Below are 288,358 nucleotides of genomic sequence, written 5' to 3'. Positions count from 1 at the left end.
ATATTATTTCTGAAATATGTCATTTTACGATACATTTTTTAAGATACATCGAATTTCGTTCTAATTTTATGTCATAAAGTTAACAAGAGTAAATATTGAATATAAAATTTACGTGCAATAATTTTATTATTCGAGTCAACGGCTAGTAATGCATCGAAATAAAATGGCAAAGGTGTTAGATATAATCTTTTGGAACGACTGCGATGCAAATGGTTCAACACCTTAAGAAACTTTCGCCAACTTGGAAGATTATTGCCAAGGAAAAACATCTTCGTGGAATATACTAATCCTTGATGACGCTTTAAGGTCGACAGGGTAATTTCATGCGATCAACGTAATTTATACGTCCGATTTTGTCCGGCTATCCAACGACGACGAGATTTGCGATCCGGTAGTGCCACCAGGTTTCACGTAGGAGCACGGACTCGTGTCTAATGCCACCGTACCCCGTTTCCGTATGCTCGTTCAAATCTCCTGTGTTTACTTCTTGCATCTATACGGGACAGATTTTCTTTTTTTTCTTCTTATTTTTCCCCCCCATAAGATCCTGTACAACGCGCTCGTGCGGAACGACTGCTGAAACACCAAAGGAGAACGCAGAATTACGATCGTTTGCTTTTACAAACTACATTTAATACTTTGTCACCATTGAATCTCCTCTTTGGGATAGAAAATATTTCCAACGGGGGAAAATTATATTTCAAATAACGCGAGAAGTAAGAACGAAAGAATGAAATATTTATCGGATTATCTGTCTTAATTTTAAAACATTTTTATATTTCATTATTTTACCAAGTAATACACACTTTTCCTAGTTAAAGCAATTTGAAATCATCGAAACAAATTTGAATATTGAAAGATCACGTTCCCATGTTGAAAGTGATTCAATGGTTATCCCTTTTACCTTCGCGACAAAACTATTTGACGATACTTTTTTTTACTTTCAGACAGGACCCATATCCCTGGGCACGAAGGAGGAACGAAACTACGAGAAAATCGGGTTAAACAAACGTTGTGGAGGACATAATGGCGCCCTAATGACTTGATAAGCACTCTCCGGTACAACGTTGCAATAATCCTGTTACGGTGAGGCCTGATCCGTGCCTGGCAATCCTCCAGGAATGAAGGGGCAAAGTATTTCGAGTAAGCACTGCAGCCCGAGCAAGCTTAAGTGGTAAGTTCAACGGTAACCGAGCTGCCGGAGAGTCTCTACCACGCCTCCTACTGAAAATTAGATTGCTCGCTATACCAATTACCAGCAATGGTAATTAGTTTCTAGTGGTGCCGATTGCGAAAGTAACAGGTCAACCAAACTACGATTCTTTCGATATTTCCTTCATTAATTTCCAAAAATAAAAACTTAACTGATCAATTATTTCTAATTTTTGTTAGAAGAGGATTCTAAAAAACAATACAGTAAGTGGTGTTTTAAATCGTACAACGTTTTGAACATTATTAGTATATTGTATTTAGAATAAAACAATCTAAAAATAATACATTAATATATCTCTATTATATATTTAATGAGTTTAACACGGAAGCTTTTATATCTATTGATATAGTCAATTAAAACCATCAAATAAAAATATTTTGAAATTATTTTCTATTAAAAGTATGTTAATTAGTGTGTAATGAAATCTAAAATATAAATAGAGTACATTAGAATATTAAAATAATTGTTAAATAATCCATGCAAGTGTCTATTATTTAAAAGCTCGGATAATATGATCTATGAACCGTCTCCTTCGAAATTCACCGTTAGACTAGTTCATTATCCTCTATGAAAATCAGTTGAAATGTTTTTGTTGATTGTTTTGCGACAAAGTTTTTATTATGAAACATAAAACATTTGTGTGTGACATACATTATAACAGACCGAGAATTTGTATACAATTATCAGCAATGGTAATTAGTTTCTAGTGGTGCCGATTGCGAAAGTAACAGGTCAACCAAACTACGATTCTTTCGATATTTCTTTCATTAATTTCCTAAAATAAAAAACTTAACTGATCGATTATTTTTAATTTTTGTTAGAAGAGGATTCTAAAAAACATAACATACAGTAAGTGGTGTTTTAAATCGTACAACGTTTTGAACATTATTGGTATATTGTATTTAGAATAAAAACAATCTAAAAATAAATGCATTAATATATCTCTATTATAAATTTAATGAGTTTAACACGAAAGCTTTCGTATCTATTGATATAGTAAATTAAAAACATCAAATAAAAATATATTGAAATTATTTTCTATTAAAAGTATATTAATTAATGTGTAATGAAATCTAAAATATAAATAGAGTACATTAAAATATTAAAATAATTGTTAAATAATCGATGCAAGTGTCTATTATTATTTAAAAGCTCGGATAATACGATCTATGAACCGTTTCCTTCGAAATTCACCGTTAGACTATTTCATTATCTTCTATGAAAATCAGTTGAAATGTTTTTGTTGATTGTTTTGCGACAAAATTTTTATTGTGAAACATAAAACATTTGTGTGTGACATACATTATAACAGACCGACAATTTGTATACAATTACCAGCAATGGTAATTAGTTTCTAGTGGTGCCGATTGCGAAAGTAACAGGTCAACCAAACTACGATTCTTTCGATATTTCTTTCATTAATTTCCTAAAATAAAAACTTAACTGATCGATTATTTCTAATTTTTGTGAGAAGAGGATTCTAAAAAACATAACATACAGAAACTGGTGTTTTAAATCGTACAACGTTTTGAACATTATTGGTATATTGTATTTAGAATAAAAACAATCTAAATATAAATACATTAATATATTTCTATTTAATATTTAATGAGTTTAACACGAAAGCTTTCACATCTATGATAGTAAATTAAAAACATCAAATAAAAATATATTGAAATTATTTTCTATTAAAAGTATGTTAATTAATGTGTAATGAAATCTAAAATATAAATAGAGTACATTAGAATATTAAAATAATTGTTAAATAATCAATGTGCAAGTGTCTATTATTATTTAAAAGCTCGGATAATATGATCTATGAACCGTCTCCTTCGAAATTCACCGTTAGACTAGTTCATTATCCTCTATGAAAATCAGTTGAAATGTTTTTGTTGATTGTTTTGCGACAAAGTTTTTATTATGAAACATAAAACATTGTGTGTGACATACATTATAACAGACCGAGAATTTGTATACAATTATCAGCAATGGTAATTAGTTTCTAGTGGTGCCGATTGCGAAAGTAACAGGTCAACCAAACTACGATTCTTTCGATATTTCTTTCATTAATTTCCTAAAATAAAAACTTAACTGATCGATTATTTTTAATTTTTGTTAGAAGAGGATTCTAAAAAACATAACATACAGTAAGTGGTGTTTTAAATCGTACAACGTTTTGAACATTATTGGTATATTGTATTTAGAATAAAAACAATCTAAAAATAAATACATTAATATATATCTATTTAATATTAATGAGTTTAACATGAAAGCTTTCATATCTATTGATATAGTCAATTAAAAACATCAAATAAAAATATATTGAAATTATTTTCTATTAAAAGTATGTTAATTAATTTTCAATGAAATCTAAAATATAAATAGAGTACGTTAGAATATTAAAATAATTGTTAAATAATCGATGCAAGTGTCTATTATTATTTAAAAGCTCGGATAATATGATCTATGAACCGTTTCCTTCGAAATTCACCGTTAGACTATTTCATTATCCTCTATGAAAATCAGTTGGAATGTTTTTGTTGATTGTTTTGCGACAAAGTTTTTATTGTGAAACATAAAACATTTGTGTGTGACATACATTATAACAGACCGAGAATTTGTATACAATTACCAGCAATGGTAATTAGTTTCTAGTGGTGCCGATTGCGAAAGTAACAGGTCAACCAAACTACGATTCTTTCGATATTTCTTTCATTAATTTCCTAAAATAAAAACTTAACTGATCGATTATTTCTAATTTTTGTGAGAAGAGGATTCTAAAAAACATAACATACAGAAACTGGTGTTTTAAATCGTACAACGTTTTGAACATTATTGGTATATTGTATTTAGAATAAAAACAATCTAAATATAAATACATTAATATATTTCTATTTAATATTTAATGAGTTTAACACGAAAGCTTTCACATCTATTGATATAGTAAATTAAAAACATCAAATAAAAATATATTGAAATTATTTTCTATTAAAAGTATGTTAATTAATGTGTAATGAAATCTAAAATATAAATAGAGTACATTAGAATATTAAAATAATTGTTAAATAATCAATGCAAGTGTCTATTATTATTTAAAAGCTCGGATAATATGATCTATGAACCGTCTCCTTCGAAATTCACCGTTAGACTAGTTCATTATCCTCTATGAAAATCAGTTGAAATGTTTTTGTTGATTGTTTTGCGACAAAGTTTTTATTATGAAACATAAAACATTTGTGTGTGACATACATTATAACAGACCGAGAATTTGTATACAATTATCAGCAATGGTAATTAGTTTCTAGTGGTGCCGATTGCGAAAGTAACAGGTCAACCAAACTACGATTCTTTCGATATTTCTTTCATTAATTTCCTAAAATAAAAACTTAACTGATCGATTATTTTTAATTTTTGTTAGAAGAGGATTCTAAAAAACAATACAGTAAGTGGTGTTTTAAATCGTACAACGTTTTGAACATTATTGGTATATTGTATTTAGAATAAAAACAATCTAAAAATAAATACATTAATATATATCTATTTAATATTTAATGAGTTTAACATGAAAGCTTTCATATCTATTGATATAGTCAATTAAAAACATCAAATAAAAATATATTGAAATTATTTTCTATTAAAAGTATGTTAATTAATTTTCAATGAAATCTAAAATATAAATAGAGTACGTTAGAATATTAAATAATTGTTAAATAATCGATGCAAGTGTCTATTATTATTTAAAAGCTCGGATAATATGATCTATGAACCGTTTCCTTCGAAATTCACCGTTAGACTATTTCATTATCCTCTATGAAAATCAGTTGGAATGTTTTTGTTGATTGTTTTGCGACAAAGTTTTTATTGTGAAACATAAAACATTTGTGTGTGACATACATTATAACAGACCGAGAATTTGTATACAATTACCAGCAATGGTAATTAGTTTCTAGTGGTGCCGATTGCGAAAGTAACAGGTCAACCAAACTACGATTCTTTCGATATTTCTTTCATTAATTTCCTAAAATAAAAACTTAACTGATCGATTATTTCTAATTTTTGTGAGAAGAGGATTCTAAAAAACATAACATACAGAAACTGGTGTTTTAAATCGTACAACGTTTTGAACATTATTGGTATATTGTATTTAGAATAAAAACAATCTAAATATAAATACATTAATATATTTCTATTTAATATTTAATGAGTTTAACACGAAAGCTTTCACATCTATTGATATAGTAAATTAAAAACATCAAATAAAAATATATTGAAATTATTTTCTATTAAAAGTATGTTAATTAATGTGTAATGAAATCTAAAATATAAATAGAGTACATTAGAATATTAAAATAATTGTTAAATAATCAATGCAAGTGTCTATTATTATTTAAAAGCTCGGATAATATGATCTATGAACCGTCTCCTTCGAAATTCACCGTTAGACTAGTTCATTATCCTCTATGAAAATCAGTTGAAATGTTTTTGTTGATTGTTTTGCGACAAAGTTTTTATTATGAAACATAAAACATTTGTTTGTGACATACATTATAACAGACCGATTATTTTTATACAATTGCATATCTTACGTGTCGCATATATTTTGCATATTCCGATATATTTCTTATACACGGTGTGCATATTTTCATGCATGTTCACTTGTAAAACAATCAACAAAAGAATTTTAACTGACTTTCATTCTATCTATCTATCTCTTTCTTTTTCATTGTGGTAGCCGTGTACTCGCACACACATATAATTAACTAATTCAATAAACACCGGAGCAGTGACAGCGTTACCTACCCTCTTATACGAGTATATTCCAACCTGTCATTACACGGACGATTATATCGTTACAGCTTGCTGGATTTTAACGTGCAATTAGAAGAGACCCCCTACAACAACAACAACAACAACTACGACAACTACGAGAATGACGACGATGACTACGACGATGTTGCACGAACGGCAAAATAAATCTAAATGAATTCTAAGTGAATTCTACGTGAATTCTCCAAGCTAACGGTATTTCATCGAATGCCAAACGAACTTATGGAAATCATCGAAGGTTAAAGAAATTACACTTTAAGAACTATCATTATCTGTGATAAAACTTCGAATAGCACGAATAATTATTACGAATATGATGTAAATGCTGTTACATGTTAAAGTAAAAATCAATCTTTTTAACTTGTCAATGAAATCTGATTATTATTTGTTTTTACAAAGCCGAAAGAACCAAGCAAACTTTGAATATTATTCCAAGGTAAAAAAAAAGATAAAAAATATGTTTAGCTGGTGATCGTAAAGCGATCAGTTTTTTTAAAACTTTTCGAACACACCAAAGCCACGCGTAAACGATTGAGTCGTAAAAATCAAAACGAAATCATCAGGTTCGTGTAAAAAAAAAAAAAAAGAACTACTCAGGGGGGGAAAACGATGCCAGGTGTCGACGAGATGTTGCTGTCTTTTCGGTATCCTTGCAATTTCGAAGAAAACGCGAAGACGTCGTTCACCTTGCCGCAAGGTACGAAGTCTTTAAATCCTTGTATTTCCAGTCTGCGCGTCTTATATATATATATGTATATGTATGCGAGGTTTCTTTCAAGGCTAACCAATGTAACATGACCGTCTAATAACGAACGAGAAAAATAAAGAGAGAGAGAGATGAAAAACTCACGAGCCAGACGAATAAAATATCACATTCCGTGATGATAGTGAATGCTAAGATATTTCACTTTATGTTAATAACGATGATGGATTTTCTTATTCGTAAAATAAAATATTACAAAATTTTCCCAATGGTGAGAGTTGAAGAGACGGATTAGTTATCTTTCACGGATATCGATGAGATGAAAATAATAAGTAACGGACGAAACGGTTCTCTTTGAGTATCCGCCTTCTCGTATCCTTGACTCGTATAGTTTCCTATGAGCATGGTTGCCGAAGTTGGCACCTGCAAAGCAATGTTAATCGTTTCGTAGCTCGTAAAGGAATCGATCCGATAGATAAGAGAACCAAGATCGAGCTTCTCGTGGCTCACTCCTTGCCTGTACAAACATACACACAAACAAACAAACATAAACGGAATCGTCCGGTGATTTATCTCAGCGTGCAAGTGAAATCGTTCCGGCATGAGTTTCGTCACTTTCGCGGTGTAAAATGAAACGAGGAGGTGTGGGTTCGTTCCGTTCTGAACGATGAAAAAAATGTTAAGCATTAACTCTTTCTACATTTTTGTTGTTGTTGTTGTTGTTGTAAGAAGCAAAAGATAGAAGAAGAAGAAACAAGACGGCAAATAATAATTAATACTTTCGTCGTCGATCGTTATCGCGTTGTACACGTAGCTATAGGATTCTTTCTCCGGTCAGGAGTTGATCGACAGCCGAAGAACTTCAAATCAGGATGATCGTTGGTAGATCCTCGGTCACTCGGTGTGATCCGGTGATTTATCGTGCCACCGCCCGCCATCTATCATGCCTGATAGTGCCGATAGTCGAGAACTCTAGCCGAGACTCTAGTCAACTCGTGCACAGTTGGCTTCTCTTGTCCATTGGCGTCGAGAATACTTTCGGGGATCTTTTCTATTATTTATTTTTCTCGTAAAACTGCAAAATAAAAAAAAGAGAGAGGATAATGAAGGTTAGGTTAGGATAATGAAACGTTTAGGTACGATGATTGGAAGATGATTGACTGAAATGTTTCATCCTATCGTTTGATTTTGACAATTGTATTTTTAATTATAAAAAATAAGATATGTTATATATATATAATAATATATAAAAATGATTTCACATATGTGTTAAATATATTTATTAAAAATTCGTTTGTGAATCCTAAATCGAGAATCATTCGAACGTAGAAAATATTCAATCGCCGCCAATGAATTCGTCTAGCACCGTGTTACAACGGCTAGCAGCACTGGTATGCTCTCATTACCACTCACGCTGGTAATCGCGAGTCCATAACGCGCCAAGGTTAAGGACTCTAGGGCATTGCGGGACTGAACGAAAGATACACGTTTGCGATACGCGACTTATTACTTCCTATATGATAATATAATGTGTGTCCCGTCGTCTAGTTGAGTCCTGTCTTGCTCCCAAAGTGCTATGGCATTTACCATTCAACTAACATTCTCCTCCTCCCCCTCCTCCTCCTCCTGTCTCAAATATTCTCTGATTCAAATCATATTCGATTGATCTTAACATATACATATCACAACGTATTATAAATTCCATATAAGAAACATCAAATATTATTCTACACTATAAAGATAAATAATATCCTACGATTTTTGAATAATTTACAAACCTTTCACCAATTCATAATCATCCCCCGATCAATCGTCGAGGTCCGAATCAAACTACTGCAGAGAATATTCAGCTCGAATTTATTCTCAACGTTGGCTCGAGTAACTCTTACCAAATAAATATCTTATAATATCGATAGATAATACTCTCGATTTACAACATATCGAACTAATGATAACTTCTGTTCGTGCTCGCTCGCGCGAGCATCTGCACACGAAGGAGACAAAGTCGAACCGATGTTATCTTACATAGAACGACGACGACTAGGTAGATCCCGAGGTACGACCTACGCTTTCTCTCGGCGCAGAGAGCCGCCGGCTTTGCTCATTCAACGAATCGAGGAGAGAGAGAGAGAGAGAGAAATAGAAATAATAGAGAAGGATTGCCTTAGAGCATCACGGCGGGCACGAGAGTGCACCGCCGGAGGTTTTATTGTCTTAAAGGCGTTTCTCGCCGTCTGGGCGGCCAACTTTTGTCCTGGTATATATCATCGTTCGCGAGTTACCTTTGCAAAACGCCGGTGACCCCCTCGAGTTCTCTCTCTCATTCATTCTCTCTCACTCTTTCTATTTAATTCTGATTATACGTATATACGTCTGTTTCATTCGACGCAGGAAGAAACGCGTGCGACACGAGGGGGTTGGTGAGGGGGTTGGTTGGTTGGTTGGTTGGTTGGTTGGTTGCCAGGCGCCACACATCGAGGATCGAACTTTTCTCACGAGATGCGGGTCGATACGATCGATGACTTTCTCGATCACACCTGCGACCCGGCGAGTTATGCAAAACGCATAGTGCGACCACGACCACGACCACGACCACGACCACGACTACGACTACGACTACGACGAGGGCCCTGCGAACGTTAAAGAACGACCTACGAGTTATGTTACGTTTGTTGCTCTTTCAAGAATTTCCTTGTAACTTTAGTCGGTTGACTCGAGATATTCGCATAAATTATTAGGTCATACGAAGTCTAAGATACATCTATATCAATTTTTAAAAGAGTTTCATTTGAAATAGAATTGAAAGTAGAGACATTGATTGAAAAAGATCTGAAAATTTATTCTTCAATTATTAATACTGAATTTTTATCATCAAATTATACGTTTTGTTTATCAGAAAATCATTAAAGCGACACGCGCGTTTGGGAAAATGTAATGGGAGTGGTTTTTTTCCGAGCGTCTGTAAAAACGACTTCTTCTTCCCATTTTTTCTCAAGCGGGTCACCCATCCAAGTACTAATTGTGCTCAGCGCTGCTTGACTTAAATGATCGAGCGGGAACCAATGCTACCGCAGCGCCATGGCCGTTGACGCATAAAATTATTCGATATATCTCTCTTATATTTAGTATGGACTGATATCTGTATTTTGATATTTTTGTTTTTCTTTTGTTTTGTATTCTTTCTTATATATGTAATATATCGATCGATTGAAAATATGTTTCCTTTGTTTTTTTTTAAAGTTATTTTTGAGATTATTGAGGTTATGTTTGTTTTGGTACGCAAAAGAAGTATAAGTTCTTACGTGCGTACACCAGTTTTTTATTTATAGAAATATTTTTGATTATTTTATCATTTAAAGATGAAGAAATTCGCGCTAAGGAAAGAATAATTCTCGTCTCGAGAGAAATCTTGGAAGATGCTTGGTCGAATCGAGCCAAGACGAGATAGATCGAGGGTAAATCGCGATGGTGAGAGCTCCAACCATAACTTAATCGCCGCGAGTCGCCTACACGTGGTTGCTTATACGACAGACTACGCTTCGGATCGTTTATTTCGCGTTATATTCACGAGAACGCAACTCGCCGCCGATGTAGCGTGTATTACGAGAGTGGCTCGTTTATTCAAAGACTCGGGTCCTTTCCTTCACTCAATTTATTGGCTAGCGCCAGATAAGATGAGTCTGGGAACGTTACCAGTACGATACTTCAATTTGACTTCTCGTCCTATCCAGAAAAACATAAATGATTTTCCAAATCGAAATAAAACACCAATCGTAAGATTTGGAAACAAAAAGTTGGATCGTTGGGTACATAGATTGGACTGAGGACTCGATTTTTAATCATTATCACGTTCGTGATAATAACAAAAGTTATTTAATATATTAATTAATATTTGTGACATATTTTAATCATGAACTGTGTGCAGTATTCGAAACTAAACCTTTTTGATCGATGGATCCACTTGTTAAGATTGAAGATTGAATACATACCTATAACTTATCAAATGATAACAATTCTCGTATCGTTTATTACTTGGATAAAATGTCAGAGTTGCGTCAGGATATCTTTGGCATGACGACGAACCGGAAGGAAAGCAAGCAAAGCTCTTTCGAAAGGAGGATCGCGTGCGATGCTGCAAGTACTGTCGCGTATTATGCGACATCGCATACAGATAGTATTGAACCCACGCGAAAACCGAGCATAATAACGCGACGACGTATACGCGTTTCATGCTTCTTTTCTTCCACGTTGGATGTTATGACATTTTATTCGTTTAATATACCGGCCAAGGCCTACTTATCGCGCAAAAGATCGAACGATTCACGACTAGAGCTCGATATATCGATCTTACTAACCTTATATTTTCCTATATACCTTTTACTCCTTCTTTACATACTCGATATTTATTCATATAGCTACTAAATATTAAAATAATGGTGTTGGATGTTCACGTAATATTGGGTTGGCAAATAAGTGCGGATTTTTTCATTGGCAACTAAGTTAGTATGGTTACTTTAATAAAAACCTACAGGTCTACAGAAATGATTAAAATAAATTGAATAATTAATTGAATCATTTCTACAGAAATGATGAAAATAAATTGAAAATGTGCCAATTTTTCAATGTGCCGATTATTCGAGTTTTCAACTGAGCGAGGGTGTTTCCCTTCCTCCTCGTTGGCACAATTAAAGCTTAAAGGAACACACAACGTGCCGCGATTCCTGATCAAAGATAAAATGATTTTGACTGTAAAAGCTTACGGGTCCGCCAATTAAAGTCAACGAAAGCGTGAAAGCGTAAGTTACCAAACGTCGAATCGCGAAACCGATGTAAATCACGTGACGAGGAGCAAAATTAAGCTACTCGATAAAAGATAATCATCGGAGTTTTGAGGAAACGAATGTAGGTAACAAAAAAAAAAAAAAGGAAGAAAAAATATATTATAACGATCTGTAAGAAATCTTGACGCGAATAAAGAAATAAGATAAATTTCAAAAAGTGTTTATCTTCCCTTTCATTCCTTCCTTATTTCTTTCTTTCATTCTTTCATTCTTTCTCTTGGTGATTCTTTTCTGAAAGCAAGCGATATCGCTTTTTCGTGCGGTGCGATGCGAAGAGGAGATTTCGTCCGTGGGCCCCGTAATGCGGTAGCTCGGTTCATGCCACACCGTCGAGACGTAATTGCGTGTTTGCCGAGAGCCGAGCGAAGGTAAGGCGAACCCAAGCCGGTGTTATTAGTTTCGCCTTTGCCGCGCACGCAATCCTCCTCTCCGGGCACTCCGGGCACTCCGGGCTCCGAGGAAGAGAGACGGTGAGAGATAGCTCGATCGACTCGCGGACAATAAGAAACCGTGAGAGGGTGGAGCTGACAAGGAGTGAGCTACCAGCCGGTTAACCGCTTGTATAAAGCGCCTTTCGACCTTTTTTTACTTTTATTTTTTATTTCTTTTTATTTTTTACTTTAGCCTTCTCTTCGCTAACTCGTCTATACATCACACACTCCTCCTCCTCTTCCTCCTCCTTGTCGGTCCTTTTTTTTACTCCTCTCCCTATACGAGATTTAAGATTATTTTCTATAGAGTTAAGTTTTTCGCGATTAACAAGACTATTTTCACTATTTATTTTATTACATTTTATTTGTTAATTTACATTTAAGCACCCTTTGACTGCTACGGACGCATATATGCGTTTGTCGATATGAATGTATGACAAATAATGCAATGTTCGTTTGCGTATTGATTATTTTTTCGTATCTTGTCACACGAAAATTTGATTTTATTTATATATTTATATATTTTATTCTATATCAAAAATATATTTATATTATATATTATATTATATATATTTTAAAATATATAATATAAAAATATGATATAAAATATATAATATAAAAATATGACTGCTACAGACGCATATATGCGTTTGTCGGTATGAATGTATGACAAATAATGCAATGTTCGTTTGCGTATTGATTATTTTTTCGTATCTTGTCACACGAAAATTTGATTTTATTTATATATTTATATATTTTATTCTATATCAAAAATATATTTATATTATTTATATATTTTAGAAAGTAACAAACTATTCCATCCCAACAAAACACTTCGACTAAAATAATTCCATACTGAAAGAATGAATACCGACTCGATTATTTTCGAACGAATAAATCGTACATTTTCGGATCGAAGCTCGTAAGAAAAATAAATCATGATCATTAATAAGAGTAACACCTTTCGCGTATCGATTTACGTCTTCATTAAGAGACCGTGCCCGCGTTCCATTAGTTTTACTTGCGCGAACCGTTGCTCGTCGTTAGGGATGTGATATTTAATTAACAGTCGAATAATTCGAAATATTTTCAATCGGCAAAGATGACTCTGCGGGTGTACGTCCGGTCCACGTTGGCGTAATTAAAACTCTAGGAGGATTGTTACGCCTGCGTTTTCTCTTTCACGCACGTGCACTTTCGAATATACCAATCGGTTCCTTTTTCGTAGATACTCGGTAGAAATCAATGACTCTTCTCAGTCAGACTATCTCTCTTTCTTCATCTTCTTCTTCTTCTTTTATTTGATTTTCTATCATTCTTTGCGTGGGATCAACGCAGGTGCATCCTCTTTTATTTTCATCGTCATAGAACTCTCTTTCGTATTAGCTTCCTTCCACGACGTCAAGGATATCTCATATGAAATACAATCGATGCAGGATAGTAGGCAGATATAAACTCGACGGTACGTCGAACATTTCTGTGCTTTGATGCTTGAATTTTATTATCTACGGTATACAGTAATCCTAAAATGTTATCGCGATCGCCGATACGTTAGCCATTTCATGAGCTTAGATTTGTCGAACGATATGCCGCCGCCACTGGTAAGTAGGATAGATTCTGATTGTTGGTAATTGAAGTTAAATATTCAAACGTTGACTTGATTAGTAAATTGAAAATATTCCGAGAGGGGGCTGACTAGGTTGGTGGGGTAGGGAATTTTTAATCGAATTTATGAAGTAATGTTGCAACCATTGTACGATACATTCGAGAAGAATTCAGCCACGATCAAGGAACGTACATGAACACCAGCCTCGAGAAACTTTCTCTCGTTGAAGGCTCGTTAAGGAACACGATAGGAGCTCGAAAAAGTAGGCTTGCGGCGTTTTTCGGGAAGGAAGCAATGGAAGAGCCTTACCTGTAGTCGTCGGCCCCTTCGCCAAAAGAAGAAAACGAGAAAAAAGAAGAAGAAGAATACGAAGAAGAAGAAGAAGCGGTAAAAATCCTGGACGATTCGGGCACTTCCTCCGGCAGACGCCTTTTAACCACCAGCCGAGTTAATAATTATCGCTCTTGGGTACACCGTAGCTGGGATTCTCTCTGTAAGGGGTTGCCAACGCGAGTGGTCAACGCGAGAGACCGCGTTTCGAGCTATCTGTGCATCTGTCTCGTAAATGGGCTCAGGATTTATGGTCGGTCCAACACGCGCCGAAAATCGTTGTTCCTTTGCCTCTACTACAACAACCACCGAGGATATTTATAAGCGCGACCTTGGCAGTCTCTCCACACCCTGTCATTACCCACGCATATGCTGGCTGAGGCTTCTGAATGAGAAAAAAATCAGAGAAAGAAAGTCATTTTTTTTGGGGGGGGGGGTTTTTTCGTCTCCTCTTTTAACTCAGACGTGCATCGCGTGGCATTCATCTCGATGATCTACTTTCTTTTCTTAACGTCTTATCTCGATACCATGAGAGATCCTTCTTCTCGATGATCCGTCGAACGATTTTCGTTCATTTGAACAACTAACTTCTTTCTCTCTTCGTTCAAATCTTCGCGAAAAACAATTGTCACATGCAACTAGGTTAGATTGCAAATTTTGTCATTTCCTTCTAATTTAAATTCACGATACGATATGATTATTCTAACATATTCGTAGTAGAAAGTAGAGAATGATCGATGCGTCGTTGTTTAACAACAAAAAAATAAAAAAAAAAAAGAAGTAACCCACGAAGGATACGAAACTTTCGCTCGACCAAAATCACCAAAGAAACACCCAGAAGCGAGTAGGACTGACTCGTAACGTTTGAATCTTCCAGCTGCACACTTTCAACGGTAATTCGAATTACGTAATCTAAAATATAAAAAAAAAAGAAAGAAAGAAAGAAGGAGAGAGAAAGAAAGAAAGAGAGACACGATATCCGGATAGACAACCCCTTAGGATGAATAATGACTCGCTTTAACGCGCCGTACGATCATCGACAAAAGCGAAGCCAACAAGTGTAACGCGTGGTCTGAATACCCTGAAAGATGTTCTTCCACCATCGTCAGTATCTACGGGGACTACGGACAGAGATCGGAGAAAGAGGCGAAGTCACTCTTGGAAGAAGATAGACGTCGAACCAAGCCGGAGCCCGCACCGAGCGGTCAGTCCCCACTCGGCTGGGCCTACGGTCCCCGCGATCGCGAGAAGAGGAGGCTGCATATAATAGTCGGTTAATGATCACCGCTGAATACACACGCCGTGAATCGCCGTATGATCACCTCGCCGTGCAAAAGAGTTTCCGACGGAGCAATGAAGACAAAAAAAAGAGAGAGAGAGAAAAAAGAAATGAAATAAACGTATATAGACGGTGATAGAACGGCCGAGAGAACTAAAAAGAAAGAAAGAGAGAGAGAGAGAGAGATCACGAAAAAGACAGTGGATTCTTCTTCTTCTTCTTTTCTTCTTATTTTTTCTTTTTTTATTTCGTATCTTACATGCGAGTCCCGTCGTCCTCTTTCTTCCTACGACCGAGCCCTGTCTCTTAAAAACCGCGTGATTTATCGTCCATTCCCAGGCGCCGGACAGGTGGACCGTTTCTACGTAGAGAAGAAACGTGTATATACGTAACCCATACGAATAGAGTAACAGGATAAGAGACGAAGCTCATAATGGATACTCGAACGAGAATCAAACGTGAGATTCTTCTCGGATTAGCGTCGTTTACCACGCTGCTAATCGGCCGACAATAAGAGATCCCCGACGGAAGTTCTCTCGAGCGTGCGAATTGACAGTAATCGGGCTATCTCTTTTGCCCAATGACCGTGCCACGTACCTACTACTACCGTACAATGATCCTGACATAGCAAGAATCGCTTAAAGAGAAAGAACAGACGAGTGTTGGTTGCTTCGTTCAACCGCGTAACAAGCCCAACTCCTTCACGCGACCGACATTTACAAACTACCGTAATGATTCTTTCTTTCTTTATTTATTTCTCTTTTATTCTCTTTCATTATTTCTTTTAAACTAAAAACTTTTTAAATAGAAATATAATAGAAAATTATACTCATCGAGATCTTTATTATTATTATATATTTATATTAATATTATTATTGAAGTTATACTTCTTTTGGCGCGTTTGAGAAAATGATTTTTTTCCGAGCGTCTGTAAAAACGACACCATGAAGTTTGTCGGCAAAACGATTTCAAGTTTACGGCTTGAAGTTGTCTTCTCTGCTTCTTCTGCCATTTTTTCTCAAGCGGGTCACCCATCCAAGTACTAATTGTACTCAGCGCTGCTTGACTTAAATGATCGAGCGGGAACCAATGCTATCGCAGCGCCATGGCCGTTGACGCATAAAGTAATTCAATATTATATATTTAGTATGGACTGATATCTATATTTTGATATTTTTGTTTTTTTTTTGTTTTGTATTCTTTCTTATATATGTAATATATCGATCGATTGAAAATATGTTTCCTTTGTTTTTTTTTTAAAGTTATTTTTGATGTTATTGAGGTTATGTTCGTTTTGATACGGCAAAGAAGTATAACTTCTTACGTGCGTACATAAGTACACACACCAGTTTTTTTTAAGTTATTTTTTTTCTTTGAAGTTCTTTTTTGAAGTTATTTTTGAGGTTATTGAGGTTATGTTTGTTTTGGTACACAAAAGAAGTATAACTTCTTACGTGCGTACATAAGTACACACACCAGTTTTTTGTTTTGTATTCTTTCTTATATATGTAATATATCGATCGATTGAAAATATGTTTCCTTTGTGTTTTTTTTTAAAGTTATTTTTGAGGTTATTGAGGTTATGTTTGTTTTGGTACTGCAAAGAAGTATAACTTCTTACGTGCGTACATAAGTACACACACCAGTTTTTTATTTAATTCAATTCTATTTTGTGAAAATTTTCAACAAAATTTCTTTTTCTTTAATAGAATAATAACTACATATAATATACATTTTAATCGGCGTTGAAACTAAGCGAGTTTAGCGACTCGTTACTTTAAGTAATGAGTTAATTACGAGAGCACGTGCACGCGTTCTATTTAATGCAGACACGAGGTAATAGTAGTGGTTGTTCGCTATAATGAAAGGTATTTCTTATGCGCCATTCAGATCTTTGTTCGAGCCGCTCGCGACACACGGATCTAATACGGGTCGAGGTATAATTATGTATAACAAACTCGGAGAAAATGAAAGATTTAGGAAAGGTGGATGCTTACACTGATTGAGACATTCATTTTCTCGTCGTGTCAATTCCAAATATCGATGAAGATCTTCGATATATTTTCGCTAAATAATTCTTGTTTTTTTTTTCCTATTTGTTTCTACAAAAAACCAGGAAGAATGATCACGAGCCGGAACTTAACTAAACAACTATTACCACGAACATCTTATTTGTCCCTATTATAGCAAAATATAGATAGTACAAAGTTGCTATTACGCGTTTAACAGTAATATCATTCTCGGTAAAGAAAATTACGGCTCCTAAGAAAAGGGATAAGATAAATCTATTACACGCACTTATCGAGATTACAAGTTTTACAGTAATCTTTACCTTACCGTTTCCTGTTTTATCCATACTAACTCATATTCGAATGCTCGAGGACGCACGAAAATCAATGCAAAAGATCAGGTAGCGTTGGCTACTCAAATTGCCGTCAATTTTCACAGTGTAAACGTTCTCACAACTTCAATTCTGTTTTCCAAGGAAAGATAAGGAAAAAGAGATAGAGAAAGGGAGAGAGAGAGAGAGAGATAAGGATTCCATCATTGATTTTTCACTCTTCCAATAAGTAATCGAATGTTCGTGGAAAGTTCTTCGATAATCGACAGTTCGTCGAAGTTTATGCGGCCTGAAACTACAAGGCGGGGGAATCAATTTAAAGCGTTATAAACAGACCTCAACCGTCATTAGGATAATTCCTGTCCCAAGGCGTGTGGGTGGCAGATGTACGAGGCATCCTTGCGAAAGTGGATTGCGTAAATCGTGAATTAACGTCCGGCTAAGGGACTCTCGGTCGATCTCTCGAATTTGCCCGCGAGTCAAATCGATGGCCAAAATTCTCTGACCGTGAATGAGCAACCAGCATATTGATTTTTATTAACAAGTAACGATAATGAAAATGACCAATCGATAGATGAGGAAATGAATTTTTCGAATTTACTAATCATTACTCTAGAAAAAAAAAATATGTGAAAGCACTCTCTTGATTTTTTGACAAATAATAACTCAAATTAACATAAATATTGATTAATAATTTTTAACTGAACGTAGACAATGTATACACGTTACTTAAAATTAATAACAATTAAAAAATATAATATAAAACGTGGAAATATGAAAACATGTTGTAACAACGATTCCGATTCTCGTAGACTCGAAGATCATTTGCAGATCGCAAGCAGATTTGCGTTCCGTGAGATAGGAGGGCAGAAAAGAAATAAAGGTAAGAACGGTGGTGACCTTTTGAAAATACAACGTAGACAAGCGTGCAGAATAATTAAATCGCGTAGAGACCTATGTGAGAGACGGTATCGTAGCACCGTATCTCGCGATGTCGATATAACCGGATTAAGTGAACCGTTGAGTGCGATTAACAATTGCTGCGGTGCTGCCAGTGGTCCAGGACACGCGTATCCCTCTCCTAAGTTTCTTTTCGAAGTATAGTAGGCCTCTTACGTAGGTACATACGCGTATTCCGAGCACTTGCATATCGTTGAACGTACTTGTATGGCTGATATGGGGAATGATCGATCAATTCTCTGGCGCCGTCCTACTGTACCTGCTTCCTCTCTTTGTGCACTTACGTGTACGTCGCGCTAAACTAAACTAAACTACACTAAACTAAGTGCGAGAGGTACGAAGGAACGCAGTTTATCGTTCACCGTGCTCAACACACAATACAATGACCGACCCGATGTGACAGTGCTTGATTTTAGAGAAATGTTCCGTACGAGTCGTTACTGAATCTGATATTACTTACGGGCCGCAGTGTGTCTCCATTAAAACCTATTCAAACGAAACTACCGAACAAACGTTTCTCGACATCAACGAGGTTTCTTTTTTTCTTTCCAAAGAATTCATTCCTAGTATCTTTCCTAGCGAAGATCCCGCACGACCTATTTTTTGCATCCGAACGGAAATTCGTCCTCACCGTAAGCGGTCCCGCTAGACAGCCCGGATGCTGCAAAAAGATCCTAACATCAAAGTTCGTTCCAATTTTTCAAGCGGAATCATAAGCGAGTAGGAGGAAGGGAAAAATATTAATAAACCGAACGGTTGAGAGGAACTTCCTGGGTCCTCGACGGTTATGGGTGCAGATGTACCGTTCAATGTCGCATCCGTCGATAATCGATCGATCGTTCTTTGTACGCAACAAAGAACACCCTCGTTTTTAACGAATGAATATTTTCTTTCACGAGAACCATCAAATTCGAACAGGCATCGTTGTAACTGGATATATAATACATAGAAAGACACGCGAGAATTTTTCGTCTAATCCTTTACCGGAAGGAACGCCTACGGTCGCTCATATTCTACGTATATACACGCATATATAAGAATAATTTATTCTTAATATCTTCTATATAATAAAAAAAAAAAAATAATACACACCGGACTCTATACTTCTTATCTAACTTTGAGATTATTTTATAAAACGTATCGTATTACCATCTATTAATGATACTAATTAATCATTAAAATATCACGAATGGAATGAAAACGTATAAATGTAAAGTAGAAGTGAAATATTTTACGACGGATATATTTAATTAACGTTAGGATGACGTTCGTAATGGTAGAAGGATTAAATGTAATCGATAAACGCGCGTCTATCATAGATAGCCGATCCTTGTCCGAAGCGAGCAAGCAGTGGCAGCAAGACAGTAACGACGTAATAAATCGATAACACGATCCAGAGACGTATCTGTCTTGCAATGAAAAGGATTGGGCCTGGTCGCGATTGGTTGGCGCGAAATCCCGGGGACCGGACGCACTCGGATCCGGACAAGTTTCACGCGGCGAGTGACACGTCCGGCTAATTTATCGTACAGGTATAATTATCTCGGCGGTCTAGTGAGGTCTGGTAAAGGGTGTCCAGCCAATCGGCGAACGCGACCGCCTCTCTCGAACGCTCCTCCCCCACGTTCAACAACAACTCCGAGAGTCACACGGATTCTTCCCCTCTTTTCCCTCAGCTCCGGTCTCCCTCGGACTTTGACTTTCCGATCTCGGTGTTCTCTCGTCGATCATCTCGGCGCATCGTCGATCTCCTTCCGCTTCGCTCGGTTAAACTTTCCGAGCTCACGTGTCCGTGAACAAGCAGCACTCCCAACCAACCAACCAACCGATCGAACGGACGCAGTGCACCGCAACGAGTCACGATAAAGGATCTATCGATGTACGACGATGGAGACACCATACTCGTGCTCCAATTTCTATCTGATTTATTCGACTTGTCGAGATAATGTGACCATGCTCTCCCTCTCCCTCCCTCCCTCTCTCTATCTATCTCACTTTTCCTACTCTCTCGTTCATTCGTAAATGGCGCTTTCGCGATTCTAATATTCCGCGTACACACGCGGCCCCGAATAATAAACGACGAAGAAATCTTATGGGAGTCGCGCAACATTAGTATGTAACGATTAGTAACAATGTAAAAAAAAAAAAAGAAAATAATTTTGCGACGATTCTCATTCGCAAAGTTAAAGAATAAGAAAAAGATAAAAATAAAGGTTGGACTGTGGTGGTCAACGTGACTCTCGATCTCGACGATTTCCAATATCCACGAAGTAATCCCCATTTTATTATACAAGCTGAGAGAACGGAACGGTCGAATAAGGAAAGTTTGCTTTACGACTGGGTTATTTCGAGGAAGAATATCAGCGATCTCGAATCTCCTCTCTCTCTCTCTCATGGTTTAAACCAACAACGATCGAGAATCGAGTATGTAAATATCCGCGAGGAGGTTTCGTTACCCCCGTGTGTGTCCTCCGATCGAACGACGAGAGCAAAGGTAAAAGTTGGGTTTGTTTCGCGTATACGCCCGCGTGTCTCTCTAGGTACCTTCGTGTATCGTTCCGTCTCTGTTTTTCGCATACAAACGCGAATCTATGCAAATAAAGTCTCGTGGGCGGCCGTTCTACGACTGCCCGGAGACTGAATGAACCCTTGCGCCACGCGGAGTGAATGGATTTACCTAACGTTTAACGTTTAACGTCCACCGACGTACTTTTGCCTACGTTTGGGATCCGTCTCTCCTGGCGTATTACTCGGTTGGAAGTCTTCCGATTTGTTCTTTTTCGAATCGATCTCGCAGGTGTGCCCAAGATCGATCCATCGATGTTATATCGAATAGAAGATAGACACTGAGATATACATTGAAATAAAAAGGAACGTTTATTCGCGCGTATAAATCCCAATGGAATCTGAAAGGTTCTTCTTTTAAGCGTGAAGATTGTAAATCCATCGTGGGTAGTGAACGTAAAAACCAAAAAAAAACTATCACATTTGCATAACGATCTTTCTATCTGTCTCTTTCTATCTTTTTACAATACCTAAATCTAATACAGCTATATAATACTGTATAGATCTTTACTGTTATACATCCTATTTATCTGCCATTATTGTAAACTTGATCATAAATCTAATCGAATAATCTACCTATCTTTCTCTCTCTCTGTCTCTTTCTTAGAAAAGGGACGCGTCGTGAATCGGAAATTGATTTTACACGTTGGGATCGCGAACGCGTCGAGATTATCTCGCTAAATTAGCGGTATAAATGAATCTTTTACAGGTGCATCTGTGCATCCGCGGCCCGTCATACTAACGACGTAAATATCGATCGATCGAATGAAATTCTCCCTAGTCGATTTAATCGCGCAAATCTTTTCAAAAACTTTAGATCGAAGTAGAAGTAGAAGTAGAAGTAGAAGAAGTAGAAGTAGAAGTAGAAGAAGAAGAAGTGACCATCGTACATGCGAGATCGCTCGCCGTGATTTCTATCATCTCGTAAATTGGAAATAATCTTACAGGAAGATATAAATCCCTCGTTCAACGTTAAACCGATCTTCTTGTTTTACGCTTTGCTCGGCACTATCATCTATCGATCGTATTAGTCATCATCATCTTGCCCGTCTGTGCGTGAATCAGAATACTCAAGCTTAGATTATATTTTACAAACGTGAAGAGCTTTGAAAACGTAAAGAGAAAAAAAAAAAAAAAAAAAAAAAATACAGAAAAATCTGCCGTTTTTCTTCATCTCTCTCTCTCTCTCTCTCTCTCTCTCTTGCAAAACGTTGTCTCCGCAACGTCTGCGTTCTTCTCGTATCGCTTTCCAATGGCTGCGATGTACCGTTACGAAAGCACGTGTAGCTGCATTAAATCTTTAAGAGGGGACAAAAGAAAGAAGCGGAAAGAGTGCGAGCCAAAGAGAGACAGAGAGAGAGAGAGAGAGAAGAATCGTAAGGTGCAGTCTCTATAGCAAAAGACCCGTATAGCCCACGCCTCGTGATCCTTCACCGTTCTTCAACGTCGATATTCAAATCAGCGTCTCCTCTACCCCGTTCTTCTTTCTGTTCTGCCACGACATCGGCACGACGTAGCGCGTCCTCTTTTTACCACCTTTTCGTGCCGTAATTTACCGTTACAAAAGGCTTCGCCCACGCGTCTCCGTGGTTCTCTCCCCCCCACCCACCCCACCCCACCTATCTCCTCACCTCCTCCTCCTCCTCCTCTTCTTCTTCTTCTTCTTCTCATCATCGGCTCTTACAATCGGCCATCGATCCGTCGATTCACGCTGCCATTGTAATTCTTATTCTCTCTCTCTCTCTCTCTCTCTCTCTCACTTGCTTACTTTCTCCAAGATGTACAAGGAAGACCTTCTTCTTCTTCTTCTTCCTTCGAGTTTTTCCTTACTCATGAATCGTTTAGTCGAAGGACGACGTGGCAGGTGCCTCGGTCAAACGAGAAAATATCGTCGACGGTGACGCTGACGAAAAACCGAGAAGATCGATGCCACTCTCGTTCTATCCACTTCTATCTCTTTATTCGAAATGAGAAAAAAGGAGACGCACGGGCCTTTTTTTTTGGTTTTTGAAGAGCCACTGATTAGCTGGAATTTCAATGGAAATTTATTTCGAACGAACCGAGGCTCATTCACGATTATAAAGTTAATTCTGACAAGCCCGTTCGTTATTGGCGCCGAGAATAGAGGAAAAGAAACGATGCACGAAATTAGAAAGCAACCTGTTCTTCAATGATCCTTGCCTTTTTATATATGTTTCGAATTATCCTTTTTTTTTTTAGATATTCTTTAACAGATCATCGTTAACTATTTTGTAAAGGATTCGTTCGTTAAATCAAACTTTATGAGAGAGAAAAGAAATTGCGAACAATCGAAGAATCGATCGAGATCGAATCCCATAAATTTTTCGTGTAACGTGAATTTCCTATCATTGCACGATAAATATTTATTCCCGAAGCTAGGTTAATCAAAGAAAAGAAACGTCGTTCCTTTCAAACTCGTCTGACAGTAACATCGAAATACCACACCCAAGAGGAATTTAATCTTTTTGATATAAGTGTGTGTGCTCGGACGACACCTTCTCGATTTCACACTGTTATCAGAGTCATCGTTGTTATTCCGACGACAAGGCAGAATGCTATTGTCAGCATTCAAATCTTTTTCTTTTATCTTTTCATTTATAAAACATTTATAATTGCAACTTTTTAACTATACAAAATTCTTATTAAAATTATATACAATTATCTAAAAATAAACGAATCAAAATTCGATATAAATTAAATTTCAATCAAATTATCGAACACGAAAAACAAAAGCTAAATAAAAAATAAATAATAACGAGAGTAAGTACGTATTTCGAATATCCTTCTAAAATTTCATCGATGTGCTTTAAGATAATTATGATTTAAAAACTTTGACTTATTAATCCATAACACAGGTAGTCTGTTCTTCGGATAAAAATTGCGATGAACTGTTGATCCATACCAAGAATGCAAAGTCGTTAACATTCGATCCAATCTCTAGCGTTTCGAATTGTCAGAGGGAGGAGTGGGTGGTAAGTAGTTAAGTATGGGACAACGCGAGCGATGCCAGAAGGTGGCCATAATATGCACGTGTCGCGAATATTTTGCGGATGGGAGCACGCGCGGTTGAAATCTGAGATGTCTCGCCAAGGCGCGGAAGATGGTGTCGTCGACGTTGTAAACACAACCCGTAGCTGTTGCACGGAACTTCATCCTCTTTTGCCTTTGTCGTTCGCCGTTTAATACCCTGCTACCCATGTAATATATTAGGTTGTCCCATAAGTACTTTCCGCGCAACACTATGCACGACTTCGAGCCGACTATGTTTGTAGACATGCAGGCTTATCTATTTTCTATTTATAACATCGATTTCAATCGTCTCACAGATATTTCAAAGTACATTTCGTTAATGACAAAGTTTCAAAAAAGTTCAAAGTTTCAAAAAAGTTCAAAGTTCAAAAAAGAAGCATTTGCAAGTAAGTCTCAAGAATTTTGGAAAGAGAGCATTATTAGGCTTGCTGAGAGATGAAAATTTATGGGACAAGCTAATATTTGTAAAAACATGATCTATAACACGGTAGTATATATCTATAAGAGTCTTATTCAAATGAAAACTTCGATATCTATTCCTGGATAAAGAAATTGATGACAAGGGAGAAATAGTAATTAATAAACTATTCGGATTTGTTACGTAATCGCGTTAGAAGGGGTCGAATCTAGTTAAAAGAAAATGAGAATATATATCGAATGGATATCCTATAAGTTAGAAGCGTAAAACGCGCTTGAAAACGCATTAAAACCACCAAAATCTGAGATGTCTCGCCAAGGCGCGGAAGATGTTGTCGTCGACGTTGTAAACACAACCCGTAGCTGTTGCACGGAACTTCATCCTCTTTTGCCTTTGTCGTTCGCCGTTTAATACCCTGCTACCCATGTAATATATTAGGTTGTCCCATAAGTACTTTCCGCGCAACACTATGCCTGACTTCGAGCCGACAATGTTTGTAGACATGCAGTCTTATCTATTTTATATTTATGACATCGATTTCAATCGTCTCACAGTTTTTTCAAAGTACATTTCGTTAATGACAAAATTTCAAAAAAGTTCAAAGTTCAAAAAAGAAGCATTTGCAAGTAAGTCTCAAGAATTTTGGAAAGAGAGCATAATTAGGCTTGCTGAGAGATGAGAATTTATGGGACAACCTAATATTTGTAAGAACATGATCTATAACGCGGTAGTATATATCTATAAGAGTCTTATTCAAATGAAAACTTCGATATCTATTCTTGGATAAAGAAATTGATGACAAGGAAAAAATAGTAATTAATAAAGTATTCGGATTTGTTACGTAATCGCGTTAGAAAGGGTCGAATCTAGTTAAAAGAAAATGAGAATATATATCGAATGGATATCCTATAAGTTAGAAGCGTAAAACGCGCTTGAAAACGCATTAAAACCACCAACGCGAGACTCCATTTTTCCTGGTCGATATTACGAAACGTCGTAGTCGTTGTCGTTGTCGTTTTCCAATAACTCCAGACAAACGTTTTGAAACATGGATCTCGAAGAGTATTCATAAACGTCTAACTGTATCATAAGCTCTAACAAATAATTCTGACTGAGAGCGTTCAAATTCAATATTTAAGCGCCTCTAGGTTGTAGACGTAGTAAATCGTAGTCTTCATGGCATGCCGATTAGGAATTCAAGCGACGTCATAACGAATTGCAACGATAGTGCACTAAGCTTAAGAACATTCGCGCATATTCGAAAGATATTATTGTCGCTTCTGTGAGATTGCTGCATACAAAGACCCAATTACTAACGAAAGTGTTACCTATTTTCCAAATAAAACAATAACTGCGTCCAATAAACTCCCCGGTGAATAATAGAAAAATTATATACATTTCTATACTACTTTACGTAATAATAAATTTATCGTAATATTACATTTTGATTGCGTTTAAACCGTAAAACGAATTTCGTTTAATTTTCCTCATTTCTTAATCAACATCCACGTCGGACATACTAGTTCTATTAAAAATAATTGAAAAAATAATTAACCTCTCGTGACTATCGACAGCGTAAGCAACCGGTTGTAACGTTTCTAATTGAACCCTTTCAGACTCGACATTAGAATTTTCGTGTTAAGATTTGAACAGGGCGTGGGGGGGGGGGGGGGGGGGGGGGGGGGTGTGGTGCGGTCGGGGGGGGGTCGGTGGGGGGGGTGGGGCTGGGGTGTGGGGTGGTGGTGGTGGGGGGTTTGGGGTGGTGGTGGGTGTGGGTGGGGGGTGTGGGTGGTTTTGTATAAAACGATTTCACAGTTGTCTTTAGAACCTGACGAGGATCATGATTCTTCGTTATCTTTAGATCCTTAAAGCCGCGAGAAAATAAATCTAAACACTCACGCGTCTGTCTCGTTTAACAAAAAAAAATTCTTGACTCATCGAGAAATTAGATTTTTCCGACCGTAAATTTAATTATTGATTTTTACCCTCCTGTTTTTTATCTAGTGTTTTTTTATTCTTTTTTTTTAAGAAGAAGCTAAGCAAAAAAAGAAAATTCGAAAAGTAAAACGCGTAGGTAAAGATCCTTGTTCTTCGTGCTCGGTCCGGAAAATATATGAATTCGTGTCTCTTGTTCTCGATGTATACGCTCAACGCGACACTCTAAATAATACTCCCTATCCAGAAAGATTTATTTCCATCTAAACGATGCTCGGCACGCTGGGGTTTCGTTGACTCGGAAAACTTATGCTTCTCCCGTGTTGGAATAGTCGCGAGAAACGAACGAGCAGATGAACGGAGTAAGGAGACTCCTTGTATGCAAAATCGGCGACTCTACTCTGCGAATAAATGCATCATGGAGCGTAATGGGCGAGGCTCGTATGCTATTGCCGTAAAACACGATCGTCCTACACGTCCTCACCTGTCGAGCGAAATATCGCCAAGAAGAAAAGAACTACTCGCAACGTTTACGAAATATTCGGTCCTGTACTTCGTCAAAAAAAAAACTATCCTACGTTTTCCACCGTAGATCATTACTTTTGCTCGCGTTGCAATTTCGAAGAAAAAAGAAAAAACTGGTGTGTGTACTTATGTACGCACGTAAGAAGTTATACTTCTTTGCCGTACCAAAACGAACATAACCTCAATAACCTCAAAAATAACTTCAAAAATAAACTTCAAAGAAAAGAAATAACTTAAAAAAGAAATAATTATTATTATATATATATATATATATAAGAAAGAATACAAAACAAAAAAAAACAAAAATATCAAAATATAGATATCAGTCCACACTAAATATAAAAGAGATATATCGAATAACTTCACGCGTCAACAGCCATGGCGCGGTTACAGCATTAGTTCTCGCTTCGATCATTTAAGTACAGCGGCGCTGAGTACAATTAGTACTCGGATGGGTGACCCTCTTGAGAAAAAAGGCGGGAAGAAGAAAAGAAGACAACTTCATGCCGTATACTTGAAATCGCTTTGCCGCGCGTCGTAAATACTGACAAACTTCATGGTGTCGTTTTTCCAGACGTTCGGAACAAAATCACTTCCCATTACATTTTCCCCAACGCGCCAAAAGAAGTATAACTTCAAAAAAGAAAAAAAATAAATGTAAATCTTACAAATTTATAATATGACACCACATTACATTGGATAGAAATCTTTTTCTTCGGTCACGCCTTGACCTTCGACGGATTTTTCAGTCTCGAGAATTCGCATTAGAGTTACCTGAGTATATTCACTACCTACTGCTGCTTCGTCGAAGAGACGAAGCTTTGCAATTTAATTTAAAGCGCTCGTCAAGTCGAGTCACACATAGACGGACCGCGCGTACGTGTGCATTCATGCATTCGCGTACATCGGATCGGCGAGTACACGTTCCATCAACATATTCAATGGTCTATTAGCGTCGAACGAAAGAAAAACGACAGGAAGTTGCGAAGAAGCACGAAGGTCAAGAAGGCGGAGCACCCACACTCGGTGTAACATATATAGGTAGGTATACAACGATAAATAATTTTATATAAGCGAACCAAAAGAGAGAGAGAGAGAGAGTAAATAAATCGATCGATAATAGAAGGCTCGTAAAGAACGACGGGGAGTCGTCGGTGGAAGCTCTTCGATCACAAACACATTAAAACAATGAACACTCGCTAAGTCATCTTTGAAAATTGGCAGGTGGCTACATTTCTTCGGCATCCTTTTATTCTTTTCTTTTGGGCCTTCTCTACTACTTCAGCAGGTAAATCAATATTTAATTTCGTTCGTTCGCGTAGACACAGAGAGCAGGTGCTCTTAAAACAGGCTACATATATTGTCTTAAACGGTCAGATAAACGCTGATTTTTCCTCGCTACGGGGATCCCTATATACTTTTTCTCCTTTTCACGCTAACAAACGTGATTACAATCTTGAAGAGATACAACGAAGATATAATTAAACGTATCTATCCAATTTAGATCTCCGATTTGATGCTATTATTTAATATAATAGATGTAATTTCGTTCTACATAAACATATAAAATAGGTAAATTAATCGATTCTCGAAAAGATGTAAAAGAATTCGATGATGTTTGAGAAAAAAAAATGTGAAGATCCAGTACGAGTAATGAATCATCCGACGAGGAACAACGAGAGAATCCATAAGCAAGAAGAAGGTAAATCCTTGAACCGGACCTTGGCGGTATACGCGCCTAGCTGCACATTAGTCAAACAATTAAGAGTTTGTAATGGAACGTCACATAAATAACGTCAGTGCATGAGACGTTTCGCGATGCGTATGCCCTCCTTCCCTCCCGAGCTTTCCTCCTCGGCATCGGACCCGGTGAATCGCGTTAATGGAATACATACGTGCATTCGCTGCGTGTGCATGCACACGCACGTGTGGCAAGGGGGCGTTTAGGTTCGATGTGCGGTCGCACTAATATCGCGTGGGCGGTTCAATTTCCAACGACCTAACTTTCTCGAATTGCATCGGCGACATTAACCTGTCATAATTACAAAGATCCCGAACCTCCCACTTTTCCTTCGGCTCGCATTCTTACTGCAATCTATTACATAGTCACTCGAATTGATCATCGGAACGTTTCTTTTACATCATCGATGTTGTAAGTTCGTTAACCTTTTCGGTCTGTTAAAACGGTGAGAAACCAGTAATCAAACAGATTACGGACTCCTATTCCATGATTTCGATCGATAAATAAACCTTCTCAAAGATCTCGATAATTTTAGGCTCTGGTTAAAGAGATTCCACCGTAATCTTAAAAAGATTGGAATGCTTGAAAACTGTGTCGCGTGAAACTTTAATTACTAGAGAAGAATGAACGATATAAATTGTCAGTAGGAGTAATTAGTGTCGGTCGGCTGCCCTCTTGAGTAATTAGCAATTAAGCGGCACGTAATTGCCTAATTCCTGCCCGTCATTCGAGCACGGTCCTTAGTACCGATAAGATCGCCGACGAACCTCCAGGCGATTGTTAAATGTGTGTGCGTGCATTCGAGAGTTCGTGTATCGAACGCATCGATTCCTCTAGAGGAAGCACCTTTTCGTTGGTTCTTTATCTTTACGGCAGGTAGCACGGGAGCCTTGTTTCCTCGAACGAAGCATTTTTACGATCTACCCCACGAGTATGCAACTCCACCGAATCATGCATCGAGGCACGAATCGATTCATAACAGTTATAAATTGCAACTGATTTATTAGATTAATTAAAGAAACAGAGATTAAACCGCATATCGTCCCCCTTTTTCTTTCTAGTTATTTCTTGACATTTCTACGAGAAAAGTTTGCGCGCTTACTAAAAAGAAAAAAAAAAAAGAACAACAACCTTACGTTACCCCATTCTAGTTCAATTCGTGAAAATGAAAATCGGCGCCCGAACGGCGTCTAAATGCCGCAAGCGGTGACCAATCGGGAAAGGTTTTGAGAGCGTGCGTGACAATGAGCCATGAATCAATTTGGTCACGTCACATCAAAGTTGCTCGACCGCTTAAGGTCTAGATACCGACCGGTTGGCATTTCGCAGAAACGATACCGCCGTCCGTTGTTGTCGCACACGGGCACACAAGAGTGCTCGATTCTGTCAGCGTGATTAAGGTGCACTACAAAGTGTCCGTGTCCGCCTCTTTGCCTGCTTGGTTTACTCTTTCTCATTCTCATTCTATCTTTCTCTTTCTACCTTTTCTTCTATGTATCTATAAAACTTGACCGAAGAACGAAGATAAGGCGATTAGGCAGGAAATTATGAAAGATACTCGCGATACGAATCGTCGCGATTTCGTCACACGAACGTACCTTTTGCGATCACCGCATTATTTTTTCTTCCCGAATAAATTATTAATAACACGTATAACTACTATTAGATGAAAAACGATAGGACAAAGGAAAGATAAAAATCATTTAACATAGGCTACCGACAACGAAAACGGTGGTGGTCTAACTCGTCCGACAAATGGGGAACAAGATTCCTATAAAAGGGTAAAGAGTGCGTGCAAATTAATCACCGATCCTAGGGCAGGCACTCGCGATTCTCAGCACATGTCGCTTGGACGTAGAAGAATCAAAAGAAGATAGAGAAAGATAGGAAGGGAACAAATTCGAAACTAAGACGAAGACGACGACGGGTGACTCGTGTCGTAAATGCGTAGGCAAGGGTGAACAGACGTACTCCATTCACTTGGCGCCACATTCATTCATAGCTAAAGCGAACTATGTGCTAGAGCGCCACGACACTCACGACTCTCCTGATTTCTCTCTCCCTCTCTCTCTTTTCTCTTTCATATCGGCTAAAGCATGGTCGACGATGTTCGCAGTATTTCCTTCCTTCTTCCTCTTCTCTCTCTCTCTTACTCAGTCAAGCTTCACGACAAACGTCTGATCCAGTTGCGTTATTATCGCGCGTGTGCGTTATTACACGCGTTTACCATGGCCACGCTCCCCGTTTTCTCTGTATACCGGACTCCGGTTAAACGCAAAACTCGAGTGGGTGTCGGGATATTTTCTCCGTTCGTCATTTTTACTCTCACTTAGTTTAGCATGAACAAAGTATCGCGGACAACAACAAAACAAGAAATAATCAATATTTGTATCGTTTTCTTAACTACGTTTGCTTGCTTGTCTCTGATTACCGAAAATTGTCAAGCAACACGAAAAGTGAAAGGTTTGGAAAAAAGAGTGTTATTTGTGATGGGGGGGGGGGAAAGGTAGAAATATCGATCGAGTAATAATTACGAGTACAGCAGAGGAAACTTAAGAAGTTTTTCTTCGAGATTTGTTGAATATTAGCGTAATTCGTTTGACGAACAATCGAGCAACATTCGAGCGAATTAAATCCACCTCAGACACGCGTTTCAAGGTAATTCAATTTATCGAGTCGTGGTCGCGTCCGTTTAACAAGATTTTTACAATTTTATCCGATGAATCGTAAGAACGTGTTTGTATATTTCATTAATTGTTCCACTCTCCGAGTTCTCGCGTGATCGTTCGTTCGTTCTATCAGGGGCCGCGGGGTGGCGTAAAACACGAATGCGCACCGTCGAATAAATCCTTAACACACGCACTTACGTTTCCTATATGTACGTACTGTATCACCTACGCGTTATCTATGCGATGTTGTGTATAACGTTGTAATAACTAATCGCAATTAGCATTTGTTTAATTCTTATCTTGGAAAAGCTGTTTTACCTATCGAATTAATCGCCACGATCATTTTTACACCTTACCGAACTACAATAAATGTATATTAACATAGAATAAACGTTCAACAATAAACTATTCTTACCGCCGTTTACGGATTTCGCGTGGTCGTAACGACTTTCCCGTTACGTAAATTCCCATTTAATGCTGTACTATCTCGGAAGACGCGAAAACAAATTAATTTATGTAAGGCCCCATTATCACGCGCGTTAATTTCAACTACGTTCTATGTATTTACTTATGGTATGTATAATAATATACGTATTTATAAAACATACGTAGACGTTTCTCTCGTTTTGAGAAGTTTGCTCTGTATTTCTTTACGAACCGAACCAATATCTAATCACATTAACTAACGAGACGATTCAAAGATCTGTCCTATCGATGATCGACGCGTGTCGTGCATCATACGAATTTTAATATTTCAGGTATGTACACATGTATATGTGTGATATATATCAAAGTTAATCAATAATAACACATACACACGTATATATATATGTAGTATCTACTAACATGTCTCTAGCCTAGAGGGTAAGAGGTTCCGAACCGTGCATAGCATTCGTATAAATCGTCGGCGCACGCACTTACGACCGTTGTATGTCACCTACGCGAATACCTATAATTTAAAGTTATAATAACTAGTTTCTGGTCGGATCGCTTGCCGGGGCGCCGGTCTCTCTGGATACACGTGCAGCATTGTGCGGCTTGAAAGACAGAGAAGAGGAAACGAGTTGAAGTATAACAGGTAGAGAGAGAGAAAGGAAAAGAAGGAGGGGAGGAGGGAGGGAGAGAAAAAATAAGAAAGAAAAAAAAGAAAAGAACGTTGCAGGGCGGAAGAACGATAGGAAGGTTCTTATCTCCACCAGGCGATGATTCACACTCTCCAATGAAGAAGAAGGTGTCACTGGTTGTATGCATAAGCGCGACTCATTACGCGACCATCTCACCTCCATCCTGAGAGCCCACGTGCCTTCTGCATCACTGTATATATGCAAATCGAGAGATTGGATAGCCAGCCCGTAACACATCCTCAAGCTTTTCACCCTCCCATTCTCCTCATTTCCCTATAAACTCATTTTGAAATCAACACTGATATCGTGTAATCGATCCAAAGGATAATTATATATTTTTTCTATTTTTCATCAATTATTTTTTCTATTGAACGTATTAACTAGACAAAAATATCTATCTTTTCTTAAAGAAACAAACGTATATTTTCATTTGTATCCACAAAGATGCTACTCCGTCAAATGAAGAAACCAACTGTCAACTGTCTAACACAATCGGTAATAAAGTATGTCGATTTATTACGTTAGCTTTTATCTCTCGCTAATTTGATCAACCTGTACCTTTCTATGGATTGCGAGAAATACTCGCAGACTCCTCGTGCAAGTCTGATTCATTTCGTTTCCGATCCTAGCTCGTGCAAATGACGACGTTGCATAGCGTACGGAATTATATATATATACTCGTGCCATAAGCGTAATCAACGTTTAAGTCTATAGCTGAGATATAAACGAGTGAACAATTTGAAATAAGGTTTATGGTTAAGAGTTTACTTATCGAACGATTGACATTTTTTACCAAAGTTCTATAATCTAAATACTCTAATTTATGAACGTAAAGGTTAAACGTTAAAAGAATAAGTAAAATTCGTTAAAGCGAATGACTCGACGCCTATGAACACGTACGCGTGAGCGCTCGACTACCACTCTTCGTCTACGGACCACGCCGTCATTTTCATAATGACAATAGCCCGACAGCCCACACGGGGTGCCCATGATGAGTAGTTTACGGTGCGACTCCCGCCACCTTCGCAAATCCCAAGCCGGTCGAGTCACTGGTCCCTGTCGGTCTACATCTAGCAACGTGTCTCGTTAACTATTCTTCGGTTTAACGATTTCATTAGGTTTTCTCAGCTCCCTTGACCGATCAACGATTGATTTAGAGAAAACAATTTGATTTGCGTGAAAATTATAAATACACTTTCTTCTACTAGGTATCGCATATTTTCTTATTGTTAACTGTACTTACTCGCAGGCTTTTGGAAAGATCGTACCGTTACGATAAAGCATAACCCGGAGGGCGTACTAATTGTAAGTAGACGCTTTTTAACGAGCGCAATTAAAGGAGTACAATCGAATCGTGATTCCGCGAGAAGAGATACACAGACACATAGATATTGGTAATCGTTATCTGAGGAGTGTCATCGAGGTCTCCGTAGAAGAATCTGGATCGGTAGCTATACCTGTTTCACGAAGAGACGATTACGATAAACTCGAAATCGATAAAGATCTCGTTTATGAGGGGAACCTCCTTGCTCGAGGGAGGAGTGGACGGAGGATGATCGGCCAAGTTTCTCGAGATTCTTAATCTAATCTCTAACGGAGCAATTATCGTTCCTTTGGAAGGGTCAAAGCCTCTCTCTCTCTCTCTTTTTCTCTCCGGTGAAGGCAGGAAATGCGAAGCACGTTGTTAGATAGCTTAGGTAGAAAGGTAAGAACGCGAAGGAGATATGCGAAGAAAACGGCGCTCGACACTTGCCGCGATGAATGCTCGTGCAGATCGGTAATCTTAATGGGACACCCACGTGCACCGCGTATCCCGGAGGATAGGAAGCATCCTCGTGACATTAGAAATCGTGCCTAGTAGAACGCGCATCGTATCGATTCGACACGATTCGCACCGGCATGCACCACTCGTATTCCGTTAATTGCAAATTTATCTATAACGTCGCGTACCTATCTCGAAGCAGGACATCCAATGAAAAGTCGTCGTCTTCTCGTTCTCGAGATTAAGTCGAGCGAAATCCTCGAGCGATTCGAATAATCCCCCTCCCACTCGATTTTCTTCTTTTTGCAACGTTACGAATCAAATCGATTGATTTCCTAACAGGTAAAGCAACTTAATAAATCAATCGTGTGTAGGAATTTTCAAATACCTAAGATGTTTGTTCGCTTCTTCCGGTAATTTTTTGTTGTTTCCTCGATGCTTCGAACGAAGCTCGTCTCTTCTTCGTTATCTTGCATCAAGAGATGGCAAGTAGCTTGGGTTTAGCACGAGCCCGAGCGCGAGTTGCTTACATTATTGCCGAGCGTGACTCATTCGATGTCTGTCGCTCGACCACGCGTGATTATTTCACGTTTGAAACCACCTCCGCGGTGGTGGTAGGTATTAGCTACACCGTCGTCAACATTGCCACCTCCCGTTTGTGCACTGGCAATGCAACCAAACGTTCTCCCATTGATCGCGTTGGCAGTCTAACGCGTTAAAACTTTATTCCTTTCTACTTCCCGCAACTAAGATTTCCCCCTTTAACGTCCTTTCCCCGTCTCATCTAATAACCATTTCAAGATAATCGCTTTCTCATTTACGAAAGACATTGCGATCTCGAGATTATAGAGTGTAAATCAGGTAAATTCGAAGCGCCTTTGAAGGTACGATACTAAAATCGATTTATTTTCTATTAGAAAGTCCATTAAGTGTTAGACAATAACAACGTCGCCGGTAATTTACAAAGTATTCAAATAGTTGCCTGAACTATTGATCTTAATCCATTACAAAAATGATTACTATAGATCGAGGAATGTGATAAAATACTTTTTAGATTTAATATTATTTATCCCGCGATCGAGAATCGTAATAATTTGATCGGAAAGATTTTGTCTTTTTTTTTCGATCGAATGGAATGTGAAAAATATATCGAAGAAAAATTCTACGTTAACGCCTCTTCTAATGCCAACAACGTGTCGCGTCGCGTCGCGTCGTCGCGTTTCACTTATCCAGAAGACATTTAACAATGGTACAAGAGCTAAAGACAATGCATCGTTAACGTCTATCCGTTCTTCCGTCACGATTTTTCATCTGCCCGCTCCCGCTCCTGTTGAAAATAAAAATCCGAAAACCCGGCCACACAACGTTCATCTATCGATCCTCTCTAAACATCGAACAATTTTCAATTCCGCGATCTAAACTCTGACGAATCTTCGAAAGTTTTACGACTGCGATTAGCACCGTTAACGAGACAGACGAATAATTATGAACTTTTCTTCGAAGGTTAATGGACATTTGCAAACAATGAAATGACGTGGAAGATAGTTGCGGTTATTGCTACTTGGAGATAGCAGCGTAGGTATCGTTAATAGGCGTCTTTAAGAATCTTCCTAAAATTCTTTGATACTTAAAATACACGTATTTCCGGTTGTATATCGATACAACATCGATTCGATTTCATTCGAGCATTCCATTTGAGAGTAGATGTTTCATTCTATTCGAATTTATTCTCTTCAACGTATAACATCTTACTTGGAAGATACCAATACTTCGTTTTATTTCTGTTTAACGAAGTCAATAAGAAATACAAGGAAAATGTAATGCAGAGTAGAATATCTGAACAGGATTTCTCGATAGGACCAACGATCGAACGAACGTCTTCGTTTACCTTTCTCTTGCTTTTCCGTCTCTTTCCTCTTCTCTTCTTCTTCTTGCGACAATGCGGACTAACCGGGAATGCAGTCATAAAGCAAACGATAGAGAGATAATATTTTCTACCGAGCAAACAATGGCTAACTTACGGCGATCGTAAACAATCCCCTTATCCGCAGGTCGTTAACGCTGCATAATAACTTTCATCAACCCCCGTCGAGCACGTTGTACATGTTGTCTATCGACATAGTTACATAGTTTTCTTAGGAAACTACTACTACCTCTTCCAATTTCGCATCAAGCTAAAGCAACTCGACTGACTTTAACTAAAAACGTTTATGTTCGTGCAAAACCCGCGCTCGCTTGTGATCCATTAACGTGAACAAAGTGAGTAGTTACTCAAGAATAGTCGAGAAAAAAATCACAATTTCGAATTCCGAATAGGTTTTGCTCTGGTACTTAAATAAAATCGATTGCATAATTCTCGCTAAAACTCTGACAAACTGTGAAGAAAAAATAAAACAACATCGAGCGCATGTTGCTTCAGAAGATGTGGTTGATGAAATTCTAGGACATGATTTGTCCTAATCATTGGAAGTAGGAATGCCCATGGCTTGCATTGGCAGGGTGGTCGCATCCCTGAAGTAAAATACGAAAAAAGAATCAACCTGCTACCAATTATAACGCTAATTAAAAGAAAGAATTATTCTAGAACTGCAAAGATGCAATGAGTGCATCGACTATAAACTCTTTTACACATATGTATATTAATGAAACTGAAATTATGTATTTAATTTGACGCGAGGAAAGCAACAAACTGTAAGCTGTTTTTCAGGTGCTGTTGCGTTGTCAGGAACCCGTGTTGTCCCAAACAATACGTTGTAGTCAAGTGATTATATTAGAGTTTGAGAAATAAAATGAAATAAAAAAAAAAAAAGTTGCTCTTGATAACGTTTTGATTTCGGGCGTCGCCGCGCCCACGTGTATCAACGAATGATCTATTTACGATCGAGCGTGATCTATCGGCTATCGTCGAACCGTGGGTGTCGGACATTCGATCCACGGTACTGGATATCTCGCTTCGGTGAGAGGTCATTCTGACTCATTTAAGCCTCCGGTGCGATGTGTTAACGACGTCGGCGCACTGTGCTAGTATAACTGCAATCATAATGCGCGATTATATAAGCATAAACTAAGAGAGATACGATACCAAAGCGAATTACATCGTTCAGATCGTAACTCGTACTGCGCGAGCGCGTAAACGTACGTTGAGATATACTTTACGAGCTACGAAAGTAAAAGAAAAAGAACAAAAAAAAGAAAGGAAAAAGATTGAAGAAGAGATTTCGAGTTTGGCCCACTGGCGTGACCACCAATTTTTATGTCCGACTACTGTGCTCTTCGCATTTATCTTTTTTTTTATGATAAACACAGTTTATCCTCTCTCTCTCTCTACGAAAGTAATTTATACGAATATATTATGATATGTATCTTATCTCCGAGCACATCTTGTTTTCTCCTTTCACAATACTACGATTTAATGAAATAAAATTGTCTAGCATATAATCAAACCAAAACGATGTTGTTGAGAACGTCGAAGAACGCGAATATATAAATGGCACTTGGTTAATTTGAAAGAAAAGTTATTAATCGTTGAAAGATCAAAGAACGTATTCTATATAAGAGTAGGGAATCAAACCGGCTTCTTAATCGCGTTAATTTGTAAATCATTTGGGGCGTTCTCGAAGTTGTTAAAAAAAAAATGGGAAGGGACTAGAGGCACACCGGGACGGGTCTATACGTCGTCGCAAAACACCCCCTGGGGTGGTACCGACTTGGTACGGCGGCGTGATATATCGATCGAAGCTCCGATTGCGTAAGTGCAATTAAAGCGATCTTGTAATAGTCGAGTCGCGTATAATTAATGAACGAAATCTCCCTGACGCTCCGAGCGCGTTGTTGTCTATCTTAGCGCACGATCTTGCCACGGGCATAGCACTGAGTAAGCGTAATTTGCCATATTGTCTCTAATAATTCCAACTAATTAGTTAGCTCTCTTATTTATATGGATCGTTAGGATAGAAAAGGTGAAATCAAGACATACGTACGAGTAGAGAATTTCGAAATGAGAATAAGAGAAGAAAACTTTCGACTTCCGATTGTCTGCCATCGCGTTCGTACAAACGACTATTGCGAGCGAGCGAGCGAGTAGTCAAAGAAACTAAATTGAAATGTAAAAGCGGACTAGGAAATAATCAAGGTCTCTCTTCTCTTCTCTGCTCCTTCTTCCTTGGCAAACAGCACATAAAACCCGGTCGGTCATAAATCCGCGACCTCCGGGCAGCGTGATAGCCGGACTCCATTTTCCTTTCTTTCCCTTCCCTTCCCTACCCTTCCCCCTTGCCCTTTTTTCTCTTTCTCTTTTTCTCCCTTGCGAAGTGCCGCCTTCACCAACGTCCTCCGCATCGTCTCCGCATCGTTGCTTGCATTACCCTTGCTTGGCTCATGCGCAAAACTAATTCCATCCTCTAATGGATCCACGGACTCTCTTTGCTACCGTATTTGCCATGCCTACACGTTATACAGATTTAAAGTGGCTCTTCTACGGTTGGACTGACCTTTAGCTTGACTCTCTTCAAGCAAAACGCGAGCTCATGATTGATCTTTCAACGGTATAAAACGAATGCTGTGTTATTGTTTTAAAGGAACGGGAAAGAAAGGAAGAGAAAGACGGAGAATACTGCGAACATTTCTAACGCTTCGTACCTGGAATTTGTAAATCAAAGTACGCGCGAGGGCACGTTGACACGTGGTGCGTGCGATGCAAATGCTTCCTCTACTCTCTTTCCCGAGCCATTTACGCCCACCGACACGATCATAGAACCACACGAGCATAACAGACTCACTATTAAGATTTACCCGGTCCACCGTGATCTTTTAACGTTGATTTCCTTTGTGTTTATTGGCTTTACTTATGGACAAACGTTTACGATGACCGTGATGTGTAATTAAAGTAACACGACACCTCGCTCTCGCTCTGTAATGAAGACGCTTTATAGAGCTTTGAAATGAGATAGAACATTGGAGATACAAAGAGAAAGAAAGAAAGAGAACGAATGGTTCAGAGAGATTGTCTATCCAACCAGCGACATTTTATACCTTTGTTACCGTCTTAGAGTGATATAAAAACCGCACGCTCTGCATATTTGCAGAAAATTCAAGACCCGGCGTTAAACCGTCACGAATAAATAATAATCTCGGACTGATTCGTAATTAATCTCTCCTTTCGAATTATTTTATTAGAAATTTGACACGTTTATCTTTTCATTAATATACAATTGTATATATTATTTTTGTCTATTCAATGATAATTATATTAGGATAAACCAAAAGTTGCATTATTTATTATATTTATATTATATTTATTTATTATTATATTTATATTATTATTTATATTATATTTATTGTGTTGAAACTTTACTTTGAAACTGCACAATGGATCATATTTAGTAAAATTGGGCTTTGGAAATATTAATAAAAAGGAACCTTACGAACTTTTGGTTCACCCTAATAGTATTCTCTACGGAAAGATTCTAAATTCGTTTGAACGCGTGGTAATGATAATAGATCGATCGGATTTTTTCGAAGGATTCGAAAGGTTGCGGATAAAATATAACGAGGATCGAAAAAGAAGGAACGAAAAGAAAAAAAAAAAAAGAAAAACAGGCATTCGGAGGAGACACTCTTGTGCAATTTCAACGAGTCGTTTTCTTCTTCTTCTTCTTCTTCTTCTTCTTTTTTTTCTTTCCTCCCCCTCTACTTGCATGCGACATAACTTTCGAGAAACGACTTCTGCGCTGGCCAGGTCTCTAAGGTGGACAATCAGATAAGCTCGAACGCCCGCACGATCTTACGTAACTGCACGCGCGTTACGTCGCACAAACGAAACTCGCGCGACAAACCGGGGGAAGTTTTAAACGCGAGAGCACAAAGCGAGAAGAGAGCTTCGCTTCGTTTACTCGATGAGAGAACAAAAAATCAAGAAAAAGAAAATAAGAAAGAGAGAAATAAGAAAAAGAGATCGTTTTTCGATGCCATTAGTAGAGATACCACTACTCTTCGAAAGATCGTTTCGAGAGATCGTACAGAAGAGGAGAAGTGTCTCTCTCTCACTCTCTATTTTTTTATTTTTACCACCTTAATATTTATTCTTTATTTTTTATTTTCTTTTTTACTCTCTTTTCTTTTATTTCCCCTATCTTCTTTTTATTTTGCTGCTAACTTTAATTCTTTTCACGAGAAACCGAGTGTCCCCCACCTCAATCGTAGATAAAATTTCCAAAGAATTTATTTTTCTTTCATATTTAATATTTAAATGTCACTGTTAATGTTAGTTATTATAGTTAATATTAATGTAATGGTTTTGCCCTATTCTGTTCATGTTTTCAACTTTCACAATAATTGGTCGAAAATACTACTGCTAATTATTCCATAATGCATATATTCAATTATTCGAATTAATTTTGAATGCAGAAAAATTAAAAGATTATAAAAAAAAAAGACTAAATATTGCGATTTCGTGCAACAATTCAAGACGACGATATCATGAAATCTTGAAAGCTTCGGAATTTGGGTAAACCCGCATCGTTTCTTCTCGAAACCGTGCATATATTTTACAAGTTCTTTTAATCCCTATTTTTTATCATCCTCGGTAATGTTCTAAACTTACGGAGAATTTGCGAATAGAAAAAGAAAATATTTAAAGTGTTCTTATAAAACAATTATGTGTATAAATATCGTAAACATTAAACACCTTAATGCTATTGTTATAGAAGTGCCATCATGAAATAATTAATAAAAATAACTTATAAAACTGGTAATAAAATAGTGAACAGTCGATATAATACCAACAGACAGTATAGTAGGTAAGAGAAATAACATCAGTCGACATAACAGTGATTGTCCTAAACGCACAAGAACATTTGAAATCATCTGCAACAATAAATTACTGCAGTACGAGAAATTAAAAAATTTTAAAAATTTATTTAAAAATTATTTTCTAATATACAAATAATTGTAACAGTTTATTTTATATTAAAATTATTAAAGATATAAAAAGAATCACAAGATATATTTTTTAAATTTTTATATTATTTTTATATAAATTTTATAGAAAATATAATTTAAAAAAGGTACATTTTAGCAAATATTTAAAACTATATCTGTTATAGAATTCCAAATAAAAATGTATATGTTATATTTAGTTTTTGTGTGTGCCTTCAGAAATGCGTATTAATATAACGTACAAAATACATATATTTTAAAAAATAGTCATGGCGTTCAAAAAGAAAAATATCTCCAAGATTTGTTGTTAAATCCAACGATGATCACCTGCAACAAGAAGAAAACTATATTAATCATAGAATCAAGTCATGAAATAGCCTAACATATAAGTGGTCCAATTCACAGATGCACCTTTCATTTGAATTCCTTATTTATTTTTATCCAATCTCTATTTACCGTTTTGTAAAAAAAAATTAAATTTAAACGCGTGATTTTACATTAAAAAATAGAATTAATTAAGAAACAGGAAAAGTACAAATATTATAATAAGCTACTAATAAAAATAATATTCTAATAATTATTATAAAATGCTTTTAAACTACGTTATATAGAAAAAAAATATTGCAAATTAAATAAAATACGATCAATGTGAAAAATTTTAAAGATGAAATAAGAAAAGGGAAATAACTGTAATATTTATTAAACGTTATTGAAACTTCAAAATTTAATAATACGAGAATTGTAATATTTTTGACTCTAACTAACTAAAAACTTGTGCACCTTTTGGACGATTTAGACACAGATTTGGTGTGCCAAGGAGATGGAATGGTCCATCATCTCCAATTACAACTACAAATTAATGACGAGCAAGCAATAATATAATAAAATATAAAATATGACTAGAGAACTATTCTCGATAGGTTCGAACTTGATGTTAAACCTATGAAAATAGCTCAATAGTTTATGTAGTTGCCCTCTTCAGCCACAATTAAGTGGGGGCCTCTTCGGCATTAGCCTCTTCGGCATTTAGCCTCTTCTTTCTTCATCCCTGAAAACTGCATTGGACATATTTTCTACATGCGAGCAAGAAAAGATTTCACATACTTTTATTGCAAGCTAACTCGTATTTTGTTTGATAATTTTAATTCTTGATTATTAAAAAATTAATATACATTCTCTGTTCATTATAGTAAAGCTCGTGAACTATGAATGAAGTTAGAGTTCATTGATATATACACGAGCACAATTAAACGAATGTCCAAGCAGACAATTATCGATGACCTAATAACACGTCGCACTTTTAATGTCAAAAAATAAAATAGAATTGAAATAAATAATGCAACAAATGTTATGCATTTTCTTGCAATATATTCATTTCATTCATACGTTATATTGAATTATATCAAATATTTATAATTGAGAAAATCGCGATTGTGCGAAGTGCTAATAATATAATACTTAACACTAAGTATCAAATGGATCAAAGTATTTGCTTGTTTGTTCGACTCTATCTCCTTCGAGATAGAATCGAAATAGAACTAAATCTTTCAAATCGTTGCAAATTCCTTTGAATCTCATGATACATAATAAAGATACAGAAGAGTTACAAAATAAATTCACAAAAATGATGAATAAAAAATGAATGAATAAAAAAAAAATTTTTGTAACAATTCTGTATAAGCCAGGAGGAGAAATTTCCACTCCGGAGTGGAAGCAAACCTCGTGCCTTTCCTGGATCCTACCTACTTAAAATTAAAGTTTTCACATTCGCTCAAAGAAGTATGCTACCTGCCTGCCAATTAACCATATTTAAAAAGAGCAAATACACATGCGTACCCACCCACCCACTCCACGATTCTCTCACATACCACCAGGGTGCAAAAGCCTAAACTAGAGAGCATGCCCCGGGGCACCTCCGACACCCTAGTTCAAACGCGTGATTTCTAAACTCATGGGGGTACGTACCAATTGCTGTAATCGTCTGCCAAGGCTAGTGATTATTGCATAAATGACTAATGCAAAAATACAAGTATAAACTAGTATATATGCATACTAGTTATATACGAGTATATCAAAGTTTCCACAAATAAATGCGGTAACTCTACTATGCAAAACGATTGTTAAAAAAAAAAATTTCGTATCGTACACGTGACTCTACAAGTTATTTTTATTCAATAACTTTAAAAAATAATAAGCGCGGTATTACGTGTCGCGAAACGATGTACAATGCACACACCTAAACGCACACACAGGTGCAATGTACACCGTGCAATCACTAGCACAATGACAGCCGCCAGTAGGGGGAATATCTTAAAACTAAACCTATACTAACCGTTTCTCATCCATACGAGTAGCACCTGGGCACACATATAGATGAGAACGCAGAAAGTATAGGGGGGAGAAACGGGAGATTAGTATATTAGAAGCTGAAAATCCTGATCTAAAAAATATGATTAAAAACACATATATACATAAGACATAAATACATTTTTATAGAAATTTATCTAAGCGGCTAAGGACTCTACAATTTATTTGATAAATATTTATTTTTAATATCTTTTAATATCTTTTAATATATTTTAATATATTTAAAAACCTCGGACGACTCCTTTCATTAAGTTGGCTGTTCTAATAAAAGAACTGGGCTTTGAGCCACCACTTAATTGCCAGAATCTATCCGTCGCGAATGAGTTTGTCTTCTTGCTCATTTATTTATAATATCGAAGTATCGATATATCAAAATTAATCGCGATTAGATAAACTAAGTACGGAGCAATGCATGTAAGACATTTATTACATGCTTTTATGGACGAAAACGAGTAAATTAATGCTCGATTTCACCACTACTAATCACGGACAAAAGACGTATTAAAAAAGAAAGTGCATTAATTAATTGCAGTATTAATTAAGTGAATTTAACTGTTGAGACAAGAAAACCTATCCTGAACTAATATAAAATATACAATACAATATACAATACAATATACAATTTTCATGAGTAATTCCTAAAGAAGAATTACTCATGTGCTCGTCAATAATTTCTTTAAATAATTACAACCAGTAACTCGTGCCGATTAGGACCTTTCATCCTCGGCATGATTGAGCACTGGAGGGACTTTAAATTTTTTGACTCACTGCGTAAGAAGTTCTACGATGGCTCCAAAACACTCCTACTTCGCAGCAAGTATTATAGTCTGACGATCGAAGAGTTCCTCCATTTGGTATTGAAGAAGATCCACCAAAAGTCCATCGATGATCCATCGAAGATCCATCCAAGATCCATCGAAGAATCCATTCCACATCATTGAAAGGGAAGAAAATCCATCGTTTTATCTGTAACATAAAATAGAACATAACGTTAAATTATCTCCAATATAATCCAAAATCATATAAAATAAAATCGAGTAAAATATAAATAAAAATAGATACTTACAATGCATTCCAATGGGATGAAATTCAATTGCACCATGGTGATGCACATCGCGTGAATCTAATAACGCGTTGTTAACGAAAATAAGAAACTATAGATGAGTTTCTTATCGCGAAACCGAAATTTTATTATACGGCGAACAACACTGGCTCTAATTCGCGTATGATTTTAATTTATAATGCGCCCGATCACTGATTCTACAACTGCTTCCAAAGACTGCTTTGCACACAGTCAATGCAAGTAAAAAAATCTTCATTGATGCACTGACTCTAATACGCGAACAGTCTGTGCGACTGTTTTAAAATAAAAAAACAACTTTTGTCGAACAAAATCTAATGCAATTACTGCTTTGGTCGCAGTCAATTTAATATGAAAAATTTCTAATACAATCGCGTAACACGAGCGAATTGAAATGAGCGAACGAACGTGCTTCTAATCCGTGATTTTAATTATATTTAATCGATTGCAACACTCCCGTATATTGCTTCGCGCACGATTGCAATCTGAAACAGAAATAAAAAACAATTCTATTAATATCATTACTATTATTGAAAACAATTAAAATGTTTGTTGAATTATTAAATACAAAAATATACTCACTTTGTATCTCCATCGATGAATGCACGATGGGTCTCCTACCCTTAGGATGACGATGACGATGCACTAACACTGATTCTACAACTGCATTGCATGCAGTTAATTCAATTAACACTAGATTAATGGACTAACAATAAACCAATTTGACTCATATTAAATTTCTTTGATACATATGCTACATATATATAAAATTTTAATATTATTTTTTTAAAATATACGTTGATTTTTAATACCATAATGAAATATATGTAAATATTAATTCCTCCCCTCTACCCATTTCTATATGCAAACAATTTTTGTAAGTTTTTAAAAAATAGTAAATGAAACAATAATGAAAAAATCTAGTGTTAAACGAATTTCCAAATGAATTTAATTAATAAATTGTAACACTATTCCAACGATGATCTGAAACAAAAATAAAAACAATATTATATAGATCATTGATATAAAAACATTATTATAATTATTGATAAAATGTTTTATATAAAAATTGACTTACATTTATTCTTCAGTGATGAATGCACGATGGGTATCCTACCCTTAGGATGACGATGAGCACACGTTTAAACCGAATAGAAGAAACTTACGGAGTTTCTTAACCGAAAAAACGAAACTTTTACATACGGCGTACAACACTGACTTTACTTTCCGATTCTTTTATATTTTATTTTATCGATGCAACACACGAGTACTTCATTGCCTACGCGCTCGATTGCAATGATGTTCTGAAACAGAACAAGAAAAAGAACAATTAATATCATCGTTATAATAAAAATCCATTAAAGTTATCATAGAAGTGTTTGATAGAAAAATATACTTACTTTTAGTCTTCATTGATGACTGCAGGATGGGTATCCTACCCTTAGGATGACGATGAATAAAATAAAATTAAAGAAAAACTCTGAAAAGCTGAAACATACTAAAGATTATATTATAATACAATATTCCCTGTGAATCATTTCTGAAGGTATGGCACACTTTAAAAAATATTCTATCATAAAGAATTTAAATTAATAAAAGTAAAAGTTAAACAATATTTGTGGAATTTATCAAAGTATGCAACTATTTGTTTGATAGTGCTTGCTTTGTATTTCAATATACAAACCAAAGCAATATCAGTTGCCTAAATCTCATTACTTGCATAAAATTGCATATAAACTATAAAGTATTATTTATAATTATTAATAAAAATCTTTAAAGAAGTCTAAAAAAGATTTTAACTGTAGTAGTAAACTCAATAAAGAATAACCTAACAAGTGTATCAATTGTTATACTGTCCAATGCTATAATAAACTTTTTAAACGATTAATTCAATAATGATGAGATTAGAAATAAAATCAATAAATAGTTTAATACGTCACGTTCGTTAGATCTTTACTCGTTGAAGGAAGGGAGAGGAATGATGATCTCATACTGTTTATCCTTGAGAGTGTCTAACGTTCCGTGCTCAGCTGTTTACGTTTTGTTTTTGGCTGTCTTTCTTCTCTTGTCACCTCGAGAAATTCCTACAAATATACATACACATTCGTTATTGCCTGTGATCGAATGTTTTGTTTTCTTATTCTCTCTCCCTCTCTTACTCTCTTTCTCACTCTTTCTATACATTTCCTATGTCACATAACTTAAAAAAAGAAGAACGCTTACCTCGATGAATATGAAGATAAAAAAGAGTAAACACAATTGTTTGAATGAGTATATGTATTTCTGCTGGACTCTCCTAATGCTCCGAAATCTAAAAAAGTATATAAAAGAAAAGAAAATTACATTAGTACAATATAAAGAAAATCAAATATATGTGTGTATGTGTACGAGCGGTTAACCTACTTATGCATATATGCCTGTATGTGTGTGTATGTGATAAAAATCAAATTTAACACGAAATACGATCTTTGAATGCATAATTATGAAAAATAATTAATTAGAACATCATTAGAGATGGTAGTAATTATCGATACCATGAAAAAAGCTGGAAATTAGAAGAAATATTGTTAAGTAACATTAGTAAAAAACTGGCGCGAAACCGACATGCACCAATGATTATATTTTCACAGATATCATTCGAACTTTTTAATATTTCGTTTTGAAAACACTCACGTATGAAAATCTTGTGTGTAGCTATCGTTTGGTATATAATAGAAAGGTGTAAAATACTTTTTAATTACCTGAATTAAACGAGATAACGCAGTACGCTGGAACATATACACTTGACAGATTTTAAATATGGCGTCATTTTTTATGCGGAGTAATACATTAGCGTAGCTCTGATGACATCATGGCTGCTTGATAGCTTTACATTTTTTCCATCTATTATAGAAAAATATCGAATAGTTAAAAATAGGATATAGAAACATAACAATTATCGAAATATATACTTTATTAAGCCAAACAATCGAAATTGATCAGTATGAGTCGATATCTATAGAAATGATTCCGTAAAACGAGATATATATAATTGCGTAGAAAAATGCATACCAATGTACATGGAATTTTTTTTTACGCAAATATTCTTTATCCTCGACATTATCGTAATCTTTCGATTATATCATTTGGAAGTCATTTGCTAGAAGAATCTATTAGTATATAGGAAGATTATTTACGTTAGAAAATATTTTTTAATTACCTGAGATTAACGGGACGACGTAGCATCCGTCCGATCTCCAGCACCGACGCCGCGAAAAGAAAGAAGAATGATCAGCAAAGAGCCCTGATTGGCTGATAATTATTGCAGAGATAAATGACCAATCAAAAATTCCCAATTACCATATAGAAATTTCACGCACACAAGCTTGCCCCGTCACGTACGTAACTCGGCTTTCTTCATGACCACGCTAGTCAAGCTAGATATGATAATTTATTTATTAAATAAATAAAAAATTTATTCTATTTTTCTATTTAAGGTACAAGTATCTTGTTAATATTTAAAAAATAACGAAAAGAATAAAGACAATATGCACTATAAACCTTATCACACCGCACAGAAGAACATACATAATTTATTTATTACATAAATTAAATATCAATTTTATTAATTATTATAATTATCTAATTATTAATCCAATTAATAATTATTATTATCCAATTTATTTTTCTATTAGGTTTACACGTTCCTTGTTAACATTTAAAAAACAACGTGTAGAATCAAGATAATAAAGACTAAAAACTTAATCACATTGCAACGTTCTGATTTAAACATTCCTTCAATTTTTATGTAATTGTTTAAACTAATATACATTTGTTTTAACATCCCTGTGCAATGATGACTTTGGATATAATAAAATTTTCATCTAGAAGAATATTACATTAAAATTATTTTATATTCAAAGTATATTAATAAGTATGTAATGTTTAAACCAGTACATATGTGTTTAAACAATATGAAATATAAAGAGATTGCATTAGAATATTAAAATAATTGTTAAATAATCGATAGGAATGTCTATTGTTGTCTAAAAGCTAGGAATATATGACGTATGTACCGTCCCCTTCGAAATCTACCGTTGAAATGAGACGTTGTCCTCTATGAAAGTACTTTTATTAAATGTTGTTTATTTGATTTTCTCCGAACGTTACGCATGTGTATAAAAGGAATAATCCATCTAATCAATAAAATTTAAGATTAAAACGTTATGATTTTCGTATTTTATCTATTTCGTGTAATTATTTTAATGCTCCTGCGCACTGAGGACTTCGAGGGTAAAATTTAGCTGCAGTATAAGAAAAGTGCATTAGTACATTAAAATAATTGTTAATAAATACGTAATGTACACGTATATGTAAATGAAAAAAGAAAGTACATTTCTCTAAACAATTATACAACCAATATATTAAAAACAATGAATAAACAATATACTAAGGGAAAATGTGAATTATTAAAGTTTACCATTATGATGGAAGAAAGCTGACGTGTTTGTTCGTTTGAATACCATAAAAAAATTGGCTGGATTCATTTTACAATCTTGTAGGTTCTTCTTTTATGTATGTACTTGATACACAAAACAATAAGAAAGCCTAATAGATGCTGTGTAATTCCAAATCTTCAAATATTTGCAAATCTGAAAATCATAAGATTGTATTAGTATAATATCAAGCTATCCTTGTTAATATTTAAAAACAAATGTGTATAATAAAGACAATATGCACGAAAACTGTATCACACTGCACAGAAAAACACAAAAAATTTATTTATTTAATAAATCAAAAATAATTTAATTTTCCTATTAGGTGTACACGTTCTTTTATAATATTTAAGAAATAAGGAATAAAATAAAGAGGTTATACACTAAAAACTGCTCAGAAAAACACAATCATATAGAAAAGAAACAACGTTGCAGATATTTTAAAAACAATTGACATACAGCATTGTAGCCATCCTTCAAGAATTAAAATAACAAGAGTATTTCCATATCAAAACAGAGTATGGGAATTTATACTTTCATCGTTGGTATGAGAGATGTCAATTGTTTTGTTTCAATTTATTTTAATTCTTTAAGGATGGCTATATTGCTTTATGTCATTTGTTTTAAAGATTTCTATAACGTGGTTTCTTATCTATACGATTATTTTTCTCTGTGCAATGTGATGTCAATTGTCTTATAAATATCAACAACGTGGTTTCTTTTCTATATAATTGTGTTTTTCTGTGCAATGTGACAAAGTTTTTAGTGTATATTATCTTTATTCTATGCATTATTTTTTAAATATTAACAAGGAAAGTGTTACACGTATAATAAACACTTATATATTTAATTTTCTTTATATTATACCAATGCTAAGTTATTTTATACTTTTTTTTAGGTTTCCAAACATTGGTAGAATACAGCATGAATACACATACTCATTGTCAGTCTAATTGTGTTTACTTTTTATATTGATGTCAGTTGTGATAAGTTTATGTCTTTTCTTTTATAACATAAAGAAGATTGTTATAAAAAGTATAAGAAGGAGAAAAAGAGAGTGAGTGACATCTTATACAAATATCATACAAATACATATAGAGACTCTTTCAGTTTGCTTGATACTTTACTAATACAATCTTATGATTTTCAGATTTGCAAGAATTTTAGGATTTGGAAAAGCACAGCATCTATTAGGCTTTCTTATTGTTTTGTGTATCAAGTACATACATAAAAGAAGAGTTTACAAGATTTTAAAATGAATACTGGCAATCATTTTATGGTTTTTAAATGAACAAACACCTCAGCTTTCTTCTATCATAATGGTAAACTTAAATAATTCACATTTTTATTAGTATATTGTTTATTAATTTTTAAAATATATTTGTTGTATAATTGTTTAGAGAAATGTACTTTCTTTTTTCATTTACATATACGTTAATAAAAGTGAGAAAAAGAAATTTAGTTCTTACATGTTACTCTATTAGTTAGTATTCATTCAATATTTGTAATTGTATAACTATAATTTATATATAATAATAATATCTTTATGGTATAGTTTTATTTAAGCAATTGCATAAAAATTGCATAAACACTAGCATAGATTAATTAACAATTACTATAATGCACTAATGCACTTTTCTTATATTGCAGCCAAATTTTACCCTCGAAGCAATTACTGCGCTGCAGCACTAAAATAATTACACAAAAATTAAAAGAATACTAAAATAAGAACGTTACAATCTTAAATATTATGTATTAGATGTATGACACCCTTTATACACATGCGCAACGTTAGGAAAGTCAGATAAACAACGTTTAATAAAAGTACTTTCATAGAGGACAAGAGCTCATTTCAACGGTGGATTTCGAAGGGGACGGTACATAGATCGTATATTCCTAGCTTTTAGACAACAATAGACATTCCTATCGATTATTTAACAATTTTTTAAATATTCTGATACACTCTACTTATATTTCAGATTGTTTAAACATATGTACTGGTTTAAACATTACATACTTATTAATACTTTGAACATAAAATAATTTTAATGTGATATTTTTCTGGACAAAAATTTTATTATCCAAAGTAATCATTGCACAGTAATGTTAAAACAAATGTATATTAGTTTAAACAATTACATAAAAATTGAAGGAATGTTTAAATCTGATAGTTGCCATGTGATAAAGTTTTTAGTGTATATTGTCTTTATTTTACTCGTTATTTTTTTAATATTACCAAGGAACGTATACACCTAATAGAAAAATAAATAGATAACAATAATTATTAATTGGATTAGTAATTAGATAATTATAATAATTCATAAAATTGATATTTAATTATTGTAATAAATAAACTATGTATGTTTTTCTGTTCTGTGTTATAAGGATCATAGTGCATATTGTCTTTATTCTTTTCGTTATTTTTTAAATATTAACGAGATACGTGTACATTAAATAGAATAATAGCATAAATTTTTATTTATTTAATAAATAAATTATCATATCAAGCTTGACTAGAGTGGTCATGAAGAAAGGCGAGTTATGTATGTGTGCGTGAAATACATTTCTATATGGTAATTGGGAATTTCTGATTGGTCACTTTACGTCCAAATGGAAGACCAAAGATAATTAGCGAATCAGCGCTCTTTTCGTTTTGGGCCGTCGTGGAGATCGCACGGATACTTCGTCGTCCCGTTAATCTCAGGTAATTAAAAAATATTTTCTAACGTAAATAATTTGCCTATATACTAATAGATTCTTCTAGCAAATGACTTCCAAATGATATAATCGAAAAATTACGATAATGTCGAGGATAAAGAATATTTGCGTAGAAAAAAATTCCATGTACATTGGTATGCATTTTTCTACGCAATTATATATAGATCTTGTTTTACGATATCATTTCTATCGACTCGAACACTATCGATATCGACTTATAATGATTAATTTTGATTGTTTGGATTAATAAAGTATATATTTCGACAATTGTTATGTTCCTACATCCTATTTTTAAATATTCGATATTTTTCTATAATAGATTGAAAAAATGCAAAATCTCAAGTAGCCATTGGTCAACGGATTTCGCTACTTTTTTTGAAAGTGGACTACCGCGCATACTACCGCGCGCAGCAGATGCGCAGCAGAGGCAACGCAGTGGCAACGGCAGGGGGCGCAGGGGAAAGGTAGAGGAAACGCCATTTTCTGTCAGCTGTATATGTTCCAACGTACTGCGTCATTCCGTTTAATCCAGGTAATTAAAAAATAGTTCACACCTTCCTGTTATATCAAACGATAGCTAAATACAAGATTTTCATACATGAGTGTTTTCAAAACGAAATATTGAAAAGTTCGATAGATATATGTGAAAATATAACATCGATATATCTCGGCGTCCCGCCAATTTCACCAATGTTACTTAACGATATTTCTTGTAATTTACAGCTTTTTTCATGGTATCGATAATTACTACCTTCTCTAATGATGCTCTAATTAATTATTTTCATAATTATGTATTCAAAGATCGCGTATTTCGTGTTAAATTTGACTTTTATCACATACACACATACAGGCATATATACATAAGTGTAGGCTGCTCGTACACATACACTCATATATTTGATTTTCTTTATATTATACTAATGTGTAATCTTTTTTTTTCCTTTTTTAGGTACCGAGCATTAGGAGGGTCCAGCAGGAATACATATACTCATCTAACAATTGTGTTTACACTTTTTTATCTTCATATTCATCGAGGTAAGCGTTATTTTTTTTTAAACCATACAGAAATGTATACAAAGAGTGAGAACGAAAGTAAGAGACAGAGAGAGAGAGAGAGAGAGAGAGAGAGAGAGAATAAGAAAACAAAAGATTCGATCTACAGGCAATAACGAATGTGTACGTATATTCCAGGAATTTCTCGAAGTGAGAACAGAAGAAACGAAGACAGCCGAAAACAAAACGAAGACAGCCGAACGTTCGACATGAAGGACGCGGTTACGCGTTCATTCCAGATCGTTCCTTCAACGAGCTAACAATAAGATCTAACGACGTGACGTATTAAACTATTATATATATATAACGTTATCGATTTTTATTAACAATTTTTACTGATATTAAATACTTTATATGTAATTTTATACAAGTAGTGAGATAAAGGCAATTAATATTGCTTGAATTTATATTGATTCTTTATGATAAAATATCTTTAAAAGTGTGCAATGCCTTCAGGAATGATTCACAGGATATATTGTTCTATAATCTTTTTAGTATGTTTCAGCTTTTCAGAGTTTTATTTATTTTATTTTATTCATCGTCATCCTAAGGGTAGGATACCCATCCTGCAGTCATCAATGAAGACTAAAAGTAAGTATATTTTCCTGTTAAACGTTTCTATATTAACTTTAATGGTTTTTTATTATAACGATGATATTAATTGTTCTTTTTCTTTTTCTGTTTCAGAACATCATTGCAATCGAGCGCGTAGGCAATGAGGTACTCGTGTGTTGCATCGTAAAAATAAAATACAAAAGAATCGGAAAATAAAGTCAGTGTTGATCGTCGCATGTTAAAGTTTCGTTTGCTCGGTTAAGAAACTCCGTAAGTTTCTTTTATTCGGTTTAAACGTGTGCTCATCGTCATCCTAAGGGTAGGATACCCATCGTGCATTCATCAATGAAGAATAAACGTAAGTCAATTTTTATTTAAACACTTTCTCAATAATTATAATAATTTTTTCTTACAACAATGATATTCATAATTTTGTTTTTATTTCTGTTTCAGATCGTCATGGGAATATTGCAGTGTTGGAAGTGTTTGTGAATTGTGTTTGTAAGTGTTGCAAGTGTTCGTTCATTGCATCGTGCGCGAAGCAATATACGGGAGTGTTGTATCGTTAAATAAATTAAAATCACGGATTAGAAGCACGTTCGTTCGTTAATTTCAATTCCGTCGCGTTCGCGAACTATTTTGAAATTATATATTAAATTAACTGCGACCAAGGCAGTAATTGCATTAGAGTTTGTTCGAGTAAAGTTGTATTTTTATCTTTAAACAGTCGCACAGACTGTTCGCGTATTAGAATCAGTGCATCAATGAAGATTTTTCTATTGATTGACTGTGTGCAAAGCAGTCTTTGAATTAGTTTTAGAATCAGTGATCGGGCGTAAAACAAATTAAAATCAAACGCGAATTAGAATCAGTGTTGTTCGCCGTATAATAAAATTTCGGTTTCGCGATAAGAAACTCATCTATAGTTTCTTATTTTCGTTTATACCGCGTTTTTAGATTCACGCGAGGTGCATCGCCATGGTGCAATGGAATTTCATCCCATTGGAATGCATTGTAAGTATCTATTTTTATTTACATTTTATTCGATTTTATTTTATATGATTTTGGATTATATTGCAAATAACTTATCATTTTGTTCTATTTTATTTTACAGATATGACGACTGACTTTCTACCTTATCAAAGATGTGGGATGGATTCTTCGATGGATCTTTGATGGATCTTCGATGGATCTTCGATGGATCTTCGATGGATCTTCGATGGATCTTCGATGGATCTTCGATGGATCTTCGATGGATCTTCGATACTCGCATTTTACAATACTTGCTGCGAAGTAGGAGTGTTTTGGAGCCATCGTAGAACTTCTTATGCCGTGAGTTAAAATTTAAAGTCCCTCCGGTGCTCAATCATGTCGAGGATGAAAGGTCCTAATCGGCACGAGTTACTGGTTGTAATTATTCCAATAAATTAGTGACGAGCACATGAGTAATTTCTTTCTAGGAGTTACTCATGAAAATTGTATATTGTATTGTATATTGTATTGTATATTTTATATTAGTTCAGGATAGGTTTTCTTGTCTCACCGGTTAAATTCATTTAATTAATAATGCAATTGATTAATGCACTTTCTTTTTAATTACGTGTTTTGTTCGTGGTTAGTAGTGGTGAAATCGATCATTAATTAACTCGGTTTCGTCCAGAAAAGCATGTAATAAATGTCTTACATGCATTGCTCCGTACTTAGTTTATCTAATCGCGATTAATTTTGATATATCGATACTTCGATATTATAAATAAATGAGCAAGAAGACAAACTCATTCGCGACGGATAGATTCTAGCAGTTAAGTGGTGGCTCGAAGCCCAGTTCTTTTATTAGAACAGCCAACTTAATGAAAGGAGTCGTCCGAGGTTTCTTTTTTATATATTAATTAAAAGATATTAAAAGTTATATTAAAATTTAATAAAAGTTTTTATTTATCAAATAAATTGTAGAGTCCTTAGCCGCTTAGATGAATTTTTATAAAAATGTATTTATGTCTTATGTATATGTATATGTGTTTTTAATCATATTTTTTAGATCAGGATTTTCAGCTTCTAATATACTAATCTCCCGTTTCTCCCCCCCATACTTTCTGCGTTCTCATCTATGCGTGTGCCCAGGTGTTACACGTATGGGTGAGAAACAGTTAGTGTGGGTTTAGTTTTAAGTTGTTTCCCCTATTGGCGGCTGTCATTGTGTTAGTGATTGCACGGTGTACGTTGCACCTGTGTGTGCGTTTAGGTGTGTGCATTGTACATCGTTTCGCGACACGTAATACCGCGCTTATTATTTTTTAAAGTTATTGAATAAAAATAACTTGTAGAGTCACGCGTACGATACGAAATTTTTTTTGTTAACAATCGTTTTGCATAGTAGAGTTACCGCATTTATTTGTGGAAACTTTGATATACTCGTATATTACTAGTATGTATATATACTAGTGTATACTTGTATTTTTGCATTAGTCATTTATGCAATAATCACTAGCCTTGGCAGACGATTACAGCAATTGGTACGTACCCCCATAAGTTTAGAAAACACGCGTTTGAACTAGGGTGTCGGAGGTGCCCCGGGGCATGCTCTCTAGTTTAGGCTTTTGCACCCTGGTGGTATGTGAGAGAATCGTGGAGTGGGTGGGTGGGTACGTATGTGTATTTGGTCTTTTTAAATATGAGTAATTGGCAGGCAGGTAGCATACTTCTTTGAGCGAATGTGAAAACTTTAATTTTAAGTAGGTAGGATCCAGGAAAGGCACGAGGTTTGCTTCCACTCCGGAGTGGAAATTTCGCCTCCTGGCTTATACAGAATTGTTACAAAAATTTTTTTTTTATTCATTCATTTTTTATTCATCATTTTTGTGAATTTATTTTGTAACTCTTCTGTATCTTTATTATGTATCATGAGATTCAAAGGAATTTGCAACGATTTGAAAGATTTAGTTCTATTTCGATTCTATCTCGAAGGAGATAGAGTCGAACAAACAAGCAAATACTTTGATCCATTTGATACTTAGTGTTAAGTATTATATTATTAGCACTTCGCACAATCGCGATTTTCTCAATTATAAATATTTGATATAATTCAATATAACGTATGAATGAAATGAATATATTGCAAGAAAATGCATAACATTTGTTGCATTATTTATTTCAATTCTATTTTATTTTTTGACATTAAAAGTGCGACGTGTTATTAGGTCATCGATAATTGTCTGCTTGGACATTCGTTTAATTGTGCTAGTGTATATGTCAATGAACTCTAAGTTCATTCATAGTTCACGAGCTTTACTATAATGAACAGAGAATGTATATTAATTTTGTAATAATTGAGAATTAGAATTGTAACATAATACGAGTTAATTTGCAAAAGTAGTATGAAAGATCTTATCTCTCTCGCACGTAGAAAATGTCCAATGCAGTTTTCAGGGATGAAGAAAGAAGAGGCTAAATGCCGAAGAGGCTAATTGCCGAAGAGGCCCCCACTTAATTGTGGCTGAAGAGGGCAACTACATAGACTATTGAGCTATTTTCATAGGTTCAACATCAAGTTCGAACCTATCGAGAATAGTTCTCTAGTCATATTTTATATTTTATTATATTACTTGCTTGCTCGTCATTAATTTGTAGTTGTAATTGGAGATGATGGACCATTCCATCTCCTTGACACACCAAATCTGTGTCTAAATCGTCCAAAAGGTGCACAAGTTTTTAGTTAGTTAGAGTCAAAAATATTACAATTCTCGTATTATTAAATTTTAAAGTTTGAATAACGTTCAATAAACATTACAGTCATTTTTTTTTCTTGTTTCGTCTTTAAAATTTTTTACTCTGATTGTATTATATTAAATTTGCAATTTTTCTTTTGTATATAACGTTGTTTAAAAGCATTTTATAATAATTATTAGAATATTATTTTTATTAGTAGCTTATTATAATATTTGTACTTTTCCTGTTTCTTAATTAATTCTATTTTTTAATGTAAAATCACGCGTTTAAATTTAATTTTTTTGTACAAAACGGTAAATAGAGATTAGTTAAAAATAAATTAGGAATTCAAATGAAAGGTGCATCTGTGAATTGGACCACTTATATGTCAGGCTATTTCATGACTTGATTCTATGATTAATATAGTTTTCTTCTTGTTGCAGGTGATCATCGTTGGATTTAACAACAAATCTTGGAGATATTTTTCTTTTTGAACGCCATGACTATTTTTTAAAATATATGCATTTTGTACGTTATATTAATACGCATTTCTGAAGGCACACACAAAAACTAAATATAACATATACATTTTTATTTGGAATTCTATAACAGATATAGTTCTAAATATTTGCTAAAATGTACCTTTTTTAAATTATATTTTCTATAGAATTAATATAAAATACTCTGCAGAAAAAAAAGTAAAAAAAAAAAAAAAAAATTTATTAAATTTACCTGACAATAACGAAAAAATAAATTAGAAGAAAAAGTGAAAACATACTTTTCACTATATAGATAAGATATAGGTATAGGCGACATCAGGGACGCATACAACGCCGCTGACCATAGGAATAATACTCTGCTGTAGCTATAGGAATATGGTAAGAATCTATGTGATATTTCTATTCGCGTTCTTTAGCAAACGGCTGTATATCTAAGCCATATTTAAAGGCACAATGAATATTTTCGTGTAATATTACAAGTATGCAAAATTTGAAAGAAATTGCATGGGGGTATACCTGACCATCCCTTGGTTAGAAGAGAACATATTTTTTAACGTAGAATTCAAGAACGAATAATAGACACAATAGGTGTGATTTATATGTACAAAATAATAATATACTTTGTATATATATATATAAACACTGTTATTAATCATACACATATTAAAAATTAATAATAATTTATTGTAGGATGAGTAAAATAATAAATCTCGGAAAATAGATGTCTTAAAACGGCAATAGTTTTCTTTTTTTTCTTTTTTTTTCTTTTCGTAAAACTAGAAATTAGGAAGAAAATGTTGGTCGATACGACATCAGCACACATTAACGTCATTTATTATAAAGTAAATAAATATTTGTAGTCTATGCGATAAACAATGATCACACAATAGATCAAGAGTATCACTGGTGACAGGTGCAATATCACTTACGGTGTTGGAATTCTTTTGTTATTTATTTTTACATACTATCCCCCCCGGTTCCGGATAAAAAGACTAGGAATGCTCTGCAGTAAACAAATGAATCTTACGCGTTTAAATATCTATAAATTTAAAACTATTATTAAAATAGAAGTAACGTCTTTAATAAAATTCATTTTTCATTAATTATAACTTTGCTTGATATTTAAAAGTAATAATCCATTTTATTAATATTATTTAGTAAAAGATACAAAAATTAGAATGCTAAAAAATTTGTTAAATTCCATTTGCACGGATTCTGCCCAAAAAAAAATCATTTAACTGCATATCCGTATAATGATCGTCTAATTAATAATTTCTCAAACTTTCCGCTCTTTTTCTCTTAATGTTATCCTAAATTGACATAACAGATCGAATTCTCGTACATAACAACTTTCTTTGTCCATTAAAACAAACGAATAAAATAATTTTAATATTCTTTTTTCTTTTTGTTTTTTTTTTTCTTTTTCTTTTTTTTTTCAGAAAGCTTCTCTTTGTAAATTAATAAATATTTAAAGAATATTTTGTACAAACTTAACGATTAAGCAAATATTAAATAAATGATATTTAGCGAGGATAAAATGGCAACCGCTAAGTCGCATTGCACAGTCGGCTTGATAAAATGATTGACCGTAATGAAAGAGATGATATGTATTATATTTTAGATAAAGAAAATTTGCAGTAATTGCTAAGAAAAATATTCTTACGAGCTTAGATAAAACATGGTTTTAAGAAATGTCATGGCTCTTGCCATTTGCTCTTTCGATATATAAGATTTTATCAAATGCTATAGTTAACGTACCATAATAGTACAAAGTTTCTTTTTTTTATTAGTTTTTAATATCTTTAATTATTATGCTGTTTAGTGCTTCACAGTGACAAAAATGTTCTAAACTCTCAGTTGAAAGTGTAATACCATTTCTGATATTTAAAATACTTTTTTTTTTATAGATAAGAATATATAAAAACAAATAAAGTGGGAACAATTTACTATTTTACATATATATATATATACGTAAAATAGTAGTAGCGTATTTTTTTTTCAATCCCGAAGTCTTATTAATTATTATTATTATTATTCTATTTATCGAACTATCTCTTTTTTTATTTGTGTTATTATAAAAATGAATAAATATAGAAATTTATAATAAATTGAAAAAAGTAAGGAAACAACACGATGATTGAGTAAGATTAATCTCTTTATGATAAAACATGTATGTTTATGATTTGAAAATAAAAGAAAATGCAAATTTGTTTCTTTTTTTCGTCTTACGGTAAATTACTATAAAACTATCTACGTTCGTATGAATAATGTCGTTGATGTGAAATAGTATCTCTCTTTAAATCAATAACATCAGATCATAATAAACATGGCTTAATTTAACTATTTATGTATCAGTCTCAAAAGTAGATCGAGTGGAAGTCAATCAATGTACAATTTAGGATCAGATTGGCCAGTACTTTCTTTCCAAAATATTTTTCAACTGTCGATGTTTTTAACGCATACATCTTATTGTTCTTACAATAAAAGTTACGCAGTCAATTAACTGTCTTATTATATTTTTCAACCGATTAATGCAACGGAATATTCCTCGTATTTATTTTGTTTTATTTTAGATCTCTTTATCTTATTTATACTCCGAGAGACCTTCAACAACAAGCTTAAAGTTTCGTCGAACGTTTAACTTGTTCGTCATATCTTCACATTTTTAAAAAAGTAACATAAATACGGATCGTATATCTAAGTATACGATCAAGAAAGAATATTAAAAAGGAAGAATATTTTGATATTCATTGTTTTGAAATAGTCGTAGCTTGTAAAACTGGTAGTATGGAATTCTGGCAGCAATCCAAAGCTTGATCATCAATTTGGCTCTACCATAAGTTATCACGATAGAACAAGTATAACGAGAACTGTTATTCTTTGGCTCTTAAAATTTCTAACAAAAGATATATATATATATATAGTATGTACTAGCAATCGTCGATTTAAATTCGAACATCCCCATTTTGCTTGGAGTTGTAACTCATTTCTTACATACGTTATATACTTGTTATTTTCTTGTACAATATTATGCCAGCCACTGATCAATTAAGCTCTACAGATTTTTTCTAAAAAAACTTTTGACTAGAGGCTACATCATAGAATGGAAATTTCCTCGGAGTCTTTAGTTTTAGTTGGCATCATAGATACCATTTCTTCCGTTTGAACGTTTCCCGCATTACCATTCTTACTGAGTTGCCTCGTCGAGGTCACCATTCCTGGCAGAAGGTTGACGTATTTGTGCATAGTGTCTTTTTGTTGCTTGTTGGAATTCTGACGAGAAACTACGAGCCCTCTTACACTTCGTTCAAAACTTAATAACGGACTTGTACTGTCTTGGCCAGAAACACCTCGATTCGTACAGAAACCTACATTTTGATTGTCATCGTGAGAATCTATTTCGAATAAAGATGAATTCGTCCTATTCGGTGACGATATTGTATCCGAGAGTTGTGTAGGCGATTGTTGGTTCTGTGACCATGGCAAGGAACATTTTCTCACGCTATCCGTTATATGCATCTCCATTTGTCCGGTATGTTCCAATTGAACACTAGCGAGAGGTACATCCAAGCAAGGAGATAAAATTCGTGGATTCGTTGCTAAGAACTCTACTATTTCCGGTGCTGATGGTCTATCGTTCTGATTTACGGACCAGCAAGAATACATTAAATTTTCTCTGTCGATAAAAAAAGAAAAAACAACGTTGACGAATATGTTATTATTTTTCTTTTTCAATTTGTAATAAATAATACTTACAGTGGTGCTTTAACACCTTTAGGAACAATAAGACAATTGCCAACTTTTACGTGAGCTAGTACCTCATTATTGCTCATCCCTTGGAAAGGAAAGCTGCCAAAAGTAATAATTTCGTACAGCAAAACACCATACGACCATACATCGGAAGCAGCACTAAATAAACCTAGACCTAAAGACTCCGGTGCCATCCATCGAACTGGTAGCATACCTGCTTGGCATTAGAAACGATTTATGATTAAATCATTCAAAAATAGATTGCAGATCTAGAGTGTTCCAAGATTCTTTTAATGACAAATACCTTTTCTATTAAATCTATAATAATCGTTCTCGTACATCGGCCTGGTCATACCAAAATCACCGAGTTTAACAACTCGTTGAGCATTTATCAGGCAATTACGAGAAGCAACATCTCTGAAAAAAAAAAGAAACAAATTTCGATTAATCACGATAAATATAATTTTACAAATTATTCTATAGCATGTAATCGATAAATTAAATTTACCTATGGACATATTTTAATTGTGCTAAATAACTCAAAGCTCTGGCAACATCCAAGGCCATAGCTGTTAATTTTTTATTAGAGATCTCATCGGAATCTTCGTAACTTTGATCATTTACCAAATGTCTTCTTGCGAGTAGATAAGTTTTCAAATCACCATAGAGCATAAATTCCATAACCGTAAGAACCGGTTCGCATTTTAAACAAACGCCGAGTAGCTTGATAATATTTGTATGCTCGAACCTTTTCATTACTTCAAATTCACTCAAAAAGTCGGATTTTTCGTCGATCGTACTTCCAACTTTTAAGGTCTTCACCGCAACAGCTAACCAACCTTTTTCAGGGAAAAATGCTTCACCACCGTATACTGTGCCAAAAGCACCTTCTCCGATTTTTCTGTTGATTACTACTCTATCACGCGGTATTTCCCATTTATCTAGGCTCGATGTGTCCAATTTAGAAAAGTCAATACCCAAAGATTTCATATATTTTTCATGAATGCGAACTTTCTCGTCGTACCTGGAACGAAGAACGAAAATAATATATTAATTTAACTATAAAAAAAGATCAAAGACAATAATAATGTAGTTAGAAATTTGACGTACTTTCTCTTGACAATAAAAAAGCCAGTGATTAGGACTATTCCAAGAAGACCAAAACCAATAATATTGACGATCACGATAGCCACTTCACAAGAAACGTCTAAAAGTTCAGCAAGTCCACTGAAAACGCATTTAGGTGGGGGCTCCGAGCCATCGTCGGGCATAGTTTTGGATAGCCATACGAATGCAGAAATATTTAAATCCAATCTTCCACCTATCACTTCGTTTACCGTTTCCGATATGTTAGGATAAAATTTTCCAGTAACGTGTGTTTCATTATTAACATTTTGCACGACGTTAATGACGGAGAATCTCGATGGTCCGCCAACGAATTTGATTCGACCAGAAACCTATAAAACTATGCGATAGAAATAATCCTCATCCGCGTTGTAATATTACGATATACTACGAACCCCATAAAAATCGGTAGCACCGATAATGGTAGTCAAGCGATTGACGGTCTGCTCGCTGTGTAGGTCGAATACGTAGCTTTGATTTTCTTTGAGTAGACGATCTATGGCGTAGGCATAAGTCCACATGGCATCATAGGTATATCCAGCATAATTGGACGGTATTAGATTTCGCGATTTGCACATACGTTCATAACGATCGCGCCATTCCCGTACCGTTATACCTTCCTGCATGATTTCATCATCCGGTGCAAAGTACGCATGCGACAAACTAAGATGACCATTTATTGCTTTTGTCATCTCAATCGTAGTACATGGAACCTGCTCGCCTTGTTCATTATATTGATCCGTATCATACCATCGCGATCGAAGCCATAAAGGCAAGAACCAAACGTATCCCTAAAACGAACAAAATGAATCCGATAAAAAGATCAGTTCTTTATATACGAAGGATATAATTTTAGATTTGAAGCAATAGAAGCCTTACTTGGACAGCCGTCATTTCCAATTTGTATGCTTCACACATGACTTGTCGTGCAACTTTATCGTACACGTCGGCAATAATTATCTTTGCTCGTTTCTGCTTTAAATCTTGAAGACTCTGAAAGAGAACGTATAAGAAAAATATAACAAACTTGCATACGCGAGTGGTAATTAATTTTTTAAAAAAAACCTTAAGTAATTACAACACGCGCACATACCTTTGTTATTATGTCGGGATCCCATTCTCGTGGAAACTTTGCATTTGCTACAAACGTAATACCATTATCGCGTAGCATGTCCTGCATATAGGATATGTATTCCGTATACTTTTGTCCATCTTCGGTCAAAGACGCGACTCGATGCCAACCTAACTGTTGAAGTAGATACAGATACACGTATTTGTACTGTCTATTTTCACCAATCGTTCTAAAGAAGTAAGGATATCTAGTTCGATCGTTGAAACTGGATCCCTCGGCACTGTAACTGATGATCACGGATTTATAATGTCTTGCCACGCCGACAAGTGGTTCGACAGTTTCGGAACAAGCTGGTCCAAGAACACCGACGAGCTTTTCATAAAAATTGTGAACGATGTAATCGATGAAAGATTTCATTACCACGTCGGTCTTACATTGGCCATCGCTCGCCAATAGTGTCAGGTTGTAGTCCCTCAAAATACTATTGTTCACGTTTATTGCATCTTTCGCCATTTTTCCAGCAATTACAATAGATTTAGCAGTGTAGGATGTACCGCTCATCGGGAATATTCCACCGATATAAAGAATGTTCTTATCGGCATTTTTCGGCATCCAATGGGTCATCGCATGATTTAAATTGTCCACAAGCCAACTACAGGCAATTTTAGCTTCGTCCACGTTTTCCGAATATTTGTTGTACCGATCTATCAGATTTTCGTACATCTCCGAAGTGAATTGAACGCGATTGATGCTCTCGAAAGCAAACTTAGCCGCAAATTCCAATCCTTTCCAGACAACTTTGACCAGTCTTTTCGATTCGTATTCGCAACCAACCTGAGAACTATTCGTACCGCAACGTGGAAAATTGATGCTCACGAAATCCTTCGCGTTGGGTATTACGGTACTCGGTGTCCAGTGTACGATGACCAGTGATTTTTGTCTAATTGGGAGAGAAAATAAATATTACACGCGTTAAGTGAGATCAAAATCGTGATATTAAAATAATCAAATATAAGATATGATACCTGTTATCCATCCAAGTGTATTCCTCGATTAAATTTTCCGTCAGTTCTTTCAGGTGGGATCCAACCCAAGCTACTTTGACGTAAAGATTTAAACTATCGATATCCTCTTTAACGAAAGACGTTATGTCGAGATGACCAGCCAATAGTAGAGCACAAGGTTGAGCCTGTTTGCCGATTGCTTGACATTGCCGAGGAATGTACATACCGTTCTGACAAAATGACGTCTCGCAGTAATACCTTTTCGTACTCGGATTCATCGTAAAGTTTTTAATTCGAAGTAGAGTCGATTCGGAAACATCAAAACGTGCTGCACTTTCTCGATTGGTAAATGAGACCCAACTATCATCCATTCTGTATAATTTCTCAGGTATGAACCAACTAAAATGTCCCGGTGGTGCAATCGCTCCGCATTCTTTCACCTCGTATTTGTTCAGCAACGGCATCGTATCTTCCTGCGGTAATATCCATACCTCCATATTTACCATTGTGTCGGGAGGCCTTTCGTAATTAAAATAAAACAAATCAATTTCGTCTCCTTTTTTTATTTTTTCTTTTTTTCTAGAATCGATAAAATACAGTAGACTCCCTTATAACGTGGTTTTTATTCATTTGTATTAGAAAAAAATCGCATTCTATGACAATGTTCATCTTGAAACACGCGAATTTTGTAGTTTGTATTCTTTTATTTTCCTCGTAATAATTAACATTTTTTTGTCATGAAAAAGCATATGTATCAGATATAAATGTTAAGAAAATTCTGTTATCCTTGACAACATAATGATAGAAAAAAACAATTATGACCAAAAGAAATCGATAGCGATGAAGAACACTGTAATGATCAATTAAAGCAAATTTAATTTTCAAACGCGGGGAATTCCTGTAATTTACTATGTAGCGCGCTGTAAGGATTCACATTATACGGGAATCTACTGTATACGAATCTGTAATCATTTGTATGCATTTGTATGCACTTACACTCTTCTATGCTCGAAAGTCAAAGTATCGGACAATCGTTCGTAAACGTGATGGATATTAAAATCATCGTCCTTCTCCACGATCATAACATTTTTATAACCCAGAACCTCCTCCAAAAAGATCTTCGTAACGTGAGTGACCAATCTCTGAGTGATCCTCCGGGAAACTTCAAATCGCAAGTTAATGGTGTCACCTTCGAAGACGACCAATCGTTTCGGATTAACTTCTGTGAACAAAAAATATATCGAAATAAACGATTAAAATTGTTTCCATCGTAAAAAGTATGCTTTCGTAGAACGATATACGTACCTTCTAACTTCGTAAGACAACGATTAGATTCGATGATTTCGATAAAGACCACTACCAACAGAAAGATCAAAATTCTCCACAATCCCATCTTGACTCACGTTTCCTATAACAAGTGATTTTTGTTGTTTTGTTATCAAACATAATTACATACACCGTTTAAATACTTAGTAATATGTAATCTCGTTTTCAATTAAACTATCGGGATATCGATAAAATTCTATATTTACACTTAGTTGGAACGCGTGCTTTTGCGTTTTTTTTTTTTTTTTTTTTTTACGGGACGATAAACGATAAATTTAAATAGTTCGCAAAAAGGAACCTTAAGATTATTTATAATTGCAGAGAGATAACTCCGCTAATTATTTTAATGATATGACGAAAACGAGTCATACGTACGATTGCGCGATACATGTATATACACGTGCACGTTCATCGATACCGTTACCCTTCTGGTGCATACGTACGTGAGTACGTGCATGATTGCGTACGTGTGTGAACGCTTATATGCGCCTTCAGTATAATACTACAAAATAGACTCGAGCTCTGGGAACAAGCTTAATTGACCGAACGACTGGAGTAACTATATGTTCGTAGATAGTTGAGTTATTAGACCGTTTAAAGATGCAATAACAAATTAGAATGAATATCGACAACGTTAGAATAGTTGTGTTTTTTTTTTTTTATACATCGAGTTTTTATACATTCGGTGACATTTCTAGCCATAGGATACTTCCAACAAAAATATAAATCGAGTTTGATTTAAATAATATGCGTAAATTACGATGTAAATCAATTTGAAATCATAGACTGTATTCTACAATTGTAGAAGAATTGATTTTCTTGTTAAAACAGATCTATCGTATCATAGTCTTTAACCAAAGCTGCAAACTATTAACACAATGCTACAAACATGCCATGAAATTTACGATTCCGTAGCAATGAATTTCAATATAACGAACATTATATACTCGATATATAACTCGAGGTCAAAAGGCTAGGGCTGAACATCGAGGCAGACACCGAGACTTCCTGGCGCCAGCCCGACCATCGTCGTAGTCGTCGTCTCGCCGAATCGAATTCGATCGAAACTTTTTTCTCCTAATATACATAAAGAATATATATATATATTCTTTTTTTACAACAAAATATCATTTGGAAATATGAATTTGCAATTATGTAAAAGAGAGAGAGAGAAAAAAAAAAGTGAAAGAACGTCTGTGATTTCAAATACTTATGATGAGTTCTTATTTCGAATCTTGACATTTGATTATTTTTTTGTCTTCTCCCGTTAAAGATAATTCACCGAACGAAAATATATTTGTTGTAAAATTAAATAATATCAATGACGTGGGTCGATATATCTTGGAAAATAACGATTATACAGGATTATCGTGTTTATTTGGATAGAAGATTAAATTGAATGAAACGTGTAGACAGCACTTATAGTAATAAAGTAAAAAGCTTAGACGAGATACTTTCTCGTTCGTACGTATGACGAACCACGATGACGCATGATGTAATAATGTCTCTCTCCTTTTAATAAATAGTCAAGAGTTTTCTTTACCAACAGGACCTCTATATTGTTTATACAGGTGTGACACATTAATGTGTTATAGGATTGGGGAACTTTACATATTCAAAACGGTTCATAGTAATATTGTTGCTTAGAGAAGATGATGATAAAAGAGTGACATGACTAGAAACAACATGAGAAACACCGATGAACGGCCGCGTGCTGCTATTCTGGGACGGTCGACGGCATTGCGACGATGCCTTGACTTTTCACCGTTCCCTTATAATAGTCGTCGTTGTCGCTTCACATAGAAACGATTTTGCTTTCACCGGCTTCTTCTTTTTCTTCTTCATCTTAAATCACCTTCTTTTTTTTTTTGTTCCTTTAATAACGGATTAGTTTGGAATAAAAAAAGTATTGACGCGTGCATACACGTGTCGATAATTACGACGATAAATTTTATATCGAAAGGTTGAAGAACATTCATTTCGTCGTTTATTTTTTATTGCAATTATTTATGTCACAAGATAAGTCATCATTTTAATTGAGATATTTCATTTTATCGTTTATTTTATATTTACAATTATTAATATTATCGAATGATAGAATAAATTTCTTCAATTTTTCGAATTAATACCGACATAATTAACCAACACAATATAGATAAGTATCACAGTAGTCAAGGTCTGCGTTATATACTAGAATTTAGATGGACGTAGATAAAAAGTTTCTTTTATCTTTCGTATTATCTTTCCTAGACGAGAATAATATTATCAACGAGCCTATTTTTCATGATAATTGAACAATTCATACTGGACGATTACTAACATCGATGTCAGAAATCCGAAAAAAACAGTCTTATTTTAAGCAAAGAATATATGCAAAACAACATTGATTCTAACACACGGTTGAAAATTATGTGTTGAAAAGCATACGTTCTACTTGTGCGTCAGTGTGAACGTACAAGGTTACGGCTACGAGAAAACATAGTTTGTTTAGTTTTCGTCTTACTGAATATCGTGATAAGCTTTCTCCCTTATTCATTAAATCACTAGACATTTTGATTTCCATGTATTCTTTCAATCTATTCACAGCTAGTAATAGTGATGTGTTCTCGAAACGAATACATATACACGTGTCATTTGTGTGTGACGCGTATATGAGTTCATCGGCCAGATTGATGTTTTACGAAAAACACATATGCGCCAAGGATTAATATTTTCTATTTTATTTTATTTTATTTCATTTTATTCTACGGAATAAATTCCCTATTAATAGAGAATTTGTAAAAGAGGTCAGATAAAAATAGAGATAGTTACGGATAATTTAGACAACGTTTGATGATATAAACTGATTAAACAAATCTACACGCTAATGAAAATAATGAACATTTAGAGATATTCTATTAATACAGTTTTAAAGTAGTCATAGAAAGTGTGATAGGTTTCGATCAGAATTAAGTGATCTATCCGGTAATTACGAAGAAATTTTTTCCCCGACCCAGTATACTGCCAATAAGAAATGTCTCATAACTAGCAAGTGTGGGTATGGGTGTTAGAATTTTCATTCTTGTTGCATCATATGAAGACTATTACGAAGTAAATAAATGCGAATAGCAGGCTATCGTCCGAGGGTCTCTTCTATTCGACACACTTCTCTAAAGTGGGCGACACGAATGACGTTGGTAAGAAAATAAAGATAAAGAGAAACTTTATCAAGCATGATCGCAAATGTAAAACGATTGCAATTTAGTCATTTTGTCGAGGCGATTAAGTGCCCCAACCTATGACCCCTCTTATCACGAATGAATAAAACATTATAAAGCACGAAGAATGTCCTTTGTAAATAAATAAATTGAACTCTTACCGATGTGATTCGAACTCTCGTCCATTATCCACATTGCAAATACGTAAATATGAAACAACACACGTTATATGTATGAATAAGACTTAATAAGTACATTCTTTCGCACACTTTTAAAACAACACCAAGTACCATATTAAATATAATCAACTTATTTTTCACATGATTTTGAAATAAACAAATTTATTAGGAAATAAAATAAATTACAAAAAATGAAACACTTTTCGGAACAACTTAATAGATCGTATTATAAAACAAACTCGAAATAAAAAGAAAGTAGATATTTTTTTTTTATTATTAACATTGCACAATCACACCTATGTAATAATAAATAATTAAATAATTAATCGTCATCGTTAATAGCGTCGAATTTTCATAAATAATTTAACTGTAGCGTCGTTGGATCGTAAAATAAAAATACATGTAACTATAATTTTGATTTTATGATTATACGAATGAGATTAATGGTAAGAGGTCGTCGTAAAAATAAAATATGCAAGGCAATACATATATATGTATGCTTGTATGCAGTATATATACATATATACATACATTATAATAGCATCACGATTCGCAGAAATGATGCAGTTTTGCACGAACCACCAGTAGGCGCGTATCATTTGATTACTTTCCATTAAAAACAACAAGATGAGAGAGAAAAAAATAATAAAAATAGACGTCGTCTATTTTTTTAATTTTTTTTTTTTTTTTAAAAAGAACAGTTATTATAAAAATTTGTCTCGTCGCTGATAACAAACAATATGCTTCAAGGTACAATGACGCCCAGTAGTATCGAGAATAGCTATCTCATATATTATATATATAAGCTTTCCGATCGTCGTATTTTCGAACACGTATCGAGCTATCATCATCAAGGACGATTTGAAAATGTTTGTTCTCTACATAAGCGAATATACCTATTTTCGAATAGGCTCTCTCTCTTTCGAAAAAAAAATGTATATTAATAACCGCGAACTTTATGACATATGAAATTTTATAACATATGAAAATATCTTGTATCTCTTAATTTACATGAATTTTTATCATTGCGTAAATGCAAAAAAGATTTATGTCTACACAAAAATATCGACTGCTCGTTCAACTTTGATATTGATTGACGTCACAATGACACTACCAGTTTACCACATCGAAATCGTCGTCGTCTACTCCGATCAAATGTGATAAACAACAATTATCGTCGTATACGAGCAGTAAAGCGCAGACTAGGACCATCGTCGTTTCATATTAACGTTTATAATTTGAATTCTTTTCGTATTCCGATTTTTTCTTTATTTTTTCTTTTTTTTTCTACAACGAGAAAACTATCGCAATATCAGTAAATTTCGCTACTGCGTGCAGTAACGATGCATTCGTTTTACGGGAACTCTTAATTATTGTTCGCATCGATTATTTAACGTCGTCTTTTATATTACGTAATCAATGAAGATCCAAGAATTTTATTGTAAAAAGGAAAAAAAAAAATAACGAATAAACGAGAAGAATTGCTTCTTCTTTCCCCTAGATAAGAGCCCATAATCGAATCTAAAGATTTATGAACGTATTCAAGCCAAGCTAGTTTTACGGTCATTGTAATCCTATACTCTTTCATCCTTCCTTGTTATGTAAAAAAAAAAAAATTTATAATTTATAACGTACACTGACGTAAATAACGTAACGTTATTTGCGTATGTTACGAGAAACGCGATACTTATTAAAAAAGGGGGGGGGGGAAATTCAAAGAAAAACACATAATACATTGTATCGATTATGACGATAATCGAGTCTTTTTCTCGTCGTCATCGATGTAAAATTATGATTACTGTACAAACTTGCCATTTTCTAGATGTCGCAAAAAAGTGTTTGTTTTTGTCGACTAGTTAGAAACATATTAACCACATGCAACTTTCCGAGTCGTTAAGAAGGTGGCAACATAACGCGTATACGCACACACACACACACACACATACATACATTATCGATAACACGAGATTCACAGCGCGCTGTTTAAACACGTCGAAGACTATAGAAGAGATAAAACCTCTCACTCAAGGCCAAGGTGTATCGATTCAATACGAGTCTCTCTTAATCGCGGAAAACAACACACACATCGGCACGAACTATAAGCGAACTATAAGCCAAGAGAATCTCGTCTTGGGTAGGTCATGGGTTACGACGATGAACCACCATATCCTCTACAAGCTTGCATGCAAACGTGTTTACGCGGATTTATAAACATATTCCACCGCTTAACTCGTAGTCCGCGAAAGAAAATCTTACTAATTTCATTCGTAACGTGTTTAGAGGAAATATTTAGAGACCATGACTAAACAATATCGCAAATATTGTTCACGTTCAATAGCCTAACTTGTTTAGCACTTAACTGCCACGCGAAAAAAATGAGTAAACAACTTATGGTGGTACCACGCCTTTGATCATTTAAATTATATACATATGGGGTTCATATAAATTTAACCCTTAACGGTCCAATAAGCGGCATGGTATACTTTAACTTATTTAGTAGAATCTACAGTATCAAGCAGTGTCAAGGACAAGCTCGGTCAATCGACAAGGAAGGAAGGAAGGAAGGAAGGATAGAAGTACCGGCAATAGTAGCGTTGGTGGTGGGTGGAAAAGGCATCGACCTCTTACAATTCATCTCGCTTGCTCGAATAATCCCACTCATCGCCGTGGAATGCATCGCACATTGCATTGAAAACGTAAGATGGAAAAAGATCACCCTCGAAACATAAACTGCAAATATATTATGCATATACAGTAAGACCTCTTTTTGTGCGGTCCTTTTTTATACGATTTTATTTTTGTGCGATTTTATTTTTGTGCGATTTGTTTTGTGCGATTTATTTTTATGCGGTATCTAAATCTCAGCAGCGTTGCTACCAGTTTTATGTTTTCTTTCAATGTACATATACATGTGTGGACGAACTGATTACATGGTCTCCTTGACGACGATGTATCCGGACTTCGCAACGCTGTTCATCTGATTTAAACAATCTCCTAACAATTATTTAATTTGATTGAAAGCATTTTCACATCTATATTTCGCAAATAATTGATGTATTTTCTAAGTGCGACTTTTTTTTATGCGGTCCCTATCCACCGCACAAAAAGAGGTTTTACTGTATATCGTACAAAGTTGTTTATAATATGTAAGTATTTATAAAATTACCGAATATTTTTTTGTACGATTTCTTTTATGCGGTCCCTATCCACCGCACAAAAAGAGCTTTTACTGTATATATTGTTTTTTACTGTATATATTGTTTTGGCTTATCGTCTCATTTCTCGCGTGCATTCGTTTAAAAAAAGTAACATATCTATATTAAATAAATTACACGTATTAACAATTTGCAACAATGTTTTAAACCAGAAAGTATTCACACGTAACGTACAGGTAGAAGATATCGATTTATTTTTTACAAAATACACAACACAATCTCGCTCAGGAAATATATATGCATAATATACGGTAATATGGTAGTACACACACACATACACACATACAATAAAGAAACAAAATATCGTGCTTCGAAACCTGTTTCTTTGTCTTTATCGATTCTTCTTTATATTTCGATATTATCACTAAAAGTACTGTATCAGCAAGCTCAAAGCTAAAGAAACACATCAAATCTACATCATCGATCTTCTTTGGTAGGGTCAAACGCCTACTTCCACCTTCTCGAGGCAAGTAACTTTACTTTGTCGTTTGAACATGAACGAGCAAATCGGATACACCGACGTGTAGAATACAGACTCGAACTCTTTATCTTTTTCAGCGTCATCCTCCGGCTATGATCCGCCTTCTTCATTATAGTGATTCATCGTAAAGCAGTGCCCCGTTGTTTTTCTCTCACTTCTGGTCGTAGTTACAGGTGTGGTAGTAAACAATAAAACACCAATGTGGTAATAAAAAGAAAGCGATCGAAAAATAACACGCACATAAGGTTACTAAGTGTGTGTGTGTGTGTGTGTGTGTATAAAAATATATGTAGGTACGTTGGCTCGACTTTGAACAAAGAAATAAAAAAAAAGATAGATGTGTATTCCCCGTTATCGTCGTTCTTTTTCCATTTCTCTTTCTCTCTCTCTCCCCCCCCTCCACTTCTGCTCGACATCTCACATTTTTTATTGCGAACGGAAGGAAAGAGAAGATATATATATATATATGCGCGATAAAAACTATAATATTGTTGATCGATCGTCGAAGAACGACGAACTGGATAAATCAATGACGTAACACGCGTGTTTTCTAACCGATCTATCGTATCTAATATCATATTTTATTAACTATTTTAACTCTAAACCTACCACGAACGATCAAATTGACGGTAATTCGTATAAAAATGTGATCTCATTTGTAAGAATTGTATAAATTGTAAAAAAAAATACCCGTGAAAACGTGTCGTAAAATATAGAATATTATTATTCGTTTGTAAATAAAAGTAAAATATATATTGTTCCCTATCCAATTGGCTATAATCTCATTCTATATTAAGACCAATGTTGTTTTTTAAAGGCGTTCATTTGAATCCCGCTCACGGTAGGAGTACACAGGTATACGCAAAGTGTCCGGTAAGGTTTAGTATCAAAATACGATTTCAATTCGAACGTCGAATCTTGCATCACGCAGTTTCCACATGAAACTCTTCAAAATTCTTAGGGATTAATTCGAGTAAACGAGCTACGCAATATCATTTCTAAATTACAACGAAGACACGCAATAAAATGAAATTACGTTAGATATTGATATACTATACATTCAGGTGTTTATACCTTACATTTAATATATCTATTCATACGTATAAATGCATAGTACCGTTGACGGCCAACGTGCTATTTATTTGTGATACAAAAATAAAGATTAAAGAGAGAGAGAGAGAGAGAGAAAAAAAAAGTAAAAAAGGAAGATAGTTTACTATTACTTTCAATAGTATCGCTAGTATAAACAGCTGATTGCCACGGTCAGCCTTGTTTTTTATTACTCTTTTATTTTCTTTTATTTTCCTACGTCAGAACGGTTGTGTCGTTTGCGATCTTAACTTGATGCCATTGATGGAACGAACATCGTCATCGTCGGGTCCTCCTCCTCCTCTAGCTAGCAACGTGACGATGAGAAGACAAACTCTGTTGAGAAGACGCAATAAGGTATATCACCTCCCACGAGAGAGGATTTTCACGTCACGAGTATCTCTATACGATCTAGGTAGATATTTTCGTCATCTTCACGCGTACGGTAATATACTTCTGTATATACGCATACGACATATATACGTAAACAAATGCAACATATTACATATGTCTCTCTGTATAGGATATGTTTCTTTTACGTTAGTCCGTTATGTTAATATAGGGTAACTGAATTGTAACTAATGTAATGACGTATATGTGAATTTACGTCAAAATAACGCCCATCAATCGTCGTTAGCAAACGTCCATTACGCTCATTTCAATTTCTAATTTATAACCATTCGACGGGATAAAAATCGATTCGTTGAAAAAAGAAAAAAAAGTATATAGTTTATTTTAGAAATATATTATCGAATTTCTTTTTCTTTTTTTTTACTTTTTTTCGCAAAATAACAAAAAAATATGTCATTTATTATCGCGAATTCATGAATGATTAAAAAACGAAGGACGACGTAGAAGAGAAGCGCACGCGCGTCTTATTTACTATGCGTCGATAAATATAGAATATACCGTGAGATAATGCATATCAATTTTATTCACCTTCGATCGTGTGATTTTGCGCAGGTAAACGCGTCTAAAGTTACTAAATAATATTATAAAATGCAAACGTTTCGAGAATCATTCCTAATTTTTTTTTTCCCCGTTTGAACGAGTGATAAATGATTGAGAGTGATGGTACTAATTTAAAAGTTCGAAGAAAAAACAGAAGCATGGATAGTATATACTTCTATATATATGTATACATATGTATGAAGTTATACAAGAGAAAAAGAGAGGGAAAGAGAAATGACGAAGCGACATGTTTGAAAAAAAGAAAATAGAAAAATTCGCGTTCCTACCCACCCACGTCAATTATTAACAGCAAGTTTATACGCCGCCATTCCAAAGATCCGTTACTCGCGCGTGCCATGGTCACTTGGCTTCCATCTCAACTTCCTCTTCCCTTTCTTCTCAGCTTAAAAGCAAAGCTTGAAGAGTGTGCTCTCTCTCTCTCTTTCTATTATACGATGATTAGGAAGAGTAATACAAAAAAGTTTTAAATTTACGTATATTAGAATAATGCATTCGAATCAACTAATTTGTTCAATTATCAAACATCTTATGTTAGAAGAAAAATCTTTGTCTTCTTTTACTTCTCTCTCTCTCTCTATTTTCTTGTCTGTATAAAATCTAGATCATCGAACGAGTTTACTCGCAATACGATATATATATACATGTAGATATTATACTTAAGATAAAGCCAAACTAACGGACGTAGTTTACCTTTAGAAGATGAATAATAATCCGTTCGAACGAAATTACATATATTTTCATTTTCAATTTGTGATTTTGCGCTTTTAACGCACGGACACCTACGGTAATCGCGATAATCTTATCTAGAGGTCGTTAAATATATCACGCATAGCGAATAAAAAACAAATAATATATTGATAGTGAGAGTGGGAAAGAGAAAAGTATATATCTGCATATGAATATACATATATAATAGGAAAGAAATTTCATCGAAACAATTTTGTTTGTAGCTTCGAAACAAGCTCTCGACGACGAAGCTACAAAACAATATTGTTTAATATACATATATAATAGGAAAGAAATTTCATCGGTACGCAGAGAGATGACTATGACTATAACTATGACTATGACTATGACGACGAAGCTACAAAACAATTTTGTTTGTAGCTTCGAAACAAGCTTTCGACGACGAAGCTACAAAACAATTTTGTTTAATATACATATATAATAGGAAAGAAATTTCATTGGTACGCAGAGAAATGACCATGACTATGACTATGACTATGACTATGACTATGACGATGACAACAACGAAGCTAGAAAACAATTTTGTTTGTAGCTTCGAAACAAGCTTTCGACGATGAAGCTACAAAACAATTTTGTTTAATATACATATATAATAGGAAAGAAATTTCATCGGTACGCAGAGAGATGACTATGACTATAACTATGACTATGACTATGACGACGAAGCTACAAAACAATTTTGTTTGTAGCTTCGAAACAAGCTCTCGACGACGAAGCTACAAAACAATTTTGTTTAATATACATATATAATAGGAAAGAAATTTCATTGGTACACACAGAGATGACTACGACTATGACTATGACTATGACAACGACGACGAAGCTACAAAACAATTTTGTTTGTAGTTTCGAAACAAGCTTTCGACGACGAAGCTACAAAACAATTTTGTTTAATATATATATATAATAGGAAAGAAATTTCATCGGTACGCAGAGAGATGACTATGACTATAACTATGACTATGACGATGACAAAGACAACGACGAAGAAGCTACAAAACAATTTTGTTTGTAGTTTCGAAACAAGCTTTCGACGGCGAAGCTACAAAACAATTTTGTTTAATATACATATATAATAGGAAAGAAATTTCATCGGTACGCAGAGAGATGACTATGACTATGACGACGAAGCTACAAAACAATTTTGTTTGTAGCTTCGAAACAAGCTCTCGACGACGAAGCTACAAAACAATTTTGTTTAATATACATAATAGGAAAGAAATTTCATCGGTACGCAGAGAGATGACTATGACTATAACTATGACTATGACTATGACGACGAAGCTACAAAACAATTTTGTTTAATATACATATATAATAGGAAAGAAATTTCATCGGTACGCAGAGAGATGACTATGACTATGACTATAACTATGACTATGACTATGACGACGAAGCTACAAAACAATTTTGTTTGTAGCTTCGAAACAAGCTCTCGACGACGAAGCTACAAAACAATTTTGTTTAATATACATATATAATAGGAAAGAAATTTCATCGGTACGCAGAGAGATGACTATGACTATAACTATGACTATGACTATGAAGACGAAGCTACAAAACAATTTTGTTTGTAGCTTCGAAACAAGCTTTCGACAACGAAGCTACAAAACAATTTTGTTTAATATATATATAATAGGAAAGAAATTTCATCAGTACGCAGAGAGATGACTATGACTATAACTATGACTATGACTATGACGACGAAGCTAGAAAACAATTTTGTTTGTAGCTTCGAAACAAGCTTTCGACGACGAAGCTACAAAACAATTTTGTTTAATATACATATATAATAGGAAAGAAATTTCATCGGTACGCAGAGAGATGACTATGACTATAACTATGACTATGACAACGACGACGAAGCTACAAAACAATTTTGTTTGTCCCAATGAATGCAGCGATACGCGTTCGAAAAAAATACGTGTATATACGTTATAAGTACCCTCCTCCTACATTCGAGAGCAATGTGAGTCACTCGATAGCGTTTTACAGCCATTCCAGATCCGATTTTATCTTCTCGTACGATGTGTCGTCGAGAACGTTGGTGTTGTCGACGACAAAGACGACGACAACCAACATCATCGACGACGACCAACATCGACGACAAATCGACCTAATGCATCTATGTATTTGTTTCTTTACGCGACGCGACGTGGCATCATACGATGGAAGACCTCGAGAAAAACAAGTGGTATTTCTCTCTCTCTTTCTCTCGTTCTTTCTCCTAACACTTGTGAATGGACCGTTGGCCTTTCGAGGTCAAACTAGTCTACGAAAGCCTCCCGATGCTATCTCTCCGTCGGTATTAAAAAATACGTTTCGTTAGAAAATTTAGTCGGTCGATCTATCGATGAAATACTATTTTCCCTAACGTAAACGCGCGCACGTACGAAAATAATACCTACGAACCAGATAGATTTGCGTAGAAATGACACGCACGCAAAACTAATGCCAAGTCGAGACACCGATTTACGAGCGAACGACCCTTCTTCTTCCTTCTTCTTCTTCTATTACTATTATCTACCTACTTTCTAACGATCGTTTCGTTATATTCTACGCAACATCTTTTTCATCGAACCGCGCAATCAAATTTGTTTTTTTTTTTAAATGTAATCGCGTACGTTGCCCATATATTTTTATCAAGCTGGATAAATTGTTCGAACGTATCGAATTAACGTTTAAATAAGTCATTGAATATTTGACTGTTCTATTGTATAATATATAATATTATAATTAAAAATATATTAATTAAAATATATTATATAAAATATAATATATATTATATATATAAAATTAAAATATATTATAATAAAAAATATATTATTAATATATAATATTATACAATAGAATTATTATTATATTATATTATTATATTATATTTAATTTAAAAAAAATTTTTTTTTTTTAATTATTATTATATTATTATTACATTATATTATTATAATATTTGTAATTGATTATCGTTATTCTCCCTTTTTTCTTTCTTTAATGTAAATACAGAAGAGAAGAAAGTAACTTCGTCTCTCCGTAGAGAAATACAAGCGTGTGACGTTTAAAAAGGTAATACAAGAATAATTAATTTTGTTGATTAATTTCATTCATTTAACGAAACGGAACCATCGAATGGATAACAATATAACGCGTAAATAACAACGTACGTCACTCTCGAGAGAAATACCAAGTATCGAAATTCTATTTTCGAAGTAAGCCCGTGATTTTGCACGCGAGTCCTACCACAGAAGACGCCTTTTATCGAGAATCTATCTATGTATGCGTGTATTTGCGCACGCCCGTAATTATCTACGCACGTATGTAAAGTATAATGTATGTATATACCTATCGTTTTATCTAGAAACGTAAGTTCACGCTCGACTTAATCTTGTTTCTCTCTTCATCGTGCATCAAAATCATTCCTCTTACGATGACGATCGCAGAGTTGCTAATTTCTTATTTTTTTTTTTTTTTGTAAAAACACGATCGATGCCACGCTGATCAAATTTGTTTCGAGCGCCGAAAACAAACGTACGACGATTAATCGATATCTTTTACGATTAAAATGTACTATTATTATTATTATTGATTGATTGCTTGCTTGCTTGCTTGCTTGCTTGCTTGCTGTTGTTTTTCTCTTCGTATTAAAACATAAGATTTGTTTACTGGAATGAAACGAATGGAAGAAAAATATGTAGACGATAAACTCGAACTTGAGAGGGAAGAAACGACAAATGTGGCAGAATGCAGTTTTAATTAAATTTTTCAAGTTTCATATAATTCTTTGTAAAGATAATCGATAATTTTCTTCGAGACGATCAAGTGAAAAAGAACAAAAAAAAAATTCATAAATTATAAAAGCCAAGAAGAGAGCTTTCTTTACGTTTCTTTGTCACGAAATTGTGTGTCAACATTTTTATCAAAACCATAGGAATAATACGACTCGATAAGATCGATGTATTTCTACAAACTCGATTATACAATGTACAGAAAAAAAAATCTTCCTTTCGATTAATCGAATTAACGAATACATTTTTGAACATGGTAAACATTGATTAGCATAATACATACTCGATACTATTCCCAGTAGTTGTTTATGGCAATTCATCCAGCGAATCGCGAACTCGGTGTTCGCTCGATGTCACCAAAAATCCGAGAAAATCTTTTGGCATTGCGTCACCGCGTTATAAGTCAACGCAAATGTGTATATTTAGTTCAATGAGAAAAGTTTATTTGTCGCGATAACGATATATTCTTTCTCACTTTACGCACTTCGCACACGATTAAAGTAACTGGCATCTCACAGCCGTCGTTGTCCTCGTTTGAAAAACACTATTATAATTTTTTCTTCAAATATATATATATAATTACATTAATCAACAACTATCGTTAATTCTACGCGTTATCGTAAATGGCAAATTTCATTCTTTCGCAAATTTCTCTCATAATTTTTTCGGAGGAAAAATAACGCACTCGAGGAAAAGAAAAAAGAAATATCGTGAAAGAACGTTGGGGTTGAGGGGGGGTGGGTGGGTGTTGGGATAAAGAAAAATTTTCCTACGAGAACGAGCTGAATCGCGCAACTGTCTGCGCTATACTGACAACTGGGTGCGCTTCATAATAAAAGCTGGCGCCTCCTCGATCTCTTCGTAACATTCGTGCGCAGTCGCATGATCGTGTCTATATGTTACGCCGGATTTCACGGACTCCTTCTTATCGCCTAAATTAGAAAGAACTTCATGATTTTTCCACTAACATTAACGATACCCATATACACAAACATACACACGATGATCTTTCGTAAAAAGATTCGTAAATGAAATTAATTGTATTATTTTCCTATATATTTATATATTAAATAAAAATTATTAAATATATAAATATATATTATTATTATTATTTTATTATTTTATTATTTTTTTTATTTTTATTTTTTATTTTTTATTAATTTTATATATACAAATACGTATACGTAAATCTGTCGTCTGTTACAACATTACGAATAAAATAAATGGAAATATCGAATTCTCACGCGATTGATCATTGCCCTTTGCATTTATCAATTCTCGTTCGAAATATAATACAAAACAAGGAAGTCGTTATATTTAATTCTATTAAGAAATATTCATTATAGAGATAAGAAAAAATAGAAATGGTTAGTCGTGTGATTCTTTATAGTAGTAATAAACGAATGATAACTACTCTTCATGGTGATTATAATGAGAAGGACTGATTGAAGAATTGCGTCGTTAATTATGAATGAACAAAACGCGTTTTTCTACTTCTTTATCTCTTTCCCCATTCTTCCTACTACTTATGGTATCTACAATTACTTTATTTTATTTTATTAACGACGCATATATATACACTTTACTATTATTAAACGTTATTTTCATTCTAACTTTTAATTCTCTATAATTCGAATTTTTTTTTGTTTTTTTATTCGTGATATATTATAAAAATATAATATATTATAATTATTATTATAATTATATTATATTATATTATATTATAATTATAATTATAAAATATAATATAAAATTAAGAAATTTTTCGTTTTGAATATAAAAATTTAAATATAGTTGGGAACGTTATTGCAATATATTATTGATGGATCGATGAATAAAAATATATTCGTTATCGATTTGGCTGTTTAATAGAAAGTGGATAGGAGATGTGAATCTTTTTTAGATTTCGCAACTGACGGAAAGACGCGCTAAAAAAGTGGAACGACGAGCTTTGACCATTGACAGACCTGAATCGTTCATTCGGATGAAAAAAAAAACTCGTAGATCATCAAAAACACGTTTACCTTGTGGAAGATCTTTGTGTATCTATCGTTTGACAAGAATATCGTCTTCACTGCGAAAAGAACTTCGTCATTTCGTTGACTTTGTCGGTTGTAATCTATTCTAGTCGTTAGAACGTATAAATATTAGACTTTTCGTTTCTTTTTTTTTCTTATTTTGTTTATTTAAGATATACACATGTGTGTATGCGTATATATATATATACAAATGAGAATATATTTTCGATACTGTTATAAAATACTTGAAAGCAGGGACGAAGTTCGGACTGCTTTTATTTACGTCATATATTTCTTAATCTGACGCAATTAACAGCATTAATCATATTGCATATTTGTCTAACATCGAAATGAACATTTCTATGTTAGACAAAAACATATTCTAAGACTTTTTCCATTGCTAGTAAAAGAAATCAATAAGATCACACATGCGTGAGAAGAGAACAAAATCATATTATTAAATATTTTCTCGTTATCATTTGTCCTCGTTAAAACGCTTTATTGGTATTATTGTGCGATTTGCATGGGTTTAAGGAAACCAAGAATTGTATTAGTATCAATAAATACGTTGTAATGCTTCCCACGATCTACGAAGAACAAAAAAAACAAATAAGAAGAATTCATATCATGCAAGTATCAAAACTAATGAATATAATAATTCAAACCGTTGTTAAAAGGGTTGCATCCATAGTGAGTCCTTTCGAGGTAAACGTATTATCCCGATGCAATACTTGCAAGGAAAATAATTGCAGCTGCAATATTACAAAATGCGGGTACATTGTAAAAGGTAAAGCTTTTTCGTGGGCAACTTGAAAAAAGATATTTTACCTCGTTTTTAATATCCTTGTCCGTGGTATTGATAACTACCTCGTGTATTCTAGATCCAACCTCGGCAGCTTGATTTTTAGCGGTCTCGCATGCCCACGCTATCAAACTTAACTTGATGGAATAATACGCTACCGACGTTATGAAGTACGCATACCAAATTTGCTTCTCCAAGTTTATTTCTTTCTTATCGACCGTTCGTAAAATGTAAAAATATAAACTAAAAGTTACCTCTGCAAAAGTCATTAAAGACGTTATAATAATTTGGGAACCAAAGATCGTGTTCATTTGTTGAAGAATATCGCTGACTTGTTGGTGTCTCTTTTTAATAGCCTTCAATTCCATTAAAAGTAAAGGATTATTTTTTTCGTGATAGACCCTTCTCAAGAGATGAGGCTCACCGGTTACCAGAATAAATTGAAGATTTTTCAAATTTTCGTTAATCCTTATAAAACAATCCTTGATTACGCAGGTACAATTCATATAAAGCATATCCATTGTAAAAACTATTAATGTTGCATACATGCCGGACAATTTACCGAATGTTTGATTCATCGAGTTACTCTTAACGTTCGGCATTTGTCCAATCAAAAAGAGAAAACCGAAGATGTCTTTCGCGTGAATAAATTTGGAGAGTTCGTTAAAAGTTTTGGAAGGTAACTTCGAAGCAACTATGTATAATTTTTGAAGGAATAACAGTCTACTATGCGTATTATAGTATGCAATTATGGCTACCGCGGTACCAAGGATGTAATAAAAATTTGCCTGTAACGTTCCTGGTACGCTGTCGTATTGTAATGACCCGGATACATCGGTTTGATATAAAAAAATAAAAACCTGAATAACGTAGATGCTTGTTACAAACGTAGAATATACGTAGCCAAATTTAGAAAACTTCAAAGTTGATGAAGTGACCTTATACGGAAAAACACCGAGTATGCAACAAATGAAGAAGCATGGCTTCATCAAAGAACAATAATCTTTAGCGCGGAAAAGGAAACATTTTTTACGATTAACGGGTACTTCCAATTTCATGTTTCACGATTGAAGATTTTCTTGTTTTAATGACTCTGACACAATGACAACGATTCGACGACTAATCTCCTTTTAAACTGCATGGAATTTCTTTATTTCGGACCTTTATGGATAGGTAGATCATTTGTTAGCAATGAAGTAACCATAGCGATGGCGTTTTTAAATCGATCGCTATCACCCTTGGGATAAAATACATTAACTAATGATGTTTCATCGCAGTGATGATGGATAAACAAATAATTTTACCTGCTAATAGGTAACATACTCTACTACAGTATAACTATACGTTCGTAATGTAGAACTTAGGGCGATGTTAGGATCCTTTGTTGGATTTCGATACGTCCGGAAACGATAAGAAGCACATAAATGGGCATTCTTTAACCATTATCGGCGTGAACAGTTGTTCATTTATTTAGAAAAAGACTACATAACAAAAGACTAACGAGAGATATACTATCTGGCTAGAAGCACACTAAAGATATTTGTCACTCGGGTGCAACATTTATCAACTGCATTTTAAAAATATAACTAAAAGAATTATCAATATGAAAATCTTTCAGTTAATAGATTTATTGGATTATTTATGCTACTTTAATAATAATAGAACACAAAAATCATACAATATGTACGGAATTGCATAGATATTTATTTATATATACATTTGTCACGAATTTTTCACATTTCAAATAAGGCGCGCTGGATTTTATCCCTAGCTTAAAGTTACTATACTAACCTAACTTTAACATAACTATATACTAACCTAACTCTTAAACATGTGGTAATGAAGTTCAAAGTAGATGAATGTTGTTGGTAGTTTGAAAAATTTGTGTTTAATATTTTTAAAAAATATTATACTAAGAACTGATTATTAAATGTCATTTTATATATTAATTATTTATTAATTATTTAATTTATTTAATTGAATGGAAACCTCTATTGTAAAAGTTATTTGATGAAAATTTTACTTCATGGTTATGTTTGTTTGTTACATTCTATTCCGGTGAACTATTATTTGATAAATATGCAATAATGTGCATAATGTATGATTTAAGTATAATTTTTAATTGAAACATAAGCAAGGTAAAAGATGTGAATACTGGAAACATTTTATAGATCAATTTTAATAGTCTATTATAGTATAAGTAAATAATTTCCTCCAAATTTATAAACGTACGAGATTTGAAAAAATGCAATGGAAGGTAACATTGAAAAGGGTATAATAAAACAAATTTATCTTGAAAATTTTGTGTAAGTATTTACAATTAAATATGGAAACATTAATCTCCATAATCTATCAAATATAAAAGTATAAATACTTATTATTAATATTTTGATTCTTATTTGCGTAGAACTTATAGTCAGGTTGTTATCAAACCTGGAAGAAATTTGAATTTAATCATCGGTCCTAATGGCACTGGAAAATCAACAATTGTATGTGCAATTGTACTTGGCTTAGGAGGTAAACCTAGCATTATTGGTAGAGCAGTATATATTAAGGATTATGTCAAGAATGGTTGCGATGAAGCAAAAATAGAAATTCAATTGAAGGAGAGTTGTACAAAATTTGTGACCATTACAAGAATATTTAATACGTCTGGGAAAACATCTTGGTTGTTAGATGGACAATCCACCAACTATACAGCTGTACAAGAATTAATACGTAATTTTAATATTCAGGTATTTATTTGATTCGATATTACAAATTATTTATATATGGAAATAGCAGTCAACAGCATGGGCACGGTTAGTACTCGGATGGATGACTTCTTTAGAACGCAGTGTGCTGTTGACTCTAGAGAAACGATAAGATGGTTTTTATGGAAAGATGGTAGGCTACGTTGAAAAACTATAGAAAAATTCCTCAAACTCATAAATAGGAGATTAATAATGATAATATATAGAAATAGCATGACATAGTTAAAGTTTGTTATTTATCTTTACAGATAGATAATCTATGTCAATTTCTTCCACAAGATAAAGTTCATGATTTTTCAAAAATGAATGCCCAAGAATTATTAGAAAACACAGAAAGATCAGTTGGAGATCCGATATTATTAGAATACCATATGAAGTTGAAAGATTATCGTAGTCAACTTAAAAGCTTTGAATCAAAAATAGAAATTAAACAACGCTTATTAGAAACTAAAACACAAAAATATGAACATTTAAAGGGAATTGTAAGTACTATCAAAGAAAAAAAAGCAATAAAGAACAAAATTATAACTTTAAAACAAAAGAAAACTTGGATGTTGTATGATCAAAAAAGAAAGAATTTGGTTGAAGTGAGTAATTCTTCTAAATTCAATATTGAATTCAATTATTGTATTTATGGGTTTCCTAAAACATTTTTATTTTACATATACAAAAGGCAAAAAATAAAAGAGATGTAGCCGAGAATAAAGTAAAATCCTTAGAAGCCAAACTTATGCCCCTAAATATTAAGATACAGAAAATACAATCGGACATTAACATGCAGCAAAGTATAATAAAGGACTATGTATGTTTATTATTACGAATTGTATACGATTATTATTAATTTATACGATTAATACTTTAGATCAAAAAGGAAATTCGGAAGCAATAATATCCGATAATAAAAAATTAATATTTTATATTTTTAGAATAAGAATAAAATAATTGAAAAATCATCTAAAGCTAATGAAGTAATGACTAACATTCTTCAAGTTGAAAACGAAATTAAAGAAGCTGAAAATGAATGCTCACGTAGGATACAAGCAGAACAAAATCGCAATCAGGATATAAATCTTGCTCAGCAGCAAAAAAGCAAATTAGATAACGATTTAAGTCTAATGATTAAAGATATTGGTTCAGGTTTGTACTTAATATTACCTTTTTCATATACTTCATTCCTATATAATTAATCATATAATATACCTTTCAATTTATAGAAGAATCATTAGAAATAAAACAAAGAGAAATTTTAGCATGTTTGGAAAAACAAAAACAAATTAATACCAAAGTGGCAAATCAGATAACCGCTTGTAAACATGAATATGAACGAATTGAACGTGAAATCAGAGGTATTAATCATTAATACTTTAAAGTATAAAATGGAATATATTTGAATAATATACCACTATGTTAAAAATAAATCAAATATTTCTTTGATACTGTATTAATAGTATATTTGTACTTTAGCTTTAACAGAAGAACAGAAATCCATTAACATTGAGGCAAAGCGACTAGAACTTTTAAGGCAGAGAAGTCCTGATTCGTATAAAGGTGTACTTTGGTTGCGTGAAAATCAAGATAAATTTCGGGGAAAAATATATGAACCCATGCTAACATTGATTAATGTAAAAGATATTGCATATTCCAAATATTTAGAAAGGATTATTTCTCTTAGAGATTTACTGGCCTTTGCTTGTGAAAATAAGGAGGATATGAACTTATTAACCAAATTTTTGAGGGATCAACAAAAATTACAAGTTAACATAGTACACGCCGATCCTGAGAAAAAAATTTACTTCAACCCGAATATACCATTAAAAAATATAAGAAGATTTGGTTTCGAACATTATCTAGCTTCGCTCTTCGATGCACCGCCTGCTATAATGAAATATCTAATACCAACATATAATTTGAACAATATACCAATTGGATCACGTGCTGTAGAAGATAATGTAGAACATATACCGCATAGTTTAACTTGTTATTTTAGCCGTGAGTAATATATACATGTTAACATTTAAATTTAATTCTATAATCTTTCTTGCGTTTCTAATATTAATCCTATATATATATATATAGGATTATTAGAATTACACTTCATTTGTTATCATTATGGTTTTATATATATCATTTACATTTTTAGAGAATAATATATATTCTGTGAATATGTCTAAATATACTGGCCAAAAATCGATTAAAAAGATACAAATATCTGGAAATGGAATGTTATCGATAGTATTAGATACAAATAAATTACAACAAATGGAAAACAGGTATACTTATAATACTTTATATGTATGAGTTTATAATTTCAATTTTAGTTATATTAATCATGGAATAATATACCTCTTTAGATTGAAAGTTCTTATGGAGAAAAGAGAAGAAATTTTAAATAAGATAAAGGAAATGGATGGAGTTCTAACTGCAGAGAATAAAAAATTAGATAAATATCGTGAGGATAGAACAAAATATCAACAAAACATACAACAAATCCAAGCTCTTAAAAATAGAATATCTATAGTTAGTACAAAAATCGAAAATTTAGAAAATGAACGAACGAGTAAAGAAGACATTATAGCGACTTATAATAAGCATATTCAGGTTTATATATACATATATGTATATAATACGTGTGTATAATACTGTATATAACTTATTAGTTTTACTTTATTTTTTTTTGCAGGAAATTGTAAATAAGCAGTTCGATAAATACAAAGAATATAATTTATTATTAGAAGATTCTTTGAAACACTCAACAATAATTGAACAAGCCAAGTTAACATTACATTTGTATAAACAGATTTTATTACATACAGAAAATGATAGTCAAGATTTGAAACAAGAATTATCAGAAGCGGATAAAATATTCAAAGAATTAGAATTAGAATACAAACCTTTAAAACAAGAAGCCATTAAAGCATTTAATGAAGCAAAAGAACTTACTAATGGTCTTAGTCCGCAAGATGAGAAATTCAAACCTATAAACCAAGCATTTAGTAAATTACCACTTACAATTGAAGAAATAGATAAAGAAATAGCTGTAGCGCAAACCAAAGTATTTTGTATGAAACAAAGTGTTGATGCTGAAAATGTTAGTAAAAAAACAAAGTTGTTTGGATTATTATTATTGCTCTTTTGTAATACTTTTTACTATACTTCATATTTATAGATATTTCGGGAATTTGAAGAATTAGAAGCGGACATAAATGATTTACAAGAATCCACAGAAAGGGAAAAATTACAATTAGAAACTATTACGAAAGACGTTATTAAATTGCAAGAAAAATGGTTACCACCTTTGGAAAAATTAGTTGAACATATAAATACGAATTTTAGTTCATATTTTTCAGAAATGAAATGCGCTGGAGAAGTTACTTTATCTCATGGAGATAATATGGTTAGTTTTATTAAATTCCTATGAATATAAGTATAACTTTGGATTTGTTAAGATTAATATTCGATAAATTAAACGTCAATTTGAATATGCACGTGCTTCCAGATGGACTTTGATCAGTATGGTTTGAAAATTCGAGTAAAATTCCGAGATACAGATGAACTGCAGGAATTGACTAGACATCATCAAAGTGGTGGAGAAAGATCATTAACTACTGCTATTTATATGATTTCTTTGCAAGAATTATCTAAAGTACCTTTTCGTTGTGTCGACGAAATCAATCAGGTATTTAAAATCAAATTTTTTAATTCATTCTCTACGTGATATTAAAACGATAGCATTTTTAGAGAATATTAATTATATTTTAAGGGAATGGATGCAATTAACGAAAGAAGAGTTTTTGAACTATTGGTTAAAATAACAGGAAAGCCAGGTAGTTCTCAATATTTTTTGTTGACACCGAAAGTAAGTATCCAATAATTCACAACATTATAGATTGAAAATAATATATACTTTAATATTTTATATTATTATTCTTTTTTTTATAGTTATTACCGGATCTCTCATATTTTCAAACTGTAACCGTACATTGCGTTTTTAATGGTCCATTGATGATATCAAATTCAGAATTTGACGTAGAAAAGTATTGCAGAGATATAGCACAACATAGGTTAAACTAAAATTAATTTTTATAAACTTGTGCGTGTTTATTACAAATAAATATTTAGTTAATTCTGACTATATAGTAATACGACGTACAAATATAGGTAAAATAATATATATATATATATATATAAGTTTATTTTTACATTTCTAGTTTTTAAAAAATGTATGAAAGAAACTGATAAACAAATATAGATTTACTACAAAGTTATAGTCATGAACACACATATATATATATATATAATGTAATATAGAAATTTATATAAAATAATTTATTTTTTGCCCTTTTTCTTTTTTTTCTTTTGTGCTTCTGGCCAGGGGAATCCTCGACATTTTAAAACATCCATAATATTGTGACACGTATAATAAGCGTTCTCCATAGCTTCTTCATTAAATATATCCATAGTAAATTTTATTCTTCCTCCACTTTTTTTCGTTCTTCTTGCACCTTTACTTTTCTTTCCATTGTTTCCTTTGGTAGATTTCTCATTATTCTTATTATTGTTGGTAGATCCTTTTCTCTTGCCTTTACCTTTCGTTGCCATACTAATTGTAACAAATAAAACAAATTATATAATATAATCGTATAATATTAATTATACAATAATCATCACATGTATAATAATTTATTTATTCACATTAATTATATATATTTCCAAATTTTTAATACTTTAAGATATTAAAAAATTCGCATATTACGTGTACTACGAAACACTTCCATACACGAAACACTCGTTGCTATGTTGTCAGTTGTATCAATAAAAGTAATTCCTATTCATTACTTCTTAAATATAATCACGCGTGAAAAAGATCCTACTTTATTATATATATATTTAATAAATGAATAAATAAATATAATCCCCCTTAAAACAATAAGTTTAATTTGTTTTATTATAGATTACAAATCGCAATATTGATACTTATCCATAGGAATGCAATTAATTACAAATTAAACGAAATTGGAAAGAAGGAAAATGAAACTTCAGCTAATTGGACCTTTGAGAAGAATTCATTCAGGAGCGCAGACGCAATTTATAAAGAGCTTGGACTTGAACAGAAGCGCGTTGACTATTCGACGGAAACTACCGTAAATTTCTAAGCTCAATGTAACGCGACAGCATTTTTATACGCGTCAAAAATCGTTCGCGAAAAACTGTGGTTTCTTTTTCTTCTTATTCTTCTTATTCTTGTTCTTCTTTCTTTTCGATCAATAAAATTAAACAGGATTGTTAAATTCCATTTATTTGAACGCAACTCGTAAAATCATGAAGTGTTTTTTAAAGATTGTTTTTCTTGTTAGTCTTATCCCAAACAACAAGGTATTATTCCGTAAGATAATTAGAAATTTTTTGTAATAAATTTTTCCGATGGTTCGTTACTGATCTCAATAATCGTTAAATACATTTTAATTTTGCATTAACTGATATTCATTGAATGTTCACGTTTTGTCCGAATTATCTTGACATACATCTCACTTGGAGGTTTCCAGATAGGTTGCTGTAATCATATGGTTTCCCAATACAATCGTGTGATATATTCTATCGTTGATACTTGCAATATTTCGTCATGTACGAATAGAAAGATTTTTTTTTCAAATAAAGTCTAAATAAAATTGCAATATATATTTAAAAATAAAAAATAGATAAACTTTAATTACTCAAAGTATCTAAATCTCATAAATTACAATAAAATTCTTAATAAAAATCATTACTGTTGACTTTCTTTGCAATCACGAGAATCAAATATTCTTAAATTATAATGCAATAAATAAAACGGTTGAAAAATAAGATTAGAAAAATATTAAATGAAAAACAAATAGTGTCCCGCGTTCGTACATATCAAATACATATAAGGTTTCCCTCGCTCATTTTTACGAATGCATGCGCATGCGTTCGTATGTAAGGGTAGCACGTTTCTAACATACATTTCAAATTGAAATATAATATCACCTGTGGCATTGGAGAATTTCTAATGAAAGGTATTAAGTTGCACACAAATCATGAATTCAATTTCTATAAGAAACAAGGGAACCATATGTTATGTAAATTCGCTTTTATCATTCACATTGCATATCTGAATCTTTTGTAAATTTCAACATGAGGGGTTGCATATCAAACCAACCCTTTAATCAACATTCTTTATTATATGCATGTATAAGTAAACTTTATAAACGTATAATGAGTGTTTAAATATAATAATGACAATTATTTGTCTTACAGGCTACTACTTTTACGGTCACCGATAAAGTATATTTCGATGTGATGATCGATGATCATCCTGCCGGAAGAATCGTTATAGGTTTATTCGGGGATGTTGCTCCAAAAACAGTGAAGAATTTTCTTACGATAGCTACGACTGGTATTAATGGAAAAACTTACACGGGTACAACCTTTCATCGTATTATTAAGAAATTTATGATTCAAGGTATTCCTCATTTATTTCTACGCTGCAAATGAAATCTTTTTGTTATGGCAAACTTGTTCGCAAATGCGTTAAACGCGATACAGGAAAATCCTTACTTGGGTGTATTTAATAGTAATTTAATAATAATTTAATAAGATACACATATTTCATAAACGAATGAAATCTCAGGCGGTGACATCGAAAACGGTGATGGTACGGGATCGATCAGTATTTATGGACAATATTTCGAAGATGAGAATTTTGATTTACCACATGCCGGACCATTTTTCGTTAGCATGGCAAACGCTGGTGAAAATACTAATGGTTGTCAATTTTTTATTACAACCGTAGCTACCCCTTGGTTGGACGGAAAGCATACTGTTTTTGGGAAGGTAAAATATTCAAATAAAAGCTATTTATTTATTGTTAGTAATTATTTGAATTTGACAGGTAATCGAAGGGCAGAGTGTAGTTTTTAAAATCGAACAAACGAAGACAGATGTTAATGATAGACCGATCAAACCAGTAGTTATATCTGAAAGTGGAGTAATTCCGGTGACGTCGCCATTCACCGTATCGGATGATCCCTACAAGTAAATTTATTTTCTTTTTCTAGACAAAGGATATTTACAATTAGGTAGTATAATTATTAGATATCGCGTGTTTTCCATTTAATTTTAATCTTAGATAAAATGATTTTTCCCATGCTATCTTTCACCATTAATTTGCAGTATCTGGGAATGGATCAAAGCGACCTGCATACCATTGAGTTTCAGTTTCACGGTTCTTGGCTTTTTTCACTGGATGATGAAACAATTAGACATTTAAAGATAATCTAGAAAGTGACTTTATAAAAATTGAACTATATAGAAAAAGAAAAAAAAGAATATAACAATATGAAAGATGTTTAAATCGGAAAGAATATAAGTCGCGTGTGAGTATAATATATATTTCGAATGAAATAATTGTGGTAATAATAAAATCGATTACCAACAAAAATTATACATTCCCATCTTTTTTCCAATATGTTTAAGGATAATTTCGAAAAAATGACTTTTAAATAAACATAAACAAAAAATATATCGAACGAGAACGATATTATTGCGATATATGTACGGCCCTGGCAGTGAGGTAGAATCGAACGCTAGTGCGCATGCTCAGAACGTTTTATAGCTATCGAGATATACGACGAGTGGTAGTAGTAGGGGTTGAAATGTTGCACTGGAAGGAGGTTATTCAAAGCCAGTCGTGTTTATCGGTCCGGTAGTGACATACCGGCAAGTGCAATGGAATTAATAGTTTTCATATCTCGTAATAAGAACAATATTATTTTTCAAGTGTCTCGAGTAACAATTAATGTTTCACGATCGTAGTAGTATCTCATATAATTATTCGTGTGCAATTAGAAGGGAAACCTGATGATTGGGTTGTCCCTTCGATCCTAACCAAAGTGATCATCGGGATCGTATTCGAAGACAAATAAAGATAGAAAAATAAAGATAGATAAAATAATAGAACAGGTGCAATATAGTGATAAGAAACACACTGCTGACTATTGTATTTGTACTATTTGACTGTGACTCTAGTTGACTAAAAGAGCGCATGTTGTTTTCTTCGAGATTCTATCGGCCAAAGAAGAACAGCTGGGAGAGAGATCTTAAAAGGAAATGCTTTAAAACGCAATCTCCTCAATTAAAGCGTTCAAGGTATACACACACATTTAATAAGATTTATTTTATAGTGGTTTAATATTTTTTTGAGGTTAAATATAGTTTTTCTATTCTTTTTTTTTAATTCTGCTCGATCCTAGAAATCTTCTTCAATCAATAAAAAGATCACTAAGCGAGTATATGTACAAATTTTAAACTTTTTATTTGATAATTTAGTTGTTTTGATAATGTGTATGATAAAGGAACAAAAATCGAGACGATTTCTTAATAAATTTCTTTGAATATTGTTTATACATTTAACGAAAATTAGGATTAAAAAAGTATCAACAACTTTGTCCATTTTATTTGAATTATTTTTTGAAATTTGGTTTTATAATATCACTTTTATACGTATATACCATTAAACAAAATTCAAACGTTATTTACTTTAAACAACAACAAATATAATTTGCCATATGTTTCAGTAGAATACAATGAATTAATTCAATGATACTTCTTACAATTAATTTCATTGATTTTCTCAATTATTTTTATTAATTATAATAATTAATTATTATTTCATTGATTTATCAATTATTATCAGTAATATTATTGCAATGATTATTTCTTACGAGCTCTACCCCCTTCGTAAAGAAAATTCGAGGGATATAAATTCTACCCCCTTTTTCTTTCTTATTGAAATGCGGATAGTCGTAAATGAGTTGACATTTACTGTGAGTTTTACGATTTTAACAGAAGACGAGGAGGAGGTCGCCGAGATTAAACCGTTGGCACAGTTTCTGAAAGCCGTTCATCGATTTGTTTATAAAGACAGCATCTTTGTTCGTAATACGTACATACATTGATATAAGTATAAAAGCATGGTGCATATAAATTTCGCATAACATTTCTTTGAATCTTCCCGCGATAAAATGATGTATTTGTCTGCTGTCGATACGTCTTGTTTATTTCTTTAGTTAATACTTTTTTTTTTTCTTTTCTTTTCTTTTTCTTTTTCGTTCGAGCATGATGTCATAGTTTTACACACGTTTCACGATAATACGGATCATAGAGTTACATATTTTTGTATATTTTTTAATTGCATAACATAAATTGTGACGTTTCATGACAAGCTGTAGAAAAATTATTTATCACACACACACGTGTATTTATATAATTTATTATATCTATATATTTTTATGTTTATATATAAATATATACAGTGTGAGTCATGAGATATTTACTCCTCCACTGTCAATTTAAGCAGTTAATTGTGGGTGACGAATATGTGGACTCGTCGAGACAACATTTTACTTTACAATTTAAATATACATTTTTTAAAAATATCATGAAACCTAACTGATTATATTTCAAATGCACTTTGCTATTGCAAATGACAATTATTGTTTTTCTATGACCATTATACTTTTCTATTACAGTTAACTGGTAAGATTCAAATAAATATATATTTTTGATGTATTATTATTATTCCATTATTATAGATAGAAGAGTAGAATTTGAAAATTTTCATAATTTATTTAACTTACAATAGATTCAGACTCGTCATGACAACATTTTACTTTACAATTTAAATATACATTTTTGAAAAATATCATGAAACCTAACTGATTAGATTTCAAATGCAGTTTGCTATTGCAAATGATAATTATTGTTTTTCTATAACGATTATACTTTTTTATTACAGTTAACTGGTAAGATTCAAATAAATATATATTTTTGATGTATTATTATTATTCTATTATTATAGATAGAGGGGTAGAATTTGAAAATTTTCATAATTTATTTAACTTACAATAGATTCAGACTCGTCATGACAACATTTTACTTTACAATTTAAATATACATTTTTGAAAAATATCATGAAACCTAACTGATTAGATTTCAAATGCAGTTTGCTATTGCAAATGATAATTATTGTTTTTCTATAACGATTATACTTTTTTATTACAGTTAACTGGTTAAGATTCAAATAAATATATATTTTTGATGTATTATTATTATTCTATTATTATAGATAGAGGGGTAGAATTTGAAAATTTTCATAATTTATTTAACTTACAATAGATTCAGACTCGTCATGACAACATTTTACTTTACAATTTAAATATACATTTTTGAAAAATATCATGAAACCTAACTGATTAGATTTCAAATGCAGTTTGCTATTGCAAATGATAATTATTGTTATTCTATGACCATTATACTTTTCTATTACAGTTAACTGGTAAGAATTAAATAAATATATATTTTTGATGTATTATTATTATTCTATTATTATAGATAGAAGAGTAGAATTTGAAAATTTTCATAATTTATTTAACTTACAATAGATTCAGACTCGTCATGACAACATTTTACTTTACAATTTAAATATACATTTTTGAAAAATATCATGAACCTAACTGATTATATTTCAAATGCAGTTTGCTATTGCAAATGACAATTATTGTTTTTCTATGACGATTATACTTTTCTATTACAGTTAACTGGTTAAGATTCAAATAAATATATATTTTTGATGTATTATTATTATTCTATTATTATAGATAGAGGGGTAGAATTTGAAAATTTTCATAATTTATTTAACTTACAATAGATTCAGACTCGTCATGACAACATTTTACTTTACAATTTAAATATACGTTTTTGAAAAATATCATGAAACCTAACTGATTATATTTCAAATGCAGTTTGCTATTGCAAATGATAATTATTGTTTTTCTATGACCATTATACTTTTTTATTACAGTTAACTGGTTAAGATTCAAATAAATATATATTTTTGATGTAATATTATTATTCTTATTATAGATAGAGGGGTAGAATTTGAAAATTTTCATAATTTATTTAACTTACAATAGATTCAGACTCGTCATGACAACATTTTACTTTACAATTTAAATATACGTTTTTGAAAAATATCATGAAACCTAACTGATTATATTTCAAATGCAGTTTGCTATTGCAAATGATAATTATTGTTTTTCTATGACCATTATACTTTTCTATTACAGTTAACTGGTTAAGATTCAAATAAATATATATTTTTGATGTATTATTATTATTCCATTATTATAGATAGAGGAGTAGAATTTGAAAATTTTCATAATTTATTTAACTTACAATAGATTCAGATTTCCCTCCCCCTTCCCATGCTGTAAACACACCCACCGAAATACACTGTATAAATTGACCGAAAATTATTCAGGAATATTTTATACATACTCTTAAATGTCCACGGTTTGTTTCACTGAAAATAATTTAAAATCACTTCCCCATACCCCAGTCTCTAAAAATAACCAAATGAACCACATTTTGTAGATTAAAATCTTCTGGGTATTTTATACATACATTATATATTCTCATTCTTTTATTTATTCACATATATATTATGTGTTATTCAAAACATAAAAGGGAGAGAAAGAAAAAAGAAAATAATTCATTATATTCCCCCCAGTAAAATGAAATGCTACGATTACTTGTTCACTTTGAAGTCGTTTCAAATTTGACACACTCCCTTGATTAACCGTGTCGCATGTCACGAGTATTAACACGCAAAACATAAAATATATCATCACGTCATCCTTGTATGCACACCCTTCCGTAAATGGCTATTCAAGGATTTTAATATGTTTCACAGGATCGTAAAACATTCGTATATCATCGATATTGGTATCACTTTACCAGCAATCATAATCGTTGTATTTATTTATTTATTTATTTAATAATATTTTATTGACCCTAGAGCCTAGGCTCCTCCCTAAAGGCCATTAATTACAGTGTAGTACAATGTAATGTATAGATAAAACAAAATTTTATTCAATTTTTCAGAAATTATTCAGTTTCTTTAATACAAGGATTCTTTTCTATTTTCTTTCTACGTATATAAAATAAAAGATAAAATATAATAGAAAACACAAGTTGCAAAGAGAAATAGGAACAAAACTTTCTGATAGAACATAATAATTCAACTTCTAACATTTTCAACTTATAGAAAGAAAGATAACAGATGTTCATTCTATTTTTCTATTATTCTTTCTTTTTCATTTAATTTTTAATACAATTTTCATTGATATAATTGGAAAAAAATATAATAGATTAAATAAGATGTGATTGTCTATAGAAAATTGATTATTAAAGGTTAAATATTGGTCAATTATTAGCTGTTACATCGAATCAAAAAAGAATACATATTTAACGAAGGAAGAGTTCACGAACGGTCATAGGAAAGCGATAGTACTGGCCACACACACAACACACACACACATATACACACATACACTGTTATTCTAGAAATGATCGATCGTATCATAGATAAATAGATACGGGTATATTATCCATTGAGCAACGCACCACAATATATGTATTTACATATATGTTATCTACTTGTAACTACAAACACCTTTGTTATGCTAGGTATACAGGTATTACGTTGGTAAGCCAGGTATTAACACAAATTTTGATAAAGTTATCGCACAAAAAAAATGACACAGCAATGAAAGAATTTGTAGGAAAGACACACCCACGAGTGCCCAAAAATATTTGAGGCCAATGCCACGATCAAAATGATATTTTTAATCTTGTTTTTCGAAAAGAATTCTACGATCAAACACAAACGCGAGATAGAATTCATATTATTTAAACTTGTTTACGGTTAACTCGTTGTAATCAAGTTTGGCTTATTAGATTATCTTCAGATTCAATAAGAATAGAAAGTAACGAGTATTTAATACGTTGATGGATGTATAATAAAAGTTGGATTATGTACAGGGTGGTCTGAAAAATTACTTCATCGAGAAAAGAAAAATAATAAAATAATTTAAAAAATATAATAAATAAATAAGTAATAAAAAAATCCAATATCAAATGAATTTTGTCGATTAGTGTTGTTACAAAAAAAAATATGAACCCACGACACTGCTATTACAAAATTGATTTATATTTTTCAATTCGATAAAACTCCTTTTGAAATACCCTGTACGTGCACGTATTTAATCTTTTCACTTTTGTCGATATATTAATCAATAATTATTATCACAACTCGAGTACTTCTTACCGCGTGATTTCTCTCTCACTTGAATAACTTTGAAACGCGTATAGTTTTTCTCTTTGAAGTATTTTTTACTCGATCACAAGTCGTCTCTAAAAATGATGATGATACTTTTCGTCGTTATTTTTAAATAGTTTCTACGAGAAAAATTATCGAGTTTATAATCGATATCATTAAACTTGTTCTAGATTAATTAATAAGACGTAATTATAAAGTTTTATCTTATCGAATCATTCTCCTCGATTATGAACAAAATCAGGGTAAGCAAGCATGATTGGTTAAAAAGTATTTCATTTGTTCATTGATGAAATTTGGATATCGTATTGCACAAATAAATGCACAAATAAATGCACAAATAAATGCATAAATAAATGTACAAATAAATGCACAAATAAATGCACAAATAAATGCACAAATAAATACACAAATAAATGCACAAATAAATGCATAAATAAATGCACAAATAAATGCATAAATAAATGCACAAATAAATGCACAAATAAATGTACAAATAAATGTACAAATAAATACACAAATAAATGCACAAATAAATGCACAAATAAATGTACATAATCTCTTAACTTTTATCGAATATTATTAATCATTACGAAGAAGTTAGTTTGTCTCTCGGTGCGTGCTTTTTCATCTTCATGGTATTTTTAAATCCCGTAGGTAATCCTCGAATCAATTATTTCGTGTTCGTAGGGTAAAAGAAAAGTCGTCGGCACACCTCCCGATGGGACGACGAACCCCCTAGTTTTCTTTCTCTGTAATTGCTTCGTAATTAAATTGGGTGTGCCACTTTTTTTCGTCCTTTTTCGTAGAAGGAGACCTTTACGAAAAGCGTAGTATAGAATACGGACGAATGATTTTTATCATTACTGAACGTCTACAGAAAACAAAAAGAAAAAGAAAAAAGAAAAAGAAAATGAAAGAGAAAGAAGAACAAACAAAAAGAAGAGAAAAAAAAATCATTACTAGGAAGGAAACGTCGTCTATTACGATTCGCCTACGCAAATAGAAAGTATCCACCTATCTGCAAATGAAGATTCGAAATCTAAATAAAACCGTGAGCGAGAACGAGTGAATGAGTGAGTTTGTGCTGATTTTTTATCCGTGGGAGTAGGAGGAGGGGGAGGAATATCTATGACGAAGTCAGGAAACGGCTTCTTTTTCCCGTCACGTGTATTCACCATGCATTAATGTTACACCGAGTATTATCATTGAACGCAAACATTGTACAAAATAAAAATAATATCTAACCAATCATTTCCTAGGCTTTTAAGATAATTTGTGTTTAAAACCATGTGCCATGTGGTTTGAAACAAATCGATTACTCGAAACGAAACTCTTATCTCATTGGCAGTGAAACTAACAAATATATGAGTAACTTATATGTATATTAGAGTACACATATAAGTTGGTTTTAAAAAGCTTCGCAACTTTTACGTCTGGCCTTTCGAATGCTAATTTAGGTTTATTCCCTTATCATACAAAATTATGACCACCTTTTCGTTAAGGGCAATCTTTTAAAGCGTCAGCACTGCGTCTCTTGGTAAAACAAGGTTAAAGGCATTCGACTGCAGCAGTGTCGTATCGATTGTAGTAAGAGAGAAATAAAATGAAAGAGAGAGAGTGAGAGAGAGAATGAGGGGGAGGGAAGAAAGCTGACGAGCTCACATCTCAATGACTACTTGAATCATTTTGCCAAAGGTTGAATTTTCCCTGACCGATTTCTCTGTGCATTTTATGTTTCAGGGTGAAGGACCAAACGTGTGGATCGAGTCATGACGAATTATTGGTTCAATGTCATCCTTTTCAGGGTTTTCCTTCCGGCCATATTAGCAGGATGTAAGTTGAATTATTTAATTAATTAATTAATTAATTAATTGTGATTAGAACATTTCAATGAAATAAATAAATGAAAGGAATTTTGTTTGACTTCTGCACGTTCGATTTCATTTCCTATCGAACAGTGGGGAAAAATAGTGCAATGATTTTTATTATTCGAACAATGATAGATAGGAGAGGCACATGTTTTCGATGACATCATGCTATAGGAATAGATTTGATGGTAGACTAATGACCTTAGATCGTGCGAACTTTGTTAAAGGTGTCTCTTTCTATATATTACGAGTAAAACACATTCTATTCTTTTTATTTTTTTTTTTTGCTAACGTCATAATCGGAAATAGAAACTAGAAGTCAATTTAGTAATATCTGAAACGTATTTTCTTTTGTTTCTGTAATTTACAATATTGAATTTCCTATTACGATTAGAAATAAAGGTTTTGACTAGTGCGCTTTTAAGTGGTTTACCTAAAATTAGACGACCCAAGTTTTCGTTTCCGTATTTCGTTCGTAGACGTTGTCACGAATTGTGAATTGTTCAATTTCTTCTTTAGTTTGATATAATAATCGAGATAATTTCGTATAATTTATAAAAAATATATATAGATATAATTAAAAAAATCAAATAAGTTTAGGTGTAAGCTTTGAATCAACGAATAATCGAGCTTCGAATGATGTCTATAGAAATTATGGTTTTATCCGAGTTAAAAGAAATGAAATGATAAAACGTAGAATGACGAAAAAAAATCTGTCGAATAAACGCGTGACCTCATTACGCACGAGTTTCGTGATCCTCCATTCATCGAGGTCTGCTTTGACCTTTAACTTTGTCGGCAAGATAAATTATTATACCAATCGAGAAATAAAACTTGTTAATAATTTCTTTTACATTTTTTTTGTTTTCCTTATACTTATAATATCTATTTATATATTTTCTTTTTTCCTAGTAGAATTTTTTTGACAAAATAATAAAAATTAATTAAAATCATTATTTTTAATGAATAAAATATAATATTACGTATTATAACACGGTATAAGGTATCGAATATCGAAATCTAACGAAACGTATAATTCGATATAACAGTGCAGTGTCCGAATTATTCCTAGTCACACATAGTTGGCACATTTACAAAATCCATTATCACCAAACACGTGTGTCTGTCTATTTCACGTTTTATAATAAACCACAATTCTAAACAATCTATCTATAATAATATTTTAAGATTAATATATAGATTTTTCGAACACATTTTAAATGTATTCTATCATAGTTATTAGTACGAGAAGTTATCTTTCGCGATTCGTCATACTAATTAGTATTCTATATCTAAACTCAACTCACAAGGCTTATGTTAGTCATATGCATACATTGCTATAATCTTTTCAATGTACCGAACAAAGTACTCGTTTAACTAAGCCACTTTTTAATTAGATAAAAATAACACGTTCCTAATTTTGAAATCAAATTGTTTAATTACTGAGATAACTTCGTCATATCTTTTAAATATTTTATACAAAAAAATACGATTTGTTTAGATTTGTGACATCATCATCATCATCATCATAATCATCTCATACCATTTGAAAGCTAATATAATTTGAAATGATTATATTTAAGGTACAATATGGCGGCCGGTAGGATTGTCCCTGGTATATTTGGGACTGGCATTATATTCGCCGGTAGTCCCAACACCCACAAACAAAACGATGTCCGGTCATACCGGGCTTTACTTAAAGGCAACCATCTGTTTGTGCTTCCTAGTTGCCATAACTCAGCTTACGTTTCACATAGTTTTATTAGCAATGCCACCGTACGGCTATTTTCTTCAAGACTGTACGTATAACACGTAAAACAATTGTATACTTTAAATGAATTAAATTTAAAAAAAAAGGATAATGACATTGTGACAGGTCAATTCATGGAAGAACTGTTCAGACACATAGGTTTAGTAAAACTAGATAACGCATCGGTATGGGAAGTGTTTTATTGGCTTACACCTGAATTAATACTGTTACCCATAACCATAGTTATATACGTAATATGTCGTTTCTTAACGCAAAATAAACGAAACGAAGAAGAGGAGGATGTATCCATTCAAAGAACTAATGATTCTGCCAAAAAACCCGAAGACAGGACTACGAAGGTAAATGTCAAATTGGCTTGTAACGTTCGCTACCACGTGTCACATGTGTGATACACCAAGTTTGTTTCGAGAATCCAGTTTCACGTGTTTGTTACTTTGCTGTCTGGTTATTTTTATTTCATGTATCCATATATATAATATTAATATAATATATTAATAATATATATGATATTTAGGGGTAGAATACTTTGTTATATTAATATAATATTTACTTGACACATCGCATCAAATAATTCTAAATATATTATATATATATATAGTTCAATATTATATATTTTAATTAATTAATATTATATATATGATATTTAGGGGTAGAATACATTGTTATATTAATATAATATTTACTTGACGCATTGCATCAAATAATTCTAAATATATTATATATATCTATATAGTTCACACACAATATTATATATTTTAATTAATTAAAATATTATATATGATATTTAGGGGTAGAATACTTATATTAATATAATATTTACTTGACACATTGCATCAAATAATTCTAAATATATTATATATCTATAGTCTAATATTATATATTCAATTAATTAATATTATATATATAATATTTAGGAGTAGAAAACTTTGTTATATTAATATAATATTTACTTGACGCATTGCATCAAATAATTCTAAATATATTATATATCTATATAGTTCACACACAATATTATATATTTAATTAATTAAAATATTATATATATGATATTTAGGTGTAGAATACTTTGTTATATTAATATAATATTTACTTGACACATTGCATCAAATAATTCTAAATATATTATATATATCTATATAGTTCACACACAATATTATATATTTTAATTAATTAATATTATATATATGATATTTAGGGGTAGAATACTTTGTTATATTAATATAATATTTACTTGACACATTGCATCAAATAATTTCAAATATATTATATATATCTATAGTCTAATATTATATATTTTAATTAATATTATATATATGATATATTTAGGAGTAGAATACTTATATTAATATAATATTTACTTGACACACTGCATCAAATAATTTCAAATATATTATATATATCTATAGTCTAATATTATATATTTTAATTAATTAATATTATATATATGATATTTAGGAGTAGAAAACTTTGTTATATTAATATAATATTTACTTGACACACTGCATCAAATAATTTCAAATATATTATATATATCTATAGTCTAATATTATATATTTTAATAATTTAATATTATATATATGATATTTAGGGGTATAATACTTTGTTATATTAATATAATATTTACTTGACGCATTGCATCAAATAATTATAAATATTATATATATCTATATAGTTCACACACAATATTATATATTTTAATTAATTAATATTATATATATGATATTTAGGGTAGAATAGTTATATTAATATAATATTTACATGACACATTGCATCAAATAATTGCAAGAAAACTAATATCTATCTAAAGATGATTTTATTAGTCAATGTTAAAACCGTGGTAGCGAACGCGTTAATAAAACTCATAATAAAATGTTAATCGATTGAAAAATTCATCATACAGATAATCAACTTTCTTGGTCGTATCGGCACGTACGTAGTTCTTGCTTCTTTGTGCTGTACCGCATCCTTAAAACCATCGGTCGAAGGTGCATTCTACTTTCTGGTATTTCTTGGTGCTGCCACGTGGTGGGCTTGCAATAAGGAATTAAGAAAAGGTTTTGCAATTCTATGCAAAATCGTTATGGTCGTGGTGATCGTTCATATTGTAGCCCTGCTCAGTTATCAGAATCAATGGCCTCAAGAATTCATACCTGTCAATAGCACGTGGTCTCGTTATTTTGCATTGACTGCTATTTATCGTACTAATTGTACCCGACCAAATTACGTGGAGTATGCAGACGATACCGATTGGCTACCTTACGGATACGCATTGAGATTATTCTGGCTCTACTACGTTTTGGCTCTGCAATCACAATTTCTCAGTAAAAAACCAGTAAGTCATTATAATAATTAACACAACGTTCTCAATAATTGCCAACAGGTTTTGTTCCACAATTAAGATTTCATTAATCAAGAGTGTGATTATGATAATTTTTTACTTTATCAGTTTGGATTCTATTTTAATGGGGGTGTGTGGGGGTTGGAGGGGACATTTGTGTAGTTTCGATGTTATACTTAATTTTGAAGCGAAACCTAAAGGCTTCGATTTCAAATATTATTATCGAAGGCTATATATTATATATTTATTTATAACGATCAACTTAATGATAAAACGATAGTGTACAATATTGTCAAATAACATTACATATGCTTGAGCAATTTCGACTAACAAAATAACAAATCTATCGGAGACGCATTAACGAATTCGGTTTAACATCGATGTCTGGTATTCTTAATTAGCTTTTTCATGGACAGTGAATATGATTGTTTAAATAATACATTAGATGTCTGTTGCATCAGACATATTTAATCTATTACGAATACAAAAAAAAAAGTAATTAATAACTTTGTTATACGACACACTTATACAAATTTTTTGTAAGCAAAAAAAAAAGTATTATCGTTATGTTAAAGTAAAAGAAAAAAATATTGCGATAAGTTTATTAATAAAGTAAGTCAGTTCGTTTGAAAAAAAAAGAAATCAGAATGTGCAGTCAATAACAGATAATGACACGAGACGAGTGTTCGTAGCAATTTTTTTTTTAAATCGTTTGTTTGTTTCCTACTTTTAAAACCGATAAGTAGCTTTTACTAACGAAGCTTTGCAGGCAAAGAAAGTGGCACGATTAAGCGGTAAGCTCGAGAACTTGGACACGCCATTGTCCAGGCATGTTTCGATTCGACGAAGAACACCGTCCCAAAGATGGCAATCCGCACGACGGAAGGCTCGCGTAAGGAATTTTCCTGCATGAGCCAAAGCTATTTAACTTCCGTACCCTAAATAAGCCTAAATATCTACGTGTTCAATATACGAATGTGTAGCATGATTGTGACATTGATTTTATTATTTTTAATCGTGGAAAAATCATTTTTTCACGATTTGAGATATCATTATGCTTCGCGATAAAAAAATACTTTATTTATTTATTTATTTATATTATTTATTATTTTACTGCTTGTAACGAAAATGCAACAATTATTTTATTTTTATTCAGTTAATGAGAGACCGTCGCATTTTGCGGAAAAAAAATTGGACTCTGTGTGTATATTTTGATTCAAACGATCATCGTCATGGTTGTTGTTCGCTAAATGGTTCGGTCTCTTTTGAAAACATTTCGAATTTTGATTTGCTGTGGCCTTACAGATTTATGGTTGTTCCTTAACGCTGAGCAAAATACACTTTTCCGTTTGGATGCTGCTATGTTTAGTTTGCCATTGTTTTAGAGGCCGATCGTTGATGATACATCGATGATACTTCCCAACGAGAGGACACCCGTACGTATATCGTTCAAATATGCACGAGTATTTTTAAATAATTATTTATTTTTTAATCTTCCAATTTTCCCCTATATTATCGTTTACATAATGTACGTATATATATAAATGTTACGAAAAAAAATTCTTCTTGCCCGATATTTTCTCTACGTAATCGTTTTTATTCTTCTTATTAACACATTGGTGTAAACACTTCACTTCACTTATTTCATGTGATGATTCTCTGCACGCAGATATTTAACCCAATAATAATTTTGCTTTATATATCGACATTCATTCAAACACAATTACAAATATATATAAACAATATTTTATATATTAGCACATTGATAAATTGATTTAATTTAATATATTGTATATTTATCGAGTATAAATAATTAATGAATGCTCATTACATATAATAGAACATAGAATTATACGTTTGTTAGTTGATGCGTTTTGGATCTGGAAGAACAGGACTTCTGCAAGATTCCACCGGCAGCGTTATCATACAAGATGGTCATCAAGATGACAATATTCAATTACAAAATCTTGACGATGGTTCGTTACTTTTCATTTCAATATTTTACGCAATCTATCATCGTTATTTATAATAATAATAATAATAATAATTAATTATACAGGTGTACCTGGAGATAGTCCTGGAATTTTGGAACATATCATTATGGCTGTCTACTCGATATTTCAATTGATAATTAATTCTTCTTATCTCGCTACGAATATTATAATGATGGTAAATTAATAGATCAAATATTTATTAATACTATTGTATAATATATTTATTTAAAAAATATAATATATTTTTTTTTATTATTGTATAATACTATTGTATAATAATTGTATATTTAATTATACTATTGTATAATTTCATTATAATTCTTTATAATTTGATATCTCTTATTTTTTCTTATTCAGACCTGGAGTATAATGTATCACAGTTGGACAACCTTCGCACTTTTACTTTGGGCTTTGATTCTATGGATGGTATCTAATAAGCGTGCTTCGATGATGAAATGTTCACCCTTCATCGTCTTTTATTCGACCCTTTTGTTACTTGGGCAATACGTTTACAGTATGGATTTGACTGAAGAAGAATTGCCGACTGTGGTTAATGGTATTAAAATATCTGAAATAGGATTCAGTAAAGCACAAGAACTCAGCCGTTGGCATTTGATTGTTAAGGTATATTCAAAAGAAAATAAATGAAGAAAAATTTGTAATTTTCTAATAGGTAATATAATAGTAACAGATTCATTTAAACTTTAGTGTTCGTTCATGTTGATATTTTGGATTACTATGAGACAATATACAGCAGAATGGAAACAACAGAGACAGTTGTCAACTTTGAGAGACATTGTCGCGCCTTTACACGTCTCAGTTTCTACAGCCACAACAGCGATGAATCACGAAGTACCAGAAGTTAAAAGCAAATTTATGAAAGACGTTGGTATCATATTAAAACAACTCTTGACGAAATTCTGGATCGCCGTTGTAGCTATTACACTCTTCATTTGTGGTATTACCGGTGAACGAATGACAGTTTTCAGGATCATTTACATGTCCTTATTCCTTTTCTTCGTAATTACATTCCAGGTGATTCAAATATTTTATATATCCTATATCACACATTTATATATCTATATACATGAACATATACACATATGGGGTATCTCAAAACTTGTTTTTTATCTTCAAAAGTTGTTTTTTTTTATCGTGAATAATCAATTTGTTAATTTATCAGATGTCCTGGTCAATATGGAGAAAAATAATGTATACTTTTTGGATAACTGTAATTGGTTATTCCATAATCATGTTAATCCTTGTATATACCTATCAATTTCAAAATTTCCCGACATATTGGAATTATTTGGGTATAAACGAACAATTGTAAGTATTCGTATTTATTTTTCGCAAGCCATTACCATATAATTTTTATTGTTATTTATTATAATTATTATTTTTGTTTATAGACAAATGGACATTGGTTTGGAAATATATGAAACCAAGGATCTGTTTGTAAGACTACTGACACCAACATTTTTCGTTATCATCACGGTACTTCAGATGCACTATTTTCATAATGACTTCTTACAAGCAACGACTATCGATAAACTCGGGTTTGTAATAAAACCTATGTTAATTTATTCCAAATCTTTTCAGTATTCAAAAATAATAATACAATTGATTACTTTTTTAGACCAGAAAGTGCTTTTAGGCGAACGAGTCTCGGACATAGCCCTAGTTTGAACATTTCTATGACTTCACCTACAGATATTATTCTTGGAGAAGAGGAAACATCAAATATGTATACTTTAAAACAACTCAAACGTAAGTTAATGTATATTCATTGATAAATGATTACGCAAAAGAAAAGATACAACACATTAAAACGTTACCATGTATTTTTTACAGGAATGTCAAGACTGGAAAGAATTGAACTTATACGAAATTTAATGAATCATTTAGTTCATATCTACAATTATAGTTGGTTATTCCTTGAGATTCACATGCAAAAAATCATTTTTATTTCTCTAATTCTTTTATGTGTCAATGATGTAAGTTAAACGCATGCTATATATGCTTATTATTTTATCGCGTATAAAATAATTCATTATTTTTATTTTCAGGTGTGTGCAATAAATTTCCTGTTTGTCCTTGCTGTAGTGATAGTAATTAATTTCAATAGAAACATACAAATTATGTCGATCAACGTTATAGCTGCCGTCATTGCACTTTTAATGGTAACGAAAATGTTGTATCAAATAAAATATATTAATCACAATAATTGGAACGTAAATTGCACAGTAAGTAAATTATAATCAATATAGTATCAAATGATTATTTATTATAATTCATTTTGGTAGCATTATTGCTAAATAGATTGAATTATTCGCTTACAGAGAGGATTTAACGAAAGTTCAGAAAAATATGTTGGCAATGAAACCGTATATAACATCGCAGAATGGTTTGGTATTAAAAAAGGTGAACCAGGACATCTTGCAGAATTGTTGAAGGGATACATTGGTATTGTTACAGTAACGACTTTAAGAAAAATAATTCGAATTCGACAGTGGTTTCATCGAAGTGCTAAAGGGGAATCTTTGGAAACTCCTCAAGTCATGTTTCCAAATATTGGCAGAGTTGACGCGGACAGGGGTATACCAGAATGTTTAAAGTTCCTCTTTAATTATGGATTTTATAAATTCGGCCTTGAGATGTGCCTTATCGGAATTGTTACTCTTATTGGCATGAGACTCGACTTTTACTCCGTTCTTTATGGTTGTTGGCTTCTATTGTTCTTCCCATTGAAGAGGAAAACCGTTTCTAGGATATGGCCGTTCTTTAAAACGTTTGCTATAGTATTATTGCCTATACAATATGCTTTGGTAGTAGCACCGCCTACGTGGCTTTGCATAGGTAATATACTTTGAAGAACAATTGTTTTATGATTGAATTCTACACACTTATCGATTTAACATAATATATTATTTTTATTTACCTGTTTTATGTAGAATATCCTTGGAATCGTTCGGAAATGTTACAAAGATTGCAAGAATGGATGTATTTTCCAGATCCGGATTATCCGCCAAATCCGAAAAAATTAATCTGTAGGTATAGATTCGTATTGTTATAATAAAATCGTAATATTTGAATATAACGTTATATTCGTGATTATCCGTAACTTTTTTTTTATTGTTTAGGTGACTTTTTATTACTAATGATGATCGTTCGACAGAGCCTTGTCTTCAGTATTGAACAAAGAAGCATAATATCCGGTCGAGAGTTCATAGCGGGTCATAACTTTTCTGTTTTCCAGAACATGGATAATCCGAATTTTATGAATCCTGTTAAAGACTACGTCTCTCATATACACTCTTGGTTAGATGTATTTAAACGGGGCGTTATGATGAGTCTCATGTGGATCACTCTTTCTATTATGTTCTTAGCTGGAACCAAAAGAACTAATTTATTTTCTCTCGGTTATCTTATCGGTGCCTTTGTATTCCTATGGCAGGGTAGCGATTTCTATTTGAGACCAGTTAAAACAATACTCAAATGGTGGAATATGTTACTCGGTTATAACATCATTGTCATCTTTTCTAAATCTTTACTTCAAGGTGTTGGCTGTGTCTTGATACACGAGGTAACATTCTTTATTATATCGTTTATTTGTTACTTTTCAAAAATGATTTTCAAGAATCGAGTAATAATGGCGAAGAATTTTTTAGCTGCAAAATTCTGCCTGCTGGCTAGTCCAATTACTGGGTATTGCCTGTCTTAAAAAATTCCACAGCTCAACGAGCGATATAGGAAACGTCGGTGAGATTTGTCAAGTACCCAGAGAGGATATCGGCATGGTTTGGGATGGATTATGTTTCGGCTTTCTTTTGATGCAAAAACGTCTCTTCAAAAGTTATTATTTCTTCCACATCGTGGATGAAACAAAGGCAATGAGTATATTAGCGTCGCGAGGAGCTGAACTTCTTGAAGAGTTGCATCAGAAACGCATAAGGATCCAAGATAACGTGGAAAAGACTGTTCTACAGAAACTCAAACACAAGATGGACAAGATCAAAGCTAATCAGAGAAAAATTCAAGGACCGTCATATAGAGAACCTCAAACCCATAAAATAGGTAAGAAAATGTTTCTTTATTATAGGCAATGATTATTAACATTTAAATACGTTCTAATAATAGGATGATGAATAATAGGATTAATTAGATTAATTAATTCGTTTGAATATATCGAAAGAGAACGGTACGACGTTAAAATTATATTATACAATATTATTATAAATTCGTTGTAAGGAAATGACACATTTCAGAAGAGGCAAGAGTCAAAATCAACTATAATTCAGCTATAATTCAGCTTGACAAGAATAATAATATTAATTAGAAATCCCTTTTGTCGACCTTACCGAAAGCATTTCCGTGTAATAGTTTCGAAGAATTCAATTTCATTCCCTCGAAAAACCAATGTTGTCCTTTCATTTCCATTCGAAGCCAATGCAGATTTATATTCTAGTGAGCCGAGCACGTGAAACGCACATTAAATTCGCACCTTAATCCGAAGTATCTTTATTTAATGCAAACAAAAAGGGGAAGCACCTTTGGCGAGGTCTTCCAGCGTGAGTTCGTGCGTTTCATCGGGTCATACTCCACCTCAAGGTTATCAGACGCCAATTGACGAGGACAATGATGAACCACCTCCGTTGACGCCAAGAGCTGCGTCGCTTTTGCAAGCTCCAACACCGAATTCGGCGATCATGACAGTGAGCCTCGAGGCTTACCTCGAGCCCACTCGTATATCGTTTGGTTCTCCGCCGAGTAGCGAGCTGAATCCACGTGGGCCTTCACCTGACGAAACTTTCCCAGTGTTCTCTCCTCCGCCCTACGATCAACCTCTTCAAGATCGCTCGTTGACTTCCTCGACGAGACATCATCGACGTCAATCCAGTTTCATCGGCCCACCCTGGATGAACGGATTGCAGACACCGAGGCAGTCCATTGTCTCAACAGCCTCTCGTTCCCCGCACTCTCATCACACATGTAACGACACTCCAGGAAACAACGTCCTCGTCGTCGTCAGTCTGCTACGATGTGTCCTGTACATAAGCTTCCACGCTCTAGCACTTCTTAGTTCTTCTTATCCATCACCACTTCTAATACCTCAGACCATTTCTTCTTCTCTACATTATTTTCTACTTTCGTTGCATCCTGTAAAATAATGTGACTGTTAGGACAATGCGATCGGTAAACAGTTATCCGATTAAAAACAAAACTCTACCTTTAGGAAAGAAAATTGCATTCAGCCAATGGATGATATATATTCGATTTACATAGAATTTCATTGGGTGTTACTTGTACAATAATTGCTGCATGAATTGCGATTCCAAAACCGATTCATAGTGTGACAACTCTGTGTGTCATTTTCGTAGGATGCATTTTTAGTAGTAGTATCATTTAGAGATCACCGATCGACGAGTAGATTTATTTATTTGTTCATTTATTTATTTATTTATTTATTTATCTCTTCATCGTTATAATATTAAATATTTATTTTGTTCATCTTTTCTTTTGTTTTTTTTTTTCTTTTTTCTTAACGAACGAGATTTAAAATTGTCACAAGGGTAGAAAAGACCCTATGTCAAGAATTTTTACATCACTTTTTTCATCAATTTTATTTATCTGTGTTTTGTTAGATACTCTTTATCCAGGGACTCGGCCGTTGTACAGAGTTCGCGCTCCAAAGACCAACAGAGAGGGTAAATTAATAATTTTTACAGCTTAACTCTGGGCTTTATTTCCGGCTTAACCGATGTCCTTCTCTGATTTAACCACATTAAATTATTACAGGCAGTACTTGTATAACTTGTACATATAACAGCTTTATCTAACTGATGTCGCTAATTATTGTGATTACATTAATAATTAATTGTACGATTAATTCTGTACATTATATATGTTACTGTCTATGTAAGAATATTAACGAACAAAATATGAATAATTCAAATTAATTGTATCGTAAAATATTATATTTGTATCAAAGCAAATCAGATACAATTTGAAAATATTATATCAATGTAAATATATATATTATGTAAATGTGATATTTCTTAAATAATTATTACTACAGAAAAAAAAAAGAGAAAAACATTGAACAACTAATTTCGACAAAAATTGATGATCTGATTTGTTTTAAACTATAAGTAGCTTCCGTTATTATTTGCTTAATCTAGAAATTTAAGAAATATTCGTACCGAATGCATGGCTTTAATTTCTTTTAAGCTAGTATCAAGGTAGTAGTATAACAGTAATAATTGTTATATTTTTGTAATCAGCCATCAGGTCAGGTGACTATTACATGTTCGACGACTTGGACGACGACGATGTAACCGATATTGTAGCCGATGCCGAGGCAGAACGAAAGGAAGATGAAAATCGTCGTGAACAAGAAATAACTGGTAGAAGAATGACAGTAGCTGAGGTACATTATTTCAAATTCAAGTTTAAATGATAATTTGGATTGAGGAAAGATTTTACTAACTTTTTTTTTTCTTTTTCCCATTTTGTTTATACGTCCAAAGGCTACGATTTGCTGAAAAAAATAATGAAATATAATAATCATCGTTGAGCTTGACACCATATAAGAAAAAGAAAAAAGGATCAAATCTTTATCAAATATAAAAATTTTCTAACGACATTAAAAAAAAAGAAACGTCATCAGCAAACTCGTAGCTTGACTATTTGCGTTTTTACCTGCCCAATTGCGTAACTACATACATACATTTTATTATTACATGTACGCATACGTTTTCATGTTTTCCCCTATTTGATTATCCCCCTGCCCCCCATACATACACACATGCGTACGCCTGATACATCTAAAAAAAGAAAAAAGAACAATACGACCCCCGACACACACGATAATTAAAAAGTGTATTTATGCTCTCCTTCTTCTTCTTCTTCTTCTTCTTCTTTTTTTCACTTTGAGCTTATTCTTGGGGAAAGAAAGAGAGAAAGGAAATAGAAAAACAAAAACAAACCAAAAAATATATATAAAAAAAAATAAAGAAAAGAAAAAGGGAAAGAAAATGACGCGTAAGTGTGGTGTCCTTGCAGCTGATGGATACGCTGATTAAGACAGACATTGAGATAGCGACCCACGTTGCCATGTATGGAGGAACGAAAAAGGATGCGTTGAGACTTCGCCGTAGGAGCGTACCGTTGACGCGGAAGAAATCGTCCATGTCCTATCTGAGTGCGCGATCCGAGACCGAGACTGCCGTGGCAACCGACGTGAGATCCCCTTTACAAAAAAAAAAAAAAAAAGAAAAAAAAAAAAAACAACAATTACGTATAATTAAAAAAAAATTAAAAAAAAAACAGAAAAAAAATTCTATGAAAAAAAGAAAGACTGCATGACTACTTCTCTGCTCTAACTCTTCTCTTCCTTTTCGTTGTACATATATAATATATATATATATATATTTTCTTTTGTTTTTGTTTTTTTTTTTTTAATAATCCTAATTGTGAGCCACAATTCTTGCCTTCATCGCCGCAGCCGCTGCAGCCGCAAATTCCTCCTGTTTTTCGCCATTACTGTATCGCCACTGACCGCTGACTATATATATATCTTATTTTGTTTTTATAATTATTTCCAATAATATGTGGAATTAATAAAAACTCTCTGTCGCTTTTCTTTTTTTTTGTTTTCATGGCAAATTTCTTTATCTCTTTAATTATACGCGATTCACTTCGTAAAGATTTGAACGTACGCCCCAGGCAGTCTTTTTAAAGCTCGCGACAGCACGAAATACAAATTAGCTTATAATCTATTATACGCTTCAGTCTGCAATGCTCTATTTATCCTGTTATACACATACTTACACACCTATGTCTTCTTTCAGTATAATAATCTGTGTACTACTTCATTTTCTCTTATTTATAGCCAAATGTTGGATCGTAATTTGAAAAGCTAGCTTAATATATATATATATATGTTAGATTATATTATAATTGCAATATAGGATTGTTTGACTAAAACTAAATACAGTTTTAACACCAACATTTTAACAGTAGATATATATATATATAAAATATAATTCTTTGTAAAATCCGACGATCGCTTTCTTTCCACCAGGTATATTTTTTTCTCATGCGCTTTAATCAGCTTAATCAAAATGATGGGATTAATTAAGGTGTATATCCTACCTACGTGTGCTCTTATTTGTATTACATCGATTACTATATCGTCTTCCGTAATTATTTTCTCAATGTTCGTAGATATAATTTATAGCGAGGCTCTTCTCATCGCTGATATATATATATTTTATATCATATGTAAAAAAAAAAAAAAGAAAACGCTCGATATTATATTGCGCTTACTATCTTTATTTATTGTTTTTTACAGTCTAGGGCCTGCAATCACAAAGCTTTTTGTTATTTAACAATAATCGTTAATAACGAATATTCAACGTCTATATTTTTGCTGGATTTTGTAAACGATCAATTCCATCAATTTGGACAAATTTGATACAATAGACTATTAAGTATTTATGCCCATTAGTATGAAAGTAATCTGAGTCATATATCTCTTGTGTTTCAAGATATTCAAAGGATTACATTTGAACATTAAATGAATTCTATATAATATTGTAATAACGAACACTATCATTCATTGGTTCATTTTTGAAAATGAATTTATATTTAATTTAAAATAATGTGATGTGAAATAATAAATTCATTAGTTTTTAAATTTGGATTTAGATCACTTTCATAATTATAGGCACATTTATCTTTAAATATTTATCCTTAATAATAAAATATTAATTTAATCCTAAAAATTGATCGTATGATCGTTTTCAATATCACTATACATATCTATATATAAACTATACATTTACATAGGAGATTAATTTTTGATATTTATTTTGAAAATATCAGGGTGCCGATCGTGCGAGTCTTACATCGGCCGAAATTGAGTCGGAAGAAAAAGAATTAGCAGCTGTGGATTTAGCAAAAACACCACCACTTTCCGACGATGAACGTGCTGAAGAAAAGACGGAGGAAAAGAGTACCGAAGATGAGGAAGAAAAAAAAGTTTCCATTTCTACATATTTCCAATTCTTATGGGTAATGGTGAATAGTACTCTGATCTCAATGACCAAGTATCTCAATCGATTTTCTCGAGATTATAGATACATCCGTAAGGTTTTAGCAAAAGAAAAGAAAATATTAAAGGTATGTTGTATTGCATTAATATTCAGTGGTGGTTCGTAGCTTTGAAATAAATCATTAGAGTATTTCAACTTTTCAAATATATTGAGACAATACAAATACAGTGTATACGAGCCGCCTCTGTTAATATTTTATAATAATATATACATTACTTACTTTTTTATTCTAAATAAAATAACGTTTGTTTTTAACATTAACAGGGGAAACCAGATTTCAAAATGGGTTTCAGATTAGGAATTAATCAAATGTGGCAACCGATACCATTGGTACAGGAAAAGTAAGAATACATTTCTATTGTTAAATTTTGCTATTTACCGTATTCGTGTAGGTATAGAAATATTTTAGATATGTATACGTACAGAAATATTACGCTATTTCACGCTACTGTATGTATTTCAAATTCGATTTGATTTAAATGTCCTCGGAAAGTACCCCTTCTTCTTGTTCTTCTTGTTCTTCTTCTAGTTCTTGGCTTCTTAAAGAGTATGTTTGTAGATTAGTGACATAGTTCGACGGTAAATAAAAGGATGATTATTCAAATTTAGTAGTTTAGAAAATCGTTAAAAATATAGTAGTATTAAAGATTAGTAATATACAGTATTGGTATTTGTATGAACTAAGTTGTAGCTCTTTTTTTGTTATTTTCTTCTTTGCTCTTGAATATATTGTATATGAATGTAAAATGTAGAAGCTAGTAGTAAATGTGCTCGCTCTGACAGATCATCAACTAATGAAGATACAGAAGGAACTTCTGATCCTGGTGAGGGTCCTAGTCAGCAACGTTCTCAAGTCGAAAGGTAAGTGCTTTGATATTCAATCAAGATTTTGTAGAGTAGTATAGAAATGTAATTAATAGAATCCCTTAATCCTATATACCACCACAGGAGATGTTCCTTTTCAAAAATATATTATGTTAATTTATTTACAATATATTGTCTTTTGACTAATAGGGAATCATTGACCCGGTTTCAACAACACAATAACCAAAATGCTATATCCAAATTGACCCTCCCAACGTAAGTTTAATCCTTACATTCTATCCTATCCTTAACACTCCTAATATTGTCCTAAAAAATATGTGTTATTAGATCTATTAGATAATCTAATCTAAAATAAACGTAGAAAGAGTGGTGTTATTTCTGCTAGGAAGGAAAGCACGCTGACAGTACCTCATATTCGAATCCTGGCCCCAAGTTTGGAGCGAGGATTGGACAAGTCCTCCTCCAGGTATCGAGATTGTGTTGTATATTTTCATTGAATGCATTACTTGCATAGTAGTGATAAATTTTTATACACTATTGCACGCATTTATCAGCACAATATTCACATTCAGCATTTAATCACAACTATTTGTCTACGTTTTATATGCCAATATTTCATATACAATTTTATGGTTTTCGTTGATGTATCCTGTTGGAACAACGAACAAATTGTATTTTAAAAGCAGATTTATTATATACATTTATTATTGTTTGGTACATATATATATATATTTTCTACGAATCATATCAATTTATTAGTTAGCCCAATTTTACAGCTTTCGTCTTTAACGTTCTCGAGCTAAGCTTTAAATCTGCTTTTAATATATTGATGATTTGCAGAAAATAACAAAAGGCCCATATATTTACTTTCTGCAAATTTCTATTAAAATATAATGTCTAATTTGAAGTCAAATCTAATTCGAATATTTTCTCTACGCAGCACGATTTTCTCGCAAATGTCACAAATCCAAGTCGAAGAAGAGGTTGCAGAATTATCCGAATTTGATCAACCACCGATAATTCAATTGGCAGCGTCAATATGGTTTGGAATTTTGGCACATTCAAGCTTGTTGTGTTATTTTATGGTATTTCTTCATCAAATTAAAAATGCCTCTGTTATCTCTACACCATTACCTCTGATGGTGTTTTGTTGGGGTTCTCTAACGATCCCCCGACCTTCGAAAACATTTTGGGTGACTTTAATCGCTTATACTGAGGTAAGAATTTCTACAAAGTATCAAATTTGCATATTAATCATTTATTCAATAAATTTCACGCTTATTATAGGCAATCGTCATTATGAAATGCATTTTCCAATTGGATTTCATTCCTTGGAATCAAATAGCAACGTCTAATCATCCACTTTTCGGACCAAGAATCATTGGCGTTGAAAGACAACCAAATTACGCCCTATGGGATTTGTTGTTATTGCTTATGGTTTTCTTCCATAGGTACTCTTACTTTCTTTTCTATAAAATATATATAATACATAAGGAATACTCATAATTTCATGAAGAACATTGAAATTAATGTTTAAATTATAAATATTCGAATGTAGATTAATGCTCAAATCATTGGGCCAGTGGACTACACCATCGATAAAACCAAGAAAGATCATTCCTTCTCAAATGACAGTGGTTACGTCTAGAATTGCTGATCCTTCTTCTGGAGACGGCCAAACAGAAGAAACAATAACGCATCCTTGGCAGCAAGGAACTACAGAGTATGTCGATTTTAATAATTAAATCGATAAATCAAATTTTCTCTATTTCTTTCCTGTTGTTTATTCGAATTGGTAATGTTTGTTCATATAGATCACATATTGATATTAAAACACCAAAAGGTAGAAACTTAAGTATTAAGGTAGCAACTGATTCGCAAAATAGCGCACCAACGTTAGATGAAAATGAGAAGCTAGTAATTGTTCAAAGTGAAGAAGTGCATCCTCACAGTGAAAACATTTCAACTGCCATGAATATGACGTGAGTTAGCTTTGTAAAAGGATCAGAGATACAACAAATAATTCGATCGATTTAAGCTAGATTCATGAAAATAATTTCAGGGTTAATAAATATCTTGAACCTACAAAGGAATTCTTTACTAGAATTCTTAGTCCTGTTGGCAAAGAGAAGACAAATGTCTATGCATACATGTTCCTTTGTGATTTCTTTAATTTCATTCTATTAATTTTTGGATTTTCTGCATTTGGTGTAAGTGATATAATTCTTTTTTTAATAACGTTTCCTAATTTCGTCAGTCATATCAATTTGTTTTCTACAGACACAACAAGGCGATGGAGGAGTGACAGCTTATTTGCAAGAAAACCGAGTGCCAATGCCTTTCCTATTGATGTTATTACTTCAATTCGCGTTGATAGTTATCGATAGAGCTTTATTTTTGAGAAAATCCATTGTCGGAAAATTAATCTTTCAATATTTTCTGATATTTGGAGTTCACATGTGGATGTTCTTCATATTACCGAGTGTTACAGAAAGGTAATATATATATATATATATCTAGTAATCAAGATGTTATTCCATATAATCTGTTGGAAATGTTTTTAATACTATTGTATCATCTTTTTAATATTGCAGACAATTTAATGACCGACTACCGCCACAGATCTGGTACATGATGAAGTGCTTTTATCTGTTACTTGCAGCATATCAATTGCGCCAAGGATATCCAACCCGCATACTTGGAAATTTCTTATGCAAAAAATACAGTATTGTAAATTACGTCTTATTCAAAGGGTGAATATATATTTTTTTTTAATTCCATTTTCTTTTTCATACAATGATCTAATGAAATCTTATTATTTCCATACAGATTCATGTTAGTTCCATTCTTATTTGAATTACGAGCTGTCATGGATTGGATTTGGACTGATACTTCAATGACAATAATGGACTGGTTCAAAATGGAAGATATTTTTGCCAGTATTTATCAAATCAAGGTATTTCCTAAATGCATCATAAATCAAAGATGATAAAACTTGTTTAGACAATTTAACACTAACACTTTATTGAATTGTAGTGCATGCGTGGAGTGGAAACAGATTTTCCACAACCACGAGGAGAAAAAAAGAAACAAATGAGCAAATATCTCGTTGGTGGAGGTGCACTTTGTGTTATAATAGGTCTTATATGGTTCCCATTACTATTGTTCGCTCTTGGCGGAACAGTTGGAGTATCGAATTTACCTTATGAAGTATCAATGAAGATTGGTATAGGACCATACGAACCAATTTATTCTATGACTGCTCAGACCAGTTCAATCACTGAATACAGTGAAGAAGAATTTAAAAATCTTACTGATTTGTATACACGAGATAAAGAAGCTGTTACCTTCCTAGAAAATTATTTTAATACAGATGTAGCAGTTATTAAACTTTGGGGTTTCTCCAGAAAATTATGGGACATTTCACCTCCCGACAAAGAAAAGTTCGTTCTCGATTAAATTTATTCCATTTCTCATTTTATCTTTTATTTATTTAAGTTTAAAATCACAATCAATAAGGATTTTTCAAAGGTTTATTATATTAAGGCTTTTTTTTTCATAGATTAATGATGGAACTAAAATCTGACGCAGACGTTTTTGTTCATATTGAGTGGACAGTTTGTAGAAAAACGAATGTGAAAGATTCGACTGGTATATCAACTAGTCATCGTGATGTACCATTACCAGCATTTATAAATGGAGAATTTAATCCAACGAGAAAGACATTAGCAGACATGTTGTCTGTAGACAGTGTAAATTCGTCTAACGCTACAATAATCATACCATTTTCATTTCCAAAATTCCTCAAAGTTACTAGTAGAGCTACCGATTACGTACCACAATTGATGAAATTACCAAGCTCACAATGTAAGATTTATTATAAATAGATGTCATATCAATTCAAAGTATTTCCAAGTATAATACAAATGATTAATTAAATAAATCAATTTCAGCATTTACTTATAAAGAAGAAGATAGTACGCCTACCGATGATTATCTATTTAGAAATATTAGTCTTCAATTATCTACTGACCGACAATGTTGTGCACATCAGCAATGGTGGATCGTACAAGAAGTTTGCGACGATCGTTTTTATTTGGACTTGTTACAAAATATACCATTGAATAATTGCAAATATATCATGATGTTTCTGTTCAATGATAAAGCATTCCCAGAAGGATTGAGCTTCATCAGTGGGTTTGGGTAAGGCAAAATGATAAGACAAAAAATATAATTGTAAATATATTAAATGATCATGGTATGTTCTCATAATCTTTTAATAATTTTTATTTCGTTTCCATCAGAATATTAGGCTTGTATACTACTGCTGTAATTGTGATAAGTCAAATGATGCGCAAAATAGTAAGCGACATGGCACCAAAGATAATGTTTGATGATCTGCCATATGTCGACAGAATTCTTCGATTATGTTTAGATATATATTTGGTACGCGAAAGTGGTGACTTATGTTTGGAGGAAGATTTGTTTGCAAAACTTATATTCTTGTATAGATCTCCAGAAACGCTTATCAGGTTAAAATCTATTATAAGATTGAATTTAATTAAAATACATGTCCAATGTATAGTCTTTTGTACTTGTAATCTTATATAATTAATTACTTTATAGGTGGACGAGACCACCAGAAGAAGGAGAGCGTACTGACAATGAAGATCAAGATGAAGAAGACGGTAACGAAGAAGTAGAAGGAAGAGAATTACGTGAAAGACCTCATCGCGATTGAATTATTCAAAGTAATGTTGATTATCTGATGACATAAGAATGAAGGAACATGATGGTATATATAGTGTGTTCATTTTATAAAACAAAAATCAATGCTGTCGATCAAATGGGAAAGCCAGCTTCGAGTATATATTTCACGATATATATTTCTCAAGAATCATTATTTACACATATATAGCTAAAGAAAAAAAAAGTTCTATATGAAGAGAAACTTTTTTCTTATCAGCAAGAAATGGTGAAGACAAAAATACTCTTCTTCACTTATCTAAAACTGCAGAAACATGCTTCTAATAATGATGCAATTTATAAGTGGCTTATAAATAAAGAATGTGATGCCTTCGGTATGCAAATTTTTACTAAAAATGACGATTGCTTTTAGATTTAAATTATAAAGAAAATGTGGTATATGCATATGTGTTTTATTTATGGAATCGTGCAAAAAATGGAAGAAACAATACATATAAATGTTTACAAATGGAAAAAGGAACTGACACACGAATCTAATATGGAAAATGTTTGATGATTATTTCAGAAATGGCCTATACAAATTCACTAGGAATTTCTCTTCGTAATTGTACAAATAGAGATCTACAGATTCTATTATTTATTAATGAATATATCATTCATTAAGGAAACATGTTGAATTGTTAATATGAATTCTATCATGAGTTATGCATTTAAAAATACTTTTTCATAAATAATTTTATAATTTTCATTATGCTTAATATTACTAGATAATAATATAATACTATGTATATAAAATAATATATATGCTTGATAGCATTTTATAAGTATTAATATAACAGTCCAGCAAGGAATAAAAGTCTTTATTAAATGATTGCATACACATTGTAATTAATAAATATTTATGCAGAATTTATTCAACATATTTTGAATGCATTATTATTGGTCTTGTGCGCAAAGCAACACACCATTATACATAGTATATTGATTTAAAAATATAATGCTTGTATATTTATTTAGTAAGATAATAATGCATAAATGTGACTGCTAACAATGGATTACATTATAAGTAAGTAATGGAATGATATAAAAATAAATTATTTTTGTGATAATACACTTAATTCTACGATTAACAATTGAGTTAATATCCTATGAATAGGCACAGTTTATTCTATTTGTTATAGATAACTTCAAATATATACTCCTACTTACAAATTAACAATTAAAAGTTTAAAATATCACCATTTGGCAGAGATTTGTTAACAATTCATTGGCAAAGCATAGATTAGTTGTAAAGTTATATAATTGTTAAAAATGACATTTCTTTTGTGAAGCTTGAAAGTCTGTTTCAATATTCATTGTTGCTGCATAGATAATTCTTTACATTTCAATTTCAAAGCCGTGTTTTCCTCTTTGAGAAGTTCTAGATCACTTAATTTCTTAAGTAAATCATTATAACGTTTTTGTAAAATAATTAAATCCTCTTGCAACTGTTCATTTTCTTCTATCAGAGCTTTCATACGAGATGAATCTCTAGTAGGATGTATTTCTTTAATTATCTCATCGGTTTGCAACAACATATTTCTGATAAAAGTTTTTTGTGAATTTATATGAAACTCTTGCATCGCTCTTAATAACTTTGTGCTTTCTTGTTTGGTATAAGTGCTTATAAGATCTTTAATTGCATTAAGTAATATAACTGGATCATATTCCTTTGTCTCTAATTTTTTTGCAGAACCTTCACTCGCACGTCCTCCTCTTTCCTTCGTTATGTCAACATGAGGAGTGATTCCTTTCGAAGAATCTGATGGACGGCTGTTTTCTTTACTGGAACTATCCAAGGAACGGGTATTATCTTTATAACTACCAGACCGACGATTATAATCTTTATTAATAATTTTATTATCTGATATTTTAACTTTTGCTTCTTGCTTATTATCTTTTTCCTTACAGTCGGATTTAACTTTATTTTCCATTGACTTTAATTTATTTTCAGCAACTTTTTCTTTTCTCTCTGAGGATTTAACTTTCACCGTTTGTTTTCGTGTGTCATGTTCGGTTACATTTTTGACATCTCTGTTAGGTAACTCTTTTTTATTAGATTCCCGAATCTGTGGCAATTTTGATACCTTAGTCGAGACGCTTTCAGTTTTTTGTTGTTGTAATATAAGTTTTTCAAAATCATCTTGTTCCGATGAACGTTGTAAAGGGGAAGAGGTTGTGTGTCTAACAGTTACATGTCGATCTATTGAACTTTCTACAGAACTTCTTTTCTCGCTTGGCAATAAATCTAAATCTTCTAAAAATGAATCATTCATCGTGTATATCACTCTTACTATTACTTTCTTTTCTTTGAAACTGCTAAAAACTGCAAATAAAAATAAAATGTTTTCTTGTTAATTAATAAAAATATTTGTAGAAATATGAAACTAAAAAATACTATATGATCGATAATATAAAATTACATAGCATTCGTAAAAATAAATGAACGATATCACTAAATTTTGTATTGCTTAAAAATACATACGGTATAAAATACAAATTTAACATTTACAACGACGAAGCGGTAACCCCCCACTATTTAACTGTAAATAGAAGCCGCCATTGGGGAACAGCTGATTTTGTTATTTGAACTTGCGCGCCATCTGTCACGTGCGGACAAAATTAAAATAAAATAATACATAATAAATATTATATATATATTTATTATTTATTATTATTCCGTTCAAATAAAGACTTTTATAATTAATTTCAAGATTTTTTCATATGTATATATATCACTTCTTTTACAATTTAATTTATATATATATTATAATATAATGTTAGTATATACAAAAGACAAGAAATAAAGAACAAATATTTTCTGTATCATTAAACTATATTTCGTTTACTACCACATAGCTCGTTGTACACCAGCTAACTTATTATAATCTGCTAAATCACGAAATACTATTCTTGACAATCTCCATCTGTATACAACTCCTCGAGGTCGTGAAGTTACTACACAACGAAAAGTCAATTGTCTTAAAGAAGATTGTCTAGGAATCGTTTCTTGTATTTGTCGCTCAGCAAGATCCTTAAATAAATAAAATATACATTATTACACTCTATATAAATTAAAGAGGATATATAAATGAATTTAGAAAAATCAATTTGATTACTCTAATTTCAACGGGTAAAATATTATTTCTCTTAATTGCAACCAATCTTAATCTTTCAGGTGCATATTGTCCTGCTAATTCTCTACGCTTAGCATCGCGTTTCATTCTACAGCCAATATAGTTGCGTATTTGCTGAAACTAAAATATAAATCTTATAATATTATAATATATACACAAGGAAATATATATATATATATATAATTAGTTATGCAATATATTAATTAAATATAAATGTGTAAGAGGTTAAAATACTTCATTGATAAAAATCATTCAATATTAAATGTCGTCAAGACTTATTATTTATATATATAGATGTGTTAAAAAATTCTTAAGTTTTTTAATGGTACTCACATCATGTCCTAAAAATTTAGTGTTTTGTGGAATTATATTTAAAAACTTTGAAACACCAGACATAAACGAAGCCATATTTCTAAAAGTGCTGCCCCCTATTCTCTATGAACTGCATAGGTCATAGTTCATCTTGCATCAAAAGTATTGGTTTTCCTATCTTAATTTCTTATTCATAGAAATATTGAATTAATTTAATTAAAAGAATACTTTTGTCTATTATAATGTTGTAATAAAATGAAGGTAAAAAAGATTTGTAAAAGAATGATATATGTATATATATATGTCGCAGATGGAGAATTTATTATTTCCGTATAATAATTAAAAAAATATAATTAAGCCGAGCTAAATTATTATTTCATTCGTGTTGAGAGTCATGAAATAATAGGTGTTATACTCAGTAGTTTATTTTTGCTTCATATATTTCATATAAGAGTGTTGTTCTAGTCATCGTTGACGACAAATTATCGATTTGTTGTCTGCCCTGCGAAATTCTTTTCGATGAAACAAGTTACGAAATAATAGTCTTAATAAGATCGACGTACGTTGAAAAACTTGGATAAATAGGCAATTATCATGTCTAAAATAATAAAAATTGATCTTGTTATTTTTCGTAGAATACAAATTTGTAAACAAGATTTTTATAACGAAAAGTGATAATGATAAAAACAACAATTCAAAAGATTTTAGCTTATATGAAAGACATGAAGAAATAATGCAAATTGTTTCAGTTGTTATAGCCAGATAAATTCGGCAATGAACATATACGGAAAATAGTTATTTCTTCTTCTGAGCTTTTTCGGCAGACTTGGTGACTTTTCCACCACTAGCATCCTTGAAATTAACAGCCTTGATTACACCGACTGCTACCGTTTGACGCATATCACGAACAGCAAAACGTCCCAATGGTGGGAATTCTTGGAAAGATTCGACACACATTGGCTTGCTTGGGACGAGAGTAACGATAGCAGCATCTCCAGATTTAATTGATTTTGGATTTTCTTCAGTAGTCTTGCCAGTACGACGGTCGCATTTCTCCTTTATTTCAGCAAATTTGCAAGCAATATGAGCAGTGTGACAATCTAATACTGGTGTATAACCATTACTAATTTGTCCTGGATGATTTAGTACAATAACCTATGGAGAAGATATTAAATATTTATTATTAATATTTATTGCTAAAATATATATAAATTTTATTTTAATCTTAATTTCAAAGCTAAACACAAAAGTAATTGTACCTGAGCAGTAAAATCAGCAGCTCCCTTAGGTGGATTACTCTTAGAGTCGCCAGCAACGAAACCACGACGCAAATCTTTGACAGATACGTTTTTCACATTGAAGCCTACGTTGTCACCAGGAACAGCTTCTGGTAAAGCTTCGTGATGCATCTCCACTGACTTTACTTCAGTAGTCAAACCTGCGGGGGCAAACGTAACAACCATACCTGGTTTTAGTACACCCGTTTCAACACGACCAACAGGTACCGTTCCAATACCACCAATCTTATACACATCCTATAAAAATAACATTATATAAATCATTAAGAGAGAAATTTTATATTTTTTATCAGATAGGTTTATTAAGTAAATAATTACTTGAAGTGGAAGACGAAGTGGCTTGTCAGTTGGTCTGGATGGTGGGAGAATAGCATCAAGAGCTTCAATAAGACATTTTCCTTCTGCTTTACCTTCCTTGCGATCGATTTGCCATCCCTTAAACCAAGGCATCTTACTCGATGCCTCTAACATGTTATCTCCATGCCAACCAGAAATTGGTACAAATGCAACAGCAGCTGGATTGTAACCAATTTTCTTGATATAAGATGATACTTCTTTCTTAATTTCTTCGAAACGGGTTTCAGAATATGGGGGTTCAGTAGAGTCCATTTTGTTGACACCAACAATGAGTTGTTTTACTCCAAGAGTAAAAGCAAGCAAAGCGTGCTCGCGAGTTTGTCCATTCTTGGAAATACCAGCTTCAAACTCTCCAGTACCAGCAGCAACAATCAATACAGCACAATCGGCTTGAGAAGTACCAGTGATCATGTTTTTAATGAAATCTCTGTGTCCAGGTGCATCAATAATTGTGACATAATATTTGGCTGTTTCAAATTTCCAAAGAGCAATATCAATAGTAATACCGCGTTCACGTTCTGCTTTCAACTTATCCAAAACCCAGGCATACTTGAAGGATCCTTTACCCATCTAAAATTTTAAAAAATAAAAAATAAATATATAAAATATATTAGATGTAAAAATAACAAGAATTGATATAATTCTATATACAATGCTAAAATATTATACAAAAATAAGTGAACTTTAATGCTTGAACATAAAACTATTATTAATAATAGTTTCAATTTAAAGTCCTGTGGAAATTAATAGAAGATTTTATCATTATATTTTATCATAATAATTAATAACAGAATAATGAGAACTTACTTCTTGGGCCTCCTTCTCAAATTTCTCAATGGTACGTTTATCGATACCACCGCATTTGTAAATCAAATGTCCAGTGGTAGTTGATTTCCCAGAATCTACGTGCCCGATGACGACGATATTAATATGAACCTTTTCTTTACCCATTTTTTAGTTTTTTAAGTAACTTAAAGTACCTACATTGAGAAACAAGAACACAATTCATATAAAATCAATATTTCATCATTAATAGAAATTCTTTTTTTTTTTGTTTCAATATGATATAAAAATATATTTAAAAGAAAAATAATTGATTTACAAATATTTATAACAATTTTTATTATGAATATTGTTGTATTAATAGAGAAATGAAACTTTTATTTAAATGGCTCGGAAGTGGTGACTAAGTATTCAATGGTCATGATGGTTTAAGGTTAACCGAATATTAAAATAGATTTTTCTGATATTATTAATTATTCTTAACTATTTATTCAATATTATCGATTAATAGATTAAAAAGAGCTTTCGTTTTTACCAATATTGTAACTTAATCGACAATTTCTCCTGAAATTCTCAAAGTAGTAAGACCTCCTTTGTTCTTTGTCCACGTGGCGAATCAGAGCATTCGGGAAGAGAACCGGCGACCATTTTGTACGAAGGGAGTCAAATTGCAACGTTGTCACGATTGCGAATCTATGCAACATCCTGGACTCATAATTATATAATCATAAATATAATATATAATTATTTTATTTATAAAAAAAACTCTTATATATATTAAAATAATGTTTTATAAAGCTTCTTCATATTTTTAAACGGATTCAATTCATAAAGACAAAAAAAGATGATATCTTCTTATTAACTAGTTTTTAATCTAAACCAATCAGATTGCGTATCACATATAGGGAAATTTAAGAAAGTTCTTTGAAAACAGCGCTTGTTTTATAGTTATTATTTTATTATAGTAATAAGAACAGGTTCGTGTCAGTTTATCCCGATTAATTATTAATATCTTTAATATCTGCATGATCTTATGTGTGGTGTATGCAAAATTAGTAAGCATAATAATTGCGCGTAAGCATTAAATAATATTAGTTATGTAAATCGGGCTTGAGTGAACTAAATGTTAGGCTTGGCAAACCTGACTAGTATTTAACAATTATATTATAATCTCCCTGCATTGTTAAGTATGCTAGACATAGACAAATTTTTATAAACCAAAAATTCTAGACATACAATGAAATTCATTCATATTTGATTCTCCGATTGTTTTATTATTTTTCATGATTCTTTCTCATTATTTAATTTAAAAACTCTATTAAGTCAATAAACAAGTATACATCATGCATCTGTCATATGCTATCTTTAGTCTACTTCTAGGAATATCATCATTTACGTATGGGGTCAGTATAGTCTATTATTTTTCATCAAATTCACAGAAACATTAAGATATAAAATAACGAAATAATAATCATTTTAATTGTAGATCGAACTTGATGTTGATGGTCGAATTCAGTTGAGATTATGGCATGCGTTCAATGATGAACCAGTACCAAATTTTGTGGAAAGAGGAAATGTAACAATTACAAGTGTACGTAGTGGAGATTCAATTGTTGGACAAAATGGACTTTTACAAGCACAAATTAATCAATTAAAAGATCTAGCTAAAAACGATGGAAAGTATAGATTGAAAGCAGTAGCCCGTACTTCTTCTGGAAGTGAAACAACTTTTTTAACTTCCATACCAGCGGTATAATTATAATAGTATTTTATATCATCCGCATTGACATATTTCTTTGATATCTGAGATTTAGTTCAAATGTTTTAATATAACTTTTAAATTTTATTTATAAATTGCAGTGTAATTTACTCGGGTCTGATCTTGAAGATTTTTTAATGGTATGGCTAGATAGTGCAGCAGAGCCAATATCAGTAAGTTTATCATCTTCTGGTCCATGTGTTCAAAACAGCCCTTCTACAAATATGTGGACTACAAATATATTAGTCAGGTATCCTGATAGTGGGCCTGTACCAGATACAGCAATTTATATTCAAAAACTTGAACGAGAACGTGAAGCTCGAGAAAGAGGAGAGACGAAAGATAATAGATCATTCCTTGCAAAATATGTAAGATTTGTATATTTTAATTTAGATATATTATGGCATTGGAATTCTCATTTATTTTGTTTTTTAAAATTTCAGTGGATGTATTTCGTTCCTGCATTGATCTTTGTTTTATTAACATCAGCTACTAATCCCGAAGTAGCTGCAGGTGGTAGTGGTGGTGGTCAAAGACAGTGATTCCTTTTTTAAGACTACTTAATTGTACCTGCGAATGTATTGTGACCTAAATTGTGGTCTTACTGATGCGTGAGAGTTTTCTGTATGTTTTCTTGTAATTATTATTGTATTATATTCCTGCTCTAATAAATGTGTACAGTTTAAATATATTATACATTATGATGGACTATACATCATACATAAATTTATGTAAAATTATATTTAAGCATAACAAATCGTATGCTTTATTATTATATTTTAATTGTACTATATATACTCGTTTTTTTATTTATTTAATATGAGTATATTATTAAAAAATATATTTAAAACTGTTATATACTATAAAAAATTTGCATAAATTACATAATGCAAAATATCATGAAAACATAATATAAGAAAGTAAAGATTACTTGTGGTACGAATCATTTACAAACTAAACTTGTTCATAGAAGGTGAATCATATAATATGGCAGAAGAAATCAATACACTGTTAGTCTATGTCTAGCAGCAGCAGCAGTAATAAGGAGTTATTTATTTAAATCTTTATATATCCGATTTATAATATTTTTAAATGGCTGCATTTTCATTAAATATCCAAAAACATATTGAATCAAGTCTTGTAGCTAGTGGAAAATTTGATGGTTCTCATGCTTGCTTAGTAGCTGTAACCTCTGGAGGAAATGTTTTAGTGCACAGTCCTCATAAACAACCTCAAATTAAGAACAATGATTCTGAACAACCAGATGGAAGATTATCTTGGAGTGGAGAACTCGCTGAATTGCAAATTGGTAGTCAGGTTGTGCGATATTAAAAAAACAGACATAATTTATAATATTTAATAAAAAAATATATATGATTGAGATTACTACTTCTTTAGGTAACAGCAATATGCACTGGGCATCTTGGAGAAGATGAAAGAGATATTCTTTTAATAGGAACTGGTACACATATTCTTGCTTATAATGTAGAAGATAATGCTGATATTTTTTATAAAGAGGTATTTTTATCAAACAGTTACAATATTTAATTAGATTGATTGGATAAATTAATAAACAATGTTTTACTAACTGTTATCTAATAGATGTCAGACGGTGCACTGTGTATAACGATAGGAAAACTTGGGTGGCTATCTGATCAAGTAGCAGTAGTTGGTGGAAATAGTTCAATAACTGTTTTAGATTCTAAGGGAAAAGAAATTTTTTGGACAGTGATGGGGGATATAGTTACTTCCATTGCAATATTTGATTTTGAAGGCGATCATGAGAACGAAGTATATAATATACTAATATTATATATACTTCTGATAAAATATAACTATTTAATATTTGTAACACTTGTAGTTGCTTATTGGGACTAAAGATTTCGAAATAAAATTAATGAAAGAAGATGCAATAGTGTGGGATACGAAAGAAACAGCATCGATAACTGCATTGGCAGGACTTTCAAACAAACAATTTGCATATGCAGTTGGAAATGGAACAATAGGTGTTTATGAAGTTGGTCAAAGACTTTGGCGAGTTAAAGTGAGAATTGTATAGATCAATAGATATCTACAATGGATTTATTAATTCATTTTATCTATTTTATTTTCAGTCTAAACACAGAGCAGTGTCTATACGAAGTTTTGATATAAACGGAGATGGTGTATTAGAGCTCATTACTGGATGGAGTAGTGGAAAAGTTGATGCAAGATCATGTAATACTGGAGATGTAATATTTAAAATACAATTATCTACTAGTGTAGCTGGTATTGTAGAAGCTGATTATAGAAGACAAGGTAGACCAGATTTAGTTGCTGTATCTATTTCAGGAGAAGGTAATCAAATTTTATTTAATTCCATTCACTTTTGAATCTTTATTATAATAGATAATAATATTAACAGTGCGCGGATATGCTTCTGGAACTTCGATGGATGCTCCAGAACCTGGTGAAAGAATGCGCGAATTATTGTCTAAGAAACAAGCATTGCAAATGGAACTCCGACAAAGAGCTGCATCAGTACCAAATATGTATCATCATACAAAATTGGCAGTTAGTTTAATATCAGCTAGAGGTGCAGCTCGTCTCGGTGTTGCAGCTGGACCAGGTCTTTTGGTAATATATATTAATTTTTTAAATCATAAAATTATTCTTTCAATTACCCCATCATTTTTTACGCAGGTTCATTGTGCCATAGTATTTGCAGAAGGTATATTTGAGGGTGAAACACTTGTAGCTCATCCAAGCAGGCCGCAAGGTGAATTAGAAATTGAATTACGTCCTCCAAAAAATGGACCTATTGATATTCATGTAAAAATTAGTGTTGGTCCACCTGGTGCAGATTTATTACAAGTATTTGACGCGTTTACAATATATTTATATATATATATATATATTTTTTTGTATTTTATACTATTATACTATTCTATTTTATAGGTTTTTGAAATGACAAGACAATTACCCAGATTTTGTATGTACGAAATTATTACAAATCCAAAAGAAATTTCTCAAATGGAAATAGAGAGTGGTATTACTATAGAGGTAAATTGTTAAAGATTATTATATAATATGATTCGTATCTTAAGATTAATTAATAAGAACGATATTTATGTAGGTTGCTGAGAGAGCACAGCGTATTGCACTATGGTTGAATCAAAGTCTTCTACTTGCAGAGGAATTAGAAGTCGCGGAAGAAGGACCAAATGCAGCATCGATTGAACTTTGGCTTCGTGGATTAAGAGATGACAAAGTTCATTGCATAACAGCAAATCCTTTTGGAAAAATAACAGTACTTACAGAAGACTCGACGTTTGCCGGTGATATAGTTCAATCTTTAGCAATGTATTTGGGCCTTAGAGAGCTTACTTCAGAAGCCAAATTTCCAAACGACGAAAGTAAGATGCTGGAAGCTTTAGAAAGTGTCAAAGGTTATATCTTATTATTTTAAGGCTTTTTTTTAATAATTCGTGTATTACCAATCGAGGTCATCAGAAGCTAATCAAAGGTGACGAGAGAAATAAACACAATTTAAGATTTATTTTTATCCATTACAGGTTTAAAAGATGTCGATGCGAAACTTCAAGCGGAAGCTGCTAGTAATGCTGTTCTTCTTAAAAGTGTTGTCATTCGTTTAGAAGATGCACGAATATTGCAAAATGTAGAAGAAATGAGAAAGAGATTATTACAATTGAAAGCTATTAACAGTGACCTAATTAGAAATCACGAAATAAGAATGAACAGTAATCGAGATCTTTCAACACATTTGAAGGAATTGAATATCGGCGTTCAGCGAGTTGCAAAATTAAGGGGTACAAATTATCTTTCTAGCGTTTCATTACGTTTAGTTAAATTATATATATATATAATTCAGGTAGACATTTGTTTTACTTGTAGTCGGTAAAGCTGCTACAAATGCAGTTTCACGATGTAGGACTGCAATACAGGATGAAAATCCAAGGGCCCTTGTTGCAGCAATGCGAAATGGTTAATCCTGATACTTGATTTGTGCCTTATTATTGCAATAATAAAATACAGTCCTCTACGTATATCGTAAATTAATAAGTAAGGTATATCCTCACGTAGTTCGACTATTCGTAAGTATTCGAAATATTTAACTTGAAAGTTTGAAAGAAAAAAATTGAAATATAATACACAACGTTTAAACATTAGACTCGTTTATTCGATTGTCTATGGATAGGAGAATAAAAACGGCCATGATTTGTCCAAATAAAAGTGCTGGGAGTACATAACTATCGTTACGCAACGTGGGAGATATCTATTTTATTCTAAAAGAAAGAAATGATATTTATTTAGTTTAAATTGTAAAAATATCATTGCGCGTGGCACATTTTTCGAGTCATGCTTAAACTATTGTACGGGAAGATATAATTTTATTATACTACTCGTAGTACGTTATCGCATCAAATTTTTCCAAGTTTCGTAACATAATAATGTCTTGCTAATATTATATAATTATTCCTAAGAAAATCCTTGAGGCTTAATTAATAATACAAAATATTAATGATTTTAATAGGATGCTTGCAAGCAAGATAATGTTATATTACGAATAATATAACAATAGATAAAAATAAAAAGAAAAATCTGACACGCGTTTATAACTGTTTAATAATGAGTCGTTTGTTTCAATACGCTTAGATAATCGTACGAAAATGTACGTACCGCGGTATCGCGCCTTGAGAATGATAGATACAGATTTTGTTTACGGCCCGCGATCACGCATAAACGACATGATCAATTTCTAAATAGTAAACAATCGTTTACAAAAATAAAAAGCTCATTGCGATTAGACCAAGACCATTTGACTAGAAAATTAACTATATATTTTCGAATATTTTCTATACTTCCGTAATATTGCATCGTTTTATGTCTTTCCATTTCGTTTTAAGAGAATATTAATAAGTAAAAAGAGATAAAAATGAACGATAAAATTTGTATTTATGTACGATTGCATTTTGTTTTTTTATTTTTTTATTTTTGTTGAATTTAAATTTTAACAAATATTTCTTCGATATTTTATCAATTTTCTTATCTTCGTTTTTAAATTTATAACATTGCCAATATATATTTAACACGCAAAAAAATCATTATCCAATAATGACAAGCTTTTACTCGAGCCACATTTGGACATTTTTAATTTTTGTTTATTATTCGTTTACTTACAATTAGATTAAAAAAGAAAGAAAAGAAAAAAAAAGAGAAGTGTTTTTACGATTATGCACTTTCGTTAATGATTCAACATATTCATTAATGTCGTTTAAATTTGATAAAGGCGGAATTTTAGTTTATTATCGTTCATTTGTCTTTTATCAGTGAGAAAAATGTTATTGAAATCGTATTTTTAACCCATTATAATAACCCTGGGTGACTTTCGAGTAACACACCGATATTTTGTTCTCTATCTAATTTAATTTCTCTATTTTCCCCCCGATATGTGATTTCTCATTTAAGTAATCTTCATTTTAGTAACCGATAAGATTCTTTTTAACGATTATCAATTATATACTTTAGATATATCTATAGTAAATCTATTATCTTCCAAAATGTTCTTAATTTATCATTAATTCGTTAATTAAACGTTGACAATTGTTAGTTTTACGTTACGTAAATAATATTTCATAATGGGAAGACAAAAATTAAGGCCACATAAAATGAATAATTTCATATATTTATTCGCGATTAAATGGTGTCTTATCTTCTTCTTCGACTAATTAATACTTGACAGAATCGTAAAAAAATATTAGGTAGGTCGGTCGGTCGGTTGGTTGTTTTTTATAAACTACAACGATAAGATGTTTTCAAAGTGGAAGAAAAAGAAATAAATGAATTCTTTGACAAATTCTTCCTATTTTGGCGCCATTACATGGAATCTAATTCCCATTGATAGTTTAAATATAGAAGCTTGGTTCTAACATAAGAACACAACGAATACAGAGAGAGAAAGAGTGTGTGAGAGAGAGAGAGAGAGAGAGGATGTGAGAAAAGCGTGCCGCTGCTATTCGTGATTCCTCGTATATTTTCTTCGGGTTATCGTTGCTCAACCGCAGCAGCCACTCTTTTAATTCTTATCACTTGTCATAACGGCACCGAGGGAATTATTACTTCAAATTCTTTGCGCCTTCGACGCGACCCGGCGGGTGTAAGCAAAAAAAAAAGAAAAAGTAACCAAAAAAAAAGAAAAGGAAAGAAAAGAAGAAAAAAATCATGAATCTACCAGATAGATGATCTTAACGCCTACCCCGTGGATAAGATAATGTCTTGTATTCTGGTCTATCAATTTTTCAAGGCAGAAGGAATGAGAGAGAGAGAGAGAGAGACAGCATGAGGAGCCATGAGAGGAAAGACCGTTAATTTTGTTTTCGTAATGAGTCCCCCGACACATTGTTTGTTCACCAACTGATATCTCGATGAGGAGTCCCCTAAGATATTCGAGAAGATAAATTATTTGAATTAGACCAAAATGATATGCGTACTACGTAAAAATCTATTCCTGCAAAATATTCCCAAGGAGATTTATAATAAGGGAGGGTTCCGTGATTATTTGTTCCCCCATCTAAAACCGTTCCTATTTTTATTCGTATGTGTTCGTTTGACGCAGTTCTAAAATCGACGAAGGATCATATTATTATCATCATTGGTCTGGATGAATCAGAAGGATAGAATTATTTTTTGTGAGGAAAATATGTTTGTTAGACTAAAATTAAAAAGATACGTAATCGAGTGTTTGAATTCTATTACGGTTATGGTGTGCGCGTTTTTTGTGTATAAGTCGCGTCGTGGGCGTATTTTTTCTTTTTTTTTTGCCGAGACCCACAAAACGATTATTTTCTTGTGTTTCCTTTTAGGTCGTGTGTGTGTCTTCTTCATCTTCTTCTTCTTCTTCTTCTTCTTCTTCGAAGACGTCGTTGCGTAACTTCAAACAGCGGGGGAGGGCTACACGCAGAAACGTTAAGAACGTTTTGTTATAGGTGGATTGATAATGAAAAAGAAGGTCAATGGCTAGAATATTGTGGTTCATAAACATGGCAGGAAATATTATCATCATCGGCGTCGAGTAATTGCAATTCTTAATCGAATAAGTATTCGTTTAATTTTATCGCATATGTGTGATGATAAAAAAAAAACGTGAACAGACCAAAACAAAAAATATTCATCAAATTTTCTCTTTTCAATTTATTTACGAAAAGGAAAAACAATATGAAAAAGATAATTATTCGAACTGTTGTTCTCTCGTAAAAACCTGAGAACGCGTTTTCTAAAAGATTAATTCCGTAATTAGCTTTGAGAATCGTTAAAAATATCATCAAATAATAATCGTCTGGTAGAAAGAAATGTATATTACTACACTAATAGAATGCAATTTTTTTTTTTTTGTTTTTTTTCTTATCAATACGATAGGACAGTGGCGGGGTGGGGGGGGGGTACGATTTGACAGTAGTACGATACCACAGTGCGATACGAAAATAAATGATATCAAAGTATGAGACAAGAATGACGAGGATGTTTTCCAAAACGATATTATTGATAAGAGAATTATCCATTTGTACGTTTTCTCAATTATGTCGACGCCAGGTCGATGAAGGTTTGAACTTAGACCTCGTCACGAGAAAAAAGGAAGAAATCCATTATATTTCTCTTTCTCTCTCTCTCTTTTGCTGATTGTCTTATATGTTTTTTTATTCGTTTATCTATGTATTCTAAATTTAACTGGTGCCTTTTTTATTTTTTTTTTTTATTTTTTTTAAGCGAAATTTCACATCGGTCAATTTTTATATTTTTTTTTTCTTTTTTTTTAAATATTATTCAATTTAATTAGGCATTAAGTTTCTTCGTGATCGAAGTACGATATATGTAATTGCGTATGAGTTACAACGAATTATTATAGTACCATTAGAAAGGACTTTGCAAGAGATCTGTGGGATTAGATCGACCTATTTCTGCCAGTACGTCTGCACTCCATTATTCAATATCATAGGTAAGCCACCTTATAAACGGAAGGACTGCTTAACTTGCTACTTGTTCTTATATAATTTACGATGCTAAAAATAAAATAATTGTCTATTTACTAGTGGACAATCATTTAACGATCACATTTATTTTGAAAGAACTCGCGTTAAATGGAAACACATTTCATTTTATTCGCATAGATTATTTCGATTTGAATATTTCTTCTTCTACATGTGCAATCATTTCTATCTGACAATGAGATAACGATGAAGCATCGATATTATTTCGATGGGAAAGTTATCTTTCTCCAATAAGTAAAATATAGGAGCTTTAGTTTTCTAAGCACTTCACTCCGCAATTTGCATGCATTAGATAAATGCTCAGATAGTGAAATGAATTATCTTGTTAATATATCAATAGTAACTGCAGTAACAATTGGCGCAATTGCAAAGACAAAATTATCTTGTTACTATCGGTAGGACCTAAACTATGATAAAAGTCATTGCACGTGTAGTCAACTGTTGCCGGTTAACAACTGCTTAGTCCAATTTGTATATTCTATGCGACTTAGAAATCAACTATCAAGAATTCGTTTAATTTTTCTTGCCAATCAAAATCAAATATACATACACACATACATACATGCATACATATGATACCTGTGTAATTCAAAAAATAAAACTGTATGAATTATTTTTCTATCCTATTTAGATATAACAATCGAATGTATTTGAAAATGAAATAAAAAAAAAGAAGAAGAAGAAGAAAAAGAAACAATCAAGAGAAACATGTACGGATAAGAAAATCTGACGATGTCGGGAGGCCAATGATACGTTTGAATTCGTCCTCGTTCGTAAGATTAAAATTTTGCGAGCGTAGACGGTAACTAATAGTCGGCGACGGATCACGAGGACAAATTGTGACTGGTGCAATGATAAAAGAGACTGGGAGCTTACTCGATTACACCGACGTCAGGTCGGTTGCGAGTTGAACTTGGACCTCCCGTAGCAACAGGAACGAGAACGCTCGACGAAAGAATTGTTAGACGACGAAAGAAGTCCCTTCGAAATAGCTGCCAACGATTTGAAACATCGAGATATAGAAAATATCATGAGTGTGGAATGAAATGATCCACGAAACAATTCATGAAAGAGGAAAGTAAATGATAATCGTCAACAGTGAGTAATAATAATAATAATAATAACGTAATCGTAATTAATTTAATCATCCTAACTATTATATAATATAAGTTTAATGAACTTACACAACTTTCTTAATATTAAACCATTCAATTTAAGGAATAATATTAGATTCTACAATTAAAACTGGATATTTAACAACAGCAACAACAACAACGGAAGATTATCTTAAAAACAGGAATAATATTTGATAAGTTTAAAACTGGATATTTAACAACAACAACAACAATAACAAAAATAAAGGATAAATAAGGGAACGTAGCAAGAAGAAGATGATCGGGGGCCCATTTTTCGATTGGTCCCTCTCGATTAGCCCTCACGATTGGCCCATCGACATTCGACCGACGACGACGACGACGAAATTTCGACGTCGAGCTTTAATAGAAAGACAACGACTCGTCGGGGAATTATGCGGCGTTGGGCGCATAATCATGAGCGTAGTCTGATCGAGACAGTTGCTCTGATATGACCCCCTGCGAGAGTGGTCTCAATTTTAAAGTGCGACCGATAGACGACAGAGAACGATGAGAAAGAGAAAGAGAAAGAAAAAGAGAGAAAGAGAGAGAGAGAGAGAGAGAGAGAGAGAGCTTGTAATGGAGCCGTCGCACGCGTGATTGGCGTAACAAGTCGGGCCTAGAATCGAATCCGACTTGTATACATATTACGCCTACATTCACATATATATCGTAGCCTGGATCTCGAGATGTGCACTCAAGAAAGAAGAATAAGAATAAGAAGAAGAAACTAAAGATAATATATTAAAAGAAGAAAATAATATTTATTGTATCGTTAGTAAATATGTGATAAGTATGCCGCGAGCTTATGCCCCCTGCGAGAGTGTAGTGTCGATTTCAAAGTACAACCGACAATCATTCACGTGATATATGCACAAATCTGTTTCACACGCATAAGTATCTTCTAATATATGTATATATATATATATATATGTTAACTCGTTAATGATATTTTTCTCTATCGGTTTCTATAACCAGCTGCACGACCGAGTTTCTCTCGTAATATAGTCATTCTTTTGATTGCTCATTAGTCTTCTCTTCTCCAAAAAATCTCGACAAGCTGATAGGGAGAATGATTGACGGTTGCAAAATGAAAATACAAACAATTACCTACTTATTTGACTGGAGTCTCACGAAAATGCGAAAATGAGATTGTTTTCAATTGTATGGGAATATTTAATTTTTGGATTATTATTTGCGTATACTTATATATCCTATATGTAAGATTGTTCTCTTTAAACTTCAATGAATGATAAGTCCTAGGAAAAAAAAAAGAAATTAAAATAAAATGAAGTAACGTTCTTCACTCTTCTCGGGTGCGAAGTACGTCGATTCGTGTTTGTTGACCTGGCAATTACGCGGTCACTGCCACGGGATCATTTAAAAGGAATAGAAAATATCTTATGTATCAGCGAATCGCGGTGGCAGAGGTCCTTTTAAAACATTACATTGATAAAAATGAAAAATACTTTTTCTCTAGCGTGCTAACTAATCTATTGACCTTAAGATTTTTGGCGTATCGGTGATAGTGCTTTGCTTTTATTGCGTTGACTCAATATTACCATCGTTGGCGTTTACTATACATAGATAAAAGAGAAAGAAAGAAAGAAAGAAAAAAAAACGTGAAGTAAAGGACCCTCTCCACCCACATACCAGTGCAATCTAATTTCTTTCCTCTTAAAAGAGAAAAAGAAGAATGTCTTCCCTGTTAATAGAAGAAGTCAAGTACGGTGGGGTCAAAGAGAAGTAGAAGAAGAAGAAGAAGAAGAAGAAGAAGATGTATATTCGACAATCATGAACGATTAGTCAGACACGAGAGTGCATCGCGTGAAACACGTGGGACATTATACGTCCTTGGTGTCGTTCCCCTTTCTTCAACTTCTACTTCTACTTCTTCTTCTTCTTATTCATTTTTATTTTCATCCTTCGATCTCTCTCTCTCTCTCTCTCTCTTTCATACAACTGAACAGAGAGACAAACGAAAGAAGGAACAAATACAGTGGCGTTAAGACAACATTTTGCAAGTGCGATATCATTCTCTCTCTTACACATGACATAATAAAAGTAAACCTAACCGAGGTACAATTTCACTGCACTGGTAGTCGCAATTACATCTATTAATAGATAACCAAGAAGACGCAGACGCATACACTAAGGTTTAATCTCGATTGCACGTTACTTTACCATGAGAACAATAAAACTTCTTCTTCTTCTTGGTGTGTTCGACGAGTTGGCCTTCTCTACGGCAACCAACTCGCACACACCGATCAGTCGTCAAGAATTTCACGATAGGAGGAGGGATGAGATATCGTGACTTTCTCGTCACGAATTACTCGCAAAGTAAAAAAAGAAAAAAAAAAAAGAAAAATTGTTCTCTCTTCTAAGTTGTCGTCGTCCCGTTAGATCATCGCCCATTGAATTTCACAACGATCGAAGGATGTGTGTTCCTATTGTTCCGAGGATTCTTAAGAGATAAGTTGAATTTTTCATTCGTATCTAACAGTTAATAATAATAATAATAATTCTTCTTCTTCCATTCCCGCGTGATTTAATAATTATCTTTCTTACTTAACTAGATCGAATCTTTCAAACGCATAATCCTCGTGCACTCTCAATCGTTTCTTTTATTTAACAGGTATGCTTCGCGGAAATCGTTAAAACGGCCGGACCAGATACGAAACGCACAAGGCTTCATTTGAATTGTAAATTTATTCATAAACTAGATAATTGGTGCGATCGTTAGATCTCGTACAAAATCCTACGGATTTATTATTATTCACATTATAGTGTTCCTCTTCATTGGATCATCTGAAAATGTTCATATTTATGGAGTAGGGTAAGCGTGTTTCATGATTTTCAATGATAAATTCTCTTTTTCGTATTTGAAAGAAGAAGGATCGAGTGAATTGTTTTAGAAACAATTCATTCGTTAAATAAAACTTTGACTCGATGATAGTGAAACAAAAATATACGTAATCAAGCTTGTTTACAGTTTTCATCCGTCTATGGTTTCTATGAATAGACGAGGGAGTCTAATGGACTTCATTTTTCATTCAAGATATCAGAATTGGTACAATCGTTGGAAAGAAACGAGGGTAGGAGGTCGAACGAGCCGTTTCTATTTTTTTCTCTCTCTCTTTCTCTCTCTCTCTCTCTCTCTCTCTATTATCTCGTGAAAAGTACGGAAAAATTTATCGCATTAACAATAAGACAAAATAAGTCATATTACGATTAATTCATGATTACGATAACACAAGGCATCCTTTGTTTCCGGTGGTCAATAGAAATCAAAGATTACGCGGGATGATCCTTTTAAACGTATTTATTTAAAAAATAACTCATGCGATTTACGCTTCTCACTTTTTCTTTCATCGAATTGTAAAAATTATATTCCAACGAAAATGATCTTCGTTAATTATAATTTATTAAACGAGTTAATATAAAATATCGATTATTATTTTATACATTCTTACGAACAATTATTACGATATTTACAAACGTTTTGAAAATGAAAACGATCGGTCAACGACTACGAATTATCTCTCGATTTACAATATTTTTCCTTAAATTATTATTCCTTGCACGCGATAACAAAAATGATTTAATCTCGAAAGGAAAATATGAAAACAGATGATCGAACGGACAATCATTAAAAAAAAAAAAAACAAAAGTATCAATGATAAAATAATACTAAATATAAATTGCAATTGAAAAACAAGATCGGGAAGATGCGAAAGCATTGAGCCCCCCCTCGGGCTCCCCGTCCCCGTCAGCACCCATTGCAATTTCTTTCCGAGACAGGCGGTCGAAGCAAAGAAACGAAAGGAAAAGAAGAAAAAATAGAATAAAAATACTGAGAATAGTAGTAGTCCTCTGTGTAAACGTCAACCCCTTCCATTCATTTCTGCAATCTGTGTGCACGCGTTTGTCCACCAACAGGCATGCTCTCCTTGTTTATCCCCTCTCTCATGGCACTCTCGGGAGTCTGTAAAATCTGGAACAAGAACCGCGTGGCGAGACGAACCGGTACCAGTGCCACCGAGAGAGTCGGTAGCAACGGAACTCTTCTGAAGACACGATCTGGTCTATCTCACGTCGGTCCCACGTCTTTCATCTTCTTTCAAAATATATATAAAGAAGAATACACTAAGAGAGGAAGAACCAAGAACACCACCAAGTGGACCGAAGAAATTTCATTCATCCTTCCCCGTTTTTATTCTTAACGAATACGGGAAGAGAATATTATTTACGTCAAGATAACAAATATTCTGAAGTACCAGTGATATCTTGATCTATAAGAAAAATATACATATATATATATATATATATATATATATATACATATATATATATATTATTTATTTCTTGTTAAATATTTAGAAGAAAAAATAGAAAATTGAATAAAAAGAAGCAAAGAAATGACGTCGAGAAAATATTGGTCGACAACGAGAATTCATGGATTCGGATTCGGTATCGGAACGATAGCATTAACGATCTTTCTCATTATAAATCTATTTGGGACGATAAACAGCGCACCTTTCGAAAGATCTAATATGAGAACACTGAGGTTGTGCTCGAGAAGGCTTAGCGACGCATTGTACTTGGTGTGCAGCGATCGAGGATACAACGAGCCCTTTTCGTACAGCAGCGAGGACGAACAACGCGGCCCTACCGGTCCAGGACTCGTCGAAGAATGTTGTTATCATTCCTGCAGCTATGTACAACTCGAGCAGTACTGCAAACAAAAGTCCGAGAAGAAACGGGGAGGTTCCCGCGACAACATGTGAGTGAATGTTAGTTTCTCTTCTGGTTTTTATTTCATCTCTTTCTTCTTTTATTTCTCTTTCTCTGTCTCTCTCTCTCTCTTCGCAATCCGCCATTTTCATTCCTCGTTACCACGAAAGAGATTTCTTTTTATTTCAAAAAAGTTGTTGTATTCGTTGTTGCTGCTTACGAATAATGCTCATTGTACGAAAAAATATCAATTATTTTCTTCGATAAAATGTTGTACCAACATTATTTTTAACGAGAGAAAGATATCTAATTCCACGCGTATATTTTCAGCCGTTTCGAGTTCTTTGACATCGTTTACTACTCGGGATTCCACAGAGTTACCATAATCGTTATGCTTATCCTCTTATTATATGACTTATTTTCCAGTATATTAACTACAACGATATCTTACTACGATAATAGGTGCTTCACACTTCACCCACAGCGCGAAGACTTAACATTTCTATTGATAACGATTGACTAAAAGAAAAAAGAATTAAAAGGTCAACGTAGTAATTGCAATAACCTTTGACTCTCTCGATTAGCCTTCACACGCGAACGTCGTGATCGTTCACCTAAGTTTCTCTCTCTCTCTCTCTCTCTTTTTTTCTTTCAATGATTAATCACATAATCCCGAACCTTTCCAGTACGATCGATCCTATATAAAATATCTTCATATTTATTAACACATTATATTCGTATATGTACACTTCAATAACAAAACATTTCGATAAACATTGTTGTTTATGTCAAACTAAAGAAGTTCGTTTAACTCTTTCATTTTCTTACTTCTTTTAAACTCTTCAACATCTTACCGAGATAATAAAATACAGTTTTATACATCTAACATCTTTTTAAGTTGTACACAAATCTTTCTTCACGAGTGAGAAAGAAAACCAGGAACAGAAGAAAACGCGCGAAGGAAAAAGGGAGACACGAACGAGAGAAACATAGTTACCAACCTCCTTATCACTCTCTGCTTCGTAGATAATCCATGTTACTTTTATTAAAGTTCATGGTTATATGATCTGGCCTTTAGTAGCGAGATTAGTTCAAAGTGCTAGGACAATTCGCTATCTTTCGCTTACTTCTCCGTTTTCATCTTCGTTGTTTTCTCTTATTCCTCCCCCCCCGGTCATCCCTCCCCCTCATATCTTTCTCCATCTCTCTCTCTCTCTCTCTTTCTTCTTCTTTATTTAATATACAAATATTTATTATTCAGACTTATTTTGATGAAAATCTTGATAGATCTTACAATCTTACATAATAATTATTTACAACGATGAATTCAAAGATTTCTCGGAAATGAAAACGACTCGTTTGTAATTATTTGATTTATCCTCGTTGTTTTATTTTATTGTTTTCTTTTCATTTTTGAATTTTTTCTCGTTACAGAAAATCCATTAGAATAGTGAACTTACCCGACTCTTTTCTGGAAATACATACTTTGTCGAAGGAAGAGAAACCTTATCATCATAAAAAAAAGGGCAAGGATTGTCGGACGAAGACGGGCCGAAAACAAGGACACGGTGATTGCTATTAAAGGAGGAGAAGGAAGAAGAGGAGGAGAAGAACAGGAAAAAAGTTTTTTCCCTTTAGAATGCATTCGCAAAATAATAAACGAGCAAATTGCGAATCGTACGTAATTCGAGTGAAAGCAACGTCGAAAGCGTTGCTTCTCAACCTCGGCTGCCTTTATTAAACTAAAGTTCGCAGTAATTCATCTTCTACGTCTTCCTCAAGGCTCGTTAATCTTTCTCAAGATAGAAATTGGAGATGTAATGGACTTATATCTCTTATGTCTTCTTCTAATAGACGAAATAAATAAAGAAAGAAAGAAAGAAAGGAAGAACCTTAGACGGGAAGAAGAAGAAGAACCACCGAAAGGGTCAACGACGATCGTATTAGATGATCCGAACTTTTATTTCTTCTTTAGTTTTTAAGTAGATATATTTTTCAATAACCGAAGGACGATGATCGCTCTAATTGCATTCAGAATGTGCTTTTGTACGTGTGTGTGTGTGTCTATGTATTTGTATGTATATGAGAGAGAGAGAGAGAGAACGAATGAATGGATGAGAAATTGAACAAAGAGAGAAAAATGGGAAAACAGAGCCACGTGTGTTGTTTTTTTTTTTTTTTGATATATTAAGAAATCTAGTCTCACAGAAGAGCTTTGGTTGGAGTTGGTCATTTTATAATTGACGTTAACAACTCTCTTCGTCGTCCGTTTGTGATTTTCTTTGTAATTTACGGAAAGAAGATATATATATTTGACGAAAACATTGTTTTTCTTTAGTGTTGAGACTTACCAAGTCGAAAGAAAATAAAAATGGCTATAGTTAGGGAATGAATGAATGAGTTTGAAAATGAACAAAAGAAAAATTAATATTGGAAGACTTGATTATTCGTCATGGATCGCACAATCATTGATAAAATAAGAATCAAGAGTTGAGATTTTCTTGAGGACAAGTTTCTTGATTAAAAAATGATGATGATGATGATGATAATAATTGAACGTAACGTGAGAAAATTTGTGATTCATTCGATTCATTAATGTAATGTTCTTTTTCTTTTTTTTTGTTGTTGTTCTTTTTTCATTCGTTTTTAAAGATTGAATTTGAGATTAGTCACGTGATCTCACAGAGGAAGACTTAATAAAGATTTTATTAATGTAAAATATTTGTATGGACGTGTCAAGTGCAACAATGGACGATTTAGCTTTCAAGTTGCAAATGACATTAGTTCCCTTAACGACTGATGATCTCATTAGTATTAAATATCAATTATTTTTTAGCGAATAAATAAATAAATGAATAAATAAATAAATGAATAAATGAATAAATAAATAAATAAATAATGTTATTTACTTTAAGGATTAAGTAAAATTACGCGCCTCGGATTTATCAAACGTGGTTAGAATTAAATCGTTCATACGATTCTGCGGGCGAGAAATATCTAATCGAAAAATAATTGTCTAGATCGAGATTGATCAATTGAAAACAAATTGCATTACAAATTTTATCGGACTATCTAATATCTAATATAAGAATCGATATTGTAATAATATTTCATTGACTTAGTCCTTTATAATTTATTGCTTGAAATATCGCTGGCAAATTGGGTCGTATGATGATTATAATAAATATTTATAAATATAAATGCGTTCAAACGTATTCTATTCAACGTGTTACCCCTGTCTCTCACACCTTTCCATTATTATTTCATAGAAAAAGTATTCTAAATCGTCACCGGATGAGACAAGAAAATCGATCATCCTTTTTTGCTTTATGAGATGCATTATTTTGTTTTGTTTTTGTAATACTTATCATTATTAAAGAAACACGAAACCGAAGATAACTTCGTTGTATATCTATGATCAGCTTTTTTACTGTATAACCGATATCAGATTATTTTTTGATGCATTATTATATTTCTATTATAATGATTAATCAATGGGTAGATAATCTTAAGCTATATTTAAATCATTCTTATCCTTGATACTTGCGATAATACGTTCAGAAATACAAACGTCTTGCATATGTATTATTAGAAAATATGATATATGGTATATGGTATATATATATAAGATTGCATTTCAAAGATCCTCTTGAAAATTGAAATGACATTTTAAAGCTTCGTAGAATCCAAATATATAACTTCAAGAGCCAAGTTACTCTCAATAAAATGTTTCTTGGAAACTATTTTAACAAGGTATATGATCGCTTTTACGCACTTGCCACTTGTACTTTTATTGGAGGGTACCCGTTTTATAGACCTGCAAGACGATGCACGGTTTAACGATCGGCATCCGTTCTTATACTGCAGAACATTTATTTGTAATAGTCTATTTCGAAAATATTCGCAAAACAAAATTATTAATACGACTGAGAATGGTCGGATTGTGTTAAAGGTATCGATTATTTTCTAAATTATAAATAACATTATTGTTTATTTTTCTCTTTGAGAATAATAATAATAATAATAATAATAATAATAATCATCTTTTAACGTAAATTTTCTAATTTTCATTTTCAAAAACACAAAGCGTCGATATTCTCGCTATCGCAAATATTATCCTCGTAACAACAAGTCTTAATAAAATCTCGTAATATTTTTTTCCATTCGGATTGTGTAAATGATCTTGTTGGTCGATAATTAAAATTATTATAAAACTCGTATAATTCTTCTACGGTTATTTTCAATTTCGAATCATTGTTTTCCATCTACAAAATAGAGAACGTTGTTTTAACACGTTGGTATTTCTTATCTCGTTAGCTTTTTCTTTTTTTTTTTTTGTAGACGGAAGCGAAAAAGGAGGAGTTAGGCGAGAAATGATTGGATGCCAGAGAATAAGCTTACAATTTAATATATATATATATATATATATATATGTGTATGTATGTACAAATAAACGCATTATAAATGAAATTCATGCCGATGCAAAATTTATTTATTTGCGTCATTTGGATTATTTTCAGATATTTTTAGATATTTTCAGGACATACGAGCATCATGCGTAATCAAATTTTATTTTCGATATATTATATGCTTAATCTTTTATATTTCAAAAATAAATTCCTTTATAATTATGCTTTTATAAAAAATTATTAAATTGAACAAAATTAATAAGCCAGGTTAATGATATAAATGATAAGAAAAAGTGTATGTTATATTATTAATTTTTTCTCCTTGCGATTTATTAGAGTTAATTTATTTTACAAATAAGTATTTTACAAATATTTGAGAAGCCTTAGATCATAAATTCCCACAAAAGCTGATTACAAGGATGGATAATGAGATGTCAAATTATTATTTCGAAAAATTGCATAGGATTCTTTGACATAGGATTGTCCATATTTTATTTGAAGGACAACCTCATTCTTGGAATGGATAGATGCGAGCAAATGATTACGCGAAAAGCAATAGAAAAATTTAATCATCGTATTCATTCGTCCTTGTCATTTTTACTATTATTAAATGCAATAAAATTAGGAATGATTCTTTATGAATTTAATGTTAAATTCGAAAGTTTTGAATTATTTGTTATAAATTTTGTAATATCTTATCGTAATTTGTGTCCTATTCGAAAATGAATGTTCATCTTATAATTACCGCATCGTAAGGTTGTATAAGAACAGACGATAAAGAATTTTGTTTAAAATGCCGCCATTCTTTTTGAATATTTTCTTGACTAGAATCAGATAGATCCTTTGAATTAGCTAATTTTGCTAAAATATCTTTTTTCTCGTGCCTAATAAAGGATATAGGTTGTTTCTGTTCTTCTATAGAATGATCTGAAAAAGAATCCTTTCTGTTTTTATTGTTATTTAAATTATTCTTTAGTATCAGAATCAATATATCCATTATAATGAGAATAATACAACAGTACATTTATTTCAAAATGAAATATCTATTAATATATTTCGAATATTAAACAAAATCTGACATTTTATTAGATGAAAATTTTCAAAACACTGAATGGGTGTATTATATTATCTAGTACATTAATAAGTATATTAATAATTTAATCTAATAATATATAATTAATTTGTTTTACTATACAACTTGAACACAGTATACAAAATAATTATATTATATAAAATATAATAAATAATAAAAGCGATATAACAAACAAATGATTAAGAAATATATCGTAAAAAATCGAATGACAAAGAGATGATTTTATTTTATGTAATAAAATTATAATATAATATGTAATAAAATTTAATATTTAATATAAATTATAATATGTAATAAAATTTAATATTAATATAAATTATAATATGTAATAAAATTTAATATTTAATATAAATTATAATATGTAATAAAATTTAATATTTATTTATTTATTCTTACTCCGCCCCTTTCGGGTTTGGAGGACCAATAAAATTTAATATTTAATATAAATTATAATATTATAATTTAAATTTAATATATAAATTTTAATATTTTATATAAATTATAAATTAAAAATCGATCGATATTGTTCACAAATATTTTACTTACCGATAAATTCAGTCAGCTCGAATTTCTTATAATCCCTTTTTTTAGGATCAAATTTCTCGATGGTTCTTTTGAGACGATCATTGCCACAACTTTTCGTAAATACGTCCATCAAACGATCCTTGCAATCTTCTATAATAACTGCATTTAACGTTATTGGTAGCATTATCGTAATTGACATTATTATTAACAGTTTATTCCGTTTTCCACTAATTTTCTTTCTCATCTTTTTCGATGTTTTCGGAACGATATTACTCGTAAGACTTAACGATTTCTCCAAACGTTTGTTTCATTTTAAATCCAACCCTTATCCGCGCGTACGTGTTGAAAATTTATTTGCACAATCTTCCCCGATGAAAGTTTATTTACCTGTCTCACGTTTCTGCGCGTATGCTGATTAATTATTATCGTCATTAAATAAGAATGCAACGGAAGACCTCGATTACAACACGACAACGTTTCGCTAATGCCAGCAAGAGAAAGTATCAAATGTATTTTTACAATCTTTTCTTCGTTGTTTACTGTCTCATCCTTTCTTTTGTCGATTTATTTTCGAATGTTATTATGCGTTTTCATTTCGTTATAATTATTTAATTATATTGTGCTTGTTATTGGGAAAACGAGGAAAAAAATTTAATTATGAAGACATTTATTTTATGATTTATATTAAATGAATTAATATAATCAATTAATATTTTTTAATTTAATATTAATTATTATTAATATTAAAAATTAATTTTACTTAAATAAATTACAGCAACAATCCTATAGTTTTATAATTTATTATACTGAGGTCAAATTCATTAAAAAAATTATGCAGAAGACATTTGAGAAGAGGAGTCTGATAAAATGCAAATGAATTAATCGCATACTTTAATGAATTATCTCATTCTCGTCATTGGATTCGTATCTATTCTGTCACTGAAACTTAAATGACGTCAAATTAATCAAGGTAATAAAATACATAATATAACGAGGGAACGCAATAAACGATGAAAAAATAAAATTACATCTCCGAAGGTATAGAAACTGGAGCAGAAATTTGTTACCTAATCGATAAGGCAGATCGATAAAACGAAATTTTATTTTTATTCTATTCGTTATTTTTTAAATATTACCAAGATACGTGTACATTAAATAAAAAAATTGAAAAAATTATTTATTTGTTTAATAAATAAATTATCATAACTAAAATACTAATTAATTACATAAAAATAAAAAAAATACTAAAATATAAGCGTTGTAATCTTAAATTTTATTAATTAGGTGGATTATTCCATTTACACGCATGCGCAACGTTCGGAAATTCTTATAAACAACTTTTAATAAAAGAACTGTCACAGAGGTTATTGACTCAGATCAACGGTGAATTTCGAGGAAGACGGTTGACAGAACGCATACTCCGAGTTTTTAAGCAACAATAGACACTTGCATCGATTAATTAATAATTATTTTAATACACTAACACACTCTACTTGTATTTAAGATTTTTTAAACACATATGCATTGGTTTAAACATTACATATCTATTAACGTACTTTGAATATTAAATAACTTCGATCTGATGTTTTATTAGATGAAAATTTTACCTCACCACCTCAAAGTCATCACTGCGCAAGAACATTAAAACAAATATATATTTATTGAAAGAATTACATAAAATTAATAAAAATATTAAAATCAGATCGTTTTAATCTAAAATTCTATTGATTAGGTGGATTATTCCCTTTATACACATGCGCAACGTTCGGAAGGGCAGATAAACAACTTTTAATAAAAGAATTTTCATAAAAGAGAAAGTGCCAGTTTCAAGGTGAATTTCGAGGAAGACGGTTGACAGAACATATACTCCGAGTTTTTAAGCAACAATAGACACTTGCATCGATTAATTAACAATTATTTTAATGCACTAATGCACTCTCTTTATGTTACAGCCGAATTTTATCCTCGAAGTCATCACTGCGCAGGTGCATTAAAATAATTACATAAAATAGATAAAAATACGAAAATCATAACGTTTTAATCTTTAATTTTATTAAATAGGCTTATTATTCTTTTTATACACGTGCTCATTGTTCGGAAGGTCCTGTAAACAACTTTCACCAAAAGAACTTTTACAAAGAACAATGAATCAGATCAACGGTGAATTTCGAGGAGGAGGAGTCACAGAACACATACTCCGAGTTTTTAAGCAACGATAGACACTTGCATCGATTAATTAACAATTATTTTAATGCACTAATGCACTCTCTTTATGTTACAGCAGAATTTTATCCTCGAAGTCATCACTGCGCAGGTGCATTAAAATAATTACTTAAAATAGATAAAAATACGAAAATCATAACGTTTTAATCTTTAATTTTATTAAATAGGCTTATTATTCTTTTTATACACGTGCTCATTGTTCGGAAGGTCCTGTAAACAACTTTCACCAAAAGAACTTTTACAAAGAACAATGACTCAGATCAACGGTGGATTTCGAGGAGGAGGGATAACAGAACATGTACTCCGAGTTTTTAAGCAACAATAGACACTTGCATCGATTAATTAACAATTATTTTAATGCACTAATGCACTCTCTTTATGTTACAGCAGAATTTTATCCTCGAAGTCATCACTGCGCAGGAGCAATAAAATAATTACTTAAAATAGATAAAAATACGAAAATCATAACGTTTTAATTTTTAATTTTATTAAATAGGCTTATTATTCTTTTTATACACGTGCTCATTGTTCGGAAGGTCCTGTAAACAACTTTCACCAAAAGAACTTGTACAAAGAACAATGACTCAGATCAACGGTGGATTTCGAGGAGGAGGGATCACAGAACATATACTCCGATCTTTTTAACAACGATAGACATTTTTATTGATTATTTAACAATTATTTTAATATTCTAATACACTCTACTTATATTTAAGATTAGTTTAAACGCATATACATTGTTTTTAACATTACATACCTATTAAAGTATTTCGAATAGAAAACAATTTTGTTACGTTATTAATTTATGATTTTTCTATATGACAGTTTTTACTTTCTGCGTGTTAAAATCGATTTGTATTACTGGCTAGTCAAATTTAATGAATATTTATTGAAATTTGGGTCTTCGGAAGCGGTTACCTCCTCGTGGTTAGACCCGGGCAATGGTATTTTACTTTCAGTATAATGTTTAACATATTTTATATGTTATACATTCCATTGCAAGTAAAATCCAGCTAAAGACCGCTTACCATTAACATTATAATGATAATTAGTTTCTTTCATTTTCCTAATTAATATCATATTACAATTCATTACATTGTTTTCCCTTTAATACTACCTTCATATTATATCCCACATTAAAATACTCGATTTATTTTCTAGGAACACTAATCTTGTGCATTCTTTCAGACGTTTTTGACGTGCAGTGCGGTCGGTAAAGCACGTCTCGGTCGCGTTCGCGTTCGCGTTCGCGATAAAAAACTTCTTTATAGTTTTTTATTTTCGTTACCATCCACCCACCGTCATCCTAAGGGTAGGAGACCCATCGGGCATTCATCACTGAAGATTAAAAGTAAGTATAATTTTTCTATGAAACATTTTCTATGATAAATTTTCAATAGTTTTCGATTACGACGAAGATATTAATCGTTCTTTTTCATTTTCTGTTTCAGAACATCATTGCAATCGAGCGCGTAGGCAATGAGGTACTCGAGTGTTTGCATCGTTAAACAAAAATCGGAAATTTTTCGGGTAAAGAAACTCCGAAAGTTTCTTTTGTTCGGTTTATACGTGTGCCATCGTCATCCTAAGGGTAGGAGACCCATCGGGCATTCATCACTGAAGATAAAAGGTAAATTAATTTTTATATTAAATATTTCTTTATAATTACTTATAATTTTTAAACTATAACAATGATTCTAATCGTCTTTTTCTTTTTCTTTTTACAGAAGGCTAAGTGTTCGTGTTAGTGTTTGATATTTGAACTGCGTGCAATGCAGTTGTGAAAATTAGAATCAGTGTCGTGGTCGCATAAGAAACACGTAAGTTTCTGATTTTCGTTGGAACCGTCTACGGCATCGTCATCTTAATCGTCATCGTCATCAATCAAGATAGAAGGTAAATTCATTTTTCTATTAAACATTTCTTTAATAATTACTAGCAATTTTTAAATGGTAACAATGATACTAATAGTTTTCTTATTTTCTTTCTTTTCAGAAAGGTAAGCAAGTGTTGGTGTTTGATTTTTGAACTGCGCGCAATGCAGTTGCAAAAAATTAGAGTCAGTGTTTGTTCGAATAATTAAAGTACAATTTTTATCGCGAAGTAGAGTCAGTGTTTGTACGAATAATAAAATATAATTTTTATCGCGAAGTAGAGTCAGTGTTTGTACGAATAATTAAAATAAAATTTTGATCGCGAAGTAGAGTCAGTGTTTGTTCGAATAATTAAAATAAAATTTTGATCGCGAATTAGAGTCAGTGCATTCGGTCATCGTCACCCTAAGGGTAGGAGACCCATCGTGCATTCATCAATGAAGATTAGAAGTAAGTATATTTTTCTATGAAACATTTTCTATGATAAATTTTCAATAGTTTTTGATTACGACAACGGTATTAATCGTTCTTTTTCTTTTTCTGTTTCAGATCATTGCAATCGTGCGCGAAGCAATGTAACGGGAGTGTTTGATCGTTTTAATATAATTAAATTCACGGATTAGAAGCACGTTCGCTCGTTAATAATAAATTCGGTCGCGTTTCGCGTTCGCGTTCGCGTTATTTTTGAGATTTATATATTAAATTAACTGCGAGCAATGCAGTTAATTGCATTAGAGTTTGTTCGTATAAAATAATAGTTTTTTAATTGGAAAACAGTCGTACAGACTGTTCGCGAAGTAGAGTCAGTGAAGTGCATCAGTGAAGTGACCGCGTATCGGGAGTGAAGTTTTTGTGTTTGCATTGACTGCGTGCAATGCAGTCTTTGAATTAGATTGTAGAGTCAGTGTTTGTACGAATAATTAAAGTAACATTTTAATCGCGAAGTAGAGTCAGTGACCGGGCGTAAATTAAATTCGAATCGTATCGCGTATGTAGAGTCAGTGTTGTTCGCCGTATAAGAAAAATTTCGGTTTCGCGATAAGAAACTTTTTATAGTTTCTTATATTCGTTTACCGCGATATTAGAGTCACGGGAGTGCGGGGAAAAGTGCATCGAGGAATTCTCCGATGGATCTGATGGACGAGGGATGCAGTGGACCATTTGCTACGAAGTAGGAGTGTTTTGGAGCCACCGCAGAACTTCTAATGCTAATTGTTCATATTGCATACATGCGTCATTTTATTTTAAAATGCCACATATATGTAATATAACATTTAGCAGGTCGTGAGTAAAAATTTAAAGTCCCTCCGGTGCTCAATCATGCCGAGGATGAAAGGTCCCAATCGGCACGAGTTACTGGTTGTAATTATTCCAACAAAATTATTGACGAGCACATGAGTGATTTCAAAAAAGGATTAGTCCTTTTTTGAAATTGCTCATGAAACTGTATATTTTATTGTATGTTATATTATTAGTTCAGGATAGGTTTCTTGCTCATCGGTTAAATTCATTAATTAACAGTGCAATTAATTAATGCACTTTTCTTTTTTATTACGTGTTTCGTTCGCGTTTAGTAGTGGTGAAATCGAGTATTAATTTACTCGATTTCGTCCAATAAAGCATGTAATAAATGTCTTGCATGCATTGCTTCGTACTTAGTTTATTTAATCGCGATTTTATTTTTCGATATAATACAAAAATGAGCAAGAAGACAAACCCATTCGCGACGGATAGATTCTGGCAATTAAATGGTGGCTCAAAGCCCAGTTCTTTCATTAGAACAGCCATTTAATGAAAGAATCGTCCGAGATTTTTATTATTTTTTTTAAATTCTTAAAATCTTTTTAAAAGTCATTATAAATGACTTGTAGAGTCATAGCCCGCTTAGATTAATGAGAAACATTTTTATATAATAATCAAATCTTAGATTAGGATTTTCAGCAACTAATATACTAATCCCCGTTTCTCCCCCCTGTACTTTCTGCGTTCTCATTTATACGTGTGCCCAGGTGTTACACGTATGGGTGAGAAACGGTTAGTATAGGTTTTAGTTTTAAGTTTTTCCCCCCCATTTGGCGTCTGTCATTGTGCTAGTGATTGCACGGTGTACATTGCACATGTGTGTGCGGTTAGGAATGTGCATTGTACATCGTTTCGTGATACGTAATACCGCGCTTATTATTTTTTAAAGTTATTGAATAAAAATAACTTGTAGAGTCACGCGTACGATACGAAATTTTTCTTTTTTAACAATCGTTTTGCATAGTAGAGTTTACCGCATTTATTTGTGGAAACTATGATATACTCGTATATTACTAATATGCATATATACTAGTGTATACTTGTATTTTTGCATTAGTCATTTATGCAATAATCACTAGCCTTGACAGACGATTACAGCAATTGGTACGTACTCCCATAAATTTAGAAAAACGCGTTTGAACTAGGGTGTCGGAGGTGCCCCGGGGCATGCTCTCTAGTTTAGGCTTTTGCACCCTGGTGGTATGTGTGAGAACCGTGGAGTGTGTGGGTGGGTATGCATGTGTATTTTTTTGAGCGAATGTGAAACTTTAATTATAAGTAGGTAGGACCCCGGAATGGCACGTGGCATATTTGCACTTTTCAGTGCGAGTCCCTACCTCCGGGTTTTTTACGGAATTGTCACAAAATTCTATCTTTTTATTCTATCTTGCTTGACTCGTAAATCTTTTTTGTGACAATTCTGTAATATGTTTTATGTATCATGATTCAAAGGTATTTGCAACCATTTAAGAAATTCATTTCTATTTCGATTGTATCTCGAACGAGATAGAGTCGAAATCAAATCAGCAAAACCTTTGATGAATTGATACTTAGTTTTAAGTATTATAACTAACACTTCGCACTATCGCGATTTAGTCTCTTTGAAATGTTTCATATAATTCAATATAAAGAATAAATTAAATAAAAATATTGCAAAGAAATGCATTGTGCATTTTTAGTATTATTTTTATTTCAATTCGATTATATTACTCGATAGTAAAAGTGCGAAGTGTTATTAGGTCATCGATTAGCATAATTAACTGCTCGGACATTCGATTAAATGTGCTCGTGTAATATGTGCACAGTCATGAACTTTTAAGTTCGTTGATTGTCCACGAGCTAGGATAGCTAACGGGAAACGCGAATGCATTTTGTAATAATTAATAAATAGAGTCACCCCCTTAACGAACATCGGAATTATTTGCATAAGATGTATGATGAAAGAAAATAAATGGAATTATTTCATATATATTGTAATGTGAAATGTATTTCATTTATATTAGTGTAATAGCAGTTGAGAGTAATTGGGTGAAAATGTCTTGAAGTCGTTTCTAAATTGTACGACCATAATTGGCATATTATAACGGTTTGGTATTAGAATAGAATCGATACTTTACATAGTTAATAATATTCCTTTCGGCGATGAGATATCTCTCGACCAAAAGGTAATAATTATTTTCAATGTAAAAAGCTCAGGATGTTTTACTAATCACATTTTTCTTTTTCAGGGTTGTGTTAGGGTCGGTTAGGTTTTTTTTTTTATATAGAATCAGGGACGATTCTAATTCTATATCATCAATCGTTGTAATATGCCAAATTATGCGAATACTTTTTGGAACGATTGACGTTTTTGGTCAAAGATTCTTTTCGTGCTCGCACGTAGGGAATGTCCGACAGTAGGCTTGAAGAAAGAAGAGGCTAAAAGCCGAAGAGGCCCCCACTTAATTGTGGCTCAAGAGGGCAACTACAGACTTAATGAGTTATTTTCAAATTCAACAGCATGGTTGAATTTTTGAGAATAGCTCGTTGGTCATTTGATATTTTTATTGTTTTATTTGTTTGTTTTGCTCGTCAATAATTTATAATGGTTATTAAGAATGGTAATAATTAAAATAGTTTTCTTTTTGTTACAGGTGACCATCGTTGGATTTGCCATACCACCCACCAAATATCGAACATAATTTTTCCTAAAAATAAATCGAGTATTAACAAAATTTGATTTTAAATGATATATCATTTAAAAGATAGAAAATACTTTAAAATCGTGATAGAGTACAATACCATTCCCGAATTCCCGCCCCAATATCATATCATTTTCTAATTTCCTATTACACACAGTTTCCCCACTTTTCATTCTTCATTTCATTCTTCATTTCATTCGTAGAAACTAATTATGTTATAATGTTTTTTAATGTCTCTTTTATTGTTTTAGGTATTAAGATTTAATCAATTATTATATTATGTATTGAATTAATTTGCATTTTATTTTGTTTCAGGATATGATTAATTCCAATGCATTTGTAAGTATTGGATTTTGATCTAGAAAAGGAATATGCTTTCGATGCATTCATTGGTTCTTCGCAAATCTAAACTAATCTCTCTGTTTTCTTTTTCAGGTTCTCTCCCAGGCCCACTTTTTTTCTTCTTCCATTCCCCTTTTTCTTTTTGTTGCAGATTTAATAGAAGGAGGACCAGCCGAGGACCAGCCGAGGACCAGCCGAGGACCAAAAGAGGACTTAATTATAAGAAAGTATAGTATAAGATAAAATTAAATGTATAATTTGAATCTATTTATTCTTTTCCCCTTAGCATCGCAGGCATGTAATAATTATTTTTAATGTATTTTTAATGTATTTATTCGTTCACAGGTTCCATGTTATATCAATTCCATTCATGTTTTACTACTCTTTTATCATTTTTTTTATTTGGTTTTCCATTTTTCTCTTCATTATCGATAGTAATTGTAAAGATTTTCCGAATAAAACTCTTAGGGTGGGGCATAAGAGTGGGGCTCATTAAAAATCATTCACGGGGTGATCATTTTCATTTCATTTTCTTTGGTTTCAATTTAATTCGGATGGGGACATCTTCAGGATGCACATCCCGGGTCTTCAGAAGCGGTTACCTCCTCGTGGTTAGACCTGGGCAATGGTATTTTACTTTCAGTATAATGTTTAACATATTTTATATGTTAAACATTCCATTGCAAGTAAAATCTAGCCAAAGACCGCTTATCATAAACATTATAATTGTAATTAGTTTCTTTTAACTTCTCAATTAATACCATATTCTTTTATCCCTTTCCTTGGTTTCTTTCATCCATTTAATATAGAGAAACTAATTACTTTATAATGTTTTTTAATAACTTTTATGTATTTACTTTTTAAATTATTAGTGGTACATAAAGCAAGTTCGTATGATTTACGTAAAGATTCCTTAATGATTAAATTATAATTTTTACTAAAAATATATTGTACATATATATATATACTTAAACTTTAACATTTCACGTAAATATGAATGACTATGAAGACAATTATTTAATTCAAACGGTGAGACAGTGGGCTACTCGAGTGAGCCACTATAGTGGCCCATCGACCTGGAAAAAATAATCGCAAAAGCCACTTTAGTGGCAGGCTGGCTAAGCACCATATCGGTATTTGCAGTGCTCTACCTTTACCTTATTTACCGTCGGTAATGCGACTTACCGACCGAGATGAGGTGATGGTAAGTTACCATCAGAGTTACCGACCGAGATGAGCTAATGGTAAATTACCATCGGAGTTACCGACAGTAGAAAAACCTTCATGGTAAATTACCATCAGAATTACCGATGGTAGTAACTAACTTGTGATCTGCTGTTCTCTTCTGCATTCTTTAGTTGCACCTAATGACAGGGAGTATTGAGGTTAGGGACATGCGGAATAGTCGGTCTAACCAGTGTACACATATATAAGTTATTAGTTATTATTTATAATAGTAATATTTTCATAATGTTGCACTCAACAAGGAGCTTGGTGATAGCAATACGGAAATTAAAAGATTGCCGTACTTTACACACAATTGGTCAACAATTATCAGAAATCGCAGAATATGAATGTTTGTTTTATTTATGATTATATCTTATCATTAGTTATTAAAATTACGAATAATTATTTTATTAATGCGATTTTGTAATTTGCAGCTCCTATCACAGATGAATATAAAAAAGGGCCTATGGAAGGTAGACCGCTTTATTTAGATGCTCAAGCCACCACACCGATGGTATGAATTTTATAACATAATAATGCACCACTGTGCAATCATAAATCTTTTGTAGTAAATTATAATTTAAATACATTAATTAATGCTTAGGATCCAAGGGTATTGGATAAGATGATGTTATATTTTACTTCCTTCTATGGAAATCCACATTCTAGAACACATATGTACGGATGGGAAACAGAAGCTGCAGTGGAACATGCTCGTAAGGTTAGTATAATAGCATATGCAATAATGCATTCGCATTACAGATACTGTTCTACCGATTACAAACTATACATTAACATAGAAATAAAGTTTCTTTTGAATATTACTAATAATTCTTTTCACATACGTTAGCAAGTGGCAGATATAATAGGTGCAGATAAAAAAGAAATTATTTTTACATCTGGTGCAACGGAATGTAATAACATTGCTGTGAAAGGTGTAGCAAGATTTTATAAATCAAGAAAAAATCATATTGTGACAACGCAAACAGTAAGTACTTCAAATGTTAATGTAAAGTGAAATCATTTTATTGAAATTGGAATGAATACACACATATATATATATTTAGGAGCACAAATGTGTATTAGATTCATGTAGAGCATTGGAAGCAGAAGGATTTGAGGTGACGTATTTACCAGTTAAACCAAATGGACTAATCGATATTGATCAATTAGAAGCTACTATTACACCGGCTACATCACTCGTATCTATAATGACTGTTAATAATGAAATTGGTGTTAAACAGCCCATTGAACAGATCGGTGCTATTTGCAGGCAAATATCTCTATACATACAATTATATATTGAGAAATAAATCATATTTTTATCTTGCATGTATATTAAATTAGTCATCGCTTTTTATAGGAAGAAAAAAGTTTTCTTTCATACGGATGCAGCTCAAGCTGTTGGAAAGATACCGCTTGATGTGAACGCAATGAACATTGATCTCATGTCTATTAGCGGTCATAAAATATATGGACCGAAAGGTATATTTCTATGAATAATTGCAAGCTTTCAAATGATTTCATGTTTTTGATATAAATGTTTTAATAGGTATCGGTGCACTTTATGTAAGAAGAAGGCCACGTGTTCGTGTTGAAGCGATACAGAGTGGAGGTGGACAGGAACGAGGTATGAGGAGTGGAACTGTTCCAGCTCCTTTAGCTGTCGGACTTGGCGTAGCTTGTGATTTGGCAAAATCAGAAATGGAGGTACATTTGCTCTTTATGATTTTTCCTAAGAAATTTCTTCGATTCATTTATAAATTATTCCTTTACAGTACGATCATAAATATATAACGAATCTTTCGAATATCTTGATCGACAAAATTACGTCTAATTTATCCCACGTCGTCCGCAATGGGGATTCAGTTTTTTGGTATCCTGGATGCGTTAATTTGTCATTTGCATGTGTAGAAGGAGAATCGTTATTAATGGCATTAAAAGAAATAGCCTTAAGCAGTGGTTCCGCATGCACAAGTGCTAGTTTAGAACCTAGTTATGTATTAAGAGCAATTGGAGCATCGGAAGATCTGGCACATTCCAGCATCAGGCAAGTATATATTACGTTTTATGTAATATACGAACATATAATTTACTTTTATGTTTAAACTTGTACAGATTTGGTATTGGACGGTTTACTACGCTTGAGGAAATCGAATATACTGCGGAACATACGATTAAAGAAGTTAAAAAACTTCGCGATATGAGGTACAACTTTGTTGATCATAGTATAAATCTTTATTTAATTTAAAAGCATGATTAATTTACATTATTTCTTATAAGCAAATCATTCGCAATGGCAATACATGAGTATAAATAATATCCTTATTCGCTGGATGAGATAGATTCATTGTTGGACGTGTTTTTAACAATAGAATTATGTTATGTTGACTCCAGGTCAAAAATTGAGATTACTTCAAGTACAAAATTTGTTCTTTACAGTCCCCTGTGGGAGATGGTTGAAGATGGAATCGATTTAAATACTATCAAATGGACTCAGCATTAGATATTTTTGTCAATGTGTGACTTAGATGGCTCGTATATAGATAAGCAAAATAAAATGTACAAAAATGCACAGTTAGTAAGTTGTAGAGAGTTAAAGCTTAATTATTTAAAATTAATATCGTCATATAATAAAATTTAAATTGGTAGAAATTGTTTCTATCAAGGATCTTTAAATTTATTCCTAGTTTTTACGCATATAAAATTTCTAGTTGAATATTTTGAAATACCTGTTCTGCCCTATTCGTTTCTCGCCATATACACCTGATGTCAAATCTAATTCAATTCCTTCGTTTCTAAAAAAAAAAACTTTAAAAGTTCGTTCGTTGTCATTCATTGTTTTTTAACATAAACACGATGGGTCAGTAGCTTCGTCAATATAAGAAATTTTGAAACGATCCTTGTCCATTTCATGAAGTTCCATTCGAGATCGATTAGCTTCAACTAAGTGTTGTGCTATGTCTTCAAACATTTCATTTATTCCTTCTCCAGTTTTACAAGACGTTTTATAAGTCCCAGAGATTAAGTTATGACATTGTTCGCTAAAACGATTATCTATGTTATACACATATTACAGAAATGAAGAAAAATATATGTTTAACATATACATACCAAAATTGTTCCATTTCCGTATCCGTAACTTGCGGAGTAACTCCTTCTAAGTCACTTTTATTACCACATAGAAAAATCTTAGCATTTTCCGCATACGTAACTATATCTAATAAATGTTGAGATAAAAGATGAAAAGATGTTGCATTATCTAGAGCAAATACCAGAATAGCTGCTTCTGCAAATTTATAGTAACTTGATGTTACAGAAGCTACTCTTTCCATACCTCCAGTATCCCATAATTGTAACTGTGAAATCAAAAAAATGAAGAAACTTAGCATAGATTGTAATTTGTCTTTGGATGGCTTTATATACAGCAAAGCTTAAAAAAGTGAACTTATTTGTAAAATTGATGAGATCTATATTTCAGAGAGCTTAAAATGACAGTATAAAAAATGTATGGAAACATTGAAACAATTAATCCACCTACAAGCTACCTACACATCAGGTGTTTGCATATGCAAACTCAATCATCTATTCCATTCAATTAAAGACTGAGGGATGGTGAAACATACATTGAGCTTTAATAAGATGATAATGTCATTTTAAAATTGAAGTACTTGAATAACCTTGTTGAATTATACATTGAAAATTCGATTGGAAAATATTCAGATATTGTGTCAGAGTTGTCATCTTAATTAATTAATGTCTCTTACAGTAATGTGTCATAAAAAAGTGACCATTTGGATTATGTACTTACGCGTATTCGTCTGTCGTCGACTATATATTCTTTGTCGATATTATCGAGACCAAGTGTCGATTTTCGATCATTACTTGTTACAAAAGTATTGTTCGCAAATCGCCTGAATATAGACGTTTTACCGACACCATATTCACCGCAAAGAATCACTTTTTGTTCAGTTACTTTGACAGTAGCCATGTCCCATGTAAATCGCCTTAACAGTCACCGTAAACATCAGCAACCAGGTATCATACTACGCAAAAATGAACTTCTCAGGTAATAATAAATGCAAATTCTATATTATTTAAAAATGTAGTTTCGAGATAACCATACGCGATTAGAATCTAGCTTAAGAACTATCGCCGGTAGTGTGTGACAGTAAAAATAGTTAGATGAGACTAACCATGAACTATCGCTAACGGAGATAAACGATTCGATTCTGATTTTAATTATTTACAATGAAATTTACTTTTTTATAATCTATGGAAATGATATTCAATTATAAATTATCATAGATAATCGTTACGCAATTACAGGAACATTACCAATGCCATTTTTTTTTTTATCTTTTGGGAGTGGTATATATATATATATATATATATAGGTCGTTGTTGTGAGATTAATTGATTAATTTAAATTTTTACCGGCGCGACAACGGTCATTGTAAATTGTATGATATTTCGTTGGAGATTTAAATTATTTATTTATTCGAAATAAAGAATATTACATCGTACTCTTGTTAAAAAACAGAAACTTAATAAATGCTTATCGTGCATATGTATGCACGTAAATTATTTTATACGATAGTGAAATTTATCGTGAAATCTCAAAATGGAAGATGACATTATTTAGCAAATCAAATAAAACCTGTTTTAAATAGTTTAGTTTTTACTGATTTAGAAATGATACAATCTTTCGTAAAATAAATTTAACTATATTACAGGATCCGGATTTTATTTTTATAAATATATAATCAATCGTAATCATCGATATATATATATATATATATACATAAAACGATACATAATTCGATTTGTAATATATCGATAAGATTCGATATGTCAAATCGAATTCGTGAATTCAGTCACTGGATGGTGTCTCCCTCTACAACTGTTATGTATTCTTTGTGACTGTGTCAGTTTCGAGAGTTCAGCTGTTAAAGATTTTTCTTTAACTTTAGTATTTAATTTCGATGTTTATTCGATCACTCCGTATTTTATTCGATGAATCGTTTTTTTCATTGAGAAAATAACGAAGCTTCATCATGGTGCTTAACGAAGTTGGCAAATTCCTTCTTGAATTGGAGAAAGCCGAATTAGAGGTTAGAATTATTTTATGTCTAATTTTATTTATAGGCCTCTATCGTTTCTAATTTATTAAAAGCTAGTTTCTTTTTTATTGTTATCTACATAAAAAGTTAAAAAATAATAATGTATTGAAATATACGAATATTAATAATCTTTTTCATTGTGAATATATTTTGCATCTATAGGTAGTTAACTCCAGATATTTTTAGGTAAATAAAAATATAACTTGGCAATTAAATTCAATGAATACCTTCAAATTAAAATCAAAGAATACAATTCTCTTTCATACTGCTTATTTATTTTCCTTATCGATAATTGTAATGTAATATTTATAAAGCTATTCAATTTAATTCAAATATTTTAATCGATTCACATACAATTTTGTTTTCAGGCACCTGCTGGAGTTGCTACTGCACAAACTTATGCTCAACTATTGGCTATGTATCTATATCAAAATGATTTGTGAGTAAATTAAAATTTTATCTCTTATCAAACGTTTTTTACTTATGTTAATATATGAACCATTCACAGATCAAAGTGATTCCACTTTTGTAATTAAATAAAAGATATTATTATTGAAGCATTTGGTTAATAATTAAATGTTCATATTTAAAGTAATTTTACTTGGTAATTAGCTTAACATCATTGAATAATCAAATTTTGCATGGTTGTAGAACATTAAATAATATAATAATGTATATTACTTTATATCAATTTTCTCTATTTTTCATTCTATGAAATTAATCAATTTGATAAATGAATGGTTCATGTAAAGAATAAATAATTCGCATGATTTATGTCTATTTATGCATTTTTTATTCTATTCAAACTTGATTATATTTACAATTTTCTTACAAAATTATACCATCACAAATGCAATTGCATTTTTGTTTCATTGTGGAATCTCGTAATTTTTTTCAAATTGTACATCTGCTTAATGTATATATTGTAAATATTATTATTTATTAATTGCAATATAGCATTGAGATAACATAATACCAAGTTGGAATGTTTAGATATCGATCGTAGAACTCTAGCAATTAAACTTTGATTCCTTATAATAGTATCCTGATTTAGAATACACGATTCTGGATTAATTTAGTATTTATAGAGATATATACTTGAGTAAATATATATATGAAAAATGTAGAAAATGCCTTTGATCGGCATATGTTTAACTAACAGAGCGGTATCTCTTATTTTCACTTTAATTGCGTTCCCTGTGCTTATATCGGCAATTATCGCATTCACGTAGTCAAGCTCGGTAGCTGGAGAATGCTATTAGCCGTGGCTAATTTGATCGGACGATTTAATAGTCAAAGCACTGTTCTCTCCCGATGCTATGATTTTATCTTACATTAACTTTCAATTCAATTTGGCATGATCGTTAAGAAAACCGGAGCACATTCTAGTTCTGTTAGAGTAATAAGATAAATGCATGTGCCTCTAGTCGTGATTTGTTTAGTTAGATCGATATTGCACGTTGGAAACATTAGTAAATCGATATTGTTGCAAGTACAAACAAATATTTCATTATGTAAGAATAATAACGTATATGTATGTATGTGGTTCTAAGCTTTACAAAATTATGTAAAACTAATTAGAGTTGGAGGTAGTAAATCAAAGAAAAAAAACAAATTGACTCATCATAGATGCAACGCTAAGTGTTTGTGGAAACGAATACCATCTAATCTGAAGGAAGCTAATTCAGAATTGGGCCGAATATGGGCGGTAGGAAAACACATGTGGCAACGGGACTGGCCCGCTGTGCACGTTGCTCTCAACGCGGATTGGAGCGAGGACGTTTCCGGGATCATGACTGTTCTGAAAGGTATCGTTAGCTATCGTTAGCTATCGGAGCTATCGACGCGCACCTACCTTCTACGATCTCGATAACTTTCATTATTGTCTTGGAAACCTTTTAGCGAGAATCGCGCTCGTTACGAAAGCAAATATTCACACAACGAGTATTGTAACTGTAGTTATATATGTGTGTTACATCTACATACACATATATATGTATCTATTATATTTAAATTAATAATTTATTCCGATTTGAGAACAATACGTGTAAAGAATAAATCCAAAATTCGCCCGTTTGACTCTCGTGGATTGGATCATATTGTGGTTTAAATGTTAATCTATGATAGTATAATTATCTAGAATAAAAGAATTTCATATTTAGCATAGGAGTAGTTTTGGAAATATTCAAAATCACCGAGAAGTGGATTTCACGATAGATGATGGATAGAAAGACGCGTAAATTCTAAACTCATTAACCCTGAACTCAATATCATTTAACATTAAACTTCAAGCATATATAAACGCTGATAGATGGTTATATGTTTGGAGAAAAGATTAGATTTGATTGTATTATTGTAATGCATTCTTATACTGCAATGTTATTTTTAATCATTTTTCAATAGATTTGTTGTCATTATTATTTGAGATATCTTAATATTATATTTAAATCATTATTGAATTATATCTGTGTTCTAATGAGTCTAACGGGCGAAAAATTAGGGGTTTTTGTTGTGTCAATTTTTGATAGGATAAGGAAGAAGATTTGAATGACATTGCAGACTTAACTTGGACAATCATTTCAGATAGCGTTCGCGAACAAGCGATGACGCTTATCTCCAAGGCATACTCGTCGTTAGGTTTAACGGTGCTAGCGTCGATGACGGGTCTTGCATTGGAAGATGCACAACAGGCAGCTATAGAAAGGGGTTGGAGCATAGATGGAACGATGGTTCAGCCAGTTAAAGTCGACAAGGATCAAAGCATCTTCAACAACGAGACCTGCCTGACTGAGGATCAATTGAAAAAGCTCACGCAATTTGTCTCCTTCTTGGAAAATTAACCGAGTGCTGAACTTAATGTGGAATAAAGAGGATCGATACTTTCGGTACTCTAAGCCTTTAGCTTTTGCAGCATAATCGTATTACATAAACGAGGAAGTGCGCGTCAAAGGAACACACAACGCGTCTGAATATCTTCGTACTTCATCCTTTAGAAATATTATGTCACCGTCATATCTCTACCCACGTTGTCGATGTTCGTTCGATCGGAAAGATGTGCCATGGTGTCGGACGTACGAGAAAGCTATTTGAGTTTGATCTCGTTCGATCGATCATCGTTCACGATATATAGTGTGACACTACTTATTTCATACAAAAATTGACTCTCTCGAGTGTGGTACTTTTTTTTTTTTCTTCTTCTTCTAATTCTTCTTCTTCTTTCTTTAGTTAATACATCTTATTCGTTGGAAACAAAAAAAGAACTAAAAGAAAGAACAATAAAAATATTTCGCGAAGCGTATAAATAATATTCTCAACTCTATCACCTTTCTTTAATCTCATTTTTTGTTTGTTTTATTTCTATAATTTAATCAGACGTAAAAAATAGACCTCTTGTACGTTTAGAAAGAGAAACAAAACAACACCATTGTGCAAGAAACACACGCTTCCAAATTTCTCGCTTCCTAGATCCGACACGGGTGAACTTGCGTAACGAAATATCTACCGAGTTTCAAAGTAATGGGTGGTGGTGAACGCGCGAGATAGCCGATTTCCTTCGATCTCCGCACGTGAAAGCGCAACGATCCGAGCGATCGCAAGCGGGTGCAGCAAATTTCGCACTTATAAGAGATTCAGTTGGATGCATTGCGTCACTATCAAATCGAATCTTCGGTCGGTTTGAAAAAATCCCGGACGGTCAGGTATGTTCTCTTTCTCTCGGAAGTTAATGTAACCACTGACGCCAAGTAATTCTCTGTGAAATCAATTCTGGACCGCTCTATATTGTAATCGACGATGGATGGATGAAGAGAGGGGTGGGGGGAGTATATTGTACGCCTCGAGCAAAATCTATCTATCGTTGCACGGTAAGCTTTTCTCAGACGAATCTCTCTTTTACCAATAACCCTAAGTATTGTAAATAATTTGTAAAACATTCAGCGTATACCGATATCCTGAATCGTTGTTGCGTTATCGTAAAAAATCAAGTATTGAAATATTTAGACCGATCGTCAGTAGAGAAAGAAAATGATATCGTAGGCAGATCATTCGTTTTGTTCTATTTCGATCTATAAAATGTCCATCCACGTTCGTCCACGGTCCACGATACGTGGGAATGAACGAAGAAAAGCTTTGAGCAGTATCTGGAAGGCGTTCCCACGCGGCCGCTCCGTAGGACGTGTTCTATAGAGGAAAGAGAACCTATCCTAGGTGCCCCCTTGCATATCGAGAATATCGAGAACGTGCGATCGTAGGCAATAATTGCTATCGAAAAAGACGTTAGATCACAACGGGGGGTTGCAAAGTGTATATGCTGGTAAAGAAACGATATGACGTACACCAAAAGACGCGAGCTTTCCTTAACTTGTATTTCTTTGTATTGGTTGGTGGCCCTACAGCTTCAATATATATATATATATACGTATAGTAGTATCTACTATACCACGTGCCGTTCTTTGAATAATGCAGATTCATCGTCGTTTCAACGAGCGAGATGATTGCATCGAGATATCGCGCAGCTGTTTCTTTCTTTTTCTGTTTCTTTCTTTTTTTCTTTTCTTTTGCTGACTTTTTTTTTCTTTTCTTCGCACAGACGGCGCGATCAAGACTCGTGGAGAGGGTTAACAACGCGCTAGGTGAGATAGTACGAGAGAGTGCGAGAGAGAAAGAAAGAAAGAAAAAAATAGGAATCACGAATCGTTCAGGATGTTGCGAATGGTCGAGTCGATTGTTACCTCTCTTTTATTTTACCCAAGTACTTAGAGCGTTGCACCGTGGATGTACAGGTGTAATCTGATCTTCTCTTTTCGAGAATCTCGTCTCCGCTGCTGCTACTCGGATGATCTAACTCAAGGAGTCGTTGGATTATTTCCACATTTATCACTAAGTTACAACAACAACAACAAAAATTCTAAAAAGTCAGAGATTAACTCGTTGAAGCAGTCACGAGAATATTATACGAGGAACGGGTTAAATTCTTCGTTATTATTAAGGAAAAACCGGTTTCTTCCTTGAGTGAAGTGAAGTGAAAGCGAAGAAGAGTGTCATTTTCCTCTTTGCTTTTCGCACGCTTACCATCTTCCTCCTCCTCCTCCTCCTCCTCCTATCTTGAGGTAAACGTTTCAGAGGAGATCATTTTGATCGGATTTGTCAATTTTTCATTATTTTTCAAAAATTACCGATCACTTTTACAACGCGAATGATAGACGATTTGATCCCGTAGACAGATTTGACACGGGGAAAGGGTAAAATAGTAATTCAGAACGGTAATAAACTCCAGTTAGGAGAAAAGAGATACTCCGAAGATATTCGTAAGAGATAGAAAGAGAGGAAGATTAATCGAAGCGTAAAGAGGGGCACGGAGAAGGAGGAGGAGGAGGAGGGGGTGCATATCTCGGCGAACGGGGCACGGCGGTCGTTGCCGGTTACCTCTCGGTTGACCTCCCCCTAGTGAGGAGCGTGCACGAGCGTGCGCGCGAATACACGTCCTATCTTAGGCTTCTCTCTTATGGTCTTTTTGCTGCCGCTGTCTTCTCTTTTCCCGACTTTTAGCAGAGAGAACGAAACGTGTATATACATAAGTACTTACTTACTCGCGCATCATCATCATTCTCTCTCTCTCTTGCTTTTCTGAACGTGTACATGTGACGCGGGGCCCGTTCCTGGTATGACCTTTGCACGCTGCCGCGGAAAACGCCGATGCTCCGAGCAAGCGAACGGCACGAATCGAACGAACGAACGAACGAACGAACGAGTGAGCGACCGCTCGATTTCGAAAGTCCGCCTTCTTCGCGAGCTGCGGAAGGCCTAGGATGATGTGTTGGACCGAGTGAGAGAAGAACGAGAAGAACGGGAGGAACAGGAGGAGGATGATAATGACGACGAGGACGAACGGCTCGGGGTGAATGCGTTTTTCTCCCATAAATGGTACCGCCATTGCTCGATCGGTAGTACCTACACCGATACTACCACTTCTTTTTATTCTTATTCATCCTCCTTATAATCGTCGGCTAATGAGCTCTAAACAGCTCGCATACGAGCCAATATTCTTTCGTTCCTTCGTTTCTTCGTTCGTTTCTTCGTTCGTCGTCGTCATAGTTGCGGTCGAACGACTTGCGAAAGATCATCGTCTCCGGGGTACCGATCTTAAGGATATTTTCTGCCGCGTCAACGGATTTCGTCGATGACTATGATAATTCGTTCTACATCGGTGTTCTCTGCATGGTGTAATAATGAAATCAGAATCTTTCCTAGGCCACTCCCCTTTATTATTACGTTTCATTGTAAAGCAAGGTGGAACGGTACTCGCGGTATGACAACAATGTCTCTCTTTCTCTCTCTCTACCGATATTCAATTACTCCGCTTGCGTAATCCGGCCGATTCACCTTCTCTCTTTCTCTCTCTCTCTCTCGAGTTCGAAGGATGATCCGGGTGATTGTCCTTTCTCGTCCGAATCCTCCTCCTTTTCGACCAACTCACGTTCTTATATCTTTCTCTTTCCCTTTTCTATCGCGTGACCTTGAAGCATGAATTATCGATCACTCCCCCTTAATATATTGATTTTTTTTTTTATATTCTCCTCTTTCGAACCAAGAGAATATATATTTGATTCGACTCGCAAAGGGTTTAATACCGTTAAAATCTTATCCGACTTAACGTTTCGAAGCACCGAACGCGAGAGAAAAGAATGATTAAATGGATGGATAGATGAATAAAGAGAGAAAGAGAGAGAAAGAAAGACAAAGAGAAATGAGAATAGGAAAGAGAAGGAGAAGACACAATTGAATGTTGGCGGTCTCGTGGGCGGGACCCGAGTTCGATTGTTTCTTTATCGCGATCACGCTCCTCGTTCCTTCTTCTGCGAGTGCAATGGCAATCTCACCACCAGCGACTATGCTTCTTCGTTTCTAAACATTTCTATATCTATATATATATTAACGTTTCCTTCTAGTTCGTATGGAGATTTCTTTCTTTCTTTCTTTATTTCTTTCTTTATTTATTTCTCTTTCTCTTTCTCGTAGACTCAGTTTAAAGGCGGTGGGTGCGCTTAGAATGCACCTTCTCCGTAGCAACATTCCACGCGGAAAGAAAACTAATCGTTACCTTTAAGTGCACAATTGCAGTTCTTGGCGTTAATGGAACGTATCCGCGATCGATCGGATCATCGATCGAGCGGTGTCTCACCCTCGACTTTTCCAACTTTCTTCAGATTTAAATGGCGGCAGGGATTTGGCGAAGAATGAAGCGTAGGTCGTACTGAAAGTTCGCCGGCTAGGCTTTTTCAATTGGAAAGGTTTGATAGAGGTTAGGTAGATATAATTAGAGGATAGATATTAATAAGGAAAATGGATCATTGAAATGGAATGGATGCGGGATTCGTCTTTGTCTAGTTTGAGGTTAGAATAAGGCGTTGTCACGGACTTTCCTTGGGTGGCACGGGTTTCCTGAGAACGGCACGAAGAAGGATTCTCAAACGTAGTTCGTAGGTATCCTATCTCTCCCGCTCTCTCCTCATTCGTCGATCGGCAGGTAAGCAGGTAAGCAGGCAGGCAGGCAGGTAAGCAGTAGGCGGATAAGCTTTTCCGAGGGCCAGGTGATCGGTGGCCCCGATACGACGGGGCCCTCTCGACGGAGCCACTCGACTCGGCGAAGGCACTTTGAGTTCTCGCCGGCCGCAGAACTTGTGGGATTTCGCAACGCGAACGTTTGCTTCTCGGCACAAGCCGGAGTACTATTACTATTACTATTACTACTACTACTATTCCTAGGAGAGTAGCTAAGATAAAGAAGAGAAAAGAAATAGCTGAGAAGAGGTGCAGGTGAAGCGAATGCGAGAGGCTCCGACCTGACACGCGAGAAGAGAGTCGCGGAGAGAAACGAAGAGTGCACGAGAGGGCTCTACGGTGCAGGAGGGTCGGCGGGAGGGAGGGAGGGAGGGAGTCAGCCAGGCAAGAGGATGGAATAGAACGTTCTTCTACGGGAGAACGGAATATGGGATCACCTAAGGTTAGGGTTCGCGATGCTGCGCCCACGTACCTATTGTCTCTTTACTTTCGTGCGCGGTTTGCGGGAAAAAGAACGCGAGTTGCTGCCTTCGGTGCGGCGCACCGCGTGCACACGCTCGACCTCGTCCCTCCCCCTCTCTCCCCCGTTCTCTCTCTTTCTCTCCTTTTCTCTCTTTCTTTCCGTATGGTTTCGCTCCACGGGATGCTCCGATACTCTATTTCCTTGAGCGAGAGAGAAAGGTGCGTTCCTAGCTTAGAATCCTCGGTGTACGTTGCGTCTATCTTTAGAGAGAAAGAGAAATAGAAAGAGAGAAGTACCTGGCGAATCCTTGGCTCTCTTCTTCTTCTTCTTCTTCTACTTCATCTTCTTCGTCTAGCTTCGGCCGCTTGCTGGGTTCTCTTCGTTACGGGTGCGAAGAAGAAACGCGGGAGAATCGCGCGGCCGGTGCCGGTGCCGGTGCCTGTGCCGCTTAAATGCCACAGCTTGCAGGCATTTTTCGCGACACGCCAGGAGGATAAATAATGGTGTCTTGCGCCAAACGATCGAGAAATTACGCGAAAGACGTAATTTTAGCGTTGTGTAAGATGTCCGATGAACACAACATGCTCGGGCCTCTCTCGTCGTGTCAAGTTCTCTATTACTGTGTGGGTGTTTTTATTTAATTTGCTTTTTTTATTCATACTTTTTTTAAATATACACCGATAAAAATAGATGCAACTTTATCATCAACATATATATATATGCCGAAATGTTAATTATAAGTACTTAGCGATGTTATATAAAAAAGAATTAAGATTGGTCATTTGTTATCTATGCCACGTCATTTGTTATCGTAACAACGTGTATCGAATTAAAACATTTTTACGTACGAAAATCTCTAAAGCGTCATCGATGGGGGGATTTTTATTCGATCCTACGCCAGCCGACGCTATCGGACGAGTTCTAATCTGGTTACCTTGAATGACGTCACCCGACCAATACCCTCTCTCGTTCGTTCGTTCATTCTCTTTCTCTCTCGTTCAACGTATTTCCAATTTACGGGTAGCGCAGATGTTCCGAAGCGTTCGATAAAGCTTCGTGTCTGTCACATACATGCAAGAGAAAAGAAAAGAGAGAGTGAGAGAGAAAGTGAGAGAGAAAACACGTTCCTCTTTTGTTCGACCATGTTTTACCATACTTTATTTATTTCTTTTCCCCCATAGTTCCGCGTGTAAATTAGATATTGAAAGTTAATTGCCACTGTACTTCTCGTGTTTTAAAATACGATAAAATTAGCACGGATGTCATCGGTGAAATCGTTTGAAAATCGTTACTCGAAAATACCATTGAAAATTGCTCGTAAATCCATCCATCCATCCGCGTTGTGTCTGTTCGTTGAAACGACAAGTAGTATAAGTCAATCATATACTCCTAATGTTGACTTATGGTGTTGCGTATTAACGGCGCGCAAGAGTTTCACGGCAAATCTTTCGTTACAACTTTGTTGGATACGTTAAGGAATCTTGTTTTTGTTTTACGGTAAGTGAATTTGAAGGATCAGGTGTGTATTTTTAGACGATTGGAAAGGTGTTTGAATTTTTGTTTGAAGAAGGTGTAAGTCTCGATAACGGTGGCGGTGACAGCCACAACGGTGGCAGAGTAAAACGAACGAAGGAACGATCGATCGATCGATTTACCATCGTCAAACAGGTTCGATCGTTTATCTCGAATGAAACGGAATCTAGCGCAAGGAAATATCCAACGTCTCGGTGCAGTCCTTTTATTCCGGGTGGCGGCCACCAACGTCGTGCACGAGCATGCTCGAAGCTTCCCACCTGGGATTCCAAACGTATCACTGTTCTTTAACAATCCCACCGAACTGCCGTTCTAGTAATTAGGCACGATGTTCGTGTCAAGCGAAACGGCAGCAAGGCTTCTTCGAAAGGCGATCGTGTTTCCAACGCTATTTTCTACCCTATTCGCGTAATCAGCGTTAAAATTAAATGTATTTCGTAAGGCTGTTACGTAGGGCTACGTAATAAACGAGATAATTTGCATCCAATTGTTAAGTGCACACGATTCGTAGGAGGAAAAAAAATAAAAAAAAAAGACGGAAGTGTTTTCGAGACACCCGATAGAGAAAAAAAATCATTTCGAATTTTTCGAATCCTTTTTTTTTTTTTATGGGACAATGGAAACATCGATAAAACTATAAACGTAAATACTATTACGCGCGACCTTGTTCTATGAAATAACGTAATAGTCATCCAAATAGAGTCGTACGATTACGTAGAGACAATGCGGAAACTTCATAGTCGATAATCATTGACTACACGTGGGTGTATCTAGTCGTTTTCCCCTATACGCGTCTTGGACTAATGTAAGCTACGATCGTATCGTTTGCTAGTCGGTTTCTTCCACGCATTTAACATCGGCATTAGCGAACTCGAAACTACCATACTTTCGATCTTACATACGTACAAGATTTAAGGATTTAATGTTCTTACAATATTCTACATGAAGAACCGTTATTTCTCCAATGAATGCGAACCGTTCGACTATACCTACCGATCCTGCAACCCTTTTCCCTAGTTTCTCATGTTTATAGGGAATCAACGGTATATACCTAGCGGTAAACTTCATTCCAAATTAATCGTTTATAATTTTGTATTTGACATTGCTACGATTAATTAAATCATTTTTTATTTATCGAACGAATCGTCAAAATTAACACGTTCGCGAACATGATTGCTTTAGGATTCATTTTCATTGTGACGTAGAATGACACGAATGTTGTAGCATTGAAATTTTATGAAGCCAATTATTTTGAATTTTATTTTACATAACTATTAAGTTATTGTAATTATTATACATGTAAAGGTAATAATTAACCGATTCTTTTCTCTTTCTTTGATAATCTGACTGCCCTTATAAAATGTGTTTAATCAAATTTAGGATATCAAAACTAATTTAAAAATAAAATTACTGTCACTCTTGTTTTTTCTTCTCTGACACTATTTTACTGTCCGCGAACGTGTTAATAATCGGTGTGATATTAAACGTTGATGAGATTCACATCCTCTATTCATATTTCTTTCGTTCGCAAAAATTAGCACTAGAATTCATGAAACCTTTGTACAAATAGAAGAAAATGTAACTTAGTCCGATCGATTGGATAACGACAAAAAGAGTATTAGATGTTCGACGAGAACGTCGTAGGGTCTGGTCAAATAATAATAAAACAAGTATCGGGGGAGGGAAAAACGAAGCACAGTGTTGCTTACGATCGAACCTCGTCGATAGGTTCGAAGGTAAGCAAGCAAGCAGCAGCAGGCTGTAGAAACGATCGGAGCTTTACCGTTCAGACGGGAAACGTTTAATCATTCAAACCCGATAGTCGTTGGATTCATTGAAAGACGCCTGCTGACAGCGAGAAAAGCGACCCTACGTGAGATTGATTTCTCATTAGGATCTCAATTATGTACACTTGATTTTAGATAATCGATTCTTTTCTCAAACAACGCCTCGTGAGAATATAAATCTTCGAAGAAAATTCCTTCCATTCGTTTTTGAAGTTATACTTCTTTTGGCGCGTTGGGGAAAACGTAATGGGAAGTGATTTTGTTCCGAGCGTCTGGAAAAACGACACCGTGAAGTTTGTCGCGGTATTTACGACGCGCGGCAAAGCGATTTCAAGTATACGGCGTGAAGTTGTCTTCTTTTCTTCTTCCCCCCTTTTTTTCTCAAGCGGGTCACCCATCCAAGTACTAATCGTACTCAGCGCTGCTTTACTTAAATGATCGAAACGAGAACTAATGCTGTAACCGCGCCATGACTGTTGACGCGTGAAGTAATTCGATATATCTCTTTTTCTTTTTTTTATTCTTTCTTATATATATATAATAATTATTATTTTTTTCTTTGAAGTTTTTTTTGAAGTTATTTTTGAGGTTATTGAGGTTATGTTCGTTTTGGTACGGCAAAGAAGTATAACTTCTTACATGCGTACATAAGTACACACACCAGTTTTTTTATTCTTTCTTATATATATATATATAATAATTATAATTTTTTTCTTTAAGTTATTTTTTTTCTTTGAAGTTTTTTGTTGAAGTTATTTTTGAGGTTATTGAGGTTATGTTCGTTTTTGTACGGCAAAGAAGTATAACTTCTTACGTGCGTACATAAGTACACACATCAGTTTTTTTTCTTTTCTACCATTGACTTGATTCATTCTTCCTTTTCTTTTATCGAAGAACGTTGGAAAAATGTAAATGCACATTATCATCTTCCTTCTTTTTTTTTCTTGAAGATATCACCCCGATCGGCAGATATCACCCCTTTTCCCTTCCATTCTCTTTCCTTCTGTTCCTTCCCTTCGTCTTTCCGATCGCTCACGCAGCAATCGGTGGTGTCCCACTTAACTCGGATAGCGTGGGATAGGCCCTTGGGAGATGATAATTACACGTCGCGTTACGGGTCGACCTACGGGCATGCCGGCACGACCGTAACGTACCGTACGTTACGGCCGTGCACTCTCACCGGTTAGATTTGCCGCCGTCTTCTCCCTTTCTCTCTATCTATTCCTTTCTCTCTCTTTCTCTTTTTCTCTTTTTCTCATTTTTTTTTCCTAACTCCTCCTTCTCCCGCTTGCGTTTAGATCGAGCACTCGAGAGGAAGAGGAGGAGGTGGAGGGGGAGGAGGAGGAGGGCTGCGTTCGACATCGCACGATACTTCTCTTCTTGCTACTTTGTGATTGGTACTATCGTTGCAACTGTATGCGTCCTGATGCACGTCGAAAGATGCACATCAACGGAAGGTTAAATGTATATCGATAATTATGACGGGTAGGACTATAATCAAATGAATTTATTTTATTAGAGTGAAGCCTCGAATGTTACCTTACATTTCTTTCAATTAACATTTCATTTTCTATATTGTAATATTATTTTCAAATATAATTGTATTATTATATCTGAAAACATTACGAACTTTTGGTTTTCATTCTAATATAATTATGGTATATATCATTTTATTCTTTGTTTTTAGAAAATACATTTTTAAATATGTATTCTACAATGTTTTAACTTATATTAATCCACAGAGTCATGATTACTGATATCGAAATAAACTTTAAATTGATGATAGTAGTAATAGAACATTTAAATCTTCTCTAAATACAAACAATTGTTTAAAATTCGAGTAAATGATTTTTCTAGGGACAAAAATCTAAAGTCAGAATAAATAAATTCGACAGTTTATTAAAAAAATTGTTCCTACGACTTTACAAACAATTGTTTAAAATTCGACGAAATGATTTTTCTAGGGACAAAAATCTAAAGAGAGAATAAATAAATTCGACAGTTTATTAAAAAAATTGTTCCTACGACTTTACAAAAAATTGTTTAAAATTGGAGGAAATGATTTTTCTAGGGACAAAAATCTAAAGAGAGAATAAATATAATTCGACAGTTTATTAAAAAAATTGTTCCTACGACTTTACAAAAAATTGTTTAAAATTCGAGGAAATGATTTTTCTAGGGACAAAAATCTAAAGTCAGAATAAATAAATTCGACAGTTTATTAAAAAAATTGTTCCTACGACTTTACAAAAAATTGTTTAAAATTCGACGAAATGATTTTTCTAGGGACAAAAATCTAAAGTCAGAATAAATAAATTCGACAGTTTATTAAAAAAATTGTTCCTACGACTTTACAAACAATTGTTTAAAATTCGAGGAAATGATTTTTCTAGGGACAAAAATCTAAAGTCAGAATAAATAAATTCGACAGTTTATATTAAAAAAATTGTTCCTACGACTTTACAAACAATTGTTTAAAATTCGAGGAAATGATTTTTCTAGGGACAAAAATCTAAAGACGGGAATAAATAAATTCGATAATTTGTTAAAAAAAATTGTTCCTACGACTTTACAAACAATTGTTTAAAATTCGACGAAATGATTTTTCTAGGGACAAAAATCTAAAGAGAGATAATTTGTTAAAAAAAAAAAATTGTTCCTACGACTTTTCGTCTCTCCCCTTTTCTTTGATATTTTCGTAAAAAATCTACGAGGACGACGACAACGAATCGTTTATAATATGATAATAGCAAGAGAGGCACTCCCCACGGCTAGAGTGCCGTCTATGCGCGTTCGCCTTCTCGTCTTCTTTCTTTCTCTCTCTCTCTCTCTCTCTCTCTCTCTCTCATTTTCTCTCTCATATTTTCTCTCTCTCTTTCTCTCTCTCTTGAAGTGAAAGGCGGGCGAGTCTTGGCTTTGCTCGCAGCACGCTAGTTTATGCCGGCGGTCCTCGCGCGCGCTGTGTCGGCACGGCACGGTTGCCGCGAGGTCAGAGGTCGGCTCACCCACTCCCCTCCTGGCCCTTCACCTCCTATCCTCGAAACTCTCGCGAGTTGTATCTTGCTAGAGAAAGAGAGAGAGGGACTCTCTTTCTATCCGTTCTTCGTTCGCTTGATCGCTTCTCCTCTTATTTCTCTTTCTCTCTCTCTTTCTCTCTCTCTCTTTCTCTCTCTATTTTTCTCTCTCTCTTTCTCGCTTGACTGGGAGACAGACCGAGAAGCTAACTGCTTAGGCGATATTATAAAGACGAGCAAACAGGATCTAAAGTTTCGACGACGCACAACTAACAAAAATTTGTAATCTTTTTATCTTCGTCATATATTCCATTTCTCACTTTCTAAATATATAAATATATATTTTGTTGTTGTTGACAACATTTATTCGATCAACTTTAGTTAAAATAGGATCGGTGTTAACCTAACGCTTTTCTTATATTGAGCCAAAAATGCGTAGAGTGTTGCATTTGCTGAATTTTGCTGAATTTTTCTTATTGCAAATCAATGTAAGTGAGTTTATTGCATGAAAAGTGTTTTATATTTTGTCCCTCGTACACGTGCAATTAGTGACACAGTTTTGGCATATGTCCGAAAAAATACTTCTTCTTGTTACAGTAGCTTTTTTATTCCTATTTCCGTGAGAGCTTTATTGTTCGATAAAAATAATATATATTTTAGTCGTTGACAATATTTATTCGATCAACTTTAGTTAAAATAGGATCGGTATTAAATCTCGAACGAGTTTTACGAGAAGAAAATGGCGTTAAGCACACGAGTGGTAGTATTATGAAAGAAAGAACACCAAAGAAAAAAAGAAAATAAAGAAACACAGAAAATAAGGAGGAGAATAACGTTAGTGGTGGAATATAGTATAAGAAACGCGTGAAACTTTACGGAGAAGATGGATGATGTCGGATGAAGTAAAAGCGCGTTATAACGACGGGGAATAAATATTGGAGTAGGTACACGAAGGATATTACCATACAATACGCATACCGCGTAGACTCATGCCACGCGAGGGGTGCGACGACTCTCGCGGAGAGGTCCCCCTTTCTTTTATACTTTTGCTTAGGCTCGTGCCGACTCGTGCTCTCTCTTTCTCTTTTTCTTTCTCTTTTTCTCTCTTTCTCTCTTTGTCTTTTTCCCTTCTTCTTCTAAGCGCCATTAATCAGCCGCGATCTTCCACCCAGGTCCCACGCAAGGCACGTTGCGTACACGCTACCACGAAATAGGGATAGGCCTTTCTTTCTTTTATTATCGGATAACTGTAAATCGCGCTTTTCTATGAGAAACTTAAGAGAAAAAAGAAAGGGTATAGGTACCCAAGAAATACACGCACCTACTGGATACCCCCCACCCACTGGACAACCCCAACCACAACCCCGATAGGCCAGTCAAAAAGGCCCATTTTAGGAATACTGGGACAAACTGGATATATGTATATTTTTTTCCTGGCCATCGTTATTGTGAGGTAAGCTTAATCAATTTATTAATATTTTATTAATATTTTTCTTTTTCTTAAATGAAGTTTTTTTTTCTTCATCTCTCTTTGTAACACTTATTTCTTCTCGTTTGCTAATCTTTCTATATTTTTCTGTCTTAGGTAAAAAGCTAATAAAACTGATAAAGATTATTCCTATTATAAGAAGAAGAAGAAAACTGAGAATAAGAAGAAAACGAAACACAGAGAAATTTAATTTCGTAATATGGGACCCATTTCTATCTTCCTACTATGGTTTCCTGATACCAGGAGGATAATCATAAGACATTCAATGGATCAACACGCACAATGGATCAACAACATCAGTTTAAGAACAACTTACAACGTTTTTTTAATTAATTATTATAAATTATATCTTATTTATGTTAAAAATCAGATGTACATTAAAGAAATGTAAAAGAAACTATCTGTACAAGATTGAAATTTAGAAAATATACTTCAATTAAATCAAATAATTTGTTGAATTATTTATATTACCAAAACACCAATTCCTAATTCCTTTTTTTAAGAAATGAAGATATTTAAAGAACTGAAAAGTATGATTTAAAAAACATAAAGAAAGGATGGCGCGTGCCACTTCCTCGCACATCATGTGATCCTGTTAATAATCTCAATTTTCGAGAAAACTTTAAAATTTTGTCGAAAATTTAATTTTGTAACAGGATCACATGATGTGCGAAGAGGTATCTCGATTTCGGACTTTTCCAAGAAATGACGTCATTTCCAAGAATTTCGGATTTTCCAAGAAATGACGTCATTTCCAAGAATTTCGGATTTTTCCAAGAAATGACGTCACTTCCAAGAATTTTAGATGACGTCATTTCTTGGAAAAGTCCGAAATCGAGATACCTCCTCGCACATCATGTGATCCTGTTAACAATCTCAATTTTCGAGAAAACTTTGAAATTTTGTCAGGAAAACTTTGAAATTTGTCGAAAATTTAATTTTGTAACAGGATCACATGATGTGCGAGGAGGTATCTCGATTTCGGACTTTTCCAAGAAATGACGTCATCTGAAATTCCAAGAAATGACGTCATTTCCAAGAATTTCGGACTTTTCCAAGAAATGACGTCATTTCCAAGAATTTCGGACTTTCCGAGAAATGACGTCATTTCCAAGAATTTCCGAAATTCCAAGAAATGACGTCATCAAGAATACCTCCTCGCACATCATGTGATCCTGTTAACAATCTCAATTTTCGAGAAAACTTTAAAATTTTGTCGAAAACTTTGAAATTTTGTCGAAAATTTAATTTTGTAACAGGATCACATGATGTGCGAAGAGGTATCTCGATTTCGGACTTTTCCAAGAAATGACGTCATTTCCAAGAATTTCGGACTTTTCCAAGAAATGACGTCATTTCCAAGAATTTCGGATTTTTCCAAGAAATGACGTCATTTCCAAGAATTTCGGACTTTTCCAAGAAATGACGTCATTTCCAAGAATTTCAGATGACGTCATTTCTTGGAAAAGTCCGAAATCGAGATACCTCCTCGCACATCATGTGATCCTGTTAACAATCTCAATTTTCGAGAAAACTTTGAAATTTTATCGAGAAAACTTTGAAATTTTGTCGAAAATTTAATTTTGTAACAGGATCACATGATGTGCGAGGAGGTATCTCGATTTCGGACTTTTCCAAGAAATGACGTCATTTCCAAGAATTTCGGACTTTTCCAAGAAATGACGTCATTTCCAAGAATTTCGGACTTTTCCAAGAAATGACGTCATTTCCAAGAATTTCAGATTTTTCCAAGAAATGACGTCACTTCCAAGAATTTCAGATGACGTCATTTCTTGGAAAAATCCGAAATCGGGATACCTCCTCGCACATCATGTGATCCTGTTAACAATCTCAATTCTCGAGAAAACTTTGAAATTTTGTCGAGAAAAGATTGAAATTTTGTCGAAAATTAAATTTTGTAACAGGATCACATGATGTGCGAGGAGGTATCTCGATTTCGGACTTTTCCAAGAAATGACGTCATTTCCAAGAATTTCGGACTTTTCCAAGAAATGACGTCATTTCCAAGAATTTCGGACTTTTCCAAGAAATGACGTCATTTCCAAGAATTTCGGACTTTTCCAAGAAATGACGTCATTTCCAAGAATTTCAGATGACGTCATTTCTTGGAAAAGTCCGAAATCGAGATACCTCCTCGCACATCATGTGATCCTGTTAACAATCTCAATTTTCGAGAAAACTTTGAAATTTTATCGAAAACTTTGAAATTTTGTCGAAAATTTAATTTTGTAACAGGATCACATGATGTGCGAGGAGGTATCTCGATTTCGGACTTTTCCAAGAAATGACGTCATTTCCAAGAATTTCGGATTTTTCCAAGAACTGACGTCATTTCCAAGAATTTCGGATTTTCCAAGAAATGACGTCATTTCCAAGAATTTCGGATTTTTCCAAGAAATGACGTTACTTCCAAGAATTTTAGATGACGTCATTTCTTGGAAAAGTCCGAAATCGAGATACCTCCTCGCACATCATGTGATCCTGTTAACAATCTCAATTTTCGAGAAAACTTTGAAATTTTGTCAGGAAAACTTTGAAATTTGTCGAAAATTTAATTTTGTAATAGGATCACATGATGTGCGAGGAAGTGGCACTCGCCATTCCTTTCTTATGTTTTTTAAATCATACTTTTCAATTCTTTAAATATCTTCATTTTTTTTTTTTTTAAGTTTTAGGACCTGGAGGGACTCGATCCCACGATTTCCAGGTCCCAAGGCAAGTGCTCTACGAACTGAGCCACCGATCTTTTTAATTTGTTAGTTTTAGAACTCGTATTTATGTTTAAAGTTTAGTAACTAAAAAATAACTTACCTTAACGTTGCATTATTCTATTTCTTTTTTTCTGTTCACCTGTTTGGATTTTTATTTAGGAATGGTTTTTTCGTAATATAAATAATTCAACAAATGATTTGATTTAATTTAAGTATATTTTATAAATTTCACTCTTGTACAGAAAGTTTCTTTTACATTTCTTTAATGTAGATCTGATTTTTAACATAAATAAGATATAATTTATAATAATTAATTAAAAAAACGTTGTACGTTGTTTTTAAACTGATGTTGTTGATCCATTGTGCGTGTTGATCCATCGAATGTCTTATGATTATCCTCCTAGTATCAGGTAAACTTAGAAAGAAGATAGAAATGGGTCCCATATTACGAAACTAAATTTCTCTGTGTTTCCTTATCTTCTTATTCTCAATTTTCTTCTTCTTCTTATGCCAGGAATAATCTTTGCCAGTCTTATTAGCTTTTTACCTAAGACAGAAAAATATAGAAAGATTAGCAAACGAGAAGAAATAAATGCTACAAAGAGAGATAAAGAAAAAAAAACTTCATTTAATAAATAGAAAAATATTAATAAAATATTAATAAATTGATTAAACTTACTTCACAATAACGATGTCCAGAAAAAGTCGATCAATTTTGTGATACAGGTGCAAAATTTGACAAGGAATAGAAGAAAAGTAAGAAAAAAAGGTGAAGGGATTCGGTGACGAATACATCGAAACGTTCATGTCGAATAACGATTCCGGTAATGCATTTGTGTGGAGGTGTCCGTGTGGAGAGGTGTCCGTCGGAGGCTCGTCGTCCTTTCCTTTTTCGCCTGGAGCAATTTAGTCCTCTCTCTTTCGTTTCTGTTGCGCTTAGGTGACAGGTGAAACGACCTATACGCGGCTGATGCTCATCGAGTACCGGCGAGGTCGGCTGCAAATACACACACACACACATACACAATCATGACAGAAGATAGAAGAGAATACTTTTAATTCCGGAATAAAATTTCAAATACATCGATGTGTTTGACGATCTATAAAATAAAAATAATTTAATATTATCCAAATATCAGTTAAAAAAATAATAAAGATAACACACACACATACACACACGAGACGAAAAAAAACTCACGATTGCGTTGTAGTTTCAGATTAGAGAAAACGAAACAAGTTACGGTACGTGTCTGGATGCATTTAACTTGTTCGATTGTGAACGTTAACATTAATTAGAGTATTTTTGTAAGTTTCTAACGGAGTTAGAAGAACGGTAGAATAACAACGTTAACGATCGATGAGAATCGAACGTCTATGAATTTCCTGTTTGTCCTGTTAAATTCAAATCTAATGACCGAAGATTATCCTCCTCCTTCGTCGTAATTAGAGAGGCGAAAGTAGTAGAGATAGGTAGGTAAGTATGTATATGTGTATATAAAGTGATAGGTATACACATACATACATCGTGCGTCCTCGTAAACGCGTAATTACCGCTTGTCTCCGCAGCGGCACGATCAGAAGTCGGAACGTAAGAATCCTTTACGATTACTTCACGTAAGGTAATGGGGATGAACGCTAAGTAATATTACTTAATGTGTACCTATCCATGTATGTATATACATATATGTAAAGCAACGTTAGACAGCATGAACTATTTTTACGAGAGGGGGAAAAACATTTGAAACTTTAACGTTAAATCCGTGACGATTAATCGAGTAAAACGTGTCCGACAACTCGGTTGGTCTCCTGATTACGATATTTTTCTTATTGTTTTGTTTTGTTTTAATCTTCTACTTCGAAAGTTGATTAAAAAGTATATTTTAAATATTATAATAACGTTACAAAATTTATTCGAACATATATCGTCAGTCTTGGGGTTCTCGATACGGGATTTTTGACTCAAAACTCAAATTACAGTGTCATTCGTAGCAGTATAGAAAAGTTCATCGCGATCTATGAATAAACGAAACTTCAATGCACGGATTTGTCGAGGAAATTTATAATAATTCTACTCTTCTTTATATAATTAAATCTATTTGTTCTCTTTGGTGCAATATATTTGTAAAAAAAAATTCAAAAAACAAAGGAAAAAGAAATGCGTAAGAGAGAGAGAAGTTTCACTAGTGGTGGAAAGAGAGTAATTATGTAAATGAGCGAAGTGTGCTCGACTAGTTTCACTAGTTGACATTGAGATTGGCTATTTGTATGCGAGCGAACGATAACGAGACGAATTTATAATAAACGTTTTGCCTTGAATATGTTTCTTCCGGTCATCGTAGTCGTAGTCATCTTCGTATTAAATCTTCGTTATCATAGTTCTCGTCGATCACATGCAAATATTTTCGAGAAAGAGAGAGAAGAGATAAATTTATAATCGAGGTAATTCTTTGAGAAAGTATGCAGAAACGGAAAGCGAAATGAGAAAGAGAGAGGAGGATGGTACAGGTATGTATATATGTATGTATGTATGTATGTATGTGTATACGTAGATGAGGAAATTCAAAGACAAACGTATACACATAAATGAGAGACGTGTACAGATCGGTACGGCAAATCGATGCGAGTCGTTTACATCGATCACGAATCTCAGGTTCCACGATCCGTAATAGGAAAATCTTAGGATGAACGAGAGAAAGATAGAAAGAAATAAACTTCTTGAAAGCTTGCTGCTTGCTTAGTCGTTTCGATCGATCTATCGAAATCAAGGAACGACCTAATCGATCTATACTAAAAGACGACATCGACGAGTATCTTGCGTGTAACGAAAGTAAGAACTAGGATTAATGGAAACGCGTTAAGGATGAGAGACAAAGTCCAGGTAGTCAATGAAATGCTCCATACATCAAGCATGTGTCTGTGTGTGTGTGTGTATGTGTCGAGGTGAATAGTATATATACTAGGAAAAGAGATAGGGGATCTAGAAAAGTTTTCAACCCGTTAACCATTCTCGACCAAGGCCAAGCACGGCACCGGTTGTTAACTACCTTCTTCGAGTTAGGCTTTCTGTTTAGCTGTTAGCTTACTCCTGTCGCTGACTATCTGCCTGCCGGTTTCTATGTTGCTGCTGCCATCGTACTAACATTCAGCATTAGTCATCCGTCAAAGAGACGATGAAATCCACCGTATTACGTGCTGCACACTAACATACATACATCCGTGTGATTTTACCCTGGATTTTTTTCACGAGGATCCTCTATCGCATTGATTTGTTCCTTCGTTTCTTCTTTTTTTTGAGGTTATACTTCTTTTGGCGCGTTGGGGAAAACGTAATGGGGAGTAATTTTGTTCCGAGCGTCTGGAAAAACGACACCGTGAAGTTTGTCGGTATTTACGACGCGCGGCAAAGCGATTTCAAGTATACGGCATGAAGTTGTCTTCTTTTCTTCTTCCCCCGTTTTTTTCTCAAGCGGGTCACCCATCCAAGTACTAATCGTACTCAGCGCTGCTTTACTTAAATGATCGAAACGAGAACTAATGCTGTAACCGCGCCATGACTGTTGACGCGTGAAGTAATTCGATATATTTCTTTTATATTTAGTGTGGACTGATATCTATATTTTCATATTTTCTTTTTTTTATTCTTTCTTATATATATATATATATAATAATAATAATTTTTTTTTAAGTTATTTTTTTTCTTTGAAGTTATTTTTGAGGTTATTGAGGTTATGTTCGTTTTGGTACGGCAAAGAAGTATAACTTCTTACGTGCGTACATAGGTACACACACCAGATTTTTTTATTCTTTCTTATATATATAATAATAATTATTTATTTTTTGAAGTTATTTTTTTTTTCTTTGAAGTTTTTTGTTGAAGTTATTTTTGAGGTTATTGAGGTTATGTTCGTTTTGGTACGGTAAAGAAGTATAACTTCTTACGTATATAAGTGTATAATAGTAAGTATATTACGTGTATAAGTACACACACCACTTTTTTTTCATTTTTTTCTATTATTTCTCTAGATAGCAGACAAACTGGACGAAGGTGTAGCAAATTCTATCAACTTCGTTCTTCATTTTTGTAGAACCGTAATGGCGGCTTCTCGAATCCTTTTGTTCTTCGAATGGATGATAGAGAGTTTGCAAGAGAGGAGCGGTAATTTCAAAGGAACGATAAATCAACGAAAGTACACACACACATACATACACACATATACATACAATGGCGTAACGTGGATTCGAGAGGACGACGACGACGACGTGTTGTGTCTCTTCCAAAATAACTTATACCTTTACCGAGATGCACCTTGTGCAATGAAAATGCGCAACTTATCTATCCATTCGTTGGTTATTCTGTGCGTTTCTTTCTTTCTGTAAGTTCCTACTTGTCTACACGGTGTTTCATAAATGCGTGTCAATAATTCTGGTTAAAAAATCTCTTCTTCGTATTTTATCCTAGCTATTCGTATGCACGGATGAAAATATTCTATGATTTCTAACTCTACGTTACACGTGAAATTTTCTTAAATCAATATAATCAACGTGCTTTCGGTTTATCTCCATTTTCATAAGAATATTTCGTCATTATTTTAAAACACTAAACTATCGTTGACTGATAGGACAAAATATGAATTCTTTAGTGTTCCAAATCAATGAACATTATTTTAAAAAATGTTGAATTAGGTCAAATCGTATATTTTAATATAACATCCCATCAATTTTAATTATCCATAATTCTAAAACTAAAATATATATGCTCTAGTGATATTTTTTATTGCATAAATATATCCCATGAAACGTTGACATTTATTTTATGTAACATCCCGTATAAGTTGAATCCTCTTCTCGATTTGCCAACTTGAGATGGTAGATAAAAGTTAGCCGATACCTATTATACATATAGGAGGAATCAAAAATAGAGAAAATCGAATGGACATTTAAAAGCAACCAACAGATACGAGGTAACTTCGAACCGATCCAAAATACGTAAGATCGAAAATACGATTCCTTCCTAACCGATAAACATCGTTTGACTACTTTCCTTGGAATCCTTATGCAAAAGACAAGAACGGAAAAGCAAAAGCGTACCGAAAAACTACGAGAGAAAGTGGCTGTGTTGTGTGTGTCTTCTTCTCCGTTGGAAGACACTCACAGTAGAAAAGAAATTCTTCTCCGCGTCTTCTTCCTTCTCGGAATATCTCTCCTTTCGTAGTTGTCTACTTGCCGGCGTTTATAACCGGCGGCCTATCTAGGTAACTCACACACACACACACACACGTATATACCTGTGCTAAAGATAACGAGTCGTCTCGTTAACGAGTTTGTGTAGATCGAGAGGACGAAGTTGGCCCATTGCAGCTCGTATATCGACTCTCTTATTCCTCCTCAGAGTGGGAGGTTACCTCCTCTTCATCCTCCTTAAGAGAAATAAGAGTTCATTCGAATGGGGATACTCAACTACGGGAGAGGGGAGGTTCACCGGGATAGAACTCAACAACGACCCCGCGTGTGACCCCACGACTCTAACGTAGATTCTCTTCTATGCATCTTAGAATAATCGTGACCATGCTGTTGTTTTGTCGGCTCGAAAATCTTAAAACTATTTTCGTCGACAGAATCTTTGCGTTTTAATAAATGGAGACGGATTGCAAAATTCGACTGAATTCGATTTCCTTTTTTTTTTTCCTCCGAAAATAAGAAAATTCAATTTGAAATTACGATATGACACGTTTCGTGAGATGTTTTATATATGAAATATCGTATAATTTAAATGAATAATGTATGATATAATAGTGCCACTTAGAATCGAATAATTATTGAGAACGAACGTTGAAAATAAATATCAGGAGATTCGTTGATCCTATTTTTTCTCGTGTTGTATAGAATAGAAAATGAATGCATTTAAATGTGACATTATTTTTGGACACTTAACGTTTTAAAACATCATAACTATTGCATGAATATTTATTGAAATGGGAAGGGGGAATAGATTATTTTTTTACATTGTAGTAAAAAATGTATATTTCTCTTCTATCTTTTATATATTTTTTTTTTTTACTACATATTCGTATAGAAAAGTTGACGTATCGACACGTTCCAATCGGAACTTGGCTATTTCTCGTTTTTTTTTTTATTTTATCGAATATTACTTCAAGCCTTTGAGAATATTTTGTTAACAAGGGGGCTACCTATTACCGATGTCGCTGCCACGGACAGACAGACAGACAGACACTTAATACGAAAACACTGTTTTCGTCGGAGCAACGCGTGTTACCACCGATATTTCACCATACAGAAGGTTCGTTATTTCTAGCGATAATTGGCGTTTCCAGAAATCAGTAATCATACGTCTTGGCCTATCCAACCATTTAAAACTAATCATTTCTATTCGAAGCACAAAATTATATTTACTGTCTAACATACGCGTCATTCCATTTGCTAAATAGATAAAAAATGATAGAGAAAAAAAGAAAGAGAAAGAGAGAGAGAGAGAAAATGAAATAAAAAATATAATATTTAATATTTCTCTTTATAAAAATAATTTGAAATATTTATCAATAAAATTAGTGGTGTAATTTTTTGGCTTAGATATATATTGTAATATTTATATATTAATTTTCGTTAGGGTTAAAATCATAGTGTCAAAATAATATAATATTCAATATATTTCTCTTTATAAAAGTAATCTGAAAAATATTTATCAATAAAATTAGTGGTGTAATTTTTTGGCTTAGATATATTGTAATATATTTATATATTAATTTTCGTTAGGGTTAAAATCATAGTGTGAAAATAATATAATATTCAATATATTTCTCTTTATAAATAATCTGAAAAATATTTATCAATAAAATTAGCGGTGTGATTTTTTGGCTTAGATATATCGTAATATATTTATATATTAATTTTCGTTAGGGTTAAAATCATAGTGTCAAAATAATCATACGGCCAATGGAAAAACGAAAGATGGTCCAAGGATAAACAGAACGATCTTAGCCTATTCTCGACGCTCTCTCATTAGCATAGCAACGCGGAAACATGGTATGATGTGCATGTACGCGCGAAACTCCTGCTATTTCATCCATGCGATTTGTCTTGAATCTTTTCTAGTAAAAAGAGATAGAGATAGATAAAAAGAAAGAGAGAGAATGAGATAATGTTTGCTTTGTACTCGCACGAGAGTATATTCTGTCTTTCTTCGTTCTTATAAATAACGCAATATCACGCGTTTTCTTATTCTAAACAAAATTCCCTCGGCTAACTTGATACGAGGTATAACAAATTTTTCACGATCTTCTATCTACATTTCTCTTAATTAAAACAATCTTGTTAACACACTCTTGTAAGATCTCGATCAACGCGATTACTACGAGAGATTATTATATTTTTATTTTTAGGTAATGCATTAGTATTATCGATTGATACTTTCCAATTTAATTTATAATATTATTATTTTTAATTATATTATTATAAATTATATATATATAAATTAATAATAATATATATTAATTAATTAAAGTTTATATTAATATTTAATAATATAATAATAACATACACATTAAATTATATTTATATTATAGTATATATTAAACAAATAAAAAATTAATTTTACAATTAAAGAACTAATTTAATATATAAAAATTAATTTCATATAAATTATAATTACAAATTAATAAAAATAAACCTGTCGAATCAAGAAGATGGATAAAAAGTAAGATTGATCAAAAATAAATAAGAAAGGATGGAAGATTGAAGATACCCGTAAAAAAAGTCAAAATAAAAGGAAAAGAAAGAAGAATAAGAAGAAGAAGAAGAAGAAGATAAGTATTGGATGGTGGAGAAAGAAGAAGAGGAGGAGGAGGGAGGAGGAGGAGGATGAGGAGGAGAATAGGTGAAGGGGTAAAGGGGCGAAGGGGGAGGGGGGGAGGGGGGGAGGAATAGACGTTACGTACGAAGGAGAGAGTCGTTTCTTGAGCGCCGGGGTCGATCCTCCTCGTCCTCCTCCGAGAAGCCGACCGTTCGTTCGTTCTTTCGTTTGCTTGCTTGCTTGCTTGCTTGCTCGCTCGCTTTCCCTTTCACACGCGGCGCTAATCGCCTATCGTTCTCCGATCTACGTTGAAAAACAAGGACGGAGATATATAGCATAAGTTGGAGAAGATGCGAGTTTCCCCCCCCAGCCCCCCTCCTCCCCCAGGCCCCCCAGTCCTCTCCCACATTCCCCCTTTCTCCGCAACGCAAGCAACGCCGGATGCTGTTTCTTGCCTGGACCAAACGCGAGACGCCGAGACGAATCCCGAAAAATTATTAACCAATGAACCGCTTTCTTCTCATCGTTTTTCTTTTTTTTTTTTTTATTTTTCTATGTCTCCTCGATTGTCCTTAATGTTTATTTATATGTGTGATTGTGATCTAATAAGTGAAAATTTATTAAAAAAGAAATTAATTAGGTTTGTCAGAGTTGTTTCACAGAGGATTCATTTGAAGAGTTTCAATTCCATTTCAATGTAATTTTTTACAGGATATTGATAATTTTTTTTCTCTTTTTTTTATTCTCCTACGTCTCCTCGATTGTCCTTAATGTTTATTTATATATATGTGATTGTGGTCTAATAATTAAAAATTTATAAAAAAAATAATTAGGTTTGTCAGAGTTGTTTCACAGAGGATTTATTTGAAGAGTTTCAATTCCATTTAAATGTAATTTTTTACAGGATATTGTTAAAATTGTAATATTTTATGGATGGGTGATTGTTATTTGAAATATTATGTAGAATTCAATTAACATTAATATTCAAATGTAATCTTTTTTTTTTTGAATATTTTGAAAGAAGAGATACTTCAAGATCAATAATTTTCACCGGAAGCAATCGAAACAAAGAATGAGAAAGAGAGATAGAAATAAAGAGACAAAAATTCAGACATGTTTTACGATAAATTCAGTAACAACAGTAGAAAGAAAAAAAAGATGTTAGTCTTCTTCTTCCGTGATGTTCGAAAGTATCGTATCGAGTAGGTAAATATTCTCGAAAAGATTTTTTTGGGAGGACTATTTGAAGTTGAACGAGCTGAACGAGCTGAACAAGCTGAACAAGTTGAACGAACGAACGAAGAATAAGAAGAAGAAGAAGAAGCTGATCATCATCTTTCCGTAGCAACGAGAGGAAGTTTCCCACAGAGCAAACTAATCTTTGGAATCGAAACCTCACGAAGTTACCTGCCAGTTACCTGGTTTCCATTTCGCGAAACGCTTCTCTCCGTTAGCCAGCCAGCCAACCAACCAACCAACCAACCAGCCAGCCAGTCGCTTGCATTTCTTTCCATGCGGCTCCCGCGCATGCACTGTATAAACTCATGCGTGTGTGCATGTTTTCTCTCTCTTTCTCTTTCTCTCTCTTTCTCTTTTTACCTTGTACAGATACCTCCCACGCATTTGACGCGTTTTAATCGATATCACCGCGCTATAACGAATTCTCTCTATTTATCTCTCTCTCTCTCTCTCTCTCTCTTTCTCTCTTAATATTTATTTCCCTTTATTTTTTTCTTTCGAACCAGCAAAAGAGAAAGAAAATTACTTACGCTCTCTACGCTATCGTTGAATTACCCGTTTGGAAAAGGAAGGATTTTTAGCTCGTTGTCACGCGACTCGTATTTAATTTAAGAACGAACGAATAGTAACCATTCGATAATCTCGTAGTACCAACCGCGTGCTATAACTTTTCTCATTTTTACCTGGATCGGAAACGCGCGCACTGTTATCTGTCAGTAAACCGTTATTCGTTTTTCTCTCTCTCTCTCTCTCTCTGTTTTTTTTTTTAACTTTCCTTACGAATAGTTGCACACGCAGGAGCCATTGCTTGTAACTACGATTTGTACATGTATACAGCATGTAATATACATCCTTATCTTCTCTTCTCTTCTCTTACGAGCTTTTCGCATCGATAAATTAATTAACCTACCCCATACCTTGTCGCATTTTCATTACCTCGTATAAAAAAATGATTTCTCAAATCGGACCTTTACGCGTACTGTTCAAACGTGGTATCATTCGAAACATTTAAAAGATTTTTAGTAGTCGAATCTATGGCTTTTACTATTCGATAGTTCGGCCTCGGCTAGTAGTTTGACTCGGTATCTTACGCGCACCGTCCGTAACGATACGAAAGGTGTACATGTCTTTCTATAAATAGTCTACAAACTTATAGATATATACATACAATTTTAATTTCATATAATAACTACTCGTTTGAAATTTTTCTTCTTTCCCCTTCTCATATTTTAAATGCATCCCACTGAAACACATTTTATAAATTGACCGAAATTCTCCAGACATTTTACAGAATAACTGAACAATCTATTAATTACATGCTCATTATACACGTTACTTGAAATATATTACCTGTAAAATATACATACCTCAACCCCTCAGCCGAAGTGCATACTCCAATATGATCGTTTTAATTAGAAATCACGTCGTCGAACTTGTAAACACATTAACCTTGGTATACGTTGGTGTTAGTAGAATATATTGCATAACTATTTTTCTATTTAATCTTATTCGAACACCGAAAGATGTAAAAAAGATATTAGATAAGTTTAAATGTATTTTTCGTATAGGTGTGTGTAGGCACACTTTTTTGTTGTTATGCTAATGGATATGCAGATATGCACTCGAGTGTGTATGTGTGTGTACTATTAGTGAATGATATATATATACAATTAAATCATAGATAGGACAGTGCGACGTACGCGCGTTACACCGCGACAGTTGCCTTTCGTCTTATAATTCAACGTTACTTGTGTTGTGCATGATTGCGTAATAACAGCTGCACAGCCTCTCACCCTCACCGATTCTTCCTGGCTACGATAGAACTTGTGCCAATAACCGGTTCCTCCTCCTCCTCCTCCTCTTTCTTCCATTTAAACGCTTTCCTTTCGTGCTTCTCTTTATCCTTCCACTTTTATTCGCATCTTCATTTCTTTTTCACTTCGCGAATTTGTGTATCTTCTTTTCGTAACGATCAAACATGGAAATGGGGTTGTCTGTTTGTACAGTGAACCTTTCCTGCCGTCGTGTTATTTTCCAATCGATCTAATCGTCACTCAATTTGATTTGTCTATCATTTCGTTTATTATATGCACGAAAACGCGTATAGATTTTTTTATTACGCCAGAAATGTTAATTTTAAGTTGTTACATGGGTTAACACGATATATCGGCAAAGTTTCATTATTTGAATGCAATCTCTTTGGAGATATTACGTCACACCTAGATTAATTATAAGATGAATCTATGAGTCTATGATATATGTATTTGAAATCCGATGAACCATCCGTGATTGATAATCGCAATGATCTTTAAAAAGATTTTATTTACTAACAGATACATACGCGCATTTACCACGTGTTTGGTATCTATTTCTTATCGGTGATAATATCTTTGCTTCGTGGCTCGATAACTCGATACAAAAACGCGTTACGAATAGCTTGAATTTCATTAGTATATCACACGATACTTGCGGAAACCGTGTTACACGTCACTATTTGATATACATTATCACGGAAATATTCGAGTTGGTACATCAGCATCTGGCAAATAAGTTACATCGATTTCTAATCGCTTTTCATTGGTTTGCCAATGGTTAGTTGGTACTATCTCGTGTAATATAGTGCATACGATTGATATATTATTACCATTTGCATATACAACGAGACACGATTTATATCTGCTAAGAGATATTTCAAATTTACTTTGAAATCTTGTTAGAAATTTTTTAAGTTATACTTATTTGAGTAGACAAAATGATGAGAGTGAATTTTTACGATGCGCGCGTACAGCGACACGAAATTAACGGGGTGAAGTTAGTCTCGGTATTAACGATGCGCGCGCACAGCGATGTGAAATTAGCAGCGTGAAGTTAGCCATTGTTTTTCTTACGTGTGTACATAAGTACACACTCCCGTGTTTTTTTTTTTTATTAAGAATTCAGCTTAAATTTTCATTTATTCATTCCCCATTCTAGATTTCTGTTTCTTATTTTTAACGAAGATCACTATCTCGTTCTCGAAGATATTTTTTGTTTCTTTTGGGAGGAACGATATTCGGGCGGGGAGGGAAAGAGGTGACGATTGAAATTTATGATCACAGGCGCGTGTTCACCTTCAAAAACTCGTCGCGAGATATCGTCGAAGGCGTCCTCCAACAAATCGATTGGAGTCTCTTCAGAAACGAACGAACGAATAAACAAACTGCTTGGATTCACCAATATCGGTCTTCCTATTATTTTGCCCCACCACTCGTTTCCATTATTTTCGATGATTTTCTAAAAAGAATCTACTTTCGAATCGTCTCGTAATGCCCTTGATATCTCGATCGATTGCATTAACTCTATTAACTGCAGCTCTATCATCTTTGACCCTGAAAAGTAACGGTGAATTAACCCGTCGTCGTCGTCGTCGTCGTTGTTCTCGTGTCACGTGCGATATTTTGTTCACCAAAACAATAACGAATATGCGCATATATATTTTAGAAAAAAAAAAAACACGGGTGTGTTTGGAATTGGATATTTTTGCAAGATATTTCAATAGTTTGTTGTGTAGCTTTAACAGTAATTTACAAGGAGGTAAGACGATTTTGTATGCCACCTCTTCGGATATCATGCGATCCTGTAACAAAATTTCATTTTCCATAGAACTTTGTAATTTATAGTGTGTTTTTTTTCCCAATAACATCTTTGAAATACAGAATCAATTACCGTTTTTGATTTTGTTGTCGAGGCTGGCTATGACGCGACCAACTTCATGCCGTTAATTTCATATCGCTGTGCGCGCGCATCGAAAAATACCGAGACTAACTTCATCCTGTTAAATTGTGCGTCGCAATGCGCGCGCATCGTAAAAAGTATACTCCCATAATTTTGTTATTCAAACGTGGCAACATACCTTGAAAAATATTGAAATTAAACGTAGTACGCGTTCTCTTTAAAAATCGTCCACACATCGTTCTCCGTCGTACGATTCGATCATGCTCCCATGATTTCATGGCCGGCGTATCAACGAAAGGCCAATGATTGATCATTCCAGATTTACGGTAGTTAACTACGCTCATCTTTAAAAGTACATTTTTCCTTCTATCGATTACTTAATTCACCGTGATGGTATTTAACCCGACAGTAATAAGTATGTTCACGTCCTTTCGTCGTTATAAGTTCATCCTCACTATATTCATAACGGTATCGCCTATCGATTAGCAAGCGTATTATAAAACTCATCGTATATGTATAAGTCAACTTCCCGTTGACCCTTGAGAGAATTTTCTAATCGGGACGAACGCGAATGAGAATGTCGTCGAGTGGAAGGAAAAATCAGAAAAAAAGAAAAAAAAAAAAGAACAAAGAAATGTGTCGTAAGAGTTCGAAGCTGAAAAGTTTCCCAATGAAAATTCTATTTATTTTCCCCTATATCTTTTCTCTAATAGCGTTTCCTACTCACGCACGAATTCTCCTTAGGGTCTCTCTCTCTCTCGTCGGTCTCTTTAGTTTCTTCCCCTTCTCTTTCGTTTCCCTACTGTGTCAGTGGAACGACCCGAGGCAAACCACTTTTTAATCGGCGCGAACTCTTCTGCCTCGGCAACCGGACCGCATTTGCACAACGTCTGGCGGGAGACCTGTTCGAGGTGGTAGGGGAAAGAACCGATGGCTAGAACTCGACCTCCGTTCCTTCTCTTATTACGATCTTCGTAGTTTTATACCGGAAGAGAGATTATAAACCACGGAGAAAAGAAAGACCGAGAGAAAAATACAAGAAATAAAAACAACGAGAAGAAAAATAGAGAGAAAGAGAAAGATGATTTGCTTTGGCCTTCTCCTACACGCTGATGATTCTCGGCATCACACAGAGATCTCTGTTGTGTGTTTCCTTTTTTTATTATTTCATTTTATCTCCTCGTGTAGTTTCTTTTTATAATTGGATTATCCATTCGCAATGCACTACGAAGTATTCTACCTCTACTGATTTTATTTTATTTAATGTTATTAATTTTAATTAGATGTTTACATGGTTCTCTCTCTTGAATACTATCAGGTAACGTTGCAGACATAATAAAATCTCTCTCTCTCTCTCTTCATCTTCCTGAAGATCTTCGAACTAGGGCAACGTGTCGAGCGGTTGCTTACGCCTCCGCTTTGGTACGCATAGATCGTGTTTACGAGGAACGGAGGGTGGCCCGCGGCATTGCCTTTAAGTCGGCCGATGCATGAATGAAGGTTGCACTGGTGGTGGTGGTAGTACGAACAACACCCCCGCAATTTGCTTCCAAAGAGTCTGTTTTTTTTATTCCCTTTCTCTCTTTTATTCCCCTCATTTTTCTTTATGTATTTTCCTTTGATTTTATCAGAATACCGGGGCTGGCTTCCCACGCGCAAACGACAGTTTCCGGTTTTTGCGAACGCCATCATCCGTTGTTGGCGTAGCCAGCCGGCATAAATCCACTACTACTACAAGCTCGCATAACAGGGAAGATCGATCGACGTTACGTTGCTCGAGGAAGCGTTAATAACGTCGTCTCGTTGCTTCGAATAAACAAAAAAACAAAACAAAACCAAAAAATCAGGATTAATAGAGAGACAAATATATTTTGATTCCAGTTGACATTTATTATCTCCAAAATGTTGCCACGAATTTGTTTTTCCTTTCCCATTTATCTCGAGCTTGTAAAATGAGCATATCAAATTTGGACATTTGTAAATGATAAAGAGAGAGAGAGAGAGAGAAAGAAAAGGTTCACGCCTTATTATGAATCGTAAGGGTCGATAGTCGTGTATCACGTGCTGGGAGAGTTCGCTGGGCGAGAGAAAAAAAACGAGAGGAGAGGAAAAGCGCGGTTTTCGATAGCCTCCTCTCTTTATAATCGCTTCATCGATAATTCAAAAGCCGTGTGGTCGGTAAGAAAATGCCCGCGCCAGTGGACGTCGAAGAGGACCAGAATATTCTCAAAGCGAGCGGAGGAGTAGGAGCGAAAGAGAGAGAGAGAGAGAGAGAGAGAGGGTCCTCCTCCTTCTCCCTGCCCCTCTCTCACTCTCTCTCTCTGTTTCAGTGGCTCGGTCGGTCGGTCGGTGGGCCGCGTGCCGGCACTAGGTCGCAAACGGGGCGAAGGGGTTGCGGGCGGTGGGTGGCGTGCTGACGTCACCGTAACGGCATCATCGTTCGCGTGGGCCAATGAGGAATCTCGCTTGCCAGGCCAGGTCCATCGATCCGTTGGCCGCGTGTGCCCCGGGTTATGACGTCCAAGATAGAACAGTGACGTCACCGTTAGCGCCGTTCTCCAAGAACCCCACCACCACCGCCACAACCACCACCACCACCACCACCACCTTCACCCTCGTCACTACCACTTTTACGTTCTTGTCTCAACCACTACCACCAGCATCATCTCACAGCAATAACGGCAGAAGCATACCACTAGAAACACACCACCACCACCACAACCACCACCACCGTCACCACCACCACCACCACCACCTCCACCACCACCACCTCCTCTGCTACCGTCACCGCCATCGTTCTACACGCGCTACGCTTTTAATATAGCGGCGGAACGCGCGCGATCCGGACTCAGTTACGCGCCTGCCGGCCAGCTGTGCGAGTGTACTTTAAAGCATTCTTTCTTTCTTTCATCTCTCTATCGAAAATCGCGCACCGGTGTTGTCTCTCCTCATTTGCTGCCGCCGTTCTCTTTCCTCCGTATACGACTATTAGATATATTCGACGCCGTTATAATTATTATATATATATATTATCTTTCTTTCTTCTTTTTTATATTTCATAAGGATTCTCTCATTCGTATAGATTAATTATACTATAAATAATTAACGTGCGATTTCGTTTACATTTCTAAAAACCCCCCGTCCGGATAATAGAGAAGCGTGATATTTTATTGACTACTTCGATGGTGATATCGATCGTGTATCTCGAAATCGCGGGAAACGTTTACACTTGTTCTTGTCAAGCCAATCGATAAAAAAAACAAAGAAGAAGAAGAAGAAGATAGGAAAATTAAATAGACGAAGAAGAAGAAGAGGAAGAAGAAGAAGAAGAAGTCTAAGAAAATATAAGGATAAAGAATAAAAATCTATAAAACTATCGTGACAATGTCGTCAGTTGTGAGAGAGGAACGATAAAAGGAGAGAATTAAAAAGGGTGGCTGCATGCGAGTGCCCAGGTCCGAGATCTTCGGGTTCCTCGGTGGAGCGCTGACCTCCAACGACATCGTCTGGAAGGATTCATCTTGCGCTACGACGACGCACGCAGGTCGGTGGTAGTTAACAGAGCAAAGTATCATCATCATCATCCTCACCACCACCACCACCCCCATCCACCACCCCCATTGACACACCCCTGAGTTCCAATTGAAAGATCTTCCTTGCGTACTGTAAACGAAAGAGAGAGAAAGAGAGAGACAGGATTTTACTATTTGTGTTTTGATGTTAAGCGCGTTTTCAATGGCATCATCGTGTGCGTGCGTGCGTGCGTGCATTTGCGTTGTCCGTGTGTTTCCCACTGTCGAGTGTTTCCTTTGGCACGCGTTACTTTCATCTATACTAAAACATCTCTAAAATCAAAATAAGAGAGAGAGATAGATCAAGAAAATAGAATAGATAGACAAATCGTTAGTTAAAATAGCATTTGTCTACGCGTCTACGACACTTTTTAACAATCATTCGTTCATCATCATCATCATCCATATACTTTCCTAACTTCGTATTCCCAAACGTGAATGACTACCACGCGCATGTTTGTTTTAAAGTGATGAGATTCAATAAAACACGATTTTCATAACGAAAAATACAAAGTTGTAATAACAAGTACGCGTGTATATACAACATTAGACACTTTGAATTTACTTTCTCGAGTTTTTTTGAAAGGGGTGGCTGAGGAGTTTGTGTTCTTTTTCGAGGAAAATTACGTGAAAAGTTTAGTTCTCCTTCAGTTACGTACATTTTTGTCGTTGGTTTTTTTCCTCTACGGTCAGGTAGGTTTCGTGCGGGGTTCTTTCGTAATAATAATCGAACACAGGATCGCACGTGGTACTCGCGTCACGCTTGTGCAAACGTGCGCGATTGGGAGATGAGACTCGAGCCTGTTGTTGTCCTAAGACTGTCACAGGTATCCTAATGTTGTTTTCTATCCCGGTGAAACCGGTGGTGAATTCGATCGGTGAATGAAAGAGGAATACGGGCGATGCGTACCATAACCGAGGATACGGGGACCGAAGGAACGGCCGGTGGGGGACCGGCAGCGACAATTCAGCAACGTCTCGCTCCTATTGGTCGACAACACCACGTCGTCGTCGTCGATCACGATCGTATCGAAAACAACGAGCATCAGCAGCATCAGCAGCATCAGCAGCAACAACAGCAACAGCAACAACAGCAACGTGAAAGATCGACGACGACGACCACCACGACCACCACGACCATTCATTTGCCAACCAGTTTACCTTACCATCATCAACAACATCAGGTCACCATCGCTGCGGACACCAACAACAATCACGACCACCATAGGAACCTCGAGCAGCATCACCACGCGCATCAACAACGTCATGATCATTGGAACAAGTGTAAGTTCTTCAGAAAAACCACCCCGCGAACTAAGTGAAAACCGGCAGACACTTTGATGCCCGAGCTTCTCGATTCTAAATAAAAGAAAACACAAATATTATACCAAATGAAAAAAACAATTGTCTATGGTCGCTGATGGTTGTTGCACAGGTGGTTACGCTTATGGTGATGGTGGTGGATGGCTGGTGGTGATGGTGATGGTAATCGCAAATTAACTTGTCGATCGTCCTCCAACGAAGAAACGAAGCTTCGGACGATCGAATCCATGGAAAATTAATCCAAAGAAATCTTTCGTCTTCCAGCTTTTCGAAATTTTCTTTTTCTTTTCTTTCTTTTTTTATTTATGCTTTTTTAATTATTACAGAAACGTTTACTTTCGTTAGAATGAATTAACGCGATCACGAGTGTAACGTTTTACGATTAAGTTTGTGGTTTTGAAAAATAAGACGAACACCTTTACGAAGTTTGAAATTTACTTTTGAAAGTACGAAACAAATACGAGACGATTGAAATTTATATTTCTTAGATAAATTACGCGAATCTAATTTTGATTGGCAAGAACGAGACGTGTAATTTAACAAAATGTATTATACGAAAATAAAAAAAGGAAACAAATAGTCGAATCGATTATTACAAAATACATAAACTTCTTTCGAAAAGATTGAAAGTTTAGAAAAGTTTGTATATATCTGCTTTCTCAGATGTAATTCACTTGAAACTTTACAACCACGACATATTTAATAATTTCGATTTACAATTGGTAGCGTGCCGTGGAGTGCGAGTGAACGGAATCATCCAATCGTATACGAAAGTGAATCTGATTTACAAATTGGGGGAGGGGATAAAAATTGCATAAAAATCGATCGGTCGCAGTTTCGGTGTCATCCGTAGTATCGAAAAATGAAAATAATTCATTCTTTTGTAGTTGAATCTATCTATCGTAACACGTTGATAGTTAAAGTACTTTACAGGTGTAACCGGCACGTTAAGGTAAATATAGTCTGGCAGTGGGCCGAGCTTGCGACGTTTCTTTTCCGCGTACATACTTGGCCTGCACGAGACAGACCCGCAGGAAAGAAGAGAATACAAACTACAAAAATATAACTACTTAAAAAAGTGCGAGCTGCTGGTGCTGCAGGTGCGGTCACCGGTTCTGCCGCATTATTGTCCGCAAGCTCACCCCGATCACCCCTTAGTCGAATCGAACACCTTGATTATCCTTTTTACCTGACGAGAGAATAACGGCCGTGACAATGGTAAATCAACGCTTATGACTTCCGGGGATTAAATGCACTCTCCTTCCTCCTGGTTTTACAGTGATACCGTTAACTAGGCGCTGCCATATATCGATACTCGATAGTATTACAGTTTCTCTCTCTTACTTTTATTTATTTTCTTATTTCTCGTTTTGTCTTCCAATCGCGTGGGTTGGACGATTGCTAAGATATTACGATTATCTTGATCTAAGAAAGAAAGAGAGAGAGAGAGAAAGGCTTACTGAGATCATTTCGACCTCGTGTATATAATACGCGCGGATTAATTACTTCAACATGCTTTCGAGAGATCATTCTTCTCCGAGAGATCATTGTTTCTTCCATTGTCCCGTCTAACGTGCGCAAGTCTCTCTTAGTTCATGTTTTATGCGTCGAATAAATACAAATCTCACTTCATTCTGTTTTCTTCCTTTTTTTATTGCTATACTTCATTTGTAATACATTTTTCTTCATTCCGTTTCATTTTTTCATTTGTAATACCTTTTTATAATCTGACCAATGTGTGCAACGTGTCGCGTAAGTAGTTCAAACCGATTAGAATCGGACACACATTGTGTTTAACTTGACGCATCTTTATACAGAACTTCGTCTGATTTCATATTGCACTCGACTACTTTTTTAGTAGACTCGCTTTCGAGTCTACTAATTAGTCATTTTTTGTCGATTGATATTTTTCGACAAAGGTATTTCCATTCGTCATATCGAAGGTTAACAGGACGGATTTACCGTACGTAATGTGTTCTTGATCAGAAGACCATTCTGCATCCGGGAGTGAGTGAGTGAGTGTATGAGTGAGTGAGTATTATAAACGATGCAGTTACTCGACGAATCCTTCGTGTCCCTTGACTTGTCAAGGCTAACTCCATAAGCGGACACCGTATCTATGTGTACATAAATTAAATATCTTTATTAGATGTCTATGCTTATGTATGCCACAAGGAAGAGTGTTACAAACTGGTGGTGGCTGTCCTTTCTCTTGGATGCCAATGAACAACGGATCGTTAAATAATTATATCTCATCTATTTCTCGTAGTGTCAATTATCTTTATTATTCCTGACAGATATATTGCTCTTTCTTATTTCTATTTTTTATATATATATATATATTTCTTTTCAGATGTTATTAAAAATTCATGAATTTTTTGTCTCTTACGATATTGCGTTAGACAAATTATAAATTTGAACTTTATAGGATAGATGATTCGATTCGATTCACGTTTATAATATTCGACGAAATTTATATATTTGAGAAAAATAATTCTTTGATGCACGATGAGATTTAAGTGCCCAATCTTTTTTGATGAAATATTTCAATAACTGCATACATATTTGCACGGTGAGATTAGTTGAATCCTAACCTCCAAATTTAATTAAACTATTACTACTTTTCTCACACATTATGTGAGATACTTTTATTAATTAAAAATATATCAATTTTAGTTTGATTTAAATCGGAATAAAATATCAATGCAACATAGGACTATTTTATCATCTGAAATCCTGTGTCACGAAAAGTGATAAAAATATAGGAAATAATGAATAAAAAAAGGTCGAACAACGTTAGAATAAATGATCATAGAGAAGAAGACGTTAAACGTGGCACCGAAAAGAATCAGACGAAACGAATCACCGGTCTTCCTAGAGGCCAATTGCATTGTTTTGCTGGGCAAACTAAATATACGTGCGAGGCAGGCGATCCGTGGCTGCTTGGCTAGGTCACAAAAAAGAGAATAGGAGAAAGTTTTTCGAGCTAGGAAGAACTGTCGAGAGATCGATCGAGAATGAACGAGAGATCGCGTGTGTTCGTACACTTTTCACCTATCTATTCTCTCTCTCTGTTTTTTTTCACCTTGTTTTATTCTAATAACTAACGTAAGACAGCTTTTTTTCTACGATTCGTGCGTGGAAATTGTGTTCAAAATAAAACATCGATAAAACCATAAACGTTGTTATTCGAATGGGATTAAAAAAATCCCATGGAATGACAGATCGGTTTAAAAACGTCAGAATGTCAATCGGAAGCATGAATCATCCCATCCTATTCGAGATACTTTCGACGTAGTTACTCGGTTACGACGTCCGATAAGCTATTTCGTCATTCCGATAATAAACCCACCCGGTTATCCGTTCCTATATTGATTTTATCACGGAAAAGATCGTCTTTTTGCATATACATAGATATATATGTGTATGTGTGTATTATATAATCATAGTTCGTATGCCTATCATAACTGCATCAACAGAATATCCCAATCAGTTAATCACTTTCATCTCAATACATAAATCTTTTCGATCAATTCATATAAATTCGAAATTTTTTAATAAAATTATCTAACTTTTTTTAATTTATTCTTAATTACATCGTAAAATGCATTGTAAAAATATTCTTTTTATTATTTATTTATTTATTTTGTCGTTGTCGTTGTTGTTGTTGTTTTACTTTATTCTTTCTTTTTTTCTATTTTCGTATTATAATAATCGTTAGACATAACGTGGTAAGATTCTTGGTGAGACGAGACGAGACATCATTCATTCGTTACCATCAATGAAATTCTTCCGACCGCAAAATGTTCCGAGACTTTGCTCATGAAACTTGCCGATAGCGAGAGACGATTTCTCGATGAACTTGCGGTTTCTGCGGTTACGGATACCGGAATCCTTCTTTTCGGACTAACACGCGATCCCCACGTTTTGATAAATGAGAGAATGAGAAACGAAATGGACTGATATTACATAAATCCTGTTCTCGTCGAAAGGACTCGTTCATAAAATATGATAAAACAGGTGTATTATTCCTATCACCTGACATTGTGTTTCCTAACGATTTACGAGATGACTTTTTTTTTTACTCGACTATCGTGACTACTTCGATGAAAATTTTGGTCTAAATCGATTTATCGATTGAACTCGATATCAACGAACAACCTGAATTATTTCATATACATTTAACAATTACCAACGATTAGATGTATTACATATCGTTAATGGTGTTTCTAATTAATTAAAAGTTTCGATACACATCGGAAAGATTATTAATCGACACGAGATGTTTTATTTTCTAATAATAATTCATTCTTATGCGAATCACGGTGGAGAAAAAATTACGAAAAGAAAAAAAAAATCAAGAAATACTGGCACGTGCCGTTATATGGTAATTACTTAATGAAAAGGTCGCACCTTGTACTGCTTAAAAATGAAAACTTTATACGTGTACCGGTATCCATCATCAGCTGCGCACTCGGTTCTTGCGTGGTATCCAAGTGAAAGGGTCGCTAGACGAACGAGAAGGTGTCACGAGCACAATGCCATTAAAAACTCCTGTTTCCATCGTTTTGCTCGCTTAACCCTCGTCGCATTCCCCAGATGCGATCAATAGCCAACGTCCGATTATTATTTTTAACTCATCGCATATTAAAACTCGCGATTTAACGAATATCAGGTGATTATTATCGAATCATTTAATATACGAAGAAAATGTTCTAGACATTTGTTTAATCTAAACGAAGATTATTATCGATGGCATGAACGTTTGAAAACGAGTAGACGAAGGTTAACGAACCAAATATTATTAGCTTATTTTCCCTAAGAGAAACAAATAATAAAGTTATAACAGAAAATTGTGAAACGCGAGTAACGCGAGTAATGCGATTGAGAGACTGTTGGGTAGTACAACTCCTCTTGTATATTATTCGCGTTAAACTTACGATTTATTCGTTCGAAGTAGATAAAAATGTGTAACGCGACTCGAATGACGCACGGCCTTGTTTTACCTGAAATAGATTTCACCGCGAAAACGTATTCCGAGATGCGAGTTTTGACGAAAGTGTCGATTCCGAGAGGACGTAGTTAGTTTCGTTGCTGCCTTCCCGTTATATCGATCTAAATTCATCCCCTCGAACGATGAATGATCATTGAAAAGTTATCTTTAATAATAATTGTGAAAGAAGTATCGGAGAAAAATATAAAATATATATCATATTTTTTTATATTCCAAGTGTATTATTAAACATAAATAATGTTGAGTAGAATTGAAAAATTATCTTTAATAATAATATGGAATGCGAGTGCCTTCAAGTCAAACACTTAAATAGGCATTCGTGAGAAGATTAGACGGTGGGCCCTGAATAGCTTAATGGTTAAAGGGCAGTCGTCCGGAAACGGAAACCCGGGTTCGAGTCCCGGTCCAGTCAGTCCAAAATTTTTTAAATATTTTAATAATTGTGAAAAAAATATAATAAAAATATAAAATATATAGTAATAGGAAAGTATAATATTTTTATATTCCAAGTGTATTATACACCATAAAAATAGTGTTGAGTAGAATTGACAAATTAGAAAAATATAAAATATAGTAATAGGAAAGTATAATATTGTTATATTCCAAGTATATTTATACACCCTACATAGTGTTGAGTAGAATTGAGAAATTTTCTGTAAGGGACGTAAAAGGGCAAAGAAAAGTAAAAGAAAAAGAGAGTAGAGGGTAGGGAGGGGGGAAAATAATGGCGTCAATAGGAGGAAAATATAAAAAAAAGGGGAAATAGAAGGGATCGGTTTCGCTCCGGTGTTTCATTCAAAGTCAAAGTCTAGAAAGAGAGAGAAGGAAGGAAGAAAGGAAAGAAGGGAAGGAAGGAAGGGAAGGGAAGGTTGGATCGAGCGCAAGCTCGGTGCGTCGGTGGTGGAAGTGGCGTCGGTATACCACCCGAGGAAGGTATTAACGTTGACGTCACAACTCCGCCCCCGTCCGTCATCGACCGACCGACGGCATTATGACGTCACGCGTGCCGCCAAGGACGACGCTATTTTCGGCGTCATGCACTGTCGTCGTCGGCGTCGTCGTCGGCGTCGTCGTCGTTGGGTATCGGTGATGGCGTTCTCGCTTCTTCTTCTTCTTCTTCCTTTTCTTCTTCCACTTCGTGCTTTCGTTATTGGCTTTATCTCTCTCTTTCTCTCTTTCTCTTTTCATTTCAACGTAAATTCTCTTTTCTATCCTAGTTCTTCTTCAACGTAATTTCTTCTAACGTTTGTGTCTGTGTATATATATGTATGTGTGTGTGTGTGATTTTATTTAGACGTAATAGAATTTTATTCGTACATCACAATTGTTCTCTTCCTTTTCGTAGGTATAGCAAATAAATTTTGAAATTGTAATTAATTGTTTATTTCTCTTTAAGAATGATGATTCCATTCTTTCTAATATTTTCTTCTTATTATTATTATTACTTTTGTCTCTGATAATGTGTTTAACGATACGTTTCACCGTTCCGCGCAGCTTCCGCGAGTGTGGTAATGCACCTTGCGAAACCTTTTTCTCTCTCTCTCTTTCTCTTATGTCTACAATGTTTATTTGTGCGGTCTAGTCGTCTGCTACCGGACTCATCCGGTTGTTAAGTCAAGATCAAAAAATTCATGCCTTTCTCATTCTTCGACTAATTAACTAACTTTTACCTTTTTTTATTCGATAAGTAAATAAATCTTTATAGAATAATAATATATGGTAGAATCTTGTGAACATCTTTAATGATGTTATACTACGTTGAAAGGAATTTTGCAGTCTGACTGGGTCGACCTTGAACGAAACTATCCCGGCGCTTGCAATTTCAGTTTCGACATTACCATTCCACCTCCTCCTCCTCCTCCTCCTTTTCCTCCTTCACCTCCTCCTGCTTCTCTTCCTCCACATTTTCGTTTCGACTCTATTTTGCGGAAGTGCCGTTACGCCGTTGACTTTCGTAAGTCGAGAATAGGAACGAGCCATAAAACGGAAGAGAGAGAGAGAGAGAGAGAGAAGACGATAAAGTTACGTTGCTGCTAACAACTCTCGCTCGCGTAATAGTCTGCGTGGCACTGGGCTAAATTTAACGGGCACGCAGGAAGAAGACGTGGTAAAAAGCAAAAAAGAGACACCCGCGAGAGACAGAGACAGATATAAAAAAGAAAGAAAAGGAAAAATAAAAGAACACAAATTTTCTCAACTCGTGCCAACGGTCAAAAATTATGACGATGAATCCCTTTACTCTCGTGTTTCCTCTTAAAAACGTAAATACGCTAATCGTGGTACATATTTGATGAATGACCCCCAAACAATGAAATTGTTTTTTCAATTTGCGATAAGAAAATTTAACAATAATAATAATACTTTTACGGTATATTACATCACAACTATAACTCATCCGATGTTAACTTATCTTTATACTAAATTTGTCTTTTATTTCTTCATTAAGGTAGCAATCACAATAATTACTTTGCTTCGAAATCACAAAGATGAAGTGTTATTTCGAGCGATATCGTGGTACACATAAACGCAATCGGCCGAGCTAAAAGTGATGAGAAAGAAAGAGAGAAAGAAATAGAGAAAGAAATAGAATAAAAGAGAGAGAGAGAGAGAGATTCGCGTGGCTCGCAGGATGCATTGTGCGCGTGCCTGTTCCTCAAGTTTTTTGCACCGACTCGTAACCCAAAGTGACGAAAGAGAAACAGCAAAACGTATTGGTGAATGACCGCCGCGGAAATGCACGTTATGCAACCCGCCAGTATGACGAAAGAAAGAAGCAACAAAATTAAAGCGTTTGCTAGGCCCCTTTCGACTAGAAACACGGGGGGTTGGGTGGCTGGGAGACTGGGGAGGGGAGGAAACATTTAAAAATCCTTTTCGCGCCACGTCTAACATAAACGGAAATTAATTTTACGCTGGCAACCAATGAGGGAGAGGATGTGGTGGTTTTATTGTAGTAACTATAACGTATCAACTACGTACGTAGGCCATTCCGTATTGATTCAACACAGTAATCTGTTAGAACTCGTAAAAAGGTTTTTCTTCCTTTTTTTCGATTTTCTTCGTACGATTAATATCGATACGAGTAACCAACCATTTGTTTGAATTTTTTCTTTGAAATTTTATATTCGCGTAGTAAAAAGTTTGATGAATGAATCCGATGATTGGATTGCATTGTCACGTGTTATCGACGATACTATTCAATCATGTTACATTTGCAATATCTTCTTATCATTATATTAATCTCGCTACGAGAATTCAAGAGAAGATTTCCATCTTTTTATCGATCGAATCAATTATCGAATGATTTTCTTTATCAAAGTTGCAACACACCTATCCCCCACCATCTCTCTGTTTAGAATAAAGTATTATAACTATCTTAGAAATGTGCACGAGCTTTGGAATTGCATATCACGTAAAAAATATTTGACGTTTTGATAAAACACACGATGAGTGATTTTTAATTTTACACAATTTCTCTGTAAATCTAAAGTGTCGTAGTCAAAAAATCGAAAGAGTAAATTATACTCGTTGGAAGGATACATCCCTGGATAGGAAAAGGAGAGTACGAGCTTCAGTAAAGATTTAAAAGTATCGAGAAAAAAAAAATAGAAAAAAAAAAACTAGAGTGACGTCTCTATTATTCTCATTAACATCGTTTTCGTTCGGTCGAACGAGCAATTTCAGCGAGCAAGAAAGCAAGCAAGCAAGCAAGCAAAGCAAGCAAAGCAAGCAAAGGAAGCAAGCAAAGTGTCGGCACGTAGCTACGCAAACGAAACGAAACGACACGACACCGACACTAAACGACACGAAACGACGCAACCAAGCAACGTTTTTGCCCGGTCGGTCGGTCGGTCGTACGCTCGAAGGATTAAATAACGCAGAGGAAGGAAGAATTCTTTCGGTTTTTCCTAATCCCACGCGTATCCAAAGGGGGCATAGCTTTTGAACGATTCTTCCGCATGGTATGCGACCCTTGCTAGATGGATAAGACACGTAGGCGTCTTTCTGTCTTACCGCGCGTTTCATTGAAAAAATTCTCTCTCTCTGTTACTTGGGGGGAGGAGGAGAGTGGGGAGAGGCAGGCATGAAAATAAAAAAACACAACGCTGAGAGATAAATGCGCGCGTGGGCAGCAGGTGTGTTTTCTGCACGTGCGGATTGGGTTGGAATTGAATAATCGAGCAAAGAAGAAGAAGAGGAAGAGGAAGAAGAAGAGGAAGAGGGTGCCCATTTATCCGGCCCTGAAGTTTCCGATCGGTAGGAATAGGGAGGGTGGGAGGGTGGGAGGCAAAGGGTGGTGGTGTTGGTGGTGGGTGCACGCGCGCGCGCGTGATCGATGAACGGAACTGCGGCACAACGGTGACGTCATCTACGACGTCGCAGTATGACGTCATTGTTGGGGGAAGCCAGCGGGGTGGGAGGGGGTGAATCGCGCGCGTAGGCACCCAGGTAGATATCGGGGGCTGTGCTCGGGGGGTGAGCGGGCTGAACTCGACCGACTGGATGTATGTTGACGACCCAGAGCGCGGGAAGGGAGGGTTTGCTCAAAGCGTCGGAGCCGTTCTTGGTGTGGGTTCGTTGTGTGTGCGTTAGACGGGGGCGGACAAGGCCGCCGTTTAAAGGGGATATTCCTACGGATATCGAGCGTTCCTTTTTAACAGGTGGAATCCGAAACCACCGACTACTCTCTCCTACCACCTTATTTTCTTTTATTTTCTTTTATTTTCTTTTATTGTGCTTATACGTTTATAACTTTTATTTTCCGTGTCTCTATCGTCTTACTTGTTTTATTTCCTTAAAAATTATTTATTGGATTGGTAACTAAATGTGATTGTGGATTTTAAATGAAAAGGAATATACAAAATGTTTGCTGAAAACTATAACTTTGTGTTCAATTAGGTATACTAATTATATTAGGAGTATTAAGTAATAATTATAAGTTAATTAAATGTGAATTTGTTGTCTATCGATAATATTCGCAATCACTTAATTGTCCAATCCAATATTACATTCATTTTTGAATTTCGTCGTTAGATTGATTTCAATCCTAAAACACAAATTTCATGACACTCGGGAATCCTTGAGTTGTTTTTTTTTTTCTTGTTCATTGGATCAGAGCAAATACGTCGAGAGAGAGAGTGAGATAGAAATGTTGGAATGCTTTTGATATTTCGTACGATGATAGAGAAACACGATCGATCGAAGCCCGTTTCTCGAAGGCCGAAGCCGTTGGGGGGACCTTCGAAGACACGGAATTGGAGTCTTCAGTAATCCGCAAACGAATCCTTACGCGTAGAAATGAATGAACACGATTTTTAAACAACCAGAAATGATTTTTTTTTCAGAAAGATAGAAACTAGCTTCCCCCTCTTCCCCCCCTTTCTCCCACTTTATCATCTCGATCGAGTTGTCGTGGCCACCAAACGACGATTTAAAAACACCGATTAGTACGAACCATCGGGTTAATTACTTTCGCACGATTCACCTTCGGCAACAACCAACACACACACTTTATCAGATTTTCTGTCATCTCGTTCGGTTATTTTTTTGTTTTTCTCTTTCATTTCGCTCACACCCACCCACCCACAGGCCACGTTTTGTGCGTCTACTACTCGTTACTCGTTTTAATCGTCGTCGTCGTTGTGTTGTGTTGTGTTGTGTTGTGTTGCTACTCGTCGAGTTAGCGGCCCAACGCTCACGATCAGATAACTTTCGTAGAATCGTAGATATATACTTGAATACTTGCTTGGTTTTATCACGAGCAACCGATTTATCGAGCACGCGTACGCGTGATTTTTAGTTTTTTATCTATCGTTCAAATAATAATACTTATACGTATATTAAAATATACACACACACACACAAACACACATATTTATATGTCTACTCGATGGACAGACGATTATAAAAATATTTTTTATTTGTTTCTTTTTTTTTTTAATTTCTATATGAAACGTTTGCGGTGCCTGATCTCTCGAATAAAAATAATCGTGAAAGTTTCTGCGGTATTTATCAATTAAACTTTCCAAATTTTTTCCCTATGATTATTTTCTACCTTTGATCTTTTTGACCATAACATCGGTACGTGTAAGAATCATCATTAACACGTGTTCGTAAGAAAATTCAAAGAAGTATATAGAAAGATCTCGTTTAATAACACACGATCGAGAGATAAACACGAACATCCAAAGAAGAATTCGGCGCGTCTAACGTCTCCTGGATTCTAGCCAGGACAACACCAAACTCATCCTACTTATTTATCCATACCACGTAGAAAAGTCAATTTTCAAAAATTAATATCCCAAAGTTCTATTCATAAAACGAAATCGAATTATGAGATATCTAAAAACGTTGCATTTAAGTATACACACACAAACACAAAGACGCACAAACCAATGTGCATCGTGATTTCTTAGACGAATTTCATCCTAATCTAGACTATTATCTTCATCTTCTAATCCAGATTATAGAATATATAGATATAGAATTATAAGATATCTAAAAACGTTGCATTTAAGTATACACACACAAACACAAAGACGCACAAACCAATGTGCATCGTGATTTCTTAGACGAATTTCATCCTAATCTAGACTATTATCTTCATCTTCTAATCCAGATTATAGAATATATAGATATAGAATTATAAGATATCTAAAAACGTTGCATTTAAGTATACACACACAAACACACAAAGACGCACAAACCAATGTGCATCGTGATTTCTTAGACGAATTTCATCCTAATCTAGACTATTATCTTCATCTTCTAATCCAGATTATAGAATATATAGATATAGAATTATAAGATATCTAAAAACGTTGCATTTAAGTATACACACACAAACACACAGACGCACAAACCAATGTGCATCGTGATTTCTTAGACGAATTTCATCCTAATCTAGACTATTATCTTCATCTCCTAATCCAGATTATTTCCCAGTTCGAAAATAAGACGTCAATATCGTTTAACGATGTTACATCATACGTAGTTAATCTCTAACGTCGAATCAGCATCTTAGAATCAGGGAGACGTTTAACATCGATCACTCATTTCACGAGTAATGAATTTTTAGCATGATGGCATACAACGACGTGGCATCTTGGCGAAATGCAATGGTTATGGAGGACACTCACATATATATACATACACAAACAAACACACAAACACACATATACGCATACATACAAAGACACAGACTCTCTTTGCTTCTGTTTCTTTTTCTGTCTTCTTCTTTCTTCCTAGATTCTGTCGAAAATAAGGCTTGTTTGGTTGGTCAAGCACGGAGGGAGAGGCACCAATTGGCTTTACGAGCCCGACGGCCTTGAGGCCCAACGGTGTCTCGATCCACTCGTAGTCGGTCACAGTTGTTTGGTATGCGGAGCTCGATCTATGCGACTAAATCAGCCGCTTGTTCGTTGCAAGCTACGTTCTGCGTGTACGAACTAGTCCCCTCTCTCTCTCTCTCTCTCTCTCTTTCTTTCTTATTCTATTTTTCTTCCTCTTTTAACAACACAGACAGACACCCGCCGTTATTCCTCGTACACATCTTCGTCAATCTATTATTCTTCTCAAGATGCGAGTATAAAATAATTCTATTCTCTTCAGGTTTCTAAATTGATAAGCGAAATGGTCTGTTAAAAGATACGAAATTCATCTCGAATCGTTATAATATTCGCGAAGTGCAGTAGCACTTGGAGGAATATCATAAACACGAGTTTGAGACACGTATTACACTTCGGCTACCGTGTTTCCATACGTAATTTGCATTCGAATGTCGGAAATAATTTTATTTTCTCTCTTTTTCCGTTTTTCCTTCTTATTTAATAATAAGTATATTTATGATTTTTTAGGATAATATATATTTTGTATTTTTTGTTATTTTATATATATTTATGTTATATTATATTTAATATATTTAATTTTTCAGAATAACATATACTTTGTATTCTTATTTTTTATTATTTATATATATTTGTGTTATATTATATTTAATATATTTAATTTTTCAGAATAACATATACTTTGTATTTTTATTTTTTATTATTTATATATATATTTATGTTATATTATATTTAATATATTTAATTTTTTAGAATAACATATACTTTGTATTTTTATTTTTTATTATTTATATATATTTATGTTATATTATATTTAATATATTTATTTTTCTAGAATAACCCATTCGTATTTTTATGAAATGCACGTCATTTATATAATACCTTTTTTCATACTTTACCTAAATAACATAATTATTTTGTATATTTTGTTATTTTATTAATTAATTTATTTTAATATTTAAATAATATTAATAAATAATTTATATAAATTATAAAATTATAATATTAATTATTTAATTAATATTATATATATATATATATATATATATATTTTATATTTTATATATATATAATAACCCATTCGTATTTTTATGAAATGCACGTCATTTATATAATACCCTTTTTCTATACTTTACCTAAATAGCATAATTATAAATAATTTTATTTATTTTTAATTTCTTTTTCTTCTTCCCCCCAGTCTCCCCCTTCTCTCTCTCTCTCTTTCTTTCTCTTTCGTTTTATCTTCCTGTTGCATTGAACGACTCCAGAGGAAAAACGACTCGCGCGCGCGTACCATGTACACGTCGCCGTGTTAATAGACACGACGAGAAAGTTTTCTTCTAATCTAGCGTTACTTCGGCTCGGTATTAACATTGAAAACCTGTCTACTTGAAGGAATTTTTTGTCCTCGGTTTAAACGTCACGCATCGACGAGTTTAAGCCAATGTCCGAACGTCTACGCTCAAACGTTTGTCAAATTCAATTTTTCTTCTTCTTCTTCTTATTCTTATTTTCTTTTTTTTATCCCATTAGAATTTTCCCTACTCTTTTTTCTCTCATTGTTCCTAGAATTAATTAATTAAATAATTAATTAATTAATTATCAGAAAAAGAACCGAAAGTATTCTCCGAAAAAGACATTCGAAGAAGATAACATTAAATATTGGGAAATATCGAAGATTCTTAAACTCTCGACACCCACTTTCGTTGAATGTACCACTTTCGATCATAAACTTTATGTCTTTCGATATATAAGTATAGATCGGAGTAGGTGATAAAACGAAAATGCTCGAAGGAACGAGGCATAAAATGACATGGCTCATGCCGCAGCAAGATTATGCGAAATGAAAACGTTACGCGTCCGTTAAAGTGTACTTGCCTTTTTGTTTTTTTTTTCTCTTTTATTTTATTTTATTGTATTACTTGATATGATAGGCGGCCATAACATCGTTGGAAGATTGTCAAAATGAGTAACGAATGATGCAGTTTAACGAGCCTTTCGAACCACTGTTCGATCGAGATCGAAAGATAGGAAAACATTGTATAAGTATAAAAGACAAACTAACAAACGTAAAAGATGTTATAAAACCAAACACCACACATTCGTAGCTTCTTTACGGGAAATCGAGATATCCCATGTTAATGGTAAAGTTAGATATCCGGTATTGTATATAATACCTAAAATTAACTGCTAATGTACGAAGTGTATTCATATTTCACACATTTTCTAGCCATTCTATAGAATGCCTAATGAGAAATTAACAATTTGGATGGTCTGATTATTTTTGATTTTATTTATATTTATATTTAATATATTTATTATTTCAGAATAACACATTTATATTTTTATAGAATGCACTTCATTTCATACTTTACCTAAATAGCATTAGTCATTTTATAAAATACTTAATAAAAGTATATCAAAATTCTTATAATTCATACATTGCCCCCAAAAATGCCAGGCATTGTGTAGAATGCTGATAACATCCACGATACTACTCGTAGCTTTCCTTTATTAAAATTAACAATAGAATAAGGATCTTTAGATTTAGTTGGAACTTTTAAGAGAGCTTTTCCTCGTGGCATATCTCAGGAGCGTATTCATCATGGTTTCGGGGTCACGGAACCTGCAGCTCGTTTGCTCGCGCGGTATGGGTGTCGCGTATCGGTTGCTCTGGCGCATACCAACCAGTGAGATCCTATCTGCCATGAGCGTTGTCGCGTTGAAACATGCTCACGCACGGACTCCGCTAACTATACCGAACATATTCCTCTCTTTATTTATTTATTTCTTTCTCTTCTCTTCTTTTCTCCCATTCTAAGAAGTCGAGCGAACGCAGTAGCAGCAGCAACACCACCACCAGCACCACCACCACCACCACCACCATGACTCGTAGAGAAATTTCAAGGAGAAATCGAAATCGATATAAGATCGTTCCCGAAAGCGGTTCTCCGACTTTCCTTTAACCGTCTCATGGCACACGTTATCGTGTGTTAAACGTGTGTTCGATAACGGCACATCCCTAACACAAGACAACACACAACACACAAGAGAAAATATCAACTAAGGTCTAAGTATTGTACGTTACTCCGTGGAAGCTTCCTGATCGAAAAGTTCGATTAAATGAAAGATAGAAACCGTCCGTCCTCTTTCTTGGACACGCACGTCCTCGTGTTCGAGGACAATAAGAGTTTCGAAGGTTTCCTATACTTGTTTAACACGAACGAGTATTAACAAGATCATCGAACTTGAATAGTTCACTTATAAAGTGTCGTTTATTTCCAATCATTTTCATAATAACGATCAACCTCGAATTATCGATCCAAATTTCATCGAATTTTCTTCATCCCTTTTTCGCGAGGGAAGCTCGCATATCGATTTTTCCTCGACGACAACGATGACAACGACGACGTTCAAGGACGATCCGCGTACCCGATTACCAAACATTTGTATCACTCCCTAGCACCTTTCGCCCTTCACCTTCACCCGCTTTAAACCATCCTCTTTCTCTTCGCTCGACATAGTACGGCCTACTAACTTCAACATTGATTTTCGTACCGTACAGGGAGAGAGAGAGAGAGAGAGAGTTTCACGCGCAGAACCTCGTTCAAGGACGAGGCCAGGAGCCTACGATCATCCTGCAAACCTTTCGCATGACAGCTTACTTCTTCGTGCTTCAGAATGCTTCGAGAAGAGACATGATCATTTGTGCATCCGATTAAGATCAGATTCAACATCATCCTCCTCCTCCTCCTCCTCCTTACGAACTCGGACGATGATTAACGAGCCTATCGATCCGCTTCGTTACCACCGTCGTTGGTTAAATCAATCTTAAATTTATCACGCGAATAGAAGAAGTACGAAGAAACTTAGAGAGTGTCTGGGGTGGGGGTAAGGTGGGGAGTGGGTCACGCAGGGTTTCCACTTTCAAAAGAGGTCATTTGACCTTATATGTAAGGTACTACTACTTACCAGCCTCCCTCGAAAAGATAGATATCTATATTTGCACGGATCGTAGGATAGAATTTATTTTAAGCCGGCTAATGGAACGTTAGACAAATTGGTTAAAAGGAACTGAAGGAACTAAGGAAGGAAAGAAAGCAAGCGAGAGAGAGAGAGAGAGAGAGAAACGTTCGGTGTAAATTTTACAAGAGTTTCAAACACAGATCTAACTTTGTAAAAGGCTAAAACGTTATACGTCATTTGTCCTCCGAACGAAAAAAGACTCATCCCTGATTATTTCTGTGTTCGGATTCGATTATCGGTAAGAACGGGTGCTTATTAGTGTACTTACCATACATGGAAATTGTTACATTTTTCGTCTAGTCTAGCCCCACCCCCTTTTCTTATATTTTGACAATACCATCTTCAGGATAATCCATGGAATATTGTTGTCATGATTTTTCTTTCAACAATTCCAATGAATACTACTGCCTGTCTATTAACAACCAATCAACTTTGACACTCGTTTATTTGTCTTAGTTTGGCTAGGATTTGCGCAGGAACACGCGCAGGACCGCGAACGGGCTGTTGCTGTACTCTTTTTAAAAGTAACCAGCCAGCGGGGCCTATCGGACTTGAAACGAACGAACGAACGAACGAATGAACGAACGACGACGGTTTCTGCTTCGTACTTGCCACGGTTCTCGCCTCCTCGTCTAAATTTACACGCGAGCAATTATGTGGATCGTAACCGGTTTTGACTTTTACCCACCGCGCACCATTGACTTCTGCGACTTGCGACAGTCCGACGATTCGATTAGACAATTTTTTAACCGACTCGAGAGGATTCTTCCTTACATTACTTTGAAGAACATTTCTTTTTTTCAAAAAAAAAGAAAAGAGATTCATCTGTCAAGGATGATGTCTCATCGATCATCTTCCATATCATTGTGTCCTCGGTTAAATTATGAAAAATAGATTGTTGTATCTGTAGATAATTTTGATATATTCGCATAAAATCGTTAAATTTTAATCCATGAAATTCAACATATGTTATAGTTATTAAGGTGTTTATTCTAAATAGATTTTTAGATGCTGATTATATCAAAGAAGTGTGTGTGTGTGAGTATGTATAAAATATTTTGATCGATCAAAAAGTATCGTAAAAGAAAGAAAGAGAGACGATCGTGATAAGAAAAGACAATCAGCAAAGTATAAATGTCCACGTCACGGTTCGTACGCGTATAAAACTTGTACTACTGTTAGGTAGTACACGTGCAGAGTCGCTCGTCTTTGCGTAATAATTACAATCGTTGGTTGCTATTTGCGCGCCAACGCAAGATATTTTATCTTTATGGTACACTTATTGACTCGGATAGAATAGTGGTGAAGGAATTCATCGACCGATTGTCTCCGAGAGACTTATGCTAATTATTATTATTATTATTATTATTATTATTATTATTATAGGAGTCATATATACCCTATCGTTCTATCTCAACTATGTCTCATTGTATTAAACATGAAAGAAGTTCATCCACGCGATGAACTTTGTTGTTCGACTAAATTTTCGTATCTTTTATAATCGGCAACCTTCTTCTTCTTCTTCTTCGTTCTCAAGTACGGAAAGAAACCTTCGGGCTTCGTTGCTCGCCTCGACACAAGGAAGAAAGTATTTTTGCATGCATTCGACGTGTATACGTGTGTATGTATTTACGAACGTGCACAAACAACAACCTACGAATACGCCGTTTACCTCGTGCATGCTATCGGCGCCCTCTGTAATTACTCCCTCGTGGCGATTTAACGTATCATTAATACGAGTTACGTGAGCAAACACGTTCGAGAGGTTGCAGAAACGTTTAATATCTTGTTACCTCGTTTTCGCTCTCGTTCTTACTCTCTCTCTCTCTTTCTCTCTTTCAAATACAGAAGAAGGCTTCCTCGTTAAATGATTTTTTTCTTTTTCCCGCCAAAACCTTCGAACGGAAAGATTTCTTTATAATTATATATCTGTACACACCTTCCCTCTTTACGTTACTTCCTCTCTTTTTCATTTTTCAAGTTATACTTCTTTCGGAAATAATCATGAGAATAAATTTGTACGATGCGCGCGCACAGCGACACGAAATGAATAGAATGAAGTTAGCTTCGGTATTAACGATGCGCGCGCACAGCGACGCGAAATTAACAGCGCGAAGTTAGTCGATGAATCTACCTTAAATTTAGTCTGGAGGGGGGGACTGTTATCCTATATTCGAGTTATTTAAAATCTTCTCTCTTGTATTTCTATACAGACAACGCGTATTTTATATCTCTCTCGATGCAAATAATAATTATTGATATTTTTATTCCTTTTCTTTTCGATAAAATTTCTTAGAAGAGTCACTTACGTCGCGCATATATTCGCAATCACCGTAAAACTGGCCGCCTCCTCTCCGAGAGTCTTCAAGAGTTAGAAAGTTGTTTAAAACGGCGAAAGTAGTTTGGGTAGATTTAGGAGCCACGACTAGGAGACACGAAATCCTTTCGTTCAAAATATTTTCAATATTATTAATATCAAATGGTCCTGTGGTATACAGAAATTTGTTTACCAAGTTCTATAGTTTCTATTGGTTTAAAAAAAACCTACTCGAAAGAGAGAGAAAAGATTAGAAAGATTTCGAGATTGAATGTACATTAATAACGTTATCTGAGAAGAGATATCTACTGAAAAGTATATACGAGATGCGATGAGAAAGAAAGATCGAAGATTATTCCATGCCGAATCATCGTCACGGATTATATGAAAGAAAGTGCTGCGGATGATACTTGCTTGTGGGGACGACGGGGTGGGGTGGGGTGTTGGGGAGGGGGTCAGGACGACATCAGCTTCGGAGGAGTGCAACAACACAGGAAAAAGGAGTACAGGCGCATGCGTGTACGCGTGTGTGTAAAAGGAGGCTAAGAGAGAGAGAGAGAGAGAGGAGAGAAGAAGAGAAAGGTGAAAAGAGAAAGAGTCTCGTGGGGTGCCGTGACGGGGAAGGAATGACAAAGTGAACGCGATGGAAATAAATCGGCGGGAAGGGAAGGGTTGGGTTGGGGTGGGGGACAAACCATGGGAAATGTTCGGCCCTTCGCCGAACGCGTCTTGGTTTTGCGTTCACGCCGATTCGCTCGCCATACGGCAGGCGTTTGTACGCCGAGTTAACTCGCCGCGGGCGGTATAGAAAGCTAGATGGGATTAAGGTACCTATTACGATATTCCTACGATTACGTCCTCCCGCCTACTCGACGATTTCCATTTGCGAGGTAGATCATCGCACTTACGACCGGAACAATCTCAAACGCGTTTCTACGAATTTTCTCGTTTCTTAAATTTTCTACCAAATTTTTCTAGACGATCTCGTAATACGAGACTGAAACCTTGCAATTATAGGATATCGTAGAAATAATAATAATAATAATGGTAATAATGACAGATCGAGATTTATGAAATATATGCGTTAAAGTAACATTTAGTATTAACGAGATGACGATCTTCACGTTGGGTATCTTGTTAATAATACAAAACATGTTTTAATGTATGATAGTTGAACGAATCATCCACGATGCAATCAAGATTATTTAGATTCTAGTTTTTCATTCGACGTGGAATATATATATATATATATATACGAAGTTATTTTTTTTTTCTTTTTTTTCTAGGATACATCAACTCAACGATATATGGTGTCGATAGTTTTATAATGAAATTACAAGGGAATAAATCTTTAGACGGGTCGTTTAATCAACGATGGTAAAGGTTTGACTGAAAGTAATAAGCCAAATCGAGTCTGAATCGGGCTCGATAAAAAACGAAACGTCTAATCAACCGGTGATCGCTTAATCGAGACTGAGCAACGAAGATACTACCTGTCTTACGAAATACATTCAGAGATGATACACGTAAAACATATCTACCTGGAATAAGATTAGGTATTACACGTAACACGATGTTTATACCGTCCTGCTGATACTCGATGCGTTTCGGTTGCATCTGTGAAAGTTTCGCGGATACACGCGCGATAATTCCACCTCCGCGCAAAACGTATTTTTCTTCTTCGGATGATCGTACATCAGCGATTATGTTATCGCTCGTGAGACCTTATTTGACGACGATCCTCTCGTCCACTTTTGCGGTCTCGTGAAAGTCTACTTTTCCATGCGTGTTTCGTTCAGTGTCAGGATTAGTTTCGCAATGCACATGCACATGCACTCGTCCACTCGTCCGCTCACCGTTTCCACAAATTATTTGGAATCGTACCTTGATAGTTATACTATCCTAATCATTCGTTGATCCTTGCTATTTCGAGGATTTGATTGATCGTTATGAACCTTTCATCAAAAGATTAGATTTTTTTTTCTTTATCATAATAATTCCTTAACGATAACGTTTTAACTCTAACGAATATTTCATTAGGAAATCTCGACAGGTGACAATGTTTCTTATCGTTTTACTTGAGATTTTTTTCATCCACGATATCACTTGAAATTATTCAAACGTCTCTTAATAAAATAGACGTAAACACAAATCAAATGGGAAAAGTCGTCAGATAATTCGATACATTATGTCATGAAATTTTTAATGACGATGAAAACGTCGATCCTGGTATTACGCGAAAAGTAATTGCTAAAATAGACACGCTGCATGACTTGAAAGATTGATGAAACGCGAGTGCTTTTCCGTCAAAATTCAACTCCCAACTTGAAATTAACGAATCTATTTTAACGTCATCGCGCACACCGTTTCTTGTTTCCGGTCTTATTATTTCTCCGTTTCTATAAAATATAATTAGCTTTTTATTTTTCACGGAAGAAAAAAAAAAAAAGAAAATAATCTCACCTAAAATAAATTTGATATTTTCAGAAGGAATATAAATAATCCTCTGTTAATTATTTCAAGTATATCGATACGATTGCCACTTCGAGAATGTATTTTTGCGATTCTTAACATACTATAAACGATCTCGAGATTAATCTAAATTGTATCGTTGTTGAAAAGAAAAAAAAAACACATAACCAGTCCCATACCGACGACTTTTTGTAAATTAAAACTGTCTGTTAAAAAACGGGACTAATTTTACGCTAAATTAAAACATCCATCTTATTTATTAATTCTATAATTATTATATTTTTTTTTCTCTTTCAAACCATTCCTTCAATCGATCATATCCACCAACACGATTCGCAGATATTATCTCTCAAGTATTTCTTTTTCTTCCTTTTTTTTTTCTCTCTCTCTCTCTCTTTCTCTTGTATCATATAATTATCGTATAGATCGAGTTGCAAAATTTACCGACAAATAAATTTCATTCGTATTGATTTCATAAGATCTATCCGATTCGCGTCTAGAAAGTATTTCTCGATTTTTTCCTCGAGAGAGAGAGAGAGAGAGAGAGAAAAAAACACAAAAATAAAATCGTCACAAAAATGATATTAATATTACTCGTGGCTCATCTAAATCCATCCTGAAAGTTCTTCTTCGATTCGATCATAGATTTCAACCCTAACCGACCTTATTAATCGGTAATTATCTATTCGCACGGCCTCGCATAAGCGCGATGACCTCTACAAAGATCCTTTCTCCTTAAAACCGTCGAGAAGTTAGCCGGTGCAACGGCTGCAGTTACGAACTCAACTTAACAGCAGCTGACTTGCAAGGTGTTAGACGCACGCGATTCCTCTTTCATTTTCTTACATTAACTGCAATTCATTTATGCCTACTTTACTTTTTTCTCTTCTTTCTTTTTCTACCAACTCGCGAAAAAATCATTGAAATAATCATTGAAATAATCATTGAAAAACAAACTGTGTTTGTACGTACGTAAATGCGGTGACGCACGCGTTGATGTCAGATGCATTTTGCTCATCGAAGAATCCTCTTAAAGAAATAATAAAAAAAGAAAAGAAAATAAAAAACAAAGGTAGGTAGTGTAACTAGCGATATCAGATCGCACGTAGAAAACGATTATCCCGCTAGTAGGATGAGTGTACCTTTTGTCCTTAAAAATCCCATCGACCTTCTCGAACATTTCTCTCCACTTAAGTTAAGAAAACGAAAGGTAGATGAGATTCTTGCTGTCGTCAGCATTCGATATCTTCGGTTCTCGATCAAAGAGAAATCTTAAACCCCGTAGAAGAAAAATCTTTCTCTCTATTGTGACGTTAGATCGTTGTTAAGAATTTTTTCATTTTTTTTCATTTTTTTTCTAATAGTTAACACTGTATTTACCTTGAAACTATAATACTCGTAGTTACCTTCGGATAAATCTAGGATAAACGTGGGAGAGTCGCATAAAGGTTCTTTTACCTAACGAAAACGTGAATGATAGATAGATCGACTGTTTTATGAATTGTTTTTTCATCGTAGAAGAATTTCATCTTTTATTTTTTTTTTTTCTTTTTGTATTGTAAGATTTAGTAATCGATCGTTAAGAAGAAGAAGGAACAACGATTAACATAAATCGAAGCAAATCTAAGACAATACAGGTACATTAACTGTGTGGAATCATCGATAAAATGACGCGCCATTGAGCCGAGACACACACGGCAGGCACATGCATGATCCTCTCTGTACGAGAACCTATTCAACGGCGTAATCGATGGTGCAATTTACGGTCCGGAACTTTCGCGGGAGAGGTACACGATCGACGTCGAGATAAACGCCTGCACGTGCCGTGAGTAATTGCCGAGACATTCCAAAGCGTAGCCGGACATTGTTTATGCTCTTGTCTTAATATCGTGTTACCTTACAGGTAAAGTCCGTTAAACGTTATCCCAACGTTGTGTTAACGTGGATGAACGGTCTGCCATTTTTAAGTATATTACATTTAGATATATCGTGACACACGATCCTCTAATTTCTTTACGTTTACCACCTGTCATCGTTCAATTTTTCGTCCGCGTTTTCGGATAAAAATGAACGAGAGTGAATTGTTTTACGATGCGCGCGCACACCGACTCGAAATCAACGGGATGAAGTTAGTCTCGGTATTCGCGATGCGCGCGCACAGCGACGCGAAATTAACGGGATGAAGTTAGTCTCGGTATTAACGATGCGCGCGCACAGCAACGCGAAATTAACAGCGCGAAATTAATCGATGAATTTAACGCGGATTCATATCTATATTCGAAAATAATTGTATTTCTATATACACGACGCGTGTTTTATATTTTTGTTTTATATATCCTTGCAAGTTAATTTCACTCCTCTTGCGAAGTAGAAAAGAGAAGATCCGGCATGGCGGATCACTACTACTCGTCATCATTCCTCCATCGAATCTCTCCGATGCGTCGTCATCGCTCGATTAGAGATCCGCCATGGCTCCGCATATGATTTCGATGAAAGTAGTAGTCACCGATCGTCCTTTCTACCGCTATCCCATCCACGACGATTCGATACGGTCTTGTAGACTGTCCGCCTGCTCGCAAACAAACGTTCGTTTAAAAGATGAACGTTCGTGTATAAGAATTCTCTAACAATTAGTTTCTTGAGCATCACGAAAGTTAACAGGAGAGTTAATACAAATATTGAACAAATAAAAATTAGACTTTTGATAACATCCCTACCACTGGGTCACAAATGTGTCGATATTTATGACAATGGAGCATAATTCGTTCGTTCGTTACATTGCATTCGATATCTTTTGCGAAACGTAAACGTGTAACATAATTACAATTTAAAACTCGTAAAGCGTGAACCGAGAACTTATTATTCGTTAGCCGACTAATTAAATTTTACGAGGCATCAAAACGGGCCCCCTTCTTAATTTCTCTTTTACATAAAATAGTAATACCAAAAGGATCTCGAAAAATTGTACGAACTGAGATCAGAAATATGCCACCTATCTACCGATTGGTCGTTATAAACTACTTGTCATTTCTAGTTTCGCCTAAACCAACTAGTTTTCGTAGCCAACCTAAGTTGTCTCTGGTAGTAGCACGATTGCAATTAAGACCGGTCGAACCTGCCCGTGTTGCGGACGCACCAAACGTGGCCTCTTGCATAACTATCAGACGCGTTTTGCAGGATGCGTCGTCGTATTTCGTTTATCTCTTTTATTTCTTATTCTTCGATCTTTCTTTTCTGTCTCTTCTTCTTCTTCTTCATCATCTTCTATTTCTTCCCTTCTCTCTCTCTCTCTCTCTTTCTCTTTCTCTCGCATGGCAAAAGTTATCTTACGATACGTTCTCTTCGTTCCTGCTTCCTTCTTACTCTTTTTGCTAGATTCAAGTACGAATAATTGCCGGGGGATCTTACGTGTTCATCTTGTAAAAGTTGACCGGCGATCTCTCAGATTTATGTGCGTGGACTTTCTACGCTCACTCAACGTATGAGAGCATTAGAGTGAGAGAGAGACAGTGAGAGAGTGAGAGAGAGAGAGAGAGAGAGACTCGTAAAACGCGAATTAAAGAGGAACGTTGAGTAAACGTGTAAATAAACGCTCTATAGGACATCAACGACATGGGAATCGGGTTTTGCTTCTCGCTTCTTCTTCTTCTTCTTCTTCTTCCTTCCTACGATCTCTAATCCTTTGTTTTAATATATTATAAATTTTCTTTTAAATTATATAAACTTTAACCTTATGCTGTTAGAAATGAAACCGTAAAACAAATGTTAAGAATAAATGAAAATGAAATAATAATGGAGGTTGTTAAACTAAATTATATTCAATGAATAAAGTACTATACTGACTATAAGAAATAATAAAAAGTTAATTAAACAAAAGTCGTATTTGTACGAATGTAAGCTCAACTTTATACGTAAGGGATATTGAAAATATAAAAAATATATATTAATGATATTGATATATAAGATCGAACTTTGAATGAAATTTAATTAAATACGTAAAGTGACTTAAATATACGATTTGATGTATACAATAAAACAATTGTTTAGATATTATTATTTGAAATATCTCAAAATAATAATAAATAAATTGAACCAACTAGTGAAAACAATAATAAACTGATACACAATCATATATAAAATGAATCGTATATAAAAACGAATGAAAATCTTTCTAACGATAGGAAAAAGTTTGGAGGAAGGGTAAAATTGATGTCGGAGAGTTCGACGAGCGAATAAGCGCGAACCATTGAAATCCCATTTCTCTCTTTCTTCCTTCCGTCTCGGTCCTTCTCAGCCGACCTTCTTTCTTTTAAAAAAGGGACCCCGAGCAAATCGATACTCGTCTGTAAAACACGCATGCGAGTAATCGGAGCGTGGGTGGAGCCGACCTCGACACCGGCCATCTTGCTTCTCAAATCATTTCTTCAAAACGTATTCTTTATACCTTTTCTAAAAATATCGATAAATTCTCATTTCTTTCTTTCTCTCTCTCTCTCTATCACTCACTCACTCAGTTGTATTTTATTTTCTATCTTTTCTACTACGTTAACTCATCATTTCTGGCCATCGTCGTCCTCTGGTTCTCGCCTACTCAATGACGAAATTCGCAATTTCGCAAGACAATGTTACCAGGAATATAATTGCACCGGTAGTAGTACCTAGGCTTGCTACGAAGATTTCTATTTGCCTAGTCTTTCAGCTTAGGAATTCAAGCGTTCAAAACGCGTCTTTGGTAAGAAGATGAAACACAAGTATCGCTCTTACGGACAGATAAATAAAAAAAAAGAAAGAAAGAGACAATAAAAGATCTGTGTGTGTGCGTGTGTCTCTCACTCACTCTCACTCTCTCTCTCACTCTATCACTTATTCTAACTTACGGAAACTTTTCATATGATTTATTACCGACGTGTTCGTCTAACGCGCTTATTTTCCTCTTTATGGTTGATCGATAATTTATCGTCGTCGTTCGAGAACGTCCGAATCTCGGCAAATGCAACGATCGTTTCATCTTCTTCTTCTTCTTCTTTTTCTTCTTCGTTGTTGTTGATGTCGTTGTCTTCGTCGAATGATCTCCCAAGTTGGTTTCCCTTACTCGAATATTACTCGCGAGTCCAGGTATAATACAGGTACAACTCGTGAACGTGAACGCGAGATAGGATTTCCTTCGGAAGATTTACGGCTAGACTTTCGCCTTGATGCACGGGAGCCCCCTCCCCCCTGCTCTTCTTACCCGATGGTTATCGCCTCTTTACGTCGTTTTCGATACAGCCCCCTATCTCTCCCTTACCTCCTCCCCCCCCACCACCTACCTTCGACAAAAGTTTCTCTTCTTTCTCTAAGCATCCGAGAGATCTTCTTCGTGATTCAATAGATCTTTATTTTATTTTTTTTTTTTCAGCATTTTTTCATGACTCTAATGTATCCGTAATTATGATAGTGGTCTAAGTCATATGTTTAAAGGATTGCATTTGAATACTATATGAATTCTATATATTTCGAATAATAAGTAATCAAAGTAATTGATTAGTTTATTTTTCTTTTTTTTAAATTTTGACTTATTGTTAGATCAATTTTTATTATATTATAATTAATTCTATAATTAAATTATATTTAATATATTTAGCATTAATTATATTTGAAATAATAAATACTATATAAATGATAATTATATTGAATTTATTTGGTTTAGAAATAATGTGGTGGGTAGTAATTGATTAGTTTATTTCTTTTTTTTAAATTTTGACTTATTGTTAGATTACTTTTTATTATATTATAAATTAATTCTATAATTAAATTATATTTAATATATTTAACATTAATTATATTTGAAATAATAAATACTATATGAATGAAAATTATATTGAATTTATTTGGTTTAGAAATAATGTGGGGGGAGGGGGGTAGTAACTGATTAGTTTATTTCTTTTTTTTAAATTTTGACTTATTGTTAGATCACTTTTTATTATATTATAATTAATTCTATAATTAAATTATATTTAATATATTTAACATTAATAATATTTGAAATAATAAATACTATATGAATGAAAATTATATTGAATTTATTTGGTTTAGAAATAATGTGGGGGGGGTAGTAACTGATTAGTTTAATTCTTTTTTTTAAATTTTGACTTATTGTTAGATCATTTTTTATTATTTTATAAATTAATTCTAATTAAATTATATATTTAATATATTATATTTTATATACAGTAATTGTAGGCAGAAATTTTTCATTAATTGTTTGGAAAATTAACTTCTGTTCTTATTGAACAATAACATTAAAATTATTTAATTTAAAATAATGTGATATGAAATATCTAATAAATTCATTTTATATTTTAAATTTTGACTTATTGTTAAACCACTTTCATAATTACGGATACAAATCTTGATTGGTTTGGAAAAAGATTAAGTTCGGTTCCTATTGGACAATAACAGTTCCGTCCGTCCCAGGAAATGTGCGACGTCGATTATTTAATTATGTCGAGTACGAAATGGGCTACGATTATGTCTAGATATAGATATATATCAAACTTTCTCTTATTACAGGAACGGCAATCGGGATATCGGGAAGCCATTAGATCCGTAAAAAATATACGCGTGTACAACCACATAGATATATTATACACACACACATATAGATATATATTATATATATACATAACTCTCTTTTCTAACATCGCCAATGGTCGACGATCGTGTTGTATAATTTTACTTTTCATTCTTTTCATATTTTTTTATTTTTTGTTTCATATCCAAACGACTTATCGATTAAACTCGTATCAAAATGTTCATCTAAAATTTATTCTCGTTTCAAAACTATCTCAAATATATTTCAAATAATTTATCACGCGATAATAAAACAAAATCTTACGAATAATTATCTTACAATAAAATTGTTTTGAACTTTAACCGAACAACAAAATGTTTGCGAGTTTTTAAGAAAATTATACGCGAGCGTTGCAAAAGAGAGTTTATTTTTGGGCCGAGGTGCGTATCGAAAATTACATCACGATTTGCTTACATACTTACTTATTTTCTCTCTTTCTTTCTCTCGTAAACCGATCGAAGAGTGTTGTAAAAGATAAAGAGACTCCTTCGAGCACGAAGTATAATAAAATACGTAAATTCGAATACAGTCATTCCTCGTAGATATAAAATCATTAACAAGAAACAAAAAAAAAACCAAAATCACGATGCCAAATAAAAAACTGGTGTGTGTACTTATGTACGCACGTAAGAAGTTATACTTCTTTGCCGTACCAAAACGAACATAACCTCAATAACCTCAAAAATAACTTCAAAAAAAAACTTCGAAGAAAAAAAATAACTTAAAAAAAAAATAATTATTATTATTATATATATAGGGAAGAATAAAAAAACTGGTGTGTGTACTTATGTACACACGTAAGAAGTTATACTTCTTTGGCGTACCAAAACGAACATAACCTCAATAACCTCACAAATAACTTAACAACCAAAATTTATTATTATTATTATTAATTTAAATTTATTATCGATATATTATATATATTAGAAAGAATAATAAAATATCATAATATAGATATCAGTCCACACTAAATATAAGAGAGATATATTTAATTAATTCACGCGTCAACAGTCATGGCGCTGTGATAGCATTGGTTCCCGCTCGATCATTTAAGTAAAGCAGCGCTGAGTACGATTAGTACTTGGATGGGTGACCCGCTTGCGAAAAAAAGGGGGGAAGAAGAAGAGAAGACAACTTCACGCCGTATACTTGAAATCGCTTTGCCGCGCGTCGTAAATACCGACAAACTTCATGGTGTCGTTTTTACAGACGCTCGGAAAAAAATCACTCCCATTACATTTTCCCAAACGCGCCAAAAGAAGTATAACCTCAAAAATCATTTTTAGAAAAAGTGAAGGAAAGATCAATTAAAGAATACCTAAATGAAAAAGAGAGAAAAGAGAAAAAGGTAAAAGAAATTCAGATCTCGCTGCACCCATACTCGTGAGGATTATTTTCCCTTCTCCAAAGTGGCCGTGTCACAGACCCTTTCCACTTGTTCACCGCGGAGGTGGTGGATAGTGCAGAGGAGGAGAGTGTGCAAAGTAGAAGAAGAGAGTGCAAAGGAGAGAGTGCACCAGGCCGGAGTTAAGTCGGTCTCACGGTAGTTGTATGGGGTCAGGGGGCGATATAGGAACCTACCAACCAACCAACAAACCAACCAACCCATCAGACCTACCTGCGTGTCGCAAGCACCTCTCAGTATTCTCTTCCACCACCACCTTCCCTACCCTTCCTCTCTTTCTTCTTCTTCTTATTTTTCTTATTCTGGTCCTGTTGCTGCCACCGGTGCAGCAACGGTCCTCTTCTTTCACCTTCTTCGACAATATGCATCGCACTCTAATACGTTTTACCAACCTGGCTGACTGCATTCACCCACAGCGATTTGCCTCGCAACTGGAAGGCCTATACATATTTAAACACATACATACATGCATCCTACACATGCATACATACATATACACCCTTCATATGTACACATACATACATACATACATACTACACATGCATACATATGTATACACACTGTACACATGCAGACTGTACATGTACACATATACATTGTACACACGTGTACATTTATAATGCGTATTATACACACAGTGTTACACGTAAAAGCTTTGAAAACGTGCGCGAACATTATCGGGCGCCACGACTCGTGCTCTGCTCGGTGTTCTCTTTTTCTTTCTATCTTTATTTCTCTCTCACTTTCTATCTTTAACTTCTCGTTCAGTACTCTTGAAAACAGTAATACCAGGATAGCTTTCTTAGATCGTCCTTTTTGCCGTGGGAACAATCGCTTTAACGGAACTTCGTCCGCTTGCTCACCTTCCTTAATTCTACTTTAGATACACGTGTATATATGTATATATATATATATAAATTGTTCTCACCGATATCTGTTTGAACGTATAAGAAAGGTGAGAGAGAAATAGAGAGAGAGAGAGAGAGAGAAATCGACGATTATCGTACTCACCGTCACGATTCATTTCGAACGTAATGCGAAAGCGCAAAATAAAGCGTGCTAGAAGAAAAGATAAATATATTTATCTTTTATTTATCTAATATAGAAGAAAAGGGGAGAGGGGGAGGTTTAGCGAAATCTATTGGAAAAAATGATTACGTCAAATAATGAAATACGTCTTAGCGATAATAATCGATGAGTGAATAAAATAATTGTGGGTCAAATCGATCATTCGAATGAATTATAATATTGTAATATTAGATTTTTTTGGAACGACTTTGGAACGATGGTTTATTTTTTGGCGCCCTAGAAATTTAGCCTCGAGCAATATTTCGTTAAAGAAAGTATTTTTCGAAGGAGAGAGAGAGAGAGAGAGAGATGATGATGATGATGATGGATCGACGGTATTTAAAAACGTTCCGAATATGTTCGAGAAACTTTTTTTTTTATTTCTTTTCTTTTTAAACGGGAAAAAAATTCCATTTTTTCTTTCTTTCTTTTTTTTGTTTTTTTTTTTTTTTTTTTCGAAAGGTACCTCGAACGACCGATACGCGAATCTTACGCCGAAAACATGTCCACCGGGCATTGACGTAAACTACGATAACATTAATCTCCGACAAAATTTAATTAAAGTGAAAGCAGAGCCCGTTGCGCCGCGCACGCCACTCGTATATCAATAACAGCTTTTTAAATCGTTCGTTGAAGGGGGAGGGGGGCACGAAGGGGGCCCAAGGGGCGTGGGGCGGAGGAACGCACACGCGAAATTGGCGACTTTCAAAATAATATTCTTTTCATTTGGGATAACGAACGACAACACCTTCTTCTTCTTCTTTTTCTTCTTCTTGTCCGCCATCTTGTTTATATTCGAGACCCCTTTAGTTATCTATTTCAACTGGCTAATGTCTCGAAAGAAAGTTAAGAATGGCAGGAGAATCGAAGAACAGGGGGGGACGACGCACACGAACGCATAAATAACGAAAGGAGAATAAACAACGGAGGAGGAGGAGGAGGAGGAGGAATAATCACCGAAAGAAGAAGAAGAAGGTGTTTCATTCCTACGTATCCGGGAATACGAGTCCGATAATTCTCGCTTAAGGAAAATAATTCAACGTGTCGATAGGGATATAATTGGCAGAAAATAAAGAAAAAGAAATAAATGTACCTAAGTGTGTTGTGAGAGATATCTACTCGTTAGGGTTTTACGATTGAAAAGAAAATAAAGGAAGAAAAATGAAAGGAAATAAGGATAGATAGCGAGAAGATTTCAGGAATATCTCTTACTTAGCAGTGAAAGGGTTAATTATGATCGTTCATTCGTTCGTTCGTTCACTTGCTTGCTTGCTTGCTTGCTTATTCGTTCGTTCGTTTGGAGTCTCTCGAGCGTACAAAGCCCGTTCCGGAAACCGTTTCTTGCGTGTGGGCGAGAAGTCGAGGCCGAGTTGAGATCAAGCACCCAGACCAACTTACCCAGACCAACTTACCCAGACCAACTTACCCAGACCAAGTTACCCAGACCAGGTCCTCGGATTGAGAGAGCTTCGATCGAAGACACACATCCTCGACAAACATCTTACGTTAGTCGTCGTGGTTGTTGTACTTACACGCGATTACGCGTCTCTTCCGAGTAACCACTTTCTCTCACGCAGGTATAATATAAGAACGTGCAGCAGCAGCAGCACCTCGGTTAGGTGTGCCCGCATACAAGATGAACCGATCAAAATCGCTTAATCTCTTTCAGCGAGTTTGTTTCTTCTTATTTTGTCAACAAATGTTCAAAAAGAAGAGAAGAAAACGAGTAGTAGTAATGTTGGTTAACACGTTCCATGCCACGTGTACCACCGGTGGGACACGTAGTAGTATTTATTTAATGCGCTAAATATCAAATGGCTCGAACGACGAGTCAAGCAAAAGTGCCTTCCCACGAAACGTGTTAAACGAATGTACGTACAATTAAATGCAATTCTTATTCCGTAAGAGATGAATTAATCGACGTTGCATTTTCTTTTCAATAATACTCGAACATTTTGATAAATGTATGATCGTATTGGTTTGATGAAAAGTGTGAAAATCTTCGAGAGAAATAAAGAAAGAAAAAGAGAGAGAGAGAGAGTGAAACAAGTGAAGTTACATTAGATATAACTCATTGGAATTTATCTTTCGCCTCTTCGATGTTTATGTACCGCCTCCTGGTAAGAAGAAAGGAGTGTATCGGCCTGACGAAGAATCGTTCGTTTAAAAGACACTCTTTACGTCCTACGCCACGAAATCAAAGGCCACACGTTATACCGATCTATGTGTCGTTATAGACGGGGAAGTATTTTTAGAATAAAACATTTCTTCAAAGTTTGCCAACGTTCAATTTTACGAGCTATATCAAACGAAATGTTACAGGCTATTATAGTAGGTTTAACTTTCGGTCGTTAGTTTTCTCTCCATCGCCTGTGACAATGTGCAACGATGTATTTTACACACCGAGTATATAGATATATACCTGACAATAAGAAAGTACAGGTAATCCTCCTATAACAGGGTAGGAAAGATTCCTAAAATTTGCTACGTTGAATGAAAGTTATATGAGTCCCAAAATGAATGAACTTATTCTATTATTCCTTCGCGTTATTATTTAAAAATAATTTCATTTTTAAATATGTCAACCAACCATATTGTTATCCAATTGCTATACCAAGATTGTCGCAATTTTTGTAATCATGTTCCCGTGTTGCTGAAAGTTTCCTGCAATTTTTGAAACGTGTTATAAGAAAGTTACCTGTACCTGTAATAATTTACATCCATGCATTTGTAATCAATTGACTTTGAACGTTTAGAGAAGCGTGAAATGTTTTCGTCATAGGGAAATAACGGGGTAGAGGGAGAAAAGGGTCGAAGGGTGGGAGAAAAGTTGGGTGCACGCGACGAGGACGGTGGCAATCGTGCCTTGCCACGTGGAGGGGCGTGGTTCGTGGGAGGGACGCGTGGACCGCAGTAATCCACTTGGCACACGCTGTTCGGCAAACCCTACTCTTTCTCTTGCCACTCGACACCCTACCCTGTCCTCTCCTCTACCTTTACCCTGCCTACGTCGGCCGAGAAAGAGCCGAGCCGTGCCGAGTTGTACCGAACCCAACTGTCTCGGAGGAGGATAACCACGTTCTTTCATCTTGCACGTGCAACCTGTTCTTCAGGTGCACCCTATACTAACATTCTTTTACGTAGGTGGCCAACATATTTACTTATACACTCGATATCTTTACCTCTCTCTCTCTTTCTTTCCCTTTTCAATTAGAGAATCGCTAAATTTCACTTACTCGGAATCGAAATCAAATTGAGAATTTTTTTGCATCAACTCGGAATTTCCGAAATTTGTAACAGAATTTTAAAATCGGTTAATAGACGTTTTTTGATTATCGCATAATTTAACAAACGTTTCTATAAAAATAATCGATATATTGTCAAGTAGTCGAAAGCTTCATGAAATATTTTTATCGAATATACCGAAATCTGTGACAACGTCTAATAAATATGACAACGTATGACAATGTTTTGAATAGAAACTAGAAAAAGAAACGTTTAATCTATGATACCCGTAACGAGACATAAAGTAATGAGATTTTATGAGTTTATGGGACAAGATAAATATGCTCGGTCCCACCTCCCTCATCGAAGTTCTTTTCATTAGCAATAACCGTGACACTATTGTCCCTAATCGTCGTCACTGGTATCAACACTCCCCTCCTATTTTTCTTTTTTCTTTTTTAAAATTGATATCTGCCACGGTGAGAGATCTCGCAATTTAGTTCAACCATTTGAGAATGTTTTACCAACGGAAAAGTCACGGGGTGTGAGTATCCTTATCGTTGATCTCGATAGACTACTATACTGGTTTTAGGGTAGGGGAGATTTCATCCGGCTGTCATCGTATCCGATTACAGAGTTATAATACTTTATAGATAATATTATAGTACATTAATATATCATTTAACATATTTTTCGTATATACAAATATTTTAAGATATTCAAACATTTTCATATATATTTTTCCTACTTGTTGAAAATAATTTAACAAAATTTTGTAAAACGAATTGAAACAAAAATGCTAGATTGATCTGTCAAATATACCTCTAAATAAATATTTTATACATACATGCATTAATATTATTTAACATATTTTTTGTGTATACAAATACTTTAAGATATTCAAACATTTTGATATATATTTTTTTTTCTAACTCGTTGAAAACGATTTGAAGGATTTTAAAAAGCAAGTTATGAGAAAAATACAAAAAAAATAGGTAGAATCATCCAACCATCCCTCGAGATAATATCGTGCAATAATAATCACGATGGGGTGTTAGCAGGGTTGCGTCTATAGAGAATGGGGGGTGGTAGTATTTTAAATGCCAACGATTTCATGTCTCCCTGGGGGTGCTGATACGACCCTATATAGGAAGAGGCATCAGCATCGAAGGCTTCAGTCGACAAAGAGAAGACTGTCCTTCTGATATCAAAGACAAGTCTTCGAACAAACGACGGCAAAAGGTTTTCAGAGTAATCATCAAAAATTATGAGAAATTAGGAGAACAGTGAAAGAGTGATTCTCGTAATTCAATTTTACGTTTAACCGTGGAACCAAGAATCCAGGCCGATTGCAAATCTTTCAAAACTACAATTCGTATTTCTATTGGAAATATTTGATTTTGTTTTTCCTTAAATTCCAACCGATCGTATTTTTTGCGAATGTTAAGAAGTTTGTTCAACTCGTTTCTGGATTTTCGTGTGCAGAAATGATCGTCATGGACGATCAGTCACCGTATCAAAGATATTGTACGTATTATAATTATTATACAATTTGTTTGTAGAAATGTTTACAACATTTATACAAAATTTAATAAATAGAGATCAGGTATGTCTAAATGAGATACAAAAAAAGAAAGAAAACTAGAAGGTTGAAACCAATAATGGCACACAGTTCGATAATGGAACGGGCTTTCTCACAGGAACATCCAACACATCGATATCGCGTTTGAAATGAAACTTTAGAAACTTTGTTCTCGTGCGTATTACCGTGGTGGCACCAACTATTTCCGACCATACATTTTCTTCTTTTTCCAATTCAACAAGCCAGATGTACAATGCACGTGACCCATTTTTCTCAATCGTTCGATCCGTTTCAATGTTGAATGATGAAAAGCGTGTTAAACAATCGAATTGTTCGAAGAAGAAAAAATAACCAAAGTATTTGTATAACAAGAAGAAGAAGAAGAATGAAATATAATCAAATTAAAAAGATTTCTTTGGATGTTACAGGGCAGTTGCATTCGCCGAACGGCGATAGCGACAACAGTAACGGTAGTCAACGTGTGGTCGCAATTACCAGAAACGAGATAGAGCAACAGCAACAGCAACAGCAGCCTCATCGGCAGCGACAACAGCAAAGACAGACAACAGCTACCGTTCCGGTTCTCGGCTGCACAAATCACACCTCGATTACTACAACCACGACGGCATTTACAGTGGCCTCAAGTATGCTTCTACTGCAAACACAGGTGAATTTATTACCGTACATTTCGAATCTTTAATTTTCGTTGATAACCCCACCCAACTTGGTGAATTTTTATTTTATAATAAACAAAGAAAAATATTTTTACGAATATATCGATCAGAATTTTTCGTCTAAATAATCAAACGAATTTTCTGGCACACGTATCTTTGTAAATCAATTTTCTCGTCACTCGTTTAAATCTTTTTAATCAGCAATTATATTTTTAGATGAAATAAAGTGAACTTTGAGATATCATATACATTGGTACATAACGGTTCAAGAACCGGGATCAGGATCATCCACCTCCTGTTTTCAACATCTCGATCCCTGACTGGTTAGCATCGCGTTCCGTCTGCATTCCAACCCACTATCGTAATCTGCATTCGAACTCACCTACGTTATCCTACTCGTTTCCTTTTTTTTTTTCTTTCTTTCATTCTTGCTTTCCTTCCTTCCTTCTTTCCTTTTTTCATATATAGAAAGGAAAGAATTGCACTTTTCGCGCGATCAATTCGATCAACCAAAACCGTGTTCAAAATTAATATCATTTTTAGCATCGAGGAGCCCTTTAGAAAGCACTGACACGAAGAACGCAAGTTTTGCGGTGCCATTATCTCTGCCTCTCGAGGGACCGATGAGCAAAATGTCAACCATAAGCGGAACAGTTGACTCAAATTGAATATTCTCAATCTTTATCCTACCACAATTTGTAATCTACTTCCCCCACCCCCCTACCACTTCTTCTTTCTTTACCCTATTTCTATCATTCCTTTCTATTTTTAATATCGTGCCAGAAAATTTTCTTTTCCAATAAATTTGACGAAAATGATATTTAAATTGAATGAAAAAAAGAAATGATTTTTCTCCATCCAGGATATATTCGAATAAACCGCGAAGTGTTCATGAAAGAAAATATCTTTAAATATTCGGATAAAAATGATTAGCTCTTTGTTTTATTGACTTGCGCTTTCGATAGAATAAAAAAACTTGATTGATTCTATCGAACAGCAGATTGTAGGCAACACGCGATACTTACTCGGATTTTCCGAGCATTCTAAGTCGTGCAACTCGTTCGCGTACATCGATGTCTCGACTGATAAGTGTAAAACACCGTTTCGCATCGAAACTAAAGTAACTAGGGATATTTATTACGATTAGTAACTAGGATTTATATCACCGAAACGATTCATTTGAAAAATAATTATAATCATTTCCTGGTGGAAATATAATATAAATCGACACGTGAGTTTTATCAACGTTTCAGAGTCCATTTGGATGCAGCAGTTTCGCGGATTTGTTGAGCGCGCCCTACACGGATTCTGCAGATGCCGGAAGTTTGCCGGAGGAACTGGATCCATTTCCAGAATTGCAGCTGGGTAATCCGCAGGGTGTGCCGACAAACGATGAACCTGCACAAACGCAGCAAAGCGTTCATCATCAAACGGCGCAACCTCCTCCACCGCCACCACCCCTTCCCGAAGAAATTCAAGCCGATTCGCTGAGGTATTTATTTTGAAATTCTTTTCAAGAGACGAACAGACTTCGTTCACATTTTCTTTTAATCGCGTATAACTCGAAAATGAAGATACATCGAACGTACGTTCGATTAGTATGAATTGACCCGAATTATTGACACGCATCTACGAATATAAATGAATTTGAATTGAAAATAAATTCTCCAAGCCGTTCCCCAAGATAGAATGATACTCTATTGTAGTCCCACACCATTGCCGAGCTTCCAAGAGACCTACACGGTGCAACGATATACCAGACAGGAACTCCAGGGTCTCGGCATCAAGATGGATGACGATTGTTACGAAAATTCAGTATATTCTTGCGGAGCTGCTCATTATTCGACCGAGTTCACATCGGGTGTCACCTATCACGAGCACCACAGCCAACAACAACCTCAACAGCAACAGCAACACCACCACCATCATCCCCAAATTCATCAACAACAACAACAACAACAGACTCAGGCACAAACGCATCACCATCATCACCAGGGTTACTTTCCAACGGAATCGGCACCCACGCCAACTGCAGCGATGCCTTCGCCTTCGTCGAGTCATCGGCAAGATTCACCTTACGGAGTAGCAGTGACGGTACCCATGGTGTATGGTCAAGCACCAACCATCACGGGTGGTGGTGCGAGCGTATCGGTCCCAGTGGCACCGACGGATATCTGTCCGAACCTGGAGAACGTGGTCGTAGGTCCTCCGCGTTCGCGAAGGGCATCCTTGCCCACCCAAAGGTCCGAATCGGCAAGGTAATTATTCGCATGAGCAAACAAACGAAAATGCAATCCCTTACGCCTTGTTATATTCCGTATATCCTTTTAGTAAGAAGTAAGAAAGATTATCGAACCGTTTTGATTGACACCGACAGTAGTGGCAGCAACGAGTCCCCTAAGGCACGCGGAGGAGGTGGAGCTGCTGGTAACGCGAACATCACGAGCATCGCTAACACTGGGAGCACGGCGAGTTCCGCGAGTTCCTCCGTCAGTCCCCCATCGTCGGGAAACGTCAGTACCAGTGAACGTGCACCACCCAGCCCGAGCCAATTGTGCGCCGTTTGCGGTGATACAGCAGCCTGCCAGCACTATGGCGTGCGTACGTGCGAGGGCTGCAAGGGTTTCTTCAAGAGGACGGTGCAGAAGGGTTCCAAATACGTTTGCCTAGCCGAGAAAGCTTGCCCGGTCGACAAGCGTCGTCGAAATCGTTGCCAATTCTGTCGCTTCCAAAAGTGTCTCATGGTCGGCATGGTTAAAGAAGTAAGTTTTTTTGTTCTATTTATCATCATTATTATCACATTTGATCTAAGAAGAAGAGATGACATAAGTGTTCGTTCGATAGGTCGTTAGGACAGATTCGTTGAAGGGTCGTCGCGGAAGATTGCCTTCTAAACCAAAATCACCCCAGGAATCCCCGCCAAGTCCGCCAGTATCATTGATCACTGCTTTGGTTCGAGCCCATTTGGATACGACCCCGGATCGTATGAACCTCGACTACTCGCAGTACAGACAATCGAGACCCGGAGATTTGTCCGTAACCGAGGCAGAGAAAATTCAACAATTCTACAGTCTGTTAACTACCTCGATCGATGTGATTAGAAATTTTGCCGACAAAATACCTGGGTTCACGGATCTGGCACGAGAGGATCAGGTGAGTCCCTTCGATCGTGTGCATTGTGTATACCCGTGCTCGAAGACGACAAAGATCGATAGCTCGTACATTTTCTAAAAGGTCAGTCTCGACAAGACGAGCTTTCGAACCGTCTGCCAGCTACTGTTCGACGATAAATCGTCGTCGTAGTTTTCGTCGTAGTCGTCGTCGTGCTATTGGCTGCCAGTCTATGAAGTTTCCTAACTGAGGAGGAGTCATAAAAACGTTTCACTTTTCTGTTCCTTTTCCAGGAATTGTTGTTCCAATCTGCCAGCCTGGAACTGTTCGTCCTCAGGTTGGCTTACCGCACCAAACCGGAAGACACCAAGTTAACATTTTGCAATGGGGTCGTCCTCGCTTTGGAACAATGTCAGCGCAGCTTCGGCGATTGGTTGCACAGCATTCTAGAATTTTGCAAATCCCTTCACGGGTTGGACGTTGACATCAGCGCGTTCGCCTGTCTTTGCGCGCTTACCCTGATTACCGGTAAGTGAGTGAGTAGTCCGTTCAACTTGGACTAATCCTTGTCCGCCTATCATTGTTTATTCTCGATTGAAGGAAATAATAGTAGGAGGTACCCGATCAATTATTTATCGATCAGGTAGATCGGTTATCGTCTGACTTTGCGCGTTGCACGCGATGCACGTCGACGTTAAACCAACCGCGTGCACGAAATCACTGAGAGACTCGTCATACAATTAACGACATATCCAACCACCGTACACAACGTCAGATCTTTCATTTTCAGAGAGGTACGGGTTGAAGGAACCACATCGCATGGAACAACTGCAGATGAAAATCATTTCGTCGTTGCGCGACCACGTCACCTATGACGCCGAGGCGCAAAGGAAAACGCATTACCTGTCCCGTCTTCTCGGTAAGCTGCCGGAATTAAGGAGTCTTTCGGTTCAAGGTCTTCAAAGGATTTTTTACCTGAAACTCGAGGATCTCGTGCCGGCGCCACCGCTAATTGAAACGATGTTTGTCGGTAGTCTACCCTTCTAATCGTTTCCCCTCCTCCCTTCGTTACACTATCACTGTACCACCACCACTACTAACACAATCATCCCTACCAATCACACCCTGAACGAAGCCCAAGGCTAATTTCTAATTATCCTATAAGACGATCGTTTTCAATGATATCAAACCCTACAAAAGGCCTGTTGGCCTCGTAAATTCCACCATTTTCAATGACTTTATTTTCAATTCATTATTATTATAATTAACCTCTAGCCTGGCTTTCGTTATATCTTCTTTCCGCGTGTTATTTTTTTCCACGCAATTCGTAAGTTTTTCTCTAAATGTCTCTTTGTCCTTTCGAATGAGCTTAACTTCGAGGAGCAGCTGAACGGATATATAATATCGTTCCCCTTTTATTTTAACCCTTTATCTACGATGCTACGAATTTAAATCCCCGAGAATGAATTTAATATATTATTATTATATTATTATTATTATTATTATTATTATTATTATTATTATTATATATAGTAGTAGAGGGATGCATATTTTTACGCGTACGCAATTGTACGTACAATCTTTGCGTTTGCGTAATTATGCGCAAAATTATGAACGAATGAGATTGGGTGAAAGAAAGAAAGAAAAAAAAAGAGAGAAAGAGAGAGAGAGAGAGAGAGAAAGAGAGACTGGAGAGAAAGAATAAGCGCGAATCTACGCGGTCGGAGTTAAATTTTAAGGAAAAGTAGCCCCAATGTGCGTGCCTGAAGCTCCGTATGCGTTACTACTATTATTATTATTATTATTATTATTATTATTATTATTATTGCTACTACTATTGCTATTACTTTAATTCTTATTATTATTATTATTATTATTATTGTTACTATATAATTACTATTATTTACTATTATTATTAATATATCATAACGTTACCTGCCCGTGCTGTCGAATGGTAGGAAACGAGAAAAGGAAAAACACGATCGACGATCGGAGAATCGGTGAGCAATTGAAAATTTTCTTCTTTATGCGAGAACGGACCACACGATATCGGCGAAAAATTTTGTTCGTATAACATTTTGCTATCGTTCTTATCTTAGATTTTAGATCGAGATTTAAAGAGAGAGAGAGAGAGAAAGAATATGGAAAGTTCGTTTTATCGCGTGAGAAGAGAAGAGAAGAGAATATGTACTTACAAGAGAGAGAGAGAGAGAGAGAAAGGGAGTAAAAAAAAAAAGAAACCACGTGTGTATAGAATTTTTATATATATATCACTTTTCTACCTACTTTATACGAATTACGTCGCCGATAGATAAAAATCACCGATATCGTTTAATATTCGTTCGATTATTCGTCGATTCTTCGTCGATGATCTCTGTCTCTGCCGTGGCGTTAGATAAAATTACGTATAAGAAAAACAAAAACAAAAACAAAAACAAAAACAAAAACAAAAAATAATAAGAACAACTTGAAGAAAAAAGTGTCAAGAACGTGGGAGGAAACATTATTTTACATATTTTCGGCCAAAGCTCACGCATTATTCTTTGAATCGAAAAGAAAGAAAGAGAAGATACGAAAAAAAATCAGATAAAAACACTAAAAATATATTATGCGATATTGCAACATATCAGAAAATCAGACGAAGGAGCGAACGTGAGCGATTAAATATATTTGTCGTCTTGTAAAATAAAAAAATAAAAAAGTGTATAAGAGAGAGAGAGAGAGAGAAAGAAAAGGTTTTATGTACCTAGACGCACACACGGGTTCGTTCTCTCCTTCGTCCTTTAACGATAGGCGTTTATAACGCGACTATGGGCTGCACTCGCATGAAACAGCGATGCCTCCTTGCTAAACCTTTTTTTTGATCTCGAAATATATATATATATATTTGTTTTTCCTATTATACGAAAAAGATGAAAGTATAAATATAAAATACGCGTGGGGGTAATATTTGTCTAAAAAAACGAAATCAAGTTGTGCCACGCGTTTTAATAATCGTGCGAACTCTCAATGGGGGGGAGGGGGACGGAAATAGGAAGAGGGGGGAGGTGGGTGGAACGATTACCACCGTGAAAGTTTTTCGTCTAGTTAGAAAAATCTCAACTAAAATATGAAATTTATTTAATTTTGATGATCGCGTACGTATATTATTATTATTATTATCTCGTGCCTATTATGATTAGAAAAAAGGTGAACGTGAAAAGTAGGATTAAAGAGAGAGAGAGAATTAAATAAAGCAAGAGAGTATTCGAAATTTGTATTCGATACTGCAGACCCGGTTAGGCACCAATCATGATCGAGCATCGTTAATTGCATGCGAGTGCCAAAATGTGCGGTCGATTGTGTCGTCGACCAACCCCCATTATTTACCATTACTCTTGCGTTTATGTGATTTTAGAGAGTTAAGGAAAGAAACCGCGAATCCCGTCTCGGTAAAACCACGATAAATTGTAAAGAAATATGAAACTTTGTGAGAGTGCGGTTTACCAGACGGATTCGGCATAAAGTTACCTATTACGTTATGACGTTTAATTTTAATCAAACTAACGTAAAAAAAAAGTCCTATTTATATATATATCATATATATATATATATATATGTACGTATACCGCGCTACAGCTGCTGCTATTACTACTACTATTACTACTAGAATTTATTACTACTACTACTACTTACTATGATGACTACTATTACTACTACTACTACTACTACCACCAGCACCACCATCACCACTACCACTACCATCACCACCACCATTTACTACTAATTACTACTACTACTACTACTACTATTACTACTATTACTACTACTACTACTACCACCAGATCAATTACTATTATTACTACCCATTACTACTTATTACTAGTGCTACTAGTTTATGGCGTTATTATTACTACCACCAGCAACATTGTTACCATCGATACCTTTGTCGTCAATTTGTGTTATTGTTACCACTATTTCCTTAAAAAGAAAACCAGTTAGTTCATCGCTAGATTACGCTCTTCGGATGGCTCTTCGAGAAAAACTAAGCGACAACGATGACGAATATAAATTCAACGATGAAGATGACCAATGGCTAGCTTACTTTAGAAGAAATAGTAGCCACGCGTCTAACGTTCGCGCGGGAAAAATTTTTAATCACCAGGGGATGATGAAGGAACAGTAGCGGAATGTTGCCGAAAGGATACGAAAAATCCTTGAACGATTTGAAGGATCTAGGATCCTTTTGATCTATTTTTAAACGCAACCCTGGAAAATCGTCGTTGGTTTGTCTCGCAATAATCACCAATAAAACAAAGTATAAGAAATGCATTAATAAATGTTAACAAATCAAAGTGTGAAGGCACGAAAAAATAAAAAGAAGAAGAAGAAGAAGAAGAAGAAGAAGAGCCACACCTGAGCGAAACAAAATGCGAACCTAATAATTACGTGTACTAATTGCACAATAGTAAATAATATTAACTACGTGTGTATACGTCGTTAGAAAACCGTGTGTAACCCCGTAACAAATATTTCACGCTTTTTCAACACTTCGACGATTCGAGACAACGTAATTGTCCCCCATAATTATGAAAATGATCAAACCATGAGTCAAGTATTCTAAAATAATTACATTTCAATACTGAATGAATTTGATATATTTCAAATAACAAACATTATTTAACACGAATAAAAATTACATTGAATTTGTTGAATTTAAATGTGCGAACGTGGTATGAAATAATCGATAAATGAATTTTTTATTCAATTTTGGGAATTGAAATCAATTTCATAATTATTGGCACAATTATATTTTTCGTATCCTCCCCCCATGTATCCTCGGACGAATATTTTTCTTCTATTTTGTCCCCCTTTTTTAAATCATTCAATCCGCAACCCCCCCCCTCTCTCTCTCTCTCTCTCTCTCTTCATTCCTTCTCCTTTCTTTCTATACGATCGTTCCTTGAAAACAAAGTATATACATATATACATATATATATATACACAATATATGTATATAAACATATATAAATATATCTATCTTTTTTACGTTTCGTTTACAAATAATATCTTTGATCGATAAAAATAAAAAAAAGATGAAAAAAAAAAAATAAAGTAAGATGAATAATAAATATTAATTATCGTCCGCGCAACAAACTTCTCAATGTGTAAAATACGACATTCGTATGGAAGGATTATCGATTATAAATATATCGATTTGCAATATATAATAAATAAATAAATAAATAAATAAATATATATATATATATATGTATGTATGTATATATATATTTATGCAATATTTTTGCATATATGCAAGAATTTTTGAGAATGATTGCGATTAGAAAAATGTTCGAAATATAATTAAAAAAGAAAACAAGAAAAAAAGAAAAAAAAAAAAGGCCCGGGGTAATGAAATGCAAGGTAAAAGATGATATAAAAAAAAAAAGAAGAAATAAAAACATAAAAAAAAAAATAAAAGTAAGAGTATTAAGGTGGACACCGAGAAGTTATTATATTTCGACGAGTTATTATTATTATTATTATTATTATTATTTTCATATTGCGATCATCGAATATATTACATTATAGGTTGAACAAATAGAATCGGTCAGATTCTAAATTATTTTCTATACGAAAGAGAAAAGTTTCCTTCTTCTTCTTCTTCTTCTTCTTCTTAATTAACGCGCCAAGTCGAGTTCACAGAGAATTTCTAGAAAAATATATTGAAAAAAAAAATATAGAAAATAATTTCAAACAATTCGACACGTTCGCTGAGATATTTTTGATTGATATTTTTATTTTTATTTATTTATATAAAATACTTTTTTTCTTTAATTTAGTATACTTCACATAATCAGGGGTTGTTTAACCTCCAATCCGATAATAAAATGCGGTCGCACGTTATTCATTGCATTTTATTTTTATTATTTTTTTTAACTAAAAATTAAACTATTAGAATTAGTATATTTTTGTTTATCTTAACAATTTTATTTTTCTCGAAATGTGGACCCCCACTCCCCCCCCCAAAAAAAAAATATCCAAAGGCTGGATATCCCTCTGCAATTTATATTTATATATGTATTTATAATGTAAATTAATATTTGTTATATTATTATTATTATCCGTGTTTTTTTTTTTGCCAATTAAATGAATATAGCGAACGTGTTGATCCTTAAATGTAACAATTGTAATAAATGTAACAATTTTCTCTTTCTCTCTCTCTCTCTCTCTCTCTCTCTCTGTCTCTCTCTCTCTGAGAACTTGAACAAGGGATGATCGCGATGTAAATTATTTTGAACAAAGTGCCGTGAAAAATTGTGATTCGATTGTCGAAGGATTACTTTTCGTGGGTCGTTGAATGAAAATCGTTGAGTGAAAAAGTGAATAAAAAGCTGAAATGTCGCGTATGGTGGAAAAGATAAAAAAAAAAACGTGGTGTGGTAGACGAGAGAAGAAGAAAAAAAAAAAAAGAAAAAAGAAAAAACAAAAAGGCAAAGTCGGATCGTTCGAATGTCGAAAAAAATTATTTCCAATTGAAATAAATCATTTCTTATCTTTTATTTTTAGAAAACAAAAATTCATGGCTGTCAACTTTCAATATTTACTATGCGTCTTCTCTATTGGTGTAATAATAATGCAACGTAACAAAACAAAAGAACAAAAAAAAAAAAGAACAAAAAAAGAAAAAAAAGAAAAAAAAAAAAACAAGAAAAATCAACTCAACGATCAGATCCGTTTCGTGTACAATCCCCCTTCTCCCCCAACCCCCTTGCCCCGTTTTATCAGTGTGTATGAAATAAATGTTCGATCAACAAATAATTTTTTTTCTCTATATATCTCTTCGAGAGTATTTTCTTTTTTATATATATTTTTAATATATTTTAATTAATTAATTAATTATATATATATATATATATATATATATATATTTTAATTAATTAATTATATTTTAATTTTATATATATTTTTAATAAAAATAAAATTATTATTTCGATCGCGAACGAAAACGCGACGACGACGACGACGACGACGACGAAGACGACGACTATGATTCCCGTTTATTATATTTTTTTTCTTCTTATTCTTCTTCTTATTCTTCTTATTCTTCTTCTCGTATATCGTTTCCCGTGCATCCAATGAAATTTCGCGAAAGATATTGCGATTAATCGTAAAATCACATACAATCGTTATCCCTTTTTCATCTCCCGCTTTTTTGCGTCGAGAGAAATATTGCGAGACGAAAATAACGAGAAAGAAAAACAAACAAACAAAAAATTGATCGAAGAAGGGAAAATCTAAACATTATTTTTTTTTTCTCGTTTTATCGTCCGTATCCGTCCTAATATTTTCTTCGACCGATGCAACACAGCATTCAGACCACGAAGAAATTATTGAATAAAATCAATGAACGATACAAGTCCGTTCTCGTTTTTTTCGCGTCGATCGATCCACTATGCCGCCGCCGCCGCCGCCGCCATCATTTTGCGTCTCCTTTTCACGTGCAAAATGAAGAAACAAAAATTCAAAGAAGAAGAAAATAATAATTAAAAAAAAAAAAGAGGAAAAAAAAAAAGCCAAAAAAAAAAGAAAATAAATTCAATAAAAAAAAATAAGAGAACACAAAAACGCAACTATGTCTAATAATAAAAAAAACACAAAAAAAAAAACGAAAAAAATCGCCAAGTTTTCCTAATTGCACAATAATAAATGCAAAGAGTGCACACCGATCACCAATTCACACACATACATACACAAACACACGCCAAAAACCACCAACCACCAACCACCACCACCGCATCGCAAGTTCTCTAGACGTTGTACCGAAAATAATCAATTTGTATATTGTAACACGCGCCCACGTAATCTTTTGGCAAAGCCATCGGATCACGAGGAATCTCTCTCTCACGCGACTTTTAAACGTAAGTGATAAATAAATAAATACGAGACGACGTTCGATGAAGCCCGCGCGATAATCGACAGATTTTCGTCTATTTGCCAACGAACGGACGAATTTTTCAGCCTGTGAACACTAGTGCAAATAATGATGACGATGACGATGACGATGATGATAAAGTCAAATAAAAAATACGACAATCTCGACGTAGGACGAAAGAAAAAAAAAAGAGAAAGATAATGGAAAGGCATTATTAAATTATTCGTCCTTTCGTTTCGTTTCGAAACGAACGTATATAGTTTCGGCTTTATATATATACGAGAGAAAAAGAATAATAATAATAATAATAAAAAAAAAGAAAAGTAAATTAATTAAATAAAGAGAACAAAAACTATTATATACTAAAAAACACATTGTTATAATATATATATAATATATATGTATATTATATATTATATATATATATGAAAGATTAATTACGCGCGTGCACATTTCACGAAGACGTTTCGAGGCCTGATTCGTTGTTAATTCAGTACCGAGCCACACGATACTTCTCGCTTAAGCGGTGCGTACGTGTGCATATGTATGCACGATATATGCATAGTATGTATATCATATATAAATACGTGTCCATGGATGCGTATTATATACGTATTATATACGTATAAGGAAATATATATGTATATACGTACATATGTATATTATATATATATATATTGGTGTCGTGTACGCAAAGGTGAGACGCGTGCCACGTGCGCTCGAATGCATACGCCATCCAACATATACGGACATTTTAAACAAAGAAATAAACGTATATATAATTAGTAAAGCGCTCGTGCACGCGCACACGACACTCACGTTTAGATATATATATATATATATTTATATATGTATATATCTATATACGCTTTCGACATGACGGAAGAAACAGTTCAAAGGCACGACGTGAGAATTTAAAAAATGATAACGATTATATTTTATAAATAAAAAGAAAAAAAAAAAAATTGACATGTGATATAGATGGTAAGGCACGCGCAATGCACGCGCTGCGATGCATTACGAAAGCGAATGTATTCTGTATATCGTTTCATTAAATCTACTAAAATGAAAGATACATTATTCCTCCCTTCCTCCCCTCTTCGTAAGTCGTCGTCCAGAAAATTACCCTTTTTCTTTGTCTCGATTGAATACCGAACAAAAGTTTTTTGATACACGCGTATGTGTGTGTTTTTCTTCTCTCTCTCTCTTGCTTTTTTATCCCCTCAGGACGGGACAAGTTGGAGGGTTCTTTTCTTAGAAGGGTCAATCTCGCTCGCTAAAAAATCTTTTATTGTACGTATCGCGTTGTTGAAACTACGAACGCGCATCTGCCGTTTTCTCTCGGATTTTTCCATTAAAATCCGGTTTTCTTTTTCTTTAGAAATTCAATTGTAATTTTTATTCCTAAGAAAATTTACATAACCGTTTGTATATGGAATAATTCAAATTTATTGTTAGTTCGTTGATTGCATAAGAATATCGATAAAATTTATCTCGCAGTCAAGGGAGCTTCTTTATCGATCGGTATGTCGTTCTGTAATACCGACAGATAATTCTATAATGTAGAAATCTGTAATACCGACACAGAGAATTGGTAATATAGATATCTGCAATATCGACACAGAGATTGGGTAATATAGAAATCTGTAATACCGGTCGAGGAAAGTTTTGTGAGCACTGCCCTCTGTTGGATATTTCCTGAATTAGCTGTGCAATCGGTTGAATGCGTTCCTTTATATTTTTACTGCATCTTGCTCAAGAAACAGGATGTTCGTGCTATAACAAAATAAAATTCGTATCTATCGAATTTTATGTAATTTTTCGTAAAACTTCCCGAAAATCTTTAAAAAAAAACATTTTTATTCCAGAAAATTAATAAAAATCTTTTCACGTAAATGTATATATATATATGTATATAAATGTAAATTTCATTACGATTCTATTAACGTAGTCAAATTCCACGATAGCGTGTTCTTTACGTGTATCTTTCCAGAAGCATCGGATAGATGTTAGTTTTCGAGGCCATATTGTTCCCGAGTACCGAAAAGCCAATGGCGTTTGTAGGGAAAACGGTTCAAAAATTCAAACCCAATTGAAAATCAGCCGGTGGAAACGGTCATCCTCATTTCGGTGGCAGCAGTGGTGCAACTTGTGGCGCTGGGATCGAATAGGGGGCGCTATTAGATGCAACGCGCATGCGTTTTCAGGAGGGAAGGGTCGAGACGCGTAGAAAATAGTCCTCATTTGGTTGACCAGTGGAAGCCGACGATCACAAGAGAACAAGGAAGAAGGGCAAGAGGGAAGGTTTAGCTTCGTCACGTTTTTTTACGTCCTTCGTGCCAAATAAATATACGGTTTTAACGTTAATCGAGCTCGGTGATTAAGAAATATCTAAACGTTTATTATCCTTAATTATTCCGATCTCGTCTATTTACGAGGATAGGAAGGAAAATAAGAGCGATATCGAGGAGGCTTGTGGGATATCACTACGCCGCACGTTGAAGGGAAAAGCAAGAGCGTCCTAGAGAGTAAGAGAAAGACAAGGGGAAAGAGAAGAGGGGAACCTTGTCGGGGTAGTTGATTCGGTAGTGACTACATGTGGGTATCCGCCGGTTACGATCAGAAAACGTCTCGCGTTAGGACGATATCGTAAGGAGTCTCGTGTCGCTATTGCATTATATATCTTACAAGAGCGTCGTATAAAAATTGCTGGCACCATGCAGATGGACCCAACGACTGTTCAATTGATACAGGTCCTCGAGAGGACGGTATCATCAGGTGAGTCGATTTTTCCTCTAAGAGATCATTTTTAATCGTTATTTAATTTGTTCATAACGCAACCTAAGATCCATTAAAATAAAATATTAATTATATTCACTTCCAATCTTCATCATTATTATCATCATCATCATCATCATCATCATCATCGTCGTCGTCGTCGTCGTCCTCATCGTCATCATCATCATCATCCAATCATCATCATCATCGCCGTCGTCGTCATCTTAACCTTCGTGCCTTTGATTTTCTTTTTAAATTCAATATCTTTCAGAATACTTCGTTTTTTTCCTTCCCTAATCGTTACGATTTTATCGCAACATAGATCGGATGCGACCGCGTGCGCGTCCCTTCGTTCGAAACGTCCGGTGAATAAGCAACGCAACGGAACGCAACGCAACGCGTGATTCTAATCAATCGAATCTATGAATCATTTCAATACACAATCCAATTTTATGTTCTAATCAACGATAACTCCCATTACGATTTTTCTTCCTATCCCCTATTATGTCGGCGCCGATTATACTCGACTTGGCTGTTGCTATGGGCTTTGTTCGGCGACCGGAAAACTATTGTCTCGTACGGCGGGTTCTCGTTACCTCGTAGCTTCTTCTTGTCGACCACGGCCCTACTTTAGCCATCCATTGCTTTTTCCGCCGAATATCGCCCTTAGACCCGATCGCATTCGACTAACCTATAATATTTCTTCAATAACGTGCATAATCTTTGACCTTGCGATAACGCCTTAAATCTTTCTTACTGATATTAACTGTACAATATTTATTTTCAGACAAAAATGAATTGGAAGCAGCAGAGAGTTTTTTGGAACAAGCGGCACAATCCAATTTCGTTAGTATTTTTTCTTTTTTTTTTTTTCATAGATTTTTAATTATCTATTATTATAAAGACCAAGTTAATTAAATTATACCTTGAAATATTTTAGCATGAATTTGTGCAACGGCTCAGCGGTGTACTGGTTACCGGAACAGCCAGTCCGGTTGCTCGTATGGCAGCTGGATTACAATTGAAAAATCAGCTTACCTCCAAGGATCAATCATTAAAGTATCAATACCAACAACGTTGGCTGGCTATCCCTGCTGATACGAGAGAATTTATTAAGAAAAATGTACGATAAGATATATTCCTTTTCTTTTTTATGTTTTTTTTTTTTTTATTTACTTTTTATTATTACGTATTCTTGGTAGCACATTTGTTTAATATTAATGCGCTTAATATTTGTTAATTTATAGCAATTCATTGTAAAGACTTATCCTTGTTATAGATCTTGGGTGCATTAGGAACTGAAAATAATAGGCCCAGCTCTGCGGCTCAATGCGTAGCTTATGTCGCTGTTGCTGAATTACCAGTCAATCAATGGAGCAATCTAATTCCTTTATTAGTTAACAATGTGGTTAATCCAAATAGCACAGAAATGATGAAAGAAGCTACTTTAGAAACTATCGGTTACATTTGTCAAGAAATAGAAAGTGAAGTTTTGGTATCGCAATCTAATCAAATTCTCACAGCAATTATTCATGGCATGAAAGGTTCCAGTACATCCAATCATGTACGACTTGCAGCTACAAGTGCGCTCTATAATTCTTTAGAATTTACCAAAGGAAACTTTGAAATAGAGGTCTGTATTTATTAATTAATAATCTAATATTATTGAAATTTTTTATTATTTATTTACTATTTGTAACGACTATATTTAATACTATATATTTATATATATATGTATATATATTATTTCTACTGTTGTATTTACAGTCTGAGAGGAACTTTATTATGGAAGTAGTGTGTGAAGCAACACAATCTACAAATACACAAGTAAAAGTAGCAGCTTTACAATGCCTCGTCAAAATTATGTCATTATATTATCAGTATATGGAACTTTACATGGCACCAGCATTGTTTCCTGTAAGTAATGTTTTCATAATTTACATAATTGCACTGACGGCAATTGACTAAATTTTTCATATCTCACACAGATTACTCTGGAAGCTATGAAATCAGATATTGACGAGGTTGCACTGCAGGGAATTGAATTTTGGTCCAATGTGTCGGACGAAGAAGTTGATTTAGCTTTGGAAGAAGGAGATGCTTCTGAAGTTGGTCGACCACCATTAAAAGTTTCAAGGCACTACGCGAAAGGTGCTTTACAATATTTAGTACCGGTACTCATGAAAAAATTAACGAAACAAGAAGAATTCGATGATGAGGATGATTGGAATCCTTCGAAAGCCGCCGGTGTTTGCTTAATGTTACTTTCCACTTGTTGCGAAGAAGCTATAGTTCCATTTGTTCTTCCCTTCGTCAAAGATAATATCAAGAGTCACGATTGGAGATATCGAGATGCAGCAGTAATGGCATTTGGTTCCATTCTTGGTGGAGTAGAGCCTGTTACTTTGAAACCATTAGTGGAACAAGCAATGCCTACACTCATCGAATTGATGTACGACAGTAGCGTCGTCGTAAGGGACACCACAGCGTGGACGTTCGGTCGTATTTGCGAAATCATTCCAGAAGCCGCTATTAACGAAACATATTTGAAACCTTTATTGGAATCTTTAGTAAACGGACTTAAGACAGAACCTCGTGTAGCTGCGAACGTATGCTGGGCCTTTACTGGTCTTGCACAAGCTAGTTATGAATCTGCCTGCGAGGACGAGCATCAACCAGAAACTTACTGTATGTCTCAATACTTTGATTTCATCATTCAAAGATTATTAGAAACTACAGACCGACCAGATGGAGCTCAAGCAAATTTGAGATCAGCAGCTTATGAAGCTCTGATGGAAATGGTTAAAAACTCTCCTCGGGATTGCTACGTTACTGTGCAAAAAACGACAATGGTCATTTTGGATAGGTTGCAACAAGTATTACAAATGGAAAACCATATACAAAGTCATACAGATCGAGCACAGTACAACGATCTTCAATCATTACTCTGTGCTACTTTACAATCCGTATTACGTAAAGTAACTCCTGAGGATGCACCTCAAATATCCGACGTAATAATGACGGCTCTATTATCGATGTTTAATTCGAATTCTTGCAAAGCTGGAGGCGTACAAGAGGACGCTCTTATGGCCGTCTCTACGTTGGTCGAAGTATTGGGAGAGCGTTTCTTAAAATACATGGATGTATTTAAACCATACCTATGTCTTGGCCTGAAAAATCATGCAGAGTATCAAGTTTGTTGCGTTGCTGTAGGCCTTACTGGAGATATTTGTCGTGCACTTAAAAGTAAAATAATTCCATATTGCGATGAGATAATGACCCTTCTATTGGAGAATCTAGGAAATAACACGGTTCATCGTTCTGTCAAGCCTCAAATATTTTCAGTCTTTGGTGACATTGCTCTTAGTATCGGTCCAGAATTTAAGAAATATCTAGATGTTGTTTTGCAAACATTGGTACAGGCCTCGCAGGCGAACGTCGATAGATCCGATTACGACATGGTCGATTATCTTAATGAATTACGCGAGGGCGTATTGGAAGCATATACAGGAATAGTGCAAGGTTTCCGCGGAGATTCTTCAAATGCATGTCCTGAAGCCGAAATTGCATTGGTCGAACCGCACGTGCCGTACATCATTCAATTTATCACCTTGATAGCTCAAGATGGCGAGCACTCCGAAGGCAACATATCGGCTGCGCTTGGTCTTATCGGCGACCTCGTCTCCGTTTTTGGAGCAAAATTATTGCCGATGGTGGAAACCGAGCCGCTTAACGAATTATTAATGAAGGGTAGAAAATCGCGTAACAGCAAAACGAAGACATTGGCCACTTGGGCCATTAAGGAGATTCGAAAGGTTAAGCTTGCTGCTAACAACACTACGTCCAGTTGGTGAGTATTCATTATACCTACAAGCATGATAGCTTTACAAACGCAATGTCCTCGAGCTTGTTTGTCCTGCTGTTCGCGTCGTGTATGTATGTGAAGTGTGCGTGCGTTTGATGAATCGTCTTTTTTCATATATTTTTTATTTTTCTTTTTTTGTTTCAAAATTTTTTTTCCTTTTTTTTTTGCCCATTTAGCTCTATTAAGACTATAGTACATGATGCTATCTCCTTAACTAAGAAAATGGAAGAGAAAGCGTAAGAAAAGAGGAAATATGTTCGAGCCTGTGTGTGTGTGTGAAAGGGTTGATGGGGGGTGGGTGGGAATGGGGAAGATACAAAGGGTTATATTCAATGCAAGATTAGAACATCCACGTATGTCCAACTTTTTCTTCTAGACTACTCGCACGATCACGCCTATAGGTACGTGCTCGCGTTAAATGAAAAAATAAAATGAAATAGATATATACATATATAATTAAAAAAAAAAAAATTAAAAAAAAAATGTAGGAATACTTTTTTGCGGGCAACGGTCACTGATATTTGGCTCGCTTTTGTTGTTTACAGATCAGCCCACGGTTGTACTGTTGTGCAATTTGATTTGACTAGAACGCTATCAAACAATACAAAGACAACAAGATTGGATGTTGCGGATGCGAGTTGATGGATGTGCGTGAGTTCCGAAGCGATGAGGATGGGGTGATGAGTCTGCACGTGTCCCTATCTGGCAACGGTATGCAAGGGTACCGGCAAGGGTACAGGGTCAAACTCAGCCCATGTATGCTCGACAGAGACAAATACCTGTCTGCCGGATGCCGACAATAGATGATTAAATAATACGAGTGCAAGTGGATGATGCCAAAATGAGTGAGCCAGGGCCGAGGCCTGCTGAGATGTTCCCGTGATGCAAGTATGCCTGAAAATCGAGTATGCGGCTTCTATCCGCGTGATTGAGAACTTCGCGTGAAGTTGAATCCGAGAGAAAGAAAGAAAGAAACAAGGGCGACTTCGATGGACGTATTAGTGGGCAGTGAAAGGAAGAGAGTGCGAGATGATGATGTTGTATTTGAGAATATATGAAAACCACGAAAGAACTGAGAATGTACGCGAGAATTGAACGAGAGAGAAAGAGGACGTTTTAAATTGCATGTGAGAGGTATGAGAGAGAAAGAAAAAGAGAGAGAGAGTGTGTATATGTATGTATGTATGTATGTAAGTAAGTAAGTAAGTAAGTATGTATGTATGTATGTATGTATGTATGAAATGTGTGCAAAAGATAAAGTAAAAAAGCGAGTGATATAGAGAGAGAGAGAGAGAGAGAAGGATATATGAGATGCAGTAAGCATGAGAGAGCGAGAGAGAGAGAGAGGCTGTGAGAATTTTAGTCGAATTATATGTATCCTTGTTTTATGCACGTCGCACGACGTTATACACATTAACTATATACCCTTTTACTTATGTCGATTCTGATTACAAGTCCCACGGTAAGAATATCGTATCGTGACTCACGTGTAAGAGAGTAATGCTCAGGATGTGTGACATGTAATTGTGATTTTTGTATGTCTGATAACTTTCCTGTGAGATCATGTGATATGATGATGGAGAGTGGATTTAAATAAGTAAGTCTGAACGAGTATGCGAGAGTGTGAAGAAGAGAGAACGAGAGACTGAGTTCAAAACAAAGAAACAAATATACAAGAAGATTCGTCAAGCTGGTAACCCCTGATCCGATCGTTCTGCGCGCGAATCCAATGATCCGTTGTACGACGATGTGTATGTTCATTTTCCTCCCTCCCCTCCCCTCCCCCACACCACCCCACCCACCCCAACCGTATGCGAATGTCTGTTGCTATATTGATTCATTAAAATTAATATTTTGCTGGCAACAAGTGATTTAGTTGTATCGAAGACCTTTCGTCTAAAGCCTGAACCGGGAGAAAAAGACGACTGCACTCCATCTCCGCTTCTGGCATACGTAGTAAATTAAAAAAAAAAGAAAAGAAAAAAAGAAAAAAAAAGACATAGTGCTAAATTTTATGCGATCATAGTACCTACCCGTTTCGTCTCATTCATCGATTACTACATCATTTTTACGTATTAGATATGTGAAACGATGATAAAACACTAGTAAAGAAAAGGGAGGAGGGGTACCATTTTCCACTGCCATCGAATCTATTCTATTTTACTATTTACTATTAATCGTTTATTCTTAAACGCGAGAGAACATTTTCGACTCTTCCTTTTTTTCTCAAATGGCGACGATACACATCCTTCGCAAAACGTGTTTTCCTTTATGGTTTATATGATGTAATTCGCGAAGAATAAGAAAAGAAAAAAAAAGAAGAAGCAAAATAACAACAGCAACAATAATAATATATTGTCTTCCTGGATTCGTGGCTCGCAACGAAAAAGTGGAAGGTACTCGTTCGATGTAGTATTATGATCGCGTAAAAAAATACGTAGAGGGTAATTGACATAACCCAGTAAATAATCTTACCTCAACAATGTAATATAATCCTACCGACGAAATAAAATCCGAGTCTATGTTGAAAATAATGAATGAATGATTCGATTACATGCATCGAAAATCACAATCGATTTTTCTCAACGAAATTGGAATTTTCATTCTAGTTAGATATGATGGTGCCTTTTTTTTTTTTTTTCAATTATCTCTCTTTCCTAACTGGGATATTTCAAATACCACCAATTGAGTTTTGCGAATTTGATGATCGAAACTCTCTAACGTATACGATTTTTCCTTCTAATCCTTTGTTAGAAACATTTTTTTTTTCTTTCTTTCTTTCTTTCTTGATAAAAACTCGTTGAATCTCTTTTTTTACCACCTTATTTTTTTTTTTTCTTTTCTTCTTCCCTCCCTTCGGCACATGTTGTAATTTTTCTCGCGAATTGGAATATTCGAGCGGAGGGTAGGTCGCTCAGAAGGAGAACAATGAATTCGATTTAAAAAACAAAACAATATTATTAATAATAATAATAATAATAATAACAACTATAAAAAAAAAAAAGTAAAGCAAAGGAAGGGCCAAATTTAAACCGCGATAAATGAGAGATTAAATTTTTTAATTACGCGGCGGCTGTGGTTGTGCCATGCATTCCAAATACTATTGCCAGTAAAAAAAAAAAAAAAAAAAAAAAAAAAAATCCTTTCCTCTCTTTTTTTTTTCTTTTTTTTTTCTTTTTTCATATACATATAAATCTAATTGTGTTTTTTCACTCCTGTGATGATTTTTTGTAAAGGTCTGCTGCTTCGTACGCTACGCGTAGTAGTTGTTACACCGTTAGAGACATATCACGCTTTAATTTTTTTTTTCTTTTTTTTTTTTTCTTTTTTTTTCAAGAAAAATAAAAGGATAATTTTAAAAAGAAAAAAAAAACAACAATAATAATAATGATAAAGAAAAGAACAAATATTCTTAGATTCTTCGGTGACACGATCAGATATAATCAAAAAGAAAAAAAAAAAACAAATCAATAACGTTAGATAAAAAAATTATTCTCATCGATTGGAATTTTCCTACACAAAAATTGCTTTTGTTAATATATATAAAAAAAAAAAAAAAAAAAAGAAAAAATATACACGCGTGTGTGTGTCTGTCTGATCGACGAGATTTTTTTTTTTTTTTTTTTTTTTTTATTAAATAGAAAATCGATCTCGAATTCGATCGAAGCCGAAGCACGCGAGTATTGTTTATTTCTTGAACATTCCATCAAGCAAGTGAGAGAGAGAAAGAAAGAAAGAAAGTGTGTCTATGGGGATATGAGAGAAAACTTGAGACAACGTGAGAAATTTGAATGGAAGAGAGAGACTTTGAAAGGAGGGTAAGAAAAGTATGAAAGCTAAGGAGAGAGAGAGAGAGAGAGAGAGAGGAGAGAAAGAAAGAAAGTTACGATAATAGTGAGAGAGAACCAGATAGAAACTTCGTGGGGATTTTTCGCGTTTCTTTTTCTTTTTTTTTAAACAAAGAACTCGATCGTTTGCCCGTTCTTCAGATTCGTAATCAAAATTTATGCTTTTGGTGTATAAATGATGATGATTATGATGATTTATTAATCACTTGAGTGCCTCACGAGGGTTTTGATTTATAAATTCGGTCGACAAAATATCAACCAGTGGGATATTATAATTGTTTTACTGTTTGTAACAAAAGAAAATTTCTTGGAATAAATTCAGTTCAATTTTACTGACTGCTAAACCCTCATTTTTTGGCACTCAATAGGGATTAACAGGTTGTTTCAATGTCGCATAAATCGCGTACGATCATTTCTGAACTTTTCCCGGTTAGGTCAGTTGAAATTTGTGACCGTATACGACCCATGCGACTTATAAAACGAAAAATCAATCCGGCAGAAAAGAAAATAAAAATAAAATAAAATAAAATAAAATAAATGGAAGTAAAAAATCGTCAGAGGACTTGCAATCGAAACGTGGATTTGTTCCATGTTATATCTCGTACCCGTTATCAAAAAGCAAACCGCACACCACCAAAACACACACATATGTATATATATATATATATACATATATATATATTTATGTATCGGTGTAATTATAATATAATAATAATGAAAAAGAAAATTGATTTTTATGATTTATTTGAAATGATTAATTATCCGTGTAATACAAAGTCAATCATAATATCAATTATCTTTTTTTCGTTGAAACACTTTCTAAATTACCAGCTCTTCTATACACATATATCGAAAAAAAAAAGAAAAAAAAGAACAGACGGCCCATAAGTGTACACTTAGTGGTTCTTTTATAATAATTATCGTTAATTATCGTGTTCTCACATAATTCATCGGCTCGTTGTTGGTGGTCGCGCTCTTTTCTTCTCAAATACACACGCTGCTAACGAAAATAGTTCTGCTCAAACCCGAAATAAAGAAAAAAATAAAGAAAGATGAGAAAAAAGAAAGAATTCATATATACACTATATTTTTTATATATCTAAAGGTTAAATATTTTTTTCCATATATCATAGAAGATATATATGATAAAAATAATAATAATAATAATAATAATAATAATAATGATAAAATGACGATGATAAATGACGATGATGATGATGATAATAATAATATACATATATTTTTTATAATTAAACATCAGTAATTAAAAGTACGCGTACCTTTTCGATTTGTTGTTGCGATCGCAGAAAGAGAGAAAGAAAGAAGAGAGAGTCTCAAAATTTTCAAAAGAAAAAAACAAACATTACATGCCCCACCCCCAAACCCCCCACTCCCGTATATATTTCCATTGTTTAACAAAAAAAAAGAATACAAAAACTATGCGAAACGTTGCAAAGAAAATGAAGAATCATGCCGAGAATTATTTACATAGAAGAAAAACGGTGTGTGTGTGTCTCTGTGTGTGTGTGTGTGTGTGCTGTTAAATCGCGTTTGCGAAATTAAAGACGCGCGTCTACCAACACTGTTCGATGGGGTTGTTGCTGTTGTTGGTTGTTTCCATGTCCTCGGGACGATTTTTCTTCGTGGTTAAGTTGAAACGCGAAATAAAATAAAAAAGAAAAAGAAAGAAAGAGAAGAAAGGATGGAAATATAAAATGTTTAAAATAAAAAAAAAACAAGAAGAACGTGGACAAACAAACAAAAAATACATTATAATCACATACATTTCCGTACATTAATTAATTATATCGTCGTAAACGGTCAAATGGGAAGAATAGAATGATTGACAAAATAAATTGTTGGCTTTAGAAAATCGTATAATGGTCGGCTGTGCGTCATAAAGATCGAGTTGCAAAAAAGTAAAGAAATAATTTAAAAACAAACAAAAAAAGAGTCAGAAAGATTAGGTGAATGGGGGAAGAACGTAAAAAAGAAAGCAAGAAAGAGAGAGAGAGAGAGAGAGATAGAAAAAAAGTAAAAGTAAAAAATAAAAATAAAAATACAAATCTAAACCGCGACTGTGATTCTTTTTCGGAGATGAGATGTAACTCTCTCTCTCCCTTATACGAGAGAAAGAGAGAGAGAGAGAGTTCGATATTTTGATCCTTGATAAAGGAGAGCACGGTTCCCTAAAAACGAGAGATTATCTTGTTCCCACACTCCTTTTTAATTATTTACCATTTATATTTTCTTTTCTTTTTTTTTAACGAACGTTACTTTAATCGTTGAAAAGAAAAAAAGAATAATTGTATTACCGATTATATGAAAATACTTTTTTACCTTATTCTTTTTCTATGACAAAGATAAGAAAAACAAAATAATAAAAAGAACGAAGAAGATGAAGAAGGAGGAGTAGGAGGAAGAGGAAGAGGAGTTGAAAAATGGAACTGTGCTCTCTCTCGCGTTAACTTGTACGCTAAAAAATAAAAAAATAAAAATGTCTTGTCGACTATTAATTAGTTGTTAGCCTTTCATCGTCGAAACTCTTAGAGTGCGTGCGATGCTTTCATAGGGTTTGTAAGTGAGAGCATGTAAATAACATTAAAGAAAACAACGTGTGCATTACGCTGTATCAGTGATGATGTGCGCTAATGAAGTAAACGATTGACGACGAGGGGTGTTACACAGAGAGAAAGAGAGAGAGAGAAAGATAGAACGAAAGAAAGAGTATAACAGAATAAGCGTGAGAGAGAGAGAAAGAACGAGAGAGAGAGAGAGAGAAAGAAAGTAAGTAAGTAAGAAAGTAAGTAAGTAAGTAAGTAAGTAAGTAAATGGGTACGTTTATGCGTAGTATTGTGTTGCGTATCGTAAGAATATGATTAAACTAACGAGAAAACGAGCGAGAAATGAAAAATGATGAAGAACAACAAATAAAAAAAGGAGATAGTTGGCTCGTGATTCGTCTTTAAACTCGCGACACGTGTTGAAAGATCATCGTTATAAAGCGTTGTATTTAAAAATACGAAAATATTACTTTTGAAGAAAGAAGAAGTCCCCCAAGGATACGAATATTTTTTACAAATATATATATTATATATGTTTTGGGTGTCTTGTGTGCACGGAGAAAATTCTACGCGATATATAATAGAATTATATTTCTTAATCATTAACTTACATTCTTTTTTTTTGATCTTTTTAAACTTGTTTTAATGTTTCATTAACTTTTTCGAGATTGAAAGTGAAATTTATATTTTAAAAATAGAAAAGAAGAACAAAATTATATATGGCGAATGCGTTATTTATATTAGGTTACATTAAATTATATTGAAAGACTTTTGTATTTTGTTTTTTTTTTTTAAAACGAGTATTATAACATTATTTTCAATAATATTTTTTAATCGAGACGCGAAACACGAGTCCAATGTATGTCCAGAAAGAAAGAAAAACAAAACAAACAAAAATAACCAACATCGTACGAAAATGATTCGTTTTATTCCTACATTTGAAATGTCCTTTAATTAAACCTTTAAAAATGATCGTTTGTTCCTTAACATTTTATTAACGATTGTTGGAAATTGAATTCGAAGATCCAAAAATGAAACAAAAAAAAAAGATACGGAACAGAGAAGATACGCATAATTAGATTTGTTTCGCGAACCTATTGAGAATGGAGAGTGATGTTGTTGATGTTGATGATGAGATGATGATGATGATGATGATGATGATGCCGATCAATGAATGATCGAAACAAAATTATAATTGCGAATGTGAAAATTCATGAGCGGTGATGGTAAACATGGGCTGAAGTAAAATAAATGAAAATCGATGAATGGAGTCCGTCTGGCCTGCCACCATTTTTGCTCACCCTCTCCAAATTAAAAATGCTTTTTACATTTAGGAATGAGAATATAATATGATTATTTAAAAAATTAGAATTAATTAACAAATAATGTGAAACAAAGTATAACACGATGATGATGATGATTTATATGGCCTACTCTTTTTCTATTTTTTATTTTATAATTGTCTAACGATTGAATCCCATTCGAGAGAAACGATTCGATATTTTTCCCCTCATCTCTCGAAAAATCCTATAATCGAACAATAACCAAATTCAGCTCGTGTGCGATCGATCATTTTCTGTTTAAACAAACAAAAAAATGTGAAGATTATTCATAAGTATAGACGGGTTAAAAATTGCAAACGCACATGTTTATTCGAAATAACGATTAATTAGGATGAAATATTGAAGGTGTATCCTTCAAAAGGAAAAGAAAAGAAATAAAATGCGATCCAAGATAGAAAAAACGTGTTGCGTTATCGTGCGTTTACGCGATTAAACTACTCAATGAAAAACAAGAGCCAAAAATTTATTCTATACGTTCATTAGGGGGGGGCTGAAAAAAAGGGGGTTTCTTTTGTTTTTTTTTTCCTAACTTTTTCCCGAGAATTTTATATACAATGTGTAATAAAAAATAATAGGAAAATCTTCAGGGGAGAGGGTGTGGCATGGTCCGTATGATGCGAGTTAGATTTTATTCCTTTTATGAGTTTGTTGTGACAGTCGTGTGATTCGTGAAGTCTGTGCTTGTGAAGGTTTACACTTGACAATGATTATGCGACTTCGGCTACATAGCTTACTTGTGTGAGATCGATGATGTTGATGTTGATGATGATGATGATGATGATGATGATTGTGAACAATTGTTGGAGAAAGTGTGCCTAACGTGTATAATCAGTCATATTAACGATACACCTCTTTTTCTCTGACAAAAAGAGTAGACGATTAAAATATTTAACATCGATCGGAAAGATTTTCCTATGAAATAGTGGCAATCAAATAATAGGGGACAATAAATAATCGTATTTAAAACGAACAACGTTCAAATAAAAATTGGCATATCATCTGAGCGTTAAACAAACAAATGTTAATGTGACTGATTATACCATCGAGTGTAAGAAGAACGGATTATACGAATCGCCAAGCGACAGTGCCATATAATTCCAAGTCATAACACACAACAGCTAATTCACCACCTCGATTTATTATCCTTACGACACTTACACGAACAGAACGAAGAAAAAAAAGAAAGAAAAAAAAAAAAGAAAAATAGAAAGCAAAAAAAGAAACTAAAAAAGCGTTTACGTAAATCTATTGTACTCTTTAATCGAAACGAGAAAGAAAGAAAGAAAGAAAGAAAGTAGGAAGAAAGGAAGAAATTGAGAGAGAGAAAGATTTCACGATTTAATGGAATGCAAGTAAAAATTGCTTCTCCCACGTCTTTGCATGAATTCTTTTTTCCCTCCGACGCAAGAGAGATTTGTTCGGAAAATAAAATTTACATTCGAAATTATTTTCGTATATACGCGAGAACAACGAAACGACGAGAACAACAACAACAACAACAACAACAATAACAACGGTGGTGCTTCTAACCCCCTCCCTGCCCCCTATTGGTTTTTTTCTTTCGTCTTTTTCCCGCATTTTACTTATTTCTATGTTAAATTTATAACTTTTCTCGAACGGGGATTCTCTTCGCACTTTGTATTTGATCATATTTCAAAATCAAACATATTTAAAAAAAAGAAAAAAAAAAAAAGAAGAAATAAAAATGATTGTACAAATCTTTCACGGAGGTAAGAAAGAGAAAATGGTGGCATCAAAATGTCGAACAGTGAATCCGGGGGCTGTTATATAGCGTATGTCAGCAGTGTTCTTAATCTCCTTTAAGTACCCTTAACCCAATTGAATTAGAAGGGCATACTATAACTTTGTTCTCCACGTATCATTTTCTATCGTTTCGTATGCAGCACTTGCTTGGTTTTCTTTCTATCTATTATCGTGCGTGCATTGCACAAGAGAACGATATTTTTCATTCCACTCTTCTTACTACTAGTTCGATTAGAACCATTTAAGAAAGAAAAGTTAACTGTGTTTAAAACCGATTAATCGGTTTGCTCGTTTCATTTGCCGATTATTCATAAAAGTTATAAAAACTTGGTCGTAAGAACAAAGTTCTCTCGTCTCAAATCTTCGAAATTATTTTTTTATCGTGGGAACGTTTTTAACAATATATTCGAGAAAGAATATAATATTAAGTACACCACCTTTCGGATTAACTATCTCTTTTGGTAAGTCATTTTTCTTACACACTTTTAACAATCTTACATTCACGTAATCCAAATAATATCGTTCGTGATTATTAAAATAAGATTCATTTGAAAATGTGTATGTATGTATACTTTTGAGATAATTTCGGCAAAATTTACAACAACAACAACGACAAAAAGTATCAATCACCTTGCATTAATAGTAATTATCAATAAACTTTGATCACCTTTTTCGCACGATTGAAACTGATTGAGAAAAAGAAAAGGAATCGGGGGAATAAAAGAGATTAAGAAAGTGGGGCTTGCTTGTGTGAAAGGGTCGAAGAAAGAGAGAAAGAGTGAGATGATTAAAATAGAATAAGAAGTAAGTATGATGTAAGAGAGAGTAAGAAAGAAAGAAAGAAAGAAAGAGAGAAAGAAAGAAAGAAAGAGTTAAAGGAAGGAAAATCGGTAGATTGACGTTTTGGTTCCCGTGTCCAAGCAGAAAACGGTGTAGGCGAAGCCAATTGCTGCATCGTCGTTTGCTGTCGCAAGGGTGGAAAGGAAAACGAGCAAGATGCAACACCTGTCATCTCATTTGAATCTTCCTCGGGAGGGGGATAATGCATCTCACGTGACTCCGTTCTAAGGTATCGTCGAGCTTTTGGTAACGCGAACGAGTTCCCCAAAGTTCGTGAAAATGCAGGAAACCGATGATTACCAACGGCAGGATGCCAACAACGTCGATGAAAAGACGAAAAAAAGCAACGACGAAGTAAGTATAATAAATCATCGATGTGTTCTCGGGACTCCTTTATATTTACCTTCTTTTTCTAAGACATTTTTCATTTTATGATTTATTTCTTTATTTCGTCTATACTTAAATCGTCATATTTATCACGGTATAAATCTGACAAGTTGAGAAAAATCAACGTATCCGATCTAATTGGAAGGTAATAGAGAAGACAGGGGAATGCTGGACGAATGGATAATGCCGATTAGATCAATAAATTTAAAATGATTGAGATTTATAATGCCCCGCGTGTTTCTTCATCCTGCTCGTGGTATATAAGAAAGATTAATATCTTTCATTTCGTAGCCATTGCCATTTCATTTTCTACAGAGATATATTTTCAACGGTAAATAAAATCTATCTTTTTTCGTATTTAAAAAAAAAAGATTAAATATCAAAATATAAAATATTTAAAAAAAATGTAACTATTTTTGTTTTTAATTGATCGAGATTTCCCCTGTCTTTCTATACCTAACGATTAAAAAATAGAGCGTCCATGTGGTGTCATAGGAAGGATTCGATCTTGACGATCTTTTGCCGATCGTTGGTGAATTTGGGCGTTATCAGAAGCAGCTGTTATGGCTCGTATGCCTACCGGCATGCTTACCTTGTGGCTTTTGCGCTTTCAATCAGCTATTCATGGCGGACACACCGGCCCATTGGTGCAAAGTACCTGGACTGGAAAATATGGATATTTCTCGAAGAAGGAGACTCGCCATTCCTACCAGCCAGGTGCCCTATAGTTGAACCGATATTTTGTCAGCTTGAAAGTTTCCAAACGTAGGCTTAATTATACATATAGTAGATTGATCTTATAATTCAAAATGAAATTTATTTGTTATCGCTTTATCGTTGCAATATTATAATATTAATCCCTCCTTCCAAAATTTGTATAAACATTTATGCAACCATAATTTGAGGGGGAGGGGGAGGGAGTATTATATATATTATAATATATTTATTATTATAATGTAATGCAAAAGAATACAATTGATGCCAAAGATCGCACCTCGTAGACGGCTGGTATGTGCCTGACCATGAAAAACCGATAAAACACATTTAAGTTCATGGTGGTAGTATTGAAACGAAATTCTCACGGCAGGATGACAACGAAACGTACAGTCAATGCACACGATATGACGTCGATTGGACGACAGAAAATGCATCCAATACGAGAACAAATTCTTCGTGGTCCATTGTACCCTGCGATCATGGTTGGGAATACGATACTTCCGACATCACGTCATCGATAGTCATTGACGTACGTAAAGACCCTTTTTTAGTATCGTTCAATTATCGACGTTTGGATTAAATGGATTTTTAAATGCATTTGCAGTTTGATCTCGTTTGTGAGCGTGCTATTTATCCAACTATCGGCTTGGTCGCATTAAATACCGGTGGGCCTATAGGAGTTTATCTTTTTGGCAGTTTAAACGACAGGTAAAATATAATTTTCATAGAGAAAAAAAAAGAAGATAAAAAACATTCATTCGACTTGTTATTCTTTTGCTCCATTTTTTATCTTACATAATATATATTTTGATACTTTAATGATATTCCACGTTTTACAGAATTGGTCGTAGACTGTCATTCTTTACGTGTTTAGCTACGTTGATTACCGGTGGTTTTCTCACGTCCATATCTAACAGTTTTTGGACATGGGCAGCTACGCGAATGGTGGTTGGTTTAACTATACCTGCTATCTATCAAATACCTTTCATCATATGTAAGTAATCTATCTTACTTATTCATTGTATGTGTATCGTTAAATAAACATGTTACTTATTATTGATCTTTTTAGCGTTAGAATTGGTTGGACCTAATTATCGATCATTCGTGACAGTAATGACGTGCAGTTTTTATACGATGGGTCTATGCATGCTAGCAGGTGTTACGTATTTAATAAGAGATTGGAGGATTCTCGCAATTACGACGAGTGCACCTTTTCTATTATATTTCTTTTATTGGTGGTAAGTGTATATTAAAGATAATACCGATTATTATCAAATTAAATATTCGTGCTCGAATTTTTATAGAAACTTTTATGAATAAAATTCTAGGTTCCTTCCTGAATCTCCACGATGGTTATTGGCAAAAGGTCGATTGGTAGAAGCTAACGATATTCTAGAAACTTTGGCACGCGTCAATGGCAAAGAACTTCCAGCTTCGTTCACGCAAAAGCTTCGTCAACGAATGACAATGTCGAGAACGAAGAGCGAAGAAGAAAGACTGCGCAATGGACCTGGTGTCTTGTCTCTTTTTAAAACACCAAACATGCGTTTAAAGACCTGTCTTATCACGTTAAATTGGTAGATCATAATCATCATTATTATATTTTGATAGATCAACATCTTAACACTTTCGCTACTGTTATCGTAATTCCACGTTAACTGATCAGAATTTTTAACAACAAATGATTAGAATAATCACGCAATGAAGTGATATTTAAATTAAAAAAAACAACAAATCTGTAATACTCATTGTCAGTTATAGATTTGTAAAAATCGTATGCGTTACTTGATTAAGAATTTTGACTCAGAATCAGAACCACCAGTCGCGAAAGTGTTAATAATGCTTTATTTAATTGTTCATTTAATTGTATTCAATTGATCGTCAGGTTTGCCAATAATATGGTATACGTTGGATTGTCTTATTATGGACCTGCACTTGGAAACGAAGAACATCTTAGCTTTCTATTTTCTTCGTTAGCCGAAATTCCCAGTTATATGGCTTGCTGGATAGTCATGGATAGGTGGGGTCGCAGATGGCCATTGTGTCTTTGCATGGTTGTAGCCGGTGTCTCTTGTATAGCAACGGTTCTACTTTCCGCAGGTAATTTTTATCGATTGATTAAACTACAAATAATTAAAGCTATACCATTGCCAAAGACAATTTTGTATCCGTTACTCGAACCTAACTAAATTTGATTCTTTTACTTTTACAGATGCCGTCGTAGCCACGTTAGTCCTATTTCTTTTATCAAAGTCTGCGATATCGGCCTCGTTTTTGATCATATATCCGTTCGCTGGTGAACTTTATCCAACACAATTGCGCGGCGTTGCAATTGGTTTTTCCGCTTATATCAGCGGACTTGGTCTTATCATCATTCCATTCGTTACATACTTGGTGAATAAATTTATTGTTCTGTATATGTGTGTCTGTCTTTCTGTCTGTGTGTGCGTGTGTGTGTGTGCAAACGAACAAGATAAAAAATAGAGAAAAGAAAAGTATGTCGAATGAGTGTACTTTATTACAGAATATAATTTTTATTTCCAGGGTAAGGAAAATTTAGTTTTGCCTTTGGTAATTTTCGGCTGTGTCTCGGTGATCGGTGGTCTTTCGGGTTTACGATTACCAGAAACTCTACATCATCGACTTCCACAAACAGTTGAGGAAGGAGAACTCTTTGGAAAGGATTGGACTTGTGCAGATTGTATTAGATGCATACCGACCAAGTAAGTTTAAATTATATGTTTAAATATTATTATTTGTTTTCTTTTCTATATTCGAAAGGGGAGTCTCATGCGTTCAAATTAATGTTTTTCTTTTTTTTCTTTTTTATTGTAGACCTTCGTCTGCAGCGGCTTCCTACGAGGACCTGTCGGCAAGAGAAACTGTTGAAATGCACGAGGTACCTGAACTTCCAATAGCTCAAACTATACCGACACAAGCGATATCCCAAAGAATTTTAGAGGAACAACAACGACCGAGCAGTGCGAGCGTTCGCCGACTTGTTCGGCAATCTAGCGTGATGGACACTCAGCGAGACTCGGATGGTTCTATAAAGATGACATATTGGTTTTAGAAACTCTAACAGAGTCTATTACTTATGTTAGTCCTTTAGTTTTTATGTAGTCCAATTATTCGTACTTTATACAAACTTATCATTTTTGTAAGAGTACCCCAATCGTGTTTTTTCACTTTTTTTTTTTACTTCCCATTACTTTTTCTTTCTTTCTTTCATTTTAACAAATAGAATATAGATTGATTTAACTTGTACAATTAAACGAAAACAATTGTAAAGCCCATTTTTTTTGTTCTTTTTTTTTTCTTCTTAAAACTCGTTTCTACGATAGAAGATTCCTGTCTTACGTTGCAATTTATTCGAATAGATTTGGTATACAAAACACGAAGACAAAGAGAAATAGAGAGAAAGATTAAGAGAGAGAGAGAGAAAGAGAAAAGAGTGCCTTCATTCGTAGTGCAGTCGTGTTCAAGATGGATATGAAACGATCGTCCTCTTTCGTTTCGGTCTCATAGTCTGGTTGTCCTGTTGTAGCAGCTACGAAAAATAAGTACTAGCTAGCATCGCATCGATTGATTCATTATATCTAATCAAAGAGAACAGTCTTATAGAAAATTCTCCAAAAAAAAAAGAAAACAAAATACCTTTCTAAGAGACGACGTTTCAATTCTGGGGGATATGCGACGTATATGTAATGATCTGGCATCTCTTCGTTCGTAGATGCTAGATTATCGTCTTCACCATCCATTTTTCTTCTATCTATCGATCTACCCTCGCCATGACCACTCTGATCGTGTAACGATGACGTACCCGTAAGACTTCCATCGTTGTAACTTCCCGAATTGTCAAACCTATCTTCGTCTCCGGTACTAAAAGGTATAATGAGAAAATAAAATAATCTATTTCAAAGTCGAATCTTGAATCTCTATTAATATTTGGGAGTTGGATAAAATATTATACAGTAAACTCCCGTATAACGCAGTTAATATATAATACGTTGTATGAACTCATACGTTATATGAAATGTTTATTTATCATCAAGATAATTTACAATTAATTATTCGTTAGAATATATATGTGTATTGGATATAAATGTTGATAAAATTCTTCTTTTTTACCGCTAATTATTCTTAATAATATAGTAATCAACGATTTAAAAGAATAACAATTATGAAAGAGAATAAATTTGTAGCGTTTAAGATAACAATGTAATGCTCAATTAATTTTCTAATAATAGATAACGAGTTAATGCGTAATGATACTTCGAAAACAACACAAGTTGTCAAACTTAATACATTATTTGTGGTTTTTCTTTATTGGAGAATATATATAATGGGAAATCCCATTTCTTAATAATCACATAAAACGCAAATTGTTATTTTATGTATTTACTATTATTACATAAAACAATCACGCCTTTGTTAAATTAGTTTCACACTCTTCAAAGGGTAAAGGAAATTTAATTTTTAAATAAAGGGAATTCCCGAATTTAATATATGAGAAGTTCATAGGTCAAAGCGATTAACTCTCACTTAAGAAATGTTTAAAAATGTTATCTAATTATTCGATAAATACTAAACCTTTGATATTTGAACAAAATATCTTTAATAAGTAAACATAACAACAGTGAATAATTACAATTCGTATGGCCGTTTCTTAATAAATGATACGATTATTCATATTTCTTTATCAGTTTTCTCTACTATTTTTTTGGTAAAATTTCTTAATTCGACAAATGGAGTGACTCATACATATCTCGTGTTGTATGATAAATCGTTTTATATGAAAACAATAGTCTTTTGTTACACGGGTGTTTACTGTATTTATCATCGACTTTAATATCATCGAGAAACTGTATTATTTTTTTAACCAGTTTCACGTTTAACGTATTACATACTTGAAGAGAACCCAGATGACGTAATAGCAGGCATAAATCGATGTGCAGAAAAGAGCCATAAACGTAGCGAGCAGATACCAAGGTGTCTGCCGTTGTTGTCGTTTAGTATCCTCCCAATATCTATCGCAACTAAGATACCAACAGATAGCTCGGTTCAGTTCACCTAACCATCACACAACAAAGAAATCATAAAATTTTTTCTTTCTTATCTAAAATACGCGCTCGATACATTTTAGCTTTAATCTTTTAACTGGGGATGACGAGTAAACTCGTCGTTGTACTTTACGGATGACCAAAATAAATTTAAACATAATATATCTTTTGTTAAATTAGTTCCCCATTTAAAAGATTAAATAGATCGTTTATTTAATAACGTACCTTCGATTTCTTGAAAGTCTCGAACCGAAAGATTTGCGAGAAGTCCCGCGATACAATCGCGGACGAGTATCTGTCGACAAAAAGCTTGTAAATAATAGAATTTTCTCTTCGGGTGTAAAATGCGCTAGATTATTTTGCATTACTTTTTGGAAAGTATTGTCGTACAGATTGTACATAAATATGTATGTTGTGAATTTAATAAAAAGAAATGTATTATATTAATTAACGATTTTGTCGTTTTCTTAACTACGTGCGAAAGAAGTGACTTAATTTCATGAAAAAAGAAAAAGTATTATTTGAAAGAATATTAAACAACTTTAAAAAAAACTAAGCAAACTAGTTTCTTATCAAAAATGTAAGGTTGCAGTCCAATGTCAACTTGCAACACCAAGAAAAATACGATGCTAATAATATTTCATTATTACCGATAACAAGTTTTAAAATTTTTTATATACTGTTTTTCTTATCACTGTAACATTCGAAAATAACATTGCCAAAGGATTGGTTATCCGATTAGTATTCGATTAGAGGTAAAATAAACGTAGAAAAAAAGCTAACTTCACATTGTAACTTGAGCTTTTGGAGTTCCTCGGGCTTGCAATTGGATTTGAGTTTCCTAAGATGTATCCCTCTGCGTCTTTGTTTTTTATCAACGGCAGGTAGAGCAGATTCAACCAGATTTGCCTCATCATCTTCCTCATCCTCGTCGTCGTCCTCGTTATTTTCGTCGTCCTGTTCATCATCATCGTCGTCGCCGTCTTCCTCGTCTTCATCGTCATTATCACAAGCGTCACTGTTGTTTTCAGGACCAGCTATCTCGTTGCGACGATAAGAAGAAGAGGAATCGGTTAGACGATGATTTTTCAGGACGTCAGCGTCGGCACGTCGACAATACGAACGTTGTAAATCGTTTTTCGTAGCTGCAAGTGCGCAGGATTTATCCGTGGAAGATGAAGAGGAAGGACGATAGTTACTCCTTGCTACATCTCGCGAACACGGAACCACCGACGTACTGCGTTGCTCCGTATTCTCCTTCCACACCTTTGTTCAATCAAATCGCATTATTTTTTTATCATTCAATACACTTTAAATTTACGGACTTATTTACAATTTGATTCATTCCAAATTTCATTACTATATACAGAGTGAGTCATAATGCGTAACGTATTAACCGTATTATACAGGAATCTCTACTGTATTTTTAAATATATTTTTTATTTCATTGAAACAACTTTAACGTACTTGTATATCGGTATTGAGATGACCCCCATCGTCGTCCTCGTCGTCCATCGAACTATCAAAATCACGATTTCCCAATACTTCGCATCTCATAATGTCGCAGTAGTCGGCAAGGCACACGGCATCTTCCGCCTTTTGTTTCAAATAAAAAACAAGTAGAATATATCGATCTTTTAACTTTTTCCTTTTAAACCGATATTAATATTATCAAGCTTATTTATTCTACCAATATCGATTTTCTCATTAATTCAACCCTATTTTCGATACAAGCCTGACGTAAAATTGCGGTCATTGATGACGTTAGTGTCTATTACAGTTAACTACTTTCTCTCTCTATTTTTTTTGTTTCTTAGGTCATAGGTTATTCGTCACAAACATGTATATCCCTTTGTGTTTACACTAATAGCTAATGTGTCCAAGAAATGTTTTTTTTAATAGTGGACGAACGTGTTTAAAAATTATATAAAACTTGTTTTTCATTTACTTAGATATTACATATTATATGTGCCCATAATTATGATAGTGGTCTAAGTAAAAATTAAAAAAAAAAATAAGTTTATTAGTTATTTCACAGAACATTATTTTAAACTAAATTAATTAAAAAATGAACCGTTAGATAGTGTTTGTTATTTCAATATTATATAGAATTCATTTAATATTCAAATGTAATCCTTTTTAAATATCTCGAAACAAGAAATATATGACTTAGGCCACTTTCATAATTATAGACATATATATTAAGTATTGATTCTATTTAATAACTGTTGAATAACCGATGAAACAAATCAATATTTGATCAATACATTGAGATTAAATGATAGGATAGCTAGCTCACCGTATTAACGTTACTTTTGTGTCTGTTATCGAAATGCGCGTCGAGATGTTTCTCCGCGTAAAAGGATTTGCCGCAGAGGCCGCAGGTCCATTGCGACGGTCTGTGCTGATGCTTTGCTCGTTGTTGAGGTCGAAAAATGTCTCGACTTTCGTGAAAGGGACATTCTAAGGGTAGCTCTACCTGATATTTTTTCAGGATAGGTATCCATCTCTGAAATCTCGACAAAGTTTAAAACTTTGCTTTGCCATCTTGCGAGATGAAAAAAGGAACAGTAGACTCTCATATAACGCGTTTTATGAATTTTTTGTTATCTTTTTTTTTCGAAATCATTTACTATCACTTCTTTTTTGCAAATTAAATCGTGCTATTCTTGATAATATATATTGCTTAAAAATTTATTAAGAAAGAAAAAACGATTATGAAACAGAAAAACTAAGGGAACAATGTAACGTTCAATGAATGCAAATTTCATCTTTAGAATATTAGAATTTCTCGTATTTTATTATATACCGTATTGTATTAAATATCGGATTATGTAAAAACAGTAATCGTAATACCTTTTCGTACGTTATATGAATTCGAATTGTAGAAACTGGTGTTATACAAGAGTCTACTATATTGTTTAAAGTTTTTTACCTTGTGAACTATCCTCCTCACCACCGAGGCACGATCGCGGGGGCATGATATTTTAAAAACACTTGGACCTGGCCAGGGTATCACTGACAATAGCAAAACTGCCAAAACCTAAAATAATACGAGGAGCTCATCTCGAATTCTAATCTATGATAACTAACAATGTATGCCAATATACCTCTATTTATCTCGTAAACGTTCAAAAACTTGATTCTTGACAAGTAATTAAATAGCCATCAAAGAATTTTTACAAGAAACACAACTATAAACTCGAATGTGTCATGGAAGTGGAAGAATCAATGAAACACGTACTAAGTATCTACGTATGTATGTATATATTATATTCGATGATCCGTTCGTGTACACCGACACGATTTTGATGTTTTAACTTTGGGAAAAAGAGAAAATCAATTGTTCGTAGCATTGATTTTTTTTACAGAGAACGATAAAATCAAATAATATTATATATTATTTCACGTCACACTGGTATTTCATAAAACGAGACAAAAATAGACGATACTTTGGCATACTTTCTATTTTTTTTTTTCAAATATTTTTATTGAAACTCTTGCAATCGTATATTATTATAAATTATCAATGTCTAATTGGTCGAGAAAGAAAAAAAAAAAGAAAAGAAAAAAAGAATCGCAGGAGTATTAGGATCGATTGATTAGGTCAAGTTAAGCGACTTAGTCGGATTATCGACGGACAAATTTTAGCGAGAGACGAATTAATTACCTCGAGATGAAAAGGTTGGGTCTTCATTCATAGCCCAATGCTTCGTGCAAGAGTAATTTCGCCAGTGATTTCGGGAATCTAATTTGAAGATTTGTCTTCGAGATTTGTCCCACTGCGCTAGCCTTTCGATTATTTCTTTCCCCTTTTTCACAACTTTTTTTTCCTACTCGAGTTGGACTTTTAGACAAGGGCTGTAACGAGAACGAACTAGAGGGTGAACATCGACATGGCGTCGTGCTCGGCCCCTTTCTCACCTATTTCCCTCAGGGACGTCACTCTTTACCGATGGACCACGTATTTTCTCTCTCATCTTCCAAACGTACTTTTATTTTCTTCATAATTTTTTCGCGTGCGACTTTAATGAATCTTATCGTCGACCTCTTTTCTTCACTTCACAATAATTCTTCAATTCTTTCTCGATAATCGACGAAATTTCTCGTTAAGGAAATTCAGTTGAAACGAACAACAAAATATAATATTTTGATAGTTAACAATAAAGATCATTGTATTCATTAATCTAACATTTTTGTTTTGTTTTTTTTTTCTCTTTCTTTCTTTTGTTACTATTAATTATTATTTCCGTTGGAAATTTCTTCTTGATTATTTTCGCAGTATGATGATTAATCTATCTTTTCACATATGTAAAATAACATTTATTGCGAACATGACCTTATCTTATGACCTTAATTCGCGCGCACGCAGAGAGTTTCATAGAATTTTATTTATGGCTAAATTTTCATCTTAAATCTTAAATCAAAGGATACGGCTCTGATTAAGCGTATTGCGTCGGCGTCGATGTTTAACGTCAAAATTGTTGAATATGCGTCGGCGCATAGTGAAACTTATCTTTGTAGTCGACGCGGGAGGAAATGCAATCCATGCAATGATCATTAAACTACAATATCGATAAGTGGAAACTTAACGTTAAATGAGATGCCTCGATTATATAATACAACGCGAGAAACACGATGACGCGCAAATTAAATTCTCCTTACCAAAGTTTATACGCGAAACGGATGTATAATCACGATTAAAATAAATTCATTATGCATTGATATATATATATAGATATCTGATTAAAATTCATTAAAATAATAAAAAGAATATAATTAAATATTTGAAGAAAACAATCTCATACATACACACATACACACATGAATATTAAATATTCTTATCGTAAATAATATCTGAATGATTACAAAAATATATTAGATATAGATTTTTATCTTTTATTTATTTATTTATATATCACGAACTTATCACGAATTATCTTCGCTTAAATAAACATATTATGCATTATGTATATAGAAATACTTCGATATTTTTATATGTTTGTATTTATTATAAGAATAAATTGTTTAAGTCTCAAGTACATGTATATATGTATATGTATGAAATATGTTTAAATAATGTCATGAAAGATAGCTCTCGTTTATTAACGCATTATCGATTGATTGTTATAAACAAAAAGTAATACTTTATATATAAGTTATATTCTTAATTAAATTAAATTAAAATCATTATTTAAAATATGAAAATTTTATAAAAAAATATATAATTATAATTCAAACAGTATTGAATAAATACCTCATTAAGTATACGTTAATAAACAGATAAATACCTTAATAAGTATAAGCTTGTAAACGAATAATACCTATTATCGGTTAAATATATATCCACATATCAATCAAAAAAGGAAAGTTACGACTGACAACAAATAAATTAGGACATATCGATAAACGAGTTTAAATAATAAAATTAACGATTAAACGGAAGAAAGTTTTTGTAATCATTCTTGACGATAACGTTGCCATATGACAACACGTCGATCCTTAGAAATTCAATGGAAGGGGTAAAACGATCATGTAGTTAACTTATCTATTTTCATAGCGTAGTAGTGGTATTCGTAGTAGTAATATAAAATGTTTTCTGTCGAAGAATCTCAGTCAGTCTAACAGTAAAAACGACTTCGTTAGGACAGTAGAGTGAGAGATCAAGTGCACTTCTGTTTACGCGAGAATCGAGATCGTCGTGAGAAATCTTATATTTCATACATAAAAAAGAAAGAGAGAAAGAAGTGTTAAAGTTGTCATCGAAAGAAAGGTAATCCATATTGTTTCATCGTAAACAACATTAAAAATAAAAGTCCTACGTTATTACTTTTTGAAATATTTTGAATAAGAACCTAACGGACAAGTGGAACAGAGAATAAAGTGAAAGTTGCTAAGAATCTCTCTCTCTTTTATCCTTTTTTTTTTTACATACAAACTATTTGTAAAGTATTCAGTAGTTACAAATGAAAATATCTTACGATTGGTCAGTTATTCGCACTTTTTATTATCTTCTCGATAAAAAAAAAAATAAGAAAAAAAAATAGTAAAACGTTCGCGTCCAAATTGCCGATTATTTTACGAGGATAAAAATATTCATGTGTATGTGTGAATTGTTTTTAAACGCATGATTTTAAAAGTATATTAAATAAATATAAAAATAAAAGGTGATATAACGAAAATGATAAGAAACGTTCTTTGCACTTTGCTCTGAATTAGTTCAACTCTTATTGCATATACATATTTGAAAATTATTACTTTTTTAAATGAAGACAAAAGTGATTTGTGTGTAGTTGAGATTAATCTTTCAAGGTAATATATTTTTTTTGTCTAGTTTTGTGATAGTATCTTTTATTACAGTGTACTTGCTATAATTGTTTAACAAAGTGAAGAAATAAAACACGAAGAAAAATTATCTCGTAAATTAGCTCGGCTTATTTTATTTAAGATACTTCTTCGATTTTTACGAGATGCCACTACCATTCATATCATTTTCGCTTATCTATCTATATATATACATCTTTTAAGTGCTATGTAAATAAATATGAATGAATGAAAATTTAACTAAACGATAAACTACATCGTATCGAAAATTAATTTATTAATCATCTCATTCCTAACGATTGTTTTATAAATAACATTTTTTCTTCGTAAATTTAATCGTTCGTTAATATTTATTGTTAGGTGATATTTCTCAACGATCAGAATCTTATCAGAACATGAAATCGTTAAGAAAACTATCCCATTTTATCAACAAACTCGAATCTACGCTGTTCAAAGATGGTATCAAAATACAATTTTTAAATTCGAAACGTAATTATGGGCAATCGAAAGAAAAATTTATTCGAGATAAAAATGGAGAATTATTCATTCCATCGGTTTTCGGTGAGCTTACCTATCCCAACTCGTATATTCCGGATTATGTTTGGCGTAACGTTAATACATTTCAAAATCTAACTGCATTGGTAAGATTTTTATGGCTAATTCGTATGGAATTTTAAATGAATTCGAATGATAGAAAAAAAAAAGGAAGGTCAAGTTGAACTTTGATCGAATAACGATTTGCAGGAATGCGGTATTACCGGTAGGAAATATACGTACAGCCAAGCAAGAGATGCTACCAATTACATTGGAAGGAGTTTGAGGAACTTGAATTTTAAGGAAGGTGATGTTATTGCTTTGGTTGCTCCCAATTTACCAGAATGGAGTTTAGCATTCCTCGGTATTTTAGAGGCAGGTCTCATCGTCACAACTATTAATCCGCAATACACGATTGGTATGTACGCACTAAATTAATTATAAACTAATGCATAAGAAAATGAACAAAAAACCCTATCAATTTTTTCACGTAATTGTTAGAGGAAATAACTAAACAATTGGAGATGTCTAACGCGAAAGGTATCATCGCGGCAAGAGAAACTTTTCCGATTGTACAGAAAGCAGCAGAAAAAATACAATTAGGATCATCTCTCATCGTTATCGACGATCAAACGGCACCTATGGTGGACGGAGTGATACCTTTTCAGGTATTAACAATTGAAGATTTACAATTAACGTCATTCTCTTTAAATTTGAACACTTTTGATCAAAATTCACTCTAATTCCAAGAGTTTTACAAAGAACAGTAACGAAAATAACTAATTGATAATCGATGGATTTAAAAATTTGTAGGATTTGATTACTCGCGGCAAAGATTTGCCGCCAGTGAAAACCCTAAACCGTTCAGTAAGTGACTTCGCAATTTTACCTTTTTCGAGTGGCACAACAGGATTCCCGAAAGGTGTGATGTTAACGCATAATAATCTAGTCGCAAATATGGAAATGGTGAAGGCCTCCGTTGATTCGCAAATGTGGATTCAACAATCGGATGGTAAAGCAAAGAATTTCACTATTATTATTATAATTGATATGACTACAAAAAATAGATGTTATCTAATCAAAAAATGATATATTATTTTGACAGGTATAAATCAAGAAGTTATACCAGCAATTTTGCCTTTCTTTCACATTTTTGGCATGAACGGTGTCTTGTTATCTGGTCTGACGACTGGAGTAAAGTTCATTACACTTCCGAGATTCCAACCGAATACATTTATCGACCTTCTCATCAATCACAAAGTACAAAATTTTAAATCAATAATAAATGAACGAAAAGAAAAAACAGAAATATCGTTTACATTGCTAGGAAACATCTCAAAAGCTTACTTTATGTTATCTTTTTTAGCCAACGCTTATGTTTTGCGTACCGCCAATAATAATGTATCTATCACAGACACCACTTATCAAAAAAGAAAATCTCTCGAATCTACGAGCTATTTTTAGTGGAGCAGCGCCGATTGCAAAAAAGGACGTGGATAGATTTTATGAAAAGTACAAATTAGATAACAGTAATTTCAAATTTGCCCAAGGTAATTAATTCGTCATAAATTTACATATTTATTATAAATATACACTGCCTTTAAAATAACCGAGCAACAAGCGATTCCAAACTTTTGATCGATAGTGTAAATAACATTTTTTTGTTTACAAAATGTTAGATGATTTTTTTCTATTTAATATCAATCGTCAAACTAATGTTTTTTCTAAACTTTTACATACCGTGTACCAATATTTTCTGCATTATTCTTACGAAACTATTTTCTTTTCGTTACGAACTACTCTTACTTAAAACAAAATACGATTAACACTTCGTAATAATAATTAAAATCATTGTAAACAAAAATTCTTTAAAATAATAAATATGATAATCGTGTATTTTTTTTAAATTCAGCCAGAAATGATGGTTTCGTTTGCATCACAAATATTTTGTTAAAATCGATACCGGTACCATGGATTAAAGTTTGGAAACGCTGTATTAACTCATACTCGAATTTTCAAGAGATTTCTTTTCTTAGGATACGGATTAACGGAATGTTCACCAGTGTCCTTTATTGAAAAAACGGGTTTAAAATATGCTAGTATTGGAAAGAACGTTTGTGGTTGCGATGCGAGATTGGTCGATCCCATGACGAACGTAGATATTCTCGAGCCCGGTCAAAATGGGGAATTGTGGATCAGAGGTCCTCACGTTATGAAAGGTTATTATAATAATCCGAAAGCTACTAAGGATATATTATTAGAAAACGGTTGGATGAAAACCGGAGATATCGCATATTTCGACGAGGACTATGATTTCTTCATTACCGATAGATTGAAAGAATTGATCAAAGTAAAAGGTTTTCAAGTAAGTTGAAACCCTAAGAAAGCCAAGTTTTTTCTTTGCTGATTCGAACAATTAATGTGTGCTTGAAAAGTGTATGATCATGTACAAAGAACGTATACAATTTATCCCAAACTTACGAGGGCTTAATATCTACATCTAAAAAGAAAGAAAAAATGTTTTGTAAAGTTTATTAGAAAACACACTTTGACCGTTTGAATTTTGAACACCCTTTTATATACGAGCTGAGATAATTATTACTTGAAAAGAGTACAAGTAAAATTTGATATTCGGTAACATTAGATACATCAAATATAACGTTTGTAGAAATATATGTTACTATAAATTGTGTTATTTTAAAAAACAGGAATTACTTTAATAGGATTCATTGTAAAATTTAGAGATAGAAATATTCAATCGTGTATAAACTTCATAAGTTATACATTCCATGTACAGAGATCACATTCTATTCCAAGCATACCGATGAAAAGGGGTTAAAAAGCAACTTTTTTTTTTCTTTTAGGTCGCACCGGCTGAACTAGAAGCAATTTTAAGAACACATCCTGACATACAGGAAGCCGCAGTAATCGGTATTAGTGATACAAGATGTGGAGAAGTACCAAGAGCTTTTGTTATAGTAAAAAATAGCAAAAAAATTAGTGAAAAGGAAGTCCAGAATTTCGTTAAGGACAAAGTTTCCGAATACAAACAACTAAAAGGTAAGTCTAATTTTCTTTCATTTTTCTCTCACTCTATCTATTTCTTTTTCTCTCTCCTTTTTAATTTTTTTTTATATGAGCGACACGTTTCAGGTGGTGTTTCGTTCGTACAAGAGATTCCAAAAAATCCGTCCGGCAAAATTCTTCGAATGCAAATCAAGAAAGCATATCTTAAAGGAGATCTTTAACTTTTAGAGTTAAAATTATTTCATACGTAATCTGCCAAAAAATAGGGAAAACTTGTTTTGGAAAATATGCAAACAAGAAAGATGCCATATTAAAATAGTTTAGCTGTGGAAATACTTATTTTTTACAAATATAAATATAAATATTTTGGATTATAATTATTTTTTATACCGATATTTAGAATTAGTTTAGATAAATTTTTAGACATTAAGGAAAATATTTATGAAAAAACAGATAAATATATTTTATAAATAATATTTTTATATAAATATTGTGATATACAATGTATATGCTACATTGCCCGTAACATATACATTCAATCATAAAGACTTTTGCTACGCGTAATAATAAAAAGTAAATAGCATTTTATAAAATAAACTCTTGAAAATAAAAAAAAAAAAGTATTAAAAATTAATAAAAAAAAAAAATTTTCACAAATATTTAAAGCTATAATTATTATACAATTTCAGATAACAATGTATATGTCATATTTAGTTTTTGTGTGTGCCTTCAGAAATGCATATTATTATATTATAAAAAATACATATATTTTAAAAAATAACCATGGCGTTCAAAAAGAAAAATATCTCCAAGATTTGTTGTTAAATCCAACGACGATCACCTGTAACAAGAAGAAAACTATATTAATCATAGAATAAAGTCATGAAATAGCCTAATATATAAGTGGTCCAATTCACAGATGCACCTTTCATTTGAATTCCTTATTTATTTTTAACTAATCTCTATTAACCGTTTTGTAAAAAAAAATTAAATTTGAACGCGTGATTTTACATTAAAAAATAGAATTAATTAAGAAACAGGAAAAGTACAAATATTATAATAAGCTACTAATAAAAATAATATCCTAATAATTATTATAAAATACTTTTAAACTACGTTATATAGAAAAAAAATATTGCAAATTAAATAAAATACGATCAATGTGAAAGATTTTAAAGATGAAATAAGAAAAGAGAAATTACTGTAATATTTACTGAACGTTACTCAAACTTTAAAATTTAATAATACGAGAATTTTAATATTTTTGACTCTAACTAAAAACTTGTGCACCTTTTGGACGATTTAGACACAGATTTGGTGTGCCAAGGAGATGGAATGGTCCATCATCTCCAATTACAACTACAAATTATTGACGAGCAAGCAAGTAATATAATAAAATATAAAATATGACTAGAGAACTATTCTCGATAGATTCGAACTTGCTGTTGAACCTTTGAAAATAGCTCAATAGTCTATGTAGTTGCCCTCTTCAGCCACAATTAAGTGGGGGCCTCTTCGGCATTAGCCTCTTCGGCATTTAGCCTCTTCTTTCTTCATTCCCTGAAAACTGCATTGGACATTTTCTACAAGCGAGAGAGATAAGATCTTTCATACTATTTTTATAAATTAACTCGTATTATGTTACTATTCTAATTCTCAATTATTAAAAATTAATATACATTCTCTGTTCATTATAGTAAAGCTCGTGAACTATGAATGAACTTAGAGTTCATTGACATATACACGAGCACAATTAAACGAATGTCCAAGCAGATAATTATCGATGACCTAATAACACGTCGCACTTTTAATGTCAAAAAATAGAATAGAATTGAAATAAATAATGCAACAAATGATATGCATTTTCTTGCAATATATTCATTTCACATTCATTCGTTATATTGAATTATATCAAATATTTATAATTGAGAAAATCGCGACTGTGCGAAGTGCTAATATCATAATACTTAAAACTAAGTATCAAATGGATCAAAGTATTTGCTAATTTGTTCGACTCTATCTCGTTCGAGATAGAATCGAAATAGAACTAAATCTTTCAAATCGTTGCAAATTCCTTTGAATCTCATGATACATAATAAAAATTACAGAAGAGTTACAAAATAAATTTACAAAGGAAGCATAATAGAATGAATAAAAAAATAAATTTTTGTAACAATTCTGTATAAACCAGGAGGCGAAATTTCCACTCCGGAGTGGAAGCAAACCTCGTGCCTTTCCTGGATACTACCTACTTAAAATTAAAGTTTTCACATTCGCTCAAAGAAGTATGCTACCTGCCTGCCAATTACCCATATTTAAAAAGAGCAAATACACATACGTACCCACCCACCCACTCCACGATTCTCTCACATACCACCAGGGTGCAAAAGCCTAAACTAGAGAGCATGCCCCGGGGCACCTCCGACACCCTAGTTCAAACGCGTATTTTCTAAACTTATGGGAGTACGTACCAATGCTGTAATCGTCTGCCAAGGCTAGTGATTATTGCATAAAAAACTACAGCAAAAATACAAGTATACACTAGTATATATGCATACTAGTAATATACGAGTATATCAAAGTTTCCACAAATAAATGCGGTAACTCTACTATGCAAAACGATTGTTAAAAAAAAAAGTTCGTATCGTACACGTGACTCTACAAGTTATTTTTATTCAATAACTTTAAAAAATAATTAGCGCGGTATTACGTGTCGCGAAACGATGTACAATGCACACACCTAAACGCACACACAGGTGCAACGTACAACGTGCAATCACTAGCACAATGACAGCCGCCAATAGGGGGAAAAACTTAAAACTAAACCTATACTAACCGTTTCTCACCCATACGAGTAGCACCTGGGCACACGCATAGATGAGAACGCAGAAAGTATAGGGGGGAGAAACGGGAGATTAGTATATTAGAAGCTGAAAATCCTGATCTAAAAAATATGATTAAAACACATATATACATAAGACATAAATACATTTTTATAGAAATTTATCTAAGCGGCTAAGGACTCTACAATTTATTTGATAAATATTAACTTTTAATATCTTTCAATATCTTTTAATATATTTTAATATATTTAAAAACCTCGGACGACTCCTTTCATTAAGTTGGCTGTTCTAATAAAAGAACTGGGCTTTGAGCCACCACTTAACTGCTAGAATCTATCCGTCGCGAATGAGTTTGTCTTCTTGCTCATTTATTTATAATATCGAAGTATCGATATATTACAATTAATCGCGATTAGATAAACTAAGTACGAAGCAATGCATGTAAGACATTTATTACATGCTTTTCTGGACAAAAACGAGTAAATAATGCTCGATTTCACCACTACTAACCACGAACAAAACACGTAATAAAAAGAAAGTGCATTTATTAATTGCATTATTAATTAAATGAATTTAACCGGTGAGACAAGAAAACCTATCCTGAACTAATATAAAATATACAATACAATATACAATATAATATACAATTTTCATGAGTAACTCCTAGAAAGGAATTACTCATGTGCTCGTCACTAATTTATTTAAATAATTACAACCAGTAACTCGTGCCGATTAGGACCTTTCATCCTCGACATGATTGAGCACCGGAGGGACTTTAAATTTTAACTCACGGCATAAGAAGTTCTACGATGGCTCCAAAACACTCCTACTTCGCAGCAAGTATTGTAGAATGCGAGTATCGAAGATCCATCGAAGATCCATCGAAGATCCACGAAGATCCATCGAAGATCCATCGAAGATCCATCGAAGATCCATCGAAGATCCATCGAAGATCCATCGAAGATCCATCGAAGATCCATCGAAGATCAGAAAGTCCGTCGTCATATCTGTAAAATAAAATAGAACAAAACGATAAGTTATCTGCAATATAATCTAAAATCATATAAAATAAAATCGAATAAAATGTAAATAAAAATAGATACTTACAATGCATTCCAATGGGATGAAATTCATTGCACCATGGCGATGCACCTCGCGTGAATCTAAAAACGCGGTATAAACGAAAATAAGAAACTATAGATGAGTTTCTTATCGCGAAACCGAAATTTTATTATACGGCGAACAACACTGATTCTAATTCGCGTTTGATTTTAATTTGTTTTACGCCCGATCACTGATTCTACACAACTAATTCAAAGACTGCTTTGCACACAGTCAATTCAAAGAAAAATCTTCATTGATGCACTGATTCTAATACGCGAACAGTCTGTGCGACTGTTTAAAGATAAAAATACAACTTTACTCGAACAAACTCTAATGCAATTACTGCCTTGGTCGCAGTTAATTTAATATATATATTTCAAAATAGTTCGCGAACGCGACGGAATTGAAATTAACGAACGAACGTGCTTCTAATCCGTGATTTTAATTTATTTAACGATACAACACTCCCGTATATTGCTTCGCGCACGATAGCAATGCACGAACACTTGAAACACTTACAAACACAATTCACAAACACTTCCAACACTGAATATTCCCATGACGATCTAAACAGAAATAAAAACAAAATTATGAATATCATTGTTGTAAGAAAAAATTATTATAATTATTGAGAAAGTGTTTAATATAAAAATTGACTTACGTTTATTCTTCATTGATGAATGCACGATGGGTATCCTACCCTTAGGATGACGATGAGCACACGTTTAAACCGAATAAAAGAAACTTACGGAGTTTCTTAACCGAGCAAACGAAACTTTAACATGCGACGATCAACACTGACTTTATTTCCGATTCTTTTGTATTTTATTTTTACGATGCAACACACGAGTACCTCATTGCCTACGCGCTCGATTGCAATGATGTTCTGAAACAGAAAAAGAAAAAGAACAATTAATATCATCGTTATAATAAAAACCATTAAAGTTATATAGAAACGTTTAACAGGAAAATATACTTACTTTTAGTCTTCATTGATGACTGCAGGATGGGTATCCTACCCTTAGGATGACGATGAATAAAATAAAATCAAATAAAACTCTGAAAAGCTGAAACATACTAAAAAGATTATAGAACAATATATCCTGTGAATCATTCCTGAAGGCATTGCACACTTTTAAAGATATTTTATCATAAAGAATCAATATAAATTCAAGCAATATTAATTGCCTTTATCTCACTACTTGTATAAAATTACATATAAAGTATTTAATATCAGTAAAAATTGTTAATAAAAATCGATAACGTTATATATATATAATAGTTTAATACGTCACGTCGTTAGATCTTATTGTTAGCTCGTTGAAGGAACGATCTGGAATGAACGCGTAACCGCGTCCTTCATGTCGAACGTTCGGCTGTCTTCGTTTTGTTTTCGACTGTCTTCGTTTCTTCTGTTCTCACTTCGAGAAATTCCTGGAATATACGTACACATTCGTTATTGCCTGTAGATCGAATCTTTTGTTTTCTTATTCTCTCTCTCTCTCACTCTCTCTCTCTCTCTCTGTCTCTTACTTTCGTTCTCACTCTTTGTATACATTTCTGTATGGTTTAAAAAAAAAATAACGCTTACCTCGATGAATATGAAGATAAAAAAGTGTAAACACAATTGTTAGATTGAGTATATGTATTCCTGCTGGACCCTCCTAATGCTCGGTACCTAAAAAAGGAAAAAAAAAGATTACACATTAGTATAATATAAAGAAAATCAAATATATGAGTGTATGTGTACGAGCAGCCTACACTTATGTATATATGCCTGTATGTGTGTATATGTGATAAAAGTCAAATTTAACACGAAATACGCGATCTTTGAATACATAATTATGAAAATAATTAATTAGAGCATCATTAGAGAAGGTAGTAATTATCGATACCATGAAAAAAGCTGTAAATTACAAGAAATATCGTTAAGTAACATTGGTGAAATTGGCGGGACGCCGAGATATATCGATGTTATATTTTCACATATATCTATCGAACTTTTCAATATTTCGTTTTGAAAACACTCATGTATGAAAATCTTGTATTTAGCTATCGTTTGATATATAACAGGAAGGTGTCAACTATTTTTTAATTACCTGGATTAAACGGAATGACGCAGTACGTTGGAACATATACAGCTGACAGAAAATGGCGTTTCCTCTACCTTTCCCCTGCGCCCCCTGCCGTTGCCACTGCGTTGCCTCTGCTGCGCATCTGCTGCGCGCGGTAGTATGCGCGGTAGTCCACTTTTAAAAAAAGTAGCGAAATCCGTTGACCAATGGCTACTTGAGATTTTGCATTTTTTCAATCTATTATAGAAAAATATCGAATATTTAAAAATAGGATGTAGGAACATAACAATTGTCGAAATATATACTTTATTAATCCAAACAATCAAAATTAATCATTATAAGTCGATATCGATAGTGTTCGAGTCGATAGAAATGATATCGTAAAACAAGATCTATATATAATTGCGTAGAAAAATGCATACCAATGTACATGGAATGTTTTTCTACGCAAATATTCTTTATCCTCGATATTATCGTAATTTTTCGATTATATCATTTGGAAGTCATTTGCTAGAAGAATCTATTAGTATATAGGCAAATTATTTACGTTAGAAAATATTTTTTAATTACCTGAGATTAACGGGACGACGAAGTATCCGTGCGATCTCCACGACGGCCCAAAACGAAAAGAGCGCTGATTCGCTAATTATCTTTGGTCTTCCATTTTGGACGTAAAGTGACCAATCAGAAATTCCCAATTACCATATAGAAATGTATTTCACGCACACATACATAACTCGCCTTTCTTCATGACCACTCTAGTCAAGCTTGATATGATAATTTATTTATTAAATAAATAAAAATTTATGCTATTATTCTATTTAATGTACACGTATCTCGTTAATATTTAAAAAATAACGAAAAGAATAAAGACAATATGCACTATGATCCTTATCACACAAAACAGAAAAACATACATAGTTTATTTATTACAATAATTAAATATCAATTTTATGAATTATTACAATTATCTAATTACTAATCCAATTAATAATTATTGTTATCTAATTTATTTTTCTATTAGGTGTATACGTTCCTTGGTAATATTAAAAAAATAACGAGTAAAATAAAGACAATATACACTAAAAACTTTATCACATGGCAACTATCAGATTTAAACATTCCTTCAATTTTTATGTAATTGTTTAAACTAATATACATTTGTTTTAACATTACTGTGCAATGATTACTTTGGATAATAAAATTTTTGTCCAGAAAAATATCACATTAAAATTATTTTATGTTCAAAGTATATTAATAAGTATGTAATGTTTAAACCAGTACATATGTGTTTAAACAATCTGAAATATAAGTAGAGTGTATCAGAATATTTAAAAAATTGTTAAATAATCGATAGGAATATCTATTGTTGTCTAAAAGCTAGGAATATACGATCTATGTACCGTCCCCTTCGAAATCCACCGTTGAAATGAGCTCTTGTCCTCTATGAAAGTACTTTTATTAAACGTTGTTTATCTGACTTTCCTAACGTTGCGCATGTGTATAAAGGGTGTCATACATCTAATACATAATATTTAAGATTGTAACGTTCTTATTTTAGTATTCTTTTAATTTTTGTGTAATTATTTTAGTGCTGCAGCGCAGTAATTGCTTCGAGGGTAAAATTTGGCTGCAATATAAGAAAAGTGCATTAGTGCATTATAGTAATTGTTAATTAATCTATGCTAGTGTTTATGCAATTTTTATGCAATTGCTTAAATAAAACTATACCATAAAGATATTATTATTATATATAAATTATAGTTATACAATTACAAATATTGAATGAATACTAACTAATAGAGTAACATGTAAGAACTAAATTTCTTTTTCTCACTTTTATTAACGTATATGTAAATGAAAAAAGAAAGTACATTTCTCTAAACAATTATACAACAAATATATTTTAAAAATTAATAAACAATATACTAATAAAAAATGTGAATTATTTAAGTTTACCATTATGATAGAAGAAAGCTGAGGTGTTTGTTCATTTAAAAACCATAAAATGATTGCCAGTATTCATTTTAAAATCTTCTAAACTCTTCTTTTATGTATGTACTTGATACACAAAACAATAAGAAAGCCTAATAGATGCTGTACTTTGTCAGATCTTTAAATACTTGCAAATCTGAAAATTATAGGATTGTATTAGTAAAGTATTAATCAAAATCAACGAGTCAATATATGTATATGTATGATATTTGCATAAGATGTCACTCTCTCTCTCTTTTCCCTTCTTATACTTTTGATATTAATCTTCTTTATGTTATAAAAGAAAAGACATAAACTTACCACAACTGACATCAATATAAAAAAGTAAAAACAATTATTATTTTGATAGAAAAGTAAACACAATTAGACTGACAATGAGTATGTGTATTCATGCTGTATTCTACCAAAGTTTGGAAACCTAAAAAAAGTATAAAATAACATAGCATTGGTATAATATAAAGAAAATTAAATTTATTAGTTTTTTGTATACTTATAGCACGTTCCTTGTTAATATTTAAAAAATAATGTATAGAATAAAGATAATATACACTAAAAACTTTGTCACATTGCACAGAGAAACACAATCGTATAGAAAAGAAACCACGTTGTAGATATTTTAAAAACAATTGACATCGCATGCCAGAGGAAAACGCAATCGTATAGAAATGAAACATCGATATAAAATCTTTAAAACAATTGACATAAGGCACTGTAGCCATCCTTAAAGAATTAAAATAAATTGAAAGAAAACAATTGACATCTCTCATGCCAACTATGAAAGTATAAATTCCCATATTTTATTGATGTGGAAAAATTCTTGTTATTTTAATTCTTGGAGGATGGCTATAGT

At 33.8% G+C, this 288,358-nt stretch overlaps 19 protein-coding genes and 2 long non-coding RNA genes across 41 annotated transcripts; 13 read left to right on the top strand and 8 right to left on the bottom strand.

The window, feature by feature from the left end:
* Window positions 1–59,847: 59,847 nt before the first annotated feature.
* On the bottom strand, window positions 59,848–80,453 carry LOC122518514 (receptor-type guanylate cyclase gcy-4-like). Of its 2 annotated transcripts, none has more exons than XM_043637486.1 (12): window positions 79,934–80,453; window positions 65,968–66,070; window positions 65,659–65,884; window positions 64,684–65,181; window positions 63,680–64,598; window positions 63,466–63,579; window positions 62,982–63,377; window positions 62,572–62,918; window positions 61,970–62,485; window positions 61,766–61,878; window positions 61,468–61,678; window positions 59,848–61,387 (listed from the first exon to the last, which is right to left on the bottom strand). In XM_043637486.1, exons 2-12 carry the CDS (start codon window positions 66,053–66,055, stop codon window positions 60,808–60,810), a joined length of 4,008 nt encoding a protein of 1,335 aa, XP_043493421.1. In that variant the 5' UTR covers window positions 66,056–66,070; window positions 79,934–80,453; the 3' UTR covers window positions 59,848–60,807. The 2 variants fall into 2 exon arrangements, with proteins under 2 accessions (XP_043493421.1, XP_043493422.1); XM_043637487.1 differs by having other exon boundaries at window positions 61,468–61,675.
* A 1,703-nt stretch (window positions 80,454–82,156) lies between these two features.
* LOC122518638 lies at window positions 82,157–83,528 on the bottom strand. The gene is made up of 3 exons (XM_043637685.1): window positions 82,497–83,528; window positions 82,334–82,420; window positions 82,157–82,255 (listed from the first exon to the last, which is right to left on the bottom strand). The coding sequence occupies exons 1-3, from the start codon at window positions 83,526–83,528 to the stop codon at window positions 82,157–82,159; spliced, it is 1,218 nt and encodes a 405-aa protein (XP_043493620.1).
* Window positions 83,529–84,462: 934 nt separating this feature from the next.
* On the top strand, window positions 84,463–89,352 carry LOC122518550 (structural maintenance of chromosomes protein 5). 2 transcript variants are annotated; one of them, XM_043637541.1, is made up of 14 exons: window positions 84,463–84,776; window positions 84,878–85,205; window positions 85,472–85,810; window positions 85,897–86,025; window positions 86,150–86,360; window positions 86,438–86,569; window positions 86,688–87,212; window positions 87,364–87,493; window positions 87,575–87,821; window positions 87,904–88,311; window positions 88,390–88,617; window positions 88,720–88,899; window positions 88,984–89,079; window positions 89,163–89,352. In XM_043637541.1, the coding sequence occupies exons 1-14, from the start codon at window positions 84,721–84,723 to the stop codon at window positions 89,292–89,294; spliced, it is 3,141 nt and encodes a 1,046-aa protein (XP_043493476.1). In that variant the 5' UTR covers window positions 84,463–84,720; the 3' UTR covers window positions 89,295–89,352. The 2 variants fall into 2 exon arrangements, with proteins under 2 accessions (XP_043493476.1, XP_043493477.1); XM_043637542.1 differs by lacking the exons at window positions 84,463–84,776; window positions 84,878–85,205 and adding an exon at window positions 85,231–85,356.
* Window positions 89,353–90,285: 933 nt separating this feature from the next.
* LOC122518551 (peptidyl-prolyl cis-trans isomerase, rhodopsin-specific isozyme-like) lies at window positions 90,286–92,654 on the top strand. 2 transcript variants are annotated; one of them, XM_043637544.1, is made up of 5 exons: window positions 90,286–90,364; window positions 91,497–91,701; window positions 91,870–92,072; window positions 92,131–92,273; window positions 92,412–92,654. In XM_043637544.1, the coding sequence occupies exons 2-5, from the start codon at window positions 91,539–91,541 to the stop codon at window positions 92,506–92,508; spliced, it is 606 nt and encodes a 201-aa protein (XP_043493479.1). In that variant the 5' UTR covers window positions 90,286–90,364; window positions 91,497–91,538; the 3' UTR covers window positions 92,509–92,654. The 2 variants fall into 2 exon arrangements, with proteins under 2 accessions (XP_043493479.1, XP_043493478.1); XM_043637543.1 differs by having other exon boundaries at window positions 90,313–90,596.
* Window positions 92,655–92,883: 229 nt separating this feature from the next.
* On the top strand, window positions 92,884–121,953 carry LOC122518621 (piezo-type mechanosensitive ion channel component). 9 transcript variants are annotated; one of them, XM_043637660.1, is made up of 40 exons: window positions 92,884–93,386; window positions 100,159–100,251; window positions 101,870–102,085; window positions 102,163–102,395; window positions 103,958–104,389; window positions 105,165–105,287; window positions 105,781–105,831; window positions 106,260–106,371; window positions 106,455–106,564; window positions 106,747–107,013; window positions 107,098–107,424; window positions 107,573–107,718; window positions 107,802–107,948; window positions 108,029–108,159; window positions 108,244–108,386; window positions 108,459–108,635; window positions 108,732–109,248; window positions 109,344–109,439; window positions 109,533–109,975; window positions 110,061–110,466; window positions 112,035–112,097; window positions 112,674–112,819; window positions 113,455–113,631; window positions 115,279–115,575; window positions 115,773–115,849; window positions 116,292–116,369; window positions 116,719–116,799; window positions 117,274–117,550; window positions 117,621–117,784; window positions 117,892–118,056; window positions 118,148–118,315; window positions 118,396–118,543; window positions 118,614–118,828; window positions 118,928–119,086; window positions 119,163–119,289; window positions 119,370–119,776; window positions 119,896–120,200; window positions 120,287–120,536; window positions 120,638–120,865; window positions 120,960–121,953. In XM_043637660.1, the coding sequence occupies exons 2-40, from the start codon at window positions 100,188–100,190 to the stop codon at window positions 121,072–121,074; spliced, it is 7,788 nt and encodes a 2,595-aa protein (XP_043493595.1). In that variant the 5' UTR covers window positions 92,884–93,386; window positions 100,159–100,187; the 3' UTR covers window positions 121,075–121,953. The 9 variants fall into 9 exon arrangements, with proteins under 9 accessions (XP_043493595.1, XP_043493599.1, XP_043493596.1 ...); XM_043637664.1 differs by lacking the exon at window positions 105,165–105,287; XM_043637661.1 differs by lacking the exon at window positions 105,781–105,831.
* LOC122518622 lies at window positions 121,929–123,704 on the bottom strand. Its single transcript, XM_043637670.1, has 2 exons — window positions 123,565–123,704; window positions 121,929–123,405 (listed from the first exon to the last, which is right to left on the bottom strand). The coding sequence occupies exon 2, from the start codon at window positions 123,353–123,355 to the stop codon at window positions 122,393–122,395; it is 963 nt and encodes a 320-aa protein (XP_043493605.1). The 5' UTR covers window positions 123,356–123,405; window positions 123,565–123,704; the 3' UTR covers window positions 121,929–122,392.
* A 192-nt stretch (window positions 123,705–123,896) lies between these two features.
* On the bottom strand, window positions 123,897–124,665 carry LOC122518620 (28S ribosomal protein S14, mitochondrial). Its single transcript, XM_043637659.1, has 3 exons — window positions 124,550–124,665; window positions 124,199–124,336; window positions 123,897–124,113 (listed from the first exon to the last, which is right to left on the bottom strand). The coding sequence occupies exons 1-3, from the start codon at window positions 124,622–124,624 to the stop codon at window positions 123,928–123,930; spliced, it is 399 nt and encodes a 132-aa protein (XP_043493594.1). The 5' UTR covers window positions 124,625–124,665; the 3' UTR covers window positions 123,897–123,927.
* Window positions 124,666–124,928: 263 nt separating this feature from the next.
* On the bottom strand, window positions 124,929–127,630 carry LOC122518619 (elongation factor 1-alpha). Its single transcript, XM_043637658.1, has 5 exons — window positions 127,502–127,630; window positions 126,991–127,163; window positions 126,145–126,753; window positions 125,788–126,063; window positions 124,929–125,683 (listed from the first exon to the last, which is right to left on the bottom strand). The coding sequence occupies exons 2-5, from the start codon at window positions 127,132–127,134 to the stop codon at window positions 125,324–125,326; spliced, it is 1,389 nt and encodes a 462-aa protein (XP_043493593.1). The 5' UTR covers window positions 127,135–127,163; window positions 127,502–127,630; the 3' UTR covers window positions 124,929–125,323.
* A 306-nt stretch (window positions 127,631–127,936) lies between these two features.
* On the top strand, window positions 127,937–129,412 carry LOC122518481 (ER membrane protein complex subunit 10). Its single transcript, XM_043637434.1, has 4 exons — window positions 127,937–128,369; window positions 128,453–128,716; window positions 128,827–129,093; window positions 129,169–129,412. Exons 1-4 carry the CDS (start codon window positions 128,310–128,312, stop codon window positions 129,265–129,267), a joined length of 690 nt encoding a protein of 229 aa, XP_043493369.1. The 5' UTR covers window positions 127,937–128,309; the 3' UTR covers window positions 129,268–129,412.
* Window positions 129,413–129,587: 175 nt separating this feature from the next.
* LOC122518480 (Bardet-Biedl syndrome 2 protein homolog) lies at window positions 129,588–132,771 on the top strand. Its single transcript, XM_043637433.1, has 11 exons — window positions 129,588–130,042; window positions 130,124–130,243; window positions 130,328–130,516; window positions 130,587–130,769; window positions 130,840–131,062; window positions 131,130–131,341; window positions 131,408–131,578; window positions 131,663–131,767; window positions 131,841–132,153; window positions 132,280–132,534; window positions 132,620–132,771. The coding sequence occupies exons 1-11, from the start codon at window positions 129,818–129,820 to the stop codon at window positions 132,712–132,714; spliced, it is 2,091 nt and encodes a 696-aa protein (XP_043493368.1). The 5' UTR covers window positions 129,588–129,817; the 3' UTR covers window positions 132,715–132,771.
* Window positions 131,087–132,371, bottom strand: LOC122518484. The gene is made up of 4 exons (XR_006304086.1): window positions 132,202–132,371; window positions 132,023–132,135; window positions 131,389–131,522; window positions 131,087–131,171 (listed from the first exon to the last, which is right to left on the bottom strand). It is a non-coding gene; the product is annotated as an uncharacterized LOC122518484 (long non-coding RNA).
* Window positions 132,772–136,517: 3,746 nt separating the features above from the next.
* On the top strand, window positions 136,518–142,042 carry LOC122518483. Of its 3 annotated transcripts, none has more exons than XR_006304083.1 (4): window positions 136,518–136,718; window positions 137,402–137,868; window positions 137,989–140,998; window positions 141,843–142,042. It is a non-coding gene; the product is annotated as an uncharacterized LOC122518483 (long non-coding RNA). The 3 variants fall into 3 exon arrangements; XR_006304084.1 differs by lacking the exon at window positions 141,843–142,042 and having other exon boundaries at window positions 136,519–136,718; window positions 137,989–140,739; window positions 140,896–141,294; XR_006304085.1 differs by lacking the exon at window positions 141,843–142,042 and having other exon boundaries at window positions 136,520–136,718; window positions 137,989–140,605; window positions 140,691–141,294.
* Window positions 142,043–142,259: 217 nt separating this feature from the next.
* Window positions 142,260–144,220, top strand: LOC122518482 (insulin-like growth factor I). The gene is made up of 2 exons (XM_043637435.1): window positions 142,260–142,686; window positions 144,072–144,220. The coding sequence occupies exons 1-2, from the start codon at window positions 142,322–142,324 to the stop codon at window positions 144,217–144,219; spliced, it is 513 nt and encodes a 170-aa protein (XP_043493370.1). The 5' UTR covers window positions 142,260–142,321; the 3' UTR covers window position 144,220.
* Window positions 144,221–158,422: 14,202 nt separating this feature from the next.
* Window positions 158,423–160,968, top strand: LOC122518517 (cysteine desulfurase, mitochondrial). The gene is made up of 10 exons (XM_043637490.1): window positions 158,423–158,662; window positions 158,748–158,827; window positions 158,918–159,034; window positions 159,164–159,301; window positions 159,381–159,586; window positions 159,677–159,798; window positions 159,866–160,023; window positions 160,092–160,363; window positions 160,432–160,521; window positions 160,756–160,968. The coding sequence occupies exons 1-10, from the start codon at window positions 158,557–158,559 to the stop codon at window positions 160,817–160,819; spliced, it is 1,353 nt and encodes a 450-aa protein (XP_043493425.1). The 5' UTR covers window positions 158,423–158,556; the 3' UTR covers window positions 160,820–160,968.
* LOC122518519 (ypt/Rab-type GTPase ypt7) lies at window positions 160,537–162,622 on the bottom strand. Of its 3 annotated transcripts, none has more exons than XM_043637492.1 (4): window positions 162,510–162,622; window positions 162,125–162,359; window positions 161,428–161,672; window positions 160,537–161,357 (listed from the first exon to the last, which is right to left on the bottom strand). In XM_043637492.1, the coding sequence occupies exons 2-4, from the start codon at window positions 162,302–162,304 to the stop codon at window positions 161,159–161,161; spliced, it is 624 nt and encodes a 207-aa protein (XP_043493427.1). In that variant the 5' UTR covers window positions 162,305–162,359; window positions 162,510–162,622; the 3' UTR covers window positions 160,537–161,158. The 3 variants fall into 3 exon arrangements, with proteins under 3 accessions (XP_043493427.1, XP_043493428.1, XP_043493426.1); XM_043637493.1 differs by having other exon boundaries at window positions 162,440–162,521; XM_043637491.1 differs by lacking the exon at window positions 162,510–162,622 and having other exon boundaries at window positions 162,125–162,503.
* Window positions 162,296–166,607, top strand: LOC122518520 (COP9 signalosome complex subunit 8). 2 transcript variants are annotated; one of them, XM_043637495.1, is made up of 4 exons: window positions 162,296–162,382; window positions 163,805–163,875; window positions 165,066–165,244; window positions 166,020–166,607. In XM_043637495.1, exons 2-4 carry the CDS (start codon window positions 163,853–163,855, stop codon window positions 166,274–166,276), a joined length of 459 nt encoding a protein of 152 aa, XP_043493430.1. In that variant the 5' UTR covers window positions 162,296–162,382; window positions 163,805–163,852; the 3' UTR covers window positions 166,277–166,607. The 2 variants fall into 2 exon arrangements, with proteins under 2 accessions (XP_043493430.1, XP_043493429.1); XM_043637494.1 differs by lacking the exon at window positions 162,296–162,382 and adding an exon at window positions 163,196–163,427.
* Window positions 166,608–197,603: 30,996 nt separating this feature from the next.
* Window positions 197,604–241,730, top strand: LOC122518573 (probable nuclear hormone receptor HR38). The gene is made up of 8 exons (XM_043637584.1): window positions 197,604–198,318; window positions 235,166–235,404; window positions 236,665–236,903; window positions 237,118–237,669; window positions 237,789–238,173; window positions 238,256–238,564; window positions 238,816–239,050; window positions 239,313–241,730. The coding sequence occupies exons 1-8, from the start codon at window positions 198,216–198,218 to the stop codon at window positions 239,567–239,569; spliced, it is 2,319 nt and encodes a 772-aa protein (XP_043493519.1). The 5' UTR covers window positions 197,604–198,215; the 3' UTR covers window positions 239,570–241,730.
* Window positions 241,731–248,437: 6,707 nt separating this feature from the next.
* LOC122518570 (importin subunit beta-1) lies at window positions 248,438–263,771 on the top strand. 4 transcript variants are annotated; one of them, XR_006304106.1, is made up of 8 exons: window positions 248,439–249,215; window positions 250,003–250,061; window positions 250,156–250,338; window positions 250,495–250,848; window positions 250,983–251,132; window positions 251,204–253,065; window positions 253,626–253,791; window positions 263,524–263,771. XR_006304106.1 is itself a non-coding variant. In XM_043637580.1 (7 exons), coding segments are annotated over exons 1-7 (2,670 nt in total). In that variant the 5' UTR covers window positions 248,438–249,154; the 3' UTR covers window positions 263,525–263,771. The 4 variants fall into 4 exon arrangements, 3 of the variants coding, with proteins under 3 accessions (XP_043493515.1, XP_043493512.1, XP_043493514.1); XM_043637580.1 differs by lacking the exon at window positions 253,626–253,791 and having other exon boundaries at window positions 248,438–249,215; XM_043637579.1 differs by lacking the exon at window positions 263,524–263,771 and having other exon boundaries at window positions 253,626–254,224.
* LOC122518571 (carcinine transporter) lies at window positions 263,714–267,950 on the top strand. Its single transcript, XM_043637581.1, has 11 exons — window positions 263,714–263,793; window positions 264,322–264,543; window positions 264,914–265,072; window positions 265,148–265,251; window positions 265,383–265,537; window positions 265,613–265,781; window positions 265,872–266,120; window positions 266,429–266,643; window positions 266,756–266,937; window positions 267,088–267,266; window positions 267,379–267,950. The coding sequence occupies exons 1-11, from the start codon at window positions 263,719–263,721 to the stop codon at window positions 267,614–267,616; spliced, it is 1,947 nt and encodes a 648-aa protein (XP_043493516.1). The 5' UTR covers window positions 263,714–263,718; the 3' UTR covers window positions 267,617–267,950.
* LOC122518572 lies at window positions 267,892–273,565 on the bottom strand. The gene is made up of 9 exons (XM_043637582.1): window positions 273,277–273,565; window positions 272,542–272,649; window positions 271,906–272,115; window positions 271,074–271,202; window positions 270,390–270,872; window positions 269,832–269,901; window positions 269,454–269,616; window positions 268,201–268,425; window positions 267,892–268,093 (listed from the first exon to the last, which is right to left on the bottom strand). Exons 1-9 carry the CDS (start codon window positions 273,301–273,303, stop codon window positions 268,066–268,068), a joined length of 1,443 nt encoding a protein of 480 aa, XP_043493517.1. The 5' UTR covers window positions 273,304–273,565; the 3' UTR covers window positions 267,892–268,065.
* Window positions 273,566–275,172: 1,607 nt separating this feature from the next.
* LOC122518569 (probable 4-coumarate--CoA ligase 1) lies at window positions 275,173–279,891 on the top strand. Of its 2 annotated transcripts, none has more exons than XM_043637575.1 (10): window positions 275,173–275,379; window positions 276,291–276,571; window positions 276,675–276,882; window positions 276,966–277,132; window positions 277,278–277,476; window positions 277,570–277,724; window positions 277,831–278,014; window positions 278,501–278,829; window positions 279,329–279,524; window positions 279,618–279,891. In XM_043637575.1, exons 2-10 carry the CDS (start codon window positions 276,326–276,328, stop codon window positions 279,710–279,712), a joined length of 1,779 nt encoding a protein of 592 aa, XP_043493510.1. In that variant the 5' UTR covers window positions 275,173–275,379; window positions 276,291–276,325; the 3' UTR covers window positions 279,713–279,891. The 2 variants fall into 2 exon arrangements, with proteins under 2 accessions (XP_043493510.1, XP_043493511.1); XM_043637576.1 differs by lacking the exon at window positions 275,173–275,379 and adding an exon at window positions 275,905–275,918.
* Window positions 279,892–288,358: the final 8,467 nt, after the last annotated feature.

This window comes from Polistes fuscatus, unplaced genomic scaffold, assembly GCF_010416935.1.
Source record: "Polistes fuscatus isolate 324 unplaced genomic scaffold, CU_Pfus_HIC Scaffold25, whole genome shotgun sequence".
NCBI lineage: Eukaryota > Metazoa > Arthropoda > Insecta > Hymenoptera > Vespidae > Polistes > Polistes fuscatus.
Note: the sequence above shows the minus strand (reverse complement) of the source record. Positions and strands in the feature narration are given on the sequence as shown.

Bases quoted from the DNA above. Each gene is read 5' to 3' on its own strand.
- LOC122518551 (XM_043637543.1), top strand. From the start codon at position 90,543: ATGAAGTGTTTTTTAAAGATTGTTTTTCTTGTTAGTCTTATCCCAAAC. The intron at 91,702-91,869 runs GTATTCCTCATT...ATGAAATCTCAG, and splicing joins TAAGAAATTTATGATTCAAG to GCGGTGACATCGAAAACGGT. The intron at 92,274-92,411 runs GTAAATTTATTT...ATTAATTTGCAG, and splicing joins GTATCGGATGATCCCTACAA to TATCTGGGAATGGATCAAAG.
- LOC122518622 (XM_043637670.1), bottom strand. From the start codon at position 123,355: ATGAATGATTCATTTTTAGAAGATTTAGATTTATTGCCAAGCGAGAAA.
- LOC122518482 (XM_043637435.1), top strand. From the start codon at position 142,322: ATGACGTCGAGAAAATATTGGTCGACAACGAGAATTCATGGATTCGGA. The intron at 142,687-144,071 runs GTGAGTGAATGT...TTCTCGTTACAG, and splicing joins GGAGGTTCCCGCGACAACAT to AAAATCCATTAGAATAGTGA.
- LOC122518517 (XM_043637490.1), top strand. From the start codon at position 158,557: ATGTTGCACTCAACAAGGAGCTTGGTGATAGCAATACGGAAATTAAAA. The intron at 159,587-159,676 runs GCAAATATCTCT...CGCTTTTTATAG, and splicing joins CAGATCGGTGCTATTTGCAG to GAAGAAAAAAGTTTTCTTTC. The intron at 159,799-159,865 runs GTATATTTCTAT...ATGTTTTAATAG, and splicing joins TAAAATATATGGACCGAAAG to GTATCGGTGCACTTTATGTA.
- LOC122518550 (XM_043637541.1), top strand. From the start codon at position 84,721: ATGGAAGGTAACATTGAAAAGGGTATAATAAAACAAATTTATCTTGAA. The intron at 84,777-84,877 runs GTAAGTATTTAC...TTATTTGCGTAG, and splicing joins ATTTATCTTGAAAATTTTGT to AACTTATAGTCAGGTTGTTA. The intron at 88,312-88,389 runs GTTAGTAAAAAA...TCATATTTATAG, and splicing joins AAAGTGTTGATGCTGAAAAT to ATATTTCGGGAATTTGAAGA.
- LOC122518620 (XM_043637659.1), bottom strand. From the start codon at position 124,624: ATGGCTTCGTTTATGTCTGGTGTTTCAAAGTTTTTAAATATAATTCCA. The intron at 124,337-124,549 runs GTGAGTACCATT...TTTATATTTTAG, and splicing joins CTAAATTTTTAGGACATGAT to TTTCAGCAAATACGCAACTA. The intron at 124,114-124,198 runs GTAATCAAATTG...TATTTATTTAAG, and splicing joins TTTTACCCGTTGAAATTAGA to GATCTTGCTGAGCGACAAAT.
- LOC122518514 (XM_043637486.1), bottom strand. From the start codon at position 66,055: ATGGGATTGTGGAGAATTTTGATCTTTCTGTTGGTAGTGGTCTTTATC. The intron at 62,919-62,981 runs GTTCGTAGTATA...ATAGTTTTATAG, and splicing joins GTGCTACCGATTTTTATGGG to GTTTCTGGTCGAATCAAATT. The intron at 61,388-61,467 runs GTAAGTATTATT...TTTTATCGACAG, and splicing joins AAAGGTGTTAAAGCACCACT to AGAAAATTTAATGTATTCTT.
- LOC122518619 (XM_043637658.1), bottom strand. From the start codon at position 127,134: ATGGGTAAAGAAAAGGTTCATATTAATATCGTCGTCATCGGGCACGTA. The intron at 126,754-126,990 runs GTAAGTTCTCAT...TTAAAATTTTAG, and splicing joins TTGAGAAGGAGGCCCAAGAA to ATGGGTAAAGGATCCTTCAA. The intron at 125,684-125,787 runs GTACAATTACTT...TCTTCTCCATAG, and splicing joins CTGCTGATTTTACTGCTCAG to GTTATTGTACTAAATCATCC.
- LOC122518569 (XM_043637575.1), top strand. From the start codon at position 276,326: ATGAAATCGTTAAGAAAACTATCCCATTTTATCAACAAACTCGAATCT. The intron at 277,477-277,569 runs GTAAAGCAAAGA...TTATTTTGACAG, and splicing joins GTGGATTCAACAATCGGATG to GTATAAATCAAGAAGTTATA. The intron at 278,830-279,328 runs GTAAGTTGAAAC...TTTTTCTTTTAG, and splicing joins TCAAAGTAAAAGGTTTTCAA to GTCGCACCGGCTGAACTAGA.
- LOC122518519 (XM_043637492.1), bottom strand. From the start codon at position 162,304: ATGGCTACTGTCAAAGTAACTGAACAAAAAGTGATTCTTTGCGGTGAA. The intron at 161,673-162,124 runs GTAAGTACATAA...TTGATTTCACAG, and splicing joins TCGACGACAGACGAATACGC to TTACAATTATGGGATACTGG. The intron at 161,358-161,427 runs GTATGTATATGT...TAATCGTTTTAG, and splicing joins ACGGAAATGGAACAATTTTG to CGAACAATGTCATAACTTAA.
- LOC122518571 (XM_043637581.1), top strand. From the start codon at position 263,719: ATGCAGGAAACCGATGATTACCAACGGCAGGATGCCAACAACGTCGAT. The intron at 265,782-265,871 runs GTAAGTGTATAT...ATAAAATTCTAG, and splicing joins TTATATTTCTTTTATTGGTG to GTTCCTTCCTGAATCTCCAC. The intron at 266,121-266,428 runs GTAGATCATAAT...ATTGATCGTCAG, and splicing joins TGTCTTATCACGTTAAATTG to GTTTGCCAATAATATGGTAT.
- LOC122518520 (XM_043637494.1), top strand. From the start codon at position 163,371: ATGGTGCTTAACGAAGTTGGCAAATTCCTTCTTGAATTGGAGAAAGCC. The intron at 163,428-163,804 runs GTTAGAATTATT...TTTTGTTTTCAG, and splicing joins TGGAGAAAGCCGAATTAGAG to GCACCTGCTGGAGTTGCTAC. The intron at 165,245-166,019 runs GTATCGTTAGCT...CAATCATTTCAG, and splicing joins GATCATGACTGTTCTGAAAG to ATAGCGTTCGCGAACAAGCG.
- LOC122518570 (XM_043637577.1), top strand. From the start codon at position 249,155: ATGCAGATGGACCCAACGACTGTTCAATTGATACAGGTCCTCGAGAGG. The intron at 249,216-250,002 runs GTGAGTCGATTT...ATTTATTTTCAG, and splicing joins CGAGAGGACGGTATCATCAG to ACAAAAATGAATTGGAAGCA. The intron at 250,339-250,494 runs GTACGATAAGAT...TCCTTGTTATAG, and splicing joins GAGAATTTATTAAGAAAAAT to ATCTTGGGTGCATTAGGAAC.
- LOC122518481 (XM_043637434.1), top strand. From the start codon at position 128,310: ATGCATCTGTCATATGCTATCTTTAGTCTACTTCTAGGAATATCATCA. The intron at 128,370-128,452 runs GTCAGTATAGTC...TTTTAATTGTAG, and splicing joins TATCATCATTTACGTATGGG to ATCGAACTTGATGTTGATGG. The intron at 128,717-128,826 runs GTATAATTATAA...TATAAATTGCAG, and splicing joins TTTTAACTTCCATACCAGCG to TGTAATTTACTCGGGTCTGA.
- LOC122518621 (XM_043637660.1), top strand. From the start codon at position 100,188: ATGACGAATTATTGGTTCAATGTCATCCTTTTCAGGGTTTTCCTTCCG. The intron at 119,777-119,895 runs GTTCGTTCTCGA...TTTTTTTCATAG, and splicing joins TCACCTCCCGACAAAGAAAA to ATTAATGATGGAACTAAAAT. The intron at 120,537-120,637 runs GTAAGGCAAAAT...CGTTTCCATCAG, and splicing joins AGCTTCATCAGTGGGTTTGG to AATATTAGGCTTGTATACTA.
- LOC122518573 (XM_043637584.1), top strand. From the start codon at position 198,216: ATGCGAGTGCCCAGGTCCGAGATCTTCGGGTTCCTCGGTGGAGCGCTG. The intron at 198,319-235,165 runs GTCGGTGGTAGT...TGGATGTTACAG, and splicing joins CGCTACGACGACGCACGCAG to GGCAGTTGCATTCGCCGAAC. The intron at 235,405-236,664 runs GTGAATTTATTA...TCAACGTTTCAG, and splicing joins TGCTTCTACTGCAAACACAG to AGTCCATTTGGATGCAGCAG.
- LOC122518572 (XM_043637582.1), bottom strand. From the start codon at position 273,303: ATGAAGACCCAACCTTTTCATCTCGAG. The intron at 268,426-269,453 runs GTATGTAATACG...TATACCTTTTAG, and splicing joins GTCATCTGGGTTCTCTTCAA to TACCGGAGACGAAGATAGGT. The intron at 268,094-268,200 runs GTATTTTGTTTT...TATTTTTCGTAG, and splicing joins AAACGTCGTCTCTTAGAAAG to CTGCTACAACAGGACAACCA.
- LOC122518480 (XM_043637433.1), top strand. From the start codon at position 129,818: ATGGCTGCATTTTCATTAAATATCCAAAAACATATTGAATCAAGTCTT. The intron at 130,244-130,327 runs GTATTTTTATCA...GTTATCTAATAG, and splicing joins CTGATATTTTTTATAAAGAG to ATGTCAGACGGTGCACTGTG. The intron at 131,342-131,407 runs GTAATATATATT...TTTTTTACGCAG, and splicing joins CAGCTGGACCAGGTCTTTTG to GTTCATTGTGCCATAGTATT.
- LOC122518638 (XM_043637685.1), bottom strand. From the start codon at position 83,528: ATGAAATTGGAAGTACCCGTTAATCGTAAAAAATGTTTCCTTTTCCGC. The intron at 82,421-82,496 runs GTAAAATATCTT...GTAATATTGCAG, and splicing joins ACAAGGATATTAAAAACGAG to CTGCAATTATTTTCCTTGCA. The intron at 82,256-82,333 runs GTTTGAATTATT...TGTTCTTCGTAG, and splicing joins ATGCAACCCTTTTAACAACG to ATCGTGGGAAGCATTACAAC.